The 229,013-nt window shown below is 44.4% G+C and overlaps 1 protein-coding gene, 1 long non-coding RNA gene and 6 pseudogenes across 2 annotated transcripts; 1 reads left to right on the top strand and 7 right to left on the bottom strand.

The window, feature by feature from the left end:
* Positions 1-12,996: 12,996 nt before the first annotated feature.
* Positions 12,997-15,210, bottom strand: LOC149453576 (ras GTPase-activating-like protein IQGAP2). The gene has a single exon (XM_089688188.1). The coding sequence runs from the start codon at positions 15,208-15,210 to the stop codon at positions 12,997-12,999; it is 2,214 nt and encodes a 737-aa protein (XP_089544314.1).
* Positions 15,211-26,238: 11,028 nt separating this feature from the next.
* LOC149453569 (uncharacterized) lies at positions 26,239-225,052 on the top strand. The gene is made up of 5 exons (XR_016314670.1): positions 26,239-26,367; positions 86,232-86,338; positions 127,429-127,535; positions 187,291-187,397; positions 224,941-225,052. It is a non-coding gene; the product is annotated as an uncharacterized LOC149453569 (long non-coding RNA).
* Positions 54,673-56,414, bottom strand: LOC149453575 (ras GTPase-activating-like protein IQGAP2; annotated as a pseudogene).
* LOC149453574 (ras GTPase-activating-like protein IQGAP2) lies at positions 73,228-74,969 on the bottom strand (annotated as a pseudogene).
* LOC149453573 (ras GTPase-activating-like protein IQGAP2) lies at positions 114,417-116,158 on the bottom strand (annotated as a pseudogene).
* On the bottom strand, positions 155,779-157,520 carry LOC149453572 (ras GTPase-activating-like protein IQGAP2; annotated as a pseudogene).
* LOC149453571 (ras GTPase-activating-like protein IQGAP2) lies at positions 174,298-176,039 on the bottom strand (annotated as a pseudogene).
* LOC149453570 (ras GTPase-activating-like protein IQGAP2) lies at positions 211,950-213,691 on the bottom strand (annotated as a pseudogene).
* Positions 225,053-229,013: the final 3,961 nt, after the last annotated feature.

Raw genomic sequence — 229,013 nt, 5'->3', positions numbered from 1 at the left:
ACCAAGGATGGGGCTCATTTTATTTCATTAATACCAAGGATGGGGCTCATTTTATTTCATTAATACCAAGGATGGGGCTCATTTTATTTCATTAATACCAAGGATGGGGCTCATTTTATTTCATTAATACCAAGGAAGGGGCTCATTTTATTTCATTAATACCAAGGATGGGGCTCATTTTATTCCATTAATACCAAGGATGGGGCTCATTTTATTTCATTAACACCAAGGATGGGGCTCATTCTATTCCATTAACACCAAGGATGGGGCTCATTCTATTCCATTAACACCAAGGATGGGGCTTATTTTATTTCATGGACATTTCATGGTTTATTTTATTCCACTGACTTTAATCCCACTGATAACAATTATGGGGGTTATTTTTCTCTCAATGACACAGAAATTTGAGACTTATGTTGCTCCCATTGTCACAGTGATGGGATTTATTTTTTTACTTGGCTGGTAAACGCAATTATTAACAAAATCCTGGGGTATATTTTACTTTTCGGTGTATTTGTTTGGAGGAAGGGTGTCAGGGCGTTTGGATCAGATAGTAGACGGCTGTGTTCAAAGGCTACTTGAGATACCTTCAGCATTTGACCTTTCCCATTGTGGAGTCACCTCTTTTGGGTGAGCCTTTTCAGTCTTAGGTAGAGGTGACCCAAATTGGCTTAATGACATGGATGGATTACTGGTATTCTGAAGTGCCGCAAGTTTTTGAACTATGCTTGAGATATATTAACACACCGCAGGGTGTGTTTGGTAAACATTGAATTATAAAAAAGTAAACATACTGTACTTAATCTAAGCTGAAAGTCACTGAGCTAAGATACTTTCCAATTGCGTATATTAACACTAAAACACAAAGATGTACGTTTCATGTTTTTATTGGTATTTAATAAATGTTGGTAGATTCAGTGGGGGAGTTGATAAAGAGTGTTGCAAGAATAAAGTCAACGCTACTCTCACAAACTGAAAAATTGGAGCAGGTTCTGCAACTGCAACATCGGCTGGCTATAAAAAAATATGACAGCAGGCCGACTTTTGAATGACGCATGCGCCATTCAAATGCTAGGCGGACTTGGGCATTCTCGGTGGAGGGGCGGGCGTGAAATGGCATCAAGGCACTGCTTGGCGCGTTTTTAAATTGTGGGGCTGTGGTCATTGGCCGAGTGCGGCATGAGTCTCACTGAGCTCTTGGTCCTTCTCTTTTCTCTGGCCGGCCGGGCAGCATTACAGAGTGCCAGAGGGCACTAATACAAAGGGCTGTCCTGTCCTGCTTCCACTCACAGCTGCTTGGCAAAATTGGACAGGGGTAGGGGTAGGGATGTAAAACAGAGCACAGGGATCAAATATGTGCATATACCATACAAAATGCAGGTTTCAAGAACATGTACTGTGTAGTGTGCAGAGGTCAGGAGCAGGTAATGTGCATAGTTCAGGGGTCAGAAATTAGTAATGTACAGATTGCTGGGGTCAAGAGTATGTAATGTAGGAGTGCAAAACATACAAAATGCAGGGATCAGGAGTGTGTAATGTTCATAGTGTAGCCTGCTGAGTGGTACAGCATGTGGCACATTATCACTTGCATTGTCAGACTAAGTAAGGCCATTTTACTGCTCCCCCTTAAGTTGCAAAGTGTATACATGTGGCTTCAATGCTTTACATTGTGGTGCAGCAAAAGTGATATTGCCTGGAGAGCTCGGCGGACACTACCACTTGCTGAATTCAACCCATTCAACTGAATGGGGCTGTGCAGCAACCGTGTGCAGTGCACATGGCTGCAGCTGAGTGGTGTTGGATTTTAGGGGTTAAAACAGGTGGTGAGGAGGCAACATAATGCTTCCTCACCACCTGTCGAACAACTCTAAATATTGATCCACCACAGATCACTCTTTAGAGAGCAACACAACTGTAAAAAGGAGCCCTGCAGCTATATTTACACTTGTGGCTGAGGAGCAGTAAAAATGCAAGGTTGAGCTGTGTTATCACCACCCAGCCATTCCCTTTAAGCTGCAAAGGCAGCAAAAGGGGGTGTACAAATGCTGCAGCCAAATTGTGCAGCAAAAATTGTCCCTGCTGTTGAGTTCACTGGGCAGGGACAGTTGCGGGTATAAGGGGTTTAAACAGTTGGTGAAGAGGCGATATAATTCCTCCTCACTGCCTGTCACATTCCCTTTAAAGAGCAATCCAAATGTGGATTGTTCTTCAGAGGGCACCTCATGTGTAAATGAGACCTAAGGCTGTTCAGATGATACAGTAATTTCTATCAGTTCAGCAGGGGCCTGGGAAAAGGAGTGGGACTACTTAATATTTACTTCGGGGCACCGCTGCTGCTGGTCTGCAGCAATTACAAAAAAAACAAACTTGCCTGTGTCTGAAAATCATCAAATAGTCCGGCAGAGTAATCATGTTGCAGTTCACAGCAATAACATTGATACAGGCACAAACAGGCACAAATTTTAATTCAGTTGTCGGGTACTGTAGCACAAGGATTACTCCGCCAGGGGCCCAGGAAGTTTTTTTAATTGCTGCAGACCAGGAGAGCAGTCAGCAGTACATGGAAGTAAAAGGTCCCACTCTGCCGACGGACCCCTGTTGAATTGCAAGCTCTGGGCCCCATACAGGAGGACCAGAGGTACCCCCTTATCGCTCTGCACAGGAAGGCAGAAGACCATACAGCGAAGAACTAATGCAGAGTTCAGTTTAAATCTGTTCTAATGGCAGAACGTTTTTTTACTTTAATGCCTTCAGTGCATTAAGGTAAAAAAACCTTCTGAATGCAGCTCCCCAGCCCCCCTTATACTTACCTGAGCCCCATTTCGATCCAGCATGTGCATCAAAACATGAAGAAAAATAGATCAAATTTGTGTTGTTCCTCTAAAAAAAATTGAAGAAAAGTGAATATTAGACTGTTCAAAAAAATATCAGTATTTGTATTCTTCTTTACAAACTCAAACATTCACTATATAAACTGAAAAATGTTTGAAGATTTTGCTTTCCTTTGAATGACTTAATGAATATTTGGTTGTAGTCGCACTGTTTCTGAGAACTGCTGTACATCTGTGTTGCATGGAGTCACCCAACTTCTGGCCCCTGTGATCAGGTATTCCAGCCCAGGATGATTGGACTACATTCCACAGTTCTTCTCTGTTTCTTGGTTTTGCCTCAGAAACTGCATTTTTGATGTCACCCCACAAGTTTTCTATTGGATTAGGATCCGGGGATTGGGCTGGCCACTCCATAACGTCCATCTTGTTGGTCTGGAACCAAGATGTTGCACGTTTACTGGTGTGTTTGGGGTCGTTGTCTTGTTGGAACACCCATTTCAAGGGCATTTCCTCTTCAGCATAAGGCAGCATGACCTCTTCAAGTATTCTGATGTAATCAAACTGATCCATGATCCCTGGTATGCGATAAATAGGCCCAACACCGTAGTATGAGAAACATCCCCATATCATGATGCTTGCACCACCATGCTTCACTGTCTTCACAGTGTACTGTGGCTTGAATTCAGTGTTTGGGGGTCGTCTGACAAACTGTCTCCGGCCACTATACCCAAAAAGAACAATCTTACTTTCATCAGTCCACAAAATGTTGCGCCATTTCTCTTTAGGCCAGTCAATGTGCTCTTTGGCAAATTGTAACCTCTTCAGCACATGTCTTTTTTTCAACAGTGGGACTTTGCGGGGGCTTCTTGCAGATAGCTTGGCTTCACATAGGCGTCTTCTAATTGTAACAGTCCTCACAGGGAACTTTACACCTTCTTTCATCTTCCTGGAGCTGATTGTTGGCTGAGTCCTTGCCATTTTGGCTATTCTTCTATCCATTCAAATGGTAGTTTTTCGCTTTCTTCCACGTCTTTCAGGTTTTGGTTGCCATTTTAAAGAATTTGTGATCATTTTAGCTTAGCGGCCTATCATTTTCTGCACTTCTTTATATGTTTTCCCCTCTCCAATCAACTTTTTAATCAAGGTACACTGTTCTTCTGAACAATGTCTGGAACGACCCATTTTCCTCAGAATTTCAGAGAGAAATGCACTGTAACCAGCATGTACATTTGCTGCCTTCCTTCCTTAAATAAGGGCAATAATTGCCACCTGTTTTTCAAAGAATGAAAGACCTCACTAATGGAACTCCACACTGCTATTATTTTGAACATGCCCCTTTCAATTAGTGATTCAATTACACAGAATCAGCAGCATACATGTCATGACTGTTGGGTCTGTTGGATTTCTATTAGTCTACTACACTGCTAGTAAATTATTTTCAGCAATGACCAAGTCCTTCATACTAAAAGGGTGCCTAGAACTTTTGCTGAGCCGAAAAAGCTGACATTCGTCAACAGCACCAACCAAAGCATTGGGAGGTAGGACATTTTTTGCATCTAGCGTTGAACATCAGGGCAAGCCTGGTCCTGCCTGACAGCGAATGGGATAAACCAGATATTACACATTCATGTCCCATGCTGCAGAATGGTAAGCAGCAACAGTCTGGTGTGAAGATGGGGATATGGGACTTCCTCAAGAAGGACCCCATTAAATCCTTAACGCTTATGCAAAATCAGGGTCGGTTGGTCCTGGACTTCAGAGTCTGAACATGGGAGTGAAAAGTTTGGAGCATTTCTAGGGGAAGGAAAAACTTTGCACAGGACAAGGATTAGAATCAGGCTCAGATATTCAGAGCAATGAAAGGATCCAGCTCTGAGTTCTATTTCTAGAATTTGAGGATCATCCAGGATCTCAATAGGATCTGCACAGTCTGATGGATGTTGACTGACCTGTTGGCATTTTGCACAGTAGAGTAGCAGATGGCTAAAGAGGGATCACTTTGATGCATTTGGCCAGCTTGAATATGTATTGCAATATATGGAAAGCAAGAATCCTTGTTTACTAGTAATAAGTAAGTGTGCATTGAGAAGACCCTTGGTACAGTAGACAGGTCCAAGGCATGGCAATACTTAGAAAAAAAGGCTACAAGGCCTGGAAAGTCCCCCACATGAAAGTTACAATGACAAACCTGGCAGACTCCATGCAACGTTTAAGTACCCAATAGGAGAAGTTATCAGCCATTAGTTGCAGTATGAGGCAGATGTCCCTGTGGTACTGATCTCAGGAGAGAGAAGCTGTGTCAGACCAGAGTGATGGCTTGCCAAACCAAAGGCAAAAGAGATCCTCAATGTCTGAAGTCCTGGGAACAGTAGTAGGATGGGGCCATCTAAGGATTCAGCTTGGCATAGAACAGTCTATGCAAATACATTTAGGCTAGGTGTTAAGCCTATAGACTAAAGCTCCCCATGTACCAACCCATCTGAGGGGATAGGGTAGACTTCCACATTGGCCACAGCTACAGAAGCTGTAGAAAATAACAGAGATAGATTCTGGAGGAGAAGGTGAGGCAGACTGATTGCAGTTAACATGACCTTTGGCAAAAATGGCATGATGCCTTACAGAGATAACCAACAATATATATAATTCCAGGTATATAGAGTATAGTAGCAGCAAGGGTTACTGATGCACCACCTGTAGAACAAGCCCTTAGGTACTCACTGATTGCAATCCGGGTGCGCAACAACAGCCCCCTCAAGGGCATCCCAAACAGTCTTCACTGTACCGGTGGTCATACCCTTTAGGAAGGATCTTCAGAGACAGGGTACCACCAGTGGATGGACCTCAACCCTGGAACTGTATAGCACCATGCAGATAGCTCAAATACAATGCACTAAGTGCCAAGGTGAGCACCTCACACAGGATCCAGTGCCTAGAGCAAAGTTTGGCTCCACATTTTCTCTCAGGTGGGATCTGGGCACAATCCTCCAAGGCTCTATCAAGGAGTCAACCAACTTGCAAAGCTGCAAAATGAAGTGGCAGTGGCTATGGAGCAACTAGGAATCTTCACAGAAGAGTCTTGAAGAAAATAAATCATAAAAAGAAACCATTACTTCTCTCAGAAAAAAGAGCTGAAGTCCATACTCCTAAAGCAGAACTTCTAATACTTTTGGGTGATATATATATATATATTTATTTTTGAGTGGGTTCCTATTGGGAAAGTGCAACACTACTTGTGCATGGACAGTGGGAAGCCAGCTGTAAAGCACCAGAAAGTCACTGCCGGCTTCCACATCCAAGATGGCCGTGCCGCGGAACCCTAAGACCGGCAAAGAACTGGCCTTGGTGAGGACAGCGCTGGATCCCTGTTATGTTTATTAAAAGTCAGCAGCTACAGTATTTTTTTTTTTTTTAGGGCAAAGTTCCTTTTAAGGATAATAGCGAAAAACTGAGGCATGCTAAGAGCTGGAGGAGTTATTCTGCGCCATCCTTACTGCTTTCTTGTTTTAGCATCCCATCTCCTGAAGGTGGCAGCATAACACAGGGTTAAAACTATAGATCCTGTGTCATGTACTATACTGTACAAATGAGAATTGTGTTTGTTGTACAAATAAATACTGGAATCACCATGGTAAGACTAAAATGCCAATTAAAATAATAAATCTGGACTTACCTGTCTCACAGGTAAATATCTTCAGATAACATGTTGGGGAATACTGTAAATCTGCCCATGAAGCGGCACACTTGTAAGATGTAGTCCAGCAAAAGTGACATGCAGAAAAAAAAAATTGCTGCTAAATGTAATTCCCTTGCCGGTTTCTTTATGGTTGCATGGGGTCCCTCCAAAATCTATACCAAATCCTTATCTAGCCATTCAGCTTGACTGGTCAGGAAATAGAGAAGCAGGAAGCATGCACCCCCCTACTTCCTGAACCATACCATGCCAGGCCACGCCACGTGCCCTCAACTTGGTAGGGGTACCTTGCCTGCTTCATAGGGACAAGGGCCTCATCACCACATCCCTAGGCTGGTGGATGTCGGGGGGGGGGGGAGTCTTTAGGGAGTGGACTTATCAAAACCTGGTGCAGCGCTCAACCTAAATGTTACCTACTAATAAATAAATACAATAATCATTATTTTTAGGTGACATCCCAAAACGCACTTTATAACGCATTGATACACCATAAATAGTCACTCCAAAACGCACTTTTTAGTGTATCATATATCTTTTTGTGACATTAGGTTGGGGCCATATACAACAATAAGAAAAAATAGTAAATAGCAGTTTTTTCTCTTTTCTTCTGTAAAATTTATAGTTTTTTATCCTAAGTAGTATTTATGGCATTAGTTTTTATAGATATCAACAAAAATGATTTTAAATAGGTATAGATCGCCATATTAAATAGTCATCACCTCCTTATATATTTTTAGTACATTCGATATATGTTCAACTTTTGATTGCTATTAATAAAGGTTTAGAACTGCATTAGTGCAGATATACATGCCCTGTTTTAACTTATGTTTTTAGATTTAATAAAAGTGTAGGTTTCAGATATTAATAGTCCCCCGATTTGTATAGCTATTGAAGTTCCTGAGAGGTAGGAGCATCTCATAGATTATCTTCTATACAGGACCCCATTAAAATGGCCACCGTAGGGTTACCTACAGTTTAAAAGTGTTATTTCACAAGCTCCGGTTTAATATATATTGATCAGTTATATAAATAAAAGCGTAGAAATATAAGTATCATCAATAATATTACATTTTCCCTGGTAATGGCCGCAGGAGATTTCCTGAGAGGTAGGAGCAATAAGCAGGTCTGCCTCTGAACTGTGATTGACATCCATTTTCCCTATATAAAGCCGCATGTCACCAATGACGTTACCCTGAGGAAGTCTCGTGATAACGGGACGTAACGCGTAGGAACGTGGTGACGTATTTTTGGCGTGGATGCCATCTTGCTACACCTAAAAACCCATGCAAGTACACCCATAGCATGTGGTTTTACAGCTTGTTCTATTTTAATGCAAAGTGAGTGGGCAATTGGCTATATATGTTCTTAAAAGTATATTAAACTGATTTCCACTATGGAAGATCTCTTCTATCTCTACCTTCTTAATCTTAATGTGAGTTGGCTGTATCTCATTTTAACATCTCTGGAGGTGACCCTGCTGCTTATTACGCATAGCAGTGAAGGGGATATCAAACGTTTTGGCCCGTTTGGGTCGCTTCAAGGAGCTGAGGGGGCAATTCAGCCGCTTATGGATTATTTCCCATTGGTTGTTATGCACATCCACTTTATCACCTGTACGTTTCAAAAAGCGTTGGAATACTTGGTGTTCACGCAACTTTGAATTTTTTATATATTTTTATATGCTTTTTTTGTATATTCTTTTTTATTTTTCTTTTGGACTTATTGCATAATATTATTTAAATTTAAGTGGTGTTGATGTTTTTCATAACATTATTTTTATATGTTCATATAATTTTGGTATATTTTTTTCTCTTGATGTTATAACACAGCACTTGTCACTTTTGTGGAATTTGATCCCTCATTTAGGGATTCACTTATTGTCACTTGGTTCTTTTCCTTATTGGGCATTATTGAGCCATTGTGATCACTATTTTGTGAGCTATTGGTCCCAATTTCAGGGATTCTTTGTATACTGTTTGTTTTTTATTCACATCAGTACAGTCCCATTTGGACTTTTTGTTTTCACTGTTTTTTGTTATGGTACCATGTTTAGTCACTTCTTTGTTTTCACTTTAGCTCCCTGAGTGGATCAGTTCACTTCACGATAAGGGACTATTATTCACAGTGTACACTAATAGTCACATAAAAATAATGATTATTGTATTTTATTTATTAGTAGGTAACATTTAGGTTAAGCGCTGCACCAATATATATATATATATTTGTCTACTCTAGTATCCATTTGATATATGGTTGGGTGCTAGCAGCCCTCCCCATTCGGTAGCATTGTTCATCTAGTAGCGCAGGAGGCTCATACTGTAGTTATCAGAACCTGGAATTCCTCTTAGGCCCCTTTCACACTTGGTGGAACCCATCAGCGGATCTGCTCTCTCAGCGAGGGGATCTGTCCGCTGATCCCCGCTGAGGAAGCAGGTGACAGATCCATGTCCGCTCTGCTTATGCATAGCAGACATGAACACAGCCTGCTGTCCTCTATGGGCTGTTGGATGTAAACGGGCCACCTGTCCATTTCCACCCGTCATCTGATCCAATCCGTCAGACAGATGGGGAATGGATCCCCATCCGTCTCTTTTTAGTGGGTAGGATCAAACCGGATGCAGGAGGGTGTAAACGGACACATGTCCGCTTACACCCACCGCTCAATAAAGAGCAATGGATCGTCCGATCGGATCCGCTTGAAATACAGACAACCAGGCCTGATTAGTCTGCTCATGTGAAAGGGGCCATAAGGATAGCAGGTCCCCAGATATCTTGTCTGGTTACTCATTCCCACCGAAAATACACTGTAAATAAACACACAAACACTGTTGACAATGTATGAAAAGAAAAAAAGTCCCACAGTGTTAATTCATCACCATCATCCAGCGATGTAATCACAATGAACAACACCCTACTACCCTCTGATAGAAGCACAACTATTCACTCTGCCATTAAAAAACATGCCCCACAGTGTAAATCCATCATCAATTACACTGTCCAGCGATTTAATTTAAATCTAGTGTCAGTCACAATGAGCAATGCCCGGCCGACTCGCCAACACAAACACGACATCGCACACCGATGGTCAATGAATATGTCCCACGGTGTAAATCCAGCATCAGTTACGTTGTCCAGCGAAGTAGATCCAATATCAATCGCAATGAACGACGACTCGCCAATATAAACGTGACGACCTGCGCCAACAATCCCCTCCTACTGGGATGTCCAGACCAGTCAGTGATATTGGCTGAAGTCATTCACCAAATATTTTGCTGGCCAGCTTGTTTATAATTTGAAAAAAAGAAAAACCGCAGGCAGTGGGGGCCACACAGTGTCAATGGTTTTAAAGGCTAAATTCACCTTTAGTAGCATGTTACATTTTACACCCTAAACATGGGTGTAACACGTAACATGCACCCAGGGGCGGACTGAACATTTGGAAACTTGGGCACTGCCCGAGGGCCCGGGGTCAGTAGGGGGCCCCATGAGATGCCCCTGGTACCTTTTTCATAGGCTTTTTTGAGTTTGGGCAAGGACACAGGGTCCCCATGATCCCTTATTGCCTGGGGTCCCCATGAGTTGTCAGTCCACCCCTGCATGCACCTATTGAACCTGTACCAAAGCCCCCTTCTCTGTGACAGCAGCTGTGGGTTCTTCTCCGTGTACCTGCTGCCAAATTTTTTAAATGGTGTGGCTGTGCAGTGGGCAGAGATCTGTGAATTAATGAATTAATGATCCACAAAGGCAGTTCGACTTGTGGTTTGAAAAGACTGCGAACATGCTGATCAGTTCGCTCATAGTCCATTTACACTGCCTACAGCTCTGCAACTGAACGCCCGTACGTTGGTATAAGCCAGTGTTTCTCATCTCCAGTCCTCATGGACCCCCAACAGGTCATGTTTTCAGGATTTCCATTATTTTGCACAGGTGATTTGATCAGTTTCACTGCCTTAGTAATTACCACAGCTGTTTCATCTGAGGGAAATCCTGAAAACATGACCTGCTGGGGGTCCATGAGGACTGGAGTTGAGAAACACTGGTATAAGCACAGAGGGTGTGGCTAGCGGTGACGTCACCACGCACTCCGACGCACGTGTCCGGATCACGTGATCGTACTACCACCATTTTGAGTGCAGGCAGGCAGGTGAGACACTGGATACAGGGCTCTGTGCCCTGATGTATCAAATGCTTTTTTCTTACTTATTGTGAGTGTGATTTTAAGGGGGTTTTTTTTACAATAAATTTGTTGGATAATATTACACTGGCGAGTTCTTTCTTTACCCACATGTGCTAATTTGGATATGAGAGGATCTTCCTTTGGAGTTTGTTTGGTGGAATACCGGATATATATTGATATGCTGATTGATTACCAACACATGAGGATCTTCTTTTGGAGTCTTTTTGGTGAATATATACTAATATGCTGGTTAATTACTAGCACATGGTGAGTGTGCATTTTGATGGGGTGTTCTGAGCACTGAATATCACATTTGATGAAGGAGGATCTCAGTACTTCATTGATTGAGGATCATTGATATATGGACTTTTTTGAATGGACTATATTGAGATCCCTTATTTATGTTATTGCACTATTAATTTGCACATATTTGGTGGTGGTTATATATATTTGTGCAAATTAATTTATTGATTCAATTTAGGATTGCGCTATTATTTGTGGTTATTTTGTTTATCACAACTTATTATTATTTACAGTTTTTTATTAATAGCAGCACCTATTAATTATATCCACTCTCTGTTATATTGGCGCAATAATGTTGGTATAGGAGGAGTGTCATACTCATAGAGACATTTCTTTGGTGCCTAACCTTATAGTAAGCACAGACCTGCAGGTATTGTGTGCAGGAGCCTGAGGCTGCATTCACACTTCAGTGTTTTGTAGCTTAACCTGTTTTGTAGACGCCGAGCGCCCGCACATTTGCGTTCTATTAAAAAAGAACATATGTGCTGAGAGCGCGTGCCCTGCGAGCTCCCAGCACACATGTCCAGTACTCAGGGAAAGGTCCCGGTCTCCTCTTTCAATTGGGACCTTTGCAAATTTGCATCAGTTAGTGGTGGTACCACCTAGCAACCAATCACCTGTTGCTTAATTCGAAAGGTTAACTAAGGAACTCTGACCTCCATCCAGCACTATGCTGCCTCCCACTCTCCGCTCTGTAGTGGACAAGAGAGTGGCTGAGGCTGGGGAGAAGCAGAGCCGTGTTCACAATCCAGCTGTCGGTAGATTACAATTGTCAGCTTGCCGAACCCTGTCCTAAGACGATCGGATGCTCCCTGGATCGACAACCTATGGTGTTATTTCTTATTTCTGTAGCCAAACTTTGTATCAGTTGGTGGTGGTATCACTACTGCCACTAAATGAGTGACTTCCCCTCCCGCTGGCTTGTTTCATGTAGTAAACAATCCAGCGGGTATCTCCGAGTGAAGTCATTGACCAAATATGGTCAATGACATTAGGTAGCATGGCTTGTTAAAGCGGAATTAAAGTCCCACTGTGACCCACCATGAAGGCAGGTTTCTCTAAATAAACACAGTGAGTGATCGGTACCGGCAGGGTACAGGAGTCAGCATGGCGGAAGACAGTGAGAGTTGAGGACTGTGTCCCTGTTGGCAGAGCCCTTAAAGCGGAGTTCCAGACATTTTTGTGATTATTAAAAGTCAACAGCCTACAAAAACTGCAGCTGCTGACTTTTAATAAACACACCCTTACCTGTCCCAGAGTCCAGCCACGTTCTCACACACGCAGTCCCTTCTCTCCTTCTGTCCTCCATGGCGCCAGCATCTAAACTGTGGGCACCAAACTATGACAGCTTCACAGCCTGGTGCCCACTGCGCAAGCGCAAGTCGCGTACTAATTGCTCCGGCAGTCTTCTGGGATCTGTGAAAGTTGCCAGGAGACTAAGAGGGAGGAGGGGGCCGAACTTCCGGCTCACTTCGCTGTGGCAAACTGAGCCGGAAGTGGGAGCGGGTACCTGTCACAAACAGGTATCCGCTCCTCCCTCCCCTCCAAATGGTGCCAAATATGACAGTGGAGGGGGAAGGAGGAGGCAAATAAGTGGAGCTTCCACTTTTGAGTGGAACTCCACTTTAGGAGATCTCCTCTTCCCCACACAGCACATCTCCCCCCTCTCTCTCCCCCTCTGTTCTCCCCCCCCCCCTCTCTCTCTCTCTCCCCCTCTTTTCTCTTCCCTCTCTCTCTCTCCCCCTCTCTCTCTAGGCCCGCCTAGCAACCAATCACCTGCTGGTTAATTTGAAAGGTTACTGAGGGAGCTCCGCCCTCCATCCATCACTATGCTCGCTCTCCGCTCTGCAGTAAACATGAGAGCAGCAGCGGCTGGGGGAAGCAGGGCAGAGATAACGATCTATCTGTCGGCTGCCCGCAGTCGAGTGGTAGATTGCAATCAGCGTCTTGCTGAACCCGCCCTAGGGCCATCGAATGCTCCCTGAATCAACAACCTATGGTGTTATTTCTTGATACAGTGCGTTATGTGTTGTTCTGACATAAAGCTTGCTGTACACTAAAAACAACAACATGCTGACATCAACCCGATAGCAGAATAACTCCATGATTGGTGTTCTGCTGTAATGGAGGTTTAGGATGTCAGCAATGGGAAGGAGAACAAACTTTTTGCCGATGCTGACTTTAATTTGGTGGTCATCTGCAAATTCTATTGTCAGCGGTTGTCTCTCCAGCTCTTTGGTCTCCTTACCTGTTGTGTCAACAATGACACCTTTGTAGTGCAGTTTTTCTGCAGTATATTTGACCTTTTTGATGCTAGTGGGTGACTTAGGGCTGAACAATTTATGAAGCCAGGTCCTCTTCTTCCTAGTTTGCTTATTCTCCTTTTCTTTCCTCTCTTCCTTCAGCCCCAAAATCTTAATGTCATCTTGCTTCTCCGTCTCCTTCTGCATCTTTTTGTTCATGTCAATATTGGATGACATTTGGCCCACTAGGTTTTCTAGGCAACTGTTCCAGAACCTTTGATATTGGTTTACCTTGTCCTGGTAATATTTGAAGCTGACGTTAAGGGCATCCACTGCTTGGCTGAGCTTCGTTATTTCAGCTTGTTGCTGCAGCTGAAATTCATTTTCCTTTGTGACATCCATGTCAGTATTGTTCAGGATATCTTGGGAGTCCATTGCTTTTGAAAGCCCAGCATCCTGTAAAGCCTTTGGGTTTGTCAAATTTTTCTCTTTTTGTGGAATATATTTGCTGCCTAAGGAGAGGCAGACTTTAGTTGCTGTCAAGTCTCCACCTCTGTTAGCAGCAGCTGCATTCTCATAAAAAAGAAGATCTTTAACCTTAGGAACTGGTCCAAGATCCTTGAAAATTTGATAAAGACTGTCTTGTTGGTTTGGGATGACCACTTTTTCATATTTTGAAAGCAGCTTATGTGTGCTTACAATGTCCATTGCATGAAGCTCTATCACTGGATTCTTTAGGGAAATCATGTCAGAATATTCATTGAAGCCAAATTCTTCCTCTGGTTCTGGAACATTAAAAACCTCCTCAAACATGCTCCTGAAACGTGGATGGTTTTTGATTATATAGTCATTCTTGATTGAAGCTCCAGCATTTTCCTTGGGGAAATGGCTATTAATTAATGTGTGGCCGACAAGCACAGCCACGATCATGAAGTTCTCTTTTTGCCCTGATTCTGTTGACATCTTAAATTTCATTATTCCAAAGTCATCTGGAGCTGCTATAGCTGGCTGGAAATACTGGTACATGAAAAGGCTAAGAGTCTCAAAGACTTCATCTGCACTTGCCTGGGGGAACTTTTTATGCAGGGCTTGTCTTAGGACTCTTGTCACATACCTTATTCCATAAGGTATACTGTGCACATCTGAGAATATTGCATTTAAGACTAGGTCTGCCATGTAAGGAGTGAGAGAAGGTCTTTCCAATAATCTGTGATTTAAGTGAAATATCCTATCTATCACTTTAGTGAGCTTGTTGTGGAGGACATCACATTTTGCAGCCTGCCTGTAAAAGCTGAAGGCAGTCTCAATGCTAATTAATTTTCCTTCCACTATATCCTTGATATGAGTACATTTTTTCTCAAACTCATACTGAATAGCATTTCCCAAAAACTTGACAAAATGATATTCCTCTCTTGGAGTTGAGGCATGATTGTAGAGTCCGGGAAGAAGCCTTTCTTCAAGAATGGTATAGTCATGTACTGACATTCGACAGATGAGCTTGAACAGGTACTTTGGTTGGGTCTGTAGATGATAGAAGAGGTACTGATAGGGTTCCAACCTCTGTGTCTTCCTGCTCAGTTCAAGCATGCGTTGTCTGTCAATGGACATCGCATCTTCAATGTCCATTCTGTTGTCCAGCTTTAGTTTTGGAAATCGGGACACAAGGCTTTCTAGTGTCCGTTTCCCATTCACAAGAATTGATATTTTCTTGTCCAAGGTATTCAACTCCTCTTTTAGTGTTTGGATGGCATTCATTTTAGTGGAAACTTCACCTTCTAGGTAATTTATCAATACCTCTTGGGGAGAAAGGATATCCAAGGAGGAGTCCAAGGAATGGGAATCCTTTAGACTGGAACTAACTGATAATCTTTTGCTTCGGAGCAACTTCTTGGAAAGCTTTCCAGCGTGGTTGCTCCCAACAATTGAGCGTATTTCTACAAGGGATGACATAACCTCATTCTCCATAGTTGTAAAACCTGTAAAATAAAAGAAAATGGTTTTAATTGTGTTCTAACCTTTCCTCACTTTGTCTAAAACTAAGAAAACAAAATTGTGAATATATACTGTATAGTGTGACTTTCTGGGCATTAGACACCAAAATGTTTGTCCCAAAGCACTGTCATTATTGTGACCCTAGCTGGCTTGTCTTCAGCCACATGGAAATAAACAGAAATTGAGCCTCTTTGGCAGCACATTAAAAAAAGGCTGACTTGAAGTGGTTGTAAAGGCTCAAGGTTTGTCACCTTCATGCATTCTATGCATGAAGGCAAAAAACCTTCTGTGTGCAGCAGTGCCCCCCAGCTCCCCCCCCCCCCCCCAAATACTTACCTGAGCCCTATCGCAATCCAGCAATGTGCAAGACAGCCTCATTGTCCAAGGTCTCTGCCTCCTCATTGGCTAAGACAGCAAGCAGGAGCCACTGGCTCTCACTGCTGTCGATCACAGCCAGTCAGCCAATGAGGTGAGAGAGGGGGCAGGGCCAAACTGCAGCTCTGTGTGTGAATGGACACACAGAGCAGTGGCTTGGGAACATTACCACAACCTTCCCACACCCGATAACCCCCTCCTTCTCTTCCTATTTCTTTTTCACCATTCATTAATCTTGGATTGGTCCTTAAAGGGCCCACTTAAAAAAAATGAGGGGATATTCACCTACCATGTAAGATATATCCATTCTGACTTTAAAATTGCTCAGGTAACAGTTTAATCCAAAGCCTGTCCACACTAGGCATAATAAAGTTATAATGTTGAGAACCAATTCTACACTATATACCATTCTGCTACATATGCAGATCTGTCACATATTATCCGGCTGTATGTACACAACGTAAAACAAGTATATGGCGTCAATGACAAACAATAAATACATGTAAGCCTAAAGAGCATCTGTGCCCAGACTATGGACATTAAAGTATTCCTATAATTTAACAAGCAGTAAGGGAGCTTTAAAACAAGCCCACCCTAACCCCTCTAGCTGTATATAATGTGAAGTCATTATTACCAAACAACAAAGATGTTACAGCACCTGCCTTGTGTTCCCATTAGGGGGCAGCACCTGCTGTGTTTCTATTAGAGGGCTGGATGGCTGCCAAGATTCATCTCTCAATAGAAAAGAATAGGGAGAGGAGCTGACTTTGTCACTGCCTGTGTTATGAATGTGTGTGCACAGTACTTGTAGGTAGAGGTGAATGAGAAAAACATGTTTTTGTTCAAAATATGGGAAAAAAATGTAGACAAAGTTTCTTACTTTTTCGCTGAGATTCAACAGTGGTCATTTGATGAGAAATGTTTAAATTGGAGCACATTAGTGCAAATATAAACAAGATATTTGAAGAAAACGCCTTTAGCAGTCTAGTACAGTACTGCTCACCACGGAAGACAGAAAGTGTCTGCCTGCTACACTGTGACATCACACAGAGGTCCATGACCACAGAGGTCACATGACCACAGTGAGCACAGCTGATTGGTTGCTATTTTTAGATCTTGTTTTGAACAAAGAACTCTGGTCTAAGGAGCCCGGTAATATGTTACATAAGGGGTTATGCTCTGTAATTATCAGGAATACTAATGGGATTAATTCACAAACCCCTGAATACATATATTAATTGTGCTCACATGTAATATTTAAACTTGACTGTAATATTTTATATATAAAATAAACATTTGTGTCTTAGTGTGTTAGCTTTGTGAATGAAGCCCGTAGAGTGGTGTAAAATCAGGCTTTTTTAATAGGAGAAATTGTTGAAATCAATAAATCAACCAAATGTTAATTTACAGCAGTTTGTCTTGGGGTAGGGCTGGTGGGGGGGGGGGGGGGGTTGTTAGGCGGTTTCCATCCCCCACCTTTAGCTGTGGAACTGTAATTTTCAAATCTCAGTGGATTCAACTGAAAATAACAGTCATTTTTTTTTCAAATTTAGAGACTTCAACCTGCTGCTGAGGCATGGTATGGGGGATGGGCAACACACCTTTATAAACAGTGCTACCCGTACTAATGTAAGTCCAGAGCCATGTTTAGATAGCTTGTTGGGTGATGATGTTGTCTGCCTTTCAGAGGGGACACTGGAGGTTTAATTCACAGAATTAATACACCAGGATAGTATGCTTATATTCTATACACACATCAATCTACAGTATATTTAATGTAAACAGGAAGCTCTCCAGCAGATTGTTGCAGTGTACATGGATGAGGCAAACCATTTAAAGTATAACTGGAGGCAAACCTTTTTTTCTAGTTATGGATAGAGTGGAGAGGGATTAAAACCCCTGTCAGATTTTATTGCTGTCTGTGTCTCCGTTAGGGAGATTTGCCCTCTCTATTTGTCCTGATTACCATTATCACTGAAAGTAAAAGAAAATCCTACATTTTGGGTTGTACCCAGAAAAGTAATAGGGGGGAAATCTTCCAATGGGGACACTAGAGTCTCCAAGGAATTCTGTTAATTTGCTGGGATTTCTTCTCGCTTCCTCTTTGGCTATGGGACAAGAAGTGAAGGGAAAGGCACAGATGGCGAAAAAAAAATTCTGACAGGTTATAACCCCTCCCTTACTCTATCCAAAATTAAAAAAAGGGATGCCTGTAGTTCTACTGACGGGTGATTAAAATAATCAGCTTTTATTTATTCATGTTGCTTGAGGTGATTGTAGCCCTGTTAGTGCATTTGCGACAGAAACAATTGAGTACTGTCCGTGATACTTTTTGTATTTGCACTAACATACAATTTTGAAGACAAGCTTTCAGGGAGTGTCCCCTTCTTCAAGGTCCAAGCAGTACTATACAAATCACAAAGTTTCATCAGAATGTTAGAAGAGATGGGAAAAAATAACGCTAGAGGTAAGGCACAGCAAAAGCAAAGAAGGGGGGAGGGGGGTAAGACAACACTCACATCACAGAGGGAGTGATGCTTGAGAAGCTTGGGTTTCCCAAAATTAAAAAAAACTGCTGTAAATGATTATAAAGTGTGAGCTGGAGTTTGGATTCAATTTGTTAATGTATCTAAATCTGCTAATACATGTAACACTCCCCTACCTCCAACAAACTGGTGCTGTCTTCTGTGCCTCCTATCTCATTCCTTTCAGAAAAGAAAACTATCATCTAAGTATTGGTAATCTGCAATATATTACATTTTTGGTTTTGGGCTTAATACCGCTTTAATATGCAATACAATGGGAACAACTGGGCCATGGTTACAATACACGGAGAACACCTAGGCAAGGAAAACACTGGCTGTGGGGGCCCGATGGCCTCACAATAAGTATCCATAGACAGCAGGTTGAACACTATGTACATAGACAGTCAGCTCCTGAGCCTAAACTGCAACAACGCTTTTCATAAAAAGGTCTGTCTTTTATTAAACAGCGTTAACTCCACTGACTGTGACAATAGATAGTAAGCTTCTGGGGCTAAAATGACAATTCCACTTCTCAAATCAGGCCTTAGGGGTCTTTAGCATGCTTAGTGTTGGTATAGAGAGTCAGTTCTTGGGCCTCGCAGACCAACCCTGGGCTTCAGGGTCTCCCTCAGTGACCCCTCTGTAGATGCCCCTGTGTGTATTTTAAGCTTTTTATTTAGCATACATTTTCTAGATGTTTTCAAGCCTGGTATGGGTTGTGCAGGGTCCTCACGTATAGTGGGTATTCCTCTATCATGCAGAGCTTAGAGGACCATATTACCACAAATGTATCCCTATCAGGCTCTTCACTATCAAATCAAGCCCCTTAGAAGTGCAGTAATTTGGCACTGGCTATCCGGGGCTCCATACAGATGTCCTTCCTTTCTTGCTGACATGGGTTTCATCAGATAGGAAATGAGGTAAAATCTGGAACAGCTACAGTGAATAAAAGAGCTTTTTTTTTTTTTTTTAAAGAAGTTAGTAAAGGCTAGAACAGTGGTTGTTGCACTTCTTGTCTGGTAAAACCCTTGTCACCAAGACTAAAAGGGAAGATATATCTGTTCTGTTTTCTATATCATTTATCTTTATTGCCATAGGAACATAGAAGGCAAGAATGTTAGTATACAAGTCATGGTTGGCACATACGTTGCATGTCCCTTAAACCAATAAATGTGATTAAAAAAATCCAAGCGTTCCTTCTTCCTTGTCTGACCCCCCAAACAAAGCATAAGCCTTTTTTTGTATCACATAATGTTGTCAATTTGTATGGCATACCATGAAGATCTAATGATTTTGAGGGGAGAAAAAGGGAAGAGGTCGGGCAGAGTACGGAAAAGGAATGTTGTTGGGAGTGATTATGAAAGGAGGGAATAGAGAGTGGAGGGGGAAGGGAAACAGGTGTAGGGGGTCTAGGGCAATTGTGGGGGGCATAGGTATGTGAAGGAATAGTATAGACCAGTCTTTCTGAGCTAGGGTTCTATAAAACCCTAGGGGTCCTCCAGAGGTTGCTAGATATTCCTTGAGAAAAGAGTAACCGCTGACACCAATGATCTTTTTAGCTATCTTTAAGGGGGCATTCTTCCTATTGAGGACCAATGTAAGGTACATTCTTTCCACTAATCACAGGTAAGGTGGACCTTCTCCCACTGACCACCTGTTTAAAGAGTCCCTTTTCTGCTTACCGCCAGATTAAGTGAGCTTTTCAGTAACCATCAACGTAAGGAAACTCTTCACTGATCATTAATGTAAGCTAGAGAATAGCAAAAAAAATGAATAACTCAGCAATGAAGTAAAAAAAAAGAAGTCAAATTTACTAAAAAAGATTTGTTGGGATTAAAACTGGAAGATAAAATTTTGCAATGCTGCCCTTTGGTAATTCCCAGTAGAGAGATCATTCAAATGGGTTTGAATAATGTCAATGCATTTCAGTCACATAACACCCTGCCAAAGACTTGTCTAGAGGGATCATGAATGGGTGCAAACACAGTGCCTCTTTAACTCCTTCATGGTCCCTTTTTTTGGTAGCTGATTTTTTTTATGTTTAATTTTTTGTATTCAATAAATGTTAATAAAAGCACAATTTCCATAAAATTGCTTGCAACAAATACATTTCATTACATGGGTTATATATATTCTGTATATATACTGTACCTCTGTAAGTCAAAGCTCCTTATCATATTACAATTACAATTCCTGTTACCATATATATTTACATAGATAAGATAGCATCTGGCCTATTAGTCCTTTTACATAACTCAGCTCAAAGATAGCAACTGCTGCATCAACCTTCTTCAATGGGCAGGAAGGGAGTGTTGTAATTCCATGTGTTTTGTTATCAGCTTCATCAGGTAGGCAGAGGTAAGCTGTGATATCAAATCATTGATCATTAATATTCAATAGTCAGTGTAAACATACAATATTACATACAAATCGCTATTTCAATCAATAGGAAAACTAAACAAAGGAAAAATTAATACAACTTATACTTTGTATATTAAAGGATAAGTTCACTTTTCACACCATGTTACATGTTACACTCATGTTGAGGATGTAACATGTTATGAATGAAAGGACCAGCCCTCAAACCCCTGCTTTGACAGCTAGCGCTCGCCCGACCGCGTCACTCATTCGCAGAGGGATGTGATATGCATGACACATGGCAACCAATCGAGGCGTGTTACCTAGATAAGGTGAGGTGTTCTACAGTAGTAAGTGGGTTGCTGCTGTGGGTCCCTCCCTAGCGGTCCCCCTCCCATAGCAAGTGGGCCAGACCAGCATTATGGAGACCTTCAACCTAGCCATATGGTATGAGAGTGAAGGAGTTACAACAGGATACACATGAGATCTGCGCTCTGTGTCTGGTGGGATCTCATTCTGTTACTGGCAGTGAGGTAACAGAGGTACGCTGGCTGGTGAAGTCATGGTGTATAGCGATGGGAAACCACCTAACACACATATCCAATTTATTACTATACACCATGGGAGCTCAACTGAGATGGAAGAATGCCTTGATGTTAGACTGTTCACATGATTGCAGTTCCTGCCTAGTCCCAGGCATTGGTAAGTGTGCCCTCGGGCAAAGGTACCCCTAGTGCATGGGCACATTAGGCCCCTCCCACATGCAGGTCCACCAACTGATCCCCCAGTTGCTCTCCAGTGACTTTGCAAGGGTGATGTTGAGGATCTGAGCAGCATGGAAGTGGAAATAAATATAGAAATCGGAGGGTACCTAAGACAAAGTGGGTATTCTGCTGGTTCTGGTAATCAGTTCAGATATTCCTACTGCATATCTTACTAGAGCTGACCATCTAATATATGGTGTGTTAGCCAATGTCGATTGTCATTGCAGGTACATCAGCTGATTCAGAATAATGTCCACTTTTCAATGAATGTGTTAATGAATTAATTTATCATTACAGATATTTATATAGTGCTGACAGTTTACATATTGCTTTACATTGTACATTTACATCACTCCCTGCCCTCATGGAGCTTCCAATCTAAGGACTCGAACTCTCATATATAAACACATGCTAGGGCAGGGAGTGATTTAGACAGCAGCCAAATAACCTACCAGCGTGTCTTTTGAGTGTGGGCAGAAATCAGAGAACCTGGAAGAAACTCACGTTAGGGCAGACACAACATGCAAACTCCATGCAGGTATATTCAAGGTTGGTATTCTGGCAGAGCATCCTATTATGGCAGGAGTAGATCACATCAGGAAATCCCGATGTTACAGATCATGTCAGGCCCCCTTCATCAGGCTAATGTAACAAATTGCAGATGGTTCTTTTTATCATCTGATGAAGAGGTCCTGTCAGGCTAGGTGTCAAAGAGACAATCTTTTACTCGCCTAGAGTGTGCCAACCTACAGAGCATGCAGCTACTGTACAGCCAGACATGTGCAGTACTTTAAAGTGTGCTCAATGCCTCTGACTCTTTATGCATCAGTACATATGCAACAGTAGGTTGCATTTGGGGAAGGAGAACAGACCAGGACCTTACATGAAGCTGGCAAGTGAAGGTGGATGAAAGATAAGTGCAGTCTAAGGTTGCAGTTAGGGGAAAAAAACAGACCAAGAGCTTAACCACTTGCCTACCAGGCACTTATACCCCCTTATTTACCAGGCCAATTTTCAGCTTTCAGCGCTGCCGCACTTTGATTGACAATTGCGCGGTCATGCAACATTGTACCCATATGAAATTTTGATCATTTTTTTCTCACAAATAGAGCTTTCTTTTGGTGGTATTTAATCGCCACTGGGCGCTTTACTTTTTGCGCTATAAATAAAAAAGTTTCTTTGTTTCTATGATAAAATTTTTCAAACAGGCATTTTTTCTCCTTCACTGATGTGCGTTGATGAGGCGGCACTGATGGGCACTGATAGGCGGCACTGATGGGCACTGATAGGCAGCACTAAAGGGCACTGATAGGCAGTACTAATGAAGTGGCACGGATAGGCGGCACTGATAGACAGCACTAATGAGGTGTCACGGATAGGCGGCACTAATATGCAGCACTGATAGGCGGCACTGATAGGTGACACTGATGATGGGTACTGATAGACGACACTGACTGGCATCACTGCTGGGCACTGACTGGCACAACCCCTGGGCACTGACCGGTGGCACTGACTGGCAGCACTGCTGGGCTGCACTGGTGGGTGGCAGTGGTGGGTGGGCACAGGTGGGTGGCACTGGTGGGCACAGGTGGGTGGGCACAGGTGGGTGGCACTGCTGGGCACATGTAGGTGGCACTTCTGGGCACAGGTAGGTGGCACTGCAGAGTGGCACAGGTGGGTGCACTGCTGGGCACAGGTGGGTGATCTGCTGGGCACAGGTGGGCGGAGCTAGTGGGTGCACTGCTGGGCACAGGTAGGCGGAACTTGCGGGTGGCACTGCTGGGCACCGATCATCAGGGCACTGATCATCAGTGCCCTGATGATCGGTGCCGATCCCCGCTCTGACAACTGCCGGTTCTCGGCAGTACTTTCCTCACGATCTGACAGCGTGAGGAAAGTGCAGTCGAGAACCGGCACTTGCATTTCCCTCTGATCAGCGTGTCATTGGACACCGCTGATCAGGTGGTAAAAGGCCGCTGTGATTGGCCTTTTACCACATCACGTGATCAGCTGTGTCCGTAGGACACAGCGATCACGGAGATCGCCGGGTGCGTGCCCCCTGGGGCGCGCAGGAGAGCGCGTTCTGGGGGGACGTCATATGGCGTCCACTCAGAACTGGCCGGCCGCAGTGCAGCCGTCATTCGGCTATCTGCGGTCGGCAGGTAGTTAATGAAGTCTGAAAGATAGGTCATGTCTGAGGTTGAAGCTGGGGGAGGAGAACAGACTAGGATCTTGAGTTAAGTTGGCAGTAACGTGAAGTTTGGTATTGAACAAATATGGAGAAGGGTCTGCTCTAAGTCTTATGATTGGAACTAGATGGAAAAGGATTTCTTAATTCTCCTTATCAGGAAGAAGAGACCTGTTATGGCCTCTTGGATCTAAAGAATTTGAAGGACCTTCCTTGGCTGAAGTCTGACATAGCAAGATAATGAATTAGGAGTCTGATTTTGGGTCTTTTACTGGAAAAGGATTGAATAAAGGAGGGTCTGATCTGAGGTCTGTAATTGGATGAAGAAGGGTATGATCTGAGGTTTGTAATTGGGTGAAGGAGGGTCTGATCTGAGGTCTGTAATTGGATGAAGAAGGGTATGATCTGAGGTATGTAATTGGATGAAGGATGGTCTAATCTGAGGTATGTAATTGGATGAATGAGGGTCTGATCTGAGGTTTGTAATGGGATGAATGAGGGTCTGTTCTGAAGTATGTAATTGGATGAAGAAGAGTCTGACCTAAGGTCAGGGAATGAGGTGTGAGGTATTATGTGAGGTATAATGAGGTGTGAGGTATAATGAGGTGTGAGGTATTATGTGAGGTATAATGAGGTGTGAGGTATTATGTGAGATATAACGAGATGTGAGGTATTATATGAGGTTATAATGAAGTGTGAGGTATTATATGAGGTATAATTAGGTACAGTGAGGTGTGAGGTATTGTGTGTGAGGTATTATATGAGGTACAAGGTATTATATGTGAGGTATAATGAGGTGGAAGGTATTATATGTGGTACAGTGAGGTGTGAGGTATTATTTGTGGCACAATGAGGTGTGAGGTATAATGAGGTGGAAGGTATTATATGAGGTACAATGAGGTGTGAGGTATTATATGTGAGGTATAATGAGGTGGAAGGTATTATATGTGGTACAATGAGGTGTGAGGTATAATGAGATGTTCTCATGGGGCTATAATATGATATAGTGAGGTATGAGGTGTGAGGTATAATGAGGTGGAAGGTATTATATGTGGTACAATGAGGTGTGAGGTATTATATGTGGTACAATGAGGTGTGAGGTATAATGAGGTGGAAGGTATTATATGAGGTACAATGAGGTGTGAGGTATTATATGTGAGGTATAATGAGGTGGAAGGTATATGTGGTACAATGAGGTGTGAGGTATAATGAGATGTTCTCACTGGGCTATAATCTGATATAGTGAGGTATGAGGTGTGAGGCATGATGACATATATGGTGCAGTCAGTACTGAGGTACATCCCCTCTCCTGGTGACGCCCCAATATTTAGTAGTCCGGCCCATACATACAGGCCCAGTGGGAACCCTCTTGTGTAACTATGACAATAGGAGGTTGGCAGCCATTTTGTTGTAGTACAGAGAGTCTGTTGCTGGAGACAGGTTGTCCCCTGGGACGGGCACTTGGTGTGGGTTTCTCATTGTTGTATGGCATTATATGATGATTATTCATTGGTAAGCAGTGAGAAGGAGCGATGTCAGCGCTGTGTGTGGCCTGTATATCTTTGGGAGGTATTATACGGTATAGTGAGGTGTGAGGTATCATGGCGTGTGCTGTGCAGTCAGTACTGTGGTATATCCTGTCTCCTATCAATAACAATGGAGACATCTTCATGTTTAGCGGTCAGGCCAGTAACATACAGGCCCAGTGTGAGCCCTCTTTGTAACCATGGCAACAAAAGTGTGACAGCCATTTTGTTGTAGTACAGAGGAGCAGTTACTGTTTGTTCCTTGGAATGGGACTGGACAGGGTATGGGATTATTATTATTTTATGGCCTTCTATAATCATCATTCAGAAGAGGTGTGAGCGCTCCACATGGACTGTATATCTCCTATGGCTCTGCACCGCAATGATGCGACTCCAGTTCATGTACACAAAGCCTCCAAGGTGAAAAGCAGTCTCTTGTCACAGTTCTGAAGTCTCCAATAGCAACCCCAAGATACTCAAGTGCTCCACGGGTCACCATCTACACCTGGGGTAGGCAACCTGCGGCTCTCTAGCTGTTGTACTACATTTCCCATAAGACATTGCAAAATTGACAGTTACAGCTATGACTTGTAGAGGCATGATGGAACTTGTTGGAGGATGCCTGCTCCGGATGTTTGAGAGCTCCTGTGATGGTGGGTGTGAGCAGTAACGGCTGGAAGTGTCTTAGCAACATCCTAGCAACAGGAAAGGATGGGATGATGCCATCTCTGGGAGTTTTTCAACCAGGCTTCAGTAGTGGCCTACACCTGTAGCAAGGCTGAAGCATAGCATATTGCATGGCTGTCCCATTCGCCTACGTAGCAACAGTACATGGTACACGTGAGCTGCATTCCAAGCAGCAGAGCCACTACCACAGATATTCCAGTTGTACTTGGTGTACCGGATGTGCTTCAGCAAGAGTTCCATGTGTTCGTATGTTTCCTTCATGTGTGCAGCATAGCCAACAGGGTATGCAAATGACAAAAACAGAAGATTTGTATAAAGCTGTATGTGATAGGTTTACCATTTGCGGACCAGCAATGTACCTGTATGTCGCTGTCCGCGCTGCCAATCTCTACTTGCGATCCGGAGCTTTCTGATCATGTGACCGCTGTGACAGCCAATCATCGTGGTCACATGATTAGAAGCCTCTTAAAGAGCCAGGAGGCGCCTGCGTTAAGGGGTTAAAGCTGAGGAGCGCTGGGCTTCCCAGGAACTTTTTCCATAAGCAGTATACAGTATTTGCCCACTATGGCATGCTTACCTTGTGCATTTTTTTTCTTCCAGCAGAGAAGAGGCCGTGGTTCCCCACTGACGCTCAGATTCATAAAGTGCAAGTCACCGTATAGAGCACAAGTCTTGAAGCTGGCGGAGTGCTGAGCACATCAGTTATGGTGAGTTTCTAGATTTATCATTGGACTTGATGATACTTGATGATACTGTGGCTTGATGAAACTGGCATCCCATAATATGTGACATCTGTGTAGTGATTGCATGGGGCTTCTGTGTGCCATCTCTAATGTTTTAGTCCACATTCTATAAAGTGAAGAGAAATGTAATATATTGCAGCTTGCCAGTCCATAGATGTGGTGGCTCCACTAGTTTTCTTTATGTAGCCGGACATCACAAATGGGGTTGTGATAGAAATTTATATTTCTAATTATTTTATCCAGTTGACACCAATGATGGGGTTTGTTTTATCCTTCTGGCACCAGCAATCTGAGACGTATTTTGAACCTTTGACACTGATATAGGCCCTATTTTACTCCAGTGACACCAGTGATGGAGCTTTTTTTTCCTAATGACACCAATAATATAGTTATTTTAGTGCTGGTTCACACTGATGTGGTGCGGGATTTGCAGGGAATTATTTTAATTTCCCGCACCACATCAGAGTCACACTCCGTTTATGCGAACCACTGCAGGTGTCTGTGTTAAAGTGTTACTAAACCCACAACAGTAAAATCAGTCTGTATATGCAGTAAAGTATGCTGGTTATACTCACTGTGGAACTTAAGGGGTTAATCCTCCACATTGTTTAAAAAGTCTCTTTGATCCTGTCTTCTCTCATCCTCCCCTTCTCCCACTACCCCCAAAACATCTTCTGATAGTACAAAGCCCTAGGAGACGCTCTGCACATGCTCCACAGAGCATTGCTAGAGAGTTTTTGTTTTTGGGAGGGTGCATGTGATCGGCACAAGGCCAATCAGCACTGTGCAGACAGAGGGTCAAAGGTCATTGTTGTAGCCCCTGGCTATCAGTCATGTAGCCTCATAAGACAGTGAGAGGAGAATGTAAACTCCTACTACAAGATTACCAGTGCTCAGCTGGATGCTGATAGAAGTCACAAGACCGCTCTAAATGCTGTTGAGTAAACGTATTTAGCAGTTTATTTTTACTAAAATTATTGCATTTCCATGTTCAGTGTACTGTGGGAGACCAGGTATAGTGAATGCAGGGTCCGGGGTTTAGCAACATATTAAGTGAACGACACCCCAAAAAGGTTTGCAGGTTCGGGTGAGTCAGATCACATAGTTGTGAACACCCATGAGTCCTGATTTCAGTGCAAAAAAAAAAGGTATGCACCTTTCCTGCGGGAAAGACTGCAAAGAATGGCATGTGATTTGAACAGGAATACAGTGCGATTCCTGTCCGAATCACATGCGGTTTCCCACACTGCAATAGTGTGAACCGGTCCTTAAACTATGGAGCAGATTGAGGAGTATCAGAGAGAAGAGGTACATCCTCTGCACTTGTTTGTGGGTCAAATTGGCATCTATATCCCTTTCCCTGTTCCCTTTTAGATATTAAATGGAGATGTAAATATTTTAGGGTTTATCATAATAGGGATCCTACATCTTTAAAATCCTGTGGGATAGATAGGATGGATGCCCCATGGAGAGGGGGTGATATGGTTAAAAGTATTTCTCAAAATTAAACAAAATGGATCTACCAGATGGGGACTTTGATCCCTAAAGGGTTAAACGCAGAGATTGACATTAATTGTTATTTATCTAACTGGTAGCTTTATCTGAGTGAAATTTAATTGTTTTGGGTGGGTATATATATAGAGGGAACAATATTTATTTATACTGATTTTGATTTAATTTTACATTTTTATTTTTTTATTTTATTTTTAATTTTATTTTCTTATTTTATTTTATTTTTTCTTTATTTTAGTTTTATGTTTAATTTTATTTTTATATTCTCTTAAATTTTTTTTTTTTTTTTTATGTTTTTATCTTTTGTGGTATTTGTTTCCTCAATATGTATATTTACACATCCATACTATAATGTATATTATATATTTACATTTTATTTCTTTTTTAATTTTGATTTTCCTCTTTACATATGTAATCATTTTTTGTGATATGTTTTTAAGTTCATTTGCATGTCTCGGGTCTCCTTATGAGTTTGGGCATGGTTAGTTCAAGTTTATAATAAAGTTTTGTGGGGTTGAACTAACGAGTAGATAGAGATCTGAGCTATTCAATTTGATATCTCTTTGAAGCAGTGTTTCTCAACTCCAGTCCTCATGGACTCCCAACAGGTCATGTTTTCAGGATTTCCCTCAGATGAAACAGCTGTGGTAATTACTAAGGCAGTGAAACTGATCAAATCACCTGTGCAAAATAATGGAAATCCTGAAAACATGACCTGTTGGGGGTCCATGAGAACTGGAGTTGAGAAACACTGCTTTGAAGGAATCTCACAGGGTATGAGCAAGGGATGACAGCTAGTAGTTTACATATTTGTCTTTATTGACCTGTGGAAGAGAAGGGGAGGGACCTTTTATTGCTATTTAAGCGGCCTGAGACTGGAGGTGTGTGTCTTGAGAACGCCCTGTGGGTGGGGCAAAACGTGTCGACGCACTTCCGGTCTGCTGCCCTGACGTCCTGCGTCACTTCCGGTGAGTGGAACGCACGCCAAGCGGTGTGTTCCAAGCGACCATCTTTGGAGCTGTATCCTGTCATCCCTTGCTACAAGCAGGCTGTGAGGTCTCTGGTATGAGATGTGGAAGTAGTGGAACTCATTTGGGGCAATGGAGGCAATAAAATAGATGTTTTTATTCATCTTCACAAATGTGAGTGGTCTGGCAATTTTTACCAATATTGCATTTTTTACTAGCAGTATTACACTTTTATATATTTTTTCCCTTGCACTGCTGTGGAGTTTGGTGAGAGGAGAAGGTAGGAGCGAGTGGGAGAAAATACCTTATATCCTATATGGTGGGAAGGAGCCCTGAAAGCTTATAAAGGGGGTCTAGGAGTCCATAACATCATAATAGGCGCAATACTCACCATCATCTGGTGAGTGCGGTTGATGTTGGTTTTTCACTGGTGATTGGTGGAAGCATCATTTTGCTTGGATATTTGTTTTTTCACAATTGATTGGGGAGAAAGGACTTTTTCTTTTATTTGGACACTGTAATATGAATGATATTTTTTTAAAAAGGAATTTTTTTTTGAAAGGTCACTTTTAGAGATGAGCGAATTATTCAAAAATTCGATTTGGCTGATTCGCCAAATTCGCGGAATAAATTTGATTCGAGTCGAATATATTCGCTGCGAATTTAACTTATAAAAAGGGTGTTTCTAGGCTTCAGAGAGCCTTTATATTAGTGCAGAACACTGTACCTTTAATTTAAATGCCCTTGGAGTCTGCTGGGGAAGAGAAATAATACTGTCAGTCAGTATGACATGCAGATGAGTGCCGTCGATCTTAGAATCACCGCACACTTCACTCATTTGGGCAGTCACGGGGCCAAAACCAGAGTGTGGAGCCACAGTGTGGCGGTGGAGGTAGCAGCAATGGGAGGCCATACAGCACCCTATGACAAAATGGAACCCACCAGCAGTGTGAGGAGACCTGAAAGTGGCACATGGCAGAGTGTGGCGATGGAGACAGCAGCAATGGGAGGCCGTACAGGGACCCATGACACACTCTGGACCTGGCAGCAGCATGAGGAGGCGGTACAGGGGCCCATGACAGATTACGGGCCTGGCAGCAGCATGAGGAGTCGGTACTGGGGCCCATGGCAGATTACGGGCCTGGCAGCAGCATGAGGAGGCGGTACAGGGGCCCATGGCAGAGTGGCGGAGCGTAAGCAGCTAAAATTGAAGGCCATACAGAGGCCTATGTTAAAAAGTCCCCCCAGCAGCAGCGTGGGGAGACGACTATCAAGAGTCCAATGGCAGAGTGGCGGAGCAGAAGCAGCTTCAATTGAAGGCCATACACAGGCCTAGGTTTAAAAGTCCCTCACAGTTAATTCCAATAACGAACTCTACTCCTCCGTGCAATCTACTTACGAGACCCTGGGCAGGTCTGGGTCCAATTTGTGGTAGAGACTGGTTTTGTTCAGCCATGCTTGAGCGAGTAATAACAGGTCTGTGCTGCCCTTTGGTGTCTGGCTTAATGCGCACAACACTGAACGTCCCAGCGTTTGTCAACGATTTGACGTTAAGTGATGCAAACCCGCTGAACCACGTTCATGAGGAGCCGGTACAGGGGGCCATGAATCAGTATGGACCTGGCAGCAGCGTGAGCAGACGACAGAGGCACATGGCGCAGGGTGGCGGTGGAGGCAGCAGTATTCGGAAGCCATACACAGGCCTAGGTTAAAAAGCGGAAGCCGTCAGCAGCGTGAGCAGACGACAGAGACACATGGCGCAGGGTGGCGGTGGATGCAGCAGTATTCGGAAGCCAAACACAGGCCTCGGTTAAAAAGCGGAAGCCGTCAGCAGCGTGAGCAGACGACAGAGGCACATGGCGCAGGGTGGCGGTGGAGGCAGCAGCAATGGAAGGCCATACAGCACCCTATCACAAAATGGAACCCACCAACAGTGTAAGGAGACCTGAAAGTGGCACATGGCAGAGTCTGGCGATGAAGTCAGCAGCAATGGGAGGCCGTACAGGGACCCATGACACACTCTGGACCTGGCAGCAGCAAGAGGAGGCGGTACAGGGGCCCATGGCAGAGTGGCGAAGCGTAAGCAGCTTAAATTGAAGGCCATACAGAGGCCTATGTTAAAAATAACATGTTTGGGGCATGATTCATGGCGGATTTAGTCAGTTGTGTCAGGAACTGGTGGTTTGAAATCCAGACTAATCCACGCCTGATTCATTTTCACAAACGTGAGTCTCTCAACACTTTGGGTGGACAGTCGTGTCCTCCGCGGAGTTACAATACCTCCTGCCGCACTAAACACGCGCTCCGATGCCACGCTACTGGCCGGGCATGACAGCCTTTCAAGGGCAAATTCAGCTAGTTGGGGCCAAAGGTCAAGTTTCGTTGCCCAGTAGTCAAGGGGATTGTCTACCTCGGTTGGCAGGGTGCTGTCCAAGTAGGCCCAAGCCTGTTGTTTGAGGTCCTGCTCCAGGTCCACCTGATGCTGCTGCTGCTGCGGCTGGTTAGTAGTTTCCTCACTGCGCTGGTGAAGAAAGCTACTCATCATCGACTGCAGACTGAGGCAGCCGCTGCTGGTGGAGCTGCCACTGCTCCTACCACCCCACCCCTCCCCTGCTGCCATGGCAGCGGAACGCGAGCGCACAGGGCCCACAGTGTCTGAGGATGGACGTTGGCGCAGAAAGGCAGAGACCAACTGACTACATAGGTGGTTTTTATAGTACTTTATTTTGGCCTCCCTCTCAGCAGGTGTGAAAAAGGCCACCATTTTTGTACGGTAGCGAGGGTGCAACAAGGTGGACAGCCAAAAGTAATCCCTCTGTCTGATGGTTATTATTCGGCTGTCGCTACGCAAGCAACCGAGCATGCTATGGGCCATTTGTGCTAAGGAATGCGAGGGACTCCCTGCCTCCATCTCCACAGCATACTGCCACGGTGCGTCTGGGTCCTCTGTCTCCTCCTCCTCCTCTACCAGATGCTCCTGCTCCTCCACTCCTGTCCGCTGAGTGGAAAAACCACCCATTTCACTCAATAATTCCTGAGCACCAATGTCCTCCTCTACCTCCTCCTCTTCTTCCTGTCCTGCCCCCACAGGGGTCATGTGGCGTTGAGATCTGTGCGCCACGTCTACCGCACCCTGACCAGCCATTGTTAACAGCATTTGTTCCAGGACGTGCAACAGAGGAATGACGTCGTTCATCCCATAGTCCTGCCGACTCACGAATAGCGTGGCCTCCTCAAAGGGCCTGAGCAAGCGGCAGGTGTCACGCATGAGCTGCCAATGGCTGACATCTAAGTTACACAGGGGAGTACCTTTATCCGCTTGTAACATCAGGAAATCGGTGATGGCCTTTCGCTGTTCGTAAAGGAGGTTTAACATATGTAGGGTTGAATTCCACCTTGTTGCAACGTCGCAGATCAGGCGATGCTGTGCAATTCCGTTCTGCCGCTGCAGTTCAAGGAGGGTGTGCTTTGCGGTGTAGGAATGGCTGAAATGCATGCAAAGTTTACGTGACATTTTAAGGATGTCTTGCAGTGGGATGGTGGATTTTAGGAACCGCTTGACAACCAGATTGAACACGTGAGCCATGCATGGCGCATGGCACAACCTTCCTTGACGCAGAGCAGACACCATGTTCTTTCCGTTGTCGGTCAACATGGTTCCGATTTTCAGTTTGCGCGGAGACAGCCATCTGTCGATTTCTCTGTTCATTACACTCAGAAGTTCCTCCCCTGTGTGACTACGTTCGCCAAGGCATACCAGGTGCAGCACAGCGTGACACCGTTGCGCCCTGCACATGTGATATGCCGGTCGGGTAATGGGACTTGGCACGGGGGTGGCGGCTGAGCACACGGCGGAAGAAGAGGTGGTAGAGGCGGACATCTTTGCTGGACCAAGGACGTGCAAACGTGGAGGCAAAAGCGGCGTGACCCTTCCAAGTTGCTGGTGCGGCTGTGACGGCACCACGTTCACCCAGTGGGCCGTAAATGACATGTACTGTCCCTGACCGTAGTTACAGCTCCACACGTCGGCGCTGCCGTGCACTTTGGCAGAGACCGACATGCTCAAAGACTGGCCCACCATCTCTTCTACATGTGAATGCAGTGCTGGCACTGCCTTTTTGGCGAAGAAATGCCGGCTTGGCACTCTCCACCGCGGCTCGGCACAAGCCATCATTTCTCGGAAAGGTGCTGAGTCCACCACTTGGAAAGGGAGGGACTGCAGCACCAGCGACTTGGACAGGAGGACGTTCAGCTTCTGCACCGTCGGGTGCGTGCTCGCAAACTGTTGTCTCTTGAAAACGGATTCCAAGAAAGACTGCTGACGGAATCCGTGAAGAGGAGTAGCAGGAGAAGGAGCATTTGAACGAGCGGAAGATGCCAACGAGCGACAACTCCCCTCAGCAGAGGTGTTGGAGCCTTGACTGGCTGATAGAGGGCGATTGACGTCGGGTGACGGAGCAAGTAACGGAGCGGGTGATGGAGCGGGGGCTGGGGCAGGCAGAACCGCCGTATCTTTATCACGGTTTTCCCAGGCCACCGAATGGCGACGCTGCATATGCTGATGCAACGCTGTAGTCCCAACATGGGCCCCCTGGCCACGCTTGACTTTCTGGCCACATAGTCGACATACGGCTACGTTTACTTCCTCGGGCGGCTTGACGAAAAATTGCCACACCGCCGAGTAGGAAACTTTGCCCCCGCTACTCCTCACTGGCTGACTGCTACTTCCTCCGTGCACACCGGCACCACTACTGGCCGTGGTGGTAGGCTGCAGTGGAGCTGGTGCTCTACTCCGTGGCCGTTTGCCTCCACTGACACTGCTGCGTCCCTGCTGCCTCCTGGGCAACCCACCGACTGTTTTGCTCGCTGGCAAGCTGGCACCCTCTTCTCCTGATGATGCGGAAGCAATAGCCTGATGACGACGAGGCTGCCAAGTGCGATCAGCCTCATCATCATCAATTAGGGTCTCCGCGTCACTACTAGCCCCCTCGGCTGCGTGTGGGTCAGGAGACAGACCTGTCTCTAGACCGGCTACCGAGCCACTCTCCTCGCCAGTACTTCTTCGCCTGGCTGCTGAAGAGGCGGATGTCTCCCCCCGTTCCTGATCGCCCTCTGTTAGCTCTTCCTCACTGTACAGTGGGGCTGAGCCCACAGCATGCGATACTTCGCTTGGTGAGGGAACACCAAAGGACAGGGGCAGGTAGAGGACACGTGATTTCAGTGGGCTTGCTCCCGGGCCATGCCAACTAACGGTTGTGTCTGACGTACCCACCGACCGTTGGCTGTAGGTGTCAGAGGTGACCTGGGAAGAGGAAGACGACCGAGTCAACCAATCGATGACGGCAGGGTTGTCGGTGGAGACACGACCGCTGGATGACACCGGGAGCACTGGCCTCTGGCTGCGACTAGTGCTGCCTCGACCCCTTCCTCTGCTGCCACGTCTGCTCGCTCCTGAAACATTGCCTCCTCTGCCACTCCTCTGCGTGTTGTCTAACATACTCTTTAATTCAATAAGCACCCCAAAAATAAAACCGGATTTAACTCTTTGAACGTACAATAGTGGTTGTGAAGCAGAAAGTCAGTTTATTTTGCACAATCGGCAAACTGCAGCACCAACTGTGCACGACAGCCACCAAAACAAAAAAGGGTGTATGTCACTTTAAATTTTCGATTCTTTGATAGCTGTGGCCCTGAGTAACGATTCTGTGTCCCTGAGTAACGATTCTGTGTCCCTGAGTAACGATTCTGTCTCCCCGAGTAACGATTCTGTGGCCCTAAAGTCTCTGTGGCCCTAACTCTGTCCCTTAATACAGACAGGTCTGTCTCTCTTGAATGACCGGAGGCTAATGGAGAATTCTAAGATGGCCGCGATTTATAGCTCCACCATTACACAGTGCTGGCTGGCTGGCTGCTGATTGGCTAATGCGATCACATGTCATGAATGAATGCATTATGGGTCAGCGCGCCTTGTCTGCGCGCCTTCCCAGAGATCCCCGCTCCGTCGCCACACATGTCGCCGCCATTTTTGGGAAAATTCGATTCGTGCATCCGAAGTTAGCTAATTTTCGGATTCGTCGCGAATCGAATTTTTCCCAATCTTCGAAACGAATTCCACTTCGTCATGTTCGATTCGCTCATCTCTAGTCACTTTAATTAATTTGAAAATCTCATATGTTTATTGATTTTTACTCTATATTTAAGGCATTGTTTGAGGTGTTGATTTGCGCTTGATTTTGTTTGTTTTTTTTTTGTTTTTTTATTAACCACTTGAGCCCCAGAGGATTTACCCCCCTTAATGACCAGGCCTTTTTTTGCTGTTTGGCGCTGCACTAATTCAAATGATAATTGCGCGGTCATGCAATGCTGTACCCAAACAAAATTTACGTCCTTTTTTTCCCACAAACAGAGCTTTCTTTTGGTGGTATTTGATCACCTGTGCGCTTTTTATTTTTTGCGCTATAAACAAAAAAACCACAAAAATTTTGAAAAAAAACAATATTTTCTACTTTCAGCTATAAAAAATATATCGTAAACTCAAAGTTAGTCATAAATTTAAGCCAAAATGTATTCTGCTACATGTTTTTGGTAAAAAAAATCCCGTGCATTAGCGGGCAAACTGGCGCTATCTAGGAGGGGCGCTAACACTATCGGAAGTCACCAGTGACACTAATACAGTGATCAGTAAAAATCTGTTCACTGTAATCAATGACACTGGTGACAGGGCAGTGAAGGGGTTAACTGGGGGGGGGAGGGGGACGATCAAGGGGTTAAATGGGATTTCTGGTGCACTAGCGGGCAAACTGGCGCTATCTGGGAGGGGCGCTAACACTATCGGAAGTCGCCAGCGACACTGATACAGTGATCAGTAAAAATTGGTTCACTGATCAGTGACACTGGTGACAGGGCAGTGAAGGGGTTAACTGGGGGGGGGAGGGGGACGATCAAGGGGTTAAATGGGATTTCTGGTGCACTAGCGGGCAAACTGGCGCTATCTGGGAGGGGCGCTAACACTATCGGAAGTCGCCAGCGACACTGATACAGTGATCAGTAAAAATTGGTTCACTGATCAGTGACACTGGTGACAGGGCAGTGAAGGGGTTAACTGGGGGGGGGGGGATCAAGGGGTTAAACGGGATTACTGGTGTACTGGCGGGCAAGCTGGCGCTATCTGGGAGGGGCGCTAACTCTATCGGAAGTCGCCAGCGACACTGATACAGTGATCAGTAAAAATTGGTTCACTGATCAGTGACACTGGTGACAGGGCAGTGCAGGGGTTAACTGGGGGGGGGGCGATCAAGGGGTTAAACGGGATTACTGGTGTACTGGCGGGCAAACTGGCGCTATCTGGGAGGGGCGCTAACTCTATCGGAAGTCGCCAGCGACACTGATACAGTGATCAGTAAAAATTGGTTCACTGATCAGTGACACTGGTGACAGGGCAGTGAAGGGGTTAACTGGAGAGGGGGGGGTGATCAAGGGGTTAAACGGGATTACTGGTGGGCAATCTGGCGCTATCTGGGAGGGGCGCTAACTCTATCGGAAGTCGCCAGCGACACTGATACAGTGATCAGTAAAAATTGGTTCACTGATCAGTGACACTGGTGACAGGGCAGTGCAGGGGTTAACTGGGGGGAGGGTGCGATCAAGGGGTTAAACGGGATTACTGGTGTACTGGCGGGCAAACTGGCGCTATCTGGGAGGGGCGCTAACTCTATCGGAAGTCGCCAGCGACACTGATACAGTGATCAGTAAAAATTGGTTCACTGATCAGTGACACTGGGTGACAGGGCATTGAAGGGTTTAACTGGAGGGGGGCGATCAAGGGGTTAAACGGGATTACTGGTGTACTGGCGGGCAATCTGGCGCTATCTGGGAGGGGGCGCTAACTCTATCGGAAGTCGCCAGCGACACTGATACAGTGATCAGTAAAAATTGGTTCACTGATCAGTGACACTGGGTGACAGGGCAGTGAAGGGGTTAACTGGAGGGGGGGGGGGCGATCAAGGGGTTAAACGGGATTACTGGTGTACTGGCGGGCAAACTGGCGCTATCTGGGAGGGGCGCTAACTCTATCGGAAGTCGCCAGCGACACTGATACAGTGATCAGTAAAAATTGGTTCACTGATCAGTGACACTGGGTGACAGGCAGTGAAGGGTTTAACTGGAGGGGGGGGGGGGGCGATCAAGGGGTTAAACGGGATTACTGGTGTACTGGCGGGCAATCTGGCGCTATCTGGGAGGGGCGCTAACTCTATCGGAAGTCGCCAGCGACACTGATACAGTGATCAGTAAAAATTGGTTCACTGATCAGTGACACTGGGTGACAGGGCAGTGAAGGGGTTAACTGGAGGGGGGGGGGCGATCAAGGGGTTAAACGGGATTACTGGTGTACTGGCGGGCAAACTGGCGCTATCTGGGAGGGGCGCAAACTCTATCGGAAGTCGCCAGCGACACTGATACAGTGATCAGTAAAAATTGGTTCACTGATCAGTGACACTGGGTGACAGGGCAGTGAAGGGGTTAACTGGAGGGGGGGGCGATCAAGGGGTTAAACGGGATTACTGGTGTACTGGCGGGCAATCTGGCGCTATCTGGGAGGGGCGCTAACTCTATCGGAAGTCGCCAGCGACACTGATCAGTAAAAATCGCTTCACTGATCAGTAACACTGGTGACAGGGCAGTGAAGGGTTAACTGGAGGGGGGGGGGGCGATCAGGGGGTTAAATGTGTCCTAGAGTGTTCTAACTGTAGTGTAGTGCTTGTGTACTCACTTTTTGGATGTCTTCTTCTCTGTCTGGAACGGAATGTGTCCAGGCAGAGAAGAATGACATCATATCCTGCCCTGTGTAAATATCAACACAGGACAGGATAGGACAGGGACCGATCATATGATTTCAGCCAGAAATCACTGGCTGAAATCTAATGATTGATCCCTCCTGGATCAAATAGTATCACCCGCGGGTCGGCGGGAGCGCGCGCGCGCCCCCTGCCGGCGAAAGTGTCGGGAACGCGGAACCCGTTTTTAAACGTGGTTTTGCGCTCCACTGCCGCCCTGCACACGTATAAACACAGTGGCAGGGCGGCAAGCGGTTAAATGGAGATGTAGCTCTTCCTCTGATGTAGACAACACAGAGTCGGGTATTGGGAGAGCGTGTCCAAGTGGGCCTTTACCAGATCACAAGGATTTCAAATCTGATAATGTTCTTTTATTAAAAAATTGAGTTGGGGATAATGTGGAAAAGTAATGGCTTGCCTGGAGAGCACTCCAGGTGTATAATCAATAGGGGTCATTCCGAGGTGTCAGGGCAGGAAATCAAGGGCCACTGACACCAACACTAACAATGGAACTTAGTTTCCTCTGAGTGGCACCAAGATGGGGCTTATTTTGATCCACTGACAGCAACAACTTAGAGTTTATGCTATCCCACTGACACCAGTGCTAAGGCTTATTTTACACCCGTTGTCACTACATTGGTGTTTATTTTATTCCATTGACACCCAATGATATTGCTTTTTATCCCACTGGTATGAACAGTCTGGGGCTTATTTCTTCCCCCTGACAACAATTTGACCCTTATCCTATTCTACTGATAGCGATAACCAGGCTTGTTTTATGTCTCTGACACCAATGGTTCTGATTATTTTATTTCACTGACACCAATGACTTTACCCTTCTGACATGAATAATTCTGCTTATTTTATCCCAGTGACACCAAAGATTGGTGTTATTTATTGTGACTTATTTTATTTCCTTGACACTGATGGGGCTAATTTTATCCTGCTGACACCAATCATTAAATCCCAACTCCAGAATGAAAAAAAAAACTCATGCAATGGGGCCCTGATGCGTTACAAGGGTTACATGTTCATGGGGGAATGAACAGGTGGTATTACTTACCTCTCCCCTCGCAGTCCTTGAGGCTCTAGCTCTTTTCTCTTCTAATTTATTCCAGTGACACCAACAATGGGGCTTCTATCCCTCTGATGCCAGATATGGGTTTTTGTTATCCAAATAACTTCAACAATATAGAGTTTATTTTAGCTCACTGGCATCAACAATGGGACTTATCTTGCTCCCACTGCCACCCAAAATGGGCTTATTTTGTTCCATTATTACCAATGACAGGACTTATTTTATTCTGCTAACACCAAGGATGGGACTCATTTTATTCTGCTAACACCAAGGATGGGACTCATTTTATTCTGCTAACACCAAGGATGGGACTCATTTTATTCCATTAACGCCAAGGATGGGACTCATTTTATTCCATTAACGCCAAGGATGGGACTCATTTTATTCCATTAGCGCCAATGATGGCAAATTTATTATATTCCATTAATACCAAGGATGGGGCTCATTTTATTCCATTAATACCAGGGATGGGGCTCATTTTATCCATTAATACCAAGGATGGGGCTCATTTTATTTCTCTAACACCAATGATGGGGCTTATTTCATTCCATTAATACCAAGGATGGGGCTCATTTTGTTCCATTAATACCAAGGATGGGGCTTCATTATTTCATTAATACCAAGGGTGGGGCTCATTTTATTCCATTAATACCAAGGATGGGGCTCATTTTATTTCATTAATACCAAGGATGGGGCTCATTTCATTCCATTAATACCAAGGATGGGGCTCATTTTATTCCATTAATACCAAGGATGGGGCTCATTTTATTCCATTAATACCAAGGATGGGGCTCATTTTATTCCATTAATACCAAGGATGGGGCTCATTTTATTCCATTAATACCAAGGATGGGGCTCATTTTATTCCATTAATACCAAGGATGGGGCTCATTTTATTTCATTAATACCAAGGATGGGGCTCATTTTATTTCATTAATACCAAGGATGGGGCTCATTTTATTTCATTAATACCAAGGATGGGGCTCATTTTATTCCATTAATACCAAGGATGGGGCTTCATTATTTCATTAGTACCAAGGATGGGGCTCATTTTATTCCATTAATACCAAGGATGGGGCTCATTTTATTCCATTAATACCAAGTATGGGGCTCATTTTATTCCATTAACACCAAGGATGGGGCTTCATTTTTCCATTAATACCAAGGATGGGGCTCATTTTATTCCATTAATACCAAGGATGGGGCTCATTTTATTCCATTAATACCAAGGATGGGGCTCATTTTATTCCATTAATACCAAGGATGGGGCTCATTTTATTCCATTAATACCAAGGATGGGGCTAATTTTATTCCATTAATACCAAGGATGGGGCTTCATTATTCCATTAATACCAAGGATGGGGCTCATTTTATTCCATTAATACCAAGGATGGGGCTCATTTTATTCCATTAATACCAAGGATGGGGCTCATTTTATTTCATGGACATTTCATTGTTTATTTTATTCCACTGAAATTAATCCCACTGATAACAATTATGGGGGTTATTTTTCTCTCAATGACACAGAAATTTGAGACTTATGTTGCTCCCATTGTCACAGTGATGGGACTTATTTTTTTACTAGGCTGGTAAATGCAATTATTAACCAAATCCTGGGGTATATTTTACTTTTTGGTGTATTTGTTTGGAGGAAGGGTGTCAGGGCGTTTGGATCAGATAGTAGACGGCTGTGTTCAAAGGCTACTTGAGATACCTTCAGCATTTGACCTTTCCCATTGTGGAGTCACCTCTTTTGGGTGAGCCTTTTCAGTCTTAGGTAGAGGTGACCCAAATTGGCTTAATGACATGGATGGATTACTGGTATTCTGAAGTGCCGCAAGTTTTTGAACTATGCTTGAGATATATTAACACACCGCAGGGTGTGTTTGGTAAACATTGAATTATAAAAAAGTAAACATACTGTACTTAATCTAAGCTGAAAATCACTGAGCTAAGATACTTTCCAATTGCGTATATTAACACTAAAACACAAAGATGTACGTTTCATGTTTTTATTGGTATTTTAATAAATGTTGGTAGATTCAGTGGGGGAGTTGATAAAGAGTGTTGCAAGAATAAACTCAATGCTACTCTCACAAACTTAAAAATTGGAGCAGGTTCTGCAACTGCAACATCCAACTGCAGTTCACAGCAATAACATTGATACAGGCACAAACAGGCACAAATTTTAATTCAGTTGTCGGGTACTGTAGCACAAAGATTACTCCGCCAGGGGCCCAGGAAGTTTTTTTAATTGCTGCAGACCAGGAGAGCAGTCAGCAGTACATGGAAGTAAAAGGTCCCACTCTGCCGACGGACCCCTGTTGAATTGCAAGCTCTGGGCCCCATACAGGAGGACCATAGGTACCCCCTTATCGCTCTGCACAGGAAGGCTGAAGACCATACAGCGAAGAACTAATGCAGAGTTCAGTTTAAATCTGTTCTAATGGCAGAACGTTTTTTTACTTTAATGCCTTCAGTGCATTAAGGTAAAAAAACCTTCTGAATGCAGCTCCCCAGCCCCCCTTATACTTACCTGAGCCCCATTTCGATCCAGCATGTGCATCAAAACATGAAGAAAAATAGATCAAATTTGTGTTGTTCCTCTAAAAAAAATTGAAGAAAAGTGAATATTAGACTGTTCAAAAAAATATCAGTGTTTGTATTCTTCTTTACAAACTCAAACATTCACTATATAAACTGAAAAATGTTTGAAGATTTTGCTTTCCTTTGAATGACTTAATGAATATTTGGTTGTAGTCGCACTGTTTCTGAGAACTGCTGTACATCTGTGTTGCATGGAGTCACCCAACTTCTGGCCCCTGTGATCAGGTATTCCAGCCCAGGATGATTGGACGACATTCCACAGTTCTTCTCTATTTCTTGGTTTTGCCTCAGAAATGGCATTTTTGATGTCACCCCACAAGTTTTCTATTGGATTAGGATCCGGGGATTGGGCTGGCCACTCCATAACGTCCATCTTGTTGGTCTGGAACCAAGATGTTGCACGTTTACTGGTGTGTTTGGGGTCGTTGTCTTGTCGGAACACCCATTTCAAGGGCATTTCCTCTTCAGCATAAGGCAGCATGACCTCTTCAAGTATTCTGATGTATTCAAACTGATCCATGATCCCTGGTATGCGATAAATAGGCCCAACACCGTAGTATGAGAAACATCCCCATATCATGATGCTTGCACCACCATGCTTCACTGTCTTCACAGTGTACTGTGGCTTGAATTCAGTGTTTGGGGGTCGTCTGACAAACTGTCTCCGGCCACTAGACCCAAAAAGAACAATCTTACTTTCATCAGTCCACAAAATGTTGCGCCATTTCTCTTTAGGCCAGTCAATGTGCTCTTTGGCAAATTGTAACCTCTTCAGCACATGTCTTTTTTCCAACAGTGGGACTTTGCGGGGGCTTCTTGCAGATAGCTTGGCTTCACATAGGCGTCTTCTAATTGTAGCAGTCCTCACAGGGAACTTTACACCTTCTTTCATCTTCCTGGAGCTGATTGTTGGCTGAGTCCGTGCCATTTTGGCTATTCTTCTATCCATTCGAATGGTAGTTTTTCGCTTTCTTCCACGTCTTTCAGGATTTGGTTGCCATTTTAAAGCATTTGCGATCATTTTAGCTGAGCAGCCTATCATTTTCTGCACTTCTTTATATGTTTTCCCCTCTCCAATCAACCTTTTAATGAAGGTACGCTGTTCTTCTGAACAATGTCTGGAACGACCCATTTTCCTCAGAATTTCAGAGAGAAATGCACTGTAACCAGCATGTACAACATTTGCTGCCTTCCTTCCTTAAATAAGGGCAATAATTGCCACCTGTTTTTCATAGAATGAATGACCTCACTAATAGAACTCCACACTGCTATTATTTTGAACATGCCCCTTTCAATTAGTGATTCAATGACACAGAATCAGCGGCATGCATGTCATGACTGTTGGGTCTGTTGGATTTCTATTACTCTACTACACCTACTAGTACATTATTTTTGGCAATGACCAAGTCCTTCATACTAAAAGGGTGCCTAGAACTTTTGCTGAGCCGAAAAAGCTGACATTCGTCAACAGCACCAACCAAAGCATTGGGAGGTAGGACATTTTTTGCATCTAGCGTTGAACATCAGGGCAAGCCTGGTCCTGCCTGACAGCGAATGGGATAAACCAGATATTACACATTCATGTCCCATGCTGCAGAATGGTAAGCAGCAACAGTCTGGTGTGAAGATGGGGATATGGGACTTCCCCAAGAAGGACCCCATTAAATCCTTAACGCTCATGCAAAATCAGGGTCGGTTGGTCCTAGACTTCAGAGTCTGAACATGGGAGTGAAAAGTTTGGAGCATTTCTAGGGGAAGGAAAAACTTTGCACAGGACAAGGATTAGAATCAGGCTCAGATATTCAGAGCAATGAAAGGATCCAGCTCTGAGTTCTATTTCTAGAATTTGAGGATCATCCCGGATCTCAATAGGATCTGCACAGTCTGATGGATGTTGACTGACCTGTTGGCATTTTGCACAGTAGAGTAGCAGATGGCTAAAGAGGGATCACTTTGATGCATTTGGCCAGCTTGAATATGTATTGCAATATATGGAAAGCAAGAATCCTTGTTTACTAGTAATAAGTAAGTGTGCATTGAGAAGACCCTTGATACAGTAGACAGGTCCAAGGCATGGCAATACTTAGAAAAAAAGGCTACAAGGCCTGGAAAGTCCCCCACATGAAAGTTACAATGACAAACCTGGCAGACTCCATGGATGATATATATATATATATATATATTTTTTTTTTTTTTTTTTTTTTTTGAGTGGGTACCTATTGGGAAAGTGCAACACTACTTGTGCATGGACAGTGGGAAGCCAGCTGTAAAGCACCAGAAAGTCAGCGCCGGCTTCCCACATCCAAGATGGCCATGCCGCAGAACCCTAAGACCGGCAAAGAACTGGCCTTGGTGAGGACAGCGCTGGATCCCTGTTATGTTTATTAAAAGTCAGCAGCTACAGTATTTTTTTTTTTTTTAGGGCAAAGTTCCTTTTAAGGATAATAGCGAAAAACTGAGGCATGCTAAGAGCTGGAGGAGTTATTCTGCGCCATCCTTACTGCTTTCTTGTTTTAGCATCCCATCTCCTGAAGGTGGCAGCATAACAGGGTTAAAACTATAGATCCTGTGTCATGTACTATACTGTACAAATGAGAATTGTGTTTGTTGTACAAATAAATTCTGGAATCACCATGGTAAGACTAAAATGCCAATTAAAATAATAAATCTGGACTTACCTGTCTCACAGGTAAATATCTTCAGATAACATGTTGGGGAATACTGTAAATCTGCCCATGAAGCGGCACACTTGTAAGATGTAGTCCAGCAAAAGTGACATGCAGAAAAAAAGAATTGCTGATAAATGTAATTCTTTATGGTTGCATGGGGTCCCTCCAAAATCTATACCAAATCCTTATCTAGCCATTCAGCTTGACTGGTCAGGAAATAGAGAAGCAGGAAGCATGCACCCCCCTACTTCCTGAACCATGCCAGGCCACGCCACGTGCCCTCAACTTGGTAAGGGTATCTTGCCTGCTTCATAGGGACAAGGGCCTCATCACCACATCCCTAGCCTGGTGGATGTGGGGGGGGGGGGGGGGAGTCTTTAGGGAGTGGACTTATCAAAACCTGGTGCAGCGCTCAACCTAAATGTTACCTACTAATAAATGAATACAATAATCATTCTTTTTAGGTGACATCCCAAAACGCACTTTATAACGCATTGATACACCATAAATAGTCACTCCAAAACGCACTTTTTAGCGTATCATATATCTTTTTGTGACATTAGGTTGGGGCCATATACAACAATAAGATTAAATAGTAATTAGCAGTTTTTTCTCTTTTCTTCTGTAAAATGTATAGTTTTTTATCCTATGTAGTATTTATGGCATTAGTTTTTATAGATATCAACAAAAATGATTTTAAATAGGTATAGATCGCCATATTAAATAGTCATCACTTCCTTATATATTTTTAGTACATTCCATATATGCATTTATATTACGTTGTTCAACTTTTGATTGCTGTTAATAAAGGTTTAGAACTGCATTAGTGCAGATATACATGCCCTGTTTTAACTTATATTTTTAGATTTAATAAAAGTGTAGGTTTCAGATATTAATAGTCCCCCGATTTGTATAGCTATTGGAGGTTCCTGAGAGGTAGGAGCATCTCATAGATTATCTTCTATACAGGACCCCAATAAAATGGCCACCGTAGGGTTACCTACAGTTTAAAAGTGTTATTTCACATGCTCCGGTTTAATATATATTGATCAGTTACATAAATAAAAGCGTAGAAATATAAGTATCATCAATAATATTACATTTTCCCTGGTAATGGCTGCAGGAGATTTCCTGAGAGGTAGGAGCAAAAGGCAGGTCCGCCTCTGAACTGTGATTGACATCCAGTTTCCCTATATAAAGCCGCATGTCACCAATGACGTTACCCTGAGGAAGTCTCGTGATAACGGGACATAACGCGTAGGAACGTGGTGACGTATTTTTGGCGTGGATGCCATCTTGCTACACCTAAAAACCCATGCAAGTACACCCATAGCATGTGGTTTTACAGCTTGTTCTATTTTAATGCAAATTGAGTGGGCAATTGGCTATATATGTTCTTAAAAGTATATTAAACTGATTTCCACTATGGAAGATGTCTTCTATCTCTACCTTCTTAATCTTAATGTGAGTTGGCTGTATCTCATTTAAACATCTCTGGAGGTGACCCTGCTGCTTATTACGCATAGCAGTGAAGGGGATATCAAGCGTTTTGGCCCGTTTGGGTCGCTTCAAGGAGGTGAGGGGGCAATTCAGCCGCTTATGGATTATTTCCCATTGGTTCTTATGCACATCCACTTCACGCAACTTTGAATTTTTTAATATATTTTATATACTTTTTTTGTATATTCTTTTTTATTTTTCTTTTGGACTTATTGCATAATATTATTTAAATTTAAGTGGTGTTGATGTTTTTCATAACATTATTTTTATATGTTCATATAATTTTGGTATATTTTTTTTCTCTTGATGTTATAACACAGCACTTGTCACTTTTGTGGAATTTGATCCCTCATTTAGGGATTCACTTATTGTCACTTGGTTCTTTTCCTTATTGGGCATTATTGAGCCATTGTGATCACTATTTTGTGAGCTATTGGTCCCAATTTCAGGGATTCTTTGTATACTATTTGTTTTTTATTCACATCAGTACAGTCCCATTTGGACTTTTTGTTTTCACTGTTTTTTGTTATGGTACCATGTTTAGTCACTTCTTTGTTTTCACTTTAGCTCCCTGAGTGGATCAGTTCACTTCACGATAAGGGACTATTATTCAGTGTACACTAATAGTCACATAAAAATAATGATTATTGTATTTATTTATTAGTAGGTAACATTTAGGTTAAGCGCTGCACCAATATATATATATATATATATTTGTCTACTCTAGTATCCATTTGATATATGGATGGGTGCTAGCAGCCCTCCCAATTCGGTAGCATTGTTCATCTAGTAGCGCAGGAGGCTCATACTGTAGTTATCAGAACCTGGAATTCCTCTTAGGCCCCTTTCACACTTGGTGGAACCCATCAGCGCATCTGCTCTCTCAGCGAGGGGATCTGTCCGCTGATCCCCGCTGAGGAAGCAGGTGACAGATCCATGTCCGCTCCGCTTATGCAGAGCAGACATGAACACAGCCTGCTGTCCTCTATGGGCTGTTGGATGTAAACGGACCACCTGTCCATTTCCACCCGTCATCTGATCCAATCCGTCAGACAGATGGGGAATGGATCCCCATCCGTCTCTTTTTAGTGGGTAGGATCGAACCGGATGCAGGAGGGTGTAAACGGACACATGTCCGCTTACACCCACCGCTCAATAAAGAGCAATGGATCGTCCGATCGGATCCACTTGAAATACAGACAACCAGGCCTGATTAGTCTGCTCATGTGAAAGGCGCCATAAGGATAAGCAGGTCCCCAGATATCTTGTCTGGTTACTCATTCCCACCGAAAATACACTGTAAATAAACACACCAACACTGTTGACAATGTATGAAAAGAAAAAAAGTCCCACAGTGTTAATTCATCACCATCATCCAGCGATGTAATCACAATGAACAACACCCTACTACCCTCTGATAGAAGCACAACTATTCACTCTGCCATTAAAAAACATGCCCCACAGTGTAAATCCATCATCAATTACACTGTCCAGCGATTTAATTTAAATCTAGTGTCAGTCACAATGAGCAATGCCCGGCCGACTCGCCAACACAAACACGACATCGCACACCGATGGTCAATGAATATGTCCCACGGTGTAAATCCAGCATCAGTTACGTTGTCCAGCGAAGTAGATCCAATATCAATCGCAATGAACGACGACTCGCCAATATAAACGTGACGACCTGCGCCAACAATCCCCTCCTACTGGGATGTCCAGACCAGTCAGTGATATTGGCTGAAGTCATTCACCAAATATTTTGCTGGCCAGCTTGTTTATAATTTGAAAAAAAGAAAAACCGCAGGCAGTGGGGGCCACACAGTGTCAATGGTTTTAAAGGCTAAATTCACCTTTAGTAGCATGTTACATTTTACACCCTAAACATGGGTGTAACACGTAACATGCACCCAGGGGCGGACTGAACATTTGGAAACTTGGGCACTGCCCGAGGGCCCGGGGTCAGTAGGGGGCCCCATGAGATGCCCCTGGTACCTTTTTCATAGGCTTTTTTGAATTTGGGCAAGGACACAGGGTCCCCATGATCCCTTATTGCCCGGGGTCCCCATGAGTTGTCAGTCCACCCCTGCATGCACCTATTGACCCTGTACCAGAGCCCCTTTCTCTGTGACAGCAGCTGTGGGTTCTTCTCTGTGTACCTGCTGCCAAATTTTTTAAATGGTGTGGCTGTGCAGTGGGCATAGATATGTGAATTAATGATCCACAAAGGCAGTTCGACTTGTGGTTTCAAAAGACTGCGAGCATGCTGATCAGTTCGCTCATAGTCCATTCACACTGCCTACAGCTCTGCAACTGAACGCCCGTACGTTGGTATAAGCCAGTGTTTCTCATCTCCAGTCCTCATGGACCCCCAACAGGTCATGTTTTCAGGATTTCCATTATTTTGCACAGGTGATTTGATCAGTTTCACTGCCTTAGTAATTACCACAGCTGTTTCATCTGAGGGAAATCCTGAAAACATGACCTGTTGGGGGTCCATGAGGACTGGAGTTGAGAAACACTGGTATAAGCACAGAGGGTGTGGCTAGCGGTGACGTCACCACGCACTCCGACGCACGTGTCCGGATCACGTGATCGTACTACCACCATTTTGAGTGCATGCAGGCTGGTGAGACACTGGATACAGGGCTCTGTGCCCTGATGTATCAAATGCTTTTTTCTTACTTATTGTGAGTGTGATTTTAAGGGTTTTTTTTTACAATAAATTTGTTGGATAATATTACACTGGCGAGTTCTTTCTTTACCCACATGTGCTAATTTGGATATGAGAGGATCTTCCTTTGGAGTTTGGTGGAATACCGGATATATATTGATATGCTGATTGATTACCAACACATGAGGATCTTCTTTTGGAGTATGTTTGGTGAATATATACTAATATGCTGGTTAATTACTAGCACATGGTGAGTGTGCATTTTGATGGGGTGTTCTGAGCACTGAATATCACATTTGATGAAGGAGGATCTCAGTACTTCATTGATTGAGGATCATTGATATATGGACTTTTTTGAATGGACTATATTGAGATCCCTTATTTATGTTATTGCACTATTAATTTGCACATATTTGGTGGTGGTTATATATATTTGTGCAAATTAATTTATTGATTCAATTTAGGATTGCGCTATTATTTGTGGTTATTTTGTTTATCACAACTTATTATTATTTACAGTTTTTTATTAATAGCAGCACCTATTAATTATATCCACTCTCTGTTATATTGGCGCAATAATGTTGGTATAGGAGGAGTGTCATACTCATAGAGACATTTCTTTGGTGCCTAACCTTATAGTAAGCACAGACCTGCAGGTATTGTGTGCAGGAGCCTGAGGCTGCATTCACACTTCAGTGTTTTGTAGCTTAACCTGTTTTGTAGACGCCGAGCGCCCGCACATTTGCGTTCTATTAAAAAAGAACATATGTGCTGAGAGCGCGTGCCCTGCGAGCTCCCAGCACACATGTCCAGTACTCAGGGAAAGGTCCCGGTCTCCTCTTTCAATTGGGACCTTTCCCGATCATGTGACGGGAGGCACCGGCGCAAAGGGGTTAAAGCTCGAAGCTCCAAACTTAAAAAATCGATTGTTCACTATGGTGCCTGTTTGCTCGATCAACTGTGAACAGGCACCATAGAGAGCAATTGATTTTTTAAGTTTGAGCTTTTTTGGGGATTCAAGCTACAAAACAGTCAAGTCTGAATGCAGCCTAATATTGCACCCGTGATTCAGTGACTGCAGGCTCCAGAAGCTTAGTTTTTAATTGTGGAGGTAGCTATCTACCTAGAAACTAATGACGGGGGATCCATTTTGGTAGTGATACTATTACTAAGTAAATGACGTCTGGCTGCAGCAGGCTGATGTTTGGGTCATTGAGCTGGGCAAATGTGGCCATTCAGTTTGGAGAACTTGAACCAGCTAGTGTTTGGGTCTAACTCAACATGGATCCAAACCTCAAGCTCATTCCTACTCCATACTAGGGATAAGCTTTGAGTTTGGGTCGACAGAGAATTGCACTTGAACTCTAGTTGTTCAAGGTTTGCTACATAGAAAAGCTAAATGGCCAGATTTCGCCTGTTTGCCTACCCGATCCTCCAGCAGCTGCTGTAGCCAAAATTTGCATCAGTTAGTGGTGGTACCACCTAGCAACCAATCACCTGTTGCTTAATTCGAAAGGTTAACTAAGGAACTCTGACCTCCATCCAGCACTATGCTGCCTCCCACTCTCCGCTCTGTAGTGGACAAGAGAGTGGCTGAGGCTGGGGAGAAGCAGAGCCGTGTTCACAAGCCAGCTGTCGGTAGATTACAATCGTCAGCTTGCCGAACCCTGTCCTAAGACGATCGGATGCTCCCTGGATCGACAACCTATGGTGTTATTTCTTATTTCTGTAGCCAAACTTTGTATCAGTTGGTGGTGGTATCACTACTGCCACTAAATGAGTGACTTCCCCTCCCGCTGGCTTGTTTCATGTAGTAAACAATCCAGCGGGTATCTCCGAGTGAAGTCATTGACCAAATATGGTCAATGACATTAGGTAGCATGGCTTGTTAAAGCGGAATTAAAGTCCCACTGTGACCCACCATGAAGGCAGGTTTCTCTAAATAAACACAGTGAGTGATCGGTACCGGCAGGGTACAGGAGTCAGCATGGCGGAAGACAGTGAGAGTTGAGGACTGTGTCCCTGTTGGCAGAGCCCTTAAAGCGGAGTTCCAGACATTTTTGTGATTATTAAAAGTCAGCAGCCTACAAAAACTGCAGCTGCTGACTTTTAATAAACACACCCTTACCTGTCCCAGAGTCCAGCCATGTTCTCACACACGCAGTCCCTTCTCTCCTTCTGTCCTCCATGGCGCCAGCATCTCAACTGTGGGCACCAAACTATGACAGCTTCACAGCCTGGTGCCCACTGCGCATGCGCAAGTCACATACTAATTGCTCTGGCAGTCTTCTGGGATCTGTGAAAGTTGCCAGGAGACTAAGAGGGAGGAGGGGGCCGAACTTCCGGCTCACTTCCCTGTGGCAAACTGAGCCGGAAGTGGGAGCGGGTACCTGTCACAAACAGGTATCCGCTCCTCCCTCCCCTCCAAATGGTGCCAAATATGGCAGTGGAGGGGGAAGGAGGAGGCAAATAAGTGAAGCTTCCACTTTTGAGTGGAACTCCACTTTAAGAGATCTCCTCTTCCCCACACAGCACATATGTCAGGAATTGACTAGCCAATAGTGGTGGGACTCACCTGCCTTGTGGGCTGCAGTACCAGGGCTGGCCAGCGGGTGCTCTCAACAACCAGAGGCTCACTTCGGCAATTAGCCATCACCTGGGGTTGATTGCAGGTGGTGTATTTAAGTGATGGCCAGACCTGCAGTCTGTGCCTTGTTGTACTGTTTGCTTGGCCCTGGTTTCCTGATCCTGTTTCTGCCTGTCCTGACGCTGCCTGAACTCTGCCCGTACTGACCTCGGCTAGTCCTGACCACTCTCCCGCCTGCTCCTGGTACTCCGTTTGCCCATTTGCTATGACCCGGCCTGCCTGACTATTGTATCGTATGTTTGTTATCTGTTGGAGGTTTGGTTCAGTTTGTTTGCACTGTGTTATGTTTAGTTTTGCACTGCGTTTTGTATTGTTAGTCTCAATAAATTATATTATTTACTATATCTGAAACCTGCGTTTCCCTGTGTCAGTCCACACACTTCTGGTCACACCCGCATCCCTGACATTACAACAAGGCCATCCTGACCAGAAGTGGCTGCACAGGGAAGCCATCTTGGCTTGTTGCTGGGAAGGATGGATCTTGATGAGGTTGTGTATTTATCTCTGCTAGTGTTTGATGACAGAGAATATGCTTATCAGACTCTGAAGGAGTATACCCGGGATCAACTGCTAGAGTGTATAAGGATCGCTCATTGTCTAGTTGATCAGGGCACAGAGTTTTCTGAGGTGCAGCCATTGATCCAGGTTTGTGTTGAGTTGGCTCGGTCCTGTACCCCTGAAAGCAGGAATGACTTTTTTCCCCCATTTAGTGTGGATCAAGTGGAATCACTGGTATGGTTGTTGGAGGATGATCCAGATTGTTTCCATGAGCACTATGCAGCTTGTCCATCACATGTGCTCATGGATTGCATAAACGCAGTGCAGTCTTTGATCAGACAGGCTATGTGTAAGCTGAGTTTTGTTCAACCAGTACTGCAGACATGGACAGATTTGTTACACCTAGCCTCAGTCGGCTTGCAATATCATTCCTCAGTCCGGTGTCCAGCCCGAAGTGCCTGAGTCCGGTGTCCAGCCCGAAGTGCCTGAGTCCGGTGTCCAGCCCGAAGTGCCTGAGTCCGGTGTCCAGCCCGAAGTGCCTGAGTCCGGTGTCCAGCCCGAAGTGCCTCAGTCCGGTGTCCAGCCCGAAGTGCCTCAGTCCGGTGTCCAGCCCGAAGTGCCTCAGTCCGGTGTCCAGCCCGAAGTGCCTCAGTCCGGTGTCCAGCCCGAAGTGCCTCAGTCCGGTGTCCAGCCCGAAGTGCCTCAGTCCGGTGTCCAGCCCGAAGTGCCTCAGTCCGGTGTCCAGCCCGAAGTGCCTCAGTCCGGTGTCCAGCCCGAAGTGCCTCAGTCCGGTGTCCAGCCCGAAGTGCCTCAGTCCGGTGTCCAGCCCGAAGTGCCTCAGTCCGGTGTCCAGCCCGAAGTGCCTCAGTCCGGTGTCCAGCCCGAAGTGCCTCAGTCCGGTGTCCAGCCCGAAGTGCCTCAGTCCGGTGTCCAGCCCGAAGTGCCTCAGTCCGGTGTCCAGCCCGAAGTGCCTCAGTCCGGTGTCCAGCCCGAAGTGCCTCAGTCCGGTGTCCAGCCCGAAGTGCCTCAGTCCGGTGTCCAGCCCGAAGTGCCTCAGTCCGGTGTCCAGCCCGAAGTGCCTCAGTCCGGTGTCCAGCCCGAAGTGCCTCAGTCCGGTGTCCAGCCCGAAGTGCCTCAGTCCGGTGTCCAGCCCGAAGTGCCTCAGTCCGGTGTCCAGCCCGAAGTGCCTCAGTCCGGTGTCCAGCCCGAAGTGCCTCAGTCCGGTGTCCAGCCCGAAGTGCCTCAGTCCGGTGTCCAGCCCGAAGTGCCTCAGTCCGGTGTCCAGCCCGAAGTGCCTCAGTCCGGTGTCCAGCCCGAAGTGCCTCAGTCCGGTGTCCAGCCCGAAGTGCCTCAGTCCGGTGTCCAGCCCGAAGTGCCTCAGTCCGGTGTCCAGCCCGAAGTGCCTCAGTCCGGTGTCCAGCCCGAAGTGCCTCAGTCCGGTGTCCAGCCCGAAGTGCCTCAGTCCGGTGTCCAGCCCGAAGTGCCTCAGTCCGGTGTCCAGCCCGAAGTGCCTCAGTCCGGTGTCCAGCCCGAAGTGCCTCAGTCCGGTGTCCAGCCCGAAGTGCCTCAGTCCGGTGTCCAGCCCGAAGTGCCTCAGTCCGGTGTCCAGCCCGAAGTGCCTCAGTCCGGTGTCCAGCCCGAAGTGCCTCAGTCCGGTGTCCAGCCCGAAGTGCCTCAGTCCGGTGTCCAGCCCGAAGTGCCTCAGTCCGGTGTCCAGCCCGAAGTGCCTCAGTCCGGTGTCCAGCCCGAAGTGCCTCAGTCCGGTGTCCAGCCCGAAGTGCCTCAGTCCGGTGTCCAGCCCGAAGTGCCTCAGTCCGGTGTCCAGCCCGAAGTGCCTCAGTCCGGTGTCCAGCCCGAAGTGCCTCAGTCCGGTGTCCAGCCCGAAGTGCCTCAGTCCGGTGTCCAGCCCGAAGTGCCTCAGTCCGGTGTCCAGCCCGAAGTGCCTCAGTCCGGTGTCCAGCCCGAAGTGCCTCAGTCCGGTGTCCAGCCCGAAGAGCCTCAGTCCGGTGTCCAGCCCGAAGAGCCTCAGTCCGGTGTCCAGCCCGAAGAGCCTCAGTCCGGTGTCCAGCCCGAAGTGCCTCAGTCCGGTGTCCAGCCCGAAGAGCCTCAGTCCGGTGTCCAGCCCGAAGTGCCTCAGTCCGGTGTCCAGCCCGAAGTGCCTCAGTCCGGTGTCCAGCCCGAAGTGCCTCAGTCCGGTGTCCAGCCCGAAGTGCCTCAGTCCGGTGTCCAGCCCGAAGTGCCTCAGTCCGGTGTCCAGCCCGAAGTGCCTCAGTCCGGTGTCCAGCCCGAAGTGCCTCAGTCCGGTGTCCAGCTCGAAGTGCCTCAGTCCGGTGTCCAGCCCGAAGTGCCTCAGTCCGGTGTCCAGCCCGAAGTGCCTCAGTCCGGTGTCCAGCCCGAAGAGCCTCAGTCCGGTGTCCAGCCCGAAGAGCCTCAGTCCGGTGTCCAGCCCGAAGAGCCTCAGTCCGGTGTCCAGCCCGAAGAGCCTCAGTCCGGTGTCCAGCCCGAAGTGCCTCAGTCCGGTGTCCAGCCCGAAGTGCCTCAGTCCGGTGTCCAGCCCGAAGTGCCTCAGTCCGGTGTCCAGCCCGAAGAGCCTCAGTCCGGTGTCCAGCCCGAAGTGCCTCAGTCCGGTGTCCAGCCCGAAGTGCCTCAGTCCGGTGTCCAGCCCGAGATCTCCCCCCTCTCTTCTCTTCCCTCTCTCTCCCCCCTCAATATCTCTCTCTCCTCTCTCTCTTCCCTCTCTCTCTCCCCTCTCTTTCTCTCTCTCCCCCTCTCTCTCTCTAGGCCCGCCTAGCAACCAATCACCTGCTGGTTAATTCGAAAGGTTACTGAGGGAGCTCCGCCCTCCATCCATCACTATGCTCGCTCTCCGCTCTGCAGTGAACATGAGAGCAGCAGCGGCTGGGGGAAGCAGGGCAGAGATAACGATCTATCTGTCGCCTGCCCGCAGTCGAGTGGTAGATTGCAATCAGCGTCTTGCTGAACCCGCCCTAGGGCCATCGAATGCTCCCTGAATCAACAACCTATGGTGTTATTTCTTGATACAGTGCGTTATGTGTTGTTCTGACATAAAGCTTGCTGTACACTAAAAACAACAACATGCTGACATCAACCCGATAGCAGAATAACTCCATGATTGGTGTTCTGCTGTAATGGAGGTTTAGGATGTCAGCAATGGGAAGGAGAACAAACTTTTTGCCGATGCTGACTTTAATTTGGTGGTCATCTTCAAATTCTATTGTCAGCAGTTTTCTCTCCAGCTCTTTGGTCTCCTTACATGTTGTGTCAACAATGACACCTTTGTAGTGCAGTTTTTCTGCAGTATATTTGACCTTTTTGATGCTAGTGGGTGACTTAGGGCTGAACAATTTATGAAGCCAGGTCCTCTTCTTCCTAGTTTGCTTATTCTCCTTTTCTTTCCTCTCTTCCTTCAGCCCCAAAATCTTAATGTCATCTTGCTTCTCCGTCTCCTTCTGCATCTTTTTGTTCATGTCAATATTGGATGACATTTGGCCCACTAGGTTTTCTAGGCAACTGTTCCAGAACCTTTGATATTGGTTTACCTTGTCCTGGTAATATTTGAAGCTGACGTTAAGGGCATCCACTGCTTGGCTGAGCTTCGTTATTTCAGCTTGTTGCTGCAGCTGAAATTCATTTTCCTTTGTGACATCCATGTCAGTATTGTTCAGGATATCTTGGGAGTCCATTGCTTTTGAAAGCCCAGCATCCTGTAAAGCCTTTGGGTTTGTCAAATTTTTCTCTTTTTGTGGAATATATTTGCTGCCTAAGGAGAGGCAGACTTTAGTTGCTGTCAAGTCTCCACCTCTGTTAGCAGCAGCTGCATTCTCATAAAAAAGAAGATCTTTAACCTTAGGAACTGGTCCAAGATCCTTGAAAATTTGATAAAGACTGTCTTGTTGGTTTGGGATGACCACTTTTTCATATTTTGAAAGCAGCTTATGTGTGCTTACAATGTCCATTGCATGAAGCTCTATCACTGGATTCTTTAGGGAAATCATGTCAGAATATTCATTGAAGCCAAATTCTTCCTCTGGTTCTGGAACATTAAAAACCTCCTCAAACATGCTCCTGAAACGTGGATGGTTTTTGATTATATAGTCATTCTTGATTGAAGCTCCAGCATTTTCCTTGGGGAAATGGCTATTAATTAAGGTGTGGCCGACAAGCACAGCCACGATCAAGAAGTTCTCTTTTTGCCCTGATTCTGTTGACATTTTAAATTTCAGTATTCCAAAGTCATCTGGAGCTGCTATAGCTGGCTGGAAATACTGGTACATGAAAAGGCTAAGAGTCTCAAAGACTTCATCTGCACTTGCCTGGGGGAACTTTTTATGCAGGGCTTGTCTTAGGACTCTTGTCACATACCTTATTCCATAAGGTATACTGTGCACATCTGAGAATATTGCATTTAAGACTAGGTCTGCCATGTTAGTAGTGAGAGAAGGTATTTCCAATAATCTGTGATGTAAGTGAAATATCCCATCTATCACTTCAGTGAGCTTGTTGTGGAGGACATTACATTTTGCAGCCTGCCTGTAAAAGCTGAAGGCAGTCTCAATGCCCATTAATTTTCCTTCCACTATATCCTTGATATGAGTACATTTTTTCTCGACCTCATACTGAATAGCATTTCCCAAAAACTTGACAAAATGATATTCCTCTCTTGGAGTTGAGGCATGATTGTAGAGTCCGGGAAGAAGCCTTTCTTCAAGAATGGTATACTCATGTACTGACATCTGACATATGAGCTTGGACAGGTACTTTGGTTGGGTCTGTAGATGATAGAAGAGGTGCTGATAGGGTTCCAACCTCTGTGTCTTCCTGCTCAGTTCAAGCATGCGTTGTCTGTCAATGGACATCGCATCTTCAATGTCCATTCTGTTGTCCAGCTTTAGTTTTGGAAATCGGGACACAAGGCTTTCTAGTGTCCGTTTCCCATTCACAAGAATTGATATTTTCTTGTCCAAGGTATTCAACTCCTCTTTTAGTGTTTGGATGGCATTCATTTTAGTGGAAACTTCACCTTCTAGGTAATTTATCAATACCTCTTGGGGAGAAAGGATATCCAAGGAGGAGTCCAAGGAATGGGAATCCTTTAGACTGGAACTAACTGATAATCTTTTGCTTCGGAGCAACTTCTTGGAAAGCTTTCCAGCGTGGTTGCTCCCAACAATTGAGCGTATTTCTACAAGGGATGACATAACCTCATTCTCCATAGTTGTAAAACCTGTAAAATAAAAGAAAATGGTTTTAATTGTGTTCTAACCTTTCCTCACTTTGTCTAAAACTAAGAAAACAAAATTGTGAATATATACTGTATACTGTGACTTTCTGGGCATTAGACACCAAATAGTTTGTCCCAAAGCACTGTCATTATTGTGACCCTAGCTGGCTTGTCTTCAGCCACATGGAAATAAACAGAAATTGAGCCTCTTTGGCAGCACATTAAAAAAAGGCTGACTTGAAGTGGTTGTAAAGGCTCAAGGTTTGTCACCTTCATGCATTCTATGCATGAAGGTAAAAAACCTTCTGTGTGCAGCAGTGCCCCCCAGCTCCCCCCCCCCCCCCAAATACTTACCTGAGCCCTATCGCAATCCAGCAATGTGCAAGACAGCCTCATTGTCCAAGGTCTCTGCCTCCTCATTGGCTAAGACAGCAAGCAGGAGCCACTGGCTCTCACTGCTGTCGATCACAGCCAGTCAGCCAATGAGGTGAGAGAGGGGGCAGGGCCAAACTGCAGCTCTGTGTGTGAATGGACACACAGAGCAGTGGCTTGGGAACATTACCACAACCTTCCCAAACCTGAGACCCCGTCCTCCTCTTCCTATTTCTTTTTCACCATTCATTAACCTTAGATTGGTCCTTAAAGGGCCCACTTAAAAAAAATGAGGGGATATTCACCTACCATGTAAGATATATCCCTTCTGACTTTAAAATTGCTCAGGTAACAGTTTAATCCAAAGCCTGTCCACACTAGGCATAATAAAGTTATAATGTTGAGAGCCAATTCTACACTATATACCATTCTGCTACATATGCAGATCTGTCACATATTATCCGGCTGTATGTACACAACGTAAAACAAGTATATGGCGTCAATGACAAACAATAAATACATGTAAGCCTAAAGAGCATCTGTGCCCAGACTATGGACATTAAAGTATTCCTATAATTTAACAAGCAGTAAGGGAGCTTTAAAACAAGCCCACCCTAACCCCTCTAGCTGTATATAATGTGAAGTCATTATTACCAAACAACAAAGATGTTACAGCACCTGCCTTGTGTTCCCATTAGGGGGCAGCACCTGCTGTGTTTCTATTAGAGGGCTGGATGGCTGCCAAGATTCAGCTCTCAATAGAAAAGAATAGGGAGAGGAGCTGACTTTGTCACTGCCTGTGTTATGAATGTGTGTGCACAGTACTTGTAGGTAGAGGTGAATGAGAAAAACATGTTTTTGTTCAAAATATGGGAAAAAATGTAGAAAAAGTTTCTTACTTTCTCGCTGAGATTCAATGGTGGTCATTTGATGAGAAATGTTTAAATTGGAGCACATTAGTGCAAATATAAACAAGATATTTGAAGAAAACGCCTTTAGCAGTCTAGTACAGTACTGCTCACCACGGAAGACAGAAAGTGTCTGCCTGCTACACTGTGACATCACACAAAGGTCCATGACCACAGAGGTCACATGACCATAGTGAGCACAGCTGATTGGTTGCTATTTTTAGATCTTGTTTTGAACAAAGATCTCTGGCCTAAGGAGCCCGGTAATATGTTACATAAGGGGTTATGCTCTGTAATTATCAGGAATACTAATGGGATTAATTCACAAACCCCTGAATACATATATTAATTGTGCTCACATGTAATATTTAAACTTGACTGTAATATTTTATATATAAAATAAACATTTGTGTCTTAGTGTGTTAGCTTTGTGAATGAAGCCCGTAGAGTGGTGTAAAATCAGGCTTTTTTAATAGGAGAAATTGTTGAAATCAATAAATCAACCAAATGTTAATTTACAGCAGTTTGTCTTGGGGTAGGCCTGGTGGGGGGGGGGGGGTTGTTAGGCGGTTTCCATCCCCCACCTTTAGCTGTGGAACTGTAATTTTCAAATCTCAGTGGATTCAACTGAAAATAACAGTCATTTTTTTTTCAAATTTAGAGACTTCAACCTGCTGCTGAGGCATGGTATGGGGGATGGGCAACACACCTTTATAAACAGTGCTACCCGTACTAATGCAAGTCCAGAGCCATGTTTAGATAGCTTGTTGGGTGATGATGTTGTCTGCCTTTCAGAGGGGACACTGGAGGTTTAATTCACAGAATTAATACACCAGGATAGTATGCTTATATTCTATACACACATCAATCTACAGTATATTTAATGTAAACAGGAAGCTCTCCAGCAGATTGTTGCAGTGTACATGGATGAGGCAAACCATTTAAAGTATAACTGGAGGCAAACCTTTTTTTCTAGTTATGGATAGAGTGGAGAGGGATTAGAACCCCTGTCAGATTTTATTGCTGTCTGTGTCTCCGTTAGGGAGATTTGCCCTCTCTATTTGTCCTGATTACCATTATCACTGAAAGTAAAAGAAAATCCTACATTTTGGGTTGTTCCCAGAAAAGTAATAGGGGGGAAATCTTCCAATGGGGACACTAGAGTCTCCAAGGAATCCTGTTAATTTGCTGGGATTTTCTTCTCGCTTCCTCTTTGGCTATGGGACAAGAAGTGAAGGGAAAGGCACAGATGGCGAAAAAAAAAAATTCTGACAGGTTATAACCCCTCCCTTACTCTATCCAAAATTAAAAAAAGGGATGCCTGTAGTTCTACTGACGGGTGATTAAAATAATCAGCTTTTATTTATTCATGTTGCTTGAGGTGATTGTAGCCGAATTAGTGAATTTGCGACAGAAACAATTGAGTACTGTCCGTGATACTTTTTTTATTTGCACTAACTTACAATTTTGAGGACAAGCTTTCGGGGAATGTCCCCTTCTTCAAGGTCCAAGCAGTACTATACAAATCACAAAGTTTTAGCAGAATGTTAGAAGAGATGGGGAAAAAAAAAGGCTAGAGATAAGGCACAGCAAAAGCAAAGGAGGGGGGGGGGAGAGGGTAAGGCAACACTCACATCACAGAGGGAGTGAAGCTTGAGAAGCTTGGGTTTCCCAAAATTAAAAAATACTGGTGTAAATGATTATGAATTGTGAGCTGGAGTTTGGATTCAATTTGTTAGTGTATCTAAATCTGCTAATACATGTAACACTCCCCTACCTCCAACAAACTGGTGCTGTCTTCATTCCATTAACGCCAATGATGCGGCTTATTTTATTTAATTAACACCAATGATGGCAAATTTATTCTATTCCATTAATACCAAGGATGGGGCTCATTTTATTCCATTAATACCAAGGATGGGGCTCATTTTATTCCATTAATACCAAGGATGGGGCTCATTTTATTCCATTAATACCAAGGATGGGGCTCATTTTATTCCATTAATACCAAGGATGGGGCTCATTTTATTTCATTAATACCAAGGATGGGGCTCATTTTATTTCATTAATACCAAGGAAGGGGCTCATTTTATTTCATTAATACCAAGGATGGGGCTCATTTTATTCCATTAATACCAAGGATGGGGCTCATTTTATTCCATTAATACCAAGGATGGGGCTTATTTTATTTCATTAACACCAAGGATGGGGCTCATTTTATTTCATTAACACCAAGGATGGGGCTCATTTTATTTCATTAACACCAAGGATGGGGCTCATTCTATTCCATTAACACCAAGGATGGGGCTCATTCTATTCCATTAACACCAAGGATGGGGCTCATTCTATTCCATTAACACCAAGGATGGGGCTTATTTTATTTCATGGACATTTCATGGTTTATTTTATTCCACTGACTTTAATCCCACTGATAACAATTATGGGGGTTATTTTTCTCTCAATGACACAGAAATTTGAGACTTATGTTGCTCCCATTGTCACAGTGATGGGATTTATTTTTTTACTTGGCTGGTAAACGCAATTATTAACAAAATCCTGGGGTATATTTTACTTTTCGGTGTATTTGTTTGAAGGAAGGGTGTCAGGGCGTTTGGATCAGATAGTAGACGGCTGTGTTCAAAGGCTACTTGAGATACCTTCAGCATTTGACCTTTCCCATTGTGGAGTCACCTCTTTTGGGTGAGCCTTTTCAGTCTTAGGTAGAGGTGACCCAAATTGGCTTAATGACATGGATGGATTACTGGTATTCTGAAGTGCCGCAAGTTTTTGAACTATGCTTGAGATATATTAACACACCGCAGGGTGTGTTTGGTAAACATTGAATTATAAAAAAGTAAACATACTGTACTTAATCTAAGCTGAAAGTCACTGAGCTAAGATACTTTCCAATTGCGTATATTAACACTAAAACACAAAGATGTACGTTTCATGTTTTTATTGGTATTTAATAAATGTTGGTAGATTCAGTGGGGGAGTTGATAAAGAGTGTTGCAAGAATAAAGTCAACGCTACTCTCACAAACTGAAAAATTGGAGCAGGTTCTGCAACTGCAACATCGGCTGGCTATAAAAAAATATGACAGCAGGCCGACTTTTGAATGACGCATGCGCCATTCAAATGCTAGGCGGACTTGGGCATTCTCGGTGGAGGGGCGGGCGTGAAATGGCATCAAGGCACTGCTTGGCGCGTTTTTAAATTGTGGGGCTGTGGTCATTGGCCGAGTGCGGCATGAGTCTCACTGAGCTCTTGGTCCTTCTCTTTTCTCTGGCCGGCCGGGCAGCATTACAGAGTGCCAGAGGGCACTAATACAAAGGGCTGTCCTGTCCTGCTTCCACTCACAGCTGCTTGGCAAAATTGGACAGGGGTAGGGGTAGGGATGTAAAACAGAGCACAGGGATCAAATATGTGCATATACCATACAAAATGCAGGTTTCAAGAACATGTACTGTGTAGTGTGCAGAGGTCAGGAGCAGGTAATGTGCATAGTTCAGGGGTCAGAAATTAGTAATGTACAGATTGCTGGGGTCAAGAGTATGTAATGTAGGAGTGCAAAACATACAAAATGCAGGGATCAGGAGTGTGTAATGTTCATAGTGTAGCCTGCTGAGTGGTACAGCATGTGGCACATTATCACTTGCATTGTCAGACTAAGTAAGGCCATTTTACTGCTCCCCCTTAAGTTGCAAAGTGTATACATGTGGCTTCAATGCTTTACATTGTGGTGCAGCAAAAGTGATATTGCCTGGAGAGCTCGGCGGACACTACCACTTGCTGAATTCAACCCATTCAACTGAATGGGGCTGTGCAGCAACCGTGTGCAGTGCACATGGCTGCAGCTGAGTGGTGTTGGATTTTAGGGGTTAAAACAGGTGGTGAGGAGGCAACATAATGCTTCCTCACCACCTGTCGAACAACTCTAAATATTGATCCACCACAGATCACTCTTTAGAGAGCAACACAACTGTAAAAAGGAGCCCTGCAGCTATATTTACACTTGTGGCTGAGGAGCAGTAAAAATGCAAGGTTGAGCTGTGTTATCACCACCCAGCCATTCCCTTTAAGCTGCAAAGGCAGCAAAAGGGGGTGTACAAATGCTGCAGCCAAATTGTGCAGCAAAAATTGTCCCTGCTGTTGAGTTCACTGGGCAGGGACAGTTGCGGGTATAAGGGGTTTAAACAGTTGGTGAAGAGGCGATATAATTCCTCCTCACTGCCTGTCACATTCCCTTTAAAGAGCAATCCAAATGTGGATTGTTCTTCAGAGGGCACCTCATGTGTAAATGAGACCTAAGGCTGTTCAGATGATACAGTAATTTCTATCAGTTCAGCAGGGGCCTGGGAAAAGGAGTGGGACTACTTAATATTTACTTCGGGGCACCGCTGCTGCTGGTCTGCAGCAATTACAAAAAAAACAAACTTGCCTGTGTCTGAAAATCATCAAATAGTCCGGCAGAGTAATCATGTTGCAGTTCACAGCAATAACATTGATACAGGCACAAACAGGCACAAATTTTAATTCAGTTGTCGGGTACTGTAGCACAAGGATTACTCCGCCAGGGGCCCAGGAAGTTTTTTTAATTGCTGCAGACCAGGAGAGCAGTCAGCAGTACATGGAAGTAAAAGGTCCCACTCTGCCGACGGACCCCTGTTGAATTGCAAGCTCTGGGCCCCATACAGGAGGACCAGAGGTACCCCCTTATCGCTCTGCACAGGAAGGCAGAAGACCATACAGCGAAGAACTAATGCAGAGTTCAGTTTAAATCTGTTCTAATGGCAGAACGTTTTTTTACTTTAATGCCTTCAGTGCATTAAGGTAAAAAAACCTTCTGAATGCAGCTCCCCAGCCCCCCTTATACTTACCTGAGCCCCATTTCGATCCAGCATGTGCATCAAAACATGAAGAAAAATAGATCAAATTTGTGTTGTTCCTCTAAAAAAAATTGAAGAAAAGTGAATATTAGACTGTTCAAAAAAATATCAGTATTTGTATTCTTCTTTACAAACTCAAACATTCACTATATAAACTGAAAAATGTTTGAAGATTTTGCTTTCCTTTGAATGACTTAATGAATATTTGGTTGTAGTCGCACTGTTTCTGAGAACTGCTGTACATCTGTGTTGCATGGAGTCACCCAACTTCTGGCCCCTGTGATCAGGTATTCCAGCCCAGGATGATTGGACTACATTCCACAGTTCTTCTCTGTTTCTTGGTTTTGCCTCAGAAACTGCATTTTTGATGTCACCCCACAAGTTTTCTATTGGATTAGGATCCGGGGATTGGGCTGGCCACTCCATAACGTCCATCTTGTTGGTCTGGAACCAAGATGTTGCACGTTTACTGGTGTGTTTGGGGTCGTTGTCTTGTTGGAACACCCATTTCAAGGGCATTTCCTCTTCAGCATAAGGCAGCATGACCTCTTCAAGTATTCTGATGTAATCAAACTGATCCATGATCCCTGGTATGCGATAAATAGGCCCAACACCGTAGTATGAGAAACATCCCCATATCATGATGCTTGCACCACCATGCTTCACTGTCTTCACAGTGTACTGTGGCTTGAATTCAGTGTTTGGGGGTCGTCTGACAAACTGTCTCCGGCCACTATACCCAAAAAGAACAATCTTACTTTCATCAGTCCACAAAATGTTGCGCCATTTCTCTTTAGGCCAGTCAATGTGCTCTTTGGCAAATTGTAACCTCTTCAGCACATGTCTTTTTTTCAACAGTGGGACTTTGCGGGGGCTTCTTGCAGATAGCTTGGCTTCACATAGGCGTCTTCTAATTGTAACAGTCCTCACAGGGAACTTTACACCTTCTTTCATCTTCCTGGAGCTGATTGTTGGCTGAGTCCTTGCCATTTTGGCTATTCTTCTATCCATTCAAATGGTAGTTTTTCGCTTTCTTCCACGTCTTTCAGGTTTTGGTTGCCATTTTAAAGAATTTGTGATCATTTTAGCTTAGCGGCCTATCATTTTCTGCACTTCTTTATATGTTTTCCCCTCTCCAATCAACTTTTTAATCAAGGTACACTGTTCTTCTGAACAATGTCTGGAACGACCCATTTTCCTCAGAATTTCAGAGAGAAATGCACTGTAACCAGCATGTACATTTGCTGCCTTCCTTCCTTAAATAAGGGCAATAATTGCCACCTGTTTTTCAAAGAATGAAAGACCTCACTAATGGAACTCCACACTGCTATTATTTTGAACATGCCCCTTTCAATTAGTGATTCAATTACACAGAATCAGCAGCATACATGTCATGACTGTTGGGTCTGTTGGATTTCTATTAGTCTACTACACTGCTAGTAAATTATTTTCAGCAATGACCAAGTCCTTCATACTAAAAGGGTGCCTAGAACTTTTGCTGAGCCGAAAAAGCTGACATTCGTCAACAGCACCAACCAAAGCATTGGGAGGTAGGACATTTTTTGCATCTAGCGTTGAACATCAGGGCAAGCCTGGTCCTGCCTGACAGCGAATGGGATAAACCAGATATTACACATTCATGTCCCATGCTGCAGAATGGTAAGCAGCAACAGTCTGGTGTGAAGATGGGGATATGGGACTTCCTCAAGAAGGACCCCATTAAATCCTTAACGCTTATGCAAAATCAGGGTCGGTTGGTCCTGGACTTCAGAGTCTGAACATGGGAGTGAAAAGTTTGGAGCATTTCTAGGGGAAGGAAAAACTTTGCACAGGACAAGGATTAGAATCAGGCTCAGATATTCAGAGCAATGAAAGGATCCAGCTCTGAGTTCTATTTCTAGAATTTGAGGATCATCCAGGATCTCAATAGGATCTGCACAGTCTGATGGATGTTGACTGACCTGTTGGCATTTTGCACAGTAGAGTAGCAGATGGCTAAAGAGGGATCACTTTGATGCATTTGGCCAGCTTGAATATGTATTGCAATATATGGAAAGCAAGAATCCTTGTTTACTAGTAATAAGTAAGTGTGCATTGAGAAGACCCTTGGTACAGTAGACAGGTCCAAGGCATGGCAATACTTAGAAAAAAAGGCTACAAGGCCTGGAAAGTCCCCCACATGAAAGTTACAATGACAAACCTGGCAGACTCCATGCAACGTTTAAGTACCCAATAGGAGAAGTTATCAGCCATTAGTTGCAGTATGAGGCAGATGTCCCTGTGGTACTGATCTCAGGAGAGAGAAGCTGTGTCAGACCAGAGTGATGGCTTGCCAAACCAAAGGCAAAAGAGATCCTCAATGTCTGAAGTCCTGGGAACAGTAGTAGGATGGGGCCATCTAAGGATTCAGCTTGGCATAGAACAGTCTATGCAAATACATTTAGGCTAGGTGTTAAGCCTATAGACTAAAGCTCCCCATGTACCAACCCATCTGAGGGGATAGGGTAGACTTCCACATTGGCCACAGCTACAGAAGCTGTAGAAAATAACAGAGATAGATTCTGGAGGAGAAGGTGAGGCAGACTGATTGCAGTTAACATGACCTTTGGCAAAAATGGCATGATGCCTTACAGAGATAACCAACAATATATATAATTCCAGGTATATAGAGTATAGTAGCAGCAAGGGTTACTGATGCACCACCTGTAGAACAAGCCCTTAGGTACTCACTGATTGCAATCCGGGTGCGCAACAACAGCCCCCTCAAGGGCATCCCAAACAGTCTTCACTGTACCGGTGGTCATACCCTTTAGGAAGGATCTTCAGAGACAGGGTACCACCAGTGGATGGACCTCAACCCTGGAACTGTATAGCACCATGCAGATAGCTCAAATACAATGCACTAAGTGCCAAGGTGAGCACCTCACACAGGATCCAGTGCCTAGAGCAAAGTTTGGCTCCACATTTTCTCTCAGGTGGGATCTGGGCACAATCCTCCAAGGCTCTATCAAGGAGTCAACCAACTTGCAAAGCTGCAAAATGAAGTGGCAGTGGCTATGGAGCAACTAGGAATCTTCACAGAAGAGTCTTGAAGAAAATAAATCATAAAAAGAAACCATTACTTCTCTCAGAAAAAAGAGCTGAAGTCCATACTCCTAAAGCAGAACTTCTAATACTTTTGGGTGATATATATATATATATTTATTTTTGAGTGGGTTCCTATTGGGAAAGTGCAACACTACTTGTGCATGGACAGTGGGAAGCCAGCTGTAAAGCACCAGAAAGTCACTGCCGGCTTCCACATCCAAGATGGCCGTGCCGCGGAACCCTAAGACCGGCAAAGAACTGGCCTTGGTGAGGACAGCGCTGGATCCCTGTTATGTTTATTAAAAGTCAGCAGCTACAGTATTTTTTTTTTTTTTAGGGCAAAGTTCCTTTTAAGGATAATAGCGAAAAACTGAGGCATGCTAAGAGCTGGAGGAGTTATTCTGCGCCATCCTTACTGCTTTCTTGTTTTAGCATCCCATCTCCTGAAGGTGGCAGCATAACACAGGGTTAAAACTATAGATCCTGTGTCATGTACTATACTGTACAAATGAGAATTGTGTTTGTTGTACAAATAAATACTGGAATCACCATGGTAAGACTAAAATGCCAATTAAAATAATAAATCTGGACTTACCTGTCTCACAGGTAAATATCTTCAGATAACATGTTGGGGAATACTGTAAATCTGCCCATGAAGCGGCACACTTGTAAGATGTAGTCCAGCAAAAGTGACATGCAGAAAAAAAAAATTGCTGCTAAATGTAATTCCCTTGCCGGTTTCTTTATGGTTGCATGGGGTCCCTCCAAAATCTATACCAAATCCTTATCTAGCCATTCAGCTTGACTGGTCAGGAAATAGAGAAGCAGGAAGCATGCACCCCCCTACTTCCTGAACCATACCATGCCAGGCCACGCCACGTGCCCTCAACTTGGTAGGGGTACCTTGCCTGCTTCATAGGGACAAGGGCCTCATCACCACATCCCTAGGCTGGTGGATGTCGGGGGGGGGGGGAGTCTTTAGGGAGTGGACTTATCAAAACCTGGTGCAGCGCTCAACCTAAATGTTACCTACTAATAAATAAATACAATAATCATTATTTTTAGGTGACATCCCAAAACGCACTTTATAACGCATTGATACACCATAAATAGTCACTCCAAAACGCACTTTTTAGTGTATCATATATCTTTTTGTGACATTAGGTTGGGGCCATATACAACAATAAGAAAAAATAGTAAATAGCAGTTTTTTCTCTTTTCTTCTGTAAAATTTATAGTTTTTTATCCTAAGTAGTATTTATGGCATTAGTTTTTATAGATATCAACAAAAATGATTTTAAATAGGTATAGATCGCCATATTAAATAGTCATCACCTCCTTATATATTTTTAGTACATTCGATATATGTTCAACTTTTGATTGCTATTAATAAAGGTTTAGAACTGCATTAGTGCAGATATACATGCCCTGTTTTAACTTATGTTTTTAGATTTAATAAAAGTGTAGGTTTCAGATATTAATAGTCCCCCGATTTGTATAGCTATTGAAGTTCCTGAGAGGTAGGAGCATCTCATAGATTATCTTCTATACAGGACCCCATTAAAATGGCCACCGTAGGGTTACCTACAGTTTAAAAGTGTTATTTCACAAGCTCCGGTTTAATATATATTGATCAGTTATATAAATAAAAGCGTAGAAATATAAGTATCATCAATAATATTACATTTTCCCTGGTAATGGCCGCAGGAGATTTCCTGAGAGGTAGGAGCAATAAGCAGGTCTGCCTCTGAACTGTGATTGACATCCATTTTCCCTATATAAAGCCGCATGTCACCAATGACGTTACCCTGAGGAAGTCTCGTGATAACGGGACGTAACGCGTAGGAACGTGGTGACGTATTTTTGGCGTGGATGCCATCTTGCTACACCTAAAAACCCATGCAAGTACACCCATAGCATGTGGTTTTACAGCTTGTTCTATTTTAATGCAAAGTGAGTGGGCAATTGGCTATATATGTTCTTAAAAGTATATTAAACTGATTTCCACTATGGAAGATCTCTTCTATCTCTACCTTCTTAATCTTAATGTGAGTTGGCTGTATCTCATTTTAACATCTCTGGAGGTGACCCTGCTGCTTATTACGCATAGCAGTGAAGGGGATATCAAACGTTTTGGCCCGTTTGGGTCGCTTCAAGGAGCTGAGGGGGCAATTCAGCCGCTTATGGATTATTTCCCATTGGTTGTTATGCACATCCACTTTATCACCTGTACGTTTCAAAAAGCGTTGGAATACTTGGTGTTCACGCAACTTTGAATTTTTTATATATTTTTATATGCTTTTTTTGTATATTCTTTTTTATTTTTCTTTTGGACTTATTGCATAATATTATTTAAATTTAAGTGGTGTTGATGTTTTTCATAACATTATTTTTATATGTTCATATAATTTTGGTATATTTTTTTCTCTTGATGTTATAACACAGCACTTGTCACTTTTGTGGAATTTGATCCCTCATTTAGGGATTCACTTATTGTCACTTGGTTCTTTTCCTTATTGGGCATTATTGAGCCATTGTGATCACTATTTTGTGAGCTATTGGTCCCAATTTCAGGGATTCTTTGTATACTGTTTGTTTTTTATTCACATCAGTACAGTCCCATTTGGACTTTTTGTTTTCACTGTTTTTTGTTATGGTACCATGTTTAGTCACTTCTTTGTTTTCACTTTAGCTCCCTGAGTGGATCAGTTCACTTCACGATAAGGGACTATTATTCACAGTGTACACTAATAGTCACATAAAAATAATGATTATTGTATTTTATTTATTAGTAGGTAACATTTAGGTTAAGCGCTGCACCAATATATATATATATATTTGTCTACTCTAGTATCCATTTGATATATGGTTGGGTGCTAGCAGCCCTCCCCATTCGGTAGCATTGTTCATCTAGTAGCGCAGGAGGCTCATACTGTAGTTATCAGAACCTGGAATTCCTCTTAGGCCCCTTTCACACTTGGTGGAACCCATCAGCGGATCTGCTCTCTCAGCGAGGGGATCTGTCCGCTGATCCCCGCTGAGGAAGCAGGTGACAGATCCATGTCCGCTCTGCTTATGCATAGCAGACATGAACACAGCCTGCTGTCCTCTATGGGCTGTTGGATGTAAACGGGCCACCTGTCCATTTCCACCCGTCATCTGATCCAATCCGTCAGACAGATGGGGAATGGATCCCCATCCGTCTCTTTTTAGTGGGTAGGATCAAACCGGATGCAGGAGGGTGTAAACGGACACATGTCCGCTTACACCCACCGCTCAATAAAGAGCAATGGATCGTCCGATCGGATCCGCTTGAAATACAGACAACCAGGCCTGATTAGTCTGCTCATGTGAAAGGGGCCATAAGGATAGCAGGTCCCCAGATATCTTGTCTGGTTACTCATTCCCACCGAAAATACACTGTAAATAAACACACAAACACTGTTGACAATGTATGAAAAGAAAAAAAGTCCCACAGTGTTAATTCATCACCATCATCCAGCGATGTAATCACAATGAACAACACCCTACTACCCTCTGATAGAAGCACAACTATTCACTCTGCCATTAAAAAACATGCCCCACAGTGTAAATCCATCATCAATTACACTGTCCAGCGATTTAATTTAAATCTAGTGTCAGTCACAATGAGCAATGCCCGGCCGACTCGCCAACACAAACACGACATCGCACACCGATGGTCAATGAATATGTCCCACGGTGTAAATCCAGCATCAGTTACGTTGTCCAGCGAAGTAGATCCAATATCAATCGCAATGAACGACGACTCGCCAATATAAACGTGACGACCTGCGCCAACAATCCCCTCCTACTGGGATGTCCAGACCAGTCAGTGATATTGGCTGAAGTCATTCACCAAATATTTTGCTGGCCAGCTTGTTTATAATTTGAAAAAAAGAAAAACCGCAGGCAGTGGGGGCCACACAGTGTCAATGGTTTTAAAGGCTAAATTCACCTTTAGTAGCATGTTACATTTTACACCCTAAACATGGGTGTAACACGTAACATGCACCCAGGGGCGGACTGAACATTTGGAAACTTGGGCACTGCCCGAGGGCCCGGGGTCAGTAGGGGGCCCCTGGTACCTTTTTCATAGGCTTTTTTGAGTTTGGGCAAGGACACAGGGTCCCCATGATCCCTTATTGCCTGGGGTCCCCATGAGTTGTCAGTCCACCCCTGCATGCACCTATTGAACCTGTACCAAAGCCCCCTTCTCTGTGACAGCAGCTGTGGGTTCTTCTCCGTGTACCTGCTGCCAAATTTTTTAAATGGTGTGGCTGTGCAGTGGGCAGAGATCTGTGAATTAATGAATTAATGATCCACAAAGGCAGTTCGACTTGTGGTTTGAAAAGACTGCGAACATGCTGATCAGTTCGCTCATAGTCCATTTACACTGCCTACAGCTCTGCAACTGAACGCCCGTACGTTGGTATAAGCCAGTGTTTCTCATCTCCAGTCCTCATGGACCCCCAACAGGTCATGTTTTCAGGATTTCCATTATTTTGCACAGGTGATTTGATCAGTTTCACTGCCTTAGTAATTACCACAGCTGTTTCATCTGAGGGAAATCCTGAAAACATGACCTGCTGGGGGTCCATGAGGACTGGAGTTGAGAAACACTGGTATAAGCACAGAGGGTGTGGCTAGCGGTGACGTCACCACGCACTCCGACGCACGTGTCCGGATCACGTGATCGTACTACCACCATTTTGAGTGCAGGCAGGCAGGTGAGACACTGGATACAGGGCTCTGTGCCCTGATGTATCAAATGCTTTTTTCTTACTTATTGTGAGTGTGATTTTAAGGGGGTTTTTTTTACAATAAATTTGTTGGATAATATTACACTGGCGAGTTCTTTCTTTACCCACATGTGCTAATTTGGATATGAGAGGATCTTCCTTTGGAGTTTGTTTGGTGGAATACCGGATATATATTGATATGCTGATTGATTACCAACACATGAGGATCTTCTTTTGGAGTCTTTTTGGTGAATATATACTAATATGCTGGTTAATTACTAGCACATGGTGAGTGTGCATTTTGATGGGGTGTTCTGAGCACTGAATATCACATTTGATGAAGGAGGATCTCAGTACTTCATTGATTGAGGATCATTGATATATGGACTTTTTTGAATGGACTATATTGAGATCCCTTATTTATGTTATTGCACTATTAATTTGCACATATTTGGTGGTGGTTATATATATTTGTGCAAATTAATTTATTGATTCAGTTTAGGATTGCGCTATTATTTGTGGTTATTTTGTTTATCACAACTTATTATTATTTACAGTTTTTTATTAATAGCAGCACCTATTAATTATATCCACTCTCTGTTATATTGGCGCAATAATGTTGGTATAGGAGGAGTGTCATACTCATAGAGACATTTCTTTGGTGCCTAACCTTATAGTAAGCACAGACCTGCAGGTATTGTGTGCAGGAGCCTGAGGCTGCATTCACACTTCAGTGTTTTGTAGCTTAACCTGTTTTGTAGACGCCGAGCGCCCGCACATTTGCGTTCTATTAAAAAAGAACATATGTGCTGAGAGCGCGTGCCCTGCGAGCTCCCAGCACACATGTCCAGTACTCAGGGAAAGGTCCCGGTCTCCTCTTTCAATTGGGACCTTTGCAAATTTGCATCAGTTAGTGGTGGTACCACCTAGCAACCAATCACCTGTTGCTTAATTCGAAAGGTTAACTAAGGAACTCTGACCTCCATCCAGCACTATGCTGCCTCCCACTCTCCGCTCTGTAGTGGACAAGAGAGTGGCTGAGGCTGGGGAGAAGCAGAGCCGTGTTCACAATCCAGCTGTCGGTAGATTACAATTGTCAGCTTGCCGAACCCTGTCCTAAGACGATCGGATGCTCCCTGGATCGACAACCTATGGTGTTATTTCTTATTTCTGTAGCCAAACTTTGTATCAGTTGGTGGTGGTATCACTACTGCCACTAAATGAGTGACTTCCCCTCCCGCTGGCTTGTTTCATGTAGTAAACAATCCAGCGGGTATCTCCGAGTGAAGTCATTGACCAAATATGGTCAATGACATTAGGTAGCATGGCTTGTTAAAGCGGAATTAAAGTCCCACTGTGACCCACCATGAAGGCAGGTTTCTCTAAATAAACACAGTGAGTGATCGGTACCGGCAGGGTACAGGAGTCAGCATGGCGGAAGACAGTGAGAGTTGAGGACTGGGTCCCTGTTGGCAGAGCCCTTAAAGCGGAGTTCCAGACATTTTTGTGATTATTAAAAGTCAACAGCCTACAAAAACTGCAGCTGCTGACTTTTAATAAACACACCCTTACCTGTCCCAGAGTCCAGCCACGTTCTCACACACGCAGTCCCTTCTCTCCTTCTGTCCTCCATGGCGCCAGCATCTAAACTGTGGGCACCAAACTATGACAGCTTCACAGCCTGGTGCCCACTGCGCATGCGCAAGTCGCGTACTAATTGCTCCGGCAGTCTTCTGGGATCTGTGAAAGTTGCCAGGAGACTAAGAGGGAGGAGGGGGCCGAACTTCCGGCTCACTTCGCTGTGGCAAACTGAGCCGGAAGTGGGAGCGGGTACCTGTCACAAACAGGTATCCGCTCCTCCCTCCCCTCCAAATGGTGCCAAATATGACAGTGGAGGGGGAAGGAGGAGGCAAATAAGTGGAGCTTCCACTTTTGAGTGGAACTCCACTTTAGGAGATCTCCTCTTCCCCACACAGCACATCTCCCCCCTCTCTCTCCCCCTCTGTTCTCCCCCCCCCCTCTCTCTCTCTCTCCCCCTCTTTTCTCTTCCCTCTCTCTCTCTCCCCCTCTCTCTCTAGGCCCGCCTAGCAACCAATCACCTGCTGGTTAATTTGAAAGGTTACTGAGGGAGCTCCGCCCTCCATCCATCACTATGCTCGCTCTCCGCTCTGCAGTAAACATGAGAGCAGCAGCGGCTGGGGGAAGCAGGGCAGAGATAACGATCTATCTGTCGGCTGCCCGCAGTCGAGTGGTAGATTGCAATCAGCGTCTTGCTGAACCCGCCCTAGGGCCATCGAATGCTCCCTGAATCAACAACCTATGGTGTTATTTCTTGATACAGTGCGTTATGTGTTGTTCTGACATAAAGCTTGCTGTACACTAAAAACAACAACATGCTGACATCAACCCGATAGCAGAATAACTCCATGATTGGTGTTCTGCTGTAATGGAGGTTTAGGATGTCAGCAATGGGAAGGAGAACAAACTTTTTGCCGATGCTGACTTTAATTTGGTGGTCATCTGCAAATTCTATTGTCAGCGGTTGTCTCTCCAGCTCTTTGGTCTCCTTACCTGTTGTGTCAACAATGACACCTTTGTAGTGCAGTTTTTCTGCAGTATATTTGACCTTTTTGATGCTAGTGGGTGACTTAGGGCTGAACAATTTATGAAGCCAGGTCCTCTTCTTCCTAGTTTGCTTATTCTCCTTTTCTTTCCTCTCTTCCTTCAGCCCCAAAATCTTAATGTCATCTTGCTTCTCCGTCTCCTTCTGCATCTTTTTGTTCATGTCAATATTGGATGACATTTGGCCCACTAGGTTTTCTAGGCAACTGTTCCAGAACCTTTGATATTGGTTTACCTTGTCCTGGTAATATTTGAAGCTGACGTTAAGGGCATCCACTGCTTGGCTGAGCTTCGTTATTTCAGCTTGTTGCTGCAGCTGAAATTCATTTTCCTTTGTGACATCCATGTCAGTATTGTTCAGGATATCTTGGGAGTCCATTGCTTTTGAAAGCCCAGCATCCTGTAAAGCCTTTGGGTTTGTCAAATTTTTCTCTTTTTGTGGAATATATTTGCTGCCTAAGGAGAGGCAGACTTTAGTTGCTGTCAAGTCTCCACCTCTGTTAGCAGCAGCTGCATTCTCATAAAAAAGAAGATCTTTAACCTTAGGAACTGGTCCAAGATCCTTGAAAATTTGATAAAGACTGTCTTGTTGGTTTGGGATGACCACTTTTTCATATTTTGAAAGCAGCTTATGTGTGCTTACAATGTCCATTGCATGAAGCTCTATCACTGGATTCTTTAGGGAAATCATGTCAGAATATTCATTGAAGCCAAATTCTTCCTCTGGTTCTGGAACATTAAAAACCTCCTCAAACATGCTCCTGAAACGTGGATGGTTTTTGATTATATAGTCATTCTTGATTGAAGCTCCAGCATTTTCCTTGGGGAAATGGCTATTAATTAATGTGTGGCCGACAAGCACAGCCACGATCATGAAGTTCTCTTTTTGCCCTGATTCTGTTGACATCTTAAATTTCATTATTCCAAAGTCATCTGGAGCTGCTATAGCTGGCTGGAAATACTGGTACATGAAAAGGCTAAGAGTCTCAAAGACTTCATCTGCACTTGCCTGGGGGAACTTTTTATGCAGGGCTTGTCTTAGGACTCTTGTCACATACCTTATTCCATAAGGTATACTGTGCACATCTGAGAATATTGCATTTAAGACTAGGTCTGCCATGTAAGGAGTGAGAGAAGGTCTTTCCAATAATCTGTGATTTAAGTGAAATATCCTATCTATCACTTTAGTGAGCTTGTTGTGGAGGACATCACATTTTGCAGCCTGCCTGTAAAAGCTGAAGGCAGTCTCAATGCTAATTAATTTTCCTTCCACTATATCCTTGATATGAGTACATTTTTTCTCAAACTCATACTGAATAGCATTTCCCAAAAACTTGACAAAATGATATTCCTCTCTTGGAGTTGAGGCATGATTGTAGAGTCCGGGAAGAAGCCTTTCTTCAAGAATGGTATAGTCATGTACTGACATTCGACAGATGAGCTTGAACAGGTACTTTGGTTGGGTCTGTAGATGATAGAAGAGGTACTGATAGGGTTCCAACCTCTGTGTCTTCCTGCTCAGTTCAAGCATGCGTTGTCTGTCAATGGACATCGCATCTTCAATGTCCATTCTGTTGTCCAGCTTTAGTTTTGGAAATCGGGACACAAGGCTTTCTAGTGTCCGTTTCCCATTCACAAGAATTGATATTTTCTTGTCCAAGGTATTCAACTCCTCTTTTAGTGTTTGGATGGCATTCATTTTAGTGGAAACTTCACCTTCTAGGTAATTTATCAATACCTCTTGGGGAGAAAGGATATCCAAGGAGGAGTCCAAGGAATGGGAATCCTTTAGACTGGAACTAACTGATAATCTTTTGCTTCGGAGCAACTTCTTGGAAAGCTTTCCAGCGTGGTTGCTCCCAACAATTGAGCGTATTTCTACAAGGGATGACATAACCTCATTCTCCATAGTTGTAAAACCTGTAAAATAAAAGAAAATGGTTTTAATTGTGTTCTAACCTTTCCTCACTTTGTCTAAAACTAAGAAAACAAAATTGTGAATATATACTGTATAGTGTGACTTTCTGGGCATTAGACACCAAAATGTTTGTCCCAAAGCACTGTCATTATTGTGACCCTAGCTGGCTTGTCTTCAGCCACATGGAAATAAACAGAAATTGAGCCTCTTTGGCAGCACATTAAAAAAAGGCTGACTTGAAGTGGTTGTAAAGGCTCAAGGTTTGTCACCTTCATGCATTCTATGCATGAAGGCAAAAAACCTTCTGTGTGCAGCAGTGCCCCCCAGCTCCCCCCCCCCCCCCCCCAAATACTTACCTGAGCCCTATCGCAATCCAGCAATGTGCAAGACAGCCTCATTGTCCAAGGTCTCTGCCTCCTCATTGGCTAAGACAGCAAGCAGGAGCCACTGGCTCTCACTGCTGTCGATCACAGCCAGTCAGCCAATGAGGTGAGAGAGGGGGCAGGGCCAAACTGCAGCTCTGTGTGTGAATGGACACACAGAGCAGTGGCTTGGGAACATTACCACAACCTTCCCACACCCGATAACCCCCTCCTTCTCTTCCTATTTCTTTTTCACCATTCATTAATCTTGGATTGGTCCTTAAAGGGCCCACTTAAAAAAAATGAGGGGATATTCACCTACCATGTAAGATATATCCATTCTGACTTTAAAATTGCTCAGGTAACAGTTTAATCCAAAGCCTGTCCACACTAGGCATAATAAAGTTATAATGTTGAGAACCAATTCTACACTATATACCATTCTGCTACATATGCAGATCTGTCACATATTATCCGGCTGTATGTACACAACGTAAAACAAGTATATGGCGTCAATGACAAACAATAAATACATGTAAGCCTAAAGAGCATCTGTGCCCAGACTATGGACATTAAAGTATTCCTATAATTTAACAAGCAGTAAGGGAGCTTTAAAACAAGCCCACCCTAACCCCTCTAGCTGTATATAATGTGAAGTCATTATTACCAAACAACAAAGATGTTACAGCACCTGCCTTGTGTTCCCATTAGGGGGCAGCACCTGCTGTGTTTCTATTAGAGGGCTGGATGGCTGCCAAGATTCATCTCTCAATAGAAAAGAATAGGGAGAGGAGCTGACTTTGTCACTGCCTGTGTTATGAATGTGTGTGCACAGTACTTGTAGGTAGAGGTGAATGAGAAAAACATGTTTTTGTTCAAAATATGGGAAAAAAATGTAGACAAAGTTTCTTACTTTTTCGCTGAGATTCAACAGTGGTCATTTGATGAGAAATGTTTAAATTGGAGCACATTAGTGCAAATATAAACAAGATATTTGAAGAAAACGCCTTTAGCAGTCTAGTACAGTACTGCTCACCACGGAAGACAGAAAGTGTCTGCCTGCTACACTGTGACATCACACAGAGGTCCATGACCACAGAGGTCACATGACCACAGTGAGCACAGCTGATTGGTTGCTATTTTTAGATCTTGTTTTGAACAAAGAACTCTGGTCTAAGGAGCCCGGTAATATGTTACATAAGGGGTTATGCTCTGTAATTATCAGGAATACTAATGGGATTAATTCACAAACCCCTGAATACATATATTAATTGTGCTCACATGTAATATTTAAACTTGACTGTAATATTTTATATATAAAATAAACATTTGTGTCTTAGTGTGTTAGCTTTGTGAATGAAGCCCGTAGAGTGGTGTAAAATCAGGCTTTTTTAATAGGAGAAATTGTTGAAATCAATAAATCAACCAAATGTTAATTTACAGCAGTTTGTCTTGGGGTAGGGCTGGTGGGGGGGGGGGGGGGGGTTGTTAGGCGGTTTCCATCCCCCACCTTTAGCTGTGGAACTGTAATTTTCAAATCTCAGTGGATTCAACTGAAAATAACAGTCATTTTTTTTTCAAATTTAGAGACTTCAACCTGCTGCTGAGGCATGGTATGGGGGATGGGCAACACACCTTTATAAACAGTGCTACCCGTACTAATGTAAGTCCAGAGCCATGTTTAGATAGCTTGTTGGGTGATGATGTTGTCTGCCTTTCAGAGGGGACACTGGAGGTTTAATTCACAGAATTAATACACCAGGATAGTATGCTTATATTCTATACACACATCAATCTACAGTATATTTAATGTAAACAGGAAGCTCTCCAGCAGATTGTTGCAGTGTACATGGATGAGGCAAACCATTTAAAGTATAACTGGAGGCAAACCTTTTTTTCTAGTTATGGATAGAGTGGAGAGGGATTAAAACCCCTGTCAGATTTTATTGCTGTCTGTGTCTCCGTTAGGGAGATTTGCCCTCTCTATTTGTCCTGATTACCATTATCACTGAAAGTAAAAGAAAATCCTACATTTTGGGTTGTACCCAGAAAAGTAATAGGGGGGAAATCTTCCAATGGGGACACTAGAGTCTCCAAGGAATTCTGTTAATTTGCTGGGATTTCTTCTCGCTTCCTCTTTGGCTATGGGACAAGAAGTGAAGGGAAAGGCACAGATGGCGAAAAAAAAATTCTGACAGGTTATAACCCCTCCCTTACTCTATCCAAAATTAAAAAAAGGGATGTCTGTAGTTCTACTGACGGGTGATTAAAATAATCAGCTTTTATTTATTCATGTTGCTTGAGGTGATTGTAGCCCTGTTAGTGCATTTGCGACAGAAACAATTGAGTACTGTCCGTGATACTTTTTGTATTTGCACTAACATACAATTTTGAAGACAAGCTTTCAGGGAGTGTCCCCTTCTTCAAGGTCCAAGCAGTACTATACAAATCACAAAGTTTCATCAGAATGTTAGAAGAGATGGGAAAAAATAACGCTAGAGGTAAGGCACAGCAAAAGCAAAGAAGGGGGGAGGGGGGTAAGACAACACTCACATCACAGAGGGAGTGATGCTTGAGAAGCTTGGGTTTCCCAAAATTAAAAAAAACTGCTGTAAATGATTATAAAGTGTGAGCTGGAGTTTGGATTCAATTTGTTAATGTATCTAAATCTGCTAATACATGTAACACTCCCCTACCTCCAACAAACTGGTGCTGTCTTCTGTGCCTCCTATCTCATTCCTTTCAGAAAAGAAAACTATCATCTAAGTATTGGTAATCTGCAATATATTACATTTTTGGTTTTGGGCTTAATACCGCTTTAATATGCAATACAATGGGAACAACTGGGCCATGGTTACAATACACGGAGAACACCTAGGCAAGGAAAACACTGGCTGTGGGGGCCCGATGGCCTCACAATAAGTATCCATAGACAGCAGGTTGAACACTATGTACATAGACAGTCAGCTCCTGAGCCTAAACTGCAACAACGCTTTTCATAAAAAGGTCTGTCTTTTATTAAACAGCGTTAACTCCACTGACTGTGACAATAGATAGTAAGCTTCTGGGGCTAAAATGACAATTCCACTTCTCAAATCAGGCCTTAGGGGTCTTTAGCATGCTTAGTGTTGGTATAGAGAGTCAGTTCTTGGGCCTCGCAGACCAACCCTGGGCTTCAGGGTCTCCCTCAGTGACCCCTCTGTAGATGCCCCTGTGTGTATTTTAAGCTTTTTATTTAGCATACATTTTCTAGATGTTTTCTAGCCTGGTATGGGTTGTGCAGGGTCCTCACGTATAGTGGGTATTCCTCTATCATGCAGAGCTTAGAGGACCATATTACCACAAATGTATCCCTATCAGGCTCTTCACTATCAAATCAAGCCCCTTAGAACTGCAGTAATTTGGCACTGGCTATCCGGGGCTCCATACAGATGTCCTTCCTTTCTTGCTGACATGGGTTTCATCAGATAGGAAATGAGGTAAAATCTGGAACAGCTACAGTGAATAAAAGAGCTTTTTTTTTTTTTTTAAAGAAGTTAGTAAAGGCTAGAACAGTGGTTGTTGCACTTCTTGTCTGGTAAAACCCTTGTCACCAAGACTAAAAGGGAAGATATATCTGTTCTGTTTTCTATATCATTTATCTTTATTGCCATAGGAACATAGAAGGCAAGAATGTTAGTATACAAGTCATGGTTGGCACATACGTTGCATGTCCCTTAAACCAATAAATGTGATTAAAAAAATCCAAGCGTTCCTTCTTCCTTGTCTGACCCCCCAAACAAAGCATAAGCCTTTTTTTGTATCACATAATGTTGTCAATTTGTATGGCATACCATGAAGATCTAATGATTTTGAGGGGAGAAAAAGGGAAGAGGTCGGGCAGAGTACGGAAAAGGAATGTTGTTGGGAGTGATTATGAAAGGAGGGAATAGAGAGTGGAGGGGGAAGGGAAACAGGTGTAGGGGGTCTAGGGCAATTGTGGGGGGCATAGGTATGTGAAGGAATAGTATAGACCAGTCTTTCTGAGCTAGGGTTCTATAAAACCCTAGGGGTCCTCCAGAGGTTGCTAGATATTCCTTGAGAAAAGAGTAACCGCTGACACCAATGATCTTTTTAGCTATCTTTAAGGGGGCATTCTTCCTATTGAGGACCAATGTAAGGTACATTCTTTCCACTAATCACAGGTAAGGTGGACCTTCTCCCACTGACCACCTGTTTAAAGAGTCCCTTTTCTGCTTACCGCCAGATTAAGTGAGCTTTTCAGTAACCATCAACGTAAGGAAACTCTTCACTGATCATTAATGTAAGCTAGAGAATAGCAAAAAAAATGAATAACTCAGCAATGAAGTAAAAAAAAAGAAGTCAAATTTACTAAAAAAGATTTGTTGGGATTAAAACTGGAAGATAAAATTTTGCAATGCTGCCCTTTGGTAATTCCCAGTAGAGAGATCATTCAAATGGGTTTGAATAATGTCAATGCATTTCAGTCACATAACACCCTGCCAAAGACTTGTCTAGAGGGATCATGAATGGGTGCAAACACAGTGCCTCTTTAACTCCTTCATGGTCCCTTTTTTTGGTAGCTGATTTTTTTTATGTTTAATTTTTTGTATTCAATAAATGTTAATAAAAGCACAATTTCCATAAAATTGCTTGCAACAAATACATTTCATTACATGGGTTATATATATTCTGTATATATACTGTACCTCTGTAAGTCAAAGCTCCTTATCATATTACAATTACAATTCCTGTTACCATATATATTTACATAGATAAGATAGCATCTGGCCTATTAGTCCTTTTACATAACTCAGCTCAAAGATAGCAACTGCTGCATCAACCTTCTTCAATGGGCAGGAAGGGAGTGTTGTAATTCCATGTGTTTTGTTATCAGCTTCATCAGGTAGGCAGAGGTAAGCTGTGATATCAAATCATTGATCATTAATATTCAATAGTCAGTGTAAACATACAATATTACATACAAATCGCTATTTCAATCAATAGGAAAACTAAACAAAGGAAAAATTAATACAACTTATACTTTGTATATTAAAGGATAAGTTCACTTTTCACACCATGTTACATGTTACACTCATGTTGAGGATGTAACATGTTATGAATGAAAGGACCAGCCCTCAAACCCCTGCTTTGACAGCTAGCGCTCGCCCGACCGCGTCACTCATTCGCAGAGGGATGTGATATGCATGACACATGGCAACCAATCGAGGCGTGTTACCTAGATAAGGTGAGGTGTTCTACAGTAGTAAGTGGGTTGCTGCTGTGGGTCCCTCCCTAGCGGTCCCCCTCCCATAGCAAGTGGGCCAGACCAGCATTATGGAGACCTTCAACCTAGCCATATGGTATGAGAGTGAAGGAGTTACAACAGGATACACATGAGATCTGCGCTCTGTGTCTGGTGGGATCTCATTCTGTTACTGGCAGTGAGGTAACAGAGGTACGCTGGCTGGTGAAGTCATGGTGTATAGCGATGGGAAACCACCTAACACACATATCCAATTTATTACTATACACCATGGGAGCTCAACTGAGATGGAAGAATGCCTTGATGTTAGACTGTTCACATGATTGCAGTTCCTGCCTAGTCCCAGGCATTGGTAAGTGTGCCCTCGGGCAAAGGTACCCCTAGTGCATGGGCACATTAGGCCCCTCCCACATGCAGGTCCACCAACTGATCCCCCAGTTGCTCTCCAGTGACTTTGCAAGGGTGATGTTGAGGATCTGAGCAGCATGGAAGTGGAAATAAATATAGAAATCGGAGGGTACCTAAGACAAAGTGGGTATTCTGCTGGTTCTGGTAATCAGTTCAGATATTCCTACTGCATATCTTACTAGAGCTGACCATCTAATATATGGTGTGTTAGCCAATGTCGATTGTCATTGCAGGTACATCAGCTGATTCAGAATAATGTCCACTTTTCAATGAATGTGTTAATGAATTAATTTATCATTACAGATATTTATATAGTGCTGACAGTTTACATATTGCTTTACATTGTACATTTACATCACTCCCTGCCCTCATGGAGCTTCCAATCTAAGGACTCGAACTCTCATATATAAACACATGCTAGGGCAGGGAGTGATTTAGACAGCAGCCAAATAACCTACCAGCGTGTCTTTTGAGTGTGGGCAGAAATCAGAGAACCTGGAAGAAACTCACGTTAGGGCAGACACAACATGCAAACTCCATGCAGGTATATTCAAGGTTGGTATTCTGGCAGAGCATCCTATTATGGCAGGAGTAGATCACATCAGGAAATCCCGATGTTACAGATCATGTCAGGCCCCCTTCATCAGGCTAATGTAACAAATTGCAGATGGTTCTTTTTATCATCTGATGAAGAGGTCCTGTCAGGCTAGGTGTCAAAGAGACAATCTTTTACTCGCCTAGAGTGTGCCAACCTACAGAGCATGCAGCTACTGTACAGCCAGACATGTGCAGTACTTTAAAGTGTGCTCAATGCCTCTGACTCTTTATGCATCAGTACATATGCAACAGTAGGTTGCATTTGGGGAAGGAGAACAGACCAGGACCTTACATGAAGCTGGCAAGTGAAGGTGGATGAAAGATAAGTGCAGTCTAAGGTTGCAGTTAGGGGAAAAAAACAGACCAAGAGCTTAACCACTTGCCTACCAGGCACTTATACCCCCTTATTTACCAGGCCAATTTTCAGCTTTCAGCGCTGCCGCACTTTGATTGACAATTGCGCGGTCATGCAACATTGTACCCATATGAAATTTTGATCATTTTTTTCTCACAAATAGAGCTTTCTTTTGGTGGTATTTAATCGCCACTGGGCGCTTTACTTTTTGCGCTATAAATAAAAAAGTTTCTTTGTTTCTATGATAAAATTTTTCAAACAGGCATTTTTTCTCCTTCACTGATGTGCGTTGATGAGGCGGCACTGATGGGCACTGATAGGCGGCACTGATGGGCACTGATAGGCAGCACTAAAGGGCACTGATAGGCAGTACTAATGAAGTGGCACGGATAGGCGGCACTGATAGACAGCACTAATGAGGTGTCACGGATAGGCGGCACTAATATGCAGCACTGATAGGCGGCACTGATAGGTGACACTGATGATGGGTACTGATAGACGACACTGACTGGCATCACTGCTGGGCACTGACTGGCACAACCCCTGGGCACTGACCGGTGGCACTGACTGGCAGCACTGCTGGGCTGCACTGGTGGGTGGCAGTGGTGGGTGGGCACAGGTGGGTGGCACTGGTGGGCACAGGTGGGTGGGCACAGGTGGGTGGCACTGCTGGGCACATGTAGGTGGCACTTCTGGGCACAGGTAGGTGGCACTGCAGAGTGGCACAGGTGGGTGCACTGCTGGGCACAGGTGGGTGATCTGCTGGGCACAGGTGGGCGGAGCTAGTGGGTGCACTGCTGGGCACAGGTAGGCGGAACTTGCGGGTGGCACTGCTGGGCACCGATCATCAGGGCACTGATCATCAGTGCCCTGATGATCGGTGCCGATCCCCGCTCTGACAACTGCCGGTTCTCGGCAGTACTTTCCTCACGATCTGACAGCGTGAGGAAAGTGCAGTCGAGAACCGGCACTTGCATTTCCCTCTGATCAGCGTGTCATTGGACACCGCTGATCAGGTGGTAAAAGGCCGCTGTGATTGGCCTTTTACCACATCACGTGATCAGCTGTGTCCGTAGGACACAGCGATCACGGAGATCGCCGGGTGCGTGCCCCCTGGGGCGCGCAGGAGAGCGCGTTCTGGGGGGACGTCATATGGCGTCCACTCAGAACTGGCCGGCCGCAGTGCAGCCGTCATTCGGCTATCTGCGGTCGGCAGGTAGTTAATGAAGTCTGAAAGATAGGTCATGTCTGAGGTTGAAGCTGGGGGAGGAGAACAGACTAGGATCTTGAGTTAAGTTGGCAGTAACGTGAAGTTTGGTATTGAACAAATATGGAGAAGGGTCTGCTCTAAGTCTTATGATTGGAACTAGATGGAAAAGGATTTCTTAATTCTCCTTATCAGGAAGAAGAGACCTGTTATGGCCTCTTGGATCTAAAGAATTTGAAGGACCTTCCTTGGCTGAAGTCTGACATAGCAAGATAATGAATTAGGAGTCTGATTTTGGGTCTTTTACTGGAAAAGGATTGAATAAAGGAGGGTCTGATCTGAGGTCTGTAATTGGATGAAGAAGGGTATGATCTGAGGTTTGTAATTGGGTGAAGGAGGGTCTGATCTGAGGTCTGTAATTGGATGAAGAAGGGTATGATCTGAGGTATGTAATTGGATGAAGGATGGTCTAATCTGAGGTATGTAATTGGATGAATGAGGGTCTGATCTGAGGTTTGTAATGGGATGAATGAGGGTCTGTTCTGAAGTATGTAATTGGATGAAGAAGAGTCTGACCTAAGGTCAGGGAATGAGGTGTGAGGTATTATGTGAGGTATAATGAGGTGTGAGGTATAATGAGGTGTGAGGTATTATGTGAGGTATAATGAGGTGTGAGGTATTATGTGAGATATAACGAGATGTGAGGTATTATATGAGGTTATAATGAAGTGTGAGGTATTATATGAGGTATAATTAGGTACAGTGAGGTGTGAGGTATTGTGTGTGAGGTATTATATGAGGTACAAGGTATTATATGTGAGGTATAATGAGGTGGAAGGTATTATATGTGGTACAGTGAGGTGTGAGGTATTATTTGTGGCACAATGAGGTGTGAGGTATAATGAGGTGGAAGGTATTATATGAGGTACAATGAGGTGTGAGGTATTATATGTGAGGTATAATGAGGTGGAAGGTATTATATGTGGTACAATGAGGTGTGAGGTATAATGAGATGTTCTCATGGGGCTATAATATGATATAGTGAGGTATGAGGTGTGAGGTATAATGAGGTGGAAGGTATTATATGTGGTACAATGAGGTGTGAGGTATTATATGTGGTACAATGAGGTGTGAGGTATAATGAGGTGGAAGGTATTATATGAGGTACAATGAGGTGTGAGGTATTATATGTGAGGTATAATGAGGTGGAAGGTATATGTGGTACAATGAGGTGTGAGGTATAATGAGATGTTCTCACTGGGCTATAATCTGATATAGTGAGGTATGAGGTGTGAGGCATGATGACATATATGGTGCAGTCAGTACTGAGGTACATCCCCTCTCCTGGTGACGCCCCAATATTTAGTAGTCCGGCCCATACATACAGGCCCAGTGGGAACCCTCTTGTGTAACTATGACAATAGGAGGTTGGCAGCCATTTTGTTGTAGTACAGAGAGTCTGTTGCTGGAGACAGGTTGTCCCCTGGGACGGGCACTTGGTGTGGGTTTCTCATTGTTGTATGGCATTATATGATGATTATTCATTGGTAAGCAGTGAGAAGGAGCGATGTCAGCGCTGTGTGTGGCCTGTATATCTTTGGGAGGTATTATACGGTATAGTGAGGTGTGAGGTATCATGGCGTGTGCTGTGCAGTCAGTACTGTGGTATATCCTGTCTCCTATCAATAACAATGGAGACATCTTCATGTTTAGCGGTCAGGCCAGTAACATACAGGCCCAGTGTGAGCCCTCTTTGTAACCATGGCAACAAAAGTGTGACAGCCATTTTGTTGTAGTACAGAGGAGCAGTTACTGTTTGTTCCTTGGAATGGGACTGGACAGGGTATGGGATTATTATTATTTTATGGCCTTCTATAATCATCATTCAGAAGAGGTGTGAGCGCTCCACATGGACTGTATATCTCCTATGGCTCTGCACCGCAATGATGCGACTCCAGTTCATGTACACAAAGCCTCCAAGGTGAAAAGCAGTCTCTTGTCACAGTTCTGAAGTCTCCAATAGCAACCCCAAGATACTCAAGTGCTCCACGGGTCACCATCTACACCTGGGGTAGGCAACCTGCGGCTCTCTAGCTGTTGTACTACATTTCCCATAAGACATTGCAAAATTGACAGTTACAGCTATGACTTGTAGAGGCATGATGGAACTTGTTGGAGGATGCCTGCTCCGGATGTTTGAGAGCTCCTGTGATGGTGGGTGTGAGCAGTAACGGCTGGAAGTGTCTTAGCAACATCCTAGCAACAGGAAAGGATGGGATGATGCCATCTCTGGGAGTTTTTCAACCAGGCTTCAGTAGTGGCCTACACCTGTAGCAAGGCTGAAGCATAGCATATTGCATGGCTGTCCCATTCGCCTACGTAGCAACAGTACATGGTACACGTGAGCTGCATTCCAAGCAGCAGAGCCACTACCACAGATATTCCAGTTGTACTTGGTGTACCGGATGTGCTTCAGCAAGAGTTCCATGTGTTCGTATGTTTCCTTCATGTGTGCAGCATAGCCAACAGGGTATGCAAATGACAAAAACAGAAGATTTGTATAAAGCTGTATGTGATAGGTTTACCATTTGCGGACCAGCAATGTACCTGTATGTCGCTGTCCGCGCTGCCAATCTCTACTTGCGATCCGGAGCTTTCTGATCATGTGACCGCTGTGACAGCCAATCATCGTGGTCACATGATTAGAAGCCTCTTAAAGAGCCAGGAGGCGCCTGCGTTAAGGGGTTAAAGCTGAGGAGCGCTGGGCTTCCCAGGAACTTTTTCCATAAGCAGTATACAGTATTTGCCCACTATGGCATGCTTACCTTGTGCATTTTTTTTCTTCCAGCAGAGAAGAGGCCGTGGTTCCCCACTGACGCTCAGATTCATAAAGTGCAAGTCACCGTATAGAGCACAAGTCTTGAAGCTGGCGGAGTGCTGAGCACATCAGTTATGGTGAGTTTCTAGATTTATCATTGGACTTGATGATACTTGATGATACTGTGGCTTGATGAAACTGGCATCCCATAATATGTGACATCTGTGTAGTGATTGCATGGGGCTTCTGTGTGCCATCTCTAATGTTTTAGTCCACATTCTATAAAGTGAAGAGAAATGTAATATATTGCAGCTTGCCAGTCCATAGATGTGGTGGCTCCACTAGTTTTCTTTATGTAGCCGGACATCACAAATGGGGTTGTGATAGAAATTTATATTTCTAATTATTTTATCCAGTTGACACCAATGATGGGGTTTGTTTTATCCTTCTGGCACCAGCAATCTGAGACGTATTTTGAACCTTTGACACTGATATAGGCCCTATTTTACTCCAGTGACACCAGTGATGGAGCTTTTTTTTCCTAATGACACCAATAATATAGTTATTTTAGTGCTGGTTCACACTGATGTGGTGCGGGATTTGCAGGGAATTATTTTAATTTCCCGCACCACATCAGAGTCACACTCCGTTTATGCGAACCACTGCAGGTGTCTGTGTTAAAGTGTTACTAAACCCACAACAGTAAAATCAGTCTGTATATGCAGTAAAGTATGCTGGTTATACTCACTGTGGAACTTAAGGGGTTAATCCTCCACATTGTTTAAAAAGTCTCTTTGATCCTGTCTTCTCTCATCCTCCCCTTCTCCCACTACCCCCAAAACATCTTCTGATAGTACAAAGCCCTAGGAGACGCTCTGCACATGCTCCACAGAGCATTGCTAGAGAGTTTTTGTTTTTGGGAGGGTGCATGTGATCGGCACAAGGCCAATCAGCACTGTGCAGACAGAGGGTCAAAGGTCATTGTTGTAGCCCCTGGCTATCAGTCATGTAGCCTCATAAGACAGTGAGAGGAGAATGTAAACTCCTACTACAAGATTACCAGTGCTCAGCTGGATGCTGATAGAAGTCACAAGACCGCTCTAAATGCTGTTGAGTAAACGTATTTAGCAGTTTATTTTTACTAAAATTATTGCATTTCCATGTTCAGTGTACTGTGGGAGACCAGGTATAGTGAATGCAGGGTCCGGGGTTTAGCAACATATTAAGTGAACGACACCCCAAAAAGGTTTGCAGGTTCGGGTGAGTCAGATCACATAGTTGTGAACACCCATGAGTCCTGATTTCAGTGCAAAAAAAAAAGGTATGCACCTTTCCTGCGGGAAAGACTGCAAAGAATGGCATGTGATTTGAACAGGAATACAGTGCGATTCCTGTCCGAATCACATGCGGTTTCCCACACTGCAATAGTGTGAACCGGTCCTTAAACTATGGAGCAGATTGAGGAGTATCAGAGAGAAGAGGTACATCCTCTGCACTTGTTTGTGGGTCAAATTGGCATCTATATCCCTTTCCCTGTTCCCTTTTAGATATTAAATGGAGATGTAAATATTTTAGGGTTTATCATAATAGGGATCCTACATCTTTAAAATCCTGTGGGATAGATAGGATGGATGCCCCATGGAGAGGGGGTGATATGGTTAAAAGTATTTCTCAAAATTAAACAAAATGGATCTACCAGATGGGGACTTTGATCCCTAAAGGGTTAAACGCAGAGATTGACATTAATTGTTATTTATCTAACTGGTAGCTTTATCTGAGTGAAATTTAATTGTTTTGGGTGGGTATATATATAGAGGGAACAATATTTATTTATACTGATTTTGATTTAATTTTACATTTTTATTTTTTTATTTTATTTTTAATTTTATTTTCTTATTTTATTTTATTTTTTCTTTATTTTAGTTTTATGTTTAATTTTATTTTTATATTCTCTTAAATTTTTTTTTTTTTTTTTATGTTTTTATCTTTTGTGGTATTTGTTTCCTCAATATGTATATTTACACATCCATACTATAATGTATATTATATATTTACATTTTATTTCTTTTTTAATTTTGATTTTCCTCTTTACATATGTAATCATTTTTTGTGATATGTTTTTAAGTTCATTTGCATGTCTCGGGTCTCCTTATGAGTTTGGGCATGGTTAGTTCAAGTTTATAATAAAGTTTTGTGGGGTTGAACTAACGAGTAGATAGAGATCTGAGCTATTCAATTTGATATCTCTTTGAAGCAGTGTTTCTCAACTCCAGTCCTCATGGACTCCCAACAGGTCATGTTTTCAGGATTTCCCTCAGATGAAACAGCTGTGGTAATTACTAAGGCAGTGAAACTGATCAAATCACCTGTGCAAAATAATGGAAATCCTGAAAACATGACCTGTTGGGGGTCCATGAGAACTGGAGTTGAGAAACACTGCTTTGAAGGAATCTCACAGGGTATGAGCAAGGGATGACAGCTAGTAGTTTACATATTTGTCTTTATTGACCTGTGGAAGAGAAGGGGAGGGACCTTTTATTGCTATTTAAGCGGCCTGAGACTGGAGGTGTGTGTCTTGAGAACGCCCTGTGGGTGGGGCAAAACGTGTCGACGCACTTCCGGTCTGCTGCCCTGACGTCCTGCGTCACTTCCGGTGAGTGGAACGCACGCCAAGCGGTGTGTTCCAAGCGACCATCTTTGGAGCTGTATCCTGTCATCCCTTGCTACAAGCAGGCTGTGAGGTCTCTGGTATGAGATGTGGAAGTAGTGGAACTCATTTGGGGCAATGGAGGCAATAAAATAGATGTTTTTATTCATCTTCACAAATGTGAGTGGTCTGGCAATTTTTACCAATATTGCATTTTTTACTAGCAGTATTACACTTTTATATATTTTTTCCCTTGCACTGCTGTGGAGTTTGGTGAGAGGAGAAGGTAGGAGCGAGTGGGAGAAAATACCTTATATCCTATATGGTGGGAAGGAGCCCTGAAAGCTTATAAAGGGGGTCTAGGAGTCCATAACATCATAATAGGCGCAATACTCACCATCATCTGGTGAGTGCGGTTGATGTTGGTTTTTCACTGGTGATTGGTGGAAGCATCATTTTGCTTGGATATTTGTTTTTTCACAATTGATTGGGGAGAAAGGACTTTTTCTTTTATTTGGACACTGTAATATGAATGATATTTTTTTAAAAAGGAATTTTTTTTTGAAAGGTCACTTTTAGAGATGAGCGAATTATTCAAAAATTCGATTTGGCTGATTCGCCAAATTCGCGGAATAAATTTGATTCGAGTCGAATATATTCGCTGCGAATTTAACTTATAAAAAGGGTGTTTCTAGGCTTCAGAGAGCCTTTATATTAGTGCAGAACACTGTACCTTTAATTTAAATGCCCTTGGAGTCTGCTGGGGAAGAGAAATAATACTGTCAGTCAGTATGACATGCAGATGAGTGCCGTCGATCTTAGAATCACCGCACACTTCACTCATTTGGGCAGTCACGGGGCCAAAACCAGAGTGTGGAGCCACAGTGTGGCGGTGGAGGTAGCAGCAATGGGAGGCCATACAGCACCCTATGACAAAATGGAACCCACCAGCAGTGTGAGGAGACCTGAAAGTGGCACATGGCAGAGTGTGGCGATGGAGACAGCAGCAATGGGAGGCCGTACAGGGACCCATGACACACTCTGGACCTGGCAGCAGCATGAGGAGGCGGTACAGGGGCCCATGACAGATTACGGGCCTGGCAGCAGCATGAGGAGTCGGTACTGGGGCCCATGGCAGATTACGGGCCTGGCAGCAGCATGAGGAGGCGGTACAGGGGCCCATGGCAGAGTGGCGGAGCGTAAGCAGCTAAAATTGAAGGCCATACAGAGGCCTATGTTAAAAAGTCCCCCCAGCAGCAGCGTGGGGAGACGACTATCAAGAGTCCAATGGCAGAGTGGCGGAGCAGAAGCAGCTTCAATTGAAGGCCATACACAGGCCTAGGTTTAAAAGTCCCTCACAGTTAATTCCAATAACGAACTCTACTCCTCCGTGCAATCTACTTACGAGACCCTGGGCAGGTCTGGGTCCAATTTGTGGTAGAGACTGGTTTTGTTCAGCCATGCTTGAGCGAGTAATAACAGGTCTGTGCTGCCCTTTGGTGTCTGGCTTAATGCGCACAACACTGAACGTCCCAGCGTTTGTCAACGATTTGACGTTAAGTGATGCAAACCCGCTGAACCACGTTCATGAGGAGCCGGTACAGGGGGCCATGAATCAGTATGGACCTGGCAGCAGCGTGAGCAGACGACAGAGGCACATGGCGCAGGGTGGCGGTGGAGGCAGCAGTATTCGGAAGCCATACACAGGCCTAGGTTAAAAAGCGGAAGCCGTCAGCAGCGTGAGCAGACGACAGAGACACATGGCGCAGGGTGGCGGTGGATGCAGCAGTATTCGGAAGCCAAACACAGGCCTCGGTTAAAAAGCGGAAGCCGTCAGCAGCGTGAGCAGACGACAGAGGCACATGGCGCAGGGTGGCGGTGGAGGCAGCAGCAATGGAAGGCCATACAGCACCCTATCACAAAATGGAACCCACCAACAGTGTAAGGAGACCTGAAAGTGGCACATGGCAGAGTCTGGCGATGAAGTCAGCAGCAATGGGAGGCCGTACAGGGACCCATGACACACTCTGGACCTGGCAGCAGCAAGAGGAGGCGGTACAGGGGCCCATGGCAGAGTGGCGAAGCGTAAGCAGCTTAAATTGAAGGCCATACAGAGGCCTATGTTAAAAATAACATGTTTGGGGCATGATTCATGGCGGATTTAGTCAGTTGTGTCAGGAACTGGTGGTTTGAAATCCAGACTAATCCACGCCTGATTCATTTTCACAAACGTGAGTCTCTCAACACTTTGGGTGGACAGTCGTGTCCTCCGCGGAGTTACAATACCTCCTGCCGCACTAAACACGCGCTCCGATGCCACGCTACTGGCCGGGCATGACAGCCTTTCAAGGGCAAATTCAGCTAGTTGGGGCCAAAGGTCAAGTTTCGTTGCCCAGTAGTCAAGGGGATTGTCTACCTCGGTTGGCAGGGTGCTGTCCAAGTAGGCCCAAGCCTGTTGTTTGAGGTCCTGCTCCAGGTCCACCTGATGCTGCTGCTGCTGCGGCTGGTTAGTAGTTTCCTCACTGCGCTGGTGAAGAAAGCTACTCATCATCGACTGCAGACTGAGGCAGCCGCTGCTGGTGGAGCTGCCACTGCTCCTACCACCCCACCCCTCCCCTGCTGCCATGGCAGCGGAACGCGAGCGCACAGGGCCCACAGTGTCTGAGGATGGACGTTGGCGCAGAAAGGCAGAGACCAACTGACTACATAGGTGGTTTTTATAGTACTTTATTTTGGCCTCCCTCTCAGCAGGTGTGAAAAAGGCCACCATTTTTGTACGGTAGCGAGGGTGCAACAAGGTGGACAGCCAAAAGTAATCCCTCTGTCTGATGGTTATTATTCGGCTGTCGCTACGCAAGCAACCGAGCATGCTATGGGCCATTTGTGCTAAGGAATGCGAGGGACTCCCTGCCTCCATCTCCACAGCATACTGCCACGGTGCGTCTGGGTCCTCTGTCTCCTCCTCCTCCTCTACCAGATGCTCCTGCTCCTCCACTCCTGTCCGCTGAGTGGAAAAACCACCCATTTCACTCAATAATTCCTGAGCACCAATGTCCTCCTCTACCTCCTCCTCTTCTTCCTGTCCTGCCCCCACAGGGGTCATGTGGCGTTGAGATCTGTGCGCCACGTCTACCGCACCCTGACCAGCCATTGTTAACAGCATTTGTTCCAGGACGTGCAACAGAGGAATGACGTCGTTCATCCCATAGTCCTGCCGACTCACGAATAGCGTGGCCTCCTCAAAGGGCCTGAGCAAGCGGCAGGTGTCACGCATGAGCTGCCAATGGCTGACATCTAAGTTACACAGGGGAGTACCTTTATCCGCTTGTAACATCAGGAAATCGGTGATGGCCTTTCGCTGTTCGTAAAGGAGGTTTAACATATGTAGGGTTGAATTCCACCTTGTTGCAACGTCGCAGATCAGGCGATGCTGTGCAATTCCGTTCTGCCGCTGCAGTTCAAGGAGGGTGTGCTTTGCGGTGTAGGAATGGCTGAAATGCATGCAAAGTTTACGTGACATTTTAAGGATGTCTTGCAGTGGGATGGTGGATTTTAGGAACCGCTTGACAACCAGATTGAACACGTGAGCCATGCATGGCGCATGGCACAACCTTCCTTGACGCAGAGCAGACACCATGTTCTTTCCGTTGTCGGTCAACATGGTTCCGATTTTCAGTTTGCGCGGAGACAGCCATCTGTCGATTTCTCTGTTCATTACACTCAGAAGTTCCTCCCCTGTGTGACTACGTTCGCCAAGGCATACCAGGTGCAGCACAGCGTGACACCGTTGCGCCCTGCACATGTGATATGCCGGTCGGGTAATGGGACTTGGCACGGGGGTGGCGGCTGAGCACACGGCGGAAGAAGAGGTGGTAGAGGCGGACATCTTTGCTGGACCAAGGACGTGCAAACGTGGAGGCAAAAGCGGCGTGACCCTTCCAAGTTGCTGGTGCGGCTGTGACGGCACCACGTTCACCCAGTGGGCCGTAAATGACATGTACTGTCCCTGACCGTAGTTACAGCTCCACACGTCGGCGCTGCCGTGCACTTTGGCAGAGACCGACATGCTCAAAGACTGGCCCACCATCTCTTCTACATGTGAATGCAGTGCTGGCACTGCCTTTTTGGCGAAGAAATGCCGGCTTGGCACTCTCCACCGCGGCTCGGCACAAGCCATCATTTCTCGGAAAGGTGCTGAGTCCACCACTTGGAAAGGGAGGGACTGCAGCACCAGCGACTTGGACAGGAGGACGTTCAGCTTCTGCACCGTCGGGTGCGTGCTCGCAAACTGTTGTCTCTTGAAAACGGATTCCAAGAAAGACTGCTGACGGAATCCGTGAAGAGGAGTAGCAGGAGAAGGAGCATTTGAACGAGCGGAAGATGCCAACGAGCGACAACTCCCCTCAGCAGAGGTGTTGGAGCCTTGACTGGCTGATAGAGGGCGATTGACGTCGGGTGACGGAGCAAGTAACGGAGCGGGTGATGGAGCGGGGGCTGGGGCAGGCAGAACCGCCGTATCTTTATCACGGTTTTCCCAGGCCACCGAATGGCGACGCTGCATATGCTGATGCAACGCTGTAGTCCCAACATGGGCCCCCTGGCCACGCTTGACTTTCTGGCCACATAGTCGACATACGGCTACGTTTACTTCCTCGGGCGGCTTGACGAAAAATTGCCACACCGCCGAGTAGGAAACTTTGCCCCCGCTACTCCTCACTGGCTGACTGCTACTTCCTCCGTGCACACCGGCACCACTACTGGCCGTGGTGGTAGGCTGCAGTGGAGCTGGTGCTCTACTCCGTGGCCGTTTGCCTCCACTGACACTGCTGCGTCCCTGCTGCCTCCTGGGCAACCCACCGACTGTTTTGCTCGCTGGCAAGCTGGCACCCTCTTCTCCTGATGATGCGGAAGCAATAGCCTGATGACGACGAGGCTGCCAAGTGCGATCAGCCTCATCATCATCAATTAGGGTCTCCGCGTCACTACTAGCCCCCTCGGCTGCGTGTGGGTCAGGAGACAGACCTGTCTCTAGACCGGCTACCGAGCCACTCTCCTCGCCAGTACTTCTTCGCCTGGCTGCTGAAGAGGCGGATGTCTCCCCCCGTTCCTGATCGCCCTCTGTTAGCTCTTCCTCACTGTACAGTGGGGCTGAGCCCACAGCATGCGATACTTCGCTTGGTGAGGGAACACCAAAGGACAGGGGCAGGTAGAGGACACGTGATTTCAGTGGGCTTGCTCCCGGGCCATGCCAACTAACGGTTGTGTCTGACGTACCCACCGACCGTTGGCTGTAGGTGTCAGAGGTGACCTGGGAAGAGGAAGACGACCGAGTCAACCAATCGATGACGGCAGGGTTGTCGGTGGAGACACGACCGCTGGATGACACCGGGAGCACTGGCCTCTGGCTGCGACTAGTGCTGCCTCGACCCCTTCCTCTGCTGCCACGTCTGCTCGCTCCTGAAACATTGCCTCCTCTGCCACTCCTCTGCGTGTTGTCTAACATACTCTTTAATTCAATAAGCACCCCAAAAATAAAACCGGATTTAACTCTTTGAACGTACAATAGTGGTTGTGAAGCAGAAAGTCAGTTTATTTTGCACAATCGGTCAATTGCAGTTTGCCGTTGGCTGGAAACTGTACGTTTATGTCACTGGAATGCACTAATCACCCAAAAAATATTACCGCCACCCGGCGTGTAAATGGATCTAACTCTTTGAACGTACAATAGTGGTTGTGAAGCAGAAAGTCAGTTTATTGTACACAATCGGTCAATTGCAGCTTGCCGTTGGCTGGAAACTGTACGTTTGTGTCACTGGAATGCACTAATCACCGAAAAAATATTACCGCCAGCCGGCGTGTAAATGGATTTAACTCTTTGAACGTACAATAGTGGTTGTGAAGCAGAAAGTCAGTTTATTTTGCACAATCGGCAAACTGCAGCACCAACTGTGCACGACAGCCACCAAAACAAAAAAGGGTGTATGTCACTTTAAATTTTCGATTCTTTGATAGCTGTGGCCCTGAGTAACGATTCTGTGTCCCTGAGTAACGATTCTGTGTCCCTGAGTAACGATTCTGTCTCCCCGAGTAACGATTCTGTGGCCCTAAAGTCTCTGTGGCCCTAACTCTGTCCCTTAATACAGACAGGTCTGTCTCTCTTGAATGACCGGAGGCTAATGGAGAATTCTAAGATGGCCGCGATTTATAGCTCCACCATTACACAGTGCTGGCTGGCTGGCTGCTGATTGGCTAATGCGATCACATGTCATGAATGAATGCATTATGGGTCAGCGCGCCTTGTCTGCGCGCCTTCCCAGAGATCCCCGCTCCGTCGCCACACATGTCGCCGCCATTTTTGGGAAAATTCGATTCGTGCATCCGAAGTTAGCTAATTTTCGGATTCGTCGCGAATCGAATTTTTCCCAATCTTCGAAACGAATTCCACTTCGTCATGTTCGATTCGCTCATCTCTAGTCACTTTAATTAATTTGAAAATCTCATATGTTTATTGATTTTTACTCTATATTTAAGGCATTGTTTGAGGTGTTGATTTGCGCTTGATTTTGTTTGTTTTTTTTTTGTTTTTTTATTAACCACTTGAGCCCCAGAGGATTTACCCCCCTTAATGACCAGGCCTTTTTTTGCTGTTTGGCGCTGCACTAATTCAAATGATAATTGCGCGGTCATGCAATGCTGTACCCAAACAAAATTTACGTCCTTTTTTTCCCACAAACAGAGCTTTCTTTTGGTGGTATTTGATCACCTGTGCGCTTTTTATTTTTTGCGCTATAAACAAAAAAACCACAAAAATTTTGAAAAAAAACAATATTTTCTACTTTCAGCTATAAAAAATATATCGTAAACTCAAAGTTAGTCATAAATTTAAGCCAAAATGTATTCTGCTACATGTTTTTGGTAAAAAAAATCCCGTGCATTAGCGGGCAAACTGGCGCTATCTAGGAGGGGCGCTAACACTATCGGAAGTCACCAGTGACACTAATACAGTGATCAGTAAAAATCTGTTCACTGTAATCAATGACACTGGTGACAGGGCAGTGAAGGGGTTAACTGGGGGGGGGAGGGGGACGATCAAGGGGTTAAATGGGATTTCTGGTGCACTAGCGGGCAAACTGGCGCTATCTGGGAGGGGCGCTAACACTATCGGAAGTCGCCAGCGACACTGATACAGTGATCAGTAAAAATTGGTTCACTGATCAGTGACACTGGTGACAGGGCAGTGAAGGGGTTAACTGGGGGGGGGAGGGGGACGATCAAGGGGTTAAATGGGATTTCTGGTGCACTAGCGGGCAAACTGGCGCTATCTGGGAGGGGCGCTAACACTATCGGAAGTCGCCAGCGACACTGATACAGTGATCAGTAAAAATTGGTTCACTGATCAGTGACACTGGTGACAGGGCAGTGAAGGGGTTAACTGGGGGGGGGGGGATCAAGGGGTTAAACGGGATTACTGGTGTACTGGCGGGCAAGCTGGCGCTATCTGGGAGGGGCGCTAACTCTATCGGAAGTCGCCAGCGACACTGATACAGTGATCAGTAAAAATTGGTTCACTGATCAGTGACACTGGTGACAGGGCAGTGCAGGGGTTAACTGGGGGGGGGGCGATCAAGGGGTTAAACGGGATTACTGGTGTACTGGCGGGCAAACTGGCGCTATCTGGGAGGGGCGCTAACTCTATCGGAAGTCGCCAGCGACACTGATACAGTGATCAGTAAAAATTGGTTCACTGATCAGTGACACTGGTGACAGGGCAGTGAAGGGGTTAACTGGAGAGGGGGGGGGTGATCAAGGGGTTAAACGGGATTACTGGTGGGCAATCTGGCGCTATCTGGGAGGGGCGCTAACTCTATCGGAAGTCGCCAGCGACACTGATACAGTGATCAGTAAAAATTGGTTCACTGATCAGTGACACTGGTGACAGGGCAGTGCAGGGGTTAACTGGGGGGAGGGTGCGATCAAGGGGTTAAACGGGATTACTGGTGTACTGGCGGGCAAACTGGCGCTATCTGGGAGGGGCGCTAACTCTATCGGAAGTCGCCAGCGACACTGATACAGTGATCAGTAAAAATTGGTTCACTGATCAGTGACACTGGGTGACAGGGCATTGAAGGGTTTAACTGGAGGGGGGCGATCAAGGGGTTAAACGGGATTACTGGTGTACTGGCGGGCAATCTGGCGCTATCTGGGAGGGGGCGCTAACTCTATCGGAAGTCGCCAGCGACACTGATACAGTGATCAGTAAAAATTGGTTCACTGATCAGTGACACTGGGTGACAGGGCAGTGAAGGGGTTAACTGGAGGGGGGGGGGCGATCAAGGGGTTAAACGGGATTACTGGTGTACTGGCGGGCAAACTGGCGCTATCTGGGAGGGGCGCTAACTCTATCGGAAGTCGCCAGCGACACTGATACAGTGATCAGTAAAAATTGGTTCACTGATCAGTGACACTGGGTGACAGGCAGTGAAGGGTTTAACTGGAGGGGGGGGGGGGGGGCGATCAAGGGGTTAAACGGGATTACTGGTGTACTGGCGGGCAATCTGGCGCTATCTGGGAGGGGCGCTAACTCTATCGGAAGTCGCCAGCGACACTGATACAGTGATCAGTAAAAATTGGTTCACTGATCAGTGACACTGGGTGACAGGGCAGTGAAGGGGTTAACTGGAGGGGGGGGGGGGCGATCAAGGGGTTAAACGGGATTACTGGTGTACTGGCGGGCAAACTGGCGCTATCTGGGAGGGGCGCAAACTCTATCGGAAGTCGCCAGCGACACTGATACAGTGATCAGTAAAAATTGGTTCACTGATCAGTGACACTGGGTGACAGGGCAGTGAAGGGGTTAACTGGAGGGGGGGGCGATCAAGGGGTTAAACGGGATTACTGGTGTACTGGCGGGCAATCTGGCGCTATCTGGGAGGGGCGCTAACTCTATCGGAAGTCGCCAGCGACACTGATCAGTAAAAATCGCTTCACTGATCAGTAACACTGGTGACAGGGCAGTGAAGGGTTAACTGGAGGGGGGGGGGGGGGGCGATCAGGGGGTTAAATGTGTCCTAGAGTGTTCTAACTGTAGTGTAGTGCTTGTGTACTCACTTTTTGGATGTCTTCTTCTCTGTCTGGAACGGAATGTGTCCAGGCAGAGAAGAATGACATCATATCCTGCCCTGTGTAAATATCAACACAGGACAGGATAGGACAGGGACCGATCATATGATTTCAGCCAGAAATCACTGGCTGAAATCTAATGATTGATCCCTCCTGGATCAAATAGTATCACCCGCGGGTCGGCGGGAGCGCGCGCGCGCCCCCTGCCGGCGAAAGTGTCGGGAACGCGGAACCCGTTTTTAAACGTGGTTTTGCGCTCCACTGCCGCCCTGCACACGTATAAACACAGTGGCAGGGCGGCAAGCGGTTAAATGGAGATGTAGCTCTTCCTCTGATGTAGACAACACAGAGTCGGGTATTGGGAGAGCGTGTCCAAGTGGGCCTTTACCAGATCACAAGGATTTCAAATCTGATAATGTTCTTTTATTAAAAAATTGAGTTGGGGATAATGTGGAAAAGTAATGGCTTGCCTGGAGAGCACTCCAGGTGTATAATCAATAGGGGTCATTCCGAGGTGTCAGGGCAGGAAATCAAGGGCCACTGACACCAACACTAACAATGGAACTTAGTTTCCTCTGAGTGGCACCAAGATGGGGCTTATTTTGATCCACTGACAGCAACAACTTAGAGTTTATGCTATCCCACTGACACCAGTGCTAAGGCTTATTTTACACCCGTTGTCACTACATTGGTGTTTATTTTATTCCATTGACACCCAATGATATTGCTTTTTATCCCACTGGTATGAACAGTCTGGGGCTTATTTCTTCCCCCTGACAACAATTTGACCCTTATCCTATTCTACTGATAGCGATAACCAGGCTTGTTTTATGTCTCTGACACCAATGGTTCTGATTATTTTATTTCACTGACACCAATGACTTTACCCTTCTGACATGAATAATTCTGCTTATTTTATCCCAGTGACACCAAAGATTGGTGTTATTTATTGTGACTTATTTTATTTCCTTGACACTGATGGGGCTAATTTTATCCTGCTGACACCAATCATTAAATCCCAACTCCAGAATGAAAAAAAAAACTCATGCAATGGGGCCCTGATGCGTTACAAGGGTTACATGTTCATGGGGGAATGAACAGGTGGTATTACTTACCTCTCCCCTCGCAGTCCTTGAGGCTCTAGCTCTTTTCTCTTCTAATTTATTCCAGTGACACCAACAATGGGGCTTCTATCCCTCTGATGCCAGATATGGGTTTTTGTTATCCAAATAACTTCAACAATATAGAGTTTATTTTAGCTCACTGGCATCAACAATGGGACTTATCTTGCTCCCACTGCCACCCAAAATGGGCTTATTTTGTTCCATTATTACCAATGACAGGACTTATTTTATTCTGCTAACACCAAGGATGGGACTCATTTTATTCTGCTAACACCAAGGATGGGACTCATTTTATTCTGCTAACACCAAGGATGGGACTCATTTTATTCTGCTAACACCAAGGATGGGACTCATTTTATTCCATTAACGCCAAGGATGGGACTCATTTTATTCCATTAACGCCAAGGATGGGACTCATTTTATTCCATTAGCGCCAATGATGGCAAATTTATTATATTCCATTAATACCAAGGATGGGGCTCATTTTATTCCATTAATACCAGGGATGGGGCTCATTTTATCCATTAATACCAAGGATGGGGCTCATTTTATTTCTCTAACACCAATGATGGGGCTTATTTCATTCCATTAATACCAAGGATGGGGCTCATTTTGTTCCATTAATACCAAGGATGGGGCTTCATTATTTCATTAATACCAAGGGTGGGGCTCATTTTATTCCATTAATACCAAGGATGGGGCTCATTTTATTTCATTAATACCAAGGATGGGGCTCATTTCATTCCATTAATACCAAGGATGGGGCTCATTTTATTCCATTAATACCAAGGATGGGGCTCATTTTATTCCATTAATACCAAGGATGGGGCTCATTTTATTCCATTAATACCAAGGATGGGGCTCATTTTATTCCATTAATACCAAGGATGGGGCTCATTTTATTCCATTAATACCAAGGATGGGGCTCATTTTATTCCATTAATACCAAGGATGGGGCTCATTTTATTTCATTAATACCAAGGATGGGGCTCATTTTATTTCATTAATACCAAGGATGGGGCTCATTTTATTCCATTAATACCAAGGATGGGGCTTCATTATTTCATTAGTACCAAGGATGGGGCTCATTTTATTCCATTAATACCAAGGATGGGGCTCATTTTATTCCATTAATACCAAGTATGGGGCTCATTTTATTCCATTAACACCAAGGATGGGGCTTCATTTTTCCATTAATACCAAGGATGGGGCTCATTTTATTCCATTAATACCAAGGATGGGGCTCATTTTATTCCATTAATACCAAGGATGGGGCTCATTTTATTCCATTAATACCAAGGATGGGGCTCATTTTATTCCATTAATACCAAGGATGGGGCTAATTTTATTCCATTAATACCAAGGATGGGGCTTCATTATTCCATTAATACCAAGGATGGGGCTCATTTTATTCCATTAATACCAAGGATGGGGCTCATTTTATTCCATTAATACCAAGGATGGGGCTCATTTTATTTCATGGACATTTCATTGTTTATTTTATTCCACTGAAATTAATCCCACTGATAACAATTATGGGGGTTATTTTTCTCTCAATGACACAGAAATTTGAGACTTATGTTGCTCCCATTGTCACAGTGATGGGACTTATTTTTTTACTAGGCTGGTAAATGCAATTATTAACCAAATCCTGGGGTATATTTTACTTTTTGGTGTATTTGTTTGGAGGAAGGGTGTCAGGGCGTTTGGATCAGATAGTAGACGGCTGTGTTCAAAGGCTACTTGAGATACCTTCAGCATTTGACCTTTCCCATTGTGGAGTCACCTCTTTTGGGTGAGCCTTTTCAGTCTTAGGTAGAGGTGACCCAAATTGGCTTAATGACATGGATGGATTACTGGTATTCTGAAGTGCCGCAAGTTTTTGAACTATGCTTGAGATATATTAACACACCGCAGGGTGTGTTTGGTAAACATTGAATTATAAAAAAGTAAACATACTGTACTTAATCTAAGCTGAAAATCACTGAGCTAAGATACTTTCCAATTGCGTATATTAACACTAAAACACAAAGATGTACGTTTCATGTTTTTATTGGTATTTTAATAAATGTTGGTAGATTCAGTGGGGGAGTTGATAAAGAGTGTTGCAAGAATAAACTCAATGCTACTCTCACAAACTTAAAAATTGGAGCAGGTTCTGCAACTGCAACATCCAACTGCAGTTCACAGCAATAACATTGATACAGGCACAAACAGGCACAAATTTTAATTCAGTTGTCGGGTACTGTAGCACAAAGATTACTCCGCCAGGGGCCCAGGAAGTTTTTTTAATTGCTGCAGACCAGGAGAGCAGTCAGCAGTACATGGAAGTAAAAGGTCCCACTCTGCCGACGGACCCCTGTTGAATTGCAAGCTCTGGGCCCCATACAGGAGGACCATAGGTACCCCCTTATCGCTCTGCACAGGAAGGCTGAAGACCATACAGCGAAGAACTAATGCAGAGTTCAGTTTAAATCTGTTCTAATGGCAGAACGTTTTTTTACTTTAATGCCTTCAGTGCATTAAGGTAAAAAAACCTTCTGAATGCAGCTCCCCAGCCCCCCTTATACTTACCTGAGCCCCATTTCGATCCAGCATGTGCATCAAAACATGAAGAAAAATAGATCAAATTTGTGTTGTTCCTCTAAAAAAAATTGAAGAAAAGTGAATATTAGACTGTTCAAAAAAATATCAGTGTTTGTATTCTTCTTTACAAACTCAAACATTCACTATATAAACTGAAAAATGTTTGAAGATTTTGCTTTCCTTTGAATGACTTAATGAATATTTGGTTGTAGTCGCACTGTTTCTGAGAACTGCTGTACATCTGTGTTGCATGGAGTCACCCAACTTCTGGCCCCTGTGATCAGGTATTCCAGCCCAGGATGATTGGACGACATTCCACAGTTCTTCTCTATTTCTTGGTTTTGCCTCAGAAATGGCATTTTTGATGTCACCCCACAAGTTTTCTATTGGATTAGGATCCGGGGATTGGGCTGGCCACTCCATAACGTCCATCTTGTTGGTCTGGAACCAAGATGTTGCACGTTTACTGGTGTGTTTGGGGTCGTTGTCTTGTCGGAACACCCATTTCAAGGGCATTTCCTCTTCAGCATAAGGCAGCATGACCTCTTCAAGTATTCTGATGTATTCAAACTGATCCATGATCCCTGGTATGCGATAAATAGGCCCAACACCGTAGTATGAGAAACATCCCCATATCATGATGCTTGCACCACCATGCTTCACTGTCTTCACAGTGTACTGTGGCTTGAATTCAGTGTTTGGGGGTCGTCTGACAAACTGTCTCCGGCCACTATACCCAAAAAGAACAATCTTACTTTCATCAGTCCACAAAATGTTGCGCCATTTCTCTTTAGGCCAGTCAATGTGCTCTTTGGCAAATTGTAACCTCTTCAGCACATGTCTTTTTTCCAACAGTGGGACTTTGCGGGGGCTTCTTGCAGATAGCTTGGCTTCACATAGGCGTCTTCTAATTGTAGCAGTCCTCACAGGGAACTTTACACCTTCTTTCATCTTCCTGGAGCTGATTGTTGGCTGAGTCCGTGCCATTTTGGCTATTCTTCTATCCATTCGAATGGTAGTTTTTCGCTTTCTTCCACGTCTTTCAGGATTTGGTTGCCATTTTAAAGCATTTGCGATCATTTTAGCTGAGCAGCCTATCATTTTCTGCACTTCTTTATATGTTTTCCCCTCTCCAATCAACCTTTTAATGAAGGTACGCTGTTCTTCTGAACAATGTCTGGAACGACCCATTTTCCTCAGAATTTCAGAGAGAAATGCACTGTAACCAGCATGTACAACATTTGCTGCCTTCCTTCCTTAAATAAGGGCAATAATTGCCACCTGTTTTTCATAGAATGAATGACCTCACTAATAGAACTCCACACTGCTATTATTTTGAACATGCCCCTTTCAATTAGTGATTCAATGACACAGAATCAGCGGCATGCATGTCATGACTGTTGGGTCTGTTGGATTTCTATTACTCTACTACACCTACTAGTACATTATTTTTGGCAATGACCAAGTCCTTCATACTAAAAGGGTGCCTAGAACTTTTGCTGAGCCGAAAAAGCTGACATTCGTCAACAGCACCAACCAAAGCATTGGGAGGTAGGACATTTTTTGCATCTAGCGTTGAACATCAGGGCAAGCCTGGTCCTGCCTGACAGCGAATGGGATAAACCAGATATTACACATTCATGTCCCATGCTGCAGAATGGTAAGCAGCAACAGTCTGGTGTGAAGATGGGGATATGGGACTTCCCCAAGAAGGACCCCATTAAATCCTTAACGCTCATGCAAAATCAGGGTCGGTTGGTCCTAGACTTCAGAGTCTGAACATGGGAGTGAAAAGTTTGGAGCATTTCTAGGGGAAGGAAAAACTTTGCACAGGACAAGGATTAGAATCAGGCTCAGATATTCAGAGCAATGAAAGGATCCAGCTCTGAGTTCTATTTCTAGAATTTGAGGATCATCCCGGATCTCAATAGGATCTGCACAGTCTGATGGATGTTGACTGACCTGTTGGCATTTTGCACAGTAGAGTAGCAGATGGCTAAAGAGGGATCACTTTGATGCATTTGGCCAGCTTGAATATGTATTGCAATATATGGAAAGCAAGAATCCTTGTTTACTAGTAATAAGTAAGTGTGCATTGAGAAGACCCTTGATACAGTAGACAGGTCCAAGGCATGGCAATACTTAGAAAAAAAGGCTACAAGGCCTGGAAAGTCCCCCACATGAAAGTTACAATGACAAACCTGGCAGACTCCATGGATGATATATATATATATATATATATATTTTTTTTTTTTTTTTTTTTTTGAGTGGGTACCTATTGGGAAAGTGCAACACTACTTGTGCATGGACAGTGGGAAGCCAGCTGTAAAGCACCAGAAAGTCAGCGCCGGCTTCCCACATCCAAGATGGCCATGCCGCAGAACCCTAAGACCGGCAAAGAACTGGCCTTGGTGAGGACAGCGCTGGATCCCTGTTATGTTTATTAAAAGTCAGCAGCTACAGTATTTTTTTTTTTTTTAGGGCAAAGTTCCTTTTAAGGATAATAGCGAAAAACTGAGGCATGCTAAGAGCTGGAGGAGTTATTCTGCGCCATCCTTACTGCTTTCTTGTTTTAGCATCCCATCTCCTGAAGGTGGCAGCATAACAGGGTTAAAACTATAGATCCTGTGTCATGTACTATACTGTACAAATGAGAATTGTGTTTGTTGTACAAATAAATTCTGGAATCACCATGGTAAGACTAAAATGCCAATTAAAATAATAAATCTGGACTTACCTGTCTCACAGGTAAATATCTTCAGATAACATGTTGGGGAATACTGTAAATCTGCCCATGAAGCGGCACACTTGTAAGATGTAGTCCAGCAAAAGTGACATGCAGAAAAAAAGAATTGCTGATAAATGTAATTCTTTATGGTTGCATGGGGTCCCTCCAAAATCTATACCAAATCCTTATCTAGCCATTCAGCTTGACTGGTCAGGAAATAGAGAAGCAGGAAGCATGCACCCCCCTACTTCCTGAACCATGCCAGGCCACGCCACGTGCCCTCAACTTGGTAAGGGTATCTTGCCTGCTTCATAGGGACAAGGGCCTCATCACCACATCCCTAGCCTGGTGGATGTGGGGGGGGGGGGGGGGGGGAGTCTTTAGGGAGTGGACTTATCAAAACCTGGTGCAGCGCTCAACCTAAATGTTACCTACTAATAAATGAATACAATAATCATTCTTTTTAGGTGACATCCCAAAACGCACTTTATAACGCATTGATACACCATAAATAGTCACTCCAAAACGCACTTTTTAGCGTATCATATATCTTTTTGTGACATTAGGTTGGGGCCATATACAACAATAAGATTAAATAGTAATTAGCAGTTTTTTCTCTTTTCTTCTGTAAAATGTATAGTTTTTTATCCTATGTAGTATTTATGGCATTAGTTTTTATAGATATCAACAAAAATGATTTTAAATAGGTATAGATCGCCATATTAAATAGTCATCACTTCCTTATATATTTTTAGTACATTCCATATATGCATTTATATTACGTTGTTCAACTTTTGATTGCTGTTAATAAAGGTTTAGAACTGCATTAGTGCAGATATACATGCCCTGTTTTAACTTATATTTTTAGATTTAATAAAAGTGTAGGTTTCAGATATTAATAGTCCCCCGATTTGTATAGCTATTGGAGGTTCCTGAGAGGTAGGAGCATCTCATAGATTATCTTCTATACAGGACCCCAATAAAATGGCCACCGTAGGGTTACCTACAGTTTAAAAGTGTTATTTCACATGCTCCGGTTTAATATATATTGATCAGTTACATAAATAAAAGCGTAGAAATATAAGTATCATCAATAATATTACATTTTCCCTGGTAATGGCTGCAGGAGATTTCCTGAGAGGTAGGAGCAAAAGGCAGGTCCGCCTCTGAACTGTGATTGACATCCAGTTTCCCTATATAAAGCCGCATGTCACCAATGACGTTACCCTGAGGAAGTCTCGTGATAACGGGACATAACGCGTAGGAACGTGGTGACGTATTTTTGGCGTGGATGCCATCTTGCTACACCTAAAAACCCATGCAAGTACACCCATAGCATGTGGTTTTACAGCTTGTTCTATTTTAATGCAAATTGAGTGGGCAATTGGCTATATATGTTCTTAAAAGTATATTAAACTGATTTCCACTATGGAAGATGTCTTCTATCTCTACCTTCTTAATCTTAATGTGAGTTGGCTGTATCTCATTTAAACATCTCTGGAGGTGACCCTGCTGCTTATTACGCATAGCAGTGAAGGGGATATCAAGCGTTTTGGCCCGTTTGGGTCGCTTCAAGGAGGTGAGGGGGCAATTCAGCCGCTTATGGATTATTTCCCATTGGTTCTTATGCACATCCACTTCACGCAACTTTGAATTTTTTAATATATTTTATATACTTTTTTTGTATATTCTTTTTTATTTTTCTTTTGGACTTATTGCATAATATTATTTAAATTTAAGTGGTGTTGATGTTTTTCATAACATTATTTTTATATGTTCATATAATTTTGGTATATTTTTTTTCTCTTGATGTTATAACACAGCACTTGTCACTTTTGTGGAATTTGATCCCTCATTTAGGGATTCACTTATTGTCACTTGGTTCTTTTCCTTATTGGGCATTATTGAGCCATTGTGATCACTATTTTGTGAGCTATTGGTCCCAATTTCAGGGATTCTTTGTATACTATTTGTTTTTTATTCACATCAGTACAGTCCCATTTGGACTTTTTGTTTTCACTGTTTTTTGTTATGGTACCATGTTTAGTCACTTCTTTGTTTTCACTTTAGCTCCCTGAGTGGATCAGTTCACTTCACGATAAGGGACTATTATTCAGTGTACACTAATAGTCACATAAAAATAATGATTATTGTATTTATTTATTAGTAGGTAACATTTAGGTTAAGCGCTGCACCAATATATATATATATATATATTTGTCTACTCTAGTATCCATTTGATATATGGATGGGTGCTAGCAGCCCTCCCAATTCGGTAGCATTGTTCATCTAGTAGCGCAGGAGGCTCATACTGTAGTTATCAGAACCTGGAATTCCTCTTAGGCCCCTTTCACACTTGGTGGAACCCATCAGCGCATCTGCTCTCTCAGCGAGGGGATCTGTCCGCTGATCCCCGCTGAGGAAGCAGGTGACAGATCCATGTCCGCTCCGCTTATGCAGAGCAGACATGAACACAGCCTGCTGTCCTCTATGGGCTGTTGGATGTAAACGGACCACCTGTCCATTTCCACCCGTCATCTGATCCAATCCGTCAGACAGATGGGGAATGGATCCCCATCCGTCTCTTTTTAGTGGGTAGGATCGAACCGGATGCAGGAGGGTGTAAACGGACACATGTCCGCTTACACCCACCGCTCAATAAAGAGCAATGGATCGTCCGATCGGATCCACTTGAAATACAGACAACCAGGCCTGATTAGTCTGCTCATGTGAAAGGCGCCATAAGGATAAGCAGGTCCCCAGATATCTTGTCTGGTTACTCATTCCCACCGAAAATACACTGTAAATAAACACACCAACACTGTTGACAATGTATGAAAAGAAAAAAAGTCCCACAGTGTTAATTCATCACCATCATCCAGCGATGTAATCACAATGAACAACACCCTACTACCCTCTGATAGAAGCACAACTATTCACTCTGCCATTAAAAAACATGCCCCACAGTGTAAATCCATCATCAATTACACTGTCCAGCGATTTAATTTAAATCTAGTGTCAGTCACAATGAGCAATGCCCGGCCGACTCGCCAACACAAACACGACATCGCACACCGATGGTCAATGAATATGTCCCACGGTGTAAATCCAGCATCAGTTACGTTGTCCAGCGAAGTAGATCCAATATCAATCGCAATGAACGACGACTCGCCAATATAAACGTGACGACCTGCGCCAACAATCCCCTCCTACTGGGATGTCCAGACCAGTCAGTGATATTGGCTGAAGTCATTCACCAAATATTTTGCTGGCCAGCTTGTTTATAATTTGAAAAAAAGAAAAACCGCAGGCAGTGGGGGCCACACAGTGTCAATGGTTTTAAAGGCTAAATTCACCTTTAGTAGCATGTTACATTTTACACCCTAAACATGGGTGTAACACGTAACATGCACCCAGGGGCGGACTGAACATTTGGAAACTTGGGCACTGCCCGAGGGCCCGGGGTCAGTAGGGGGCCCCATGAGATGCCCCTGGTACCTTTTTCATAGGCTTTTTTGAATTTGGGCAAGGACACAGGGTCCCCATGATCCCTTATTGCCCGGGGTCCCCATGAGTTGTCAGTCCACCCCTGCATGCACCTATTGACCCTGTACCAGAGCCCCTTTCTCTGTGACAGCAGCTGTGGGTTCTTCTCTGTGTACCTGCTGCCAAATTTTTTAAATGGTGTGGCTGTGCAGTGGGCATAGATATGTGAATTAATGATCCACAAAGGCAGTTCGACTTGTGGTTTCAAAAGACTGCGAGCATGCTGATCAGTTCGCTCATAGTCCATTCACACTGCCTACAGCTCTGCAACTGAACGCCCGTACGTTGGTATAAGCCAGTGTTTCTCATCTCCAGTCCTCATGGACCCCCAACAGGTCATGTTTTCAGGATTTCCATTATTTTGCACAGGTGATTTGATCAGTTTCACTGCCTTAGTAATTACCACAGCTGTTTCATCTGAGGGAAATCCTGAAAACATGACCTGTTGGGGGTCCATGAGGACTGGAGTTGAGAAACACTGGTATAAGCACAGAGGGTGTGGCTAGCGGTGACGTCACCACGCACTCCGACGCACGTGTCCGGATCACGTGATCGTACTACCACCATTTTGAGTGCATGCAGGCTGGTGAGACACTGGATACAGGGCTCTGTGCCCTGATGTATCAAATGCTTTTTTCTTACTTATTGTGAGTGTGATTTTAAGGGTTTTTTTTTACAATAAATTTGTTGGATAATATTACACTGGCGAGTTCTTTCTTTACCCACATGTGCTAATTTGGATATGAGAGGATCTTCCTTTGGAGTTTGGTGGAATACCGGATATATATTGATATGCTGATTGATTACCAACACATGAGGATCTTCTTTTGGAGTATGTTTGGTGAATATATACTAATATGCTGGTTAATTACTAGCACATGGTGAGTGTGCATTTTGATGGGGTGTTCTGAGCACTGAATATCACATTTGATGAAGGAGGATCTCAGTACTTCATTGATTGAGGATCATTGATATATGGACTTTTTTGAATGGACTATATTGAGATCCCTTATTTATGTTATTGCACTATTAATTTGCACATATTTGGTGGTGGTTATATATATTTGTGCAAATTAATTTATTGATTCAATTTAGGATTGCGCTATTATTTGTGGTTATTTTGTTTATCACAACTTATTATTATTTACAGTTTTTTATTAATAGCAGCACCTATTAATTATATCCACTCTCTGTTATATTGGCGCAATAATGTTGGTATAGGAGGAGTGTCATACTCATAGAGACATTTCTTTGGTGCCTAACCTTATAGTAAGCACAGACCTGCAGGTATTGTGTGCAGGAGCCTGAGGCTGCATTCACACTTCAGTGTTTTGTAGCTTAACCTGTTTTGTAGACGCCGAGCGCCCGCACATTTGCGTTCTATTAAAAAAGAACATATGTGCTGAGAGCGCGTGCCCTGCGAGCTCCCAGCACACATGTCCAGTACTCAGGGAAAGGTCCCGGTCTCCTCTTTCAATTGGGACCTTTCCCGATCATGTGACGGGAGGCACCGGCGCAAAGGGGTTAAAGCTCGAAGCTCCAAACTTAAAAAATCGATTGTTCACTATGGTGCCTGTTTGCTCGATCAACTGTGAACAGGCACCATAGAGAGCAATTGATTTTTTAAGTTTGAGCTTTTTTGGGGATTCAAGCTACAAAACAGTCAAGTCTGAATGCAGCCTAATATTGCACCCGTGATTCAGTGACTGCAGGCTCCAGAAGCTTAGTTTTTAATTGTGGAGGTAGCTATCTACCTAGAAACTAATGACGGGGGATCCATTTTGGTAGTGATACTATTACTAAGTAAATGACGTCTGGCTGCAGCAGGCTGATGTTTGGGTCATTGAGCTGGGCAAATGTGGCCATTCAGTTTGGAGAACTTGAACCAGCTAGTGTTTGGGTCTAACTCAACATGGATCCAAACCTCAAGCTCATTCCTACTCCATACTAGGGATAAGCTTTGAGTTTGGGTCGACAGAGAATTGCACTTGAACTCTAGTTGTTCAAGGTTTGCTACATAGAAAAGCTAAATGGCCAGATTTCGCCTGTTTGCCTACCCGATCCTCCAGCAGCTGCTGTAGCCAAAATTTGCATCAGTTAGTGGTGGTACCACCTAGCAACCAATCACCTGTTGCTTAATTCGAAAGGTTAACTAAGGAACTCTGACCTCCATCCAGCACTATGCTGCCTCCCACTCTCCGCTCTGTAGTGGACAAGAGAGTGGCTGAGGCTGGGGAGAAGCAGAGCCGTGTTCACAAGCCAGCTGTCGGTAGATTACAATCGTCAGCTTGCCGAACCCTGTCCTAAGACGATCGGATGCTCCCTGGATCGACAACCTATGGTGTTATTTCTTATTTCTGTAGCCAAACTTTGTATCAGTTGGTGGTGGTATCACTACTGCCACTAAATGAGTGACTTCCCCTCCCGCTGGCTTGTTTCATGTAGTAAACAATCCAGCGGGTATCTCCGAGTGAAGTCATTGACCAAATATGGTCAATGACATTAGGTAGCATGGCTTGTTAAAGCGGAATTAAAGTCCCACTGTGACCCACCATGAAGGCAGGTTTCTCTAAATAAACACAGTGAGTGATCGGTACCGGCAGGGTACAGGAGTCAGCATGGCGGAAGACAGTGAGAGTTGAGGACTGTGTCCCTGTTGGCAGAGCCCTTAAAGCGGAGTTCCAGACATTTTTGTGATTATTAAAAGTCAGCAGCCTACAAAAACTGCAGCTGCTGACTTTTAATAAACACACCCTTACCTGTCCCAGAGTCCAGCCATGTTCTCACACACGCAGTCCCTTCTCTCCTTCTGTCCTCCATGGCGCCAGCATCTCAACTGTGGGCACCAAACTATGACAGCTTCACAGCCTGGTGCCCACTGCGCATGCGCAAGTCACATACTAATTGCTCTGGCAGTCTTCTGGGATCTGTGAAAGTTGCCAGGAGACTAAGAGGGAGGAGGGGGCCGAACTTCCGGCTCACTTCCCTGTGGCAAACTGAGCCGGAAGTGGGAGCGGGTACCTGTCACAAACAGGTATCCGCTCCTCCCTCCCCTCCAAATGGTGCCAAATATGGCAGTGGAGGGGGAAGGAGGAGGCAAATAAGTGAAGCTTCCACTTTTGAGTGGAACTCCACTTTAAGAGATCTCCTCTTCCCCACACAGCACATATGTCAGGAATTGACTAGCCAATAGTGGTGGGACTCACCTGCCTTGTGGGCTGCAGTACCAGGGCTGGCCAGCGGGTGCTCTCAACAACCAGAGGCTCACTTCGGCAATTAGCCATCACCTGGGGTTGATTGCAGGTGGTGTATTTAAGTGATGGCCAGACCTGCAGTCTGTGCCTTGTTGTACTGTTTGCTTGGCCCTGGTTTCCTGATCCTGTTTCTGCCTGTCCTGACGCTGCCTGAACTCTGCCCGTACTGACCTCGGCTAGTCCTGACCACTCTCCCGCCTGCTCCTGGTACTCCGTTTGCCCATTTGCTATGACCCGGCCTGCCTGACTATTGTATCGTATGTTTGTTATCTGTTGGAGGTTTGGTTCAGTTTGTTTGCACTGTGTTATGTTTAGTTTTGCACTGCGTTTTGTATTGTTAGTCTCAATAAATTATATTATTTACTATATCTGAAACCTGCGTTTCCCTGTGTCAGTCCACACACTTCTGGTCACACCCGCATCCCTGACATTACAACAAGGCCATCCTGACCAGAAGTGGCTGCACAGGGAAGCCATCTTGGCTTGTTGCTGGGAAGGATGGATCTTGATGAGGTTGTGTATTTATCTCTGCTAGTGTTTGATGACAGAGAATATGCTTATCAGACTCTGAAGGAGTATACCCGGGATCAACTGCTAGAGTGTATAAGGATCGCTCATTGTCTAGTTGATCAGGGCACAGAGTTTTCTGAGGTGCAGCCATTGATCCAGGTTTGTGTTGAGTTGGCTCGGTCCTGTACCCCTGAAAGCAGGAATGACTTTTTTCCCCCATTTAGTGTGGATCAAGTGGAATCACTGGTATGGTTGTTGGAGGATGATCCAGATTGTTTCCATGAGCACTATGCAGCTTGTCCATCACATGTGCTCATGGATTGCATAAACGCAGTGCAGTCTTTGATCAGACAGGCTATGTGTAAGCTGAGTTTTGTTCAACCAGTACTGCAGACATGGACAGATTTGTTACACCTAGCCTCAGTCGGCTTGCAATATCATTCCTCAGTCCGGTGTCCAGCCCGAAGAGCCTCAGTCCGGTGTCCAGCCCGAAGAGCCTCAGTCCGGTGTCCAGCCCGAAGTGCCTCAGTCCGGTGTCCAGCCCGAAGTGCCTCAGTCCGGTGTCCAGCCCGAAGTGCCTCAGTCCGGTGTCCAGCCCGAAGTGCCTCAGTCCGGTGTCCAGCCCGAAGTGCCTCAGTCCGGTGTCCAGCCCGAGGTGCCTCAGTCCGGTGTCCAGGCCGAAGTGCCTCAGTCCGGTGTCCAGCCCGAAGTGCCTCAGTCCGGTGTCCAGCCCGAAGTGCCTCAGTCCGGTGTCCAGCCCGAAGTGCCTCAGTCCGGTGTCCAGCCCGAAGTGCCTCAGTCCGGTGTCCAGCCCGAAGTGCCTCAGTCCGGTGTCCAGCCCGAAGTGCCTCAGTCCGGTGTCCAGCCCGAAGTGCCTCAGTCCGGTGTCCAGCCCGAAGTGCCTCAGTCCGGTGTCCAGCCCGAAGTGCCTCAGTCCGGTGTCCAGCCCGAAGTGCCTCAGTCCGGTGTCCAGCCCGAAGTGCCTCAGTCCGGTGTCCAGCCCGAAGTGCCTCAGTCCGGTGTCCAGCCCGAAGTGCCTCAGTCCGGTGTCCAGCCCGAAGTGCCTCAGTCCGGTGTCCAGCCCGAAGTGCCTCAGTCCGGTGTCCAGCCCGAAGTGCCTCAGTCCGGTGTCCAGCCCGAAGTGCCTCAGTCCGGTGTCCAGCCCGAAGTGCCTCAGTCCGGTGTCCAGCCCGAAGTGCCTCAGTCCGGTGTCCAGCCCGAAGTGCCTCAGTCCGGTGTCCAGCCCGAAGTGCCTCAGTCCGGTGTCCAGCCCGAAGTGCCTCAGTCCGGTGTCCAGCCCGAAGTGCCTCAGTCCGGTGTCCAGCCCGAAGTGCCTCAGTCCGGTGTCCAGCCCGAAGTGCCTCAGTCCGGTGTCCAGCCCGAAGTGCCTCAGTCCGGTGTCCAGCCCGAAGTGCCTCAGTCCGGTGTCCAGCCCGAAGTGCCTCAGTCCGGTGTCCAGCCCGAAGTGCCTCAGTCCGGTGTCCAGCCCGAAGTGCCTCAGTCCGGTGTCCAGCCCGAAGTGCCTCAGTCCGGTGTCCAGCCCGAAGTGCCTCAGTCCGGTGTCCAGCCCGAAGTGCCTCAGTCCGGTGTCCAGCCCGAAGTGCCTCAGTCCGGTGTCCAGCCCGAAGTGCCTCAGTCCGGTGTCCAGCCCGAAGTGCCTCAGTCCGGTGTCCAGCCCGAAGTGCCTCAGTCCGGTGTCCAGCCCGAAGTGCCTCAGTCCGGTGTCCAGCTCGAAGTGCCTCAGTCCGGTGTCCAGCCCGAAGTGCCTCAGTCCGGTGTCCAGCCCGAAGTGCCTCAGTCCGGTGTCCAGCCCGAAGAGCCTCAGTCCGGTGTCCAGCCCGAAGAGCCTCAGTCCGGTGTCCAGCCCGAAGAGCCTCAGTCCGGTGTCCAGCCCGAAGAGCCTCAGTCCGGTGTCCAGCCCGAAGTGCCTCAGTCCGGTGTCCAGCCCGAAGTGCCTCAGTCCGGTGTCCAGCCCGAAGTGCCTCAGTCCGGTGTCCAGCCCGAAGAGCCTCAGTCCGGTGTCCAGCCCGAAGTGCCTCAGTCCGGTGTCCAGCCCGAAGTGCCTCAGTCCGGTGTCCAGCCCGAGATCTCCCCCCTCTCTTCTCTTCCCTCTCTCTCCCCCCTCAATATCTCTCTCTCCTCTCTCTCTTCCCTCTCTCTCTCCCCTCTCTTTCTCTCTCTCCCCCTCTCTCTCTCTAGGCCCGCCTAGCAACCAATCACCTGCTGGTTAATTCGAAAGGTTACTGAGGGAGCTCCGCCCTCCATCCATCACTATGCTCGCTCTCCGCTCTGCAGTGAACATGAGAGCAGCAGCGGCTGGGGGAAGCAGGGCAGAGATAACGATCTATCTGTCGCCTGCCCGCAGTCGAGTGGTAGATTGCAATCAGCGTCTTGCTGAACCCGCCCTAGGGCCATCGAATGCTCCCTGAATCAACAACCTATGGTGTTATTTCTTGATACAGTGCGTTATGTGTTGTTCTGACATAAAGCTTGCTGTACACTAAAAACAACAACATGCTGACATCAACCCGATAGCAGAATAACTCCATGATTGGTGTTCTGCTGTAATGGAGGTTTAGGATGTCAGCAATGGGAAGGAGAACAAACTTTTTGCCGATGCTGACTTTAATTTGGTGGTCATCTTCAAATTCTATTGTCAGCAGTTTTCTCTCCAGCTCTTTGGTCTCCTTACATGTTGTGTCAACAATGACACCTTTGTAGTGCAGTTTTTCTGCAGTATATTTGACCTTTTTGATGCTAGTGGGTGACTTAGGGCTGAACAATTTATGAAGCCAGGTCCTCTTCTTCCTAGTTTGCTTATTCTCCTTTTCTTTCCTCTCTTCCTTCAGCCCCAAAATCTTAATGTCATCTTGCTTCTCCGTCTCCTTCTGCATCTTTTTGTTCATGTCAATATTGGATGACATTTGGCCCACTAGGTTTTCTAGGCAACTGTTCCAGAACCTTTGATATTGGTTTACCTTGTCCTGGTAATATTTGAAGCTGACGTTAAGGGCATCCACTGCTTGGCTGAGCTTCGTTATTTCAGCTTGTTGCTGCAGCTGAAATTCATTTTCCTTTGTGACATCCATGTCAGTATTGTTCAGGATATCTTGGGAGTCCATTGCTTTTGAAAGCCCAGCATCCTGTAAAGCCTTTGGGTTTGTCAAATTTTTCTCTTTTTGTGGAATATATTTGCTGCCTAAGGAGAGGCAGACTTTAGTTGCTGTCAAGTCTCCACCTCTGTTAGCAGCAGCTGCATTCTCATAAAAAAGAAGATCTTTAACCTTAGGAACTGGTCCAAGATCCTTGAAAATTTGATAAAGACTGTCTTGTTGGTTTGGGATGACCACTTTTTCATATTTTGAAAGCAGCTTATGTGTGCTTACAATGTCCATTGCATGAAGCTCTATCACTGGATTCTTTAGGGAAATCATGTCAGAATATTCATTGAAGCCAAATTCTTCCTCTGGTTCTGGAACATTAAAAACCTCCTCAAACATGCTCCTGAAACGTGGATGGTTTTTGATTATATAGTCATTCTTGATTGAAGCTCCAGCATTTTCCTTGGGGAAATGGCTATTAATTAAGGTGTGGCCGACAAGCACAGCCACGATCAAGAAGTTCTCTTTTTGCCCTGATTCTGTTGACATTTTAAATTTCAGTATTCCAAAGTCATCTGGAGCTGCTATAGCTGGCTGGAAATACTGGTACATGAAAAGGCTAAGAGTCTCAAAGACTTCATCTGCACTTGCCTGGGGGAACTTTTTATGCAGGGCTTGTCTTAGGACTCTTGTCACATACCTTATTCCATAAGGTATACTGTGCACATCTGAGAATATTGCATTTAAGACTAGGTCTGCCATGTTAGTAGTGAGAGAAGGTATTTCCAATAATCTGTGATGTAAGTGAAATATCCCATCTATCACTTCAGTGAGCTTGTTGTGGAGGACATTACATTTTGCAGCCTGCCTGTAAAAGCTGAAGGCAGTCTCAATGCCCATTAATTTTCCTTCCACTATATCCTTGATATGAGTACATTTTTTCTCGACCTCATACTGAATAGCATTTCCCAAAAACTTGACAAAATGATATTCCTCTCTTGGAGTTGAGGCATGATTGTAGAGTCCGGGAAGAAGCCTTTCTTCAAGAATGGTATACTCATGTACTGACATCTGACATATGAGCTTGGACAGGTACTTTGGTTGGGTCTGTAGATGATAGAAGAGGTGCTGATAGGGTTCCAACCTCTGTGTCTTCCTGCTCAGTTCAAGCATGCGTTGTCTGTCAATGGACATCGCATCTTCAATGTCCATTCTGTTGTCCAGCTTTAGTTTTGGAAATCGGGACACAAGGCTTTCTAGTGTCCGTTTCCCATTCACAAGAATTGATATTTTCTTGTCCAAGGTATTCAACTCCTCTTTTAGTGTTTGGATGGCATTCATTTTAGTGGAAACTTCACCTTCTAGGTAATTTATCAATACCTCTTGGGGAGAAAGGATATCCAAGGAGGAGTCCAAGGAATGGGAATCCTTTAGACTGGAACTAACTGATAATCTTTTGCTTCGGAGCAACTTCTTGGAAAGCTTTCCAGCGTGGTTGCTCCCAACAATTGAGCGTATTTCTACAAGGGATGACATAACCTCATTCTCCATAGTTGTAAAACCTGTAAAATAAAAGAAAATGGTTTTAATTGTGTTCTAACCTTTCCTCACTTTGTCTAAAACTAAGAAAACAAAATTGTGAATATATACTGTATACTGTGACTTTCTGGGCATTAGACACCAAATAGTTTGTCCCAAAGCACTGTCATTATTGTGACCCTAGCTGGCTTGTCTTCAGCCACATGGAAATAAACAGAAATTGAGCCTCTTTGGCAGCACATTAAAAAAAGGCTGACTTGAAGTGGTTGTAAAGGCTCAAGGTTTGTCACCTTCATGCATTCTATGCATGAAGGTAAAAAACCTTCTGTGTGCAGCAGTGCCCCCCAGCTCCCCCCCCCCCCCCCCAAATACTTACCTGAGCCCTATCGCAATCCAGCAATGTGCAAGACAGCCTCATTGTCCAAGGTCTCTGCCTCCTCATTGGCTAAGACAGCAAGCAGGAGCCACTGGCTCTCACTGCTGTCGATCACAGCCAGTCAGCCAATGAGGTGAGAGAGGGGGCAGGGCCAAACTGCAGCTCTGTGTGTGAATGGACACACAGAGCAGTGGCTTGGGAACATTACCACAACCTTCCCAAACCTGAGACCCCGTCCTCCTCTTCCTATTTCTTTTTCACCATTCATTAACCTTAGATTGGTCCTTAAAGGGCCCACTTAAAAAAAATGAGGGGATATTCACCTACCATGTAAGATATATCCCTTCTGACTTTAAAATTGCTCAGGTAACAGTTTAATCCAAAGCCTGTCCACACTAGGCATAATAAAGTTATAATGTTGAGAACCAATTCTACACTATATACCATTCTGCTACATATGCAGATCTGTCACATATTATCCGGCTGTATGTACACAACGTAAAACAAGTATATGGCGTCAATGACAAACAATAAATACATGTAAGCCTAAAGAGCATCTGTGCCCAGACTATGGACATTAAAGTATTCCTATAATTTAACAAGCAGTAAGGGAGCTTTAAAACAAGCCCACCCTAACCCCTCTAGCTGTATATAATGTGAAGTCATTATTACCAAACAACAAAGATGTTACAGCACCTGCCTTGTGTTCCCATTAGGGGGCAGCACCTGCTGTGTTTCTATTAGAGGGCTGGATGGCTGCCAAGATTCAGCTCTCAATAGAAAAGAATAGGGAGAGGAGCTGACTTTGTCACTGCCTGTGTTATGAATGTGTGTGCACAGTACTTGTAGGTAGAGGTGAATGAGAAAAACATGTTTTTGTTCAAAATATGGGAAAAAATGTAGAAAAAGTTTCTTACTTTCTCGCTGAGATTCAATGGTGGTCATTTGATGAGAAATGTTTAAATTGGAGCACATTAGTGCAAATATAAACAAGATATTTGAAGAAAACGCCTTTAGCAGTCTAGTACAGTACTGCTCACTACGGAAGACAGAAAGTGTCTGCCTGCTACACTGTGACATCACACAGAGGTCCATGACCACAGAGGTCACATGACCATAGTGAGCACAGCTGATTGGTTGCTATTTTTAGATCTTGTTTTGAACAAAGATCTCTGGCCTAAGGAGCCCGGTAATATGTTACATAAGGGGTTATGCTCTGTAATTATCAGGAATACTAATGGGATTAATTCACAAACCCCTGAATACATATATTAATTGTGCTCACATGTAATATTTAAACTTGACTACATTGAAAATGACTGTAATATTTTATATATAAAATAACATTTTGTATCTTAGTGTGTTAGCTTTGTGAATGAAGCCCGCAGAGTGGTGTAAAATCAGGCTGTTTTAATAGGAGAAATTGTTGAAATCAATAAATCAACCAAATGTTAATTTACAGCAGTTTGTCTTGGGGTAGGGCTGGTGGGGGGGGGGGGGGTTGTTAGGCGGTTTCCATCCCCCACCTTTAGCTGTGGAACTGTAATTTTCAAATCTCAGTGGATTCAACTGAAAATAACAGTCATTTTTTTTTCAAATTTAGAGACTTCAACCTGCTGCTGAGGCATGGTATGGGGGATGGGCAACACACCTTTATAAACAGTGCTACCCGTACTAATGCAAGTCCAGAGCCATGTTTAGATAGCTTGTTGGGTGATGATGTTGTCTGCCTTTCAGAGGGGACACTGGAGGTTTAATTCACAGAATTAATACACCAGGATAGTATGCTTATATTCTATACACACATCAATCTACAGTATATTTAATGTAAACAGGAAGCTCTCCAGCAGATTGTTGCAGTGTACATGGATGAGGCAAACCATTTAAAGTATAACTGGAGGCAAACCTTTTTTTCTAGTTATGGATAGAGTGGAGAGGGATTAAAACCCCTGTCAGATTTTATTGCTGTCTGTGTCTCCGTTAGGGAGATTTGCCCTCTCTATTTGTCCTGATTACCATTATCACTGAAAGTAAAAGAAAATCCTACATTTTGGGTTGTACCCAGAAAAGTAATAGGGGGGAAATCTTCCAATGGGACACTAGAGTCTCCAAGGAATTCTGTTAATTTGCTGGGATTTCTTCTCGCTTCCTCTTTGGCTATGGGACAAGAAGTGAAGGGAAAGGCACAGATGGCGAAAAAAAAATTCTGACAGGTTATAACCCCTCCCTTACTCTATCCAAAATTAAAAAAAGGGATGCCTGTAGTTCTACTGACGGGTGATTAAAATAATCAGCTTTTATTTATTCATGTTGCTTGAGGTGATTGTAGCCCTGTTAGTGCATTTGCGACAGAAACAATTGAGTACTGTCCGTGATACTTTTTGTATTTGCACTAACATACAATTTTGAAGACAAGCTTTCAGGGAGTGTCCCCTTCTTCAAGGTCCAAGCAGTACTATACAAATCACAAAGTTTCATCAGAATGTTAGAAGAGATGGGAAAAAATAACGCTAGAGGTAAGGCACAGCAAAAGCAAAGAAGGGGGGAGGGGGGTAAGACAACACTCACATCACAGAGGGAGTGATGCTTGAGAAGCTTGGGTTTCCCAAAATTAAAAAAAACTGCTGTAAATGATTATAAAGTGTGAGCTGGAGTTTGGATTCAATTTGTTAATGTATCTAAATCTGCTAATACATGTAACACTCCCCTACCTCCAACAAACTGGTGCTGTCTTCTGTGCCTCCTATCTCATTCCTTTCAGAAAAGAAAACTATCATCTAAGTATTGGTAATCTGCAATATATTACATTTTTGGTTTTGGGCTTAATACCGCTTTAATATGCAATACAATGGGAACAACTGGGCCATGGTTACAATACACGGAGAACACCTAGGCAAGGAAAACACTGGCTGTGGGGGCCCGATGGCCTCACAATAAGTATCCATAGACAGCAGGTTGAACACTATGTACATAGACAGTCAGCTCCTGAGCCTAAACTGCAACAACGCTTTTCATAAAAAGGTCTGTCTTTTATTAAACAGCGTTAACTCCACTGACTGTGACAATAGATAGTAAGCTTCTGGGGCTAAAATGACAATTCCACTTCTCAAATCAGGCCTTAGGGGTCTTTAGCATGCTTAGTGTTGGTATAGAGAGTCAGTTCTTGGGCCTCGCAGACCAACCCTGGGCTTCAGGGTCTCCCTCAGTGACCCCTCTGTAGATGCCCCTGTGTGTATTTTAAGCTTTTTATTTAGCATACATTTTCTAGATGTTTTCAAGCCTGGTATGGGTTGTGCAGGGTCCTCACGTATAGTGGGTATTCCTCTATCATGCAGAGCTTAGAGGACCATATTACCACAAATGTATCCCTATCAGGCTCTTCACTATCAAATCAAGCCCCTTAGAACTGCAGTAATTTGGCACTGGCTATCCGGGGCTCCATACAGATGTCCTTCCTTTCTTGCTGACATGGGTTTCATCAGATAGGAAATGAGGTAAAATCTGGAACAGCTACAGTGAATAAAAGAGCTTTTTTTTTTTTTTTAAAGAAGTTAGTAAAGGCTAGAACAGTGGTTGTTGCACTTCTTGTCTGGTAAAACCCTTGTCACCAAGACTAAAAGGGAAGATATATCTGTTCTGTTTTCTATATCATTTATCTTTATTGCCATAGGAACATAGAAGGCAAGAATGTTAGTATACAAGTCATGGTTGGCACATACGTTGCATGTCCCTTAAACCAATAAATGTGATTAAAAAAATCCAAGCGTTCCTTCTTCCTTGTCTGACCCCCCAAACAAAGCATAAGCCTTTTTTTGTATCACATAATGTTGTCAATTTGTATGGCATACCATGAAGATCTAAGGATTTTGAGGGGAGAAAAAGGGAAGAGGTCGGGCAGAGTACGGAAAAGGAATGTTGTTGGGAGTGATTATGAAAGGAGGGAATAGAGAGTGGAGGGGGAAGGGAAACAGGTGTAGGGGGTCTAGGGCAATTGTGGGGGGCATAGGTATGTGAAGGAATAGTATAGACCAGTCTTTCTGAGCTAGGGTTCTATAAAACCCTAGGGGTCCTCCAGAGGTTGCTAGATATTCCTTGAGAAAAGAGTAACCGCTGACACCAATGATCTTTTTAGCTATCTTTAAGGGGGCATTCTTCCTATTGAGGACCAATGTAAGGTACATTCTTTCCACTAATCACAGGTAAGGTGGACCTTCTCCCACTGACCACCTGTTTAAAGAGTCCCTTTTCTGCTTACCGCCAGATTAAGTGAGCTTTTCAGTAACCATCAACGTAAGGAAACTCTTCACTGATCATTAATGTAAGCTAGAGAATAGCAAAAAAAATGAATAACTCAGCAATGAAGTAAAAAAAAAGAAGTCAAATTTACTAAAAAAGATTTGTTGGGATTAAAACTGGAAGATAAAATTTTGCAATGCTGCCCTTTGGTAATTCCCAGTAGAGAGATCATTCAAATGGGTTTGAATAATGTCAATGCATTTCAGTCACATAACACCCTGCCAAAGACTTGTCTAGAGGGATCATGAATGGGTGCAAACACAGTGCCTCTTTAACTCCTTCATGGTCCCTTTTTTTGGTAGCTGATTTTTTTTATGTTTAATTTTTTGTATTCAATAAATGTTAATAAAAGCACAATTTCCATAAAATTGCTTGCAACAAATACATTTCATTACATGGGTTATATATATTCTGTATATATACTGTACCTCTGTAAGTCAAAGCTCCTTATCATATTACAATTACAATTCCTGTTACCATATATATTTACATAGATAAGATAGCATCTGGCCTATTAGTCCTTTTACATAACTCAGCTCAAAGATAGCAACTGCTGCATCAACCTTCTTCAATGGGCAGGAAGGGAGTGTTGTAATTCCATGTGTTTTGTTATCAGCTTCATCAGGTAGGCAGAGGTAAGCTGTGATATCAAATCATTGATCATTAATATTCAATAGTCAGTGTAAACATACAATATTACATACAAATCGCTATTTCAATCAATAGGAAAACTAAACAAAGGAAAAATTAATACAACTTATACTTTGTATATTAAAGGATAAGTTCACTTTTCACACCATGTTACATGTTACACTCATGTTGAGGATGTAACATGTTATGAATGAAAGGACCAGCCCTCAAACCCCTGCTTTGACAGCTAGCGCTCGCCCGACCGCGTCACTCATTCGCAGAGGGATGTGATATGCATGACACATGGCAACCAATCGAGGCGTGTTACCTAGATAAGGTGAGGTGTTCTACAGTAGTAAGTGGGTTGCTGCTGTGGGTCCCTCCCTAGCGGTCCCCCTCCCATAGCAAGTGGGCCAGACCAGCATTATGGAGACCTTCAACCTAGCCATATGGTATGAGAGTGAAGGAGTTACAACAGGATACACATGAGATCTGCGCTCTGTGTCTGGTGGGATCTCATTCTGTTACTGGCAGTGAGGTAACAGAGGTACGCTGGCTGGTGAAGTCATGGTGTATAGCGATGGGAAACCACCTAACACACATATCCAATTTATTACTATACACCATGGGAGCTCAACTGAGATGGAAGAATGCCTTGATGTTAGACTGTTCACATGATTGCAGTTCCTGCCTAGTCCCAGGCATTGGTAAGTGTGCCCTCGGGCAAAGGTACCCCTAGTGCATGGGCACATTAGGCCCCTCCCACATGCAGGTCCACCAACTGATCCCCCAGTTGCTCTCCAGTGACTTTGCAAGGGTGATGTTGAGGATCTGAGCAGCATGGAAGTGGAAATAAATATAGAAATCGGAGGGTACCTAAGACAAAGTGGGTATTCTGCTGGTTCTGGTAATCAGTTCAGATATTCCTACTGCATATCTTACTAGAGCTGACCATCTAATATATGGTGTGTTAGCCAATGTCGATTGTCATTGCAGGTACATCAGCTGATTCAGAATAATGTCCACTTTTCAATGAATGTGTTAATGAATTAATTTATCATTACAGATATTTATATAGTGCTGACAGTTTACATATTGCTTTACATTGTACATTTACATCACTCCCTGCCCTCATGGAGCTTCCAATCTAAGGACTCGAACTCTCATATATAAACACATGCTAGGGCAGGGAGTGATTTAGACAGGAGCCAAATAACCTACCAGCGTGTCTTTTGAGTGTGGGCAGAAATCAGAGAACCTGGAAGAAACTCACGTTAGGGCAGACACAACATGCAAACTCCATGCAGGTATATTCAAGGTTGGTATTCTGGCAGAGCATCCTATTATGGCAGGAGTAGATCACATCAGGAAATCCCGATGTTACAGATCATGTCAGGCCCCCTTCATCAGGCTAATGTAACAAATTGCAGATGGTTCTTTTTATCATCTGATGAAGAGGTCCTGTCAGGCTAGGTGTCAAAGAGACAATCTTTTACTCGCCTAGAGTGTGCCAACCTACAGAGCATGCAGCTACTGTACAGCCAGACATGTGCAGTACTTTAAAGTGTGCTCAATGCCTCTGACTCTTTATGCATCAGTACATATGCAACAGTAGGTTGCATTTGGGGAAGGAGAACAGACCAGGACCTTACATGAAGCTGGCAAGTGAAGGTGGATGAAAGATAAGTGCAGTCTAAGGTTGCAGTTAGGGGAAAAAAACAGACCAAGAGCTTAACCACTTGCCTACCAGGCACTTATACCCCCTTATTTACCAGGCCAATTTTCAGCTTTCAGCGCTGCCGCACTTTGATTGACAATTGCGCGGTCATGCAACATTGTACCCATATGAAATTTTGATCATTTTTTTCTCACAAATAGAGCTTTCTTTTGGTGGTATTTAATCGCCACTGGGCGCTTTACTTTTTGCGCTATAAATAAAAAAGTTTCTTTGTTTCTATGATAAAATTTTTCAAACAGGCATTTTTTCTCCTTCACTGATGTGCGTTGATGAGGCGGCACTGATGGGCACTGATAGGCGGCACTGATGGGCACTGATAGGCAGCACTAAAGGGCACTGATAGGCAGTACTAATGAAGTGGCACGGATAGGCGGCACTGATAGACAGCACTAATGAGGTGTCACGGATAGGCGGCACTAATATGCAGCACTGATAGGCGGCACTGATAGGTGACACTGATGATGGGTACTGATAGACGACACTGACTGGCATCACTGCTGGGCACTGACTGGCACAACCCCTGGGCACTGACCGGTGGCACTGACTGGCAGCACTGCTGGGCTGCACTGGTGGGTGGCAGTGGTGGGTGGGCACAGGTGGGTGGCACTGGTGGGCACAGGTGGGTGGGCACAGGTGGGTGGCACTGCTGGGCACATGTAGGTGGCACTTCTGGGCACAGGTAGGTGGCACTGCAGAGTGGCACAGGTGGGTGCACTGCTGGGCACAGGTGGGTGATCTGCTGGGCACAGGTGGGCGGAGCTAGTGGGTGCACTGCTGGGCACAGGTAGGCGGAACTTGCGGGTGGCACTGCTGGGCACCGATCATCAGGGCACTGATCATCAGTGCCCTGATGATCGGTGCCGATCCCCGCTCTGACAACTGCCGGTTCTCGGCAGTACTTTCCTCACGATCTGACAGCGTGAGGAAAGTGCAGTCGAGAACCGGCACTTGCATTTCCCTCTGATCAGCGTGTCATTGGACACCGCTGATCAGGTGGTAAAAGGCCGCTGTGATTGGCCTTTTACCACATCACGTGATCAGCTGTGTCCGTAGGACACAGCGATCACGGAGATCGCCGGGTGCGTGCCCCCTGGGGCGCGCAGGAGAGCGCGTTCTGGGGGGACGTCATATGGCGTCCACTCAGAACTGGCCGGCCGCAGTGCAGCCGTCATTCGGCTATCTGCGGTCGGCAGGTAGTTAATGAAGTCTGAAAGATAGGTCATGTCTGAGGTTGAAGCTGGGGGAGGAGAACAGACTAGGATCTTGAGTTAAGTTGGCAGTAACGTGAAGTTTGGTATTGAACAAATATGGAGAAGGGTCTGCTCTAAGTCTTATGATTGGAACTAGATGGAAAAGGATTTCTTAATTCTCCTTATCAGGAAGAAGAGACCTGTTATGGCCTCTTGGATCTAAAGAATTTGAAGGACCTTCCTTGGCTGAAGTCTGACATAGCAAGATAATGAATTAGGAGTCTGATTTTGGGTCTTTTACTGGAAAAGGATTGAATAAAGGAGGGTCTGATCTGAGGTCTGTAATTGGATGAAGAAGGGTATGATCTGAGGTTTGTAATTGGGTGAAGGAGGGTCTGATCTGAGGTCTGTAATTGGATGAAGAAGGGTATGATCTGAGGTATGTAATTGGATGAAGGATGGTCTAATCTGAGGTATGTAATTGGATGAATGAGGGTCTGATCTGAGGTTTGTAATGGGATGAATGAGGGTCTGTTCTGAAGTATGTAATTGGATGAAGAAGAGTCTGACCTAAGGTCAGGGAATGAGGTGTGAGGTATTATGTGAGGTATAATGAGGTGTGAGGTATAATGAGGTGTGAGGTATTATGTGAGGTATAATGAGGTGTGAGGTATTATGTGAGATATAACGAGATGTGAGGTATTATATGAGGTTATAATGAAGTGTGAGGTATTATATGAGGTATAATTAGGTACAGTGAGGTGTGAGGTATTGTGTGTGAGGTATTATATGAGGTACAAGGTATTATATGTGAGGTATAATGAGGTGGAAGGTATTATATGTGGTACAGTGAGGTGTGAGGTATTATTTGTGGCACAATGAGGTGTGAGGTATAATGAGGTGGAAGGTATTATATGAGGTACAATGAGGTGTGAGGTATTATATGTGAGGTATAATGAGGTGGAAGGTATTATATGTGGTACAATGAGGTGTGAGGTATAATGAGATGTTCTCATGGGGCTATAATATGATATAGTGAGGTATGAGGTGTGAGGTATAATGAGGTGGAAGGTATTATATGTGGTACAATGAGGTGTGAGGTATTATATGTGGTACAATGAGGTGTGAGGTATAATGAGGTGGAAGGTATTATATGAGGTACAATGAGGTGTGAGGTATTATATGTGAGGTATAATGAGGTGGAAGGTATATGTGGTACAATGAGGTGTGAGGTATAATGAGATGTTCTCACTGGGCTATAATCTGATATAGTGAGGTATGAGGTGTGAGGCATGATGACATATATGGTGCAGTCAGTACTGAGGTACATCCCCTCTCCTGGTGACGCCCCAATATTTAGTAGTCCGGCCCATACATACAGGCCCAGTGGGAACCCTCTTGTGTAACTATGACAATAGGAGGTTGGCAGCCATTTTGTTGTAGTACAGAGAGTCTGTTGCTGGAGACAGGTTGTCCCCTGGGACGGGCACTTGGTGTGGGTTTCTCATTGTTGTATGGCATTATATGATGATTATTCATTGGTAAGCAGTGAGAAGGAGCGATGTCAGCGCTGTGTGTGGCCTGTATATCTTTGGGAGGTATTATACGGTATAGTGAGGTGTGAGGTATCATGGCGTGTGCTGTGCAGTCAGTACTGTGGTATATCCTGTCTCCTATCAATAACAATGGAGACATCTTCATGTTTAGCGGTCAGGCCAGTAACATACAGGCCCAGTGTGAGCCCTCTTTGTAACCATGGCAACAAAAGTGTGACAGCCATTTTGTTGTAGTACAGAGGAGCAGTTACTGTTTGTTCCTTGGAATGGGACTGGACAGGGTATGGGATTATTATTATTTTATGGCCTTCTATAATCATCATTCAGAAGAGGTGTGAGCGCTCCACATGGACTGTATATCTCCTATGGCTCTGCACCGCAATGATGCGACTCCAGTTCATGTACACAAAGCCTCCAAGGTGAAAAGCAGTCTCTTGTCACAGTTCTGAAGTCTCCAATAGCAACCCCAAGATACTCAAGTGCTCCACGGGTCACCATCTACACCTGGGGTAGGCAACCTGCGGCTCTCTAGCTGTTGTACTACATTTCCCATAAGACATTGCAAAATTGACAGTTACAGCTATGACTTGTAGAGGCATGATGGAACTTGTTGGAGGATGCCTGCTCCGGATGTTTGAGAGCTCCTGTGATGGTGGGTGTGAGCAGTAACGGCTGGAAGTGTCTTAGCAACATCCTAGCAACAGGAAAGGATGGGATGATGCCATCTCTGGGAGTTTTTCAACCAGGCTTCAGTAGTGGCCTACACCTGTAGCAAGGCTGAAGCATAGCATATTGCATGGCTGTCCCATTCGCCTACGTAGCAACAGTACATGGTACACGTGAGCTGCATTCCAAGCAGCAGAGCCACTACCACAGATATTCCAGTTGTACTTGGTGTACCGGATGTGCTTCAGCAAGAGTTCCATGTGTTCGTATGTTTCCTTCATGTGTGCAGCATAGCCAACAGGGTATGCAAATGACAAAAACAGAAGATTTGTATAAAGCTGTATGTGATAGGTTTACCATTTGCGGACCAGCAATGTACCTGTATGTCGCTGTCCGCGCTGCCAATCTCTACTTGCGATCCGGAGCTTTCTGATCATGTGACCGCTGTGACAGCCAATCATCGTGGTCACATGATTAGAAGCCTCTTAAAGAGCCAGGAGGCGCCTGCGTTAAGGGGTTAAAGCTGAGGAGCGCTGGGCTTCCCAGGAACTTTTTCCATAAGCAGTATACAGTATTTGCCCACTATGGCATGCTTACCTTGTGCATTTTTTTTCTTCCAGCAGAGAAGAGGCCGTGGTTCCCCACTGACGCTCAGATTCATAAAGTGCAAGTCACCGTATAGAGCACAAGTCTTGAAGCTGGCGGAGTGCTGAGCACATCAGTTATGGTGAGTTTCTAGATTTATCATTGGACTTGATGATACTTGATGATACTGTGGCTTGATGAAACTGGCATCCCATAATATGTGACATCTGTGTAGTGATTGCATGGGGCTTCTGTGTGCCATCTCTAATGTTTTAGTCCACATTCTATAAAGTGAAGAGAAATGTAATATATTGCAGCTTGCCAGTCCATAGATGTGGTGGCTCCACTAGTTTTCTTTATGTAGCCGGACATCACAAATGGGGTTGTGATAGAAATTTATATTTCTAATTATTTTATCCAGTTGACACCAATGATGGGGTTTGTTTTATCCTTCTGGCACCAGCAATCTGAGACGTATTTTGAACCTTTGACACTGATATAGGCCCTATTTTACTCCAGTGACACCAGTGATGGAGCTTTTTTTTCCTAATGACACCAATAATATAGTTATTTTAGTGCTGGTTCACACTGATGTGGTGCGGGATTTGCAGGGAATTATTTTAATTTCCCGCACCACATCAGAGTCACACTCCGTTTATGCGAACCACTGCAGGTGTCTGTGTTAAAGTGTTACTAAACCCACAACAGTAAAATCAGTCTGTATATGCAGTAAAGTATGCTGGTTATACTCACTGTGGAACTTAAGGGGTTAATCCTCCACATTGTTTAAAAAGTCTCTTTGATCCTGTCTTCTCTCATCCTCCCCTTCTCCCACTACCCCCAAAACATCTTCTGATAGTACAAAGCCCTAGGAGACGCTCTGCACATGCTCCACAGAGCATTGCTAGAGAGTTTTTGTTTTTGGGAGGGTGCATGTGATCGGCACAAGGCCAATCAGCACTGTGCAGACAGAGGGTCAAAGGTCATTGTTGTAGCCCCTGGCTATCAGTCATGTAGCCTCATAAGACAGTGAGAGGAGAATGTAAACTCCTACTACAAGATTACCAGTGCTCAGCTGGATGCTGATAGAAGTCACAAGACCGCTCTAAATGCTGTTGAGTAAACGTATTTAGCAGTTTATTTTTACTAAAATTATTGCATTTCCATGTTCAGTGTACTGTGGGAGACCAGGTATAGTGAATGCAGGGTCCGGGGTTTAGCAACATATTAAGTGAACGACACCCCAAAAAGGTTTGCAGGTTCGGGTGAGTCAGATCACATAGTTGTGAACACCCATGAGTCCTGATTTCAGTGCAAAAAAAAAAGGTATGCACCTTTCCTGCGGGAAAGACTGCAAAGAATGGCATGTGATTTGAACAGGAATACAGTGCGATTCCTGTCCGAATCACATGCGGTTTCCCACACTGCAATAGTGTGAACCGGTCCTTAAACTATGGAGCAGATTGAGGAGTATCAGAGAGAAGAGGTACATCCTCTGCACTTGTTTGTGGGTCAAATTGGCATCTATATCCCTTTCCCTGTTCCCTTTTAGATATTAAATGGAGATGTAAATATTTTAGGGTTTATCATAATAGGGATCCTACATCTTTAAAATCCTGTGGGATAGATAGGATGGATGCCCCATGGAGAGGGGGTGATATGGTTAAAAGTATTTCTCAAAATTAAACAAAATGGATCTACCAGATGGGGACTTTGATCCCTAAAGGGTTAAACGCAGAGATTGACATTAATTGTTATTTATCTAACTGGTAGCTTTATCTGAGTGAAATTTAATTGTTTTGGGTGGGTATATATATAGAGGGAACAATATTTATTTATACTGATTTTGATTTAATTTTACATTTTTATTTTTTTATTTTATTTTTAATTTTATTTTCTTATTTTATTTTATTTTTTCTTTATTTTAGTTTTATGTTTAATTTTATTTTTATATTCTCTTAAATTTTTTTTTTTTTTTTTATGTTTTTATCTTTTGTGGTATTTGTTTCCTCAATATGTATATTTACACATCCATACTATAATGTATATTATATATTTACATTTTATTTCTTTTTTAATTTTGATTTTCCTCTTTACATATGTAATCATTTTTTGTGATATGTTTTTAAGTTCATTTGCATGTCTCGGGTCTCCTTATGAGTTTGGGCATGGTTAGTTCAAGTTTATAATAAAGTTTTGTGGGGTTGAACTAACGAGTAGATAGAGATCTGAGCTATTCAATTTGATATCTCTTTGAAGCAGTGTTTCTCAACTCCAGTCCTCATGGACTCCCAACAGGTCATGTTTTCAGGATTTCCCTCAGATGAAACAGCTGTGGTAATTACTAAGGCAGTGAAACTGATCAAATCACCTGTGCAAAATAATGGAAATCCTGAAAACATGACCTGTTGGGGGTCCATGAGAACTGGAGTTGAGAAACACTGCTTTGAAGGAATCTCACAGGGTATGAGCAAGGGATGACAGCTAGTAGTTTACATATTTGTCTTTATTGACCTGTGGAAGAGAAGGGGAGGGACCTTTTATTGCTATTTAAGCGGCCTGAGACTGGAGGTGTGTGTCTTGAGAACGCCCTGTGGGTGGGGCAAAACGTGTCGACGCACTTCCGGTCTGCTGCCCTGACGTCCTGCGTCACTTCCGGTGAGTGGAACGCACGCCAAGCGGTGTGTTCCAAGCGACCATCTTTGGAGCTGTATCCTGTCATCCCTTGCTACAAGCAGGCTGTGAGGTCTCTGGTATGAGATGTGGAAGTAGTGGAACTCATTTGGGGCAATGGAGGCAATAAAATAGATGTTTTTATTCATCTTCACAAATGTGAGTGGTCTGGCAATTTTTACCAATATTGCATTTTTTACTAGCAGTATTACACTTTTATATATTTTTTCCCTTGCACTGCTGTGGAGTTTGGTGAGAGGAGAAGGTAGGAGCGAGTGGGAGAAAATACCTTATATCCTATATGGTGGGAAGGAGCCCTGAAAGCTTATAAAGGGGGTCTAGGAGTCCATAACATCATAATAGGCGCAATACTCACCATCATCTGGTGAGTGCGGTTGATGTTGGTTTTTCACTGGTGATTGGTGGAAGCATCATTTTGCTTGGATATTTGTTTTTTCACAATTGATTGGGGAGAAAGGACTTTTTCTTTTATTTGGACACTGTAATATGAATGATATTTTTTTAAAAAGGAATTTTTTTTTGAAAGGTCACTTTTAGAGATGAGCGAATTATTCAAAAATTCGATTTGGCTGATTCGCCAAATTCGCGGAATAAATTTGATTCGAGTCGAATATATTCGCTGCGAATTTAACTTATAAAAAGGGTGTTTCTAGGCTTCAGAGAGCCTTTATATTAGTGCAGAACACTGTACCTTTAATTTAAATGCCCTTGGAGTCTGCTGGGGAAGAGAAATAATACTGTCAGTCAGTATGACATGCAGATGAGTGCCGTCGATCTTAGAATCACCGCACACTTCACTCATTTGGGCAGTCACGGGGCCAAAACCAGAGTGTGGAGCCACAGTGTGGCGGTGGAGGTAGCAGCAATGGGAGGCCATACAGCACCCTATGACAAAATGGAACCCACCAGCAGTGTGAGGAGACCTGAAAGTGGCACATGGCAGAGTGTGGCGATGGAGACAGCAGCAATGGGAGGCCGTACAGGGACCCATGACACACTCTGGACCTGGCAGCAGCATGAGGAGGCGGTACAGGGGCCCATGACAGATTACGGGCCTGGCAGCAGCATGAGGAGTCGGTACTGGGGCCCATGGCAGATTACGGGCCTGGCAGCAGCATGAGGAGGCGGTACAGGGGCCCATGGCAGAGTGGCGGAGCGTAAGCAGCTAAAATTGAAGGCCATACAGAGGCCTATGTTAAAAAGTCCCCCCAGCAGCAGCGTGGGGAGACGACTATCAAGAGTCCAATGGCAGAGTGGCGGAGCAGAAGCAGCTTCAATTGAAGGCCATACACAGGCCTAGGTTTAAAAGTCCCTCACAGTTAATTCCAATAACGAACTCTACTCCTCCGTGCAATCTACTTACGAGACCCTGGGCAGGTCTGGGTCCAATTTGTGGTAGAGACTGGTTTTGTTCAGCCATGCTTGAGCGAGTAATAACAGGTCTGTGCTGCCCTTTGGTGTCTGGCTTAATGCGCACAACACTGAACGTCCCAGCGTTTGTCAACGATTTGACGTTAAGTGATGCAAACCCGCTGAACCACGTTCATGAGGAGCCGGTACAGGGGGCCATGAATCAGTATGGACCTGGCAGCAGCGTGAGCAGACGACAGAGGCACATGGCGCAGGGTGGCGGTGGAGGCAGCAGTATTCGGAAGCCATACACAGGCCTAGGTTAAAAAGCGGAAGCCGTCAGCAGCGTGAGCAGACGACAGAGACACATGGCGCAGGGTGGCGGTGGATGCAGCAGTATTCGGAAGCCAAACACAGGCCTCGGTTAAAAAGCGGAAGCCGTCAGCAGCGTGAGCAGACGACAGAGGCACATGGCGCAGGGTGGCGGTGGAGGCAGCAGCAATGGAAGGCCATACAGCACCCTATCACAAAATGGAACCCACCAACAGTGTAAGGAGACCTGAAAGTGGCACATGGCAGAGTCTGGCGATGAAGTCAGCAGCAATGGGAGGCCGTACAGGGACCCATGACACACTCTGGACCTGGCAGCAGCAAGAGGAGGCGGTACAGGGGCCCATGGCAGAGTGGCGAAGCGTAAGCAGCTTAAATTGAAGGCCATACAGAGGCCTATGTTAAAAATAACATGTTTGGGGCATGATTCATGGCGGATTTAGTCAGTTGTGTCAGGAACTGGTGGTTTGAAATCCAGACTAATCCACGCCTGATTCATTTTCACAAACGTGAGTCTCTCAACACTTTGGGTGGACAGTCGTGTCCTCCGCGGAGTTACAATACCTCCTGCCGCACTAAACACGCGCTCCGATGCCACGCTACTGGCCGGGCATGACAGCCTTTCAAGGGCAAATTCAGCTAGTTGGGGCCAAAGGTCAAGTTTCGTTGCCCAGTAGTCAAGGGGATTGTCTACCTCGGTTGGCAGGGTGCTGTCCAAGTAGGCCCAAGCCTGTTGTTTGAGGTCCTGCTCCAGGTCCACCTGATGCTGCTGCTGCTGCGGCTGGTTAGTAGTTTCCTCACTGCGCTGGTGAAGAAAGCTACTCATCATCGACTGCAGACTGAGGCAGCCGCTGCTGGTGGAGCTGCCACTGCTCCTACCACCCCACCCCTCCCCTGCTGCCATGGCAGCGGAACGCGAGCGCACAGGGCCCACAGTGTCTGAGGATGGACGTTGGCGCAGAAAGGCAGAGACCAACTGACTACATAGGTGGTTTTTATAGTACTTTATTTTGGCCTCCCTCTCAGCAGGTGTGAAAAAGGCCACCATTTTTGTACGGTAGCGAGGGTGCAACAAGGTGGACAGCCAAAAGTAATCCCTCTGTCTGATGGTTATTATTCGGCTGTCGCTACGCAAGCAACCGAGCATGCTATGGGCCATTTGTGCTAAGGAATGCGAGGGACTCCCTGCCTCCATCTCCACAGCATACTGCCACGGTGCGTCTGGGTCCTCTGTCTCCTCCTCCTCCTCTACCAGATGCTCCTGCTCCTCCACTCCTGTCCGCTGAGTGGAAAAACCACCCATTTCACTCAATAATTCCTGAGCACCAATGTCCTCCTCTACCTCCTCCTCTTCTTCCTGTCCTGCCCCCACAGGGGTCATGTGGCGTTGAGATCTGTGCGCCACGTCTACCGCACCCTGACCAGCCATTGTTAACAGCATTTGTTCCAGGACGTGCAACAGAGGAATGACGTCGTTCATCCCATAGTCCTGCCGACTCACGAATAGCGTGGCCTCCTCAAAGGGCCTGAGCAAGCGGCAGGTGTCACGCATGAGCTGCCAATGGCTGACATCTAAGTTACACAGGGGAGTACCTTTATCCGCTTGTAACATCAGGAAATCGGTGATGGCCTTTCGCTGTTCGTAAAGGAGGTTTAACATATGTAGGGTTGAATTCCACCTTGTTGCAACGTCGCAGATCAGGCGATGCTGTGCAATTCCGTTCTGCCGCTGCAGTTCAAGGAGGGTGTGCTTTGCGGTGTAGGAATGGCTGAAATGCATGCAAAGTTTACGTGACATTTTAAGGATGTCTTGCAGTGGGATGGTGGATTTTAGGAACCGCTTGACAACCAGATTGAACACGTGAGCCATGCATGGCGCATGGCACAACCTTCCTTGACGCAGAGCAGACACCATGTTCTTTCCGTTGTCGGTCAACATGGTTCCGATTTTCAGTTTGCGCGGAGACAGCCATCTGTCGATTTCTCTGTTCATTACACTCAGAAGTTCCTCCCCTGTGTGACTACGTTCGCCAAGGCATACCAGGTGCAGCACAGCGTGACACCGTTGCGCCCTGCACATGTGATATGCCGGTCGGGTAATGGGACTTGGCACGGGGGTGGCGGCTGAGCACACGGCGGAAGAAGAGGTGGTAGAGGCGGACATCTTTGCTGGACCAAGGACGTGCAAACGTGGAGGCAAAAGCGGCGTGACCCTTCCAAGTTGCTGGTGCGGCTGTGACGGCACCACGTTCACCCAGTGGGCCGTAAATGACATGTACTGTCCCTGACCGTAGTTACAGCTCCACACGTCGGCGCTGCCGTGCACTTTGGCAGAGACCGACATGCTCAAAGACTGGCCCACCATCTCTTCTACATGTGAATGCAGTGCTGGCACTGCCTTTTTGGCGAAGAAATGCCGGCTTGGCACTCTCCACCGCGGCTCGGCACAAGCCATCATTTCTCGGAAAGGTGCTGAGTCCACCACTTGGAAAGGGAGGGACTGCAGCACCAGCGACTTGGACAGGAGGACGTTCAGCTTCTGCACCGTCGGGTGCGTGCTCGCAAACTGTTGTCTCTTGAAAACGGATTCCAAGAAAGACTGCTGACGGAATCCGTGAAGAGGAGTAGCAGGAGAAGGAGCATTTGAACGAGCGGAAGATGCCAACGAGCGACAACTCCCCTCAGCAGAGGTGTTGGAGCCTTGACTGGCTGATAGAGGGCGATTGACGTCGGGTGACGGAGCAAGTAACGGAGCGGGTGATGGAGCGGGGGCTGGGGCAGGCAGAACCGCCGTATCTTTATCACGGTTTTCCCAGGCCACCGAATGGCGACGCTGCATATGCTGATGCAACGCTGTAGTCCCAACATGGGCCCCCTGGCCACGCTTGACTTTCTGGCCACATAGTCGACATACGGCTACGTTTACTTCCTCGGGCGGCTTGACGAAAAATTGCCACACCGCCGAGTAGGAAACTTTGCCCCCGCTACTCCTCACTGGCTGACTGCTACTTCCTCCGTGCACACCGGCACCACTACTGGCCGTGGTGGTAGGCTGCAGTGGAGCTGGTGCTCTACTCCGTGGCCGTTTGCCTCCACTGACACTGCTGCGTCCCTGCTGCCTCCTGGGCAACCCACCGACTGTTTTGCTCGCTGGCAAGCTGGCACCCTCTTCTCCTGATGATGCGGAAGCAATAGCCTGATGACGACGAGGCTGCCAAGTGCGATCAGCCTCATCATCATCAATTAGGGTCTCCGCGTCACTACTAGCCCCCTCGGCTGCGTGTGGGTCAGGAGACAGACCTGTCTCTAGACCGGCTACCGAGCCACTCTCCTCGCCAGTACTTCTTCGCCTGGCTGCTGAAGAGGCGGATGTCTCCCCCCGTTCCTGATCGCCCTCTGTTAGCTCTTCCTCACTGTACAGTGGGGCTGAGCCCACAGCATGCGATACTTCGCTTGGTGAGGGAACACCAAAGGACAGGGGCAGGTAGAGGACACGTGATTTCAGTGGGCTTGCTCCCGGGCCATGCCAACTAACGGTTGTGTCTGACGTACCCACCGACCGTTGGCTGTAGGTGTCAGAGGTGACCTGGGAAGAGGAAGACGACCGAGTCAACCAATCGATGACGGCAGGGTTGTCGGTGGAGACACGACCGCTGGATGACACCGGGAGCACTGGCCTCTGGCTGCGACTAGTGCTGCCTCGACCCCTTCCTCTGCTGCCACGTCTGCTCGCTCCTGAAACATTGCCTCCTCTGCCACTCCTCTGCGTGTTGTCTAACATACTCTTTAATTCAATAAGCACCCCAAAAATAAAACCGGATTTAACTCTTTGAACGTACAATAGTGGTTGTGAAGCAGAAAGTCAGTTTATTTTGCACAATCGGTCAATTGCAGTTTGCCGTTGGCTGGAAACTGTACGTTTATGTCACTGGAATGCACTAATCACCCAAAAAATATTACCGCCACCCGGCGTGTAAATGGATCTAACTCTTTGAACGTACAATAGTGGTTGTGAAGCAGAAAGTCAGTTTATTGTACACAATCGGTCAATTGCAGCTTGCCGTTGGCTGGAAACTGTACGTTTGTGTCACTGGAATGCACTAATCACCGAAAAAATATTACCGCCAGCCGGCGTGTAAATGGATTTAACTCTTTGAACGTACAATAGTGGTTGTGAAGCAGAAAGTCAGTTTATTTTGCACAATCGGCAAACTGCAGCACCAACTGTGCACGACAGCCACCAAAACAAAAAAGGGTGTATGTCACTTTAAATTTTCGATTCTTTGATAGCTGTGGCCCTGAGTAACGATTCTGTGTCCCTGAGTAACGATTCTGTGTCCCTGAGTAACGATTCTGTCTCCCCGAGTAACGATTCTGTGGCCCTAAAGTCTCTGTGGCCCTAACTCTGTCCCTTAATACAGACAGGTCTGTCTCTCTTGAATGACCGGAGGCTAATGGAGAATTCTAAGATGGCCGCGATTTATAGCTCCACCATTACACAGTGCTGGCTGGCTGGCTGCTGATTGGCTAATGCGATCACATGTCATGAATGAATGCATTATGGGTCAGCGCGCCTTGTCTGCGCGCCTTCCCAGAGATCCCCGCTCCGTCGCCACACATGTCGCCGCCATTTTTGGGAAAATTCGATTCGTGCATCCGAAGTTAGCTAATTTTCGGATTCGTCGCGAATCGAATTTTTCCCAATCTTCGAAACGAATTCCACTTCGTCATGTTCGATTCGCTCATCTCTAGTCACTTTAATTAATTTGAAAATCTCATATGTTTATTGATTTTTACTCTATATTTAAGGCATTGTTTGAGGTGTTGATTTGCGCTTGATTTTGTTTGTTTTTTTTTTGTTTTTTTATTAACCACTTGAGCCCCAGAGGATTTACCCCCCTTAATGACCAGGCCTTTTTTTGCTGTTTGGCGCTGCACTAATTCAAATGATAATTGCGCGGTCATGCAATGCTGTACCCAAACAAAATTTACGTCCTTTTTTTCCCACAAACAGAGCTTTCTTTTGGTGGTATTTGATCACCTGTGCGCTTTTTATTTTTTGCGCTATAAACAAAAAAACCACAAAAATTTTGAAAAAAAACAATATTTTCTACTTTCAGCTATAAAAAATATATCGTAAACTCAAAGTTAGTCATAAATTTAAGCCAAAATGTATTCTGCTACATGTTTTTGGTAAAAAAAATCCCGTGCATTAGCGGGCAAACTGGCGCTATCTAGGAGGGGCGCTAACACTATCGGAAGTCACCAGTGACACTAATACAGTGATCAGTAAAAATCTGTTCACTGTAATCAATGACACTGGTGACAGGGCAGTGAAGGGGTTAACTGGGGGGGGGAGGGGGACGATCAAGGGGTTAAATGGGATTTCTGGTGCACTAGCGGGCAAACTGGCGCTATCTGGGAGGGGCGCTAACACTATCGGAAGTCGCCAGCGACACTGATACAGTGATCAGTAAAAATTGGTTCACTGATCAGTGACACTGGTGACAGGGCAGTGAAGGGGTTAACTGGGGGGGGGAGGGGGACGATCAAGGGGTTAAATGGGATTTCTGGTGCACTAGCGGGCAAACTGGCGCTATCTGGGAGGGGCGCTAACACTATCGGAAGTCGCCAGCGACACTGATACAGTGATCAGTAAAAATTGGTTCACTGATCAGTGACACTGGTGACAGGGCAGTGAAGGGGTTAACTGGGGGGGGGGGGATCAAGGGGTTAAACGGGATTACTGGTGTACTGGCGGGCAAGCTGGCGCTATCTGGGAGGGGCGCTAACTCTATCGGAAGTCGCCAGCGACACTGATACAGTGATCAGTAAAAATTGGTTCACTGATCAGTGACACTGGTGACAGGGCAGTGCAGGGGTTAACTGGGGGGGGGGCGATCAAGGGGTTAAACGGGATTACTGGTGTACTGGCGGGCAAACTGGCGCTATCTGGGAGGGGCGCTAACTCTATCGGAAGTCGCCAGCGACACTGATACAGTGATCAGTAAAAATTGGTTCACTGATCAGTGACACTGGTGACAGGGCAGTGAAGGGGTTAACTGGAGAGGGGGGGGTGATCAAGGGGTTAAACGGGATTACTGGTGGGCAATCTGGCGCTATCTGGGAGGGGCGCTAACTCTATCGGAAGTCGCCAGCGACACTGATACAGTGATCAGTAAAAATTGGTTCACTGATCAGTGACACTGGTGACAGGGCAGTGCAGGGGTTAACTGGGGGGAGGGTGCGATCAAGGGGTTAAACGGGATTACTGGTGTACTGGCGGGCAAACTGGCGCTATCTGGGAGGGGCGCTAACTCTATCGGAAGTCGCCAGCGACACTGATACAGTGATCAGTAAAAATTGGTTCACTGATCAGTGACACTGGGTGACAGGGCATTGAAGGGTTTAACTGGAGGGGGGCGATCAAGGGGTTAAACGGGATTACTGGTGTACTGGCGGGCAATCTGGCGCTATCTGGGAGGGGGCGCTAACTCTATCGGAAGTCGCCAGCGACACTGATACAGTGATCAGTAAAAATTGGTTCACTGATCAGTGACACTGGGTGACAGGGCAGTGAAGGGGTTAACTGGAGGGGGGGGGGGCGATCAAGGGGTTAAACGGGATTACTGGTGTACTGGCGGGCAAACTGGCGCTATCTGGGAGGGGCGCTAACTCTATCGGAAGTCGCCAGCGACACTGATACAGTGATCAGTAAAAATTGGTTCACTGATCAGTGACACTGGGTGACAGGCAGTGAAGGGTTTAACTGGAGGGGGGGGGGGGGGGCGATCAAGGGGTTAAACGGGATTACTGGTGTACTGGCGGGCAATCTGGCGCTATCTGGGAGGGGCGCTAACTCTATCGGAAGTCGCCAGCGACACTGATACAGTGATCAGTAAAAATTGGTTCACTGATCAGTGACACTGGGTGACAGGGCAGTGAAGGGGTTAACTGGAGGGGGGGGGGCGATCAAGGGGTTAAACGGGATTACTGGTGTACTGGCGGGCAAACTGGCGCTATCTGGGAGGGGCGCAAACTCTATCGGAAGTCGCCAGCGACACTGATACAGTGATCAGTAAAAATTGGTTCACTGATCAGTGACACTGGGTGACAGGGCAGTGAAGGGGTTAACTGGAGGGGGGGGCGATCAAGGGGTTAAACGGGATTACTGGTGTACTGGCGGGCAATCTGGCGCTATCTGGGAGGGGCGCTAACTCTATCGGAAGTCGCCAGCGACACTGATCAGTAAAAATCGCTTCACTGATCAGTAACACTGGTGACAGGGCAGTGAAGGGTTAACTGGAGGGGGGGGGGGGCGATCAGGGGGTTAAATGTGTCCTAGAGTGTTCTAACTGTAGTGTAGTGCTTGTGTACTCACTTTTTGGATGTCTTCTTCTCTGTCTGGAACGGAATGTGTCCAGGCAGAGAAGAATGACATCATATCCTGCCCTGTGTAAATATCAACACAGGACAGGATAGGACAGGGACCGATCATATGATTTCAGCCAGAAATCACTGGCTGAAATCTAATGATTGATCCCTCCTGGATCAAATAGTATCACCCGCGGGTCGGCGGGAGCGCGCGCGCGCCCCCTGCCGGCGAAAGTGTCGGGAACGCGGAACCCGTTTTTAAACGTGGTTTTGCGCTCCACTGCCGCCCTGCACACGTATAAACACAGTGGCAGGGCGGCAAGCGGTTAAATGGAGATGTAGCTCTTCCTCTGATGTAGACAACACAGAGTCGGGTATTGGGAGAGCGTGTCCAAGTGGGCCTTTACCAGATCACAAGGATTTCAAATCTGATAATGTTCTTTTATTAAAAAATTGAGTTGGGGATAATGTGGAAAAGTAATGGCTTGCCTGGAGAGCACTCCAGGTGTATAATCAATAGGGGTCATTCCGAGGTGTCAGGGCAGGAAATCAAGGGCCACTGACACCAACACTAACAATGGAACTTAGTTTCCTCTGAGTGGCACCAAGATGGGGCTTATTTTGATCCACTGACAGCAACAACTTAGAGTTTATGCTATCCCACTGACACCAGTGCTAAGGCTTATTTTACACCCGTTGTCACTACATTGGTGTTTATTTTATTCCATTGACACCCAATGATATTGCTTTTTATCCCACTGGTATGAACAGTCTGGGGCTTATTTCTTCCCCCTGACAACAATTTGACCCTTATCCTATTCTACTGATAGCGATAACCAGGCTTGTTTTATGTCTCTGACACCAATGGTTCTGATTATTTTATTTCACTGACACCAATGACTTTACCCTTCTGACATGAATAATTCTGCTTATTTTATCCCAGTGACACCAAAGATTGGTGTTATTTATTGTGACTTATTTTATTTCCTTGACACTGATGGGGCTAATTTTATCCTGCTGACACCAATCATTAAATCCCAACTCCAGAATGAAAAAAAAAACTCATGCAATGGGGCCCTGATGCGTTACAAGGGTTACATGTTCATGGGGGAATGAACAGGTGGTATTACTTACCTCTCCCCTCGCAGTCCTTGAGGCTCTAGCTCTTTTCTCTTCTAATTTATTCCAGTGACACCAACAATGGGGCTTCTATCCCTCTGATGCCAGATATGGGTTTTTGTTATCCAAATAACTTCAACAATATAGAGTTTATTTTAGCTCACTGGCATCAACAATGGGACTTATCTTGCTCCCACTGCCACCCAAAATGGGCTTATTTTGTTCCATTATTACCAATGACAGGACTTATTTTATTCTGCTAACACCAAGGATGGGACTCATTTTATTCTGCTAACACCAAGGATGGGACTCATTTTATTCCATTAACGCCAAGGATGGGACTCATTTTATTCCATTAACGCCAAGGATGGGACTCATTTTATTCCATTAGCGCCAATGATGGCAAATTTATTATATTCCATTAATACCAAGGATGGGGCTCATTTTATTCCATTAATACCAGGGATGGGGCTCATTTTATCCATTAATACCAAGGATGGGGCTCATTTTATTTCTCTAACACCAATGATGGGGCTTATTTCATTCCATTAATACCAAGGATGGGGCTCATTTTGTTCCATTAATACCAAGGATGGGGCTTCATTATTTCATTAATACCAAGGGTGGGGCTCATTTTATTCCATTAATACCAAGGATGGGGCTCATTTTATTTCATTAATACCAAGGATGGGGCTCATTTCATTCCATTAATACCAAGGATGGGGCTCATTTTATTCCATTAATACCAAGGATGGGGCTCATTTTATTCCATTAATACCAAGGATGGGGCTCATTTTATTCCATTAATACCAAGGATGGGGCTCATTTTATTCCATTAATACCAAGGATGGGGCTCATTTTATTCCATTAATACCAAGGATGGGGCTCATTTTATTCCATTAATACCAAGGATGGGGCTCATTTTATTTCATTAATACCAAGGATGGGGCTCATTTTATTTCATTAATACCAAGGATGGGGCTCATTTTATTCCATTAATACCAAGGATGGGGCTTCATTATTTCATTAGTACCAAGGATGGGGCTCATTTTATTCCATTAATACCAAGGATGGGGCTCATTTTATTCCATTAATACCAAGTATGGGGCTCATTTTATTCCATTAACACCAAGGATGGGGCTTCATTTTTCCATTAATACCAAGGATGGGGCTCATTTTATTCCATTAATACCAAGGATGGGGCTCATTTTGTTCCATTAATACCAAGGATGGGGCTTCATTATTTCATTAATACCAAGGGTGGGGCTCATTTTATTTCATTAATACCAAGGATGGGGCTCATTTTATTCCATTAATACCAAGGATGGGGCTTCATTATTTCATTAGTACCAAGGATGGGGCTCATTTTATTCCATTAATACCAAGGATGGGGCTCATTTTATTCCATTAATACCAAGTATGGGGCTCATTTTATTCCATTAACACCAAGGATGGGGCTTCATTTTTCCATTAATACCAAGGATGGGGCTCATTTTATTCCATTAATACCAAGGATGGGGCTCATTTTATTCCATTAATACCAAGGATGGGGCTCATTTTATTCCATTAATACCAAGGATGGGGCTCATTTTATTCCATTAATACCAAGGATAGGGCTCATTTTATTCCATTAATACCAAGGATGGGGCTAATTTTATTCCATTAATACCAAGGATGGGGCTTCATTATTCCATTAATACCAAGGATGGGGCTCATTTTATTCCATTAATACCAAGGATAGGGCTCATTTTATTCCATTAATACCAAGGATGGGGCTAATTTTATTCCATTAATACCAAGGATGGGGCTTCATTATTCCATTAATACCAAGGATGGGGCTCATTTTATTCCATTAATACCAAGGATGGGGCTCATTTTATTCCATTAATACCAAGGATGGGGCTCATTTTATTTCATGGACATTTCATTGTTTATTTTATTCCACTGAAATTAATCCCACTGATAACAATTATGGGGGTTATTTTTCTCTCAATGACACAGAAATTTGAGACTTATGTTGCTCCCATTGTCACAGTGATGGGACTTATTTTTTTACTAGGCTGGTAAATGCAATTATTAACCAAATCCTGGGGTATATTTTACTTTTCGGTGTATTTGTTTGGAGGAAGGGTGTCAGGGCGTTTGGATCAGATAGTAGACGGCTGTGTTCAAAGGCTACTTGAGATACCTTCAGCATTTGACCTTTCCCATTGTGGAGTCACCTCTTTTGGGTGAGCCTTTTCAGTCTTAGGTAGAGGTGACCCAAATTGGCTTAATGACATGGATGGATTACTGGTATTCTGAAGTGCCGCAAGTTTTTGAACTATGCTTGAGATATATTAACACACCGCAGGGTGTGTTTGGTAAACATTGAATTATAAAAAAGTAAACATACTGTACTTAATCTAAGCTGAAAATCACTGAGCTAAGATACTTTCCAATTGCGTATATTAACACTAAAACACAAAGATGTACGTTTCATGTTTTTATTGGTATTTTAATAAATGTTGGTAGATTCAGTGGGGGAGTTGATAAAGAGTGTTGCAAGAATAAACTCAATGCTACTCTCACAAACTTAAAAATTGGAGCAGGTTCTGCAACTGCAACATCCAACTGCAGTTCACAGCAATAACATTGATACAGGCACAAACAGGCACAAATTTTAATTCAGTTGTCGGGTACTGTAGCACAAGGATTACTCCGCCAGGGGCCCAGGAAGTTTTTTTAATTGCTGCAGACCAGGAGAGCAGTCAGCAGTACATGGAAGTAAAAGGTCCCACTCTGCCGACGGACCCCTGTTGAATTGCAAGCTCTGGGCCCCATACAGGAGGACCATAGGTACCCCCTTATCGCTCTGCACAGGAAGGCTGAAGACCATACAGCGAAGAACTAATGCAGAGTTCAGTTTAAATCTGTTCTAATGGCAGAACGTTTTTTTACTTTAATGCCTTCAGTGCATTAAGGTAAAAAAACCTTCTGAATGCAGCTCCCCAGCCCCCCTTATACTTACCTGAGCCCCATTTCGATCCAGCATGTGCATCAAAACATGAAGAAAAATAGATCAAATTTGTGTTGTTCCTCTAAAAAAAATTGAAGAAAAGTGAATATTAGACTGTTCAAAAAAATATCAGTGTTTGTATTCTTCTTTACAAACTCAAACATTCACTATATAAACTGAAAAATGTTTGAAGATTTTGCTTTCCTTTGAATGACTTAATGAATATTTGGTTGTAGTCGCACTGTTTCTGAGAACTGCTGTACATCTGTGTTGCATGGAGTCACCCAACTTCTGGCCCCTGTGATCAGGTATTCCAGCCCAGGATGATTGGACGACATTCCACAGTTCTTCTCTATTTCTTGGTTTTGCCTCAGAAATGGCATTTTTGATGTCACCCCACAAGTTTTCTATTGGATTAGGATCCGGGGATTGGGCTGGCCACTCCATAACGTCCATCTTGTTGGTCTGGAACCAAGATGTTGCACGTTTACTGGTGTGTTTGGGGTCGTTGTCTTGTCGGAACACCCATTTCAAGGGCATTTCCTCTTCAGCATAAGGCAGCATGACCTCTTCAAGTATTCTGATGTATTCAAACTGATCCATGATCCCTGGTATGCGATAAATAGGCCCAACACCGTAGTATGAGAAACATCCCCATATCATGATGCTTGCACCACCATGCTTCACTGTCTTCACAGTGTACTGTGGCTTGAATTCAGTGTTTGGGGGTCGTCTGACAAACTGTCTCCGGCCACTAGACCCAAAAAGAACAATCTTACTTTCATCAGTCCACAAAATGTTGCGCCATTTCTCTTTAGGCCAGTCAATGTGCTCTTTGGCAAATTGTAACCTCTTCAGCACATGTCTTTTTTCCAACAGTGGGACTTTGCGGGGGCTTCTTGCAGATAGCTTGGCTTCACATAGGCGTCTTCTAATTGTAGCAGTCCTCACAGGGAACTTTACACCTTCTTTCATCTTCCTGGAGCTGATTGTTGGCTGAGTCCGTGCCATTTTGGCTATTCTTCTATCCATTCGAATGGTAGTTTTTCGCTTTCTTCCACGTCTTTCAGGATTTGGTTGCCATTTTAAAGCATTTGCGATCATTTTAGCTGAGCAGCCTATCATTTTCTGCACTTCTTTATATGTTTTCCCCTCTCCAATCAACCTTTTAATGAAGGTACGCTGTTCTTCTGAACAATGTCTGGAACGACCCATTTTCCTCAGAATTTCAGAGAGAAATGCACTGTAACCAGCATGTACAACATTTGCTGCCTTCCTTCCTTAAATAAGGGCAATAATTGCCACCTGTTTTTCATAGAATGAATGACCTCACTAATAGAACTCCACACTGCTATTATTTTGAACATGCCCCTTTCAATTAGTGATTCAATGACACAGAATCAGCGGCATGCATGTCATGACTGTTGGGTCTGTTGGATTTCTATTACTCTACTACACCTACTAGTACATTATTTTTGGCAATGACCAAGTCCTTCATACTAAAAGGGTGCCTAGAACTTTTGCTGAGCCGAAAAAGCTGACATTCGTCAACAGCACCAACCAAAGCATTGGGAGGAAGGACATTTTTTGCATCTAGCGTTGAACATCAGGGCAAGCCTGGTCCTGCCTGACAGCGAATGGGATAAACCAGGTATTACACATTCATGTCCCATGCTGCAGAATGGTAAGCAGCAACAGTCTGGTGTGAAGATGGGGATATGGGACTTCCCCAAGAAGGACCCCATTAAATCCTTAACGCTCATGCAAAATCAGGGTCGGTTGGTCCTAGACTTCAGAGTCTGAACATGGGAGTGAAAAGTTTGGAGCATTTCTAGGGGAAGGAAAAACTTTGCACAGGACAAGGATTAGAATCAGGCTCAGATATTCAGAGCAATGAAAGGATCCAGCTCTGAGTTCTATTTCTAGAATTTGAGGATCATCCCGGATCTCAATAGGATCTGCACAGTCTGATGGATGTTGACTGACCTGTTGGCATTTTGCACAGTAGAGTAGCAGATGGCTTAAGAGGGATCACTTTGATGCATTTGGCCAGCTTGAATATGTATTGCAATATATGGAAAGCAAGAATCCTTGTTTACTAGTAATAAGTAAGTGTGCATTGAGAAGACCCTTGATACAGTAGACAGGTCCAAGGCATGGCAATACTTAGAAAAAAAGGCTACAAGGCCTGGAAAGTCCCCCACATGAAAGTTACAATGACAAACCTGGCAGACTCCATGGATGATATATATATATATATATATATATTTTTTTTTTTTTTTTTTTTTTGAGTGGGTACCTATTGGGAAAGTGCAACACTACTTGTGCATGGACAGTGGGAAGCCAGCTGTAAAGCACCAGAAAGTCAGCGCCGGCTTCCCACATCCAAGATGGCCATGCCGCAGAACCCTAAGACCGGCAAAGAACTGGCCTTGGTGAGGACAGCGCTGGATCCCTGTTATGTTTATTAAAAGTCAGCAGCTACAGTATTTTTTTTTTTTTTAGGGCAAAGTTCCTTTTAAGGATAATAGCGAAAAACTGAGGCATGCTAAGAGCTGGAGGAGTTATTCTGCGCCATCCTTACTGCTTTCTTGTTTTAGCATCCCATCTCCTGAAGGTGGCAGCATAACAGGGTTAAAACTATAGATCCTGTGTCATGTACTATACTGTACAAATGAGAATTGTGTTTGTTGTACAAATAAATTCTGGAATCACCATGGTAAGACTAAAATGCCAATTAAAATAATAAATCTGGACTTACCTGTCTCACAGGTAAATATCTTCAGATAACATGTTGGGGAATACTGTAAATCTGCCCATGAAGCGGCACACTTGTAAGATGTAGTCCAGCAAAAGTGACATGCAGAAAAAAAGAATTGCTGATAAATGTAATTCTTTATGGTTGCATGGGGTCCCTCCAAAATCTATACCAAATCCTTATCTAGCCATTCAGCTTGACTGGTCAGGAAATAGAGAAGCAGGAAGCATGCACCCCCCTACTTCCTGAACCATGCCAGGCCACGCCACGTGCCCTCAACTTGGTAAGGGTATCTTGCCTGCTTCATAGGGACAAGGGCCTCATCACCACATCCCTAGCCTGGTGGATGTGGGGGGGGGGGGGGGGGGAGTCTTTAGGGAGTGGACTTATCAAAACCTGGTGCAGCGCTCAACCTAAATGTTACCTACTAATAAATGAATACAATAATCATTCTTTTTAGGTGACATCCCAAAACGCACTTTATAACGCATTGATACACCATAAATAGTCACTCCAAAACGCACTTTTTAGCGTATCATATATCTTTTTGTGACATTAGGTTGGGGCCATATACAACAATAAGATTAAATAGTAATTAGCAGTTTTTTCTCTTTTCTTCTGTAAAATGTATAGTTTTTTATCCTATGTAGTATTTATGGCATTAGTTTTTATAGATATCAACAAAAATGATTTTAAATAGGTATAGATCGCCATATTAAATAGTCATCACTTCCTTATATATTTTTAGTACATTCCATATATGCATTTATATTACGTTGTTCAACTTTTGATTGCTGTTAATAAAGGTTTAGAACTGCATTAGTGCAGATATACATGCCCTGTTTTAACTTATATTTTTAGATTTAATAAAAGTGTAGGTTTCAGATATTAATAGTCCCCCGATTTGTATAGCTATTGGAGGTTCCTGAGAGGTAGGAGCATCTCATAGATTATCTTCTATACAGGACCCCAATAAAATGGCCACCGTAGGGTTACCTACAGTTTAAAAGTGTTATTTCACATGCTCCGGTTTAATATATATTGATCAGTTACATAAATAAAAGCGTAGAAATATAAGTATCATCAATAATATTACATTTTCCCTGGTAATGGCTGCAGGAGATTTCCTGAGAGGTAGGAGCAAAAGGCAGGTCCGCCTCTGAACTGTGATTGACATCCAGTTTCCCTATATAAAGCCGCATGTCACCAATGACGTTACCCTGAGGAAGTCTCGTGATAACGGGACATAACGCGTAGGAACGTGGTGACGTATTTTTGGCGTGGATGCCATCTTGCTACACCTAAAAACCCATGCAAGTACACCCATAGCATGTGGTTTTACAGCTTGTTCTATTTTAATGCAAATTGAGTGGGCAATTGGCTATATATGTTCTTAAAAGTATATTAAACTGATTTCCACTATGGAAGATGTCTTCTATCTCTACCTTCTTAATCTTAATGTGAGTTGGCTGTATCTCATTTAAACATCTCTGGAGGTGACCCTGCTGCTTATTACGCATAGCAGTGAAGGGGATATCAAGCGTTTTGGCCCGTTTGGGTCGCTTCAAGGAGGTGAGGGGGCAATTCAGCCGCTTATGGATTATTTCCCATTGGTTCTTATGCACATCCACTTCACGCAACTTTGAATTTTTTAATATATTTTATATACTTTTTTTGTATATTCTTTTTTATTTTTCTTTTGGACTTATTGCATAATATTATTTAAATTTAAGTGGTGTTGATGTTTTTCATAACATTATTTTTATATGTTCATATAATTTTGGTATATTTTTTTTCTCTTGATGTTATAACACAGCACTTGTCACTTTTGTGGAATTTGATCCCTCATTTAGGGATTCACTTATTGTCACTTGGTTCTTTTCCTTATTGGGCATTATTGAGCCATTGTGATCACTATTTTGTGAGCTATTGGTCCCAATTTCAGGGATTCTTTGTATACTATTTGTTTTTTATTCACATCAGTACAGTCCCATTTGGACTTTTTGTTTTCACTGTTTTTTGTTATGGTACCATGTTTAGTCACTTCTTTGTTTTCACTTTAGCTCCCTGAGTGGATCAGTTCACTTCACGATAAGGGACTATTATTCAGTGTACACTAATAGTCACATAAAAATAATGATTATTGTATTTATTTATTAGTAGGTAACATTTAGGTTAAGCGCTGCACCAATATATATATATATATATATTTGTCTACTCTAGTATCCATTTGATATATGGATGGGTGCTAGCAGCCCTCCCAATTCGGTAGCATTGTTCATCTAGTAGCGCAGGAGGCTCATACTGTAGTTATCAGAACCTGGAATTCCTCTTAGGCCCCTTTCACACTTGGTGGAACCCATCAGCGCATCTGCTCTCTCAGCGAGGGGATCTGTCCGCTGATCCCCGCTGAGGAAGCAGGTGACAGATCCATGTCCGCTCCGCTTATGCAGAGCAGACATGAACACAGCCTGCTGTCCTCTATGGGCTGTTGGATGTAAACGGACCACCTGTCCATTTCCACCCGTCATCTGATCCAATCCGTCAGACAGATGGGGAATGGATCCCCATCCGTCTCTTTTTAGTGGGTAGGATCGAACCGGATGCAGGAGGGTGTAAACGGACACATGTCCGCTTACACCCACCGCTCAATAAAGAGCAATGGATCGTCCGATCGGATCCACTTGAAATACAGACAACCAGGCCTGATTAGTCTGCTCATGTGAAAGGCGCCATAAGGATAAGCAGGTCCCCAGATATCTTGTCTGGTTACTCATTCCCACCGAAAATACACTGTAAATAAACACACCAACACTGTTGACAATGTATGAAAAGAAAAAAAGTCCCACAGTGTTAATTCATCACCATCATCCAGCGATGTAATCACAATGAACAACACCCTACTACCCTCTGATAGAAGCACAACTATTCACTCTGCCATTAAAAAACATGCCCCACAGTGTAAATCCATCATCAATTACACTGTCCAGCGATTTAATTTAAATCTAGTGTCAGTCACAATGAGCAATGCCCGGCCGACTCGCCAACACAAACACGACATCGCACACCGATGGTCAATGAATATGTCCCACGGTGTAAATCCAGCATCAGTTACGTTGTCCAGCGAAGTAGATCCAATATCAATCGCAATGAACGACGACTCGCCAATATAAACGTGACGACCTGCGCCAACAATCCCCTCCTACTGGGATGTCCAGACCAGTCAGTGATATTGGCTGAAGTCATTCACCAAATATTTTGCTGGCCAGCTTGTTTATAATTTGAAAAAAAGAAAAACCGCAGGCAGTGGGGGCCACACAGTGTCAATGGTTTTAAAGGCTAAATTCACCTTTAGTAGCATGTTACATTTTACACCCTAAACATGGGTGTAACACGTAACATGCACCCAGGGGCGGACTGAACATTTGGAAACTTGGGCACTGCCCGAGGGCCCGGGGTCAGTAGGGGGCCCCATGAGATGCCCCTGGTACCTTTTTCATAGGCTTTTTTGAATTTGGGCAAGGACACAGGGTCCCCATGATCCCTTATTGCCCGGGGTCCCCATGAGTTGTCAGTCCACCCCTGCATGCACCTATTGACCCTGTACCAGAGCCCCTTTCTCTGTGACAGCAGCTGTGGGTTCTTCTCTGTGTACCTGCTGCCAAATTTTTTAAATGGTGTGGCTGTGCAGTGGGCATAGATATGTGAATTAATGATCCACAAAGGCAGTTCGACTTGTGGTTTCAAAAGACTGCGAGCATGCTGATCAGTTCGCTCATAGTCCATTCACACTGCCTACAGCTCTGCAACTGAACGCCCGTACGTTGGTATAAGCCAGTGTTTCTCATCTCCAGTCCTCATGGACCCCCAACAGGTCATGTTTTCAGGATTTCCATTATTTTGCACAGGTGATTTGATCAGTTTCACTGCCTTAGTAATTACCACAGCTGTTTCATCTGAGGGAAATCCTGAAAACATGACCTGTTGGGGGTCCATGAGGACTGGAGTTGAGAAACACTGGTATAAGCACAGAGGGTGTGGCTAGCGGTGACGTCACCACGCACTCCGACGCACGTGTCCGGATCACGTGATCGTACTACCACCATTTTGAGTGCATGCAGGCTGGTGAGACACTGGATACAGGGCTCTGTGCCCTGATGTATCAAATGCTTTTTTCTTACTTATTGTGAGTGTGATTTTAAGGGTTTTTTTTTACAATAAATTTGTTGGATAATATTACACTGGCGAGTTCTTTCTTTACCCACATGTGCTAATTTGGATATGAGAGGATCTTCCTTTGGAGTTTGGTGGAATACCGGATATATATTGATATGCTGATTGATTACCAACACATGAGGATCTTCTTTTGGAGTATGTTTGGTGAATATATACTAATATGCTGGTTAATTACTAGCACATGGTGAGTGTGCATTTTGATGGGGTGTTCTGAGCACTGAATATCACATTTGATGAAGGAGGATCTCAGTACTTCATTGATTGAGGATCATTGATATATGGACTTTTTTGAATGGACTATATTGAGATCCCTTATTTATGTTATTGCACTATTAATTTGCACATATTTGGTGGTGGTTATATATATTTGTGCAAATTAATTTATTGATTCAATTTAGGATTGCGCTATTATTTGTGGTTATTTTGTTTATCACAACTTATTATTATTTACAGTTTTTTATTAATAGCAGCACCTATTAATTATATCCACTCTCTGTTATATTGGCGCAATAATGTTGGTATAGGAGGAGTGTCATACTCATAGAGACATTTCTTTGGTGCCTAACCTTATAGTAAGCACAGACCTGCAGGTATTGTGTGCAGGAGCCTGAGGCTGCATTCACACTTCAGTGTTTTGTAGCTTAACCTGTTTTGTAGACGCCGAGCGCCCGCACATTTGCGTTCTATTAAAAAAGAACATATGTGCTGAGAGCGCGTGCCCTGCGAGCTCCCAGCACACATGTCCAGTACTCAGGGAAAGGTCCCGGTCTCCTCTTTCAATTGGGACCTTTCCCGATCATGTGACGGCGTGTCACAGCGGTCACATGACCTTAAACCCGCCTTGCCTCCCGGCTTCTGAAACCCTTAAAGGGACGGGAGGCACCGGCGCAAAGGGGTTAAAGCTCGAAGCTCCAAACTTAAAAAATCGATTGTTCACTATGGTGCCTGTTTGCTCGATCAACTGTGAACAGGCACCATAGAGAGCAATTGATTTTTTAAGTTTGAGCTTTTTTGGGGATTCAAGCTACAAAACAGTCAAGTCTGAATGCAGCCTAATATTGCACCCGTGATTCAGTGACTGCAGGCTCCAGAAGCTTAGTTTTTAATTGTGGAGGTAGCTATCTACCTAGAAACTAATGACGGGGGATCCATTTTGGTAGTGATACTATTACTAAGTAAATGACGTCTGGCTGCAGCAGGCTGATGTTTGGGTCATTGAGCTGGGCAAATGTGGCCATTCAGTTTGGAGAACTTGAACCAGCTAGTGTTTGGGTCTAACTCAACATGGATCCAAACCTCAAGCTCATTCCTACTCCATACTAGGGATAAGCTTTGAGTTTGGGTCGACAGAGAATTGCACTTGAACTCTAGTTGTTCAAGGTTTGCTACATAGAAAAGCTAAATGGCCAGATTTCGCCTGTTTGCCTACCCGATCCTCCAGCAGCTGCTGTAGCCAAAATTTGCATCAGTTAGTGGTGGTACCACCTAGCAACCAATCACCTGTTGCTTAATTCGAAAGGTTAACTAAGGAACTCTGACCTCCATCCAGCACTATGCTGCCTCCCACTCTCCGCTCTGTAGTGGACAAGAGAGTGGCTGAGGCTGGGGAGAAGCAGAGCCGTGTTCACAAGCCAGCTGTCGGTAGATTACAATCGTCAGCTTGCCGAACCCTGTCCTAAGACGATCGGATGCTCCCTGGATCGACAACCTATGGTGTTATTTCTTATTTCTGTAGCCAAACTTTGTATCAGTTGGTGGTGGTATCACTACTGCCACTAAATGAGTGACTTCCCCTCCCGCTGGCTTGTTTCATGTAGTAAACAATCCAGCGGGTATCTCCGAGTGAAGTCATTGACCAAATATGGTCAATGACATTAGGTAGCATGGCTTGTTAAAGCGGAATTAAAGTCCCACTGTGACCCACCATGAAGGCAGGTTTCTCTAAATAAACACAGTGAGTGATCGGTACCGGCAGGGTACAGGAGTCAGCATGGCGGAAGACAGTGAGAGTTGAGGACTGTGTCCCTGTTGGCAGAGCCCTTAAAGCGGAGTTCCAGACATTTTTGTGATTATTAAAAGTCAGCAGCCTACAAAAACTGCAGCTGCTGACTTTTAATAAACACACCCTTACCTGTCCCAGAGTCCAGCCATGTTCTCACACACGCAGTCCCTTCTCTCCTTCTGTCCTCCATGGCGCCAGCATCTCAACTGTGGGCACCAAACTATGACAGCTTCACAGCCTGGTGCCCACTGCGCATGCGCAAGTCACATACTAATTGCTCTGGCAGTCTTCTGGGATCTGTGAAAGTTGCCAGGAGACTAAGAGGGAGGAGGGGGCCGAACTTCCGGCTCACTTCCCTGTGGCAAACTGAGCCGGAAGTGGGAGCGGGTACCTGTCACAAACAGGTATCCGCTCCTCCCTCCCCTCCAAATGGTGCCAAATATGGCAGTGGAGGGGGAAGGAGGAGGCAAATAAGTGAAGCTTCCACTTTTGAGTGGAACTCCACTTTAAGAGATCTCCTCTTCCCCACACAGCACATATGTCAGGAATTGACTAGCCAATAGTGGTGGGACTCACCTGCCTTGTGGGCTGCAGTACCAGGGCTGGCCAGCGGGTGCTCTCAACAACCAGAGGCTCACTTCGGCAATTAGCCATCACCTGGGGTTGATTGCAGGTGGTGTATTTAAGTGATGGCCAGACCTGCAGTCTGTGCCTTGTTGTACTGTTTGCTTGGCCCTGGTTTCCTGATCCTGTTTCTGCCTGTCCTGACGCTGCCTGAACTCTGCCCGTACTGACCTCGGCTAGTCCTGACCACTCTCCCGCCTGCTCCTGGTACTCCGTTTGCCCATTTGCTATGACCCGGCCTGCCTGACTATTGTATCGTATGTTTGTTATCTGTTGGAGGTTTGGTTCAGTTTGTTTGCACTGTGTTATGTTTAGTTTTGCACTGCGTTTTGTATTGTTAGTCTCAATAAATTATATTATTTACTATATCTGAAACCTGCGTTTCCCTGTGTCAGTCCACACACTTCTGGTCACACCCGCATCCCTGACATTACAACAAGGCCATCCTGACCAGAAGTGGCTGCACAGGGAAGCCATCTTGGCTTGTTGCTGGGAAGGATGGATCTTGATGAGGTTGTGTATTTATCTCTGCTAGTGTTTGATGACAGAGAATATGCTTATCAGACTCTGAAGGAGTATACCCGGGATCAACTGCTAGAGTGTATAAGGATCGCTCATTGTCTAGTTGATCAGGGCACAGAGTTTTCTGAGGTGCAGCCATTGATCCAGGTTTGTGTTGAGTTGGCTCGGTCCTGTACCCCTGAAAGCAGGAATGACTTTTTTCCCCCATTTAGTGTGGATCAAGTGGAATCACTGGTATGGTTGTTGGAGGATGATCCAGATTGTTTCCATGAGCACTATGCAGCTTGTCCATCACATGTGCTCATGGATTGCATAAACGCAGTGCAGTCTTTGATCAGACAGGCTATGTGTAAGCTGAGTTTTGTTCAACCAGTACTGCAGACATGGACAGATTTGTTACACCTAGCCTCAGTCGGCTTGCAATATCATTCCTCAGTCCGGTGTCCAGCCCGAAGTGCCTCAGTCCGGTGTCCAGCCCGAAGTGCCTCAGTCCGGTGTCCAGCCCGAAGTGCCTCAGTCCGGTGTCCAGCCCGAAGTGCCTCAGTCCGGTGTCCAGCCCGAAGTGCCTCAGTCCGGTGTCCAGCCCGAAGTGCCTCAGTCCGGTGTCCAGCCCGAAGAGCCTCAGTCCGGTGTCCAGCCCGAAGAGCCTCAGTCCGGTGTCCAGCCCGAAGTGCCTCAGTCCGGTGTCCAGCCCGAAGTGCCTCAGTCCGGTGTCCAGCCCGAAGTGCCTCAGTCCGGTGTCCAGCCCGAAGTGCCTCAGTCCGGTGTCCAGCCCGAAGTGCCTCAGTCCGGTGTCCAGCCCGAAGTGCCTCAGTCCGGTGTCCAGCCCGAAGTGCCTCAGTCCGGTGTCCAGCCCGAAGTGCCTCAGTCCGGTGTCCAGCCCGAAGTGCCTCAGTCCGGTGTCCAGCCCGAAGTGCCTCAGTCCGGTGTCCAGCCCGAAGTGCCTCAGTCCGGTGTCCAGCCCGAAGTGCCTCAGTCCGGTGTCCAGCCCGAAGTGCCTCAGTCCGGTGTCCAGCCCGAAGTGCCTCAGTCCGGTGTCCAGCCCGAAGTGCCTCAGTCCGGTGTCCAGCCCGAAGTGCCTCAGTCCGGTGTCCAGCCCGAAGTGCCTCAGTCCGGTGTCCAGCCCGAAGTGCCTCAGTCCGGTGTCCAGCCCGAAGTGCCTCAGTCCGGTGTCCAGCCCGAAGTGCCTCAGTCCGGTGTCCAGCCCGAAGTGCCTCAGTCCGGTGTCCAGCCCGAAGTGCCTCAGTCCGGTGTCCAGCCCGAAGTGCCTCAGTCCGGTGTCCAGCCCGAAGAGCCTCAGTCCGGTGTCCAGCCCGAAGAGCCTCAGTCCGGTGTCCAGCCCGAAGAGCCTCAGTCCGGTGTCCAGCCCGAAGAGCCTCAGTCCGGTGTCCAGCCCGAAGAGCCTCAGTCCGGTGTCCAGCCCGAAGAGCCTCAGTCCGGTGTCCAGCCCGAAGTGCCTCAGTCCGGTGTCCAGCCCGAAGTGCCTCAGTCCGGTGTCCAGCCCGAAGTGCCTCAGTCCGGTGTCCAGCCCGAAGTGCCTCAGTCCGGTGTCCAGCCCGAAGTGCCTCAGTCCGGTGTCCAGCCCGAAGTGCCTCAGTCCGGTGTCCAGCCCGAAGTGCCTCAGTCCGGTGTCCAGCCCGAAGTGCCTCAGTCCGGTGTCCAGCCCGAAGTGCCTCAGTCCGGTGTCCAGCCCGAAGTGCCTCAGTCCGGTGTCCAGCCCGAAGTGCCTCAGTCCGGTGTCCAGCCCGAAGTGCCTCAGTCCGGTGTCCAACCCGAGATCTCCCCCCTCTCTTCTCTTCCCTCTCTCTCCCCCCTCAATATCTCTCTCTCCTCTCTCTCTTCCCTCTCTTTCTCTCTCTCCCCCTCTCTCTCTCTAGGCCCGCCTAGCAACCAATCACCTGCTGGTTAATTCGAAAGGTTACTGAGGGAGCTCCGCCCTCCATCCATCACTATGCTCGCTCTCCGCTCTGCAGTGAACATGAGAGCAGCAGCGGCTGGGGGAAGCAGGGCAGAGATAACGATCTATCTGTCGCCTGCCCGCAGTCGAGTGGTAGATTGCAATCAGCGTCTTGCTGAACCCGCCCTAGGGCCATCGAATGCTCCCTGAATCAACAACCTATGGTGTTATTTCTTGATACAGTGCGTTATGTGTTGTTCTGACATAAAGCTTGCTGTACACTAAAAACAACAACATGCTGACATCAACCCGATAGCAGAATAACTCCATGATTGGTGTTCTGCTGTAATGGAGGTTTAGGATGTCAGCAATGGGAAGGAGAACAAACTTTTTGCCGATGCTGACTTTAATTTGGTGGTCATCTTCAAATTCTATTGTCAGCAGTTTTCTCTCCAGCTCTTTGGTCTCCTTACATGTTGTGTCAACAATGACACCTTTGTAGTGCAGTTTTTCTGCAGTATATTTGACCTTTTTGATGCTAGTGGGTGACTTAGGGCTGAACAATTTATAAAGCCAGGTCCTCTTCTTCCTAGTTTGCTTATTCTCCTTTTCTTTCCTCTCTTCCTTCAGCCCCAAAATCTTAATGTCATCTTGCTTCTCCGTCTCCTTCTGCATCTTTTTGTTCATGTCAATATTGGATGACATTTGGCCCACTAGGTTTTCTAGGCAACTGTTCCAGAACCTTTGATATTGGTTTACCTTGTCCTGGTAATATTTGAAGCTGACGTTAAGGGCATCCACTGCTTGGCTGAGCTTCGTTATTTCAGCTTGTTGCTGCAGCTGAAATTCATTTTCCTTTGTGACATCCATGTCAGTATTGTTCAGGATATCTTGAGAGTCCATTGCTTTTGAAAGCCCAGCATCCTGTAAAGCCTTTGGGTTTGTCAAATTTTTCTCTTTTTGTGGAATATATTTGCTGCCTAAGGAGAGGCAGACTTTAGTTGCTGTCAAGTCTCCACCTCTGTTAGCAGCAGCTGCATTCTCATAAAAAAGAAGATCTTTAACCTTAGGAACTGGTCCAAGATCCTTGAAAATTTGATAAAGACTGTCTTGTTGGTTTGGGATGACCACTTTTTCATATTTTGAAAGCAGCTTATGTGTGCTTACAATGTCCATTGCATGAAGCTCTATCACTGGATTCTTTAGGGAAATCATGTCAGAATATTCATTGAAGCCAAATTCTTCCTCTGGTTCTGGAACATTAAAAACCTCCTCAAACATGCTCCTGAAACGTGGATGGTTTTTGATTATATAGTCATTCTTGATTGAAGCTCCAGCATTTTCCTTGGGGAAATGGCTATTAATTAAGGTGTGGCCGACAAGCACAGCCACGATCAAGAAGTTCTCTTTTTGCCCTGATTCTGTTGACATTTTAAATTTCAGTATTCCAAAGTCATCTGGAGCTGCTATAGCTGGCTGGAAATACTGGTACATGAAAAGGCTAAGAGTCTCAAAGACTTCATCTGCACTTGCCTGGGGGAACTTTTTATGCAGGGCTTGTCTTAGGACTCTTGTCACATACCTTATTCCATAAGGTATACTGTGCACATCTGAGAATATTGCATTTAAGACTAGGTCTGCCATGTTAGTAGTGAGAGAAGGTATTTCCAATAATCTGTGATGTAAGTGAAATATCCCATCTATCACTTCAGTGAGCTTGTTGTGGAGGACATTACATTTTGCAGCCTGCCTGTAAAAGCTGAAGGCAGTCTCAATGCCCATTAATTTTCCTTCCACTATATCCTTGATATGAGTACATTTTTTCTCGACCTCATACTGAATAGCATTTCCCAAAAACTTGACAAAATGATATTCCTCTCTTGGAGTTGAGGCATGATTGTAGAGTCCGGGAAGAAGCCTTTCTTCAAGAATGGTATACTCATGTACTGACATCTGACATATGAGCTTGGACAGGTACTTTGGTTGGGTCTGTAGATGATAGAAGAGGTGCTGATAGGGTTCCAACCTCTGTGTCTTCCTGCTCAGTTCAAGCATGCGTTGTCTGTCAATGGACATCGCATCTTCAATGTCCATTCTGTTGTCCAGCTTTAGTTTTGGAAATCGGGACACAAGGCTTTCTAGTGTCCGTTTCCCATTCACAAGAATTGATATTTTCTTGTCCAAGGTATTCAACTCCTCTTTTAGTGTTTGGATGGCATTCATTTTAGTGGAAACTTCACCTTCTAGGTAATTTATCAATACCTCTTGGGGAGAAGGGATATCCAAGGAGGAGTCCAAGGAATGGGAATCCTTTAGACTGGAACTAACTGATAATCTTTTGCTTCGGAGCAACTTCTTGGAAAGCTTTCCAGCGTGGTTGCTCCCAACAATTGAGCGTATTTCTACAAGGGATGACATAACCTCATTCTCCATAGTTGTAAAACCTGTAAAATAAAAGAAAATGGTTTTAATTGTGTTCTAACCTTTCCTCACTTTGTCTAAAACTAAGAAAACAAAATTGTGAATATATACTGTATACTGTGACTTTCTGGGCATTAGACACCAAAATGTTTGTCCCAAAGCACTGTCATTATTGTGACCCTAGCTGGCTTGTCTTCAGCCACATGGAAATAAACAGAAATTGAGCCTCTTTGGCAGCACATTAAAAAAAGGCTGACTTGAAGTGGTTGTAAAGGCTCAAGGTTTGTCACCTTCATGCATTCTATGCATGAAGGTAAAAAACCTTCTGTGTGCAGCAGTGCCCCCCAGCTCCCCCCCCCCCCAAATACTTACCTGAGCCCTATCGCAATCCAGCAATGTGCAAGACAGCCTCATTGTCCAAGGTCTCTGCCTCCTCATTGGCTAAGACAGCAAGCAGGAGCCACTGGCTCTCACTGCTGTCGATCACAGCCAGTCAGCCAATGAGGTGAGAGAGGGGGCAGGGCCAAACTGCAGCTCTGTGTGTGAATGGACACACAGAGCAGTGGCTTGGGAACATTACCACAACCTTCCCAAACCTGAGACCCCGTCCTCCTCTTCCTATTTCTTTTTCACCATTCATTAACCTTAGATTGGTCCTTAAAGGGCCCACTTAAAAAAAATGAGGGGATATACACCTACCATGTAAGATATATCCCTTCTGACTTTAAAATTGCTCAGGTAACAGTTTAATCCAAAGCCTGTCCACACTAGGCATAATAAAGTTATAATGTTGAGAACCAATTCTACACTATATACCATTCTGCTACATATGCAGATCTGTCACATATTATCCGGCTGTATGTACACAACGTAAAACAAGTATATGGCGTCAATGACAAACAATAAATACATGTAAGCCTAAAGAGCATCTGTGCCCAGACTATGGACATTAAAGTATTCCTATAATTTAACAAGCAGTAAGGGAGCTTTAAAACAAGCCCACCCTAACCCCTCTAGCTGTATATAATGTGAAGTCATTATTACCAAACAACAAAGATGTTACAGCACCTGCCTTGTGTTCCCATTAGGGGGCAGCACCTGCTGTGTTTCTATTAGAGGGCTGGATGGCTGCCAAGATTCAGCTCTCAATAGAAAGGAATAGAGAGATGAGCTGACTTTGTCACTGCCTGTGTTATGAATGTGTGTGCACAGTACTTGTAGGTAGAGGTGAATGAGAAAAACATGTTTTTGTTCAAAATATGGGAAAAAAATGTAGACAAAGTTTCTTACTTTTTCGCTGAGATTCAACAGTGGTCATTTGATGAGAAATGTTTAAATTGGAGCACATTAGTGCAAATATAAACAAGATATTTGAAGAAAACGCCTTTAGCAGTCTAGTACAGTACTGCTCACCACGGAAGACAGAAAGTGTCTGCCTGCTACACTGTGACATCACACAGAGGTCCATGACCACAGAGGTCACATGACCACAGTGAGCACAGCTGATTGGTTGCTATTTTTAGATCTTGTTTTGAACAAAGAACTCTGGTCTAAGGAGCCCAGTAATATGTTACATAAGGGGTTATGCACTGTAATTATCAGGAATACTAATGGGATTAATTCACAAACCCCTGAATACATATATTAATTGTGCTCACATGTAATATTTAAACTTGACTACATTGAAAATGACTGTAATATTTTATATATAAAATAACATTTGTGTCTTAGTGTGTTAGCTTTGTGAATGAAGCCCGTAGAGTGGTGTAAAATCAGGCTTTTTTAATAGGAGAAATTGTTGAAATCAATAAATCAACCAAATGTTAATTTACAGCAGTTTGTCTTGGGGTAGGGCTGGTGGGGGGGGGGGGGGTTGTTAGGCGGTTTCCATCCCCCACCTTTAGCTGTGGAACTGTAATTTTCAAATCTCAGTGGATTCAACTGAAAATAACAGTCATTTTTTTTTCAAATTTAGAGACTTCAACCTGCTGCTGAGGCATGGTATGGGGGATGGGCAACACACCTTTATAAACAGTGCTACCCGTACTAATGCAAGTCCAGAGCCATGTTTAGATAGCTTGTTGGGTGATGATGTTGTCTGCCTTTCAGAGGGGACACTGGAGGTTTAATTCACAGAATTAATACACCAGGATAGTATGCTTATATTCTATACACACATCAATCTACAGTATATTTAATGTAAACAGGAAGCTCTCCAGCAGATTGTTGCAGTGTACATGGATGAGGCAAACCATTTAAAGTATAACTGGAGGCAAACCTTTTTTTCTAGTTATGGATAGAGTGGAGAGGGATTAGAACCCCTGTCAGATTTTATTGCTGTCTGTGTCTCCGTTAGGGAGATTTGCCCTCTCTATTTGTCCTGATTACCATTATCACTGAAAGTAAAAGAAAATCCTACATTTTGGGTTGTTCCCAGAAAAGTAATAGGGGGGAAATCTTCCAATGGGGACACTAGAGTCTCCAAGGAATCCTGTTAATTTGCTGGGATTTTCTTCTCGCTTCCTCTTTGGCTATGGGACAAGAAGTGAAGGGAAAGGCACAGATGGCGAAAAAAAAAAATTCTGACAGGTTATAACCCCTCCCTTACTCTATCCAAAATTAAAAAAAGGGATGCCTGTAGTTCTACTGACGGGTGATTAAAATAATCAGCTTTTATTTATTCATGTTGCTTGAGGTGATTGTAGCCGAATTAGTGAATTTGCGACAGAAACAATTGAGTACTGTCCGTGATACTTTTTTTATTTGCACTAACTTACAATTTTGAGGACAAGCTTTCGGGGAATGTCCCCTTCTTCAAGGTCCAAGCAGTACTATACAAATCACAAAGTTTTAGCAGAATGTTAGAAGAGATGGGAAAAAAAAAAGGCTAGAGATAAGGCACAGCAAAAGCAAAGGAGGGGGGGGGGGAGAGGGTAAGGCAACACTCACATCACAGAGGGAGTGAAGCTTGAGAAGCTTGGGTTTCCCAAAATTAAAAAATACTGGTGTAAATGATTATGAATTGTGAGCTGGAGTTTGGATTCAATTTGTTAGTGTATCTAAATCTGCTAATACATGTAACACTCCCCTACCTCCAACAAACTGGTGCTGTCTTCATTCCATTAACGCCAATGATGCGGCTTATTTTATTTAATTAACACCAATGATGGCAAATTTATTCTATTCCATTAATACCAAGGATGGGGCTCATTTTATTCCATTAATACCAAGGATGGGGCTCATTTTATTCCATTAATACCAAGGATGGGGCTCATTTTATTCCATTAATACCAAGGATGGGGCTCTTTTTATTTCATTAATACCAAGGATGGGGCTCATTTTATTTCATTAATACCAAGGATGGGGCTCATTTTATTTCATTAATACCAAGGAAGGGGCTCATTTTATTTCATTAATACCAAGGATGGGGCTCATTTTATTCCATTAATACCAAGGATGGGGCTTATTTTATTTCATTAACACCAAGGATGGGGCTCATTTTATTTCATTAACACCAAGGATGGGGCTCATTTTATTTCATTAACACCAAGGATGGGGCTCATTCTATTCCATTAACACCAAGGATGGGGCTCATTCTATTCCATTAACACCAAGGATGGGGCTTATTTTATTTCATGGACATTTCATGGTTTATTTTATTCCACTGACTTTAATCCCACTGATAACAATTATGGGGGTTATTTTTCTCTCAATGACACAGAAATTTGAGACTTATGTTGCTCCCATTGTCACAGTGATGGGATTTATTTTTTTACTTGGCTGGTAAACGCAATTATTAACAAAATCCTGGGGTATATTTTACTTTTCGGTGTATTTGTTTGAAGGAAGGGTGTCAGGGCGTTTGGATCAGATAGTAGACGGCTGTGTTCAAAGGCTACTTGAGATACCTTCAGCATTTGACCTTTCCCATTGTGGAGTCACCTCTTTTGGGTGAGCCTTTTCAGTCTTAGGTAGAGGTGACCCAAATTGGCTTAATGACATGGATGGATTACTGGTATTCTGAAGTGCCGCAAGTTTTTGAACTATGCTTGAGATATATTAACACACCGCAGGGTGTGTTTGGTAAACATTGAATTATAAAAAAGTAAACATACTGTACTTAATCTAAGCTGAAAGTCACTGAGCTAAGATACTTTCCAATTGCGTATATTAACACTAAAACACAAAGATGTACGTTTCATGTTTTTATTGGTATTTAATAAATGTTGGTAGATTCAGTGGGGGAGTTGATAAAGAGTGTTGCAAGAATAAAGTCAACGCTACTCTCACAAACTGAAAAATTGGAGCAGGTTCTGCAACTGCAACATCGGCTGGCTATAAAAAAATATGACAGCAGGCCGACTTTTGAATGACGCATGCGCCATTCAAATGCTAGGCGGACTTGGGCATTCTCGGTGGAGGGGCGGGCGTGAAATGGCATCAAGGCACTGCTTGGCGCGTTTTTAAATTGTGGGGCTGTGGTCATTGGCCGAGTGCGGCATGAGTCTCACTGAGCTCTTGGTCCTTCTCTTTTCTCTGGCCGGCCGGGCAGCATTACAGAGTGCCAGAGGGCACTAATACAAAGGGCTGTCCTGTCCTGCTTCCACTCACAGCTGCTTGGCAAAATTGGACAGGGGTAGGGGTAGGGATGTAAAACAGAGCACAGGGATCAAATATGTGCATATACCATACAAAATGCAGGTTTCAAGAACATGTACTGTGTAGTGTGCAGAGGTCAGGAGCAGGTAATGTGCATAGTTCAGGGGTCAGAAATTAGTAATGTACAGATTGCTGGGGTCAAGAGTATGTAATGTAGGAGTGCAAAACATACAAAATGCAGGGATCAGGAGTGTGTAATGTTCATAGTGTAGCCTGCTGAGTGGTACAGCATGTGGCACATTATCACTTGCATTGTCAGACTAAGTAAGGCCATTTTACTGCTCCCCCTTAAGTTGCAAAGTGTATACATGTGGCTTCAATGCTTTACATTGTGGTGCAGCAAAAGTGATATTGCCTGGAGAGCTCGGCGGACACTACCACTTGCTGAATTCAACCCATTCAACTGAATGGGGCTGTGCAGCAACCGTGTGCAGTGCACATGGCTGCAGCTGAGTGGTGTTGGATTTTAGGGGTTAAAACAGGTGGTGAGGAGGCAACATAATGCTTCCTCACCACCTGTCGAACAACTCTAAATATTGATCCACCACAGATCACTCTTTAGAGAGCAACACAACTGTAAAAAGGAGCCCTGCAGCTATATTTACACTTGTGGCTGAGGAGCAGTAAAAATGCAAGGTTGAGCTGTGTTATCACCACCCAGCCATTCCCTTTAAGCTGCAAAGGCAGCAAAAGGGGGTGTACAAATGCTGCAGCCAAATTGTGCAGCAAAAATTGTCCCTGCTGTTGAGTTCACTGGGCAGGGACAGTTGCGGGTATAAGGGGTTTAAACAGTTGGTGAAGAGGCGATATAATTCCTCCTCACTGCCTGTCACATTCCCTTTAAAGAGCAATCCAAATGTGGATTGTTCTTCAGAGGGCACCTCATGTGTAAATGAGACCTAAGGCTGTTCAGATGATACAGTAATTTCTATCAGTTCAGCAGGGGCCTGGGAAAAGGAGTGGGACTACTTAATATTTACTTCGGGGCACCGCTGCTGCTGGTCTGCAGCAATTACAAAAAAAACAAACTTGCCTGTGTCTGAAAATCATCAAATAGTCCGGCAGAGTAATCATGTTGCAGTTCACAGCAATAACATTGATACAGGCACAAACAGGCACAAATTTTAATTCAGTTGTCGGGTACTGTAGCACAAGGATTACTCCGCCAGGGGCCCAGGAAGTTTTTTTAATTGCTGCAGACCAGGAGAGCAGTCAGCAGTACATGGAAGTAAAAGGTCCCACTCTGCCGACGGACCCCTGTTGAATTGCAAGCTCTGGGCCCCATACAGGAGGACCAGAGGTACCCCCTTATCGCTCTGCACAGGAAGGCTGAAGACCATACAGCGAAGAACTAATGCAGAGTTCAGTTTAAATCTGTTCTAATGGCAGAACGTTTTTTTACTTTAATGCCTTCAGTGCATTAAGGTAAAAAAACCTTCTGAATGCAGCTCCCCAGCCCCCCTTATACTTACCTGAGCCCCATTTCGATCCAGCATGTGCATCAAAACATGAAGAAAAATAGATCAAATTTGTGTTGTTCCTCTAAAAAAAATTGAAGAAAAGTGAATATTAGACTGTTCAAAAAAATATCAGTATTTGTATTCTTCTTTACAAACTCAAACATTCACTATATAAACTGAAAAATGTTTGAAGATTTTGCTTTCCTTTGAATGACTTAATGAATATTTGGTTGTAGTCGCACTGTTTCTGAGAACTGCTGTACATCTGTGTTGCATGGAGTCACCCAACTTCTGGCCCCTGTGATCAGGTATTCCAGCCCAGGATGATTGGACTACATTCCACAGTTCTTCTCTGTTTCTTGGTTTTGCCTCAGAAACTGCATTTTTGATGTCACCCCACAAGTTTTCTATTGGATTAGGATCCGGGGATTGGGCTGGCCACTCCATAACGTCCATCTTGTTGGTCTGGAACCAAGATGTTGCACGTTTACTGGTGTGTTTGGGGTCGTTGTCTTGTTGGAACACCCATTTCAAGGGCATTTCCTCTTCAGCATAAGGCAGCATGACCTCTTCAAGTATTCTGATGTATTCAAACTGATCCATGATCCCTGGTATGCCATAAATAGGCCCAACACCGTAGTATGAGAAACATCCCCATATCATGATGCTTGCACCACCATGCTTCACTGTCTTCACAGTGTACTGTGGCTTGAATTCAGTGTTTGGGGGTCGTCTGACAAACTGTCTCCGGCCACTATACCCAAAAAGAACAATCTTACTTTCATCAGTCCACAAAATGTTGCGCCATTTCTCTTTAGGCCAGTCAATGTGCTCTTTGGCAAATTGTAACCTCTTCAGCACATGTCTTTTTTTCAACAGTGGGACTTTGCGGGGGCTTCTTGCAGATAGCTTGGCTTCACATAGGCGTCTTCTAATTGTAACAGTCCTCACAGGGAACTTTACACCTTCTTTCATCTTCCTGGAGCTGATTGTTGGCTGAGTCCTTGCCATTTTGGCTATTCTTCTATCCATTCAAATGGTAGTTTTTCGCTTTCTTCCACGTCTTTCAGGTTTTGGTTGCCATTTTAAAGAATTTGTGATCATTTTAGCTTAGCGGCCTATCATTTTCTGCACTTCTTTATATGTTTTCCCCTCTCCAATCAACTTTTTAATCAAGGTACACTGTTCTTCTGAACAATGTCTGGAACGACCCATTTTCCTCAGAATTTCAGAGAGAAATGCACTGTAACCAGCATGTACATTTGCTGCCTTCCTTCCTTAAATAAGGGCAATAATTGCCACCTGTTTTTCAAAGAATGAAAGACCTCACTAATGGAACTCCACACTGCTATTATTTTGAACTTGCCCCTTTCAATTAGTGATTCAATTACACAGAATCAGCAGCATACATGTCATGACTGTTGGGTCTGTTGGATTTCTATTAGTCTACTACACTGCTAGTAAATTATTTTCAGCAATGACCAAGTCCTTCATACTAAAAGGGTGCCTAGAACTTTTGCTGAGCCGAAAAAGCTGACATTCGTCAACAGCACCAACCAAAGCATTGGGAGGAAGGACATTTTTTGCATCTAGCGTTGAACATCAGGGCAAGCCTGGTCCTGCCTGACAGCGAATGGGATAAACCAGATATTACACATTCATGTCCCATGCTGCAGAATGGTAAGCAGCAACAGTCTGGTGTGAAGATGGGGATATGGGACTTCCTCAAGAAGGACCCCATTAAATCCTTAACGCTTATGCAAAATCAGGGTCGGTTGGTCCTGGACTTCAGAGTCTGAACATGGGAGTGAAAAGTTTGGAGCATTTCTAGGGGAAGGAAAAACTTTGCACAGGACAAGGATTAGAATCAGGCTCAGATATTCAGAGCAATGAAAGGATCCAGCTCTGAGTTCTATTTCTAGAATTTGAGGATCATCCAGGATCTCAATAGGATCTGCACAGTCTGATGGATGTTGACTGACCTGTTGGCATTTTGCACAGTAGAGTAGCAGATGGCTAAAGAGGGATCACTTTGATGCATTTGGCCAGCTTGAATATGTATTGCAATATATGGAAAGCAAGAATCCTTGTTTACTAGTAATAAGTAAGTGTGCATTGAGAAGACCCTTGGTACAGTAGACAGGTCCAAGGCATGGCAATACTTAGAAAAAAAGGCTACAAGGCCTGGAAAGTCCCCCACATGAAAGTTACAATGACAAACCTGGCAGACTCCATGCAACGTTTAAGTACCCAATAGGAGAAGTTATCAGCCATTAGTTGCAGTATGAGGCAGATGTCCCTGTGGTACTGATCTCAGGAGAGAGAAGCTGTGTCAGACCAGAGTGATGGCTTGCCAAACCAAAGGCAAAAGAGATCCTCAATGTCTGAAGTCCTGGGAACAGTAGTAGGATGGGGCCATCTAAGGATTCAGCTTGGCATAGAACAGTCTATGCAAATACATTTAGGCTAGGTGTTAAGCCTATAGACTAAAGCTCCCCATGTACCAACCCATCTGAGGGGATAGGGTAGACTTCCACATTGGCCACAGCTACAGAAGCTGTAGAAAATAACAGAGATAGATTCTGGAGGAGAAGGTGAGGCAGACTGATTGCAGTTAACATGACCTTTGGCAAAAATGGCATGATGCCTTACAGAGATAACCAACAATATATATAATTCCAGGTATATAGAGTATAGTAGCAGCAAGGGTTACTGATGCACCACCTGTAGAACAAGCCCTTAGGTACTCACTGATTGCAATCCGGGTGCGCAACAACAGCCCCCTCAAGGGCATCCCAAACAGTCTTCACTGTACCGGTGGTCATACCCTTTAGGAAGGATCTTCAGAGACAGGGTACCACCAGTGGATGGACCTCAACCCTGGAACTGTATAGCACCATGCAGATAGCTCAAATACAATGCACTAAGTGCCAAGGTGAGCACCTCACACAGGATCCAGTGCCTAGAGCAAAGTTTGGCTCCACATTTTCTCTCAGGTGGGATCTGGGCACAATCCTCCAAGGCTCTATCAAGGAGTCAACCAACTTGCAAAGCTGCAAAATGAAGTGGCAGTGGCTATGGAGCAACTAGGAATCTTCACAGAAGAGTCTTGAAGAAAATAAATCATAAAAAGAAACCATTACTTCTCTCAGAAAAAAGAGCTGAAGTCCATACTCCTAAAGCAGAACTTCTAATACTTTTGGGTGATATATATATATATATTTATTTTTGAGTGGGTTCCTATTGGGAAAGTGCAACACTACTTGTGCATGGACAGTGGGAAGCCAGCTGTAAAGCACCAGAAAGTCACTGCCGGCTTCCACATCCAAGATGGCCGTGCCGCGGAACCCTAAGACCGGCAAAGAACTGGCCTTGGTGAGGACAGCGCTGGATCCCTGTTATGTTTATTAAAAGTCAGCAGCTACAGTATTTTTTTTTTTTTTAGGGCAAAGTTCCTTTTAAGGATAATAGCGAAAAACTGAGGCATGCTAAGAGCTGGAGGAGTTATTCTGCGCCATCCTTACTGCTTTCTTGTTTTAGCATCCCATCTCCTGAAGGTGGCAGCATAACACAGGGTTAAAACTATAGATCCTGTGTCATGTACTATACTGTACAAATGAGAATTGTGTTTGTTGTACAAATAAATACTGGAATCACCATGGTAAGACTAAAATGCCAATTAAAATAATAAATCTGGACTTACCTGTCTCACAGGTAAATATCTTCAGATAACATGTTGGGGAATACTGTAAATCTGCCCATGAAGCGGCACACTTGTAAGATGTAGTCCAGCAAAAGTGACATGCAGAAAAAAAAAATTGCTGCTAAATGTAATTCCCTTGCCGGTTTCTTTATGGTTGCATGGGGTCCCTCCAAAATCTATACCAAATCCTTATCTAGCCATTCAGCTTGACTGGTCAGGAAATAGAGAAGCAGGAAGCATGCACCCCCCTACTTCCTGAACCATACCATGCCAGGCCACGCCACGTGCCCTCAACTTGGTAGGGGTACCTTGCCTGCTTCATAGGGACAAGGGCCTCATCACCACATCCCTAGGCTGGTGGATGTCGGGGGGGGGGGGGAGTCTTTAGGGAGTGGACTTATCAAAACCTGGTGCAGCGCTCAACCTAAATGTTACCTACTAATAAATAAATACAATAATCATTATTTTTAGGTGACATCCCAAAACGCACTTTATAACGCATTGATACACCATAAATAGTCACTCCAAAACGCACTTTTTAGTGTATCATATATCTTTTTGTGACATTAGGTTGGGGCCATATACAACAATAAGAAAAAATAGTAAATAGCAGTTTTTTCTCTTTTCTTCTGTAAAATTTATAGTTTTTTATCCTAAGTAGTATTTATGGCATTAGTTTTTATAGATATCAACAAAAATGATTTTAAATAGGTATAGATCGCCATATTAAATAGTCATCACCTCCTTATATATTTTTAGTACATTCGATATATGTTCAACTTTTGATTGCTATTAATAAAGGTTTAGAACTGCATTAGTGCAGATATACATGCCCTGTTTTAACTTATGTTTTTAGATTTAATAAAAGTGTAGGTTTCAGATATTAATAGTCCCCCGATTTGTATAGCTATTGAAGTTCCTGAGAGGTAGGAGCATCTCATAGATTATCTTCTATACAGGACCCCATTAAAATGGCCACCGTAGGGTTACCTACAGTTTAAAAGTGTTATTTCACAAGCTCCGGTTTAATATATATTGATCAGTTATATAAATAAAAGCGTAGAAATATAAGTATCATCAATAATATTACATTTTCCCTGGTAATGGCCGCAGGAGATTTCCTGAGAGGTAGGAGCAATAAGCAGGTCTGCCTCTGAACTGTGATTGACATCCATTTTCCCTATATAAAGCCGCATGTCACCAATGACGTTACCCTGAGGAAGTCTCGTGATAACGGGACGTAACGCGTAGGAACGTGGTGACGTATTTTTGGCGTGGATGCCATCTTGCTACACCTAAAAACCCATGCAAGTACACCCATAGCATGTGGTTTTACAGCTTGTTCTATTTTAATGCAAAGTGAGTGGGCAATTGGCTATATATGTTCTTAAAAGTATATTAAACTGATTTCCACTATGGAAGATCTCTTCTATCTCTACCTTCTTAATCTTAATGTGAGTTGGCTGTATCTCATTTTAACATCTCTGGAGGTGACCCTGCTGCTTATTACGCATAGCAGTGAAGGGGATATCAAACGTTTTGGCCCGTTTGGGTCGCTTCAAGGAGCTGAGGGGGCAATTCAGCCGCTTATGGATTATTTCCCATTGGTTGTTATGCACATCCACTTTATCACCTGTACGTTTCAAAAAGCGTTGGAATACTTGGTGTTCACGCAACTTTGAATTTTTTATATATTTTTATATGCTTTTTTTGTATATTCTTTTTTATTTTTCTTTTGGACTTATTGCATAATATTATTTAAATTTAAGTGGTGTTGATGTTTTTCATAACATTATTTTTATATGTTCATATAATTTTGGTATATTTTTTTCTCTTGATGTTATAACACAGCACTTGTCACTTTTGTGGAATTTGATCCCTCATTTAGGGATTCACTTATTGTCACTTGGTTCTTTTCCTTATTGGGCATTATTGAGCCATTGTGATCACTATTTTGTGAGCTATTGGTCCCAATTTCAGGGATTCTTTGTATACTGTTTGTTTTTTATTCACATCAGTACAGTCCCATTTGGACTTTTTGTTTTCACTGTTTTTTGTTATGGTACCATGTTTAGTCACTTCTTTGTTTTCACTTTAGCTCCCTGAGTGGATCAGTTCACTTCACGATAAGGGACTATTATTCACAGTGTACACTAATAGTCACATAAAAATAATGATTATTGTATTTTATTTATTAGTAGGTAACATTTAGGTTAAGCGCTGCACCAATATATATATATATATTTGTCTACTCTAGTATCCATTTGATATATGGTTGGGTGCTAGCAGCCCTCCCCATTCGGTAGCATTGTTCATCTAGTAGCGCAGGAGGCTCATACTGTAGTTATCAGAACCTGGAATTCCTCTTAGGCCCCTTTCACACTTGGTGGAACCCATCAGCGGATCTGCTCTCTCAGCGAGGGGATCTGTCCGCTGATCCCCGCTGAGGAAGCAGGTGACAGATCCATGTCCGCTCTGCTTATGCAGAGCAGACATGAACACAGCCTGCTGTCCTCTATGGGCTGTTGGATGTAAACGGGCCACCTGTCCATTTCCACCCGTCATCTGATCCAATCCGTCAGACAGATGGGGAATGGATCCCCATCCGTCTCTTTTTAGTGGGTAGGATCAAACCGGATGCAGGAGGGTGTAAACGGACACATGTCCGCTTACACCCACCGCTCAATAAAGAGCAATGGATCGTCCGATCTGATCCGCTTGAAATACAGACAACCAGGCCTGATTAGTCTGCTCATGTGAAAGGGGCCATAAGGATAGCAGGTCCCCAGATATCTTGTCTGGTTACTCATTCCCACCGAAAATACACTGTAAATAAACACACAAACACTGTTGACAATGTATGAAAAGAAAAAAAGTCCCACAGTGTTAATTCATCACCATCATCCAGCGATGTAATCACAATGAACAACACCCTACTACCCTCTGATAGAAGCACAACTATTCACTCTGCCATTAAAAAACATGCCCCACAGTGTAAATCCATCATCAATTACACTGTCCAGCGATTTAATTTAAATCTAGTGTCAGTCACAATGAGCAATGCCCGGCCGACTCGCCAACACAAACACGACATCGCACACCGATGGTCAATGAATATGTCCCACGGTGTAAATCCAGCATCAGTTACGTTGTCCAGCGAAGTAGATCCAATATCAATCGCAATGAACGACGACTCGCCAATATAAACGTGACGACCTGCGCCAACAATCCCCTCCTACTGGGATGTCCAGACCAGTCAGTGATATTGGCTGAAGTCATTCACCAAATATTTTGCTGGCCAGCTTGTTTATAATTTGAAAAAAAGAAAAACCGCAGGCAGTGGGGGCCACACAGTGTCAATGGTTTTAAAGGCTAAATTCACCTTTAGTAGCATGTTACATTTTACACCCTAAACATGGGTGTAACACGTAACATGCACCCAGGGGCGGACTGAACATTTGGAAACTTGGGCACTGCCCGAGGGCCCGGGGTCAGTAGGGGGCCCCATGAGATGCCCCTGGTACCTTTTTCATAGGCTTTTTTGAGTTTGGGCAAGGACACAGGGTCCCCATGATCCCTTATTGCCTGGGGTCCCCATGAGTTGTCAGTCCACCCCTGCATGCACCTATTGAACCTGTACCAAAGCCCCCTTCTCTGTGACAGCAGCTGTGGGTTCTTCTCCGTGTACCTGCTGCCAAATTTTTTAAATGGTGTGGCTGTGCAGTGGGCAGAGATCTGTGAATTAATGAATTAATGATCCACAAAGGCAGTTCGACTTGTGGTTTGAAAAGACTGCGAACATGCTGATCAGTTCGCTCATAGTCCATTTACACTGCCTACAGCTCTGCAACTGAACGCCCGTACGTTGGTATAAGCCAGTGTTTCTCATCTCCAGTCCTCATGGACCCCCAACAGGTCATGTTTTCAGGATTTCCATTATTTTGCACAGGTGATTTGATCAGTTTCACTGCCTTAGTAATTACCACAGCTGTTTCATCTGAGGGAAATCCTGAAAACATGACCTGTTGGGGGTCCATGAGGACTGGAGTTGAGAAACACTGGTATAAGCACAGAGGGTGTGGCTAGCGGTGACGTCACCACGCACTCCGACGCACGTGTCCGGATCACGTGATCGTACTACCACCATTTTGAGTGCAGGCAGGCAGGTGAGACACTGGATACAGGGCTCTGTGCCCTGATGTATCAAATGCTTTTTTCTTACTTATTGTGAGTGTGATTTTAAGGGGGTTTTTTTTACAATAAATTTGTTGGATAATATTACACTGGCGAGTTCTTTCTTTACCCACATGTGCTAATTTGGATATGAGAGGATCTTCCTTTGGAGTTTGTTTGGTGGAATACCGGATATATATTGATATGCTGATTGATTACCAACACATGAGGATCTTCTTTTGGAGTCTTTTTGGTGAATATATACTAATATGCTGGTTAATTACTAGCACATGGTGAGTGTGCATTTTGATGGGGTGTTCTGAGCACTGAATATCACATTTGATGAAGGAGGATCTCAGTACTTCATTGATTGAGGATCATTGATATATGGACTTTTTTGAATGGACTATATTGAGATCCCTTATTTATGTTATTGCACTATTAATTTGCACATATTTGGTGGTGGTTATATATATTTGTGCAAATTAATTTATTGATTCAATTTAGGATTGCGCTATTATTTGTGGTTATTTTGTTTATCACAACTTATTATTATTTACAGTTTTTTATTAATAGCAGCACCTATTAATTATATCCACTCTCTGTTATATTGGCGCAATGATGTTGGTATAGGAGGAGTGTCATATTCATAGAGACATTTCTTTGGTGACTAACCTTATAGTAAGCACAGACCTGCAGGTATTGTGTGCAGGAGCCTGAGGCTGCATTCACACTTCAGTGTTTTGTAGCTTAACCTGTTTTGTAGACGCCGAGCGCCCGCACATTTGCGTTCTATTAAAAAAGAACATATGTGCTGAGAGCGCGTGCCCTGCGAGCTCCCAGCACACATGTCCAGTACTCAGGGAAAGGTCCCGGTCTCCTCTTTCAATTGGGACCTTTGCAAATTTGCATCAGTTAGTGGTGGTACCACCTAGCAACCAATCACCTGTTGCTTAATTCGAAAGGTTAACTAAGGAACTCTGACCTCCATCCAGCACTATGCTGCCTCCCACTCTCCGCTCTGTAGTGGACAAGAGAGTGGCTGAGGCTGGGGAGAAGCAGAGCCGTGTTCACAATCCAGCTGTCGGTAGATTACAATTGTCAGCTTGCCGAACCCTGTCCTAAGACGATCGGATGCTCCCTGGATCGACAACCTATGGTGTTATTTCTTATTTCTGTAGCCAAACTTTGTATCAGTTGGTGGTGGTATCACTACTGCCACTAAATGAGTGACTTCCCCTCCCGCTGGCTTGTTTCATGTAGTAAACAATCCAGCGGGTATCTCCGAGTGAAGTCATTGACCAAATATGGTCAATGACATTAGGTAGCATGGCTTGTTAAAGCGGAATTAAAGTCCCACTGTGACCCACCATGAAGGCAGGTTTCTCTAAATAAACACAGTGAGTGATCGGTACCGGCAGGGTACAGGAGTCAGCATGGCGGAAGACAGTGAGAGTTGAGGACTGGGTCCCTGTTGGCAGAGCCCTTAAAGCGGAGTTCCAGACATTTTTGTGATTATTAAAAGTCAACAGCCTACAAAAACTGCAGCTGCTGACTTTTAATAAACACACCCTTACCTGTCCCAGAGTCCAGCCACGTTCTCACACACGCAGTCCCTTCTCTCCTTCTGTCCTCCATGGCGCCAGCATCTAAACTGTGGGCACCAAACTATGACAGCTTCACAGCCTGGTGCCCACTGCGCAAGCGCAAGTCGCGTACTAATTGCTCCGGCAGTCTTCTGGGATCTGTGAAAGTTGCCAGGAGACTAAGAGGGAGGAGGGGGCCGAACTTCCGGCTCACTTCGCTGTGGCAAACTGAGCCGGAAGTGGGAGCGGGTACCTGTCACAAACAGGTATCCGCTCCTCTCTCCCCTCCAAATGGTGCCAAATATGACAGTGGAGGGGGAAGGAGGAGGCAAATAAGTGGAGCTTCCACTTTTGAGTGGAACTCCACTTTAGGAGATCTCCTCTTCCCCACACAGCACATCTCCCCCCTCTCTCTCCCCCTCTGTTCTCCCCCCCCCCCCTCTCTCTCTCTCCCCCTCTTTTCTCTTCCCTCTCTCTCTCTCCCCCTCTCTCTCTAGGCCCGCCTAGCAACCAATCACCTGCTGGTTAATTTGAAAGGTTACTGAGGGAGCTCCGCCCTCCATCCATCACTATGCTCGCTCTCCGCTCTGCAGTAAACATGAGAGCAGCAGCGGCTGGGGGAAGCAGGGCAGAGATAACGATCTATCTGTCGGCTGCCCGCAGTCGAGTGGTAGATTGCAATCAGCGTCTTGCTGAACCCGCCCTAGGGCCATCGAATGCTCCCTGAATCAACAACCTATGGTGTTATTTCTTGATACAGTGCGTTATGTGTTGTTCTGACATAAAGCTTGCTGTACACTAAAAACAACAACATGCTGACATCAACCCGATAGCAGAATAACTCCATGATTGGTGTTCTGCTGTAATGGAGGTTTAGGATGTCAGCAATGGGAAGGAGAACAAACCTTTTGCCGATGCTGACTTTAATTTGGTGGTCATCTGCAAATTCTATTGTCAGCGGTTGTCTCTCCAGCTCTTTGGTCTCCTTACCTGTTGTGTCAACAATGACACCTTTGTAGTGCAGTTTTTCTGCAGTATATTTGACCTTTTTGATGCTAGTGGGTGACTTAGGGCTGAACAATTTATGAAGCCAGGTCCTCTTCTTCCTAGTTTGCTTATTCTCCTTTTCTTTCCTCTCTTCCTTCAGCCCCAAAATCTTAATGTCATCTTGCTTCTCCGTCTCCTTCTGCATCTTTTTGTTCATGTCAATATTGGATGACATTTGGCCCACTAGGTTTTCTAGGCAACTGTTCCAGAACCTTTGATATTGGTTTACCTTGTCCTGGTAATATTTGAAGCTGACGTTAAGGGCATCCACTGCTTGGCTGAGCTTCGTTATTTCAGCTTGTTGCTGCAGCTGAAATTCATTTTCCTTTGTGACATCCATGTCAGTATTGTTCAGGATATCTTGGGAGTCCATTGCTTTTGAAAGCCCAGCATCCTGTAAAGCCTTTGGGTTTGTCAAATTTTTCTCTTTTTGTGGAATATATTTGCTGCCTAAGGAGAGGCAGACTTTAGTTGCTGTCAAGTCTCCACCTCTGTTAGCAGCAGCTGCATTCTCATAAAAAAGAAGATCTTTAACCTTAGGAACTGGTCCAAGATCCTTGAAAATTTGATAAAGACTGTCTTGTTGGTTTGGGATGACCACTTTTTCATATTTTGAAAGCAGCTTATGTGTGCTTACAATGTCCATTGCATGAAGCTCTATCACTGGATTCTTTAGGGAAATCATGTCAGAATATTCATTGAAGCCAAATTCTTCCTCTGGTTCTGGAACATTAAAAACCTCCTCAAACATGCTCCTGAAACGTGGATGGTTTTTGATTATATAGTCATTCTTGATTGAAGCTCCAGCATTTTCCTTGGGGAAATGGCTATTAATTAATGTGTGGCCGACAAGCACAGCCACGATCATGAAGTTCTCTTTTTGCCCTGATTCTGTTGACATCTTAAATTTCATTATTCCAAAGTCATCTGGAGCTGCTATAGCTGGCTGGAAATACTGGTACATGAAAAGGCTAAGAGTCTCAAAGACTTCATCTGCACTTGCCTGGGGGAACTTTTTATGCAGGGCTTGTCTTAGGACTCTTGTCACATACCTTATTCCATAAGGTATACTGTGCACATCTGAGAATATTGCATTTAAGACTAGGTCTGCCATGTAAGGAGTGAGAGAAGGTCTTTCCAATAATCTGTGATTTAAGTGAAATATCCTATCTATCACTTTAGTGAGCTTGTTGTGGAGGACATCACATTTTGCAGCCTGCCTGTAAAAGCTGAAGGCAGTCTCAATGCTAATTAATTTTCCTTCCACTATATCCTTGATATGAGTACATTTTTTCTCAAACTCATACTGAATAGCATTTCCCAAAAACTTGACAAAATGATATTCCTCTCTTGGAGTTGAGGCATGATTGTAGAGTCCGGGAAGAAGCCTTTCTTCAAGAATGGTATAGTCATGTACTGACATTCGACAGATGAGCTTGAACAGGTACTTTGGTTGGGTCTGTAGATGATAGAAGAGGTGCTGATAGGGTTCCAACCTCTGTGTCTTCCTGCTCAGTTCAAGCATGCGTTGTCTGTCAATGGACATCGCATCTTCAATGTCCATTCTGTTGTCCAGCTTTAGTTTTGGAAATCGGGACACAAGGCTTTCTAGTGTCCGTTTCCCATTCACAAGAATTGATATTTTCTTGTCCAAGGTATTCAACTCCTCTTTTAGTGTTTGGATGGCATTCATTTTAGTGGAAACTTCACCTTCTAGGTAATTTATCAATACCTCTTGGGGAGAAAGGATATCCAAGGAGGAGTCCAAGGAATGGGAATCCTTTAGACTGGAACTAACTGATAATCTTTTGCTTCGGAGCAACTTCTTGGAAAGCTTTCCAGCGTGGTTGCTCCCAACAATTGAGCGTATTTCTACAAGGGATGACATAACCTCATTCTCCATAGTTGTAAAACCTGTAAAATAAAAGAAAATGGTTTTAATTGTGTTCTAACCTTTCCTCACTTTGTCTAAAACTAAGAAAACAAAATTGTGAATATATACTGTATAGTGTGACTTTCTGGGCATTAGACACCAAAATGTTTGTCCCAAAGCACTGTCATTATTGTGACCCTAGCTGGCTTGTCTTCAGCCACATGGAAATAAACAGAAATTGAGCCTCTTTGGCAGCACATTAAAAAAAGGCTGACTTGAAGTGGTTGTAAAGGCTCAAGGTTTGTCACCTTCATGCATTCTATGCATGAAGGTAAAAAACCTTCTGTGTGCAGCAGTGCCCCCCAGCTCCCCCCCCCCCCCCCCCCAAATACTTACCTGAGCCCTATCGCAATCCAGCAATGTGCAAGACAGCCTCATTGTCCAAGGTCTCTGCCTCCTCATTGGCTAAGACAGCAAGCAGGAGCCACTGGCTCTCACTGCTGTCGATCACAGCCAGTCAGCCAATGAGGTGAGAGAGGGGGCAGGGCCAAACTGCAGCTCTGTGTGTGAATGGACACACAGAGCAGTGGCTTGGGAACATTACCACAACCTTCCCACACCCGATAACCCCCTCCTTCTCTTCCTATTTCTTTTTCACCATTCATTAATCTTGGATTGGTCCTTAAAGGGCCCACTTAAAAAAAATGAGGGGATATTCACCTACCATGTAAGATATATCCATTCTGACTTTAAAATTGCTCAGGTAACAGTTTAATCCAAAGCCTGTCCACACTAGGCATAATAAAGTTATAATGTTGAGAACCAATTCTACACTATATACCATTCTGCTACATATGCAGATCTGTCACATATTATCCGGCTGTATGTACACAACGTAAAACAAGTATATGGCGTCAATGACAAACAATAAATACATGTAAGCCTAAAGAGCATCTGTGCCCAGACTATGGACATTAAAGTATTCCTATAATTTAACAAGCAGTAAGGGAGCTTTAAAACAAGCCCACCCTAACCCCTCTAGCTGTATATAATGTGAAGTCATTATTACCAAACAACAAAGATGTTACAGCACCTGCCTTGTGTTCCCATTAGGGGGCAGCACCTGCTGTGTTTCTATTAGAGGGCTGGATGGCTGCCAAGATTCAGCTCTCAATAGAAAAGAATAGGGAGAGGAGCTGACTTTGTCACTGCCTGTGTTATGAATGTGTGTGCACAGTACTTGTAGGTAGAGGTGAATGAGAAAAACATGTTTTTGTTCAAAATATGGGAAAAAAATGTAGACAAAGTTTCTTACTTTTTCGCTGAGATTCAACAGTGGTCATTTGATGAGAAATGTTTAAATTGGAGCACATTAGTGCAAATATAAACAAGATATTTGAAGAAAACGCCTTTAGCAGTCTAGTACAGTACTGCTCACCACGGAAGACAGAAAGTGTCTGCCTGCTACACTGTGACATCACACAGAGGTCCATGACCACAGAGGTCACATGACCACAGTGAGCACAGCTGATTGGTTGCTATTTTTAGATCTTGTTTTGAACAAAGAACTCTGGTCTAAGGAGCCCAGTAATATGTTACATAAGGGGTTATGCACTGTAATTATCAGGAATACTAATGGGATTAATTCACAAACCCCTGAATACATATATTAATTGTGCTCACATGTAATATTTAAACTTGACTGTAATATTTTATATATAAAATAAACATTTGTGTCTTAGTGTGTTAGCTTTGTGAATGAAGCCCGTAGAGTGGTGTAAAATCAGGCTTTTTTAATAGGAGAAATTGTTGAAATCAATAAATCAACCAAATGTTAATTTACAGCAGTTTGTCTTGGGGTAGGGCTGGTGGGGGGGGGGGGGGGGGTTGTTAGGCGGTTTCCATCCCCCACCTTTAGCTGTGGAACTGTAATTTTCAAATCTCAGTGGATTCAACTGAAAATAACAGTCATTTTTTTTTCAAATTTAGAGACTTCAACCTGCTGCTGAGGCATGGTATGGGGGATGGGCAACACACCTTTATAAACAGTGCTACCCGTACTAATGCAAGTCCAGAGCCATGTTTAGATAGCTTGTTGGGTGATGATGTTGTCTGCCTTTCAGAGGGGACACTGGAGGTTTAATTCACAGAATTAATACACCAGGATAGTATGCTTATATTCTATACACACATCAATCTACAGTATATTTAATGTAAACAGGAAGCTCTCCAGCAGATTGTTGCAGTGTACATGGATGAGGCAAACCATTTAAAGTATAACTGGAGGCAAACCTTTTTTTCTAGTTATGGATAGAGTGGAGAGGGATTAAAACCCCTGTCAGATTTTATTGCTGTCTGTGTCTCCGTTAGGGAGATTTGCCCTCTCTATTTGTCCTGATTACCATTATCACTGAAAGTAAAAGAAAATCCTACATTTTGGGTTGTACCCAGAAAAGTAATAGGGGGGAAATCTTCCAATGGGGACACTAGAGTCTCCAAGGAATTCTGTTAATTTGCTGGGATTTCTTCTCGCTTCCTCTTTGGCTATGGGACAAGAAGTGAAGGGAAAGGCACAGATGGCGAAAAAAAAATTCTGACAGGTTATAACCCCTCCCTTACTCTATCCAAAATTAAAAAAAGGGATGCCTGTAGTTCTACTGACGGGTGATTAAAATAATCAGCTTTTATTTATTCATGTTGCTTGAGGTGATTGTAGCCCTGTTAGTGCATTTGCGACAGAAACAATTGAGTACTGTCCGTGATACTTTTTGTATTTGCACTAACATACAATTTTGAAGACAAGCTTTCAGGGAGTGTCCCCTTCTTCAAGGTCCAAGCAGTACTATACAAATCACAAAGTTTCATCAGAATGTTAGAAGAGATGGGAAAAAATAACGCTAGAGGTAAGGCACAGCAAAAGCAAAGAAGGGGGGAGGGGGGTAAGACAACACTCACATCACAGAGGGAGTGATGCTTGAGAAGCTTGGGTTTCCCAAAATTAAAAAAAACTGCTGTAAATGATTATAAAGTGTGAGCTGGAGTTTGGATTCAATTTGTTAATGTATCTAAATCTGCTAATACATGTAACACTCCCCTACCTCCAACAAACTGGTGCTGTCTTCTGTGCCTCCTATCTCATTCCTTTCAGAAAAGAAAACTATCATCTAAGTATTGGTAATCTGCAATATATTACATTTTTGGTTTTGGGCTTAATACCGCTTTAATATGCAATACAATGGGAACAACTGGGCCATGGTTACAATACACGGAGAACACCTAGGCAAGGAAAACACTGGCTGTGGGGGCCCGATGGCCTCACAATAAGTATCCATAGACAGCAGGTTGAACACTATGTACATAGACAGTCAGCTCCTGAGCCTAAACTGCAACAACGCTTTTCATAAAAAGGTCTGTCTTTTATTAAACAGCGTTAACTCCACTGACTGTGACAATAGATAGTAAGCTTCTGGGGCTAAAATGACAATTCCACTTCTCAAATCAGGCCTTAGGGGTCTTTAGCATGCTTAGTGTTGGTATAGAGAGTCAGTTCTTGGGCCTCGCAGACCAACCCTGGGCTTCAGGGTCTCCCTCAGTGACCCCTCTGTAGATGCCCCTGTGTGTATTTTAAGCTTTTTATTTAGCATACATTTTCTAGATGTTTTCAAGCCTGGTATGGGTTGTGCAGGGTCCTCACGTATAGTGGGTATTCCTCTATCATGCAGAGCTTAGAGGACCATATTACCACAAATGTATCCCTATCAGGCTCTTCACTATCAAATCAAGCCCCTTAGAACTGCAGTAATTTGGCACTGGCTATCCGGGGCTCCATACAGATGTCCTTCCTTTCTTGCTGACATGGGTTTCATCAGATAGGAAATGAGGTAAAATCTGGAACAGCTACAGTGAATAAAAGAGCTTTTTTTTTTTTTTTAAAGAAGTTAGTAAAGGCTAGAACAGTGGTTGTTGCACTTCTTGTCTGGTAAAACCCTTGTCACCAAGACTAAAAGGGAAGATATATCTGTTCTGTTTTCTATATCATTTATCTTTATTGCCATAGGAACATAGAAGGCAAGAATGTTAGTATACAAGTCATGGTTGGCACATACGTTGCATGTCCCTTAAACCAATAAATGTGATTAAAAAAATCCAAGCGTTCCTTCTTCCTTGTCTGACCCCCCAAACAAAGCATAAGCCTTTTTTTGTATCACATAATGTTGTCAATTTGTATGGCATACCATGAAGATCTAAGGATTTTGAGGGGAGAAAAAGGGAAGAGGTCGGGCAGAGTACGGAAAAGGAATGTTGTTGGGAGTGATTATGAAAGGAGGGAATAGAGAGTGGAGGGGGAAGGGAAACAGGTGTAGGGGGTCTAGGGCAATTGTGGGGGGCATAGGTATGTGAAGGAATAGTATAGACCAGTCTTTCTGAGCTAGGGTTCTATAAAACCCTAGGGGTCCTCCAGAGGTTGCTAGATATTCCTTGAGAAAAGAGTAACCGCTGACACCAATGATCTTTTTAGCTATCTTTAAGGGGGCATTCTTCCTATTGAGGACCAATGTAAGGTACATTCTTTCCACTAATCACAGGTAAGGTGGACCTTCTCCCACTGACCACCTGTTTAAAGAGTCCCTTTTCTGCTTACCGCCAGATTAAGTGAGCTTTTCAGTAACCATCAACGTAAGGAAACTCTTCACTGATCATTAATGTAAGCTAGAGAATAGCAAAAAAAATGAATAACTCAGCAATGAAGTAAAAAAAAAGAAGTCAAATTTACTAAAAAAGATTTGTTGGGATTAAAACTGGAAGATAAAATTTTGCAATGCTGCCCTTTGGTAATTCCCAGTAGAGAGATCATTCAAATGGGTTTGAATAATGTCAATGCATTTCAGTCACATAACACCCTGCCAAAGACTTGTCTAGAGGGATCATGAATGGGTGCAAACACAGTGCCTCTTTAACTCCTTCATGGTCCCTTTTTTTGGTAGCTGATTTTTTTTATGTTTAATTTTTTGTATTCAATAAATGTTAATAAAAGCACAATTTCCATAAAATTGCTTGCAACAAATACATTTCATTACATGGGTTATATATATTCTGTATATATACTGTACCTCTGTAAGTCAAAGCTCCTTATCATATTACAATTACAATTCCTGTTACCATATATATTTACATAGATAAGATAGCATCTGGCCTATTAGTCCTTTTACATAACTCAGCTCAAAGATAGCAACTGCTGCATCAACCTTCTTCAATGGGCAGGAAGGGAGTGTTGTAATTCCATGTGTTTTGTTATCAGCTTCATCAGGTAGGCAGAGGTAAGCTGTGATATCAAATCATTGATCATTAATATTCAATAGTCAGTGTAAACATACAATATTACATACAAATCGCTATTTCAATCAATAGGAAAACTAAACAAAGGAAAAATTAATACAACTTATACTTTGTATATTAAAGGATAAGTTCACTTTTCACACCATGTTACATGTTACACTCATGTTGAGGATGTAACATGTTATGAATGAAAGGACCAGCCCTCAAACCCCTGCTTTGACAGCTAGCGCTCGCCCGACCGCGTCACTCATTCGCAGAGGGATGTGATATGCATGACACATGGCAACCAATCGAGGCGTGTTACCTAGATAAGGTGAGGTGTTCTACAGTAGTAAGTGGGTTGCTGCTGTGGGTCCCTCCCTAGCGGTCCCCCTCCCATAGCAAGTGGGCCAGACCAGCATTATGGAGACCTTCAACCTAGCCATATGGTATGAGAGTGAAGGAGTTACAACAGGATACACATGAGATCTGCGCTCTGTGTCTGGTGGGATCTCATTCTGTTACTGGCAGTGAGGTAACAGAGGTACGCTGGCTGGTGAAGTCATGGTGTATAGCGATGGGAAACCACCTAACACACATATCCAATTTATTACTATACACCATGGGAGCTCAACTGAGATGGAAGAATGCCTTGATGTTAGACTGTTCACATGATTGCAGTTCCTGCCTAGTCCCAGGCATTGGTAAGTGTGCCCTCGGGCAAAGGTACCCCTAGTGCATGGGCACATTAGGCCCCTCCCACATGCAGGTCCACCAACTGATCCCCCAGTTGCTCTCCAGTGACTTTGCAAGGGTGATGTTGAGGATCTGAGCAGCATGGAAGTGGAAATAAATATAGAAATCGGAGGGTACCTAAGACAAAGTGGGTATTCTGCTGGTTCTGGTAATCAGTTCAGATATTCCTACTGCATATCTTACTAGAGCTGACCATCTAATATATGGTGTGTTAGCCAATGTCGATTGTCATTGCAGGTACATCAGCTGATTCAGAATAATGTCCACTTTTCAATGAATGTGTTAATGAATTAATTTATCATTACAGATATTTATATAGTGCTGACAGTTTACATATTGCTTTACATTGTACATTTACATCACTCCCTGCCCTCATGGAGCTTCCAATCTAAGGACTCGAACTCTCATATATAAACACATGCTAGGGCAGGGAGTGATTTAGACAGCAGCCAAATAACCTACCAGCGTGTCTTTTGAGTGTGGGCAGAAATCAGAGAACCTGGAAGAAACTCACGTTAGGGCAGACACAACATGCAAACTCCATGCAGGTATATTCAAGGTTGGTATTCTGGCAGAGCATCCTATTATGGCAGGAGTAGATCACATCAGGAAATCCCGATGTTACAGATCATGTCAGGCCCCCTTCATCAGGCTAATGTAACAAATTGCAGATGGTTCTTTTTATCATCTGATGAAGAGGTCCTGTCAGGCTAGGTGTCAAAGAGACAATCTTTTACTCGCCTAGAGTGTGCCAACCTACAGAGCATGCAGCTACTGTACAGCCAGACATGTGCAGTACTTTAAAGTGTGCTCAATGCCTCTGACTCTTTATGCATCAGTACATATGCAACAGTAGGTTGCATTTGGGGAAGGAGAACAGACCAGGACCTTACATGAAGCTGGCAAGTGAAGGTGGATGAAAGATAAGTGCAGTCTAAGGTTGCAGTTAGGGGAAAAAAACAGACCAAGAGCTTAACCACTTGCCTACCAGGCACTTATACCCCCTTATTTACCAGGCCAATTTTCAGCTTTCAGCGCTGCCGCACTTTGATTGACAATTGCGCGGTCATGCAACATTGTACCCATATGAAATTTTGATCATTTTTTTCTCACAAATAGAGCTTTCTTTTGGTGGTATTTAATCGCCACTGGGCGCTTTACTTTTTGCGCTATAAATAAAAAAGTTTCTTTGTTTCTATGATAAAATTTTTCAAACAGGCATTTTTTCTCCTTCACTGATGTGCGTTGATGAGGCGGCACTGATGGGCACTGATAGGCGGCACTGATGGGCACTGATAGGCAGCACTAAAGGGCACTGATAGGCAGTACTAATGAAGTGGCACGGATAGGCGGCACTGATAGACAGCACTAATGAGGTGTCACGGATAGGCGGCACTAATATGCAGCACTGATAGGCGGCACTGATAGGTGACACTGATGATGGGTACTGATAGACGACACTGACTGGCATCACTGCTGGGCACTGACTGGCACAACCCCTGGGCACTGACCGGTGGCACTGACTGGCAGCACTGCTGGGCTGCACTGGTGGGTGGCAGTGGTGGGTGGGCACAGGTGGGTGGCACTGGTGGGCACAGGTGGGTGGGCACAGGTGGGTGGCACTGCTGGGCACATGTAGGTGGCACTTCTGGGCACAGGTAGGTGGCACTGCAGAGTGGCACAGGTGGGTGCACTGCTGGGCACAGGTGGGTGATCTGCTGGGCACAGGTGGGCGGAGCTAGTGGGTGCACTGCTGGGCACAGGTAGGCGGAACTTGCGGGTGGCACTGCTGGGCACCGATCATCAGGGCACTGATCATCAGTGCCCTGATGATCGGTGCCGATCCCCGCTCTGACAACTGCCGGTTCTCGGCAGTACTTTCCTCACGATCTGACAGCGTGAGGAAAGTGCAGTCGAGAACCGGCACTTGCATTTCCCTCTGATCAGCGTGTCATTGGACACCGCTGATCAGGTGGTAAAAGGCCGCTGTGATTGGCCTTTTACCACATCACGTGATCAGCTGTGTCCGTAGGACACAGCGATCACGGAGATCGCCGGGTGCGTGCCCCCTGGGGCGCGCAGGAGAGCGCGTTCTGGGGGGACGTCATATGGCGTCCACTCAGAACTGGCCGGCCGCAGTGCAGCCGTCATTCGGCTATCTGCGGTCGGCAGGTAGTTAATGAAGTCTGAAAGATAGGTCATGTCTGAGGTTGAAGCTGGGGGAGGAGAACAGACTAGGATCTTGAGTTAAGTTGGCAGTAACGTGAAGTTTGGTATTGAACAAATATGGAGAAGGGTCTGCTCTAAGTCTTATGATTGGAACTAGATGGAAAAGGATTTCTTAATTCTCCTTATCAGGAAGAAGAGACCTGTTATGGCCTCTTGGATCTAAAGAATTTGAAGGACCTTCCTTGGCTGAAGTCTGACATAGCAAGATAATGAATTAGGAGTCTGATTTTGGGTCTTTTACTGGAAAAGGATTGAATAAAGGAGGGTCTGATCTGAGGTCTGTAATTGGATGAAGAAGGGTATGATCTGAGGTTTGTAATTGGGTGAAGGAGGGTCTGATCTGAGGTCTGTAATTGGATGAAGAAGGGTATGATCTGAGGTATGTAATTGGATGAAGGATGGTCTAATCTGAGGTATGTAATTGGATGAATGAGGGTCTGATCTGAGGTTTGTAATGGGATGAATGAGGGTCTGTTCTGAAGTATGTAATTGGATGAAGAAGAGTCTGACCTAAGGTCAGGGAATGAGGTGTGAGGTATTATGTGAGGTATAATGAGGTGTGAGGTATAATGAGGTGTGAGGTATAATGAGGTGTGAGGTATTATGTGAGATATAACGAGATGTGAGGTATTATATGAGGTTATAATGAAGTGTGAGGTATTATATGAGGTATAATTAGGTACAGTGAGGTGTGAGGTATTGTGTGTGAGGTATTATATGAGGTACAAGGTATTATATGTGAGGTATAATGAGGTGGAAGGTATTATATGTGGTACAGTGAGGTGTGAGGTATTATTTGTGGCACAATGAGGTGTGAGGTATAATGAGGTGGAAGGTATTATATGAGGTACAATGAGGTGTGAGGTATTATATGTGAGGTATAATGAGGTGGAAGGTATTATATGTGGTACAATGAGGTGTGAGGTATAATGAGATGTTCTCATGGGGCTATAATATGATATAGTGAGGTATGAGGTGTGAGGTATAATGAGGTGGAAGGTATTATATGTGGTACAATGAGGTGTGAGGTATTATATGTGGTACAATGAGGTGTGAGGTATAATGAGGTGGAAGGTATTATATGAGGTACAATGAGGTGTGAGGTATTATATGTGAGGTATAATGAGGTGGAAGGTATATGTGTTTCAATGAGGTGTGAGGTATAATGAGATGTTCTCACTGGGCTATAATCTGATATAGTGAGGTATGAGGTGTGAGGCATGATGACATATATGGTGCAGTCAGTACTGAGGTACATCCCCTCTCCTGGTGACGCCCCAATATTTAGTAGTCCGGCCCATACATACAGGCCCAGTGGGAACCCTCTTGTGTAACTATGACAATAGGAGGTTGGCAGCCATTTTGTTGTAGTACAGAGAGTCTGTTGCTGGAGACAGGTTGTCCCCTGGGACGGGCACTTGGTGTGGGTTTCTCATTGTTGTATGGCATTATATGATGATTATTCATTGGTAAGCAGTGAGAAGGAGCGATGTCAGCGCTGTGTGTGGCCTGTATATCTTTGGGAGGTATTATACGGTATAGTGAGGTGTGAGGTATCATGGCGTGTGCTGTGCAGTCAGTACTGTGGTATATCCTGTCTCCTATCAATAACAATGGAGACATCTTCATGTTTAGCGGTCAGGCCAGTAACATACAGGCCCAGTGTGAGCCCTCTTTGTAACCATGGCAACAAAAGTGTGACAGCCATTTTGTTGTAGTACAGAGGAGCAGTTACTGTTTGTTCCTTGGAATGGGACTGGACAGGGTATGGGATTATTATTATTTTATGGCCTTCTATAATCATCATTCAGAAGAGGTGTGAGCGCTCCACATGGACTGTATATCTCCTATGGCTCTGCACCGCAATGATGCGACTCCAGTTCATGTACACAAAGCCTCCAAGGTGAAAAGCAGTCTCTTGTCACAGTTCTGAAGTCTCCAATAGCAACCCCAAGATACTCAAGTGCTCCACGGGTCACCATCTACACCTGGGGTAGGCAACCTGCGGCTCTCTAGCTGTTGTACTACATTTCCCATAAGACATTGCAAAATTGACAGTTACAGCTATGACTTGTAGAGGCATGATGGAACTTGTTGGAGGATGCCTGCTCCGGATGTTTGAGAGCTCCTGTGATGGTGGGTGTGAGCAGTAACGGCTGGAAGTGTCTTAGCAACATCCTAGCAACAGGAAAGGATGGGATGATGCCATCTCTGGGAGTTTTTCAACCAGGCTTCAGTAGTGGCCTACACCTGTAGCAAGGCTGAAGCATAGCATATTGCATGGCTGTCCCATTCGCCTACGTAGCAACAGTACATGGTACACGTGAGCTGCATTCCAAGCAGCAGAGCCACTACCACAGATATTCCAGTTGTACTTGGTGTACCGGATGTGCTTCAGCAAGAGTTCCATGTGTTCGTATGTTTCCTTCATGTGTGCAGCATAGCCAACAGGGTATGCAAATGACAAAAACAGAAGATTTGTATAAAGCTGTATGTGATAGGTTTACCATTTGCGGACCAGCAATGTACCTGTATGTCGCTGTCCGCGCTGCCAATCTCTACTTGCGATCCGGAGCTTTCTGATCATGTGACCGCTGTGACAGCCAATCATCGTGGTCACATGATTAGAAGCCTCTTAAAGAGCCAGGAGGCGCCTGCGTTAAGGGGTTAAAGCTGAGGAGCGCTGGGCTTCCCAGGAACTTTTTCCATAAGCAGTATACAGTATTTGCCCACTATGGCATGCTTACCTTGTGCATTTTTTTTCTTCCAGCAGAGAAGAGGCCGTGGTTCCCCACTGACGCTCAGATTCATAAAGTGCAAGTCACCGTATAGAGCACAAGTCTTGAAGCTGGCGGAGTGCTGAGCACATCAGTTATGGTGAGTTTCTAGATTTATCATTGGACTTGATGATACTTGATGATACTGTGGCTTGATGAAACTGGCATCCCATAATATGTGACATCTGTGTAGTGATTGCATGGGGCTTCTGTGTGCCATCTCTAATGTTTTAGTCCACATTCTATAAAGTGAAGAGAAATGTAATATATTGCAGCTTGCCAGTCCATAGATGTGGTGGCTCCACTAGTTTTCTTTATGTAGCCGGACATCACAAATGGGGTTGTGATAGAAATTTATATTTCTAATTATTTTATCCAGTTGACACCAATGATGGGGTTTGTTTTATCCTTCTGGCACCAGCAATCTGAGACGTATTTTGAACCTTTGACACTGATATAGGCCCTATTTTACTCCAGTGACACCAGTGATGGAGCTTTTTTTTCCTAATGACACCAATAATATAGTTATTTTAGTGCTGGTTCACACTGATGTGGTGCGGGATTTGCAGGGAATTATTTTAATTTCCCGCACCACATCAGAGTCACACTCCGTTTATGCGAACCACTGCAGGTGTCTGTGTTAAAGTGTTACTAAACCCACAACAGTAAAATCAGTCTGTATATGCAGTAAAGTATGCTGGTTATACTCACTGTGGAACTTAAGGGGTTAATCCTCCACATTGTTTAAAAAGTCTCTTTGATCCTGTCTTCTCTCATCCTCCCCTTCTCCCACTACCCCCAAAACATCTTCTGATAGTACAAAGCCCTAGGAGACGCTCTGCACATGCTCCACAGAGCATTGCTAGAGAGTTTTTGTTTTTGGGAGGGTGCATGTGATCGGCACAAGGCCAATCAGCACTGTGCAGACAGAGGGTCAAAGGTCATTGTTGTAGCCCCTGGCTATCAGTCATGTAGCCTCATAAGACAGTGAGAGGAGAATGTAAACTCCTACTACAAGATTACCAGTGCTCAGCTGGATGCTGATAGAAGTCACAAGACCGCTCTAAATGCTGTTGAGTAAACGTATTTAGCAGTTTATTTTTACTAAAATTATTGCATTTCCATGTTCAGTGTACTGTGGGAGACCAGGTATAGTGAATGCAGGGTCCGGGGTTTAGCAACATATTAAGTGAACGACACCCCAAAAAGGTTTGCAGGTTCGGGTGAGTCAGATCACATAGTTGTGAACACCCATGAGTCCTGATTTCAGTGCAAAAAAAAAAGGTATGCACCTTTCCTGCGGGAAAGACTGCAAAGAATGGCATGTGATTTGAACAGGAATACAGTGCGATTCCTGTCCGAATCACATGCGGTTTCCCACACTGCAATAGTGTGAACCGGTCCTTAAACTATGGAGCAGATTGAGGAGTATCAGAGAGAAGAGGTACATCCTCTGCACTTGTTTGTGGGTCAAATTGGCATCTATATCCCTTTCCCTGTTCCCTTTTAGATATTAAATGGAGATGTAAATATTTTAGGGTTTATCATAATAGGGATCCTACATCTTTAAAATTCTGTGGGATAGATAGGATGGATGCCCCATGGAGAGGGGGTGATATGGTTAAAAGTATTTCTCAAAATTAAACAAAATGGATCTACCAGATGGGGACTTTGATCCCTAAAGGGTTAAACGCAGAGATTGACATTAATTGTTATTTATCTAACTGGTAGCTTTATCTGAGTGAAATTTAATTGTTTTGGGTGGGTATATATATAGAGGGAACAATATTTATTTATACTGATTTTGATTTAATTTTACATTTTTATTTTTTTATTTTATTTTTAATTTTATTTTCTTATTTTATTTTATTTTTTCTTTATTTTAGTTTTATGTTTAATTTTATTTTTATATTCTCTTAAATTTTTTTTTTTTTTTTTATGTTTTTATCTTTTGTGGTATTTGTTTCCTCAATATGTATATTTACACATCCATACTATAATGTATATTATATATTTACATTTTATTTCTTTTTTAATTTTGATTTTCCTCTTTACATATGTAATCATTTTTTGTGATATGTTTTTAAGTTCATTTGCATGTCTCGGGTCTCCTTATGAGTTTGGGCATGGTTAGTTCAAGTTTATAATAAAGTTTTGTGGGGTTGAACTAACGAGTAGATAGAGATCTGAGCTATTCAATTTGATATCTCTTTGAAGCAGTGTTTCTCAACTCCAGTCCTCATGGACTCCCAACAGGTCATGTTTTCAGGATTTCCCTCAGATGAAACAGCTGTGGTAATTACTAAGGCAGTGAAACTGATCAAATCACCTGTGCAAAATAATGGAAATCCTGAAAACATGACCTGTTGGGGGTCCATGAGAACTGGAGTTGAGAAACACTGCTTTGAAGGAATCTCACAGGGTATGAGCAAGGGATGACAGCTAGTAGTTTACATATTTGTCTTTATTGACCTGTGGAAGAGAAGGGGAGGGACCTTTTATTGCTATTTAAGCGGCCTGAGACTGGAGGTGTGTGTCTTGAGAACGCCCTGTGGGTGGGGCAAAACGTGTCGACACACTTCCGGTCTGCTGCCCTGACGTCCTGCGTCACTTCCGGTGAGTGGAACGCACGCCAAGCGGTGTGTTCCAAGCGACCATCTTTGGAGCTGTATCCTGTCATCCCTTGCTACAAGCAGGCTGTGAGGTCTCTGGTATGAGATGTGGAAGTAGTGGAACTCATTTGGGGCAATGGAGGCAATAAAATAGATGTTTTTATTCATCTTCACAAATGTGAGTGGTCTGGCAATTTTTACCAATATTGCATTTTTTACTAGCAGTATTACACTTTTATATATTTTTTCCCTTGCACTGCTGTGGAGTTTGGTGAGAGGAGAAGGTAGGAGCGAGTGGGAGAAAATACCTTATATCCTATATGGTGGGAAGGAGCCCTGAAAGCTTATAAAGGGGGTCTAGGAGTCCATAACATCATAATAGGCGCAATACTCACCATCATCTGGTGAGTGCGGTTGATGTTGGTTTTTCACTGGTGATTGGTGGAAGCATCATTTTGCTTGGATATTTGTTTTTTCACAATTGATTGGGGAGAAAGGACTTTTTCTTTTATTTGGACACTGTAATATGAATGATATTTTTTTAAAAAGGAATTTTTTTTTGAAAGGTCACTTTTAGAGATGAGCGAATTATTCAAAAATTCGATTCGGCTGATTCGCCAAATTCGCGGAATAAATTTGATTCGAGTCGAATATATTCGCTGCGAATTTAACTTATAAAAAGGGTGTTTCTAGGCTTCAGAGAGCCTTTATATTAGTGCAGAACACTGTACCTTTAATTTAAATGCCCTTGGAGTCTGCTGGGGAAGAGAAATAATACTGTCAGTCAGTATGACATGCAGATGAGTGCCGTCGATCTTAGAATCACCGCACACTTCACTCATTTGGGCAGTCACGGGGCCAAAACCAGAGTGTGGAGCCACAGTGTGGCGGTGGAGGTAGCAGCAATGGGAGGCCATACAGCACCCTATGACAAAATGGAACCCACCAGCAGTGTGAGGAGACCTGAAAGTGGCACATGGCAGAGTGTGGCGATGGAGACAGCAGCAATGGGAGGCCGTACAGGGACCCATGACACACTCTGGACCTGGCAGCAGCATGAGGAGGCGGTACAGGGGCCCATGACAGATTACGGGCCTGGCAGCAGCATGAGGAGTCGGTACTGGGGCCCATGGCAGATTACGGGCCTGGCAGCAGCATGAGGAGGCGGTACAGGGGCCCATGGCAGAGTGGCGGAGCGTAAGCAGCTAAAATTGAAGGCCATACAGAGGCCTATGTTAAAAAGTCCCCCCAGCAGCAGCGTGGGGAGACGACTATCAAGAGTCCAATGGCAGAGTGGCGGAGCAGAAGCAGCTTCAATTGAAGGCCATACACAGGCCTAGGTTTAAAAGTCCCTCACAGTTAATTCCAATAACGAACTCTACTCCTCCGTGCAATCTACTTACGAGACCCTGGGCAGGTCTGGGTCCAATTTGTGGTAGAGACTGGTTTTGTTCAGCCATGCTTGAGCGAGTAATAACAGGTCTGTGCTGCCCTTTGGTGTCTGGCTTAATGCGCACAACACTGAACGTCCCAGCGTTTGTCAACGATTTGACGTTAAGTGATGCAAACCCGCTGAACCACGTTCATGAGGAGCCGGTACAGGGGGCCATGAATCAGTATGGACCTGGCAGCAGCGTGAGCAGACGACAGAGGCACATGGCGCAGGGTGGCGGTGGAGGCAGCAGTATTCGGAAGCCATACACAGGCCTAGGTTAAAAAGCGGAAGCCGTCAGCAGCGTGAGCAGACGACAGAGACACATGGCGCAGGGTGGCGGTGGATGCAGCAGTATTCGGAAGCCAAACACAGGCCTCGGTTAAAAAGCGGAAGCCGTCAGCAGCGTGAGCAGACGACAGAGGCACATGGCGCAGGGTGGCGGTGGAGGCAGCAGCAATGGAAGGCCATACAGCACCCTATCACAAAATGGAACCCACCAACAGTGTAAGGAGACCTGAAAGTGGCACATGGCAGAGTCTGGCGATGAAGTCAGCAGCAATGGGAGGCCGTACAGGGACCCATGACACACTCTGGACCTGGCAGCAGCAAGAGGAGGCGGTACAGGGGCCCATGGCAGAGTGGCGAAGCGTAAGCAGCTTAAATTGAAGGCCATACAGAGGCCTATGTTAAAAATAACATGTTTGGGGCATGATTCATGGCGGATTTAGTCAGTTGTGTCAGGAACTGGTGGTTTGAAATCCAGACTAATCCACGCCTGATTCATTTTCACAAACGTGAGTCTCTCAACACTTTGGGTGGACAGTCGTGTCCTCCGCGGAGTTACAATACCTCCTGCCGCACTAAACACGCGCTCCGATGCCACGCTACTGGCCGGGCATGACAGCCTTTCAAGGGCAAATTCAGCTAGTTGGGGCCAAAGGTCAAGTTTCGTTGCCCAGTAGTCAAGGGGATTGTCTACCTCGGTTGGCAGGGTGCTGTCCAAGTAGGCCCAAGCCTGTTGTTTGAGGTCCTGCTCCAGGTCCACCTGATGCTGCTGCTGCTGCGGCTGGTTAGTAGTTTCCTCACTGCGCTGGTGAAGAAAGCTACTCATCATCGACTGCAGACTGAGGCAGCCGCTGCTGGTGGAGCTGCCACTGCTCCTACCACCCCACCCCTCCCCTGCTGCCATGGCAGCGGAACGCGAGCGCACAGGGCCCACAGTGTCTGAGGATGGACGTTGGCGCAGAAAGGCAGAGACCAACTGACTACATAGGTGGTTTTTATAGTACTTTATTTTGGCCTCCCTCTCAGCAGGTGTGAAAAAGGCCACCATTTTTGTACGGTAGCGAGGGTGCAACAAGGTGGACAGCCAAAAGTAATCCCTCTGTCTGATGGTTATTATTCGGCTGTCGCTACGCAAGCAACCGAGCATGCTATGGGCCATTTGTGCTAAGGAATGCGAGGGACTCCCTGCCTCCATCTCCACAGCATACTGCCACGGTGCGTCTGGGTCCTCTGTCTCCTCCTCCTCCTCTACCAGATGCTCCTGCTCCTCCACTCCTGTCCGCTGAGTGGAAAAACCACCCATTTCACTCAATAATTCCTGAGCACCAATGTCCTCCTCTACCTCCTCCTCTTCTTCCTGTCCTGCCCCCACAGGGGTCATGTGGCGTTGAGATCTGTGCGCCACGTCTACCGCACCCTGACCAGCCAATGTTAACAGCATTTGTTCCAGGACGTGCAACAGAGGAATGACGTCGTTCATCCCATAGTCCTGCCGACTCACGAATAGCGTGGCCTCCTCAAAGGGCCTGAGCAAGCGGCAGGTGTCACGCATGAGCTGCCAATGGCTGACATCTAAGTTACACAGGGGAGTACCTTTATCCGCTTGTAACATCAGGAAATCGGTGATGGCCTTTCGCTGTTCGTAAAGGCGGTTTAACATATGTAGGGTTGAATTCCACCTTGTTGCAACGTCGCAGATCAGGCGATGCTGTGCAATTCCGTTCTGCCGCTGCAGTTCAAGGAGGGTGTGCTTTGCGGTGTAGGAATGGCTGAAATGCATGCAAAGTTTACGTGACATTTTAAGGATGTCTTGCAGTGGGATGGTGGATTTTAGGAACCGCTTGACAACCAGATTGAACACGTGAGCCATGCATGGCGCATGGCACAACCTTCCTTGACGCAGAGCAGACACCATGTTCTTTCCGTTGTCGGTCAACATGGTTCCGATTTTCAGTTTGCGCGGAGACAGCCATCTGTCGATTTCTCTGTTCATTACACTCAGAAGTTCCTCCCCTGTGTGACTACGTTCGCCAAGGCATACCAGGTGCAGCACAGCGTGACACCGTTGCGCCCTGCACATGTGATATGCCGGTCGGGTAATGGGACTTGGCACGGGGGTGGCGGCTGAGCACACGGCGGAAGAAGAGGTGGTAGAGGCGGACATCTTTGCTGGACCAAGGACGTGCAAACGTGGAGGCAAAAGCGGCGTGACCCTTCCAAGTTGCTGGTGCGGCTGTGACGGCACCACGTTCACCCAGTGGGCCGTAAATGACATGTACTGTCCCTGACCGTAGTTACAGCTCCACACGTCGGCGCTGCCGTGCACTTTGGCAGAGACCGACATGCTCAAAGACTGGCCCACCATCTCTTCTACATGTGAATGCAGGGCTGGCACTGCCTTTTTGGCGAAGAAATGCCGGCTTGGCACTCTCCACCGCGGCTCGGCACAAGCCATCATTTCTCGGAAAGGTGCTGAGTCCACCACTTGGAAAGGGAGGGACTGCAGCACCAGCGACTTGGACAGGAGGACGTTCAGCTTCTGCACCGTCGGGTGCGTGCTCGCAAACTGTTGTCTCTTGGAAACGGATTCCAAGAAAGACTGCTGACGGAATCCGTGAAGAGGAGTAGCAGGAGAAGGAGCATTTGAACGAGCGGAAGATGCCAACGAGCGACAACTCCCCTCAGCAGAGGTGTTGGAGCCTTGACTGGCTGATAGAGGGCGATTGACGTCGGGTGACGGAGCAAGTAACGGAGCGGGTGATGGAGCGGGGGCTGGGGCAGGCAGAACCGCCGTATCTTTATCACGGTTTTCCCAGGCCACCGAATGGCGACGCTGCATATGCTGACGCAACGCTGTAGTCCCAACATGGGCCCCCTGGCCACGCTTGACTTTCTGGCCACATAGTCGACATACGGCTACGTTTACTTCCTCGGGCGGCTTGACGAAAAATTGCCACACCGCCGAGTAAAAAACTTTGCCCCCGCTACTCCTCACTGGCTGACTGCTACTTCCTCCGTGCACACCGGCACCACTACTGGCCGTGGTGGTAGGCTGCAGTGGAGCTGGTGCTCTACTCCGTGGCCGTTTGCCTCCACTGACACTGCTGCGACCCTGCTGCCTCCTGGGCAACCCACCGACTGTTTTGCTCGCTGGCAAGCTGGCACCCTCTTCTCCTGATGATGCGGAAGCAATAGCCTGATGACGACGAGGCTGCCAAGTGCGATCAGCCTCATCATCATCAATTAGGGTCTCCGCGTCACTACTAGCCCCCTCGGCTGCGTGTGGGTCAGGAGACAGACCTGTCTCTAGACCGGCTACCGAGCCACTCTCCTCGCCAGTACTTCTTCGCCTGGCTGCTGAAGAGGCGGATGTCTCCCCCCGTTCCTGATCGCCCTCTGTTAGCTCTTCCTCACTGTACAGTGGGGCTGAGCCCACAGCATGCGATACTTCGCTTGGTGAGGGAACACCAAAGGACAGGGGCAGGTAGAGGACACGTGATTTCAGTGGGCTTGCTCCCGGGCCATGCCAACTAACGGTTGTGTCTGACGTACCCACCGACCGTTGGCTGTAGGTGTCAGAGGTGACCTGGGAAGAGGAAGACGACCGAGTCAACCAATCGATGACGGCAGGGTTGTCGGTGGAGACACGACCGCTGGATGACACCGGGAGCACTGGCCTCTGGCTGCGACTAGTGCTGCCTCGACCCCTTCCTCTGCTGCCACGTCTGCTCGCTCCTGAAACATTGCCTCCTCTGCCACTCCTCTGCGTGTTGTCTAACATACTCTTTAATTCAATAAGCACCCCAAAAATAAAACCGGATTTAACTCTTTGAACGTACAATAGTGGTTGTGAAGCAGAAAGTCAGTTTATTTTGCACAATCGGTCAATTGCAGCTTGCCGTTGGCTGGAAACTGTACGTTTATGTCACTGGAATGCACTAATCACCCAAAAAATATTACCGCCACCCGGCGTGTAAATGGATCTAACTCTTTGAACGTACAATAGTGGTTGTGAAGCAGAAAGTCAGTTTATTTTGCACAATCGGCAAACTGCAGCACCAACTGTGCACGACAGCCACCAAAACAAAAAAGGGTGTATGTCACTTTAAATTTTCGATTCTTTGATAGCTGTGGCCCTGAGTAACGATTCTGTGTCCCTGAGTAACGATTCTGTGTCCCTGAGTAACGATTCTGTGTCCCCGAGTAACGATTCTGTGGCCCTAAAGTCTCTGTGGCCCTACAGTTGTGACCAAAATTATTCAACCCCCACTGAAATTGAGTGTTTTGGCCAGTTTGACATTGCTTTTGATCATTCAGTCATCTTGCTTACATTTACATTAAAGAGGCACTTGTAGGTCAGACAAATATAACATAACAGTTATAATGAAATAACCACAAATGTCTTTTCTGTGCTCACAGCATTATCAGTTTTATTCAACCCCCAAGTGACATTCAATCTTAGTACTTAGTACAGCATCCTTTTACAGTTATAACAGCTTTTAAACGTGAAGCATAGCTTGACACAAGTGTCTTGCAGCGATCTACGGGTATCTTCGCCCATTCTTCATGGGCAAAGGCCTCCAGTTCAGTCACATTCTTAGGCTTGCGCACTGCAACTGCTTTCTTTAAGTCCCACCAGAGGTTCTCAATCGGATTTAAGTCTGGTGACTGCGATGGCCACTCCAAAATGTTCCAGCCTTTCCTCTGCAACCATGCTCTAGTGGACTTGGAGGTATGCTTGGGATCATTGTCCTGTTGAAAGGTCCAACGTCTCCCAAGCCTCAGGTGTGTGACGGACTGCATCACGTTTCCATCCAATATCTCCTGGTACTGAAGAGAATTCATGGTACCTTGCACACGCTGAAGCTTCCCTGTACCTGCAGAAGCAAAACAGCCCCAAAGCATGATTGACCCTCCACCATGCTTCACAGTAGGCAAGGTGTTCTTTTCATCATAGGCCTTGTTCTTCCTCCTCCAAACATAGCGTTGATCCATGGGCCCAAACAGTTCTAATTTTGTTTCATCAGTCCACAGAACACTATCCCACAACTTTTGTGGTTTGTCCACATGGCTTTTGGCATACTGCAGTCGACTCTTCTTATTCTTTGGAGACAGCAAGGGGGTACGCCTGGGAGTTCTGGCACGGAGGCCTTCATTACGCAGTGTGCGTCTTATTGTCTGGGCTGAAACTTCTGTACCCACATCTGACAAATCTTTTCTCAGTTCCTCAGCAGTCACACGGGGACTTCTCTCCACTCTACGCTTCAGGTAGCGCACAGCAGTCGAAGTCAGCATCTTCTTTCTGCCACGACCAGGTAGCGTTTCAACAGTGCCCTTTGCCTTGAATTTGCGAATGATGCTTCCTAAGGTGTCTCTTGGTATGTTTAACATCTTTGCAATCTTCTTATAGCCATTGCCCTTCCTGTGAAGAGAAATCACCTCTTCTCTTGTCTTCCTGGACCATTCTCTTGCCTTCACCATGTTTGTAACCACACCAGTAAATGTCTAGAAGGAGCTGAGTATCACAGTCATTTTAAAGCTGCCTAATTGGTGCTTATTATGCTTGATTGCTGCTCGGTGACATCCACAGGTGTTTTCAATACCTGATGGAAAGCACCTGTATGAACCTCTGTTCTTCAGAGTGGTAGTCTTTAAGGGGTTGAATAATTGTGGCAATGAAGAAACCACATAAGAACCATTTACTACTGTATTACATAAACAATTGATGTCATTTTAGTTGCATTTGGGTAGTTACAACGTCCTTGTAGGATTTGATTCTGAATACAATTCCAAATGTACACTATAGTCCCTAAACCCCTTTACAGCATTGGGGGTTGAATAATTTTGGTCACAACTGTAACTCTGTCCCTTAATACAGACAGGTCTGTCTCTCTTGAATGACCGGAGGCTAATGGAGAATTCTAAGATGGCCGCGATTTATAGCTCCACCATTACACAGTGCTGGCTGGCTGGCTGCTGATTGGCTAATGCGATCACATGTCATGAATGAATGCATTATGGGTCAGCGCGCCTTGTCTGCGCGCCTTCCCAGAGATCCCCGCTCCGTCGCCACACATGTCGCCGCCATTTTTGGGAAAATTCGATTCGTGCATCCGAAGTTAGCTAATTTTCGGATTCGTCGCGAATCGAATTTTTCCCAATCTTCGAAACGAATTCCACTTCGTCATGTTCGATTCGCTCATCTCTAGTCACTTTAATTAATTTGAAAATCTCATATGTTTATTGATTTTTACTCTATATTTAAGGCATTGTTTGAGGTGTTGATTTGCGCTTGATTTTGTTTGTTTTTTTTTTGTTTTTTTATTAACCACTTGAGCCCCAGAGGATTTACCCCCCTTAATGACCAGGCCTTTTTTTGCTGTTTGGCGCTGCACTAATTCAAATGATAATTGCGCGGTCATGCAATGCTGTACCCAAACAAAATTTACGTCCTTTTTTTCCCACAAACAGAGCTTTCTTTTGGTGGTATTTGATCACCTGTGCGCTTTTTATTTTTTGCGCTATAAACAAAAAAACCACAAAAATTTTGAAAAAAAACAATATTTTCTACTTTCAGCTATAAAAAATATATCGTAAACTCAAAGTTAGTCATAAATTTAAGCCAAAATGTATTCTGCTACATGTTTTTGGTAAAAAAAATCCCGTGCATTAGCGGGCAAACTGGCGCTATCTAGGAGGGGCGCTAACACTATCGGAAGTCACCAGTGACACTAATACAGTGATCAGTAAAAATCTGTTCACTGTAATCAATGACACTGGTGACAGGGCAGTGAAGGGGTTAACTGGGGGGGGGAGGGGGACGATCAAGGGGTTAAATGGGATTTCTGGTGCACTAGCGGGCAAACTGGCGCTATCTGGGAGGGGCGCTAACACTATCGGAAGTCGCCAGTGACACTGATACAGTGATCAGTAAAAATTGGTTCACTGATCAGTGACACTGGTGACAGGGCAGTGAAGGGGTTAACTGGAGGGGGGGGGGGCGATCAAGGGGTTAAACGGGATTACTGGTGTACTGGCGGGCAATCTGGCGCTATCTGGGAGGGGCGCTAACTCTATCGGAAGTCGCCAGCGACACTGATCAGTAAAAATCGCTTCACTGATCAGTAACACTGGTGACAGGGCAGTGAAGGGTTAACTGGAGGGGGGGGGGGCGATCAGGGGGTTAAATGTGTCCTAGAGTGTTCTAACTGTAGTGTAGTGCTTGTGTACTCACTTTTTGGATGTCTTCTTCTCTGTCTGGAACGGAATGTGTCCAGGCAGAGAAGAATGACATCATATCCTGCCCTGTGTAAATATCAACACAGGACAGGATAGGACAGGGACCGATCATATGATTTCAGCCAGAAATCACTGGCTGAAATCTAATGATTGATCCCTCCTGGATCAAATAGTATCACCCGCGGGTCGGCGGGAGCGCGCGCGCGCCCCCTGCCGGCGAAAGTGTCGGGAACGCGGAACCCGTTTTTAAACGTGGTTTTGCGCTCCACTGCCGCCCTGCACACGTATAAACACAGTGGCAGGGCGGCAAGCGGTTAAATGGAGATGTAGCTCTTCCTCTGATGTAGACAACACAGAGTCGGGTATTGGGAGAGCGTGTCCAAGTGGGCCTTTACCAGATCACAAGGATTTCAAATCTGATAATGTTCTTTTATTAAAAAATTGAGTTGGGGATAATGTGGAAAAGTAATGGCTTGCCTGGAGAGCACTCCAGGTGTATAATCAATAGGGGTCATTCCGAGGTGTCAGGGCAGGAAATCAAGGGCCACTGACACCAACACTAACAATGGAACTTAGTTTCCTCTGAGTGGCACCAAGATGGGGCTTATTTTGATCCACTGACAGCAACAACTTAGAGTTTATGCTATCCCACTGACACCAGTGCTAAGGCTTATTTTACACCCGTTGTCACTACATTGGTGTTTATTTTATTCCATTGACACCCAATGATATTGCTTTTTATCCCACTGGTATGAACAGTCTGGGGCTTATTTCTTCCCCCTGACAACAATTTGACCCTTATCCTATTCTACTGATAGCGATAACCAGGCTTGTTTTATGTCTCTGACACCAATGGTTCTGATTATTTTATTTCACTGACACCAATGACTTTACCCTTCTGACATGAATAATTCTGCTTATTTTATCCCAGTGACACCAAAGATTGGTGTTATTTATTGTGACTTATTTTATTTCCTTGACACTGATGGGGCTAATTTTATCCTGCTGACACCAATCATTAAATCCCAACTCCAGAATGAAAAAAAAAACTCATGCAATGGGGCCCTGATGCGTTACAAGGGTTACATGTTCATGGGGGAATGAACAGGTGGTATTACTTACCTCTCCCCTCGCAGTCCTTGAGGCTCTAGCTCTTTTCTCTTCTAATTTATTCCAGTGACACCAACAATGGGGCTTCTATCCCTCTGATGCCAGATATGGGTTTTTGTTATCCAAATAACTTCAACAATATAGAGTTTATTTTAGCTCACTGGCATCAACAATGGGACTTATCTTGCTCCCACTGCCACCCAAAATGGGCTTATTTTGTTCCATTATTACCAATGACAGGACTTATTTTATTCTGCTAACACCAAGGATGGGACTCATTTTATTCTGCTAACACCAAGGATGGGACTCATTTTATTCCATTAACGCCAAGGATGGGACTCATTTTATTCCATTAACGCCAAGGATGGGACTCATTTTATTCCATTAGCGCCAATGATGGCAAATTTATTATATTCCATTAATACCAAGGATGGGGCTCATTTTATCCATTAATACCAAGGATGGGGCTCATTTTATTTCTCTAACACCAATGATGGGGCTTATTTCATTCCATTAATACCAAGGATGGGGCTCATTTTGTTCCATTAATACCAAGGATGGGGCTTCATTATTTCATTAATACCAAGGGTGGGGCTCATTTTATTCCATTAATACCAAGGATGGGGCTCATTTTATTTCATTAATACCAAGGATGGGGCTCATTTCATTCCATTAATACCAAGGATGGGGCTCATTTTATTCCATTAATACCAAGGATGGGGCTCATTTTATTCCATTAATACCAAGGATGGGGCTCATTTTATTCCATTAATACCAAGGATGGGGCTCATTTTATTCCATTAATACCAAGGATGGGGCTCATTTTATTCCATTAATACCAAGGATGGGGCTCATTTTATTTCATTAATACCAAGGATGGGGCTCATTTTATTTCATTAATACCAAGGATGGGGCTCATTTTATTCCATTAATACCAAGGATGGGGCTTCATTATTTCATTAGTACCAAGGATGGGGCTCATTTTATTCCATTAATACCAAGTATGGGGCTCATTTTATTCCATTAACACCAAGGATGGGGCTTCATTTTTCCATTAATACCAAGGATGGGGCTCATTTTATTCCATTAATACCAAGGATGGGGCTCATTTTATTCCATTAATACCAAGGATGGGGCTCATTTTATTCCATTAATACCAAGGATGGGGCTCATTTTATTCCATTAATACCAAGGATAGGGCTCATTTTATTCCATTAATACCAAGGATGGGGCTAATTTTATTCCATTAATACCAAGGATGGGGCTTCATTATTCCATTAATACCAAGGATGGGGCTCATTTTATTCCATTAATACCAAGGATGGGGCTCATTTTATTCCATTAATACCAAGGATGGGGCTCATTTTATTCCATTAATACCAAGGATGGGGCTCATTTTATTTCATGGACATTTCATTGTTTATTTTATTCCACTGAAATTAATCCCACTGATAACAATTATGGGGGTTATTTTTCTCTCAATGACACAGAAATTTGAGACTTATGTTGCTCCCATTGTCACAGTGATGGGACTTATTTTTTTACTAGGCTGGTAAATGCAATTATTAACCAAATCCTGGGGTATATTTTACTTTTTGGTGTATTTGTTTGGAGGAAGGGTGTCAGGGCGTTTGGATCAGATAGTAGACGGCTGTGTTCAAAGGCTACTTGAGATACCTTCAGCATTTGACCTTTCCCATTGTGGAGTCACCTCTTTTGGGTGAGCCTTTTCAGTCTTAGGTAGAGGTGACCCAAATTGGCTTAATGACATGGATGGATTACTGGTATTCTGAAGTGCCGCAAGTTTTTGAACTATGCTTGAGATATATTAACACACCGCAGGGTGTGTTTGGTAAACATTGAATTATAAAAAAGTAAACATACTGTACTTAATCTAAGCTGAAAATCACTGAGCTAAGATACTTTCCAATTGCGTATATTAACACTAAAACACAAAGATGTACGTTTCATGTTTTTATTGGTATTTTAATAAATGTTGGTAGATTCAGTGGGGGAGTTGATAAAGAGTGTTGCAAGAATAAACTCAATGCTACTCTCACAAACTTAAAAATTGGAGCAGGTTCTGCAACTGCAACATCCAACTGCAGTTCACAGCAATAACATTGATACAGGCACAAACAGGCACAAATTTTAATTCAGTTGTCGGGTACTGTAGCACAAGGATTACTCCGCCAGGGGCCCAGGAAGTTTTTTTAATTGCTGCAGACCAGGAGAGCAGTCAGCAGTACATGGAAGTAAAAGGTCCCACTCTGCCGACGGACCCCTGTTGAATTGCAAGCTCTGGGCCCCATACAGGAGGACCATAGGTACCCCCTTATCGCTCTGCACAGGAAGGCTGAAGACCATACAGCGAAGAACTAATGCAGAGTTCAGTTTAAATCTGTTCTAATGGCAGAACGTTTTTTTACTTTAATGCCTTCAGTGCATTAAGGTAAAAAAACCTTCTGAATGCAGCTCCCCAGCCCCCCTTATACTTACCTGAGCCCCATTTCGATCCAGCATGTGCATCAAAACATGAAGAAAAATAGATCAAATTTGTGTTGTTCCTCTAAAAAAAATTGAAGAAAAGTGAATATTAGACTGTTCAAAAAAATATCAGTGTTTGTATTCTTCTTTACAAACTCAAACATTCACTATATAAACTGAAAAATGTTTGAAGATTTTGCTTTCCTTTGAATGACTTAATGAATATTTGGTTGTAGTCGCACTGTTTCTGAGAACTGCTGTACATCTGTGTTGCATGGAGTCACCCAACTTCTGGCCCCTGTGATCAGGTATTCCAGCCCAGGATGATTGGACGACATTCCACAGTTCTTCTCTATTTCTTGGTTTTGCCTCAGAAATGGCATTTTTGATGTCACCCCACAAGTTTTCTATTGGATTAGGATCCGGGGATTGGGCTGGCCACTCCATAACGTCCATCTTGTTGGTCTGGAACCAAGATGTTGCACGTTTACTGGTGTGTTTGGGGTCGTTGTCTTGTCGGAACACCCATTTCAAGGGCATTTCCTCTTCAGCATAAGGCAGCATGACCTCTTCAAGTATTCTGATGTATTCAAACTGATCCATGATCCCTGGTATGCGATAAATAGGCCCAACACCGTAGTATGAGAAACATCCCCATATCATGATGCTTGCACCACCATGCTTCACTGTCTTCACAGTGTACTGTGGCTTGAATTCAGTGTTTGGGGGTCGTCTGACAAACTGTCTCCGGCCACTAGACCCAAAAAGAACAATCTTACTTTCATCAGTCCACAAAATGTTGCGCCATTTCTCTTTAGGCCAGTCAATGTGCTCTTTGGCAAATTGTAACCTCTTCAGCACATGTCTTTTTTCCAACAGTGGGACTTTGCGGGGGCTTCTTGCAGATAGCTTGGCTTCACATAGGCGTCTTCTAATTGTAGCAGTCCTCACAGGGAACTTTACACCTTCTTTCATCTTCCTGGAGCTGATTGTTGGCTGAGTCCGTGCCATTTTGGCTATTCTTCTATCCATTCGAATGGTAGTTTTTCGCTTTCTTCCACGTCTTTCAGGATTTGGTTGCCATTTTAAAGCATTTGCGATCATTTTAGCTGAGCAGCCTATCATTTTCTGCACTTCTTTATATGTTTTCCCCTCTCCAATCAACCTTTTAATGAAGGTACGCTGTTCTTCTGAACAATGTCTGGAACGACCCATTTTCCTCAGAATTTCAGAGAGAAATGCACTGTAACCAGCATGTACAACATTTGCTGCCTTCCTTCCTTAAATAAGGGCAATAATTGCCACCTGTTTTTCATAGAATGAATGACCTCACTAATAGAACTCCACACTGCTATTATTTTGAACATGCCCCTTTCAATTAGTGATTCAATGACACAGAATCAGCGGCATGCATGTCATGACTGTTGGGTCTGTTGGATTTCTATTACTCTACTACACCTACTAGTACATTATTTTTGGCAATGACCAAGTCCTTCATACTAAAAGGGTGCCTAGAACTTTTGCTGAGCCGAAAAAGCTGACATTCGTCAACAGCACCAACCAAAGCATTGGGAGGAAGGACATTTTTTGCATCTAGCGTTGAACATCAGGGCAAGCCTGGTCCTGCCTGACAGCGAATGGGATAAACCAGGTATTACACATTCATGTCCCATGCTGCAGAATGGTAAGCAGCAACAGTCTGGTGTGAAGATGGGGATATGGGACTTCCCCAAGAAGGACCCCATTAAATCCTTAACGCTCATGCAAAATCAGGGTCGGTTGGTCCTAGACTTCAGAGTCTGAACATGGGAGTGAAAAGTTTGGAGCATTTCTAGGGGAAGGAAAAACTTTGCACAGGACAAGGATTAGAATCAGGCTCAGATATTCAGAGCAATGAAAGGATCCAGCTCTGAGTTCTATTTCTAGAATTTGAGGATCATCCCGGATCTCAATAGGATCTGCACAGTCTGATGGATGTTGACTGACCTGTTGGCATTTTGCACAGTAGAGTAGCAGATGGCTAAAGAGGGATCACTTTGATGCATTTGGCCAGCTTGAATATGTATTGCAATATATGGAAAGCAAGAATCCTTGTTTACTAGTAATAAGTAAGTGTGCATTGAGAAGACCCTTGATACAGTAGACAGGTCCAAGGCATGGCAATACTTAGAAAAAAAGGCTACAAGGCCTGGAAAGTCCCCCACATGAAAGTTACAATGACAAACCTGGCAGACTCCATGGATGATATATATATATATATATATATATATTTTTTTTTTTTTTTTTTTTTTTGAGTGGGTACCTATTGGGAAAGTGCAACACTACTTGTGCATGGACAGTGGGAAGCCAGCTGTAAAGCACCAGAAAGTCAGCGCCGGCTTCCCACATCCAAGATGGCCATGCCGCAGAACCCTAAGACCGGCAAAGAACTGGCCTTGGTGAGGACAGCGCTGGATCCCTGTTATGTTTATTAAAAGTCAGCAGCTACAGTATTTTTTTTTTTTAGGGCAAAGTTCCTTTTAAGGATAATAGCGAAAAACTGAGGCATGCTAAGAGCTGGAGGAGTTATTCTGCGCCATCCTTACTGCTTTCTTGTTTTAGCATCCCATCTCCTGAAGGTGGCAGCATAACACAGGGTTAAAACTATAGATCCTGTGTCATGTACTATACTGTACAAATGAGAATTGTGTTTGTTGTACAAATAAATTCTGGAATCACCATGGTAAGACTAAAATGCCAATTAAAATAATAAATCTGGACTTACCTGTCTCACAGGTAAATATCTTCAGATAACATGTTGGGGAATACTGTAAATCTGCCCATGAAGCGGCACACTTGTAAGATGTAGTCCAGCAAAAGTGACATGCAGAAAAAAAGAATTGCTGATAAATGTAATTCTTTATGGTTGCATGGGGTCCCTCCAAAATCTATACCAAATCCTTATCTAGCCATTCAGCTTGACTGGTCAGGAAATAGAGAAGCAGGAAGCATGCACCCCCCTACTTCCTGAACCATGCCAGGCCACGCCACGTGCCCTCAACTTGGTAAGGGTATCTTGCCTGCTTCATAGGGACAAGGGCCTCATCACCACATCCCTAGCCTGGTGGATGTGGGGGGGGGGGGGAGTCTTTAGGGAGTGGACTTATCAAAACCTGGTGCAGCGCTCAACCTAAATGTTACCTACTAATAAATGAATACAATAATCATTCTTTTTAGGTGACATCCCAAAACGCACTTTATAACGCATTGATACACCATAAATAGTCACTCCAAAACGCACTTTTTAGCGTATCATATATCTTTTTGTGACATTAGGTTGGGGCCATATACAACAATAAGATTAAATAGTAATTAGCAGTTTTTTCTCTTTTCTTCTGTAAAATGTATAGTTTTTTATCCTATGTAGTATTTATGGCATTAGTTTTTATAGATATCAACAAAAATGATTTTAAATAGGTATAGATCGCCATATTAAATAGTCATCACTTCCTTATATATTTTTAGTACATTCCATATATGCATTTATATTACGTTGTTCAACTTTTGATTGCTGTTAATAAAGGTTTAGAACTGCATTAGTGCAGATATACATGCCCTGTTTTAACTTATATTTTTAGATTTAATAAAAGTGTAGGTTTCAGATATTAATAGTCCCCCGATTTGTATAGCTATTGGAGGTTCCTGAGAGGTAGGAGCATCTCATAGATTATCTTCTATACAGGACCCCAATAAAATGGCCACCGTAGGGTTACCTACAGTTTAAAAGTGTTATTTCACATGCTCCGGTTTAATATATATTGATCAGTTACATAAATAAAAGCGTAGAAATATAAGTATCATCAATAATATTACATTTTCCCTGGTAATGGCTGCAGGAGATTTCCTGAGAGGTAGGAGCAAAAGGCAGGTCCGCCTCTGAACTGTGATTGACATCCAGTTTCCCTATATAAAGCCGCATGTCACCAATGACGTTACCCTGAGGAAGTCTCGTGATAACGGGACATAACGCGTAGGAACGTGGTGACGTATTTTTGGCGTGGATGCCATCTTGCTACACCTAAAAACCCATGCAAGTACACCCATAGCATGTGGTTTTACAGCTTGTTCTATTTTAATGCAAATTGAGTGGGCAATTGGCTATATATGTTCTTAAAAGTATATTAAACTGATTTCCACTATGGAAGATGTCTTCTATCTCTACCTTCTTAATCTTAATGTGAGTTGGCTGTATCTCATTTAAACATCTCTGGAGGTGACCCTGCTGCTTATTACGCATAGCAGTGAAGGGGATATCAAGCGTTTTGGCCCGTTTGGGTCGCTTCAAGGAGGTGAGGGGGCAATTCAGCCGCTTATGGATTATTTCCCATTGGTTCTTATGCACATCCACTTCACGCAACTTTGAATTTTTTAATATATTTTATATACTTTTTTTGTATATTCTTTTTTATTTTTCTTTTGGACTTATTGCATAATATTATTTAAATTTAAGTGGTGTTGATGTTTTTCATAACATTATTTTTATATGTTCATATAATTTTGGTATATTTTTTTTCTCTTGATGTTATAACACAGCACTTGTCACTTTTGTGGAATTTGATCCCTCATTTAGGGATTCACTTATTGTCACTTGGTTCTTTTCCTTATTGGGCATTATTGAGCCATTGTGATCACTATTTTGTGAGCTATTGGTCCCAATTTCAGGGATTCTTTGTATACTATTTGTTTTTTATTCACATCAGTACAGTCCCATTTGGACTTTTTGTTTTCACTGTTTTTTGTTATGGTACCATGTTTAGTCACTTCTTTGTTTTCACTTTAGATCCCTGAGTGGATCAGTTCACTTCACGATAAGGGACTATTATTCAGTGTACACTAATAGTCACATAAAAATAATGATTATTGTATTTATTTATTAGTAGGTAACATTTAGGTTAAGCGCTGCACCAATATATATATATATATATATTTGTCTACTCTAGTATCCATTTGATATATGGATGGGTGCTAGCAGCCCTCCCAATTCGGTAGCATTGTTCATCTAGTAGCGCAGGAGGCTCATACTGTAGTTATCAGAACCTGGAATTCCTCTTAGGCCCCTTTCACACTTGGTGGAACCCATCAGCGCATCTGCTCTCTCAGCGAGGGGATCTGTCCGCTGATCCCCGCTGAGGAAGCAGGTGACAGATCCATGTCCGCTCCGCTTATGCAGAGCAGACATGAACACAGCCTGCTGTCCTCTATGGGCTGTTGGATGTAAACGGACCACCTGTCCATTTCCACCCGTCATCTGATCCAATCCGTCAGACAGATGGGGAATGGATCCCCATCCGTCTCTTTTTAGTGGGTAGGATCGAACCGGATGCAGGAGGGTGTAAACGGACACATGTCCGCTTACACCCACCGCTCAATAAAGAGCAATGGATCGTCCGATCTGATCCGCTTGAAATACAGACAACCAGGCCTGATTAGTCTGCTCATGTGAAAGGGGCCATAAGGATAGCAGGTCCCCAGATATCTTGTCTGGTTACTCATTCCCACCGAAAATACACTGTAAATAAACACACAAACACTGTTGACAATGTATGAAAAGAAAAAAAGTCCCACAGTGTTAATTCATCACCATCATCCAGCGATGTAATCACAATGAACAACACCCTACTACCCTCTGATAGAAGCACAACTATTCACTCTGCCATTAAAAAACATGCCCCACAGTGTAAATCCATCATCAATTACACTGTCCAGCGATTTAATTTAAATCTAGTGTCAGTCACAATGAGCAATGCCCGGCCGACTCGCCAACACAAACACGACATCGCACACCGATGGTCAATGAATATGTCCCACGGTGTAAATCCAGCATCAGTTACGTTGTCCAGCGAAGTAGATCCAATATCAATCGCAATGAACGACGACTCGCCAATATAAACGTGACGACCTGCGCCAACAATCCCCTCCTACTGGGATGTCCAGACCAGTCAGTGATATTGGCTGAAGTCATTCACCAAATATTTTGCTGGCCAGCTTGTTTATAATTTGAAAAAAAGAAAAACCGCAGGCAGTGGGGGCCACACAGTGTCAATGGTTTTAAAGGCTAAATTCACCTTTAGTAGCATGTTACATTTTACACCCTAAACATGGGTGTAACACGTAACATGCACCCAGGGGCGGACTGAACATTTGGAAACTTGGGCACTGCCCGAGGGCCCGGGGTCAGTAGGGGGCCCCATGAGATGCCCCTGGTACCTTTTTCATAGGCTTTTTTGAGTTTGGGCAAGGACACAGGGTCCCCATGATCCCTTATTGCCTGGGGTCCCCATGAGTTGTCAGTCCACCCCTGCATGCACCTATTGAACCTGTACCAAAGCCCCCTTCTCTGTGACAGCAGCTGTGGGTTCTTCTCCGTGTACCTGCTGCCAAATTTTTTAAATGGTGTGGCTGTGCAGTGGGCAGAGATCTGTGAATTAATGAATTAATGATCCACAAAGGCAGTTCGACTTGTGGTTTGAAAAGACTGCGAACATGCTGATCAGTTCGCTCATAGTCCATTTACACTGCCTACAGCTCTGCAACTGAACGCCCGTACGTTGGTATAAGCCAGTGTTTCTCATCTCCAGTCCTCATGGACCCCCAACAGGTCATGTTTTCAGGATTTCCATTATTTTGCACAGGTGATTTGATCAGTTTCACTGCCTTAGTAATTACCACAGCTGTTTCATCTGAGGGAAATCCTGAAAACATGACCTGTTGGGGGTCCATGAGGACTGGAGTTGAGAAACACTGGTATAAGCACAGAGGGTGTGGCTAGCGGTGACGTCACCACGCACTCCGACGCACGTGTCCGGATCACGTGATCGTACTACCACCATTTTGAGTGCAGGCAGGCAGGTGAGACACTGGATACAGGGCTCTGTGCCCTGATGTATCAAATGCTTTTTTCTTACTTATTGTGAGTGTGATTTTAAGGGGGTTTTTTTTACAATAAATTTGTTGGATAATATTACACTGGCGAGTTCTTTCTTTACCCACATGTGCTAATTTGGATATGAGAGGATCTTCCTTTGGAGTTTGTTTGGTGGAATACCGGATATATATTGATATGCTGATTGATTACCAACACATGAGGATCTTCTTTTGGAGTCTTTTTGGTGAATATATACTAATATGCTGGTTAATTACTAGCACATGGTGAGTGTGCATTTTGATGGGGTGTTCTGAGCACTGAATATCACATTTGATGAAGGAGGATCTCAGTACTTCATTGATTGAGGATCATTGATATATGGACTTTTTTGAATGGACTATATTGAGATCCCTTATTTATGTTATTGCACTATTAATTTGCACATATTTGGTGGTGGTTATATATATTTGTGCAAATTAATTTATTGATTCAATTTAGGATTGCGCTATTATTTGTGGTTATTTTGTTTATCACAACTTATTATTATTTACAGTTTTTTATTAATAGCAGCACCTATTAATTATATCCACTCTCTGTTATATTGGCGCAATAATGTTGGTATAGGAGGAGTGTCATACTCATAGAGACATTTCTTTGGTGCCTAACCTTATAGTAAGCACAGACCTGCAGGTATTGTGTGCAGGAGCCTGAGGCTGCATTCACACTTCAGTGTTTTGTAGCTTAACCTGTTTTGTAGACGCCGAGCGCCCGCACATTTGCGTTCTATTAAAAAAGAACATATGTGCTGAGAGCGCGTGCCCTGCGAGCTCCCAGCACACATGTCCAGTACTCAGGGAAAGGTCCCGGTCTCCTCTTTCAATTGGGACCTTTGCAAATTTGCATCAGTTAGTGGTGGTACCACCTAGCAACCAATCACCTGTTGCTTAATTCGAAAGGTTAACTAAGGAACTCTGACCTCCATCCAGCACTATGCTGCCTCCCACTCTCCGCTCTGTAGTGGACAAGAGAGTGGCTGAGGCTGGGGAGAAGCAGAGCTGTGTTCACAATCCAGCTGTCGGTAGATTACAATTGTCAGCTTGCCGAACCCTGTCCTAAGACGATCGGATGCTCCCTGGATCGACAACCTATGGTGTTATTTCTTATTTCTGTAGCCAAACTTTGTATCAGTTGGTGGTGGTATCACTACTGCCACTAAATGAGTGACTTCCCCTCCCGCTGGCTTGTTTCATGTAGTAAACAATCCAGCGGGTATCTCCGAGTGAAGTCATTGACCAAATATGGTCAATGACATTAGGTAGCATGGCTTGTTAAAGCGGAATTAAAGTCCCACTGTGACCCACCATGAAGGCAGGTTTCTCTAAATAAACACAGTGAGTGATCGGTACCGGCAGGGTACAGGAGTCAGCATGGCGGAAGACAGTGAGAGTTGAGGACTGGGTCCCTGTTGGCAGAGCCCTTAAAGCGGAGTTCCAGACATTTTTGTGATTATTAAAAGTCAACAGCCTACAAAAACTGCAGCTGCTGACTTTTAATAAACACACCCTTACCTGTCCCAGAGTCCAGCCACGTTCTCACACACGCAGTCCCTTCTCTCCTTCTGTCCTCCATGGCGCCAGCATCTAAACTGTGGGCACCAAACTATGACAGCTTCACAGCCTGGTGGCCACTGCGCAAGCGCAAGTCGCGTACTAATTGCTCCGGCAGTCTTCTGGGATCTGTGAAAGTTGCCAGGAGACTAAGAGGGAGGAGGGGGCCGAACTTCCGGCTCACTTCGCTGTGGCAAACTGAGCCGGAAGTGGGAGCGGGTACCTGTCACAAACAGGTATCCGCTCCTCCCTCCCCTCCAAATGGTGCCAAATATGACAGTGGAGGGGGAAGGAGGAGGCAAATAAGTGGAGCTTCCACTTTTGAGTGGAACTCCACTTTAGGAGATCTCCTCTTCCCCACACAGCACATCTCCCCCCTCTCTCTCCCCCTCTGTTCTCCCCCCCCCCCCCCCTCTCTCTCTCTCTCCCCCTCTTTTCTCTTCCCTCTCTCTCTCTCCCCCTCTCTCTCTAGGCCCGCCTAGCAACCAATCACCTGCTGGTTAATTTGAAAGGTTACTGAGGGAGCTCCGCCCTCCATCCATCACTATGCTCGCTCTCCGCTCTGCAGTAAACATGAGAGCAGCAGCGGCTGGGGGAAGCAGGGCAGAGATAACGATCTATCTGTCGGCTGCCCGCAGTCGAGTGGTAGATTGCAATCAGCGTCTTGCTGAACCCGCCCTAGGGCCATCGAATGCTCCCTGAATCAACAACCTATGGTGTTATTTCTTGATACAGTGCGTTATGTGTTGTTCTGACATAAAGCTTGCTGTACACTAAAAACAACAACATGCTGACATCAACCCGATAGCAGAATAACTCCATGATTGGTGTTCTGCTGTAATGGAGGTTTAGGATGTCAGCAATGGGAAGGAGAACAAACTTTTTGCCGATGCTGACTTTAATTTGGTGGTCATCTGCAAATTCTATTGTCAGCGGTTGTCTCTCCAGCTCTTTGGTCTCCTTACCTGTTGTGTCAACAATGACACCTTTGTAGTGCAGTTTTTCTGCAGTATATTTGACCTTTTTGATGCTAGTGGGTGACTTAGGGCTGAACAATTTATGAAGCCAGGTCCTCTTCTTCCTAGTTTGCTTATTCTCCTTTTCTTTCCTCTCTTCCTTCAGCCCCAAAATCTTAATGTCATCTTGCTTCTCCGTCTCCTTCTGCATCTTTTTGTTCATGTCAATATTGGATGACATTTGGCCCACTAGGTTTTCTAGGCAACTGTTCCAGAACCTTTGATATTGGTTTACCTTGTCCTGGTAATATTTGAAGCTGACGTTAAGGGCATCCACTGCTTGGCTGAGCTTCGTTATTTCAGCTTGTTGCTGCAGCTGAAATTCATTTTCCTTTGTGACATCCATGTCAGTATTGTTCAGGATATCTTGGGAGTCCATTGCTTTTGAAAGCCCAGCATCCTGTAAAGCCTTTGGGTTTGTCAAATTTTTCTCTTTTTGTGGAATATATTTGCTGCCTAAGGAGAGGCAGACTTTAGTTGCTGTCAAGTCTCCACCTCTGTTAGCAGCAGCTGCATTCTCATAAAAAAGAAGATCTTTAACCTTAGGAACTGGTCCAAGATCCTTGAAAATTTGATAAAGACTGTCTTGTTGGTTTGGGATGACCACTTTTTCATATTTTGAAAGCAGCTTATGTGTGCTTACAATGTCCATTGCATGAAGCTCTATCACTGGATTCTTTAGGGAAATCATGTCAGAATATTCATTGAAGCCAAATTCTTCCTCTGGTTCTGGAACATTAAAAACCTCCTCAAACATGCTCCTGAAACGTGGATGGTTTTTGATTATATAGTCATTCTTGATTGAAGCTCCAGCATTTTCCTTGGGGAAATGGCTATTAATTAATGTGTGGCCGACAAGCACAGCCACGATCATGAAGTTCTCTTTTTGCCCTGATTCTGTTGACATCTTAAATTTCATTATTCCAAAGTCATCTGGAGCTGCTATAGCTGGCTGGAAATACTGGTACATGAAAAGGCTAAGAGTCTCAAAGACTTCATCTGCACTTGCCTGGGGGAACTTTTTATGCAGGGCTTGTCTTAGGACTCTTGTCACATACCTTATTCCATAAGGTATACTGTGCACATCTGAGAATATTGCATTTAAGACTAGGTCTGCCATGTAAGGAGTGAGAGAAGGTCTTTCCAATAATCTGTGATTTAAGTGAAATATCCTATCTATCACTTTAGTGAGCTTGTTGTGGAGGACATCACATTTTGCAGCCTGCCTGTAAAAGCTGAAGGCAGTCTCAATGCTAATTAATTTTCCTTCCACTATATCCTTGATATGAGTACATTTTTTCTCAAACTCATACTGAATAGCATTTCCCAAAAACTTGACAAAATGATATTCCTCTCTTGGAGTTGAGGCATGATTGTAGAGTCCGGGAAGAAGCCTTTCTTCAAGAATGGTATAGTCATGTACTGACATTCGACAGATGAGCTTGAACAGGTACTTTGGTTGGGTCTGTAGATGATAGAAGAGGTACTGATAGGGTTCCAACCTCTGTGTCTTCCTGCTCAGTTCAAGCATGCGTTGTCTGTCAATGGACATCGCATCTTCAATGTCCATTCTGTTGTCCAGCTTTAGTTTTGGAAATCGGGACACAAGGCTTTCTAGTGTCCGTTTCCCATTCACAAGAATTGATATTTTCTTGTCCAAGGTATTCAACTCCTCTTTTAGTGTTTGGATGGCATTCATTTTAGTGGAAACTTCACCTTCTAGGTAATTTATCAATACCTCTTGGGGAGAAAGGATATCCAAGGAGGAGTCCAAGGAATGGGAATCCTTTAGACTGGAACTAACTGATAATCTTTTGCTTCGGAGCAACTTCTTGGAAAGCTTTCCAGCGTGGTTGCTCCCAACAATTGAGCGTATTTCTACAAGGGATGACATAACCTCATTCTCCATAGTTGTAAAACCTGTAAAATAAAAGAAAATGGTTTTAATTGTGTTCTAACCTTTCCTCACTTTGTCTAAAACTAAGAAAACAAAATTGTGAATATATACTGTATAGTGTGACTTTCTGGGCATTAGACACCAAAATGTTTGTCCCAAAGCACTGTCATTATTGTGACCCTAGCTGGCTTGTCTTCAGCCACATGGAAATAAACAGAAATTGAGCCTCTTTGGCAGCACATTAAAAAAAGGCTGACTTGAAGTGGTTGTAAAGGCTCAAGGTTTGTCACCTTCATGCATTCTATGCATGAAGGTAAAAAACCTTCTGTGTGCAGCAGTGCCCCCCAGCTCCCCCCCCCCCCCCAAATACTTACCTGAGCCCTATCGCAATCCAGCAATGTGCAAGACAGCCTCATTGTCCAAGGTCTCTGCCTCCTCATTGGCTAAGACAGCAAGCAGGAGCCACTGGCTCTCACTGCTGTCGATCACAGCCAGTCAGCCAATGAGGTGAGAGAGGGGGCAGGGCCAAACTGCAGCTCTGTGTGTGAATGGACACACAGAGCAGTGGCTTGGGAACATTACCACAACCTTCCCACACCCGATAACCCCCTCCTTCTCTTCCTATTTCTTTTTCACCATTCATTAATCTTGGATTGGTCCTTAAAGGGCCCACTTAAAAAAAATGAGGGGATATTCACCTACCATGTAAGATATATCCCTTCTGACTTTAAAATTGCTCAGGTAACAGTTTAATCCAAAGCCTGTCCACACTAGGCATAATAAAGTTATAATGTTGAGAACCAATTCTACACTATATACCATTCTGCTACATATGCAGATCTGTCACATATTATCCGGCTGTATGTACACAACGTAAAACAAGTATATGGCGTCAATGACAAACAATAAATACATGTAAGCCTAAAGAGCATCTGTGCCCAGACTATGGACATTAAAGTATTCCTATAATTTAACAAGCAGTAAGGGAGCTTTAAAACAAGCCCACCCTAACCCCTCTAGCTGTATATAATGTGAAGTCATTATTACCAAACAACAAAGATGTTACAGCACCTGCCTTGTGTTCCCATTAGGGGGCAGCACCTGCTGTGTTTCTATTAGAGGGCTGGATGGCTGCCAAGATTCAGCTCTCAATAGAAAAGAATAGGGAGAGGAGCTGACTTTGTCACTGCCTGTGTTATGAATGTGTGTGCACAGTACTTGTAGGTAGAGGTGAATGAGAAAAACATGTTTTTGTTCAAAATATGGGAAAAAAATGTAGACAAAGTTTCTTACTTTTTCGCTGAGATTCAACAGTGGTCATTTGATGAGAAATGTTTAAATTGGAGCACATTAGTGCAAATATAAACAAGATATTTGAAGAAAACGCCTTTAGCAGTCTAGTACAGTACTGCTCACCACGGAAGACAGAAAGTGTCTGCCTGCTACACTGTGACATCACACAGAGGTCCATGACCACAGAGGTCACATGACCACAGTGAGCACAGCTGATTGGTTGCTATTTTTAGATCTTGTTTTGAACAAAGAACTCTGGTCTAAGGAGCCCAGTAATATGTTACATAAGGGGTTATGCACTGTAATTATCAGGAATACTAATGGGATTAATTCACAAACCCCTGAATACATATATTAATTGTGCTCACATGTAATATTTAAACTTGACTACATTGAAAATGACTGTAATATTTTATATATAAAATAACATTTGTATCTTAGTGTGTTAGCTTTGTGAATGAAGCCTGCAGAGTGGTGTAAAATCAGGCTGTTTTAATAGGAGAAATTGTTGAAATCAATAAATCAACCAAATGTTAATTTACAGCAGTTTGTCTTGGGGTAGGGCTGGTGGGGGGGGGGGGGGTTGTTAGGCGGTTTCCATCCCCCACCTTTAGCTGTGGAACTGTAATTTTCAAATCTCAGTGGATTCAACTGAAAATAACAGTCATTTTTTTTTCAAATTTAGAGACTTCAACCTGCTGCTGAGGCATGGTATGGGGGATGGGCAACACACCTTTATAAACAGTGCTACCCGTACTAATGCAAGTCCAGAGCCATGTTTAGATAGCTTGTTGGGTGATGATGTTGTCTGCCTTTCAGAGGGGACACTGGAGGTTTAATTCACAGAATTAATACACCAGGATAGTATGCTTATATTCTATACACACATCAATCTACAGTATATTTAATGTAAACAGGAAGCTCTCCAGCAGATTGTTGCAGTGTACATGGATGAGGCAAACCATTTAAAGTATAACTGGAGGCAAACCTTTTTTTCTAGTTATGGATAGAGTGGAGAGGGATTAAAACCCCTGTCAGATTTTATTGCTGTCTGTGTCTCCGTTAGGGAGATTTGCCCTCTCTATTTGTCCTGATTACCATTATCACTGAAAGTAAAAGAAAATCCTACATTTTGGGTTGTACCCAGAAAAGTAATAGGGGGGAAATCTTCCAATGGGGACACTAGAGTCTCCAAGGAATTCTGTTAATTTGCTGGGATTTCTTCTCGCTTCCTCTTTGGCTATGGGACAAGAAGTGAAGGGAAAGGCACAGATGGCGAAAAAAAAATTCTGACAGGTTATAACCCCTCCCTTACTCTATCCAAAATTAAAAAAAGGGATGCCTGTAGTTCTACTGACGGGTGATTAAAATAATCAGCTTTTATTTATTCATGTTGCTTGAGGTGATTGTAGCCCTGTTAGTGCATTTGCGACAGAAACAATTGAGTACTGTCCGTGATACTTTTTGTATTTGCACTAACATACAATTTTGAAGACAAGCTTTCAGGGAGTGTCCCCTTCTTCAAGGTCCAAGCAGTACTATACAAATCACAAAGTTTCATCAGAATGTTAGAAGAGATGGGAAAAAATAACGCTAGAGGTAAGGCACAGCAAAAGCAAAGAAGGGGGGAGGGGGGTAAGACAACACTCACATCACAGAGGGAGTGATGCTTGAGAAGCTTGGGTTTCCCAAAATTAAAAAAAACTGCTGTAAATGATTATAAAGTGTGAGCTGGAGTTTGGATTCAATTTGTTAATGTATCTAAATCTGCTAATACATGTAACACTCCCCTACCTCCAACAAACTGGTGCTGTCTTCTGTGCCTCCTATCTCATTCCTTTCAGAAAAGAAAACTATCATCTAAGTATTGGTAATCTGCAATATATTACATTTTTGGTTTTGGGCTTAATACCGCTTTAATATGCAATACAATGGGAACAACTGGGCCATGGTTACAATACACGGAGAACACCTAGGCAAGGAAAACACTGGCTGTGGGGGCCCGATGGCCTCACAATAAGTATCCATAGACAGCAGGTTGAACACTATGTACATAGACAGTCAGCTCCTGAGCCTAAACTGCAACAACGCTTTTCATAAAAAGGTCTGTCTTTTATTAAACAGCGTTAACTCCACTGACTGTGACAATAGATAGTAAGCTTCTGGGGCTAAAATGACAATTCCACTTCTCAAATCAGGCCTTAGGGGTCTTTAGCATGCTTAGTGTTGGTATAGAGAGTCAGTTCTTGGGCCTCGCAGACCAACCCTGGGCTTCAGGGTCTCCCTCAGTGACCCCTCTGTAGATGCCCCTGTGTGTATTTTAAGCTTTTTATTTAGCATACATTTTCTAGATGTTTTCAAGCCTGGTATGGGTTGTGCAGGGTCCTCACGTATAGTGGGTATTCCTCTATCATGCAGAGCTTAGAGGACCATATTACCACAAATGTATCCCTATCAGGCTCTTCACTATCAAATCAAGCCCTTGGCACTGGCTATCCGGGGCTCCATACAGATGTCCTTCCTTTCTTGCTGACATGGGTTTCATCAGATAGGAAATGAGGTAAAATCTGGAACAGCTACAGTGAATAAAAGAGCTTTTTTTTTTTTTTTAAAGTAGTAAAGGCTAGAACAGTGGTTGTTGCACTTCTTGTCTGGTAAAACCCTTGTCACCAAGACTAAAAGGGAAGATATATCTGTTCTGTTTTCTATATCATTTATCTTTATTGCCATAGGAACATAGAAGGCAAGAATGTTAGTATACAAGTCATGGTTGGCACATACGTTGCATGTCCCTTAAACCAATAAATGTGATTAAAAAAATCCAAGCGTTCCTTCTTCCTTGTCTGACCCCCCAAACAAAGCATAAGCCTTTTTTTGTATCACATAATGTTGTCAATTTGTATGGCATACCATGAAGATCTAAGGATTTTGAGGGGAGAAAAAGGGAAGAGGTCGGGCAGAGTACGGAAAAGGAATGTTGTTGGGAGTGATTATGAAAGGAGGGAATAGAGAGTGGAGGGGGAAGGGAAACAGGTGTAGGGGGTCTAGGGCAATTGTGGGGGGCATAGGTATGTGAAGGAATAGTATAGACCAGTCTTTCTGAGCTAGGGTTCTATAAAACCCTAGGGGTCCTCCAGAGGTTGCTAGATATTCCTTGAGAAAAGAGTAACCGCTGACACCAATGATCTTTTTAGCTATCTTTAAGGGGGCATTCTTCCTATTGAGGACCAATGTAAGGTACATTCTTTCCACTAATCACAGGTAAGGTGGACCTTCTCCCACTGACCACCTGTTTAAAGAGTCCCTTTTCTGCTTACCGCCAGATTAAGTGAGCTTTTCAGTAACCATCAACGTAAGGAAACTCTTCACTGATCATTAATGTAAGCTAGAGAATAGCAAAAAAAATGAATAACTCAGCAATGAAGTAAAAAAAAAGAAGTCAAATTTACTAAAAAAGATTTGTTGGGATTAAAACTGGAAGATAAAATTTTGCAATGCTGCCCTTTGGTAATTCCCAGTAGAGAGATCATTCAAATGGGTTTGAATAATGTCAATGCATTTCAGTCACATAACACCCTGCCAAAGACTTGTCTAGAGGGATCATGAATGGGTGCAAACACAGTGCCTCTTTAACTCCTTCATGGTCCCTTTTTTTGGTAGCTGATTTTTTTTATGTTTAATTTTTTGTATTCAATAAATGTTAATAAAAGCACAATTTCCATAAAATTGCTTGCAACAAATACATTTCATTACATGGGTTATATATATTCTGTATATATACTGTACCTCTGTAAGTCAAAGCTCCTTATCATATTACAATTACAATTCCTGTTACCATATATATTTACATAGATAAGATAGCATCTGGCCTATTAGTCCTTTTACATAACTCAGCTCAAAGATAGCAACTGCTGCATCAACCTTCTTCAATGGGCAGGAAGGGAGTGTTGTAATTCCATGTGTTTTGTTATCAGCTTCATCAGGTAGGCAGAGGTAAGCTGTGATATCAAATCATTGATCATTAATATTCAATAGTCAGTGTAAACATACAATATTACATACAAATCGCTATTTCAATCAATAGGAAAACTAAACAAAGGAAAAATTAATACAACTTATACTTTGTATATTAAAGGATAAGTTCACTTTTCACACCATGTTACATGTTACACTCATGTTGAGGATGTAACATGTTATGAATGAAAGGACCAGCCCTCAAACCCCTGCTTTGACAGCTAGCGCTCGCCCGACCGCGTCACTCATTCGCAGAGGGATGTGATATGCATGACACATGGCAACCAATCGAGGCGTGTTACCTAGATAAGGTGAGGTGTTCTACAGTAGTAAGTGGGTTGCTGCTGTGGGTCCCTCCCTAGCGGTCCCCCTCCCATAGCAAGTGGGCCAGACCAGCATTATGGAGACCTTCAACCTAGCCATATGGTATGAGAGTGAAGGAGTTACAACAGGATACACATGAGATCTGCGCTCTGTGTCTGGTGGGATCTCATTCTGTTACTGGCAGTGAGGTAACAGAGGTACGCTGGCTGGTGAAGTCATGGTGTATAGCGATGGGAAACCACCTAACACACATATCCAATTTATTACTATACACCATGGGAGCTCAACTGAGATGGAAGAATGCCTTGATGTTAGACTGTTCACATGATTGCAGTTCCTGCCTAGTCCCAGGCATTGGTAAGTGTGCCCTCGGGCAAAGGTACCCCTAGTGCATGGGCACATTAGGCCCCTCCCACATGCAGGTCCACCAACTGATCCCCCAGTTGCTCTCCAGTGACTTTGCAAGGGTGATGTTGAGGATCTGAGCAGCATGGAAGTGGAAATAAATATAGAAATCGGAGGGTACCTAAGACAAAGTGGGTATTCTGCTGGTTCTGGTAATCAGTTCAGATATTCCTACTGCATATCTTACTAGAGCTGACCATCTAATATATGGTGTGTTAGCCAATGTCGATTGTCATTGCAGGTACATCAGCTGATTCAGAATAATGTCCACTTTTCAATGAATGTGTTAATGAATTAATTTATCATTACAGATATTTATATAGTGCTGACAGTTTACATATTGCTTTACATTGTACATTTACATCACTCCCTGCCCTCATGGAGCTTCCAATCTAAGGACTCGAACTCTCATATATAAACACATGCTAGGGCAGGGAGTGATTTAGACAGCAGCCAAATAACCTACCAGCGTGTCTTTTGAGTGTGGGCAGAAATCAGAGAACCTGGAAGAAACTCACGTTAGGGCAGACACAACATGCAAACTCCATGCAGGTATATTCAAGGTTGGTATTCTGGCAGAGCATCCTATTATGGCAGGAGTAGATCACATCAGGAAATCCCGATGTTACAGATCATGTCAGGCCCCCTTCATCAGGCTAATGTAACAAATTGCAGATGGTTCTTTTTATCATCTGATGAAGAGGTCCTGTCAGGCTAGGTGTCAAAGAGACAATCTTTTACTCGCCTAGAGTGTGCCAACCTACAGAGCATGCAGCTACTGTACAGCCAGACATGTGCAGTACTTTAAAGTGTGCTCAATGCCTCTGACTCTTTATGCATCAGTACATATGCAACAGTAGGTTGCATTTGGGGAAGGAGAACAGACCAGGACCTTACATGAAGCTGGCAAGTGAAGGTGGATGAAAGATAAGTGCAGTCTAAGGTTGCAGTTAGGGGAAAAAAACAGACCAAGAGCTTAACCACTTGCCTACCAGGCACTTATACCCCCTTATTTACCAGGCCAATTTTCAGCTTTCAGCGCTGCCGCACTTTGATTGACAATTGCGCGGTCATGCAACATTGTACCCATATGAAATTTTGATCATTTTTTTCTCACAAATAGAGCTTTCTTTTGGTGGTATTTAATCGCCACTGGGCGCTTTACTTTTTGCGCTATAAATAAAAAAGTTTCTTTGTTTCTATGATAAAATTTTTCAAACAGGCATTTTTTCTCCTTCACTGATGTGCGTTGATGAGGCGGCACTGATGGGCACTGATAGGCGGCACTGATGGGCACTGATAGGCAGCACTAAAGGGCACTGATAGGCAGTACTAATGAAGTGGCACGGATAGGCGGCACTGATAGACAGCACTAATGAGGTGTCACGGATAGGCGGCACTAATATGCAGCACTGATAGGCGGCACTGATAGGTGACACTGATGATGGGTACTGATAGACGACACTGACTGGCATCACTGCTGGGCACTGACTGGCACAACCCCTGGGCACTGACCGGTGGCACTGACTGGCAGCACTGCTGGGCTGCACTGGTGGGTGGCAGTGGTGGGTGGGCACAGGTGGGTGGCACTGGTGGGCACAGGTGGGTGGGCACAGGTGGGTGGCACTGCTGGGCACATGTAGGTGGCACTTCTGGGCACAGGTAGGTGGCACTGCAGAGTGGCACAGGTGGGTGCACTGCTGGGCACAGGTGGGTGATCTGCTGGGCACAGGTGGGCGGAGCTAGTGGGTGCACTGCTGGGCACAGGTAGGCGGAACTTGCGGGTGGCACTGCTGGGCACCGATCATCAGGGCACTGATCATCAGTGCCCTGATGATCGGTGCCGATCCCCGCTCTGACAACTGCCGGTTCTCGGCAGTACTTTCCTCACGATCTGACAGCGTGAGGAAAGTGCAGTCGAGAACCGGCACTTGCATTTCCCTCTGATCAGCGTGTCATTGGACACCGCTGATCAGGTGGTAAAAGGCCGCTGTGATTGGCCTTTTACCACATCACGTGATCAGCTGTGTCCGTAGGACACAGCGATCACGGAGATCGCCGGGTGCGTGCCCCCTGGGGCGCGCAGGAGAGCGCGTTCTGGGGGGACGTCATATGGCGTCCACTCAGAACTGGCCGGCCGCAGTGCAGCCGTCATTCGGCTATCTGCGGTCGGCAGGTAGTTAATGAAGTCTGAAAGATAGGTCATGTCTGAGGTTGAAGCTGGGGGAGGAGAACAGACTAGGATCTTGAGTTAAGTTGGCAGTAACGTGAAGTTTGGTATTGAACAAATATGGAGAAGGGTCTGCTCTAAGTTTTATGATTGGAACTAGATGGAAAAGGATTTCTTAATTCTCCTTATCAGGAAGAAGAGACCTGTTATGGCCTCTTGGATCTAAAGAATTTGAAGGACCTTCCTTGGCTGAAGTCTGACATAGCAAGATAATGAATTAGGAGTCTGATTTTGGGTCTTTTACTGGAAAAGGATTGAATAAAGGAGGGTCTGATCTGAGGTCTGTAATTGGATGAAGAAGGGTATGATCTGAGGTTTGTAATTGGGTGAAGGAGGGTCTGATCTGAGGTCTGTAATTGGATGAAGAAGGGTATGATCTGAGGTATGTAATTGGATGAAGGATGGTCTAATCTGAGGTATGTAATTGGATGAATGAGGGTCTGATCTGAGGTTTGTAATGGGATGAATGAGGGTCTGTTCTGAAGTATGTAATTGGATGAAGAAGAGTCTGACCTAAGGTCAGGGAATGAGGTGTGAGGTATTATGTGAGGTATAATGAGGTGTGAGGTATAATGAGGTGTGAGGTATTATGTGAGGTATAATGAGGTGTGAGGTATTATGTGAGATATAACGAGATGTGAGGTATTATATGAGGTTATAATGAAGTGTGAGGTATTATATGAGGTATAATTAGGTACAGTGAGGTGTGAGGTATTGTGTGTGAGGTATTATATGAGGTACAAGGTATTATATGTGAGGTATAATGAGGTGGAAGGTATTATATGTGGTACAGTGAGGTGTGAGGTATTATTTGTGGCACAATGAGGTGTGAGGTATAATGAGGTGGAAGGTATTATATGAGGTACAATGAGGTGTGAGGTATTATATGTGAGGTATAATGAGGTGGAAGGTATTATATGTGGTACAATGAGGTGTGAGGTATAATGAGATGTTCTCATGGGGCTATAATATGATATAGTGAGGTATGAGGTGTGAGGTATAATGAGGTGGAAGGTATTATATGTGGTACAATGAGGTGTGAGGTATTATATGTGGTACAATGAGGTGTGAGGTATAATGAGGTGGAAGGTATTATATGAGGTACAATGAGGTGTGAGGTATTATATGTGAGGTATAATGAGGTGGAAGGTATATGTGGTACAATGAGGTGTGAGGTATAATGAGATGTTCTCACTGGGCTATAATCTGATATAGTGAGGTATGAGGTGTGAGGCATGATGACATATATGGTGCAGTCAGTACTGAGGTACATCCCCTCTCCTGGTGACGCCCCAATATTTAGTAGTCCGGCCCATACATACAGGCCCAGTGGGAACCCTCTTGTGTAACTATGACAATAGGAGGTTGGCAGCCATTTTGTTGTAGTACAGAGAGTCTGTTGCTGGAGACAGGTTGTCCCCTGGGACGGGCACTTGGTGTGGGTTTCTCATTGTTGTATGGCATTATATGATGATTATTCATTGGTAAGCAGTGAGAAGGAGCGATGTCAGCGCTGTGTGTGGCCTGTATATCTTTGGGAGGTATTATACGGTATAGTGAGGTGTGAGGTATCATGGCGTGTGCTGTGCAGTCAGTACTGTGGTATATCCTGTCTCCTATCAATAACAATGGAGACATCTTCATGTTTAGCGGTCAGGCCAGTAACATACAGGCCCAGTGTGAGCCCTCTTTGTAACCATGGCAACAAAAGTGTGACAGCCATTTTGTTGTAGTACAGAGGAGCAGTTACTGTTTGTTCCTTGGAATGGGACTGGACAGGGTATGGGATTATTATTATTTTATGGCCTTCTATAATCATCATTCAGAAGAGGTGTGAGCGCTCCACATGGACTGTATATCTCCTATGGCTCTGCACCGCAATGATGCGACTCCAGTTCATGTACACAAAGCCTCCAAGGTGAAAAGCAGTCTCTTGTCACAGTTCTGAAGTCTCCAATAGCAACCCCAAGATACTCAAGTGCTCCACGGGTCACCATCTACACCTGGGGTAGGCAACCTGCGGCTCTCTAGCTGTTGTACTACATTTCCCATAAGACATTGCAAAATTGACAGTTACAGCTATGACTTGTAGAGGCATGATGGAACTTGTTGGAGGATGCCTGCTCCGGATGTTTGAGAGCTCCTGTGATGGTGGGTGTGAGCAGTAACGGCTGGAAGTGTCTTAGCAACATCCTAGCAACAGGAAAGGATGGGATGATGCCATCTCTGGGAGTTTTTCAACCAGGCTTCAGTAGTGGCCTACACCTGTAGCAAGGCTGAAGCATAGCATATTGCATGGCTGTCCCATTCGCCTACGTAGCAACAGTACATGGTACACGTGAGCTGCATTCCAAGCAGCAGAGCCACTACCACAGATATTCCAGTTGTACTTGGTGTACCGGATGTGCTTCAGCAAGAGTTCCATGTGTTCGTATGTTTCCTTCATGTGTGCAGCATAGCCAACAGGGTATGCAAATGACAAAAACAGAAGATTTGTATAAAGCTGTATGTGATAGGTTTACCATTTGCGGACCAGCAATGTACCTGTATGTCGCTGTCCGCGCTGGCAATCTCTACTTGCGATCCGGAGCTTTCTGATCATGTGACCGCTGTGACAGCCAATCATCGTGGTCACATGATTAGAAGCCTCTTAAAGAGCCAGGAGGCGCCTGCGTTAAGGGGTTAAAGCTGAGGAGCGCTGGGCTTCCCAGGAACTTTTTCCATAAGCAGTATACAGTATTTGCCCACTATGGCATGCTTACCTTGTGCATTTTTTTTCTTCCAGCAGAGAAGAGGCCGTGGTTCCCCACTGACGCTCAGATTCATAAAGTGCAAGTCACCGTATAGAGCACAAGTCTTGAAGCTGGCGGAGTGCTGAGCACATCAGTTATGGTGAGTTTCTAGATTTATCATTGGACTTGATGATACTTGATGATACTGTGGCTTGATGAAACTGGCATCCCATAATATGTGACATCTGTGTAGTGATTGCATGGGGCTTCTGTGTGCCATCTCTAATGTTTTAGTCCACATTCTATAAAGTGAAGAGAAATGTAATATATTGCAGCTTGCCAGTCCATAGATGTGGTGGCTCCACTAGTTTTCTTTATGTAGCCGGACATCACAAATGGGGTTGTGATAGAAATTTATATTTCTAATTATTTTATCCAGTTGACACCAATGATGGGGTTTGTTTTATCCTTCTGGCACCAGCAATCTGAGACGTATTTTGAACCTTTGACACTGATATAGGCCCTATTTTACTCCAGTGACACCAGTGATGGAGCTTTTTTTTCCTAATGACACCAATAATATAGTTATTTTAGTGCTGGTTCACACTGATGTGGTGCGGGATTTGCAGGGAATTATTTTAATTTCCCGCACCACATCAGAGTCACACTCCGTTTATGCGAACCACTGCAGGTGTCTGTGTTAAAGTGTTACTAAACCCACAACAGTAAAATCAGTCTGTATATGCAGTAAAGTATGCTGGTTATACTCACTGTGGAACTTAAGGGGTTAATCCTCCACATTGTTTAAAAAGTCTCTTTGATCCTGTCTTCTCTCATCCTCCCCTTCTCCCACTACCCCCAAAACATCTTCTGATAGTACAAAGCCCTAGGAGACGCTCTGCACATGCTCCACAGAGCATTGCTAGAGAGTTTTTGTTTTTGGGAGGGTGCATGTGATCGGCACAAGGCCAATCAGCACTGTGCAGACAGAGGGTCAAAGGTCATTGTTGTAGCCCCTGGCTATCAGTCATGTAGCCTCATAAGACAGTGAGAGGAGAATGTAAACTCCTACTACAAGATTACCAGTGCTCAGCTGGATGCTGATAGAAGTCACAAGACCGCTCTAAATGCTGTTGAGTAAACGTATTTAGCAGTTTATTTTTACTAAAATTATTGCATTTCCATGTTCAGTGTACTGTGGGAGACCAGGTATAGTGAATGCAGGGTCCGGGGTTTAGCAACATATTAAGTGAACGACACCCCAAAAAGGTTTGCAGGTTCGGGTGAGTCAGATCACATAGTTGTGAACACCCATGAGTCCTGATTTCAGTGCAAAAAAAAAAGGTATGCACCTTTCCTGCGGGAAAGACTGCAAAGAATGGCATGTGATTTGAACAGGAATACAGTGCGATTCCTGTCCGAATCACATGCGGTTTCCCACACTGCAATAGTGTGAACCGGTCCTTAAACTATGGAGCAGATTGAGGAGTATCAGAGAGAAGAGGTACATCCTCTGCACTTGTTTGTGGGTCAAATTGGCATCTATATCCCTTTCCCTGTTCCCTTTTAGATATTAAATGGAGATGTAAATATTTTAGGGTTTATCATAATAGGGATCCTACATCTTTAAAATTCTGTGGGATAGATAGGATGGATGCCCCATGGAGAGGGGGTGATATGGTTAAAAGTATTTCTCAAAATTAAACAAAATGGATCTACCAGATGGGGACTTTGATCCCTAAAGGGTTAAACGCAGAGATTGACATTAATTGTTATTTATCTAACTGGTAGCTTTATCTGAGTGAAATTTAATTGTTTTGGGTGGGTATATATATAGAGGGAACAATATTTATTTATACTGATTTTGATTTAATTTTACATTTTTATTTTTTTATTTTATTTTTAATTTTATTTTCTTATTTTATTTTATTTTTTCTTTATTTTAGTTTTATGTTTAATTTTATTTTTATATTCTCTTAAATTTTTTTTTTTTTTTTTTATGTTTTTATCTTTTGTGGTATTTGTTTCCTCAATATGTATATTTACACATCCATACTATAATGTATATTATATATTTACATTTTATTTCTTTTTTAATTTTGATTTTCCTCTTTACATATGTAATCATTTTTTGTGATATGTTTTTAAGTTCATTTGCATGTCTCGGGTCTCCTTATGAGTTTGGGCATGGTTAGTTCAAGTTTATAATAAAGTTTTGTGGGGTTGAACTAACGAGTAGATAGAGATCTGAGCTATTCAATTTGATATCTCTTTGAAGCAGTGTTTCTCAACTCCAGTCCTCATGGACTCCCAACAGGTCATGTTTTCAGGATTTCCCTCAGATGAAACAGCTGTGGTAATTACTAAGGCAGTGAAACTGATCAAATCACCTGTGCAAAATAATGGAAATCCTGAAAACATGACCTGTTGGGGGTCCATGAGAACTGGAGTTGAGAAACACTGCTTTGAAGGAATCTCACAGGGTATGAGCAAGGGATGACAGCTAGTAGTTTACATATTTGTCTTTATTGACCTGTGGAAGAGAAGGGGAGGGACCTTTTATTGCTATTTAAGCGGCCTGAGACTGGAGGTGTGTGTCTTGAGAACGCCCTGTGGGTGGGGCAAAACGTGTCGACGCACTTCCGGTCTGCTGCCCTGACGTCCTGCGTCACTTCCGGTGAGTGGAACGCACGCCAAGCGGTGTGTTCCAAGCGACCATCTTTGGAGCTGTATCCTGTCATCCCTTGCTACAAGCAGGCTGTGAGGTCTCTGGTATGAGATGTGGAAGTAGTGGAACTCATTTGGGGCAATGGAGGCAATAAAATAGATGTTTTTATTCATCTTCACAAATGTGAGTGGTCTGGCAATTTTTACCAATATTGCATTTTTTACTAGCAGTATTACACTTTTATATATTTTTTCCCTTGCACTGCTGTGGAGTTTGGTGAGAGGAGAAGGTAGGAGCGAGTGGGAGAAAATACCTTATATCCTATATGGTGGGAAGGAGCCCTGAAAGCTTATAAAGGGGGTCTAGGAGTCCATAACATCATAATAGGCGCAATACTCACCATCATCTGGTGAGTGCGGTTGATGTTGGTTTTTCACTGGTGATTGGTGGAAGCATCATTTTGCTTGGATATTTGTTTTTTCACAATTGATTGGGGAGAAAGGACTTTTTCTTTTATTTGGACACTGTAATATGAATGATATTTTTTTAAAAAGGAATTTTTTTTTGAAAGGTCACTTTTAGAGATGAGCGAATTATTCAAAAATTCGATTCGGCTGATTCGCCAAATTCGCGGAATAAATTTGATTCGAGTCGAATATATTCGCTGCGAATTTAACTTATAAAAAGGGTGTTTCTAGGCTTCAGAGAGCCTTTATATTAGTGCAGAACACTGTACCTTTAATTTAAATGCCCTTGGAGTCTGCTGGGGAAGAGAAATAATACTGTCAGTCAGTATGACATGCAGATGAGTGCCGTCGATCTTAGAATCACCGCACACTTCACTCATTTGGGCAGTCACGGGGCCAAAACCAGAGTGTGGAGCCACAGTGTGGCGGTGGAGGTAGCAGCAATGGGAGGCCATACAGCACCCTATGACAAAATGGAACCCACCAGCAGTGTGAGGAGACCTGAAAGTGGCACATGGCAGAGTGTGGCGATGGAGACAGCAGCAATGGGAGGCCGTACAGGGACCCATGACACACTCTGGACCTGGCAGCAGCATGAGGAGGCGGTACAGGGGCCCATGACAGATTACGGGCCTGGCAGCAGCATGAGGAGTCGGTACTGGGGCCCATGGCAGATTACGGGCCTGGCAGCAGCATGAGGAGGCGGTACAGGGGCCCATGGCAGAGTGGCGGAGCGTAAGCAGCTAAAATTGAAGGCCATACAGAGGCCTATGTTAAAAAGTCCCCCCAGCAGCAGCGTGGGGAGACGACTATCAAGAGTCCAATGGCAGAGTGGCGGAGCAGAAGCAGCTTCAATTGAAGGCCATACACAGGCCTAGGTTTAAAAGTCCCTCACAGTTAATTCCAATAACGAACTCTACTCCTCCGTGCAATCTACTTACGAGACCCTGGGCAGGTCTGGGTCCAATTTGTGGTAGAGACTGGTTTTGTT

This window comes from Staurois parvus, unplaced genomic scaffold, assembly GCF_062004578.1.
Source record: "Staurois parvus isolate SC_StPar_1 unplaced genomic scaffold, SC_StPar_1.0 ptg000448l, whole genome shotgun sequence".
In the NCBI taxonomy this organism is placed as follows: domain Eukaryota; kingdom Metazoa; phylum Chordata; class Amphibia; order Anura; family Ranidae; genus Staurois; species Staurois parvus.
The sequence above is the reverse complement of the archived record's forward strand: the minus strand, read 5'-3'. Positions and strand labels throughout refer to the sequence as shown.

What these genes read in the sequence shown, in the direction of transcription:
- LOC149453576 (XM_089688188.1), bottom strand. Translation starts at nt 15,210, where the DNA reads ATGGAGAATGAGGTTATGTCATCCCTTGTAGAAATACGCTCAATTGTT.